The sequence below is a fragment of the Pinus tabuliformis genome, chromosome J (genome assembly GCF_031772625.1).
Source record: "Pinus tabuliformis cultivar Carrire ecotype Pingquan chromosome J, CPIR1, whole genome shotgun sequence".
Classification (NCBI taxonomy): domain Eukaryota; kingdom Viridiplantae; phylum Streptophyta; class Pinopsida; order Pinales; family Pinaceae; genus Pinus; species Pinus tabuliformis.
Window position 1 is genome coordinate 387,864,813 of NC_142295.1, and position 288,358 is coordinate 388,153,170.

A 288,358-nucleotide genomic window follows, 5' to 3' on the forward strand; every position below is an offset into this window, starting at 1 on the left:
TATTTATAATTACAATGGTCTAATGAAGCGGTTGAAACACAACCATATGATTTGTATTCATGGATTTGGTAGCAATGACATAGATTATGTGATATTTGATATCGTCATATAACCAAATTGTAATTTTTTACCTCTAAAATGACCATGATTTTGAATTTGATCATGGGCATTTGACACTAACTTACTCGTGGGATAAAAATAAACTTTTCTTTGAGACTCTCATCACTTGTGCTATCATATATGGTTGTGAAGTCTAGGGCTATAGTATCTCTAGAGAAATATGGAGAAAGATAAAGCAAATGCAAAAGCATTTTATAACTTATGATCTCAAGATTAAAGGAAATACACTCTATCCTGTAGTCTTTCCCTCGTTGAGAATGTGTTGAGAACATCACTATCACTACGTAATTAATGTACAAGGATAAGATAAGTAACATGCAAGACAATATTTATTTAAAGGAAAATTTCACCTACAGTAGCAGGTTACTTTAAACCCAACAAGCCTTGCTCAGGGCTTGCCTAGATGATGTGTGATAATGAAGAAGTGGACCTAAAGAAACAAGAAAATCCCAAGCACTTCAAATCACAAGAAGAAAGCAGAGAACATACCTCTTAATGTTAGATCCTTAATTCTATTTTGACAATGCCAACTTTAGGAAGGTCTCCTGGAGATCTTTGCTCCTGGATATCCTAGATAACTTGCACACAAAGAAATAAACCAATTTGATCTTCCTTTAAAACAATATTAGTGAAAAACATAATACATCAATCATATAACATATCAAAGAACATGCAAGATGAAAATGGGGAGAATCTTTATTACTATAGTCCTTGAATAATACGAGAGTACATTGTTGAGTTCTCCAAGCCTCTTCCCTTGATCTTCTTCCTAACCTCCATGCTCATTGGTGTATATGCACAAGTTTATCACAGTCACAACTCTGGAAACATTCCAACATTAGTTAATGTCTTCTCCCTATGACTAGTGAAGAGCCCTGTTTATATAGATATTCCTCATGATTGGCCTTCGTTGCACCTAGACACTTTATTGACAATATCATAGGTGATGATTAAGTTAGACCAAATCAATCATTATTTTAATCAACAATGACTATTTTAACCAAAGTTGTTAAATTGGGCTGAATCTAAGCTTATCCAGTCTAACTTTTGCATTGTTTTGGAACTCTAGTGCAAAGAGGGCATTGATGGCCTACTGTTTCAGTCCCCATAACTAGGTAGGAGAATTTCTAGGCCTTTTTTCCCTGTTCCCACAACTGGGCGAGAGCATTGATCCCTCAAAACATTTGTTATCTGATGTGTCACCAATAAAAAATTAATCCTTTTACTTGGCAAAGGATATGCTTTTCTTCTTGGCCCTAGGAGGTGGCCTTTTGAGATATAACATATGCCCCCTAATTTCTGAGGTCATAAGAGAATCTAATAGCCGGAATTGATTATAATACGGAAACTAATGAGAGAGGAGGGGTAAGACCATGGATAAAAGACTTGTATAAATTCAAAAGTATAGCTAGATACATAAAGAAGTACATCCCCGAGGTAGGCATACCCATACTTAGAGGATAGAGCATAGATGCCCACAAAACATATTGTGGACTAATATCATCAAGTAATAGTCATGAAAAATAGAGATCTCTGACACAGTACCTATCAGTAGGGTTGAACATTGATGTGAGTGCCCCTAACGATGACCCTAAAAGTACATATTATGTTCTGAAATCATAGCTTGGGGGAGGTAATGATCATGAGTGAAGTAACCTCAATGCCCCAAGGTATTTGACACACCTTAATGGTATGACTTGACTACATGTGAATGAATTAGCTAATGTCGAGAAAGCAATGAAACTGTCTGATTACCATGCATTGATGTATATTGTTAACAAATATGAGGGAAACAACCGATAATGAAAATAGTACACATGTAGGCAACACAATCTATAGAGTGCAAATGAATGAGTTGAAGTCGAGCACTTCGTAGAATTGATCAACATGTGCCAATAATGAAAACCCAATGCAAACCATGAAGAAACCTACCACTAATGACTGCAAGCTCCAAGGTACTAGACTGTTTCTAGATTCACATCTCGGAAAAGGTGTTGAAGTCGATGGAAGAGAATCATCAAAGGAGGTCCTTAATGTATCCCCCATCATCAACATGAAACTGACACCAAGGTAAGGTCTCTAATGATAGAAAATGAAGAAATGATATACAACTGACACAAGTATGGCTAAAACAAAAGGCATAATGATATGTGCAAATGGTCGACTCTTGGCTAAGACTTCCCTTGAACATATAACGACATGACACAATAGTGAACTTGGAAGCATAGACTGAAGAATACTGACATACTTGATGTGACACAGGAAGCATTACTAAAGCCCATCGACTAGAAGGGTAACCAATTAGGTGAGATACTGACTTAGTCAATAGAGTTACTCAACTCAAGCTAAAGGTGTGGTTCAGAAGTTTGACAAAAACTAACTGTAAGTGTATGACTTGAACAAGTGCCATGTTTCAAGGCAACACATAACTACAAAGACAAATGTGCAACAATGAAAAAGACCCCCCCCCCCCCCCACCATTTTGTATGATGTATCCCCTTCATAGTTTAATGAGCATGAAATAGAAGGAAAGTGAGCTCAATAGGTTCCTTTTTCATGAGTTTATACTGAGGCCAAAAAAGACATAAAAGTACACGTGTGACCTTATTATGGATTAACAATCTTGAGAATGGATAAGAGATCACTCATCGACTTTCAATTTAACTAATGAGTAGGAAAATACATAAAGAAATCAACATTTTCATATAGCTTTTATGAGCATGAAAAGATGGTAGCAAAAGATGCTTGGGATTTTCATGAGTTTAATGAGTGATGAAAAGAAGACTGAAATGGACTTGGTGTTTTCGTATAGATTTAGCGAGCATGAAAATATAACAAAAGGAGCTTGGGGTTTTCATTGTTTAATGAGCATGAAAAGAAGACCAATAGGAAGCTCATTCCATAGAGATGAGTGGTATAATGATATGCATCTAGTTCCAAGAGGTACTGATGGAACCGACCTAAGAAAAGAAAGAAGCAGAGGAAAAGTATTTGACAATGGAAATCCACTCATCGCAGTGGGATCTCTGAAAGGTGGCAGAAGGTTGCGAGATGGAGGAAAGGCTAATGAAAATTCAAGAGGTCGATCATGGCTACAAATCTAGTGAGAAAAATAAAGGAAAGAATTTGTATGGTAGCACCTATCAAGACATTGAGGACCACAAGCATAGGTAACCATAAAGCAACATGATAAAAAGTGAAGGGAACCCCTATAGGGTGATAACCAGAAATGATAGACAAAGAGAGGCATGAGGCTCAAATTCAATTTCATGGTGGGTACTAAAGAGGATCCTTGAACCTACAAAAAAGTTGCAGCATGGACACCAAGACGACAATCAGGTGCTATTCTAGGGTGCCCATGGAGGGTAGGACCTACCACACAAGTTATGACGTGAAAAAAGGAGTAGTTAATGTTGAAACTTGATGGGGTGGGCTCTAAGGAAAGTTGAAACAGTAACAAAAAAGACAATGATTCAATGAAAAGACATGTGAATCCTAGTCCTATATGTTAGTTTATGTGATATAACTCAAAGCAATAGTGAGAAAAGATGAAAATATTTATTTTTTATGTAGTATATACATATGTAGAAAGCATGACACTATATAATAGGTTATGTAATGTAGTGCCCATTGTTGGGCACAAGCCAAGGATTCCAATGTATGAACTCATGTGTAGTCGTCAACAACATATGGCACACCATCTTGGGGCCATGCCACATTAAATTGAATTTGCAAGTTCCTAAATATTGGTGATTCCAAGGATGGCCTAGAACCATAACATTATCAAGAATGACCCAAGAACATAAAGGGTGAATGATGTCATGAGCTAAGAGAGCCCCTTGTTAAGAATGATCAAGACATGAAGAGGGTATGTAACATTCATAGACAGTGGAGTTTAGAGTGGATAATTTGGTGGCAAGTTGAATGCCAGAAATCCTTGACTTGACTTGGTCCAAGAGTGTGGTACTTCATTAGACGATAGGGGAAGTTCCCCCTAGATTGATTCAAGATTTTGAGTGCTAATCTCTATTATTTCCAAGTTTGAGAGAGTTGAGGCATCATGAGGCATAATCTCCCTTAGCTTATCTTATGAAGCCATGACCTCCACAATGGCCTTATCTGAAGGTAATGTAGTATCAAGACAATCATGCGAAAGTGATGGAGAGACGACCTATGTGGGAAGAGTATCTTGATCATATTCCATATTAGGATGGAGTTTCTGACTAGTGCCATCAAGTGGCGGTGGGACCACTTAAGATGTGATTACTTCCACAAAAGGTGGAATTGTGCCCGCATGAAATTCATCTTCTATAAGCACCGCTCGAGGATTAGGAAGTCCAAGGAATCCACAAGTGACAAAAGAGATCATGTTAATTGTCGAAGCAAATGGACATGGGCCCGGTGGAGCAAGGGGAAATGTGCCCATTAATGGGGATTCTTTGAACATTTCCATCCCAATACTCTCAGCAAGAGTGGCAGAATTTCCTACAAAGGGGACCAAATGACTATCGTGAAAATATTAGGCTTGCAAAAGCCTAACTGGTCATTAGTGACTATCTTACCTTGACGGGGGAACATCACGACACGGAAGAATGATGACAAAATTGTAGTCATAGCATAGAACCAGCTTTGCCCAAGTAGGAGGTTATAATATAATGGTGCATTGATGACCATGGCCTCAACAAAGATCATTTTCCTCATAAATTGATAGGTAAAGCTGAAAACACCCCTTGAGGTTGCAAGGTGTGCCCATCAAAGACCTTCAACAAAAACCTAGAAGTATGAAAAGTCAGAGAACCAAGAGATTTCCAACACTTCGATGACATTATACAAGTCAATTCTCCCTCATCAAAGATTGTCCTATGAACGTATTATCCAAAAATGTGGACCATTATATGGAAGGTTAGATGATGTTGAAGATGAGGTTTCAAAAAAGATGAACCAAAGGTCATAAGGGTTTAGTTTAAGGGATCAACCCCACTGTTAGTAGAAAATATTGCCTTGTTTTGTGTTGGGAAACTTTGCAACACTTATAATGTAAACATAAAAATTAGAGCTTGGGCTAGATCCTTAACAATGTTATAGTTGTGAGCGGTATTCTCATTGGGATTATGCATATTTTTTCTAAGGGCACCCTTAATTAGGCGTCACATAGTGTTCAATGATGGATTATCAAAATGAATTTGACCATCTAGTGGGGGCTGGTTCATGAGCTCTGAGGTAGAAGTACCACTCTCATAATTCTCGTAATTATGAACTCTGGTTTGTAAATGGATACCTAACTTAACCATAAAGATATCTCATGTTGACGGTAAGGCATTAGAAGAGCTTCCCCCACCCCCCCCTTACCGAGGTGGTGGAGGATTTGTGACCATGTGTTTTTGTTGGACCTGAAAAGAATTCATCAAGACAACTAGTTGACAATCAGGTTGTTGCGAGAAATATTGATTAATATCATTCATCTGGGGGCACTCATGAGTGTGATGATCATCCCCATAAATATTGTAGGGAAAGTTACTTTTCTTCTTCTTCTCTTTGGTACCACACCCAATGTTGTCTTGAGTCTGTGATGCCCATTGTTCCTCAGTTTAATTCTTAGGCTTATCCTTTTTCTTCTTTCCTCCTAGTTGTTGAGGACTCTTATTTGAGGTAGATTAAACAAAATTTACCTCAGATGTGTGAATATGGACATGAGGAGTTTGAGTTACAGAATAATGAACCATTGAACTAGAAGATATGTTCAATTGGCTCATCCGAGAGGCTAGTTGTACTATGTTTCCAAATGATACAAAGCCTACAACTCCATCTGCATGGGTTACGCGTTTCTAAGTTGATGGACTAGTCGATGGCCAAGGAGCATTTGGAATGCATTGATACAAGGTGTCTAACTAAGAATAGATCAAGTTGAGTTAGTGGGAACACAATATTGCTTGCTCTTCAGTTTGGGCTCCACCCTTTATGAAATCTTCAATGATTTCAATCAATAAATATTTAATAAACCATTCAGAAAGCACTTCATTTGGAATTTTGGTTCAACACAAAGCTCATCATCACCTCCACTAATGAATATGATAAAAAAATTCGGGTGGATTTATCTTGATGGAAAGTAGTGAGGATATTCGTACTATTCTCATATCTCACATTCAATTTACAATTATTGAAAAAAAAAAATTGCGAAAGGAAAGTATTGTAAGCGACAGATTAGAGATCAATATACCACTTGGCAACAGTTCCAGTGAGATTCCTATGAAAAATATGCAACCTAATACTATCAACAATAAAAGAGTTGGATGAAAACCATAGACGATAGGTGGTGATATGAGTTGCAGGGTCTTCTTTAGGATTACCATAAAATTTTGGGATATCTGCTAGCATCTTATATGGAACATGTGGCCATGCAGGATTACATCATGTGGGGTCATTCATCAACTAAGAAATATTAGGAAAAGCGAAAGTTTCCAAGAAAGGAGATGTGAATGAAGCTTGGGGGGTTAGAGGCCCCTTGTGACCCAAGTGGAGGAGATGCTTCCCCCACAACATTGTTTCTAATATTAGTGCTAGTCATGGGAGAGGGTTGGGTAGTGTTGTTAGCTCCAACGCCCATCTAAACTTGAGATTGGTTAATTCCCCCAAGGCAAGTGGACCTAGTGGAAAAATGATTTACAATGTGTGTTTGAGCTCCTAGACCATAGGGGGATCCAAAAGGGTTATTAACATAATTAGGACCCCATGGATTATACATGTAAAAGGTGTTTGTACCCCTAAAGGAATTCCAAGGAATATATTTATGGCCTTGGAATGTAGATCCTCTAATCGGTTGACTCCCAAGAGGATTAGTGAACCCACTAGAAGTGAACGCACCACTAGTTTTGCTAGAGGATGACATGGATACACTGAAAGGATTCAAACCATATGGAAATCCATTATTGGGTATTTTTGTACTTCTCATTAAGATACATGAACCCATCATGGAGCCCGTGAAACTAGATGTGAAATAGAATTTAGACCCTCCAACAATGGACATATGGATACTAGATGCAATAGAAGTATAACCTCTACTCACTGTGAATGGAGATGTAAAGGTTGTTTATGTGGAGGCACCCGTAGTGGATGTGCCAAGTGGTGAATTCCACTAATATTTTGTGAGAACAAGGAGAAAGATTCATTAAAGTATGTGTTGTGGAAGAGATCCATTGTCAGAGGAATGGATGTGGACATGACCTGTGGAAGACCATCAATCACTATAAGTGTAGACGCAATGGTTTATGACACAAAAGTATTAATGTTATCTATTAATGACTCAGGTAAGGGAATATATAAATATTTAGATAAGTCGATATCCCTACCTAATGAAATGGGTACTGAGGTAGGATGATAAATTGGAAGATCATGGTTAACCACTCTATGAGTGAAAGGTTCAGGCCTCTAAGTATCACCCAAAGTAACATGAGACACAAATGTACCTATGTTGGAAATAATTCTATGTCTACGAGGAGGTGGACCCGCCAGTAGGGGAAAGGGTCACAAGTGTAAGGGAACGACGCAAACGAAAATCCGCCACAGTGGCCAAAGGAGACACAAGCGTGAACAAATAAAAGTCCTAATGCCACTAGATACAAAGAACAAACAACACATACTAAAAAGATCCTAAAGCAACAAACCAAGTAAATCAGAGTGGGAAAGGGATCCTCCTGCCTCTGGAGCCTGCTTAGTCAATGCATAGGTCAGCGGTGAGGAAATGGTTGAGACAATTAGAATAGGTACTCGCTTAACAATTTAATCCAAGACCAAGTGCTCTTATGAGTCATGGAGCACCCCGCAAGGAGAACCGAGTGAGTCTTCCTAAAATCTACCCTAGGTACAACAAGGACCAACCCCCTTATTGTCATATGTGATAGTATCATAAGAAAAGCCACTATGCTCAGCAGCAATAGTAACACTTATTGGGGGGGATAGTCATCAGCTAGAACTACATGCAATGGTAGGGTATCAAACACAAAGCCTCCCAAAGGAGGCCCCCACAAGTATGACACAGTTCTCGGATATAACCACCATCGGTTCCAAACAGAGTTGGGAGGTCACTCTAAAGGTCCTAATGTAGCCTAGTGCTTAACCCTTGTGTTAGAAGGGCTTCCTAGACCATGCCACTAAAAGTGGATTTACACACCCTATCTCAAGATGCTATGTTTGTTTTATGATCTTGGGGAAGTTAACCTCACTCCCCTATCCCAAGACCCTATCCTATCTAATATTGATGTTCTACCAACGAAATAGAAAATTGTCGAATTAATTTTATTAAGTGTGTTAATTTAAATGGTTATGTTAAGTTAAGGGTGATGGATGAAACTTTAATGATGTTATGACTCAGCTGATTTAAGGAAATCGTGCAAAGATATGAAAATGAAAAAGTTTAGTTTCAATGAATTCTACCTAGAGTAAGGAAGAGATCTTTTCTTTTCAGAATGAAACCATGCACATATCCCTCACTTCTCTCTCATTTGACATTATGATCCTATAAAAAATTTAGAAAACTAGCTGCAAAAATGTAGCAAAGAAACGAAAGGAAACCAAGAAAAATATACTCAAAACCCAAAACCCTAAATCTACCCACAAGAATGCACTAAGAAATGAAAAATGAGTTTTCAATCAAGCAATCAAGCTACATGTATATAATTAGTATAGGGATGCTAGTATAATTATGTTAGAGAGATATTTGTACACCAATGTTCCTGAAAATAATGAAAACCCAAGAAGAAGGACCAAACCCTAATCAGGTAACTAAGTTCACAAGATTGCATGCAAACCCAATAAAAAACTAATGTTCAAAGCCAAAAAATTTAGATTCGAAACACCACCCAGGAAGGCGTGCAGAGATGCAAAAATCCTCTGACAAATGTGAGTTTAACCCCTCAATTTCCAAGGAAAATAACCTTTAACAATATGTCAAAGAAGGCGTGACCAAACTAGAGGAGCTATCAATGCTCCCCTGAAATTATGCAAACCAAAATAGAGGGCTATCAACACCTTTCTCTACACTGCAGGCGCGAAATAGAGGGAAAACGCTTAGGTCCAGGAGGTTTTGGGATCCGGGTTTCGAAACCAAGCTTTGTAGATGACTATTGACCATTCTAAAAGATCAAGCAAACCAAAAATCCCCAAGAAAAATGAAGTAAAATAGGCTAAAAAAATTGAATTACTGGGATTGTCCCTAGTGGAGTTGTCATTTTTGTTTAAGGGAAAATTTCACCTATAGTAACAGGTTACTTTAAATCCTGTAAGTCTTGCCCATATGGTGTGTGAGAATGAAGAAGTGGACTTATGTAAATAAGAAAATCCTAAGAACTTCAGATCTCAAGAAGAATACAAAGAACATATCTATTAATGCTATATCCTTAACTCTATTTGAGGATTCCAACTCTAGGAACTTATCCCTGAGATCTTTTCTCCTAGATCTCCTAAATAACCTGCACACATAGAAAGAAACCAATCCGATCTTCTTGCAAAACAATATTAGTGAAAAAGATAATACATCAACCATATAAGATATCAAAGAATGTGAGAGATGAAAATGGAAAGAATCTTTATAACTTTATTCCTTGCATAGAACTAGAGTACGTTGTTGAGTTATCCAAGCCTCTACCCTTTATATGCTTCTTGAACTCTATGCTCACTAGTGTGTATGCACAAGTTCATCGCGGCCACAACTCTGGAAGCATTCCTACATTAGTTCATTTCTTTGTCCTGTGACTAGTGAAGAGCTCTGTTTATATAGATATTCCTCATGATTGGCCTTCATTGCACCTAGACACTTTCTTGACCATATCTTAGGCAATGATTAAGTTAGACCAAATTAATCATTATTTTAATCAATAATGCTTATTTTAACCAAAGTTGTTAAATTGGACAAAATCTAAGTTTATCGAGTTTAACTTTCACATTGTTTCAAAACTCTAGTGCACAGAGGATGTTGATGGCCTACTCTTTCGGTCCCCACAACTAAGTAGGAGTGTATCTAGGCATTTTGGTTCAATTCCCACAACTAGGAAGGAATGTTGATCCCTCAAAACACTTGTTTTATGATGTGTCACTAATCACAAATTGATCCTTTAACTTGGTAAAGGATATGTTGACCTTAGGGGGTGGATTTTTGAGCTATAAAAATATCCTCCCTAAGATTGCTTCAAACTCCAATCAAAACCATCTATCGCTCAAGAAGTGGTGACATAAAGATGACAAGGTCTTGGCTAAATCATTGGGGACAAAGAAATAGGTTATGATGCAGAATAATAATAATATTAAAACATTTATTACATCTATATTTAAGGAGAAATTTTGGTGCCATAAAGAATTAGAAGATAAAAGAAATTAAAATACCAAGAGGTGATCAACCTTAATATTGAGGATCAAAATTATCCACATTGCTAAAATAAAGACAAAATATAGTTCCATAATGAAAACAAATGTTGAACACTTCCTAAAATATCAATGGAAAGAAAAAAATATCATTTTTATGACACTTCCTAAACTTTTAACTCATCACAATTATAAAAATTTATGAATATTTTTTTTTAAACATAAATAAAATTCTTAATCAAGTCAAGTAAATCTTAACTTAAAATGTGATAACTAAATCATATTAAACATTAAACTATCACTACTATCATTTCTTTGTTTGTTTATATACAAATAAGTTTAATATTATTATTATTATTATCCAATTTTAAGGTCATGGTCAAGCTAGACACCAAATTCGTGTATGAGACCCCCTTGTTTGTGGGACAAGGGACCCACCTCCATGCAATGATTTGACTGCTAAGTATACGAAGGCATACATACTCTACCCCCCTTTGGTTTGAACTTGTGACCTCTTAAGAGGAAACACATGCTCTTAACTATTAGGCCCTCTCAAGCTGTATTTTCTGGCCTAAAACTAGATTATATTATAATTAAAAATAATATAAAACTAGATTATATTATAATTAAAAATATATAAATGAACTTTTCTAGCCTTCCTATTACCATACATTAAAATTCAATAAATTCAATAATTGACTTTCACATGTTTTCTTTCCTGAGTATGTACAATGTTCATACATATATTTTATCGGAAACCTAATTTCAAAAACAATTGCCATTACTATTTATAAATTCACACATATTACTAAAATGTATACATAATTTATATATAATTTTTAATATATATATATAAGTGTTTATTTAACTTATGTATATATTATGGAAATATTTATTTAATATTAATATTAAAATAGTTTATAATTAATTTAAAAATATTTTTTACTATTAAATATTTTAAAATATTAAGTTACTTTTATTTCTAAAATATATTTTTGGGAGTATTCATTTTTTTTATGGATAGGAGTGAAGTCAAACAATTGACCTCATTTTTATTTATCAAATTCTAGAATATTATTAAAATAATTAAGTTAAGTATTTTTTTGTATAATTATGTCAATAATGCATTTATACTACATTAATCATGTATATATTATTATTATTTATAAATTTGTATTTTTAATTGCAATTAATTATTAATATTTTAATGATTTTTATTTTAGGGTTTTTATTTTTGTACAATATTTAAATACTAATGATACATTATTAGAATGTATTTTAATTTAACAGTAGTTAATAATTTATATAAGAAGTAATTGTGGCTAAACTAGAGAATAATGTATACCAAAAGTTTTGACTTTTGTTGAAACCAAAACAAAAAAACTATATGACCTATATCCCAAAATTTCCTATCATTACCTATCTTATCCTATCCTATTGGCACATGTATTTTAGAATTATATACTCTTTATTGAATAATAATTAATTGATATGAATGATGACACTTACAATGAGCCTCGTAATGGTATACTTATATGTATTGACTAATCACAAGTTGAATGATTGTATATATTTTAACCTTTCATTAGCCTATTTAATGTTGTGTCTTTTTCTAAAGCTAATTTCTATTTAGTCATCATAAGGGTGCACTTAAACGAGATCTGGCTTTCCCTAGTCTGCCACTTGGGAAACTAGATTACTGGCAAAACCAATGTTTTTTTTCTGTCTAAACATTAATAGAAGAGAGGTCCAACATAAAAACATAAAGTATGCACCTTAGGACAAAATACCCTAATCGAATAACTTACAGACAAAAAACTAGGATAATGAGCAGAAGAAATGAGAGTAACTATGAATTGTCATTTAATCTAAGGAGAGTTAGATTCTTCCATAAAGTTGGCTCCTTATTGCTTCCTCATGAGCATGTAACATATAAAAGAAGGCCTAAATGGGCTTCAATTATTTGCAGGAACTTTTTTAAGCCCTTCACAGAGAGCTTAAGCTTGTCCAACATTGGGAGGATTCATTCCTTGGCTTCATGTTAGTCCAACAAGACACAACCAACAACATTTGCAGATGCCAGTAAATATCCACCATATACATGTATTGATTGTATTTACCTCTAGTGTGCCTTGTGTCTTATACCAAGTCAACTAGTCCCCGATGACCTTGGTGTCTATCAAGCAACCACGCTCACCTAGAATTTCATGTTCCACTTCATTTATTTCATCCTGGATGGGTAGAGGAGCATGAATGTGGTAAATATGTGCAAAGGCTTCCACTCTTTTCTAAGCTTAAACACCTCCTTGTTCCCTGTACTAGGTTACACCTATTTTATTTCACACACAATAATGAGGCAGTAGGGACATGAACCAGAAAAATACTAGATAATCCAAGGAAGGAGTGACCACCTAGGAGGAGGGAGTGAAGGACAAGGGGAGCTAGGTTGAGGAAAAAATTAGAAATTGGGAGCAGGTGAGAAGGGATGACTAAAATATGAGAAATTTCTAAGAGGAGGAAAAAGAGTAATGAAACATTTCCAAAACCATATAGCAAACTCAAATACAGCAAACCCAGAGAAAGGTCAAGAGTAGACATAGGAACCAAAAGACAAAGTAATAACCAAACTATCTCCCAGAGAATGTACACGGGAAGAGATATGGAGATAAAGTAAATAGCAATGCAAGGTGAGTTTCCTGAGGATCCAAATAGAAATAGAATCCATCAGAGCCCAAGATAGACATGGCATCAAAATGGGAGAGCTAGAGTCCAAGAATGATAATAATTCACAATGTTGCATAACTTTGTACCTTGAATAAATATCTGACTCATGATAATTCCCACTATTGTTTGGATCAAATGACCTATTATACAACTCAAGAATGATCTTCATGGGAGGGTGGAGGAGAATGATCCTAATGGTGGCTCTATAACTCCATTCTTCCCCATCATAATTGTTGCAGCCATTCATACAATCATCACCATTGAGCTAGTGATTATATGAGAGAGGTATATCATCAGGATGTATGCAAACACAATATCCTTTGTGCATGGAATAGATGGTTAGTCACTACAATCATGGGGAACATTTCCACATCTTCCATTGTGTATGCTTGGTGGGACAACCACCATGCACTCTCCAACCCAGCCCATCGCAATCACCCCATTGGAGGAATTACAATTTATATATATATATATATATTCTAATTCACCATGCACCCTCCTACCCGGCCCATTGCTATCACCCCATCATAGGAATATATATATATATATATATATATATATATATATATATATATATATATATATATATATATATATATATATATATATATATATATATATATATATATATATATATATATATATATATATATAGATATAGATATAGATATAGATATAGATATAGATATCTATATATATATATATATATATATATATATATCTATATATATATATATATATATATATATATATATATATATATATATATATATATATAGTGATTATATGAGAGAGATATAGCATCAGGATGTATGCAAACACAATATCCTCTGTGCATGGACTAGATGGTTAGTCACTATAATCATTTGGCACATTTCCACATCTACCGTTTTGTATGCTTGGTGGGACAACCACCATGCACCCTCCCACCCGGCCCATCGCTATCACCCCATATGAGGAATTAGAATATATATATATATATATATATATATATATATATATATATATATATATATATATATATATATATATATATATATATATATATATATATTATAATTCCTCCTATGGAGTGATAGCGATGGGCTGGGTGGGAGGGTGCATGGTCGTTATCCCACCAGAGAGAGAGAGAGAGAGAGAGAGAGAGAGAGAGAGAGATTTTTATTACATTTCCAAACCTTCAAGGAGTAATTTCTCTTTAAAGCATAGTGAATATGATTCTCTATAGTTGTACAAGTTTTTGTTGTGATATTATCTTTGTGTTTGTCTAGTTTTAGGGGTTTAAATTTGTTCCTACTTTGAGCATTCTTGAGGTTGTTCACATTTTTTGCATCATATCCTAAACTGTTTTAACCAAGGTAATTAAAGTAAGACCTTGATCTTCTTGGTAATATATTTTCCATTGTTGTATGTTTATATGTGTTTCTTAAAATTAATTATAAGTCACCTTTATTTGGATTGGAACCTTCAACACCAAATAATTTATAATGTCAACCTTTCTAGTTAAACTCTATGATTGTTCTTCAAATTTGGTGCTATAAGTCACCAACCACATCAACCATTCCACACCTAGCACCATATTCACCTCTTCAAGTGGTAGAGCATATAATCCTATTTGTAGCTTCATTTGTTGTATTTGAACTAAACTTTTATGTCATATTCCTACTCCCTTGAACTTTTGTTCATCAAAGACCATAACTATGAGGTCCTTAGTGGGGTATACTATTAGGGTCCTACCCTAACCCCCTTACTTAGATACATTACTAATGTATATGGCCCATTAAATAGTTAATTAATAGTCACTCATCGTAAAAAGCATTCTCTTTGTTAATACAACCCAAATTAGTTAGTAGGCTTTCATTAAAAGTGGGCCCATAGATTGTTAATATCTATTGAGTAGAAGGTTACACAATGTTTTGTCAAGATTGTGATTATGTTTAGAGCATTTCTCTTGGAGGTTTCCCCCTTAAAGAGGCAAGTGAACATATATCTCTATCTTTTATTATCAAAGAGAGATTTCTTGGGTTTATCTCTTTTTCTCTTCTTGTGTTTTTAGGTTTCACACTAAATTTCATGCAAATTACACTACAAGTGGTATCAAAGCTCTTTATTTGGCACAAAATGGTAGGATTTTTGGGCACAAAGTGGGAGAATTTTTTTCTTTTTGTTGATTTTTTTTAATTGGAAAGAAGGATGACATAATTTAGGTCAATTTTTAAAACTTTATATGCAAAATATGAAGAATCCAATTCAAGGAATGAATTCCTCTAAAAAAACCAAATTCCCCAAAAAAAGAAAAAAAATCCAAAACAGAGTTGGGAAGTGAAGTACATATTTCATATCGTTTGATTGAGAGCACATATTTTAGTGAAACCAGTTCCAAAAGATAAAGATAAAGAAGTTGGCAAAAATTCTCCTATGTGATTTCTACTCGAATTTTTTTCTTAAGATAAAGAAGTGTTGACATTTCATAATAGCCAATTTAAGAATTATAACATGATTTTTTATTATTTTACATTTTTGGAATCAAACTTGTTAATTTTTACATGGTATTTCACACTGGTAATTATCTTTGATCTTTTAGTTCTTATATAAATTCCATCATTTAATAATTACACAAAAATCCATCAACCATATAACACATTAGTACAATAAGAACATAAAGAGACAAATGCGTGCGGGAACACAATAAATTTTCCTTGGGAACACCCTCGTGGATAGAAACCTAGCAACCCTTTCAATAAAGAATTATTTAATTCAAGAGAGACACATCTAGGTCAAACCTATTCTAGGGTCCATCCTACTAGTCAAGTCAACCTGTCTCATGGACACATGTTTTGTTCTTGCCTCTTCACTTCCTTCTATTCTTGCCTCTTCACTGCCTTAGAAGTCATCCTTCAGAAGAATCTTTTTCTCAAATCAAATTTTTCATGTATTTCTCATTTTTCGTGTAGTAGGGTCCATCGAAAGTATGCAGCATGGGTACTCCTTGGATGAGGAATCAAATTTTGCATCCAACGAGTGCTTTTGCTCAACATTTGAGCAAACCCATAGGGAGATAAGTTGAAAATACGAGTTGAAAAAATAGTTTTTCTTTTTTCCCTATAAAATTTGATGATGCAATCTAATCTTGTTTTATTATTTCCACTATTATTTTTATTTCCTTAGGAGGCCCATTTTATACCTCAAAATTCCCCTAATGTGGGTTGGAAGAGAAGTTCAATGATAGGTTTGATAAATTTGAAATGAATTTGATGGACAAGTTGATGAGTATGTTAGCTTGTATAATATTGGGAGAAAACCACAAGATTGCACAACAAATTGAGCCATACAAAGAAGAAACTTCTAACTCAAACATGTTTATCCGCCCACAATAATTGGCATGTCTACACAAGAATAGATCAATAGATAATAATATATGTTGTAATTCTCCTAAGGTGGACTTGAACAAGTTTAATGGTTTTAAATATGAGGATGGGTCATTTAAATTGAACATTACTTCTCCCTCCAAGGTATTACTAATGTCATGGTGAAAATCAAGGTGGGGATTATATATTTAGATAAAGAATTATGATAATGGAATAAGAAAAACCTATTCATGCTACATTGCATGGAGTCAATTTATTAAAGTTGCATATGCATGTTTCAAGAGGGATGCTCATTAATTGGGGTGACTTATTAAGCTAAAAAAATTAGTATGGTCAATAAATTTAGAGAAACATTTGATATATTAGCAATCTATACATATAACTTAATGAAATCCTTATATAAATAATGTTTCATTAGTTTCCTCAAGGAGGATATTCTAGCACAAGTTTGAATGCAATGTCATACAACATGTTTAAAAGCAACTGAGAGGCCCCTAAAAGGAGAAATGGTGATCAATGCATAAATAAAAATTCTGATATTCATTCCTCGCACTCATCCACCCTAAGGTAATTCACTAATAAAAACTTATACTAATCACTTAAAGGAGCAAAGGTTGTCTCCAACAAAAATGGTAGACCACCAAAGACATGTACTTTGCTATAATTGAGATGAAAAAAATGCTCCATGTCATAGGTGTAAAGAAAATAAATTTTTCAAAATTGATATGACTACTTAGGCCTTGATATTAGACATAACCATTGAAGAGAATCTAGAACTAAAAATTGAAGACACAAAGACTCAAAATTAGGAAGATATTGAACAATCATTTTCTCCTCAAGAACCCCTAATCTCCCTACATGTATTATCAAGAATTTCAACTCCACAAACATTGAAACTTATAGGCTACATCAAGCATCATAAAGTTATAATCCTAGTTTAGTGGCAATACTCACTATGAAGAGAGTTGCAAAAGAAACCCATTGTTTTTTTACAATTAGTGCACAACTTTAAAATGATGATCTCCAATGAAGGTATGATGAAATGTGTAGGCATATGTGAAAATGTCATATTCCAAATGGGAGGTTATCACGTCAAAACCCATACTTTTTCCATTGACATGGGTGGTTGTGATATAGCATTAGGGGAAAAATAGCTACGCACATTGGACTAGTTAGAATGGATTTCAAAGGACTCTATATGAGTTTCACTAAATATGCACATGTACACACCCTTCAAGGGCTATAGGCAGGTTGCCCTAAAACAATCATCTCTCATTGTGTAGAGAGTTGTTAAAGAAAGGATACTCTAGCATTATTTTCCAATTTAATGCCAAAAATGTCATGGATAATATGACACAATAAATCTACCTAGATTTGCAACTGATCCTTGATAAACATCATCACATCTTTGAGACACCAAAGGGTTTACCCCCTTCTCAAGGATATAACAACCATGAAATTCCCTTGGTTCCAAGTAATCATCTATTTATATGATTTTAGTCTCACAAATACCCAATCCCCCACTTCAAATTTCTTTTCACTATGATTTTGATATGTGCAATGCCCCTAACCCCCTGCTAGGAAACACCACTCTAACAATACTACATATTTTCATTATCTTAACAACAAAAACATACATGGTCGATTCTACCATAGGTTTTAACTTGGTCTTGGGAATTTTAATAATTATGCAATACAATACAATATCCCATGAAACATTATAGCTTACGTATAAAAATAATTAAATAACCAAAATGGAAACATTCATATAATTATAAATAACCCCACAATATAATTAACAATAACATAATCCACACAATATAAGGCACAACACATGCACAAATGCATGGTACAAAAGCACCATAGTTACCCAATTTAGGGTTTGCCATCATAACATGTAAAAACATAAATACCCCTAAAACATATTAACATATCATGGTATTAATTGGCTCTGATACCAATTTGTGGTCTCCCGACCCCCAACCAAGCAATACCACTCTCAACAACATTGCATAAAAACAATTCAATTGTTGTTGAAACGTTCATATTCATTTCTTCCAATTTGAGACCTATACCTATCAATTTAATTATAATGCAATGAAATGCTACATGTTTATGCAATCAATATGCAACATGTGTAATTCTCAAATAAAATACATCAATAGAAGCATAATTATCAATTGTAAATAAATCACATAATAAAAAATCATGAACAACAACACAAGTACTTATATGTTAAAAAGAGTCGACTAGCTACAAGATCTCCATGTTGCACCCAACCATAGACCATGTGGTTCATAAGCTCAACCACAGGTCACCCCCGAGCTAGGAAAACCACTCCAAAGACAACAACTAAAAAACAACAACAAAAACCCAAACCACGACACCAACCCAGACAACCTTTCTCTCCAACCACAGGCTCATGTCCCCCTGACCAAAACCAAAGTAGCATAGCCTGAAACCATCAATGGTGACTATCTTCTAGGGTGTCTTACAATTCTTAGAATAGTCTTTGCTTGTAGCTCCAACATCCTTGTTGTTTCCCAGTGTCCAAATGTCAAATAACTAATTGAATAAACCCCTCAATCAATGATAGAGTCCAAACAGGACTTTCTGACTATATCTAACCGAGTTCCCCATGAGAGCTCCATGGAACCAAGCCATAATCAGGGCCAAAAAACCCCCAGAGCCACCAAGCTCCCATAGCTACTTTGGAGCTCACATAAAAATCAGGTGCATCCCTTTGGAACAATTAACTTAGTAATTGCACCCTTACCAGTTCTAGAGTCCAACCTCTAGACTCACTGGCCATTAGTTACCAGAGATAGTTTTCTAAATTTGTTACTGAGTAATGAATGAATAAAATCATAATTGAAACAAATCTGTCATCATTTTTAAATGCATGGCCCCAACTGGCCATGTGGCACTTACTGAAGCCATGTGGGCCCCAGAGCGCACTTTTCCACCAAACCAAACTATTGTCTTTTTTCCTTGGAGTTGTGTCCCCCGTACTCTTTCCTTGGAGTTGGCTCTAGATTCAGCCTTATTTTATTAATTTATAAAAATATGTACAAATTTACAATATTTACACCGTGGCTTCCCTGGCCACTTAGCCAAAACTTGCATATTAGTATCTAATGCAACTACATGGGAACACTGACCACATAATATATCATCCAACTAATCGGCATAATATTCAAAAGTAGCTCTGGCTCACCAACCTAATATACAAAGTACACATATTTACATGATTAAAACAAGTAGGGGTACTACAATATGCTTTTGTTTCATCCCATTTTGTGTTATTTAACCAAGTTGTCCTTCAAAAGTTTGAAAACCTATTGTTGGTGCCCTATGTGGTCCACCATTGCTTCATCCTTTATAATCCATTTCAAGGGAAATATACTAGATGGAGGATGATATTCATGAAGTGCCATAAATGGGGACATTTTTGATGAAGTATGGAAGGATGTGTTGTACCACTATTTTGCTAATGGAAACTACTTGACCAATTGTGTTTGTTTATCATATACAAATAAACAAATATTTCCTTATAAATATTGATTCACAATCCTAGTTTTCCCCTTGGATTGAGGATGGTAAGATGAGCTACAAGCCTATTGGCTACCCAAACAAGAAAAGAATTATGTCTAAAAATTTATAGTGAAAATTGGATATTTGTTACTTACAATAGTCGTTGATATTTCATGTAGCTTTTGGACTATTTCCATGAATGATTCGGACACTATAATTTCTTTAAAAGGATGAGAAAGGTATAAAAATAAACATGTTTTGTCACTTGATCTATCACTACCATATTGAAATTCTTACCTTTATATTTGACTATACTTGTAATAGAATCCATTAAAACATCTTCCCTACATTGGCTTGGTATGGCTAATTGTTATAGGAGCCATAAGGTCTTTATTATCTCTACTTTAATCTATTGGCATACCATACATTCAACCACAAATGTTTTGACATCTATTTTGAGATCTTCCCAAAACAAATTTTTCTTGACCCTGTGGTATGATTTCTAGAAAACTTGATTGTCCTTTTCCAAAATTTACTTCTATGAGAGTTGAGAATTCTTACATAGGTACAAGGAATCTGGATACCACAACAGATCATCCTTTCACATTTATACTACATCAGGGTCCTCCTATAATTTTTGAATGATCTTACATACCTTCTCATATTACTTCCATTCTATTCTTGCTTCTTCCACCTAGTTAGATTATGGAATGAAAATAACACATTAAAAAACCTTTGTGTCATCTTGTTTTATTGAGAGTGCATCTTCCACAATATTTTTCTTTTCCTTTTTGTATATAATTTAAAATTCATAACGTAACATATTTGTAATCCATTTTTTTATCTCTTCTAAAGTTAGTCTTCATGTAAGAAGTACTTCAAACTATAATGATTTTTTTCTTTTATTTTGAAGTGTCTTCCTATTGCATATGGATGCCATTTCTTAACTATATGTATTATGTGTAACACTTACTTTTCATAGATTGGTTTAAGTTCTTTACTTTAAGTTCACTACTATCAAAGGAAAGGGGTCATTCTTCTTGAATTAAAACTTCACAAATGCCATGGCTTGAGGCATCATACTCCATAATATTGAAGGTTTTTGTGAACTCAGGTGTGGTCTATATGGGAGTTGTAAATATAGGCTCTTTAATTTTTCAAAATATTTGGTTTCTTATTTAGTGCAAGAAAATGTTTCCTTCTTCAATACTTTTGTTAGAGGTGCTACTCTTTGACCATAATTACTAAAAATCTTGCGATGATATCTTGTCAATAGTAAGGTTCCTTTGAGTTTCTTCAAGATATTGGGGATCATCCATTCCCTCATAGCTTTGATTTTGTTAGGGTCCACTTAGAAACCTTCATGGAATATAATATGACCCAAACATTCCACTTCTTGAACCTGAAAGACAAACTTAGAAGGTTTTGCATATAGTTTTTTCTCTTCCAATGTTGTTAAGACCTTGTCACCATGTTTTACATGCTCTACCCAATATTGTTGTGCATTAGTATGTCATAAAAAAAAATTAAAAAAAATTTGAACCATAAGCTCAATCTCACTCCACTATGCATAGTGATAACTGTAAGGCTTAATGTTAGGTGGTACACTTACAGGTTGTTCAATAGAATGGTCATGATCTCGAACAAGTGGAAGACCCTTAGGCATATCTCCAAATACCTTGGAATGATTGCTAATAACTTTTTGGATATCCACTAGAGTAGAGGACACAAATGTTTGAACGTATAATGAACATAGCTGTGAAATTACATCATGGTATCTCGTTTTTGGAAATGTTGTCATGCTTTTAGAGCTTATCATTTTATATACTTTTTCTTTGATACCTCTAAGATTAATTTATTTTCCTTCTATGGAAAATATCATGAAAATATATTGAAAATTAAGGGTCAATTTTCTCAATGGTTATAACCATTTGACCCCTAATACAACATTGGTACCACCAATTTGGGTCACAATCATTAGACTATCCAATAAATACTCCCCATTTTCAACTTAATTCTATGGAACACCCTTGAACAATTTATGATACCTCCATCTGTAATCATTGCTTGAAATTCTAGTGCTAGAAAATAAAGAAATTAAGAAGTTTTTTCAATTTGTAATTGATGAAGTTATGGGTACTACTTGAATTAATCAATAGTGTTACTTTTTTATTTTTTGATATATTCTTTTATCTTGAGGGCTTGTGGGGAACTGTTGTTGAAAAATTCATGACAATATATTGTTGGAGTGGTCCCTTCTAACTCTATATCTTGCGATGGCTCCACTTCTTGGTCTTCTTCATCTTCATAGTCTATGTAGAATAATTTCTTATCACTGCATTTATTCCCATTACTGTACTTGTTGTCATAGTTAAAACATAGTCCCTTTGTTCATCTTTCGTCTATCTACTTAGGTTTCAACCTTCTTGGTTTAAGAGAGGGAGCATGATTTTCCTTACAATTATTAATGACCAGTTTTGTAGTAGCCATATTTTTACTTTCAACTTGCCTTACTAGATTGAAAGCATGCTATGGGGATTTGTGTTCAAAGAGACACACCTCATGTTAGATGTTTTCCTTTAAAGTTACTATAAATAGTTCTAACAATTATGCTCGAAAATTTTCCTTATCCCAAGACTCAACTTTTGGAATTGTTGAATGTGCTTTGTAATTGGACCTTTTTGTCTAAGATTTACCAACTAACTAAATAATATATTTCTCTTAATATCCCCATGGTGTACTATTAATTATTTTGTAAAAATGGACCAAGATACACTAGAATATGTTTTCCTTCCACAAAGTCATTGATACTATACATGTTGATCTTGTTCTAAAAACATGACTACCTTTTGTAAGGATACCACTTGGTGTAGATAAAAATATTGTTCCACCTAGAATATCCATGTTATAGGATTGTTCCCATCAAACTTCCTCATATTGATCTTCATAACGTAGTAGTTCCTTGGTGCTGACTTGAAGCCCTAATGATGTCGATCTTGGATTCAAAATTCACGATTATGGTTCTATGGTTCAATGTTTTTTTCTCTCCAATTGAGATAAAATACTCCCCATATGTGATTGAATCTCAACACCATGCTTCTCCTTATGTTCATGATTTCATTGGATCTCCATATCCCTTATAGGGAGATTTTGTAATAACATCATTTGTATTTTTTTTCCTTATTTTCAATTGTGGATTTTTGTGTTTTTACCTTGTTTTCACCGATGAATCCTTTCAATAGTGGTAATTCAACCCTCATATTATCATTTATTTGCATCACCTGACTTTCTAATGTCGATAATTGGTACTCAAAGTCTTTTGTTTCTTCATGAATTATGAATGATCCTTCAGGAGGTTTAATTGGTGCAATAGCTTTTGGATCTTTCTTTGGATCCATGTGAGTAAATGATAATAACATTCCTCTTTATCACAAATTTTGGTCACCCAAAAAAATGGATCTTCTAATCAAAAGTTATGTCACTTGTGATTTATGTACCTTTAAAACTTTAATTTGGAGACTATTTGGATGGATGACCTTTGTCTTGATATATATTCTTTGTTATTCCACGAATCTTACCAAAATTTGATGTGCTAAGTGAAATTTGTTGTAGTGTTTTCTTCTCAAAGATGTACGAAAAGAACCCACTTAAGATTGTGGATGACAAATAATCTCAACAATATAAATGGCTGCTAAACATTGTAGATCTGCAACAACTGACAGAAACAAAACCTGCCAAAGTCTAGATCCATGCCATAATCATAGTTAAACAACAAAAAGAAAGAGTAATAACTCCAATCATCCAATGGAAACCAGATATACAAAGAATATTTTTTATTATAACACCTGTGAAGGGAAAATAAATGTTACCAGTCTCCCTCTATGGGATGGGTTCTTGGCTATCCTCAAACGTCTTCATCTCATGTAGAGTCTCTCTCCTCTATAATGTGTGAACCCATTAAAATGTAGTGTGCGACAATGAAAATAATCAGAGTTACAACAGTGAGTGCAACAATGAAAATAATCAAAAGTGAATAATGAATGGAAAACCCTTATATTTATAACAAAATATTGAGTTATCCTAGAATAATGAGCAACAATAAAATATTATAGATCCCATTCTTGGAATAACCACTTGGAATATTTTATTATATTTGGTTAGGAAGGAAAAAGTATTTAAACTTTTATTTAGAAATAATAAATAAATAAATGATTTATTTATCATCTCAAGGAATTAGTTAGGGAATAATAAACAAATAAGGATTTATTTAATTATTCCTAAGCGATTTAGTCAAACTTGACAAAGAATAATAATTAATTAGTGATTAATTAATTATTCTTGTAGAAAAATAAGATAATTAATGATTTATTTGTTTATTTTTCATGATTGGGTCAAATATGACAAGGAATAATGATTGAACAATGGTTTAATTAATTATTCCTAGAATAAAACCAAATAAATAGTGATTTATTTAATTATTCTTCACGGGTTTAACTTTAAATTACTTAACAAAGGTGGTTTATTAAGTATTTTTTCAAAGTGAAAGCAATTTTACTATGGTAAAATTGGCTTTACATGGTGTACTTCGATCCATCTAGTAAATTATGTTAGACGATCAATTTTTTGGTGATAACAGATTGCCCCCTAACCTACGAGTGTTAGGAGAAAAACGTATGACCGAAGTACGTTTTAAAGACACAATCATTAGACAACACATGGGAGTCAGAGAGAGAGAGAGAGAAAGACTAATGAAGCTAAATTGAAAGAGGATAGGGACAGAGGGGACAAGAATAATGCAAGTCTCCTTTTATGTTGTGGTACAGAACCTCAATGAGGCGGGGGAAGCATACCCATACACACCTAGATAACTTAGTACAAAAATAATGGTTCACCCAGAAATATAAAACTGAGCAATGAAGTACATGATGAATGGTACATGACATGCCAACATAACAGAGCCAGGAAAAAATACAATGTGTCCCATATACATAATGCACCTGGAAAAACATGAGCTAGGACTAAATACAATAATATATGAGCACATGAGATACAAATGCCCTTCCCTAAAAAAAATGGGTGGGAGGGAGAGTTGAACAACCGGAGAAGCCCTGCTAAACAAGGAAGGGCTCTGCAAAACTGAATGGATCATCTAGAGGAGGTGTGCATGCTATGAACACTGTGATCGGTAGGAATCAAACCCATCAACTCTGCGGAACTACATCTGAGGCTGTAGCATAGTAGGTATGCATTTGGGCATGTGGGGGGCTACCTGAAGGGCCAACCCCTCATGAGGTCTGAAACATCTCACACACACCCGAGAATCACTGGTACAATCTGCAGCATGTATGAATCACGAACATGAAATGACCAAGTCAAAGGGCAATAATGAGTCCCTCTTCTCGATATAAGGTGCCGAACAAGAATGGAAGCTGGAACCAAGATACACCGCCCTCTAGGAAATTCTTCTGGAATAAATGAGTTGATGTCGATAGAAAAGGGCTCGCGATAGGTAAGGCAATGATGGTTCTCAAATAAAGCACAAGGGAAAATAGTAATGTGACTGATGGAATGACACCAGGGATAATGGGGAAAAAGTGGGACTGAGGGACAAATAGACGACTTCCCTTGTTAGAGCATAAAGTGCATGGTTGACCTAGCAACGACTAACTCAACTTCGGAGGGGATGGGGACAATATGTCTGGAGGCCAAAATGAGCAACATGGGATGAATGATATGAAAATATGGATGTAACATTGTGACATGATAGAATGGGACATGAAATAGACTCCATGAATGCAAGGGTGACTTATCACGAATGATCTAAACAAGGGTGACTCGATGACGCTGCCACACAGACTAGGCCTGGTGGGGACCATCGAAACATGAGTAAATTATGGTTACTCATGACGAAAGCTGACATATGGTACGAAAAGTATTAAGAGGATGTGGTCCTCAAAGTACAAGTGTCTCATTATGACAAAATTCGATTTTGAGAGGCGAGAAAGTGGCCTTTCTTGGAAAAATGGTTTCCTGGTGAAGTGTCAAATCATCGAAAACTAAGGAAGACCCATTATAGAGCTTGATGAGATATTTCCAATGGTGATGATGATTTATCAAATTGAGCTACGGTTTGGTCGTAATGTACAACATAAAAACTGTGGGTTTTCCTATAAAAGGGCGATTTCCCTCCAATTTGAGAGGAGGAGAAGGCCCTAAATCTTATGGAGATCATAGCGAACAAACCAACCATTGGAATCGGGATCTTTGACTTTCAGGCAAGTGGAATTACTTGTCTAAAGATGGCCTTAATGCTTCTTGGAACGATGGTTCTTGGTGAAAAATTAAGGGCAGAGGAAAATCAGAATGAACTACTAGAGCAGTTCTAGAATCATCCCCACCCACTAAGTCAAACATGGGGACTATGTGGTATAGAGTAGAATATTTGAAGATATGGTATCAAATGTATATGATATGTGATGTGCATATGGCTCGCTGGAGAGGCCGGTAGGACAAACTATCCAAAGAATGGGAGGATAATTAACCATACCTAGATCTGGTGGAATCTAGGCCGAGACTTGAGAAGATGGTCAGGGGAAAACCATCATGCCCCTAAGCATAGGATACTGCCCACAAGCATATGTGATGGAGGGGACTGATCTAGTATACAAAGGTGGGAATGATGCCCCCTAGTAGGAGGAGTTTGTGGAGCACCATTGTGTTTTGGGTGCTTGAAAAAGGGATTCAAGAATCTCTATCCAACTTGGCACGAGATCCTCAAAAAGATGATGTAGGGGCCTATGTGCCCCCCAGTATGTTATGGGTGTACTGGATGTATTTAGAGCTAAGGGCTCCAAAAACTTATATGATGGTTCACCATTTTTTGTTTATGGTTATCTTCTGTGGTATACATGTGATAGATGCCAATCTAGAATGTTGTTTACGATGGTATCTATATAGTGATTATGGACTCTAGGAACATGCCTGAATGTAATGGTTTCAAATTCACGTACCAACAACTTAACTTGTAGATATTTTCTAAATAGGACTTGGCTATGCACATCATACACACCATTCAACTGCATGACAAGTAGCAAGGAATCTAAATGAACATGAAGATGAAGGATGTGATGAGCAAGGGCATCGACTAACAAACCTATCACTGCATCATATTCGGTCTGATTATTGGTGGCAGATCCAATTCACACGCCATTCGAAAGGACTAACGTATGCAAGGGGGTAAAAATGGCCCAGGATGCCGAGGCTAGATTCTGAGAGAAGTGACTCGAACTGTCGGCATGACCGATATATGGTGTGGATGATGGATCCATCTGAAAGGTGCAAAAGACAACAAATGAGATGATGAAATCTACCAAACTTCATGGCCGAAATCAAGACACGCAAATCAAAGGGATGTGCTATGAACAAAATTTCTTGAGGTAGAGCACATTGGGAGAATTAGGAAGGAAATGGCCTTAAAAAATCCTCTGAAGAAATGCCCCCTTACTTAAGTGCAGCGGTAATCAAGGGTAGACATAGATTCCATGGTGTCCTCATCAGGTTGGGAGATGGGTAGATGGGAGGAAGACTGACTACATGATGCAGAGGCATTACCTGATGCATCAACATGAGAAAGAAGGTTCAAATATGCATCATTTGGAATGGTAGACGACGAGCTGGTAGATGGAGGATCTACGTATGTTGAGACCTAGGATTCTATAGAAGGAGGTTCGATAGAAGCACATGTAGAAACCTCAGAAAGGTTTGACTGTGAGGAACTTAAGGATGACGACAGGTAAAGGGTATGGCTTGTGGTGTCCATCATCTCGACATCAGAGGGAGGGATCACAATGGTGGGACCAAAGTCCCCCTATTCTGGTTGACTAGTGGTACCAGAATCCATGGGTAGAGGAGTAGATGATCCACTATGAGTGGCCTCCAATTCCCGAATCACCCTAAGGCAATCACGAAATTCATCAAGATGAGGGAAATAATGGGAACAGTGACCATGATGATCACACAAGGCACAAGGGTGATTTGTGCGCAACGTTTTGAGTGTCTTAGGTGGGTCCAGCAAGTTAACATGGACTTTCGACATATTTGACTCGGGGAACGCTTAATGAACCAAAGTTTTGAGACGAGGAATCTCATGGAAATTATTGGTGGCATGCCCAACAACCTTACACAAAGTGCACAAAGGTGACAGCTTTGGGGCCTTGGGGGTTGGAGGAGTTTGGGGAGCCTTGTCCTTCGATTCTTTGCTTTTATCTTTGCCCCCCTGACTAGATGCTTTCACAACAGGAGTGGGTTCCTATTGAGGTTGTGATGGAACTGAAGTAGCGACATGAGCCATAGGGACCAGTTGAACCCGGTCAAAGCATGATAAGGTCTTGGCTGACCAAGTAGAATGCTTGTAGGGGGATTGATGTACCATACTAGGATCCCCAAAGTCATGTTAGGAAGGACCAACGAAGTTATGATAGGGACAGAAAATACTCCTAGAGGGGGAAATAAGAAAGTTATCTGGCCTTCAGGGTAATGTCCTAGTGTAATAGCTCCTGGATGGTTGAGACTTAGAGGAACAATCCCTGGTGGGAACATAGGAGGGGTACCCTGTTGGGTCCCTATAATACTAGTGATTACCCCATTACTATTGTAGTTATACCCCTTATCTATATTGTTGTGCCCCTATTACCCCCATATTGTTATTTCTGTGCCCCATAGAATGCCTCTATTGTTATTTTTGTGGCTTTATATTATTATTGTTAGGTCGGCTGGATTATATTGTGACTCCTTAGACTCTTATATATAGAAAGGAGGTTTTGTCATTTGTATCATCCAAGAATTGTTCATTTATGTAATGTAAAGGAGGTTGCCCCCTCGAAGAGGCTGAATTATAAGGCGTTGATCTTTCGTTTCTATCTTTTCTTGAGCTGGTTTCATAACATTTGGTATCGGAGTTTCGGATTCTAGGGTTTCGCTGCTCCAAACAGGTCATCGTGGCATTTTCGCTATAACTTTTTTTCTGTGACGTTTCAGAAGTTACAAAAAAAAACCCATTTGAGAAGAAATCGCGCTGAACCTTGGGTCCGAATTTCAGATCTTTTCGCGCTATATTTGCGGAGATATGCTCTGAGGAAGTTAGTCTTTTTACAGACTCCTGAATTACATTCAAAACAGGTGACCTAGGGAAAATCGTCATAACTTTCTCTCTGGGGATCGGATTGAAATTTCATAAGAAGGTACAGAAAGAGGACAGACTGTAGTTTCTTGTATATCTTTTTCAGAACCAAAGGTCGAAAATTGCACACGTGGCACTTCATACAATTTCACTCTTCTGGAAAGGTCTATAATCAGGTCATCTTGGGAGATTGTGCATAACTCTTTCTTGGAGAATCCAATTTCGATCAGACTGGTGGCATTGGAAAGAGGACACGGAGAGCTACTATAGGTCACAATTTCAGAACTAGATGATTGGAAAGTACATAGATACATCAGAGGCAATATCAAGCTCCTACAAAGTGAAAAAAGGTGTGTAGATTTTTTTAAATTTTTGCTTAAGCTTGGTTTGAAAATTTATTTTGAAGGAATTCAAAGGGCATATGTTGTAGGGAAAAGTATCCGACTCGGATGACCCTATCCCACTCTAAGGGTGACAGTTCCTTAGCAACAACTGTAAAACAAACTACTTAAGGTTTACTTCTTTATGAAAGCAAAAGAGAATGGAGAAAGCACTAACCGTTGCCTTGCGCTTAATGTCGAATCCAAACTCTTCTCTTTGACCGCTTGCTCCTAGCCCTTTATTCTTCTGCTCGCCCAGCTACGATGAGATTCTGCAAAATAACAAAGAAGGAAACTACAAGAGGCATTCAATCATAACTGGTTCATGGATTAGTGTAAACCAAACATGCAATCATCACAATATATAATTGAAACAAGAGCACATAGAAGAACCTCAATAGCTTTTATTAATGAAGAAATAAAGGTTCTGAGAGTATTACAACCATTGAAGGCTCCAACCCAGCAACACCTCCCAGCAGAAAGAATTGCTCTTCTTCACCTCTCTCAAACAATCACCCAATAACTCAATAGTGAAACCAACAGCATATCATTACTTTGCACAAAATTCCAGCCTCCTGAGCTCATAGGAGAGAGCTCAATATATAGATGAATTGAGAAAGGATGAGTCAGCTTGCAACTGATGTGTAGCTGCCTTGTGTCCTTTCTCTCTTTAGTTAATCTTTAGTTGATCTTCAGTTCTTGAGTCCACTTGGTGAACCTTGCTTCCACTTGGAGAAACAAAGCCTCTGACTCATCACAAGGCGAAATACCTGATCCAAGTGTCATTTTTGGAAGATTCCAAAGCCATGACTCACTGTGCCACATGTCCAAACTCGCCCAACGCAGGTGGGCTTTGTTCTACCTGCTTTGCAACGCAGGTACACCATGGAGCAGTTGTGTTTCAGCGCAGAAGCCTAGTGGAGCACCTGCTTTGATTTCAGGATTGCTTGCTTTTGAGTGTTTTCAGGTGGAGAACTGATCTGAGAGCTGTTGGTTTGCTGACCTTGTTCCTCTAGGGGTAGGAACATCATGTTTAGGGAACTTTGGATCCCTTGGATTATTGACAATTCATGCTTATTGCTGTAAGGCACAAAATTGTCTATAACAGATGCCCCCTAAAGTATGAGGTCATTTATCGGGTGAAATGCTTTATTGAGAGGATCCGAAGTTCATTCAATCTGCTGAGAAGTGTCCTGTAATAAGATACAATACAATACATTATTTTTCATACATTTTTCATGATCTAGCTGAGGCGGGCATTCCCATGCTCAGCTTTATAAATACATTTTGGTACATAGAACAGACGATCGTCTGATTGTAGACTGATAATTCTCTGCCGAATTTATCATCCTTTGAAAAGGATGATCATCTGCTGTAATGATGTACATATCAAATGTCTTTATGTCCTGAATATATATCGCAGCCCGGATGGATGAAACTAGATCCGGGGTCTTCAATCTCTTCCGATCTTCACTCGATGTACAAGTCGATCCATGTGAGAATTTCTTGAAGTCGAACATGGAAAGACATCGCTTGATTACCGGTCAATGATGTAAACCGTTAACAAGCGCGAGAGGAATCACCGATAAGGATGATGACCCTCAAGGTACGGCAGTACAATCTACATGGTGGGAATAAAGGACTTGGCGTCGACCACCATGCAAAATCTTCTGGTCGAAGGTCATTGATGTACACCTGTCGCCGGAAGTGAGAAACTTGCCATTGAGGCATGCAAGCTTCAAAGTACTGAGGGGGGTGTTCCTAGATCGACTCCTTGGATAATGAGCTGATGTCGACAAGGAGCGATCCGTCAAAGGAGGGCCTTAATGAATCCCACATCAGTGACACGGAACGGAGCTAGTGATTGTGATGAGGTGAAAACAAACTGTGATGTATGATTCAGGGTGGCGGTCATGAAGTGGATGAAGGATAATGTATGGCAGTGGGTGGAACATGGTTGACTCTTTACAGAACCACATCTCTTGAACATATAACGACACTGATGTGATGGATTGGTAGCATTACCCCAATTGTGGATGGTGTGGCGAGGACCATGATTCTACGACCGGTGAATGAAACAACCCAACCCGAAGTGCTACGGAGGACAAAGTGTCATTTTCAAGAGCGACTTGCTACCATTAATGCTGTGAGGTTCTCCCAATTTTTCCCCAGTCATTGCTGACCAGTACCTCTTTATTTTTGTCAAGCTTGAGGAGGATAACATATGCTTGTTCTATAACCTGCCCTTCGGGCAAGCCCATCGCTATGTTTTAACGAGCCTAGCGATAGGGAAACTCGTTCTCGTTTAAAGACAAGTTTGTCGCTATTTAATCGTTTTAACGAGTCTAACGACAAGGAAAACTCGGTCCTTTTCATTTTTAGAGAGTCTGAAAAGGTACGAAAAGTTAACTCCAAAATTCCTTTTTCGTCATCTAATCCCTTAAGTCCAAAAAAGTATAAAACAATACAAAAGGGATGAATTTTCGGTTGCTTTAACGAGCCGAACAAAACAAGCGCTCGATCTTTTTGTGCAATAATCCCTCAGGTCCAAAAAGATTAAAATCTAGAGGAGGGATAGCTTTTCGGTTGCTTTAACGAGCTGGAAGGCCAAAACTCGGCAAACTTTTCATATTTTACGAGTCAGTGAAAAGAGCTCAAAGAAGACTCGTCTTTTGAGGAACGAGTGATGAACAGGGATAGCAGCAGATTCCAGGTACAGGTTGGAATTCTCCAATCACAGCAGTGTCACAAGGATGGCTAAGTGAAATCACTCTTCGCAGCTGTTCCTCAAAATGGGTAAACAAACATATGGAGGTGAACGATTGGCCAAACGAACGGATGGAGGTGATGGCATATAAACACGACCAAGGGCTTTTAATATGGCTTTCAAAGGTTACATTTCTCGAGGTTGTTTACCGGTTCCTTTTTTATGCATGAGCTTGAACTGCTAGGGAAAGATTGCTCACAAATTATGTTTATTTTTTAACGAGCATGAACTTTGCACAAAAACTGCTCGATTCTTGCGTTTATTTTTTAACGAGCATGAACACTGCTAAAACTGCTCGAATATACCAGTCTTAATACAAGGAATGCCTTAGGTGAGATAATCTTATTTAAGGAGCGATACCTCACTAATTACTCCAATTTGGCAGGTTTTAACTTTTGCCCTTCATCCTTTCTTTATGCAAGCTAGAAACGGCTAATCCTACGAGTTTAACAGGTTAGACCTACAGGTTTAGAGGGAGGACCTAAAAATTTTAAAAATAAATAGTCGTCCCGTGCTTGCACTCCAAAAGGTTTGCATGCCCCCAGGTATAAAGTATAATTTCGAGATTCTGCCATCTCTTACTTATTATCCGAAAAATGGTTTTGTTTGTTGCCACAAACTAAACTCTCTTTTCAGCGATGTCTATCATTAGGTTGCTAAGGATGGTGACTACTTGTTGCAGCAATTTCATCTCTTTCTTTGAAGACTGCCCCTACTTATCCTTCAAAACAGCTTGTTTTAATGGGTGAAGCTTGACATTCAAAGATGGTGGCTATTTGCTGCCACAAATAGATCCCCTCCTTAGGAGAGCCCACTTCTTTAGACAAAGGGAGCGATTGCTTCGCTTCGACATAACTTTGACAAAAGAATTTTACCCTAGAACAACCCTCTCTTCCACTGCCGGACGGGGTACGGACTAGTCCATCCTTCTGCGGAAATTAACTTTATACCTAAGGTTTTCTCTGCCCGAGGCAGGCCAGGGTGCATGCCCCCTGGGTCCCAGTTCTTTCTTTCCGAATTACTCGCATTCATCGGGAAGTAGAACTGGAGGCGGTGGCATTCCTCGAGCGAATAAACCGTTAAGGGATGGTATTTGACTATTTGCAATGCGTGATCCTGGAAATGAAAGTTGGTCTACTAGCTGGACCATTCTTCCTTCGTGCGGAAAACACATGACTCTAAAGAGCGAGGACACTATTGCCTCCATGCAATATATATAGTCTCGTCCAAGGAGTAAGTTATATGCCAAGGGTCCCTGGATGACCATGATGTTCATGCGAACTGTCTTCCCTTTCAATGTAACTGGAACATTGGGGAGAATCCCTAACGGATGATTGGTTCCTTTATCAAAACCTGATAGATTTCTCATCTCAGGTAAAAGCGCCGGGCAACCCAGTGCTTTCCAAGCAACAGAGGAAAGGATACTCACAGATGCCCCTTCATCAATGATAGTTCCAGCCATCACCATTCTGTAGATTTGGACTATGATTCTGAATGGGATGCTGGCTGGTAACCGGGGTCTGCCTAGTTGATTCCAATCAAAGGATACAACTAGGTTGCTTGGTGGTGGGACCGAATATACGGCCGGATACGACCCTGACGATGTTCCTTCCTGCGATAAAGGAATGGGCGCATTGCCCTGATGCTCATCAGAGTCTGTGTTGATGAAAAGAATATGGACGGTGTCATCCTTATCCTCTTCAGTGAGGGTGTCATTTGAAGATGGGTCTTCAATGACGGAGTCATTGGACGATGAAACCTCTGAAGGAAGAACCGGGTCAACTGCCGTTTCGACCTTTAGACTTTCGTCTGGTCTGGATTCAGCAGGTTCACTCTCAATGACCAACACTTCAGCTGACCATTTGGGCGGGTCAGCCGGATTTTCAACTATCGAGGGATTAGGCGCGAGTTTTTGATATCCAGGAGGAAGTTGTAACGGCGAAACCGGACGATCTTCCAAAACTCTCTTTGCCTCATCTAAGAATGGACATTTGTGGATGGCGTGCTCGCCTTCACACAATACACAGGGTGATCTTGGTCTCCCTCTTCGTCCTTCACTCTCGCTAGTTGACGGACTGCAATCAACATGACAACCAGAGGTTGATGCTACCGGATCATGCAACCTTGGGGACCAGTCCCTTAGTATCCGGGGAATACAAGGACAATCACGATGGAAGTGGGCCCCTTCGCAAATGACACACGGCGATTTAGGCCCGGTCTGTGCAGTGTGTGGGTTTTTGTCAGCTGTCTTTTGCTTGCCCCCAGTCGCCTTCGCCATAGGCTCCTTCTGCTTCTTTTCTCTCTTCTTCCTTTCCTTCTTCTCCTTGGGAGGCTGACTTTTGCCAGCTCTACCTTGCGAAGATGAAGGATCAGAGGAAGTATTGTAAGAAGTGGAAGGCTGGTGGGTAGTCCTAGACTGGTCTGACTGTTGATTCGACTGCTCAGGATTAGTGGCGATCTGGACTACATTAGTTGAAAAGAGCCATACAGGTAGGCCAATTGTCAATCCTGGAAGTGACAATGTTGCCATATGAGGCGCACCAACATCTCCCCAAGAGGAGAAGGGATTTGGACTTCCGCCAAGGTTGCCTCCTTGGTTGGTGGGCTCCATACTTTTCAACTGAAAGATCAACGTGGGAATAACAGGTGATTTTGTTCCGCTTAAAATAAATTTTATTAACGACGCTTTTAGACACAAACTTGCTTTTTCATGTTTTAAGAGTCGAGAAAAAGCTAAAGATGACTCTAGTCGCCTTCGATGTTTTAACGAGCCCGAAGTGACAAATGCTCGGATGGACTTTTTCAGTTATAGAGTTTGAAAAAGGCCAAAAGAACTGCTCTGGAGTTCTAGGCAGAGGGTGTGCCAAACTTTTCGCGAAACCACAGAATATGTTTTACGGTACGGGTGGTCGATCTTCGTGAATGCTGTGTTCACTGCATCGCGATCAGTAGGGCGGTCGACACGGCTTCCTATGGATAAAGGATAATTGCCTATAGGGGTCTCCCAATATATACGCGACGGTACATGGGAGCACAAGTCCGTATTAGTGCCACCGACTCTCAGGAGGAATCACCCACCTTCGTAGAGATCGACAGTCACTATGTTTAACGACGCCGGAACACGTCTCTACCTAGACCTCTATGTGTTTGCGTTATGTTACAAAGCGTTGTTATGTAAATTGGATTTATTTTAATGTTGATCTTGCTTATCAGTTTGCCTTTAAGGATCACCACGAGATGTATATAACAAATTCCTGAATGCAGTCTAAGATGAGAAGCAAACTTTTCAATCTTTCAACTTTGAAAACCTTAACTACTGAGGGAAAAGAAAGGCAAATCTTTTCACACAGATCATAGAGCACACACTAAAATGCAATTTTTTCTAAATCGTCAAGCACACAGTCAAATGCAAAATGCACAATGCATGTATTTTCTTTTCCCTTTCTTAATGTGGATGGATACAAAAAGAAAGTGGTTATATAACTTTGATTTCGATTTAAAGCGAAAGTAAACAAGTTTGTCCAAAATCAAAAGACACCTTAAGATTCACTTGCTTAATCACTGGAAATACATGAAATCAAACCATACGAACGAAAGTAAAATGACTAACCAGCTATGGACAGCAAACAAGCTAACTCTTTAGACCAGCAAAACGCCTAACACAGGTTCAGATCTAAGAGGCCAAAATCATGACTAGTTTACTTTTCGTTATGGGAAATTGTAAATGAGTAAGAAATACAAAGAACAAGTACAATTTCGTTATATAACAGAGGCAGAATGATGGCAAGTAATATTGGTTTCAAAACAGGCACAAGACTGACACCTAGCAGCAAAACTAAGTGAAAACAGGCAAGAGAAAGGAGGAAACCCCAAATGCACTAAGCAAATTTGGGTCAACGCAGGCTCTGCACAGTCAAACTGGCTCTCAGCGTAGGTAGCTAGTTCGGGACCTGCGTTGCAAAGCAGGTAGCCTGTGTACTACCTGCTTTGGAAAACGAGAGTTGCATTTTCACAGTTTCCGGGTCATAATTTTCTCAAAAATGCACGGTTTTTGCTCAAATCAGAAGCAATCAGTCAAGCACAATCAAAGGGATGATTTAGAAGGTGCAAAGCTATCACTAAGATCTTACAAGGATCTTTGTAGATCAGCTCTTCAAATCATGAATCTGCTCAGACAATGAGCAAGAGTAGCAGCCCCTCTACTTCGCTTTTGATATAGTCAAAAGCTTTTCGATTTGGTACTCTTTTCTTCAGGAAATGAATAGCAAAGATACTACAAACACAATCAAATGGATACGATCCCCAGCGGAGTCGCCAGTTTGTTGTAGGGAAAAGTATCCGACTCGGATGACCCTATCCCACTCTAAGGGTGACAGTTCCTTAGCAACAACTATAAAACAAACTACTTAAGGTTTACTTCTTTATGAAAGCAAAAGAGAATGGAGAAAGCACTAACCGTTGCCTTGCGCTTAATGTCGAATCCAAACTCTTCTCTTTGACCGCTTGCTCCTAGCCCTTTGTCCTTCTGCTCACCCAGCTACGATGAGATTCTGCAAAATAACAAAGAAGGAAACTACAAGAGGCATGCAATCATAACTGGTTCATGGATTAGTGTAAACCAAACATGCAATCATCACAATATATAATTGAAACAAGAGCACATAGAAGAACCTCAATAGCTTTTATTAATGAAGAAATAAAGGTTCTGAGAGTATTACAACCATTGAAGGCTCCAACCCAGCAACACCTCCCAGCAGAAAGAATTGCTCTTCTTCACCTCTCTCAAACAATCACCCAATAACTCAATAGTGAAACCAACAGCATATCATTACTTTGCACAAAATTCCAGCCTCCTGAGCTCATAGGAGAGAGCTCAATATATAGATGAATTGAGAAAGGATGAGTCAGCTTGCAACTGATGTGTAGCTGCCTTGTGTCCTTTCTCTCTTTAGTTAATCTTTAGTTGATCTTCAGTTCTTGAGTCCACTTGGTGAACCTTGCTTCCACTTGGAGAAACAAAGCCTCTGACTCATCACAAGGCGAAATACCTGATCCAAGTGTCATTTTTGGAAGATTCCAAAGCCATGACTCACTGTGAACATGTCCAAACTCGCCCAACACAGGTGGGCTTTGTTCTACCTGCTTTGCAACGCAGGTACACCATGGAGCAGTTGTGTTTCAGCGCAGAAGCCTAGTGGAGCACCTGCTTTGATTTCAGGATTGCTTGCTTTTGAGTGTTTTCAGGTGGAGAACTGATCTGAGAGTTGTTGGTTTGCTGACCTTGTTCCTCTAGGGGTAGGAACATCATGTTTAGGGAACTTTGGATCCCTTGGATTATTGACAATTCATGCTTATTACTGTAAGGCACAAAATTGTCTATAACAGCATAGTAGAGCATTATTATCGGTAACTGATGCCCCGAGGAAAAAAAATGCAAACACCTAGTAAGGAACCGGAAAGCTCTAGCATGACTCATGAAGAAGAGGAAGAAATGCAACATGATATATCAAAATTACAAGACCAAGTGCAACAACTGTCCCTTGCACAAAAAGGAACAGAATCTAAGATGGATGGTTTAAAGAAAGATGTAGAAGCTAAGATGGATGGTTTAAAGAAAGGTGTAGAAGCTAAGATGGATTGTTTAAAGAAAGGCGTAGAAGCTAAGATGGATGGCATGGAAGCTAAGGTGAATGGCATGGACGCTAAAATTGATGGCATGGATGATAAGATGGAAGAATTGAAGATAAATATGAATAAGTTGCTACAAGAAATGGTCACTAAGGGTGAAAGAGTAGTAAAGGAAACTCATGATGAGAACAAAAGAAATGTTAATCATGATTCCATAGACTCTAATGTTGGATCGAAGACTCACCATGTTCCAAAAATCGATATGAGGAAGTTTGATGGCAAGGATCCCGCCACATGGATATTACAGATGGAGCAATTCTTCGATCTCAATAATGTGCAAAACACACAAAAGGTACGTATGGCAACTTTATATTTGGAACCAAATCAGTTTGTATGGTATCAATGGCTTTGTTCTCGTAAACAATTTATCACTTGGGCAATTTTTACGGAAGAATTGATAGCACATTATGAGGATACAAAAAGCAACACTTTTTTTAGCCAATTGATAAGTCTCAAACAAAAGGGTTCAATAATGGAGCACATTGAGGAGTTCCAAAAATTGAACATAAGGGTAAAAGATATTCCAGAGGAGCATAGGATTGATGTGTTCATAGGGTCTTTAAAGGATAATATCCAACATGATGTGCGCCTTTGGGAACCTGATTCATTAGAGAAGGCATTCAGGTTAGCAAGAAAAATGGAAAGCAAAATTATGGCAACTAGGAAGCATACCATTCACAACTATAAAGACGGAAGTGTTGTTGCCCATAGTCTTCCACAACCTACAAGGTTGACACCACAACAATTGGAAGAAAAAAGAGCAAAAGGGCTTTGTTACAATTGTGATAGCAAATACACAAAAGGTCATAAGTGTGCTGAGAAGAAATTATTCTACATAGATTGTGAAGAGGAAGAAGAAAAGGAGCAAGAAAGGTCAAAAGAAGAGGATATATTCCAGGAACAAAGCCTAGATGAAGAACAAATAAATCCGACCATATCTTGTAATGCATTGGCGGGAATTACCACTCCTCAAACCATCAAGATAGAAGGACAAATCAAGAAGAAAAAGGTAATAGTGTTGATTGATTCAGGAAGCACCCACAATTTTATTCATTGTAGGGTAGCAAAAGAATTGAATTGCTTCCTATATCCAGCACCAGAGTGTCAAGTGATGATTGCAAATGGAGGAACAATAAATTGTTCTGGAAAGTGCCATAATATCAAGCTATCCATGGGAGAATATGTATTGACTAGCCCAATGCTTTCCATTCCAATGGGAGGTGCTGATGTTGTACTAGGAGTCCAATGGCTACAATCCTTGGGTACAATAGCTTTTAATTTTCAAGAACTTTTCATGAAATTTTCTGTGGAAGGAAAGGAAGTTGAATTAAGGGGTATTGCAGGGAAACCAGGAAAGATAATCAGCTCTAATGGCATGACAAAGCTTCTAAAAAAGGAGCAAAGAGGTGTAATTGCACAATTATGTTCGCTAGATGTTTCCACATTGGAATCATCTATTTCTCCAGATCTCCAAAAAGTCCTGGACAATCATTCCAAGGTATTTGAGACTCCCAAAGGTCTCCCACCTATGCGTGATCATGATCATGCTATTCATCTGATTCCAGGAAGTGTTCCTCCAAACATCAGGCCGTACAGATATCCCTATGTCCAAAAAAGTGAAATTGAACGTATGGTTGCAGAAATGCTAGAGGCTGGTATAATTCAACCGAGTCAAAGTTCTTTCTCAGCTCCAGTAGTATTGGTGCACAAGAAGGATGGATCATGGCGCATGTGTCCAGATTATAGGGAGCTCAACAAGCTCACTATTAAAGATAAGTTCCCCATTCCTGTCATTGATGAATTACTGGATGAATTGCATGGATCAATTTACTTCACCAAGTTGGATCTTCGTTCGGGATATCATCAAATCAGAATGAAGATTGAAGACATTCCGAAAACGGCATTTAGAACTCATGAGGGTCATTATGAATTTTTGGTCATGCCTTTTGGCCTTACCAATGCACCTTCAACATTTCAAGGTTTGATGAATTCAATTTTCAAACCATTCCTTAGAAAATTTGTGTTAGTATTTTTTGATGATATACTAATCTACAGCAAGTCTTGGAAGGATCATGTTGAACATGTTGACAAGGTGCTACAACTATTGGAGGAGAAACAATTATATGCAAAAAGATCCAAATGTTTCTTTGGAGTCCAGGAGGTGGAATATTTGGGTCATATTGTATCTCATGAAGGAGTTAAGGTAGACCCTAGCAAAATTAAAGCCATTAAGGAATGGAAAATCCCCACATCCATAAAGCATCTGCGAGGATTTCTTGGGTTGACAGGGTATTATCGCAAGTTTGTTAAGAATTATGGGAGAATAGCAGCACCTCTAACAACATTATTGAAGAAAGATTCATTTTCATGGACTCCGGAAGCAACAAAGGCCTTTGAACATCTTAAAGAGGCAATGTGCCAAGCACCGGTCTTAGCTACACCGGACTTCACAAAAACCTTTATTGTGGAATGTGATGCTTCAGGAAATGGAATTGGTGCTGTTCTAATGCAAGATGAAAGACCCATTGCTTTTGAAAGTCGTCCAATCAAGGGAAAGTTTTTAAGCAAAGCTATTTATGAGAAGGAAATGTTGGCAATACTCCATGCACTTAAGAAATGGCGACCCTACCTAATGGGAAGACACTTCAAGGTAAAAACGGATCATGATAGCCTTAAATACTTTTTAGAACAAAGATTATCCTCTGAAGAGCAACAAAAGTGGGTCACAAAGATGTTGGGTTATGACTTTGAAATCATCTACAAAAAAGGGAAGCAAAATGTGGTGGCAGATGCACTCTCAAGAAAGGATGAGGATGTGGAAGCATTGTTGTGTGCCATTTCTATTATCCAACCAGATTGGATAAACGAAGCAAGGGAGGAATGGAAGAATGACGAAGAAGTGTGGGCACTTATTCGAAAGCTACAACAAGATTCCAGTACTTCTGATACATTTAGCTGGCAAAATGATTCGTTATGGTACAAAGATCGCTTATACCTCTGTAAGAATTCCCAGCTAAAACAAAAGATTCTTATGGAATTGCACACTTCTCCCTTAGGAGGGCACTCAGGATTTTTAAAAACTTACCACAGGGTTAAGAAGGAATTTTTTTGGGATGGCCTTAAATCAGATATTCAAAAGTTTGTGGCGGAATGTTTGGTTTGCCAACAAAATAAAGTTGAAACAATTAAGACACCGGGTCTATTACAACCTTTATCCATTCCAAGCCAACGTTGGGAGGAGGTTTCAATGGATTTTATCACAGGTTTACCCAAGTCTGAGGGAAAGAGTGTCATCATGGTGGTAGTTGACAGACTTACCAAGTATGCACACTTTTGTGCATTATCACATCCATTTAAAGCCAGTACAGTTTCTACTGCATTTATGGAAACAGTTCAAAAGCTACATGGAAACCCAAAGATTATTGTAAGTGACAGAGATCCCATTTTCACTGGAAATTTTTGGACAGAATTATTTTCTTGTCTTGGTACTCAGTTAGCTCATAGCTCATCTTATCATCCTCAATCTGATGGGCAAACTGAGATAGTAAACAAATGTTTGGAAGGATATCTTCGTTGCTTTGTATCTGATAAACAGACACAATGGGTCAAATGGTTGCCTCTGGCTGAATGGTGGTATAACACTTCCTTCCATACAGCAACAAAAATGACCCCATTTATGGCACTTTATGGGTATCAACCACCATCCATCACATCATATTTAAGAGAAAATTCTAAGGTTCAGGCAGTGGAACATCACATCGAACATCAACAACAAGTCCTCCAACTCTTAAAGGATAACCTCGTGTTGGCACAAAATAGAATGAAACAACAGGCAGATCAACATCGCAGTGAAAGAAGTTTTGATGTAGGTGATTGGGTATTCCTACGGCTACAACCATATAAGCAAATGTCCCTAAAGCAAGCTAAGAAGGATAATAAATTATCACCAAAGTATTATGGTCCGTACAAGGTGTTGCAAAAGATTGGTACTATGGCATACAAATTGGAGCTTCCTGCAGCTTCTCGATTGCACCCAGTTTTCCATGTTTCATGTTTAAAGAAGGTTATAGGCGACAAGCTCCCAGTTCAAACAATATTGCCAGAACTTGACGAGGAAGGAAAAATTATATTGGAACCGGAAGCAGTCACAGAAACAAGAACTCGACAGCTACGAAATCGATCAATTTCAGAGTATCTTATCAAGTGGAAGAACTTATCCGCTGAAGATTCCACATGGGAGGATGAGAATTTTATGCAGAAGTATCCAGAACTACTCAAGCGTTGAGGACAACACTTTTTTGAAGGAGAGGGGCATGTTGGGTCCCTATAATACTAGTGATTACCCCATTACTATTGTAGTTATACCCCTTATTTATATTGTTGTGCCCCTATTACCCCCATATTGTTATTTCTGTGCCCCATAGAATCCCTCTATTGTTATTTTTGTGGCTTTATATTATTATTGTTAGGTCGGCTGGATTATATTGTGACTCCTTAGACTCCTATATATAGAAAGGAGGTTTTGTCATTTGTATCATCCAAGAATTGTTCATTTATGTAATGTAAAGGAGGTTGCCCCCTCGAAGAGGATGAATTCTAAGGCGTTGATCTTTCTTTTCTATCTTTTCTTGAGCTGGTTTCATAACATACCCACAAACGGAGGAGGTCCTGGGGGGGTGGATCCAGAGGGCTTAGTTGGAATGTCAACAGTAGGGTGCTAAGGGGTTAGCTATTTTTTGGGTGTAGCAAGCTACTTAAGGGTAGCCCATGACGCTTTTAACATGCAAACGCTCATAGAGTTAGGCTCTGAGATGGGAGAGGGAGGACTAGGGAAAGAACCCGACAATGAGGAATCTTTATAGACTTCGAGTGAAACACCGGTGGGAGGAGTTGAAGACTATTTGTCGGACATTGACAAGATAATGGACTCGGGGGAGGTCATGGATGTTGGCTCGTAGTAAGTCAACTGATCGATGGTGACGATCTTCCCTTCGTGGGGGAAACACATCTTACAGAACACCGCAAATGCGACGGCTGACATGGCATATGTGTAACTACGACCTAAGATAATGTTGTAATCTAAAGGGGCATCGATGAATTCAATGTCAACATGGACAGTCTTTCCCGCAAGGGTCACTGGACAGTTGTGGTACATGCCAAGGGGCTGGGAGGAGTGTCCATCCCAAGCACGCAAAGTGATGGTGGAGGGGGACAACTCAGGTGACTTAATTTGTTTCCAAATAGCAGCGAACATCACACAAGTGGATGCGCCTTCATTAATAATGCATCTGGAGATGATGGCATTACGAACTCTAACTGGTATCTGGAAAGCAATAGATGAAGGCAATGGGGGATGTTCTGATGTATCAACTGGGAAGACAATCAGATGATCATCAGAAGGATCTACTACACCCAAGGAAGTTAGTAGAGCTTTCTTTTGAGATGAGCACGACTGGAGGACTTCTAACATTGACATGGCAACAGCTGATTGTGCCAAGTTGTTTACTATACTGTATGTATGGGCAGCTCTGTTAGAAGCTGTATTATGGCGTAATGGTCCCTTTGGGATCTTAGGAATGGCCTCAAATTTAGGTCAAGGGATATGTAAAGGACCATTTGGTGTCATAAGAGGCTCAACAGATACTTTGGTTTTATATTCAGCGGCAATCTATGTCGAGGGCTTGTCATATTGACACAACTGAGTTTGCACATTGATATTGGAGGGGTTAACCTCATCAGAGTTCATCATAAGGATCTGGTAGTCACCAGGACCAAAAGGTTTGGGGGGATGGGCTACTTGACTTGGCTGAGGTTGAGCAACAACAAATCCTTGCTGAGGGAAAGGATTTGTGAGCACTGTCGGTTGAGATGGCATAGGATTCTAAGGCGATTGTTGACCTCTAGAAGCTGCTTGAGCTTCCCACATTTGGCGCATCTGGGGTAAGAGAGGACACTCATGTGTATAATGGCCATGTACACCACAACATGCACAAGGCTTGTTTGTACGAATAGCCTTGTTCTTCTTGGGCTGGCTGCCCTATTGCTGGTTGTTGGTGTTAGGTTAGTTCCCCTGGGGTTCACTAGGTTGATTACCTTGATTACCTTGGTTACCCTTATTACCCTTCCCCTTATTATTTTTCTTCAAATTTTGGGGATTGGTCGCACTCTATTGTGTAAACACTTGGCCCTGAGGGGTCAGTGGTTGCTAGGGCTAAGGATACATGGGAGGTTGTGGTGCTAATGCTTAAGGGGCTGGAGCACTAGGTTGTGCATAAGGAGGAGCAATAGTTTGGTAGACGGGTTGGGGTCTTAGAAACATGTTGCTAGCAAGAGGGGCATAAGTGTTGGAGGAATTGGTGCCCCCTTGTGGGTAGCCATAACTTTGCTGAGTATATGGTGAAGAGTGTGAAATGGATCCAACGATACCATCAACGGCATGAGATGGCCCCAGTGCATTGCACTTGCAGGACGAGGGAGGTCTGGAATGATGTATAGACATAATCAGATTGTGCATAAATCAGATAATATCTCAGAGCGGTTTGGAGAGCTTCTTCCTCGGTCTAAGGAAAGTGGGACGCGACATCTTTTCCAATGGGTGCTAAAAGGCTCCTAAGAAACCAATCTAGATAGACACGGTCTTCAAAAGGCATGGCACGACATGTGCTCCTCCTTCGATGCCACTATTGAACATGGTCAGAAAGGCGAGTGGCAGAGGACTAACAGAATGTGGTCAATAGCTCTGTATCAGTGTCATACTGGAGAGGTAACTGGAAATATGAGAGGAACGCTTTAGCAAGTTTCGTAAAAATGGAATGTGATGCGGAGGGCTGGTCTACATACCATTTTGCAGCATCTCCAATGAGCGTGCATTGGAATAGCTGAAGATGAATGGATTCATCAGTTATGGAGTTGGAAGAAAACCACATGTCGAAGAATTTGACATGGTTGGTAGGATCATCTCCAACATTACCCTCAAACTTCGGGATGTCTGAGGGAATCTTAGTCGGCATACTAAGTGTTACAGGGAAAAGTGTCTATGCAGAACTGCTAATCCCACTAAGGCGGGTAGCTACCTTAGAAACAAACAAAGTAAAACTACTTTCGTTTTCCTTTATGAAAGATAGATGAGAGAAGAATAAAGGAGACCAACCTCTGTCTTGCGCTTGGCTCCTGCTCAATTCCTCTCTCTTCTGATAGTCCTTTGCTACTTGCTTTCTCGTATACCCAGCTTCATAGAGTACCTGTAGAATCAAAGCATCATAACACTATACGAGAACATGGATCTACTATCATAAACAATCTAGGATCAGATGTAAATTGACAATACAAATGCATGAAACATAAATGACACAAGAGTATGGAGGAAAACTTGAATATCTTTATTGTTAATCAAGAAAGAGCCAAGAGAGTTACTACCAGCTGTTCTGACCCAGCATCATCCTCTCAGCAAGTAAGCCCTTCTTCACCTCATGCAAAGCTTAGATCACCCAACACTATGATGTTGCCTCAAGAAACCAACAGCAATTCCTTACAAGATGCAAAATTCCAGCCTCTGGATCTCTGGGATGAGGGATCCATATATAGATGTATGTAAGGGAGATGAGTCAACTTGTGATTTGATTAGTGTCTTCCCTCTGATAGTTCTTGCTTCCACTTGGAGATTGATGATCTCTTACTCATCCTTGGTCGAATTCTGAAAGGCAAGTGTCACAGGAGAAGTTTCTGGAATATTCCATGCTTCTCCACCTCGCGGATTGACATTTCCATTTGTTTCTTCTCGCCCATCGCACCCCATAGAAGGGATTTTTTAAATGCAACGCACCCACTGAGTGTACTTAGGTGAGATGCAATGCACTTTGCCTATGGAGCAGGTGAAATGATCCAGTTTTGACCAGTTCTGAGTAGTTTTTCATGGAGAACTTCTGGGAGAAGCTGTAATCAGTTGAACTTGTTCCTTTAGGGGTTGGAACAACACTTTTAGGGACTTAGAGCCCTTGGTTTATGGACATTTTATGCTTGGGGTTGCAGTGCCCAAAAATGTCTATAACAGTTGCCCCCTAAAGCATGAGGTTGTTAATCTTTTTTGATGTCGGGTGAAATGCTTTATCATGAGGATCCGAAGTTCTTTCGAGCTGGAAGGAGACCTGTAATAAGATACAATACAATACATTATCTTCATAATATTTTCATGATCTAGCTGAGGCGGGAATTCCCATGCTCAACTTTATAAATTCATTTTCACGTACATAGGACAGACAATCGTCTGAGTGTAGACTGATGATTCTGGTAGAGCCATCATCCCTTTGATTGGATGATTATCTGTGCAACAATGATGTACATTTGATGTCTTTATTTTCCTGAATATATATCGTAGCCTGGATGGATGAAACTAGATCCAAGGTCTTCAATCTCGTTTGATCTTCACTCAAAGTACAAGTCGATCCATGTGAGAGATGTTCTGAAGTCGAACATGGAAAGACATCGCCTGATTACCAGCCAATGATGTAAGCTATTAATAGGCGCGAGAGGAATCACCGATAATGATAATGATCCTCAAGGTACTGCAATACAATTCACGTGGTGTGAATAAAGGACTTGGCATCGAACACCACACAAAATCTTTCGGTCGAAGGTCATTGATGTAAACCTGTCGCCGGAAGTGAGAAACTTGCCATTGAGGCATGAAAGCTTCAAATTACTGAAATGGGTGTTCCTAGATCGACTTCTTGGATAATGAGCTGATGTCAACAAGAAGTGATCCGTCATAGGAGGGTCTTAATGAATCCCACATCAATGACACGGAACAGAGCAAATGATTTTAATGGAGGTGAAAACGATCTGGTGATATAAGGTTCAGGGTGGCGGTCATGAAAGAATGGAGTGTAAATGTATTGCAGCGGGTGAGACACAGGTGAATTCTCTGAGTGACTTCTCTTGAACATATCGGTGACACTGACATGATGGATTGGTAGCATTAACCCCAAATTTGGATGGTGTGATGTGACCATGGTGATGTGACCAGTGAATCAAACAACCCAACCCGACTTGGATGCAGAGTGAAAGTGTCATGTTCAAGAGCGACTTGCTACCAACAAAGTTTCTTCAAGTTTTCTTCCCAATTTTTCCCCAGTTATTGCTGACCAGTACCTCTTTATTTTTGTCAAGCTTGAGGAGGATAACATATGCTTGTTCTATAATTTTCCCTTCGGGTAAACCCATCGCTATGTTTTAACGAGCCTAGCGATAGTGAAACTCGTTCTTGTCTGCTATGGACAAGTTTGTCGCTATTAGGTTTTAACGAGTTTAACGACAAAGATAACTTGGTCCTTTTGAATTTTAGAGAGTCTGAAAAGGGACGTAAAGGAAACTCCAAAAATCCTTTTTCGTCATCTAATCCCTTTAGTCCGAAAAAGTATAAAACAATACAGAAGGGATGAATTTTCGATAATTTTAACGAGCTGAGAAAAACAAGCGCTCGATCTTTTTGTGTAATAATCCCTCAGGTCCAAAAAGATTAAAATCTAAAGGAGGGATAGCACTTCTAGTCCCTTTAACGAGCTGGAGAGGCCAATGGCTAGGCAATTTTTTCATATTTTACGAGTCAGTTGAAAAGAGCTTAAAGGAGACTCGTTTTTGAGGAACGAGTGATAAATTTGGGTAGCAGCTGATTCCAGGTAAGGTTTGGAATTTTCCAATCACGGTAGTGTTACAAGGATGGCTAACAGGATCACTCTTAGCAGTTGTTCCTCAAAAGGGGTAAACAATCAAATGGAGGTGAATGATCGGCCAAAATAGAGTGGAGGTGATGATGAGAACACGACCAAGGCTTCAAAAGCTGAAGTGATACATTCACGATGGTTATTTACTGGAAATTGGTTCATTTTTTAATGAGCTTAAACGCTGGGGGAAACACTTGCTCATTGCTTATGTTTATTTTTTAACGAGTTTGAATTCCGCATTAAAACTGCTCAAGGCAGGTTTATTTTTTAAAGAGCTTGAATCCTTTGGTAACATTGCTCGTGGCTAGGTTTATTTTTTAATGAGCTTGAACTTTGCGGAAACATTTCTCGTGGCGGGTTTCTTTTTTAATGAGCTTGAATCCTGCGGTAACACTGCTCGTGATAAGTTTTCATGCCCCCAGCATAATAACACAAATCGAGGTGCATGCCCCCTAAGCTTCATTACATTCATCTCAGTGGTTGGAATGAAGGTTTACCTTCGAGATCTTCGAAAGACTCGACTTTGATTTTACAAGATCATAATCAAAGACTCGATTTGGAAAGGGAGTCATTTCATTTTTTAATGAGGTTGACACAGTAAAAGAACTATCCTCATAATCCACCGTATTTACAGTATTTGATAGAAAATCAAAAACTGAAGGATGATTAAGGTTATTGGAATAATCTTCGTTGTAATCCAGGAGATGGGAACGATGGTGGTGATCTTCCCATGGTGCCTCTCCTAACATCATTGACTGAATGATTCCTTTGTCTGTAGAATGTACATGCGACCAAGGATCTGAAGAGGTACCATATTCCTTAGACCTATCTATCCAAACACTCGATGAGCATTGATTTGGGTTTGCCCCCCAGGCCAAGAAAATTGATTTCTACAATATTTCTAAAATGGCGATGATCCATGCTAACAAAATGTTTAGGAATCTTCTGAATCCATTAGATATAGAAGATTTCATATTGCAGGTTTCCACTGTGGCCACTTCCGCCAGATTACTCGGAGGCGGTAGGGAAAAAGTACCCATTAAGGTAGGGTCTTTTAGGAGACCTACTCCGATATTTTGAAGTGAATGATTGCTTCCATGGATCATTGGAATGCTTCCCGTAACTTGTGAACTGTTGGGGAGAAATGTTTGTTGGTCGACGATTGTAATTCTTCCTTGAAAGGGAAATGCAATCTTCCTGAAGTAGGTCGACACAACTGCAACCATGGCATATATCCAAGGCCTTCCCAGTAGGATGTTGTAATCGAGGTTTTCGTCGATTACTTCAACATCAATTTCTATTGTTTTGCCCCCTAGTTCAACTTGCAAGTTACTTAAAATCCCGTATGGAGTGTATGATCATCCATCAAATGATTTTAACATTTTTGATGATCGCGACAAGGGTGGTGAGCCTAAATTTTTCCAGCAACTCATCGACATAATACATGTAGATGCCCCCCATCAATAATTGTTCGATGAATAGTTTTGTAGAGGGATTTCACTTGAATAAGGAAAGTTGATTGAGCTGGTAACTGAGGGTCATATCCTTTGTGATTAAAGGATACAAGATTGGAATCCGTTGGGTCAATCCCACCTATTACTGATAATAGATCCTGCTTTTGGGAGAGGTAATTTTGTGGTACCTCAAGTTTCGACATAGCGGACGGCGATTGGGCCAGGTCCTCTACTATATTATAATTTTGTGCTACTTTTGCACGAGGATTAAATCTCGATTTGTGTACTACTCCCTTTGGCAACTTTATCATTGGTTCAGGAATGATGGGTGGCACAACTTCGGTCAAAGTTGTTGTCGAACTACTAGGTTTTTCATTAGCCTTGTTATTCGACAGTTGTGGATTCCCGTAATCTTTATTCCTTGTCAAAGCATCATTTTGTTGCTTTGAGATAGACAACATAAGCACTTGGGATCGGGAAGCATTTTGATTAGCAACCAGTTTGGTTCCCGGGTTTGGAAATGGATCATTCAATACTGCTGAGGTTTTTGAACTCTTAAAGAGTTTCTTAACTTCAGCTTTATGTGGACAATCTCTCGTCCGATGATCCTCATCGCATATCTGACACCCCGCAGGGGGTTTCCTTTGCCCAGAAGGGTTTGCAGAAGGTTTTTTAGGAGATGACTCATCATGTTTCTTGTTCTTCCCTTTTTTTTCTTCTTGCCTCCTGGTTGCTTGGTTTCTTTGCCTTTATCAGTTGAGACGGCATTTACTTCCGAGGTAAGAAGTTCTTCTTTTGCATTTTGACTGGAAATCTTACGGGCCTTTTTGGATGTAGCCTTTGTCGATTTCGTGTCTGTCGCGCCAATCACGCCATCGCCAGCATGAGAGTCATTGTTTGATTTAGGAGGAGGGGGAACCAAAAATTCTGGTCTGGGAGCATCAGGTATTTTATCGTAGAGCATGCCAGACTGAGTGTAAATCAAGTCTAAATATTGGGCATGAGTGATAACTTTCTCTTCGGTGACGACTCCTCCTTTTGCCACATCTTCTATAATGGAAGGTAACAAAGACTTAATAAACCATTCAGCTAAAAGCTAATCAGGAACATATGTTTTTACCATTCTACGACGACGTCGCCACTCATGAATATGATCAGATATGTGAGTGGCCGTTGTTTGCTTGAAATTGGTAAGAAGTTCTGTTCCTGTTTCGTACCTTATCGGCAACTGAAAATGGGTTAAAAAGGTTGTGGCTAGGGTACTGAAGTTGTCAAATGAAGCTCTAGGCAATTCGATATACCATTTTGTTACTGGACCAGTTAACGTCCTCTGAAAAAGGCGAAGCCTAATCGAATCATCGTTTAGGGTGTTTGATGAACACCACAGATGAAAGGTCATCACATGATTCAATGGATCTTCACCCGTATTTCCATTAAATTTAGGAATATCTGGTAGAAGTTTATGCGGAATCGCTGGCCACCAAGGAGCGTAAGCGATTGGAGCGTTTGTTAATCGATTTAGGTCTGGTAACTCTAAAGTTTCCACGAAGGGTAACTGTTGATTCAGGTTAGGCGAAGCATACCCAGGATAAGATGGAATTGCCTGAGCAGTTGCTCTTTGCATACCAGCATAATGCATTTGATGCTGGTAACTTTGGTAAGGTTGGTGGACATAACCATTGTAGAATGGTTGATTTTGACCGTTTTGAATATATGGTTGCCCACTATTTGCAAATATTTGTTGCTCAGATCCTTGGTATACTTGTTGGAATTGCGGTTGTTGGTATTGCACTAGCCATGGTTATGAAGCCATGTGTTGTTGCCTGATACTAACTGTTTGACCAAGATGAGGGGTAATTGTACCCATTTGGGCCTGTGTCATTCCACCAGTCGGCGATTGTGGTTGAGTCGCAGGGTCAAGAGGCTGTTGCATTACAACCTGAGAAACTTGAGGTTGGCATACAACAAGCAATGCTTGTATTTGCGACATTGTCACAATAGCTGGCGTAGTTGGTATATTTGACATAGGTAAACATTGTTGCATCGAATATACAACTCTTGGTTGTTGAGGTAGTATGAGTACCCAAACGCTAGATGTAATTCCAACATAACCTGAATTTTGTTGTGAACTCCCGTATGGCTGTCCTCCCGAAGGAGACAATGAAAGGGTATACTGCCCCCCATATGGTGGTAATCTGGTACTTAAAGGAATGGTTTGCCCTTGAGGACCAGACTGCCCAAATTGACATCCTGAAGGATCAATTTGTTGAGACTCAACATAAGAGTTTCCGGATACTATTCCGGATGAACAAACAGGAATGGACCATACTGTCGAAATAGCCCCTGAGTGGGCCCCTTCTAGCGATTGAGAGATAGTTGGGACAGACGGTATACCGGTGAACATTGTTGGAGTGACAGCAGGAAGTTCTGCCATTGCTGTGTCAGACAACACAGTCCTAGATGTCGACGGTTGTTCAGACATTTCTAGTCTATCCAAAATATTACCTAGCGATTCTACAGGAGCTTCCGCTGGCGGTAGACTAATTTATGAGGAAGAAGGATACAGAGTAATCCTGACTCCAAATTGCGATGGAGTACTAGATGGAGGATCCTCCACAATCTCTTCTATAGCAATCAAACCAGGTGGAAGAGGTAGACCGTCAGGTCCGTAAAATATTTCTGGTGCCAAAGAAGGTATGGAATCTGCAGCGACAGATGTTTGGGGAATAACACTCTCTGAACCGGTTGTAGATGAAACTGGTTCAGTCACACAAGTGTTTACCTTCAAACTAGGATCAGAGCTACTGTCCCTCGGTGGTTGCTGAACTTCTTCTATAAAGGCAGGGATACCAGAAATGTTTGGAGTAACCGGAGCCTCTGATGGTGTTGGAACACTTGTTCTAACTTTACCAGGAGATTTGGAACCGGTTAAACGAGTTCGCTTTGTCCATAATAGTTTCGATTTCGAAGAAAAAGACGGTTGACTCGTAAGCCTCCGCGAACAATGGGGTTTCAATTGACTTTCTTCCACGATTGCGGATTACTCGATCAACTAAAAATCAAAGGGGAAGTATGTTTCCGAATTAGATGAATTTTAGACGCTTTGACACAACTTGTTTTTTCAATTTTTAAGAGTCGAGAAAAACAAAAGATGACTCTAGTCGCCTTCGATTTTTAATGAGCCTGAAGTGACAAGTGCTCAGATGGACCTTTTCCATTAAGGAGTCTGGAAAGGAACGAAAGGGACTGCTCTGGAAATCTAGGCAGAAGGATTACCAAACCAATCGCAAAACTGCAGAATACTTTTTACAGTACGACAGTCAATCTTCCCGAATGCTGTGTTCAGTGTATTGCGATCGATAGGGCGGCAGACATGGCTTCCTATGGATAAAGGATTAAGCCTATTGTGGTCTCCCAAAATATACTCGACGGTACGTGGGAGCACAAGTCCGTACTGACACTTATCGTCTCAAAGTGGAGGAATCACCCAACCAATAGTGAGAACAATAGTTACCAGGCTTTACGACACCGGAATAGTCTCTAGCCTAGACTTCTAGATGTTGTGCGTTAGTTTCCAAAGCGTTGTTAGATTCATTAAATTTATTTTATAGTTGATCTTGCTTAAGAAATTTTCCTTTCAGGTTCACCACTGATGTAGATGTACAATTCCTAAAATGCAATCTAAGATGATAAATAGTCGTTTTATCTTCTTTGTGCAATGAAAATCCTAGCTACTAAGGAAAGAGAGATAGTATTCTTTCAACAAAGAGCAAAGAGCATACACTATATGCACTGTCCTAAATCAAACCAATCAAACAGTCTAAATGCAAATGCACATGCATGTATTTGTTTTCAGCCTTCTTAATATGTGAATGATAAAAAGAAAGCTAATGCGCAAATCTGAATTATTTTTCAAAGCAATAATTACTAACAAGTTTCTTTTCAAAATCAAAACGAAGACAATGACGACACTTTGCGATTTGGAAATGAAAACTTGCTTTCGACACTAGAAAAACTACTAATTCAAATCAAATACAATAGTAACAGGGTAATCGACCATCAAGAACAATCAAATTCTCCTCTATGACTGAAAACAACACTTGCAACACTTTCAAATCAAGAAACGACAGTACAATTACGTTACTTCTTTGCAAAGGAGAACTGAAAATGACTCAACAAATACACAAAAACATTTACAGTTCTTTGCATAATGAAGGCGGAATAACAGCAAGGAAAGGGGTTTCAAACAGAGGTGTACTGACTATAGGCAGCAAAATTATTGAATAGATCTGAAAAGAGTGAACAGAAACCAAAATTTAGGAACAATGCCTAGTCTGATCAACGCACCTGTAACACAGTGAATTTGAAATGCAGTGCACCTACTACACTCGAGAAGTGCGCTGAATTTGAGATTCACAGAACAAACAGTGCGCTGGGCCAGGGACGAGACTTTGCTTGGGTTCCGGGTCACAGTTTGCAGTTCAGTTCAGGGATTTTGGCCGAGCAAGTGGTAATCAGTAAATCAATCATAGGGGTGGATCCAAGGAGGTTACTAGAGCCACCACAAGGGCAATTAGAGAGTTTGTAAATCAGTTGTTTAATTCATAAACAAAACCCGAAGATCGACTGAAGCGGCATTTATCTACTTTACATTTGCAGAGAAAATGGAGTTCGAAAGCTACCTGGCTCAACTTCAGGCTCCGTCTATAAGTTTATAAAGTAAACAAATGTAGATAAACAAACAACCTAGTCGCTCCCCAGTGGAGTCACCATTTTGTTACAGGGAAAAGTGTCTATGCAGAACTGCTAATCCCACTAAGGCGGGTAGCTACCTTAGAAACAAACAAAGTAAAACTACTTTCGTTTTCCTTTATGAAAGATAGATGAGAGAAGAATAAAGGAGACCAACCTCTGTCTTGCACTTGGCTCCTTGCTCGATTCCTCTCTCTTCTGATAGTCCTTTGCTACTTGCTTTCTCGTATACCCGGCTTCACAGAGTACTTGTAGAATCAAAGCAACATAACACTATACGAGAACATGGATCTACTATCATAAACAATCTAGGATCAGATGTAAATTGACCATATAAATGCATGAAACATAAATGACACAAGAGTATGGAGGAAAACTTGAATAGCTTTATTGATAATCAAGAAAGAGCCAAGAGAGTTACAACCAGTTGTTCTGACCCAACATCATCCTCTCAGCAAGTAAGCCCTTCTTCACCTCATGCAAAGCTTAGATCACCCAACACTATGATGTTGCCTCAAGAAACCAACAGCAATTCCTTACAAGATGAAAAATTCCAGCCTCTGGATCTCTGGGATGAGGGATCCATATATAGATGTTTGTAAGGGAGATGAGTCAGCTTGTGATTTGATTAGTGTCTTCCCTCTGATAGTTCTTGCTTCCACTTGGAGATTGATGATCTCTTACTCATCCTTGGTCGAATTCTGAAAAGCAAGTGTCACAGGAGAAGTTTCTGGAAGATTCCATGCTTCTCCACCTCGCGGATTGACACTGCCATTTGTCTCTTCTCGCCCATCGCACCCCATAGAAGGGATTTTTGAAATGAAACGCACCCATTGAGTGTGCTTAGGTGAGATGCAACGCACTTTGCCTATGTAGCAGGTGAAATGATCCAGTTTTGACCAGTTCTGAGTAGTTTTTCATGGAGAACTTCTGGGAGAAGCTATAATCAGTTGACCTTGTTCCTTTAGGGGATGGAACAACACTTTTAGGGACTTAGGAGCCCTTAGTTTATGGACATTTTATGCTTGGGGTTGCAGTGCCCAAAAATTTCTATAACACTGGGCCAACCAACATCATGGTGTATGGGGTCATTTATCAACTAGTTGAAATCTGGTAGACTTAACCCAACCATAAAGGGGAGCATGGGGGTTACCGGAACGGTTCCTGAGATTGCTCCACTTGATGTGACCATGGGTATAGAACTGGAGTCAACACTAGGTTGGGTTCCTGCACTAGCTGTGGGTCCACACATGGCAGTGATATGCGGTGAAGGAGGCTTGGAATCATATGAGGAATCAGGTGAACTAGGAGAAGAGTCGGTGTGGGGACTCAAAGGGCTATGAACTCGAACCCGATGGGGAGGGGTAATATGCCCAAGCGGAAACTGGGGGTGAAGGCCTAATAGTCTTTGCGACAAATGCCTTGGTGGCGCAATTGTGGTAGGACACATGCGACACACAAATGGTGAAGGGAGATCAACAATATGACTTTGTATTAATGAGGGGAGATAAATTTATTATATTAAGTCTTGGATTGGCGGTGTAAACCAAGAGCCCTTCGCTCAAGGTGTGATTATGTGTGCAAGTGTATTAATTGATTAAGCCCAAACCATGTTTGTAAAAAAGAAAAAATCTTGCTGAAAATGAACTAAAATTAATAATAGAAAATAAACAACAAAACAATTAACTAAATCCCACCCAAACTGGGTTTGTAAACACTGTGCTAGTTGGCGGCTAAATCGATGGAAAATAAACTAAAATGGTCAAGAGATCTAAATGTCAGTGTGCCTGGGATCGAGTGACACTAAGCTGCTAGAAAGTGGTGCAGCAACAGCAAAAACCCAGAGAGGAAGATCACTGCAAAAAGATAGGGAGATGGGTGAAACACCTAGGGAGATCGATGGGACCCTAAGGCCAATGACAAACAATTTTAAATGTGAAACTATGGATAGTAACAACCTATCTTAACAGATCTGAAAGAGAAGGATACAAATCTGGAAAATGTGGCTGAAAGCGTTGCAGAAATTCAGACTACTTACTCAGCTAAACTCCTCCTAGAAAGGTGGAAGCGTGCTAGAAGCCCTAGGGGAAGCTAAATTAAATTTTGATGAGTAAATAATAGTGGATCAAGGCCTAAGCAAGATGAGACAGAGGTCAGACAACCCAGCAAACAACTCTCTCCAAAACCTAGAAACAAATCTGAGAAAAACCTTAAAACCCAAAAATCGTAGTTACTGACCCATTTTCCTATAGGGATCACACTTTTCGGGCTGATAAGTGCGCTCTAGCCTCCAAATCGCACTTTTTGGGCCAAAATGTGTGATTTTTGCTCAGTGGATCCCGATCGGCAAATCTTGGAAAAAGGTGTCACCTTTGTCGTAGTTGGTTCCTATGACCTGCGGAAATGACTAGAAAGCTTGCAAAAGTCAGAAATTTAACAAATCTAGGGTTAAAAAACTAGGAAACATTAAGAGAATTGAAAAAAGAAGAAACCCTAAGTTGAAAATCGAAGGTCACCCAAGTTTCTGGATCTGAAGTATAAAACCCAGTGGAGTTGCCAATTTTGTGATTCGCAACAATTAGAAAATCCCTAGTGGAGTCGCCAATTTTGTTGTGGTGTTTTCTTCTCAAATATGTATGAAAAGAACCCACTTAATTGTGGATGACAAACAATCTCAACAACATAAATGACTGCTAAACATTGTAGATCTGCAGCAATGGATAGAAACAAAACCTGCCAAAGTCCGGATCTATGCCACAATCATAGTTAAACAACAAAAAGAAAAAGTAATAACTCCAATCATCCAATGGAAACTAGATATAAAAAGAATAGTTTTTATTATAACACCTGTGAAGGGAACAAATAAATGTTACTAGTCCCCCTCTATGGGATGGGTTATTGGCTATCCTCAAATGTCTTTAGCTTGTGTAGAGTTTCTCTCCTCTATAATGTGTGAACCTAGCAAAATGTGGTGTACGACAATGAAAATAATCAAAGTTTAATAGTGAGTGCAACAATGAAAATAATCAAAAGTGAATAATGAATGGAAAACCCTTCTATTTATAACAAAATATTGAGTTATCCTTGAATAATGAGCAATAATAAAATATTATTGATCCCATTCTTGGAATAACCACTTGGAATATTTTATTATATTTGGTTAGGAAGGAAAAAGTATTTAAACTTTTATTTAGAAATAATAAATAAATAAATGATCTATTTATCATCTCAAGGAAATAGTTAAGGAATAATAAACAAATAAAGATTTATTCAATTATTCCTAAGGGATTTAGTCAAACGTGACAAAGAATAATAATTCATTAGTGATTAATTAATTATTCTTGTAGAAAAATAAGATAATTAATGATTTATCTATTTATTTTTCATGATTGGGTCAAATATGACAAGGAATAATAATTGAACAATGGTTTAATTAATTATTCCTAGAAGAAAATCAAATAGATAGTGATTTATTTAATTATTCTTCATGGGTTTAACTATAAATTACTTAACAAAGGTGTTTTATTAAGTAATTTCTCACAGTGAAAGCAATTTTACTATGGTAAAATTGGCTTTACATGGTGTACTTCGATCCATCTAGTAAATTAGGCTAGATGATCAATTTTTTGGTGATAACAAAAGTTGTAGTAAATTTCCTAAAACTTGCTAATTTTTTGCCTCTTCCTAAGAGAAAACTTGTATATCATGGCATCTCTTCAATTCTTTAAATCTATTTCTAAAAAAAAATCTTGAGCTAATTAGATATGTCTCCTTACATCTTTGAAAATATCATAGTTTGAGGTGTCCCAGAAAAACTTATAGTGAAATGTCATGATCACTCTTTCGAAATTGATTTGAGGACCATTTGCAAACCCTAAATTCCATAGGGTACATTTTTGAAATTATGGTGAATAAAAACATGATTTTTTTTTTCAAAGGTACCTTAAGATGTTTTCTCAATATGATCATAATTTCATAGTCAATGTCTTTACAGAAACAAAAATATAGCAAAAGTTCCAAGTGCATTCATTTAAAACTGATTTTAGGACCATTCACAAACCCTAACTTCCACTGGGTATATCTCTAAAAGTGTAGTGAACTAGAATCTAAAATTCTAACAAGACATACCTCGAGATGTCTTCTCAATTTTCTCAAAATTCCAAGGACTGAAACATCTTTCAAAGAAACTTATAACGAAAATTTGATATGCCTCATTTGAACAAAATTTAAAGACAAATAACAAACCCTAACTTCCACAACATATATCACAAAACATATTGTGAACCAAAATATGAAACTTTAACCAAATATTCATTGAGATCACCCCTCAATGCTCTCAAAGTTTCGTTGTTTGAAACATCCCCCAAAATCAATTATAGTGAAAATTTTATGATGACCAATTTGAAGCAACAAAACCCTAGGTTTGTATGCTCTAATACCAAATGTCATAAACCATGTTCCTTAAAAATGATAAGGAACCACTAATTATAGTTCACTTTGAGGGGGAAACCTCCTTTGCAATGAGTACAAGGTATAAATACAACATTAGATGGTCATAATACTAAGTCGCCTAGTATATAAATAGGAGACAATGGGTACAATTATAATGAAACGGTCGAATGAAAGGTTTTTACAGTCATAGAAATATAACAATAAAAATGTAATAACTCAATATCTAGGGCTTAATAAGGGGCTTTTGGGTTAACATGGGGTTTTGATAGAGCTTAGGATACAAGCTCATGTAACTTACTAGATGCAAAGTTTTCCTCAAATTTTACATCTCTTCTTACAATTTTCTTTCTTTTCTTTGGATATAGATCCTATAGGAATTTGAAGTCTCAACATAACCAACAAGAAAACCCTTCGTGTTAGAGGGATACAACTTGGTCCTCTTTTATGTAGGTAGATGGATATAGATTGGGAAACCAAAGATGTAGATATGGCTTACCTTTGGCTTCACACTAGTGAATGCCTCCTTTAGTATATTTTCCTCCAATATCTTGTGAGGACAATAGTTCTATACATACATTATTGTGTTGTATGCCTCTACCTAAATAAACACGAGAAATTTATTGTCACGGATCACAACCTTACTATCCCCCATGATGGATTGATTCTTTTTCTCTATAACCCCATTATAATGGGTTGTATGGAGCTATCAATCTCCTATTGATTCCCACCTCCTTGCAGAAACCTTTGGACTCCTTGGAGTTATACTCTCCCCCATTGTTTAATCTCAAGTCTTTAATCTTCTTCTCTGTTTGGTTTTCAACTAGAGCTTTGAACTCCTAAAACCTACTAATGCCCCATCCTTCATATTTAACATGTAGGTCCAAGTCTTGTAAGAGAAATCATTAATGAAGGAAACATAATGCATGCTTCATCTTGTTGACGCTACTAACCTTGGTCCACAACCATTGGAATGAACTAGGTCTAGAATCCCTTTAGACATATGCTTGCTACTTAGGAATGAAGCCACAACATGCTTTCCAAGTGTGCACCCTTTGCATGATACCTATGTTACTCAATGCTAAAGTATAGAAGACCTTGACTATTTCCCTTAGAATAGGAAATGCTCTATTATGGAGGTGCCCCTTCCAATTATACCACAACTTGCACAAGTTGTTACTATTATGAACTAGGGCTTGAATGGGTTCACATCATAACTTGTACAATTTTTCTTCCATAACCCCTATCATGCATGTTTCTTCCATGCTAGATTCCTTCAATATTATAAGGATGTGTTAATTCTTAAACTTTACTACATAACCCTTATCTTCCATAACTAAAATTGAAAGTAAATTTTTCTCGAGATTTACGATAAACAAAACATCATTAAAGTATAAAGATTTACCTGAGTCAAGATGAAATGAAATAGTACCGATTCTTGTTACTAAATACTTGGATTCATCACCAAACTTTACCTATACTCTTGGTCCTACTTTGTTGGACTAGAAAACAATTGTCAAGATGATGTTATATGATGAGATGCTCCATTGTCCACATACCACACATTCTTCAAAACCATGTCGATAGAAAGGAATGATACCATATAGAATTTTTTCTCACAATTGGTAGGAAACTCATTGATGTGAGATTTTGTAGAGGTTACACACTTTTGTTACTACTTCCTTTTTCAGATAACAATTAACACAAAACATGCCCATTGGGCCTTGGATTTACGGTGAATGGGTGCATTGTTAAGGCACTCCATGCAAAAATGTCACTAGTTCAAACACCACAAATATAAATAAATAATTCTCACAAGGTGACTTCCATCCTTGGTATGTTGCTTCTATGCTACATTCATTCAACCTGATAAGGACCTTTTAATTCTTAAAATGTATTACATAAGCCTTATCTTCCATAACTAGAATTGAAAGTAATTTTTTTCTTGAGACCTATGACAAACAAAAGAGCATTAAAGTATAAATATTTCTTGAATCGAGATAAAATGAAATAGTACTGATTCTTGTTACTAAATACTTGGATTCATCACCAAACTTTACCTATACTCCCATATAGAATTTTTTCTAACAATTGGTAACAAACTCATTGATGTGAGATTTTGTAGAGATAACACACTTCTATTACGACTTCTCTTTTTCGATAACAATTAACACAAAACATGCCCATTAGATTTTGGATTAATGAATAAGTGCACTCTTAAAATACTCTATATTAAAAAATCACTTGTTCAAACACCTCAAAATAAATAAATAAACAAATAATTAACCTAATAATAAAAATACCATTTAAAAAAATAAATGAAATAAATTTCAACCGAGGTTGTCATAAAATCACTTATTACTACTTTAATGTACTAATCACTTAATGGTACATGATTAATACTACACAAATTACTTTAATGTACTAATCACTTAATGGTACATGATTAATACTACACAAATTACTTTTTGTTCTTTAGTTAAAATTGATTGATATACATTTGGTTGCAATAACAATGTTTCAAGGTTTGATGTAAAAATAAATTTAATGCCAAAACAGGGTAGAACTCTCTCAACACAATAACTTAAAACTATAATTTTTTGAATTTCCAACCTAATTAAAGTAAAATCTTCCTGAAAGAGTCTAAAAAGTGGCAGCGCCTAACCAGCCATATATCGCGTATTTAATGCACCCGGAGATGCACGAAAGATAATCCGTTAACACACGAATTTGAAAACTCGTCACTAAATAAAAAAAGGCAATTTGCGTGTTAGCGGGCTATGTCCCGTGCATCTCCAAGTGCATTGAATACGCGATATGGCTGGTTAGGCGCTGGCCTAAAAAGTCGCTCCTCAGACTACTACAATGGTCGTGGCCGACCTCAGTCGTTCCTGCATTAAACACATCAATACGAGGAAGGTAAACATAAATAGCAAGGCCTGATTTTGCAGGCATTAAATGCCAATGTCCTTTATCGTAAAAGTAGTGTAGTACTTGAGCATATCTAAAGACATGACACCGGCCCAGTAAATATGTCCTTTTGAAAAGCAGTAAACTGTTCAATGACTCATGGCAAAAACTGTATAAATAAGTAATTGATAGGAGTTGCTACTGTATTTGCTAGTGATCTATTTGTTACTGTATTAGCTTGTAGGTTTGTAAGTTTATGAAAAAAAAAATTAAGTGGACACTTCAGCAGGTTTGTAAGCTTATGAAAAAAAAATTGAAGTGGACACTTCAGCAATTATAAAAAACTGTTCTCATAATTTTTGCATAACATTTTTGTTTTATTTGTGTTATTTTAAATAGCGGTATTTTAAACAAATTGTTTTTTGCCACAAAAATTATGATAATTTTGGTAATATTTTGATAGATTTTAGCAAAGTTTTTTATAAATCCAGATTAAAGTTGTTAATTTTAAGATTTTGAATGCCCCAAAAGTTTTGGATAGTGCTGAATCTATTATCACCTTCAAAAACGTGATTTAAACACTGTTTTTGCAAGATTTGTTAAAAAAAAATTACCCAAATTCCGATCCATCTTATATACTTGTCCTTTTAAATATATTATTCTCTTTTATAACATTACAAGGTATTAGGATACTCCGGAGTAAAGGTGTTGTTGCACATATCAAATTGAATGAAAAGTGTTTGATTGCAGAATATGATTTTAAATTATTTATAAAAAAAATCAAGTTGATTGACCATTAATATGTTATTTTAAGTAATCTAGTTTTGTTTATACATGTCTATACCATTTAAAATATTTTGATTAATATTATTTTTTCATGTCACCAATTTTTATAACAACATTTTAAAAGTAAATATGTAAACTTTATATATGAGTCTATAACATTTAAAATATTTTAGTTTACATTATTTTATTTTTTTGAGACAAAAATAATTGGTGATACAAAATTTTATAGTAACATTTTAAAAATAATTTAGTATGTAAACAATTTATCTATATATGAAGTGGTTGAATGTTTAAAATCAAGATTGAAGTCTCTATTTGATTAATTATATATATGTGGTTTAATGCTATATATATATATATATATATATATAATATGTTTTCATAATAATACAGTTTAAGTGGGCTTAATGGTTAAGAGCATGTGTTTTCTCCTATGAAATCACAAGTTCAAAATCAGAGAAGTGGAGAATGTATGCCTCTGTAGAATTTCCTTGTTTGACAAACAAGGGGTCTCATATACCAAAATAATAATAATATTAACAAAGAGTCTCATACACCAATTTGGCTTGACAGTGATCTTAAAATTAAGTATTAATAATATTAATAATGATCAATGCTAAGAATGCTATGAATTACAAGCCTTAAAATTAAATAATAATAATATTAATATTAAATTAAAAAAAAAATTAGAAAATAATATAAATGTGTTCTTGAAATCCATAATGCACATGAGTGCATGTCTCAGCAGTCCCGGTAGTTGGCTAACTCGCGCCAGGCCCGCCTTCAATCCTCCATTGTGTTGCTAGGCTGAAGCCTATGTTGTTCCATTGCGAATGTATTCCAGTTGATGTGACGGATTGGATGTGACAGTTGTCAATTTGACTGATATGTATATATGTCAAAAAAGAGAGGTTAATATCGCTTCTTCTGGGAATTAGCCCCTCCCTTTTTAAAATATATATATATATATATATATATATATATATATATATATATATATATATATTTTAAATTAGGTCAATATCCAATACTGTCCGGGAATTAGCCCCTCCCTTTTTAAAATATATATATATATATATATATATATTTTAAATTAGGTCAATATCCAATACTGTCCGCAGAACTTCTTTCTCTCAAATATTTATATAAGATGTTTGATAGAGTGTGATTAGCATATACCTCATTGTTGTGACAGTTGTCAGCTTGACTTATATGTATATATGTCAAAAAAAAGAAAGCCCAATATGGCTTTTTCTGGGAATTAGCCCCTCCCTTTTTAAAAATATATATATATATATATATACATATTTTAAATTCTGCCAATATCCAATACTGTCGGCAGAACTTCTTTCTCTCAAATATCCATATAAGATGTTTGATAGAGTGTGATTAGCATATACCTCATTGTTGTGACAGTTGTCAGCTTGACTGATATGTATATATGTCAAAAAAAAAAAACCGAATATGACTTCTTCTAAAAATTAACCCCTCCCTTTTTATATATATATATTCGGTCAATATCCAATACTGTCGGCAGAACTTCTTTCTCTCAAATGTCCATATAAGATGTTTGATAGGGTGTGATTAGCATATACCTCGTTGTTTGATCGGGTGTGATTAGAATATACTATTGTGTAAATTTTTAAAATAGACCCGTGTAAACAGAATAGCCCCCATCGCATCTCACACGATGTACGTAACCAGATCGTTTTATTGCATGCCAGTATCTGCTGGTCTATGTAATGGCCGGCAAGAAGGAGAAAGATTATGAATGTTGATGGGTCTGCAGTCGGAGACTCAGTGGAGTGCAGAATCTACTGTAAGACGCTCTTTCTTTCTCAGCTGTTTCCTTATCTGGTAATCTCATGATTGATCTTGTGGTTCCGTATAAGTGGTTATTTTTTTCATGGGAGGAAGTTTTGTTTATTAGTGGGATGATATCATTAGGATTGAGTTCTTTGTTTTTATTGGGCAATCCCATGATTGATTTTGAAGTTCTGGATAAGTTGTCATTTTTTTTGTTTTTGTTCATTAGTTGGATGATGATATTATTAGATTTGAGTTCTGTTGATGAGTGGGATGTTATTATCAAAATTGTCTGGGATGTTTTTTTGGGATACTAATTGTGTGGTTGAGTTTGGATGTTTTTAGGTATACTTTAATTATTGTGAGGTTGAGTTTGGATGTCTTTTGGGATACTTTAGATCTGAGATTTTTGTGATCCATATTGTAGATAAAAGTCTTTTTAATTAATCACATCATTAAGATTGGGTCGATATTTCAAACCAGTTAATGTGGTTCATCCTCAATGCTAGGTGACTCACATAGTTAATCCCTTTTCATGATATTTGAACTATGACTTGATAGAGACTAAACTCCACACAAATCAACTAATCTTTATTTCATAGATTTACATCAATTATCATGACTCTCTCTGACTTCAAAATTATAAAATTTAAGAATATTATCACAAACCCGCTATATTTTTTTTATTTTTTTCAGTAATTATATATATGCTAAATAAATTATATCAATATTAATAAATATTTTAATATTACAAACATATTTAATTTATAAATTAAAAACATATATTTCCTCTGAGAAAAATGATAAATTATGTATCCTTTTAATAATGTGTGATACGTTATAAATAAATAATTACGGTGAAACCTCTTAAAATGAGGTAGGAAAGTGCCTGTAAAATTTATTTATGTACATTGACACGCGAAAAGAGTAACTTATTAGTTTTTTTTTTTTGTTTTTTTCATAAATTCAAAAATGCGTCTTACTTAACACAGTTACTGAATTTCTGTTCTTCTGGAATTTATGTATAGTGATAGGGAGGCATTTCATGATAGGTTCGTCGTTCGGTGTTTCGAATGTCAGGTTTGTTTTAATTGCAATTGTTTTTTGGTTTCGGGTGTTTTTTTATTATTTTGCAAAGGTGAAAATTAAGGAGGAGAACTTATTTACAAATATAGAGAAAAATGAAGGAATTTAACATTTTGGCAAAAAAAAATCCAATTTAGAAAGTTTCTTTAACAGGGTGTGGTTTCAAGTATGGACACTAAATTTGACTTTATTTTTTTGTTTTTTCCTTGGGTTTCAGTTACTTATATATTTTCTATCATTTTTACTTAAATTTGAGTCCCTATTTTTGTTATTTTTGTTGCATTTAGCAGATAAGGGTTTATTTGTTGTTGTTGTGAAAAATGCATAATCTAGATTGTTAATTTTATATGTTTAAATTTCCTAGTTTTTTCTAATATTTTTGATTGGATTTTAATGTGCTTTTTTTTTATATTATTGTTGCATTGAATTGAGGGTTTTTTATTATCAAAAATTCAAAATGTTGTATGTAAATCTTACTATCATTTGTTTAACTTGCAATTCTTCTTGTGTTCTAGTTTCAAACTTCAATCTTACATTAAAATTCGAGTTCGACTTGGATTTTAATGTGTTTTTTTTAATATTATTGTTGTATTGAATTGAGGGTTTTTTTTATTATCAAAAATTCAAAATGTTGTATGTAAATCTTAATATCATTTGTTTAACTTGCAATTCTTCTTGTACCCTAGGTTCAAACTTCAATTTTACATTAAAACTAGAGTTCGAGAAAGTTACAAACATGCTAAGAGAATTGGACCCTATGTGGAAATTTGGTGAACTTATGAAGGGTTTGACAGATCAAATTTAACTTGCAAGTTATGTGGGTAACATATGACAAAGGGAGTATACAGATTGAAATTCCACCTTGCACAAATTCCTCGAGATGAAGTAGGGATTTTGCATAAACACAATTCCATAAATCATCCATAGAGTCCTCAAATCATTGGAAGATATAGAGACAACCAAGTCGACCAAGGTAGCTCTTAAGAGTTAAATGACAAAGGGTGGAGAGATGGGATTGGGAGGTGACTGTAAGAGTGGTACTAATTTTTCTTCAACATCAATTTATACGATCAACCTTGCACTTGCTTCATCATTTTTTGTTCCTAGAACCACATTTGGTGCAAAACTATCTATTAGGTCAAATCTTAAAAAAACTGTCATGTCCCTTCTGAAACACATTACTAACAGGGTGCTGCTACACAAGTTTGCATATTTTTTACTAAGGAAGAGGGCCCCACACTTTCAACTTAGGGACTTAGTGACCAAATCGACTTTATTTAGCTGCTAGTGGAATGTGGGGGCCACCCACATAGGAGTTTGAATTAGCCATTCGATATGCTTGGAGGGAAAATTGAATGGGTAGATGGAGGGGCCCACATGAGGCTAAGGGGGCCCAAGGAGTTATAAAGAGAGATCAACTCTCATTTTGTTTCATTCTTAATATTTAATAAACAAACGCACTCTTGTACACTTTGATGCTTAACGAGTCTACTGGCTGTTTAGCCATGAGTCTTTTGCAGGAAAGATTCAACCTCTACTTCGGGGGACCATCCATGCCCACCCTAGGGAGGTTCTTTCACAGAGATTGCAGGTGTTTCCAGCAGCACTTCACAACTCATCCACTCACGCAGAAGAAGAAACTACGTGTTTTCTAGGCATCTGGAAATACGCACGGGTTGATTTAGCCACCCAAGAGGCCGAAAATCCAAAGTCAAAATCAAAGAAATTTCCTTATGGTTTTTTCTAGGTTTTGTCCAAGGAGTCTAAGGCTAAAATGGTAGAATTTTTTGGATATTTTTTGGGTACTTTCCAACAGGTTGAAAGTCAATAGATGTAGCCGGAGAGTAGCTCCCAAGAGGCCGAAAATCCAAAATCATAATCAAAGAAATTCCCTTTTGGGTTTTCTGGGTTTTGTCCAAGGAGTCTAAGGCTAAAATGTCAGAATTTTCTGAACATTTTTTTGGTACTTTGCAGTAGGCCAAAAGTAAGTAGATGTAGTTGGAGAGCAGCTCCCAAGATGCTGCAAATCCAAAGTCAAAAATAGAAAAATTCCCTTCTGGGTTTTTCTAGGTTTTGTCCAAGGAGTCTAAGGCTAAAGGAGAAAAAATTTCTAAACATTTTTTGGGCACTTTCTAGCAGGCCGAAAGTCAGTAGATGTCCCTGGAGAGTAGCTCCCAAGAGGCCGCAAATCCAAAGTCAAAATCAAAAAAATTCCTTTCTGGGGTTTTTTGGGTTTTGTCCAAGGAGTCTAAGGCTAAAATGGAAAAACTTTCTGGGCAGTTTTTGGGCACTTTCTAGTAGAATGAAGTCAGCAGATTAGTAGTTTACTCGGACAACACAGAGCATAGTAGAGCAGCGGCTGAACAACCATATTTCCAGCTATTCTACCACCTAGGTTTGGTCCAGTTTGTCTGTGAGACAAGCCCAAGTGCACTACTCCATTTATATATTGTACTTATGCTCTCATATTTCATAATATATGGCTCAACAGTTCTAGTATTATAGTTTTTCATGGGTGTTTGCTAAATGTTTTTAATTTTCCACTGTTGCACTATTTGTTTAATTGGTTTATCACTTAAATTCCTATTTAGGAACAATACATTAGTATCAGAACCATAATCTTAGCTCATTATGTGGGAAATATCAAAATCAAACAACATGGCGGTCACCTGGAATGAGGTGGTGAGGATACAACAAATGATGATTGATGTCGGAAAGAAATTAATTCATTCCTTAGTTGGGAATCTGGACATTATTGCAATGGATGTAGAGTTATTGGTGGAAAACTGGAAGGTATACCAATCATTGGATCATGGCATTCAGGCGTCCCTCTCTTTTTGGGAATTCTGTGAACTAAGGGGTATACACAAACCAATGGAGATTCAATGGGATTTTGCAGGGATGATGAGAAATATTAAGAAAAAAGATGAAAGAGTAGTTGAAGGGGCCATGGTTGGAAAAGAGATAGTTGAGCATACATCCATTTATGAGGTGTCATCCATTGATGAGGTATTCAAGATTGTGACCAAGTTCTTAGGTGATAACAATGCACCACAGGTTGGTGAGGTGTCGAAAGACAACTCCACTATTGTTGAGGAGTCGATAGGTACAGAGGCCTCGAGATCTATGACAGAATTTCCATATGACAATCACCTACAACTGACTGGTGAGCATATCGTGCATATTGGGTTGTCTATGGAGAAGCATTTGAAGGCTCATGTCAAGCCCATGATGGAAGAGGATGTGAAACCATCCTTTGGGCTAGTTAGTGATGAGGGGCAACATAGAGACCACACGTTGGGATTTCAGTATAGTTCACTTCAAAGGCACATTGACAGGATCTACAACGTTATCAGTCCATCCTGCATTGGATTGAGAGAGGCAGAGTTATCTAGACGTACCAAAGGGTATGACCAGGTTAGCAGCAATGTTAGGTCACCTTTGCCCATTGGAGAGAGAGAGGTAGAGCTACCTAGTCAGATCTCATGTGTTGACCTGGATAGTGGGAGGAGGAAGTTAGAGTTGCACAAGATGCAACATCCGCATGTCAGGCTTGTTCTATGTGCTAGAGTTTGTGCATTCGATCCCTCTCTTGGGGTTGGATGGTGAGAGATTTTGAGTTGGTACCCGGTCGAGTGGGCTAAACTCATGGAGATGGTCGTAGTTCGAAGTAAAGCTTAGTGGGAGCTCTCAGACATTAAGCATGTTGGAGGTCCAAGTTTCCATTGGGATCCAAGCAGGGCTTCCTATCTGATATCAGACATGCGAGATGGATATGGCATTGATGAGGTAGTCAATCCATGCCTAAGCACATGCATTCCTTAGGGGAGATCCAATTGACGCTAGTAGCCAGGTGGTTTGTGAGCAGAATTCATTAGTTGTTTTGGCATGTTGGTTGTGCATGGGGGCACAGGATGATTAACATTCTCTGGCAGGAGCTGGTTTGAGGAGGTGGCATGGGTAAGCCACTAGACCGGATATTGTATGGAGACAATGTTCTCCCATTGAGGTTTAGGACTCAAGGATCACAGATGATTGACACAACAGAGATATTCCCCCTAGCAAGAGTGGAGTTAGGGTTCTTAGGTCTACCAGGATGGACGAGGGGACATGACGCGTGTCATGGTGGGGTCACTATTAGAGTGGCAGACACTTTGGCACATGCAGGATACCATATGTTACATGGTGGTATGACAGTAGGCAGTGGTACACAAGACTACACAAAGTGGAGTCGTAGCATTCAATGTTATATAGAGGGATGTGGCTTGGTGCATACAGACCCAATTCTAGGCCATAGCACCCAATGGTGTGCAGGGCTATGTAGCGAGGAGCAGTGGTCTGCAGAGGAGCATGGAGATACATGGTGGTATACCATAGCATGTCAGTTTACACTGTGGGGTAGGAGGAGTGACTCACATTGCATTGAGGACGTGCGAGGAGTGATAGGTGCAATAACACAAGCATGACACAAGAGGTTATAGGATGGTATAGTTGTAGTCGGGGGTATCCAGTGGTGTATAGGGATAGGTTGTGGCATACAGTGGCATTTCATGGAGTGCAGTGGTACTTGGTGGTATGCAGTGACACATGATGCGGTGCAATGGGCTCTTGGAGCTTTGCCTCCAGGGAGACTTATGGACAGGGATAGTAGGTGTACCATTGGATGCAACTCACCTAGGATTGATGAGGACATTGTCGAGCATTTGGGGACACCATGTTTAGTGGAGGCAGGGCCTCGAGGGAGTTATCAGCAAATCCAAGGCAGAGAGAGGGTTGTCCATAGGATTACTCTTGAGCATTCTAACAGACTCTTGATCATACTCTTTGGGACATACCCACCCATGATCTTATAATGTTGCTTACAATCACAAAGAGTGGTTATTTCACTTTGAAATTCTCCATTCAGGCAATAGGGCATAGGGGACTCACCCTAGGCACTTGGATGACACACCATGTGTCATGGGCCGAGAGGAGACTCTCTAGTTGAGACACTTGGTAAGTGCACAAGTTGACGGTTACAGACTTAGGGATGACATGGTTGATTGTCGAGGTAGCATATCTTCCACTCCTAGGTTCACACTTGGGAAGGTGATTGAGAGGGAGTTACATGGTGCTTTTTTAGTTGGACAGCTTGAGGCATTAGGGAAGCATGAAGTGCATAGGACAGCAGTCCTTTATGGTAGGATGATGCCTAGGCTTCTGGCAGTACCCGAGCACATCATCAAGAGCTGGGATAGCAGATCTCATTGTGTGATTTGGCACGCACAAAATAACTGGATTTTTGCGGCATGGGTTCTTGATGCTCAGTGCCTACCTATTAGATACCTACAGGAGGCAGAGACGGGGCACAAAGGGGTCCCAACGACTAGCATCATATCACAATGATAGACAAAGAGGATTGGGGTTTGTTAACCTCTAGTATGGTTATGGGATCCAGGGATCCAATGGATTGGTGGGATACTCCACACCTCAGTGAGCATAGTTGGGATAACAAGCAGACTGATTCGTTCACAAGCGGACACATAGGCAATCGCTGAAGCCCTCACTATAGGACAAGGCATATTTTTGCTCAGGATTTGGGCTAGCCATGGAGTGACAAGCGCTAGCACTATTGAGTCACTTTGGTAAGATTGGCCTAGCCTCGATCATCACATAGATTATGGCCAAGAGTTATGGGAGAGGAGGTTCTGGTACGAGCATGCTAGGCAGTGATTCATGAGCAAAGTGTCACGATGTTAGCAGGATAGGTTCCTTCTATGGTGGGCAGGGGATTTTGGTATATATGGGCTGAGTAGTTCAACTACCCGTAGAGGTGAGCTAGCTTCTACAGGGGAGGGTCATGCAGATCTTCCATTTGGTTTTAGTGATTCATTAATGGTGTGGGGAACTTCGCCAGTGTGGAAGGGTGATCAACAGGTGGAGATCATGAGAGAGACTCGGGTGGACGAGGGTTCAGTTTCACCAGGATTGGATTGCATCTTCAAGAGTTTAATCTTGTAGTGCATGAGATGGACTATTTTGTAAAGTATCTTCATGAGGATTTGGGCAGAGTTTTACATCGTCGAGATGCTCTACTTATTAGTGATAGACACAAGGGTTCTAATGCCCATATTTGGCAGGATAGTGAGTGGAGCAAGGGGGGTTTCACATTGATCAGGTTGGCTTGGGATCCTAGTATCAAGGGACTCCTTCACTATAGGATAGTACAATGATCAGGGACGATCCAATGGCACATTTGGGACCCTCGTGAAGTTTGCAGTGATAGTGGGGGTCCATAGTCAGAGAGGGATTTTGTTAAGACATTGCTTGAGGACAAGCGATGTTTGGTGCATTGGAAGAACTTGCTAGATGAGGATGCCCCCTGGGAGGGTGAGCATATTTTGGAGCACCCAAATTTGAGGTTACTTGAGGGCAAACAACATTTGGGAGTGGAGGATTGTCATGTCCCTTCTCAAACACATTAGTAACAGGGTACTGCTACACAATTTTGCATATTTTTTACTAAGGAAGAGGGCCCCACACTTTTGACTTAGGGACTTAGGGGCCAAATCGACTTTATTTAGCTGCTAGTGGAATGTGGGGGCCACCCACATAGGAGTTTGAATTAGCCATTCAATATGCTTGGAGGGAAAATCGAATGGGTGGATGGAGGGGCCCACATGAGGCTAAAGGGGCCCAAGGAGTTATAAAGAGAAATCAACTCTCATTTTGTTTTCATTCTGAATATTTGATAAACAAACTCACTCTTGTACGCTATGCTGCTTAACGAGTCTACCGACTATTTAGCGACGAGTCTTCCATAGAGAAGATTCAACCTTTACTTCGTGGGACCATCCGTGCCTGCCCTAGGGAGGTTGTTCAGAAGAGATTGCAAGAGTTTCTAGCAGTGATTCATAGCTCATCCACCCACGCAGAGGAAGGGACTGCGTGTTTTCTAGGCAATTGGAAATACATAGAAGTTGATTTAGCCATCCAAGAGGCCGAAAATCCAAAGTCAAAATCAAAGCAATTCCCTTCTGGGTTTTTCTGGGTTTTGTCCGAGGAGTCCCAGGAGTAGTTGGAGAGCAGCTCCAAAAAGGCCAAAAATCCAAAGTCAGAATCAGAGAAATTCCCTTATGGGTTTTTCTGGGTTTTGTCCAAGGAGTCTAAGGATAAAAGGGTAGAATTTTTTGGGCACTTCTCAGTAGGTCGAAAGTCAGTAGATGTAGCCGGAGAGCAGCTCCCAAGAGGTCAAGAATCCAAAGTCAAAATAAGAGAAATTCCCTTCTGGGTTTTTCTGGTTTTGTTCAAGGAGTCTAAGGTTAAAGGGGCAGAATTTTCTGGGTAGTTTTTGGGCACTTTCCAGTAGGCCGAAAGTCAACAGATGTTGTTGGAGAGCAGCTCCCAACAGGCCAAAAATCCAAATTCAAAATCAGAGAAATTCCCTTTTGGGTTTTTCTAGGTTTTTTCCAAAGAGCTTTCTAAGGGTATGTGGAACTACTCAAGTGGACCTCAATATCAGAAGATATGGCTTGTTAAAGATGGGGGTTTTGTCACCTTTGAAAGGAGGAAATAATCATAGATCGAAGGTTCGAGAACATATTGCAAATCGTAATCGGAGGATCTCAAAGCAGTAGAGGAGGGTAGAGAAAACCAATGATCAACGATCATCGATATTGAAGATCGACGATTCCATCGATCTCACATATCGATGATCGCAAATGACAAAGGACCAACAACAAAGATCACCGATATTGCAACTCTCATATCGAAAAGATCAATCAGCATTGCACATCAGTGATCGAGAGTCCATGACACATGGAATATCAGAGGTTCCAGCTTCATGGACAATTGTCGCTTCGTGCATTAAGGTTCCGATAGATCGAAGGTCTGGGTTGAAATCAGCGATCAACGGTTGCAACAGTTCAAGACATGTCGGCAATCGACGATCAGTGATCTTAAAGTGATCACTATGAAGAAATTGCAGGAAAAGAATGTCGATGGTGTTAAAATGCAGGGAAAGGCCAAAAAGCATTTAACAAAGAAATTCAACGCAAAACAAAGTTCAGGAAAGCCTTTTCTGTTAGTCCCTATAATACTAGTGATTCCCCCATTACTATTGTCATTGTAGCCCTTATCGTTATTATTGTGCCCCTATTGTCCCCATATTGTTATTAGTATGCCCCATAGAAGCCCACTATTGTTATTGTTGTGCCCTTATATTATTATTGTTATGTCAGCTTTGATTATATTGTGACCCCTTAGACTACTATATATAGAAAGGAGGTTTAGTAATTGTATCATCCAAGAATTGTTCATTTGTGTAATGTAAAGGAGTTTACCCCATTAAAAGGTTGATTTTGAACTCGTTGATCTATCTTTTCTATATTTTTTGTGAGCTGTCATAACATTTGGTATCAAAGCTTTGGATTCTAGGGTTTCGCTACTCCAAACAGGTCATCATGGCATTTTCGCTATAACGTTTTTTATGTGATGTTTCAAAAGCTAAAAAAAGCCATTTGAGCTGAAATCTCGATGATATTGTGTCGAATTTTAGATCTTGTCTCGCTATATTTTTGGAGATATGATCTAAGGAAGTTAGGGTTTTTGGAAGCTCCCGAATTACATCCCAAATAGGTGACTTTGGGAAAATTGTCATAACTTTCTCTCTGGGTATGAGATTGAAATTTTTTAAGAAGTTATAGAAAGAGGACGGACTATAGTTTTTTGTGCAACGTTTTTAGGTCCAAAGGTTGAAATAGTGACACGTGGCACTTCGTACAAGTTTTCTCTACTGAAAAAATGTATAATTAGGTCATCTTGGGAGATTGACAACATTGCTACAAGAAATGTTTACTAATGGTGAAAGGGTAGTAAAGGAAACTCATGATGAGAACAAAAGAAATGTTAATCATGATTTCATAGACTCTAATGTTGGATTGAAGACCGACCATGTTCTAAAGATAGATATGAGGAAGTTTGATGGCAAGGATCTTGTAACATGGATACTACAAATGGAGCAATATTTCGATCTCCATAATGTGAAAAACACACAAAATGTATGCATTACAACTTTATATTTGGAACCAAATCAGTTTGTATGGTATTGATGGATTTTCTCTTGTAAAAAAATTGTCACTTGGACAATTTTTACAGAAGAAATGATATCACATTATGAGGATACAAAAATCAACACTTTTTTTAGCCAATTGATAAATCTCAAACAAAAGGGTTCAATGATGGAGCACATTGAGGACTTCCAAAAATTTAATATAAGGGTAAAAGATATTCCAAAGGAGCATAGGATTGATATGTTCATAGGGACTTTAAATGATAACATCCAACATTAAGTTCGTCTTTGGGAACCTGATTCATTGGAGAAGGCATTCAGGTTGGCAAGAAAAATAGAAAGCAAAATTATGGCAACAAGGAAGCCTACCACTCACAACTACAAAGATGGAAGTGTTGTTTCCCCTAGCCTTCAACAACCTACAAGGTTGACACCACAACAATTGAAAAAAAAAAAGAGCAAAAGGGCTTTGTTACAGTTCTGATAGCAAATACACTAAAGGTCATAAGTGTGCTGAGAAGAAATTATTTTACATAGATTGTGAAGAGGAGGAAGAAAAGGAACAAGAGACATCAAAAGAAGAGTATATACACCAAGAACAAGCCCTAGAGAAAGAAGAAATGAATTCGACCATATCTTGTAAATCATTGGCTAGAATTACCACTCTTCGAACTATCAAGATAAAAGGATATATCAAGAATAAAAGGGTAATAGTGTTGATTGATTCGAGCAGTACACATGTAGCCAAGGAATTGAATTGCTTCCTATATCCAACACCAAAGTGTCAAGTGATGGTTGCAAGTGGAGGAACCATAAATTTCTATGGAAAGTGCCATAATATCAAGCTATCCATGGGAGAATATGTATTGAATAGCCCAATGCTTTCCATTCCAATGGGTGGTGTTGATGTTGTACTAGGAGTCCAATGGCTACAATCCTTGAGTACAATAGATTTTAATTTTCAATAATTTTTCATGAAATTTTGTTTAGAATGAAATAAAGTTGAATTAAGGAGCATCGCAGGGAAATCGGGAAAGATAATTAGTTGCAATGGAATGAGAAAGATTCTAAAGAAAGAACAACGAGGCATAATTGCACAATTATGTTCGCTAGAGTTTCCCACATCGAAATCATATATTTCTCCATATACCCAAAAAGTATTGGACAATCATTCCAAGGTATTTGAGACTCCCAAAGGCCTCCCATCTATTCGTGATCATGATCATGTTATTCATTTTATTCCAGGAAGTGTTCCTCCAAACATCAGGGCTTACAGATATCCCTATGCTCAAAAGAGTGAAATTGAATGTATGGTTGCAGAAATGCTAGAGGTTGGTATAATTCAACCTAGTCAAAGTTCTTTCTCTGCTCTAGTAGTATTGGTACATAAGAATGATGGATCATGGCAAATGTTTCCCGATTATAGGGAGTTCAATAAGCTCACTATTAAAGATAACTTTCCCATTCATGTCATTGATGAATTATTGGATGAATTGCATGGATAAATTTACTTCACCAAGTTGGACCTTCATTCAGGATATCATCAAATTAGAATGAAGACTGAAGACATTTCGAAAACAACATTTAGAACTCATGAGGGTCATTATGAATTTTTGGTCATGCCTTTTAGCCTTACCAATTCACCTTCTACATTTCAAGGTTTGATGAATTCCACTTTCAATCCCCTCCTTAGAAAATTTGTGTTAGTATTTTTCGATGATATACTAATATACAACAAGTCTTGGAAGGATCATGTTCAACATGTTTACAGGGTGTTCAAACTATTGGAGGAGAAACAAATATATGCAAAAATCTCCAAATGTTTCTTTGGAGTACAAGAGGTGGAATTTCTGGGTCATATTGTATCTGATGAAGGTGTTAAGGTAGACCCTAGAAAAATTAAATCCATTAAGGAATGGAAAATCCGCACATCCATAAAGCATCTAATAGCATTTCTTGGGTTGACAGGGTATTATTGCAAATTTGTTAAGAATTATAGGAGAATAGCTGCACCTCTAACAACATTATTGAAGAAAGATGCAATTTCATTGACTCCAGAAGCAACAAAGTCCTTTGAACATCTTAAAGAGGCAATGTGCCAAGCATCGGTCTTAGCTACGCCAGACTTCACGGAAACCTTTATTGTGGAATGTGATGCCTCAAGCAATGGGATTGGTGTTGTTTTAATGCAAGAAGAAATACCCATTGATTTCCAAAGTTTTCCAATCAAATGAAATTACTTACACAAAGCTATTTATGAGAAGGAAATGTTGGCAATACTACATGCATTTAAGAAATGGTGAACCTACCTAATAGGAAGACACTTCAAGGTAAAAATTGATCATGATAGTCTTAAATATTTTTTAAAACAAAGATTATCGTCAGAAGAGTAGCAAAAATGGGTCATAAAGATGTTGGGTTATGACTTTGAAATCATCTACAAAAAGGGGAAACAAAATGTTGTGGCAGATTCACTCTCAAGAAAGGATGAGGATGTGGAAGCATTGCTTTGCGCCATTTCTATTATCCAACCAGATTGGATAAATGAAGTAAGGGATGAATGGAAGAATGACGAAAATGTGTGGGCACTCATTCAAAGTTACAACAAGGTCCTAGTACATCTGATACATTTAACTGGAAAAATGATTCGTTATGGTACAAAGATCGCTTATCCCTATGTAAGAATTCCAAACTCAAACAAAAGATTCTTATGGAATTGCACACTTCTCCCTTAGGAGGGCACTCAATATTTTAAAAAACTTACCACAGGGTTAAGAAGGAATTTCTTTTTGGGATGGCCTTAAATCGAATATTCAAAAGTTTGTGGTGGAATGTTTGGTTTGCCAATAAAATAAAGTTGAAATAATTAAGACCCCAGGTCTATTACAACCTTTATCCATTCCAATCCAACATTGGGAGGAGGTTTCAATGGATTTCATCAAAGGTTTACCCAAGTCGAAAGGAAAGAGTGTCATCATGGTGGTAGTTGACAAACTTACCAAGTATGCACACTTTTGTGCATTATCTCATCCATTTAAAGCAGTACAGTTTCTACTGCATTTATGGAAACAATTCAAAAGCTACATGGAAATGAAAAGATTATTGTAAGCGATAGAGATCCCATTTTCACTGGAAATGTTTGGACATAATTGTTTTCCTCTCTCGGTACTCAGTTAGCTCATAGCCCATCTTATCATCCTCAATTTGATGGGCAAACTAAGATAGTAAGCAAATGTTTGGAAGGATATCTTTGTTGCTTTGTCTTTGATAAACAGACACAATGGGTCAAATGGTTGCCTCTGGCTGAATAGTTGTATAACGCTTCCTTCCATACTACAGCAAAAATGACCCCATTTATGGAACTTTATGGATATCATGCACCATCCATCACATCATATTTAAGATGAAATTCTAAGGTTCATGCAATGGCAGATCACATCGAGCATCAACAACAAGTTCTCAAACTCTTAAAGGATAACCTCACTTTGGCGCAGAATAGAATGAAACAATAGGCAAATCAACATTGTAGTGAAATAAGTTTTGATGTAGGTGACTACGTATTCCTATGGCTACAACCATATAAAAAATGCCCCTCAAGCAAGATAAGAAGGATAATAAATTATCACCAAAGTATTATGGTCCATACAAGGTGTTGCAAAAGATTGGTACTATGGCATACAAATTGGAGCTTCCTGGAGTTTTCCATGTTTCATATTTAAAGAAGGTTATAGGTGACAAGCTCCCAGTTCAAACAATATTGCCATAACTTGACGAGGAAGGAAAAATAATATTGGAACCTGAAGCAGTCACAGAAATAAGAACTCGACAACTACGAAATTGATCAATTTCGGAGTATCTCATCAAGTGGAAGAACTTACCCGCTGAAGATTCCACATGGGAGGATGAGAATTTTATACAGAAGCATCCAGAACTACTCAAGAGTTGAGGACAACACTTTTTTGAAGGAGAGGGGAATGTTAGGTCCCTATAATACTAGCGATTCCCCCATTACTATTTTCATTGTAGCCCTTATTGTTATTATTATGCCCCTATTGTCCCCATATTGCTATTATTGTGCCCCATAGAAGCCCACTATTCTTATTGTTGTGTCCTTATATTATTATTGTTATCTTGGCTTCAATTATATTGTGACCCCTTAGACTCCTATATATATAAAGGAGGTTTAGTCATTAGTATCATCCAAGAATTGTTCATTTGTGTAATGTAAAGGAGGTTTCCCCCTCGAAGATGCCAATTTTGAAGTTGTTGATCTATCTTTTTTATCCTTTTGTGTGCTGGTTCATAACATTTTATCTCTCCTCTAGAAGGCCACGTGGCAGAATACTATTAGTCTCGATAAATCCATGTGGCATTTGAAGTCATCATGACGTGGCAGTATGGAGGACACGTGACACGCAGATCTAGCATTTTCAAGGGTCCAAAGAGGGCATATCCAGGTGACAAGTGTCACCACTCAAGAAGTTCAACGTGGTAGTGATGACATCACATTTGCAATTGAAAAGTGGAGGTTAAGGCTTATCGACACTTTGTAACACAGTGCACACCTGGGAAAGTGCGATAAAGGGGCTCCGATGTGGGGGTTGGCCGACAATCACAAAGGTATAAAAACCAAAGGCGGTATTGGAGGCCAAGCACTAAAGGCTTATCACAATCAGAGATCACAAATATGTTGTGGATCCAATATAAAAAGCCTGACTCTAATCCGTCGATAAAGGGTCTCTCATACAGGGTCTGGCTCGCGATCACATAAAGAGCAGAGGAACCAATGGCTAAGCACAAAGGATGATCGATGATTACAAGTTTCAGGAGGATTCACCATGCACGTTGATAGGAAATCGTTGATTTTTTGACCTCTGATATTTGGTCAAGCGCCCCATCATTGGCTCCAATCATATGATGAAGAAATACTGAAAGAAATTAAAGAAAAAGGGGCTTACAGAGATCGACATTCGCAGTTTTGAAAAGCCCGTCCAGTTTAAAGTTCCCGAACTGCCTGAGCTTTGATACAATTGTATAACTATTTCACATGGCATGTATGGCTTTGATAGTGTTCCACAGGAAGTCTAGAGGGGAAGATGAGTTGGCAGCAGTGTTCAGGATATGTCATGGCCACTATGCGGAACCATTTTCAAGTTCCTGTAAGTGAAAAAGTGAAATTGTTAAGACTGAATGTGACAGGGAACTAGCCAAGAGAGTACCAGGCGTAATGTGGTAGGAACATGGCTAGACTAAATCTTTGAAGGTGTATGGATCGGAAAATGAGGAATTGAATGAAAGCATGGTGTAGTGTAAATTAGTATGGGGACTCAGGAAGACTTAATGCCTCAGCGTGGAGCTTCGCTCAGTCATAAATGTAAAGGACTGCCCGAACAAGCTTTTCTTCTGCTCTGTGACAAGGTAACACAGTTGATCGCTACCAACTCCAGAGAAGGGAGAAGCCAAACAATTAAGGCGAAAGTGACAGGAACTGGCCAAGCAACAAGAAAGGAACATTAGCGTAGAGACGTGGCCTAATCAACAACCTTCACAGGAACAACAGAAGGACATTTTCTTACATCATCATTCAGTTTCCCTTCTTTCTATTTTCTATAATTTCTGTTTACTCTATAGTTTTTATCTATTTTCAAGAAAGGAATCAAATCCTTAGGAATGATTTTGCGCAGCAGATCTATTGGAGGCCAAGGAAGCTAGTTAATCAGACAGCTAGCCCTTGATTGAGATATTTTGTAAATGTTGATTCAAAGCCCCCCCCCCCCTTGTCTGTATAAATAGGGGGGAGAAACACTTAATAGAAGTTCCAGAATTCTGCACCCGCAATGGTCTAAATTCTTTGGTTCCATTTTGGTTCTAATTGCTTGTTCATGAGGGACTTGAGCTGTAGATTGTTGAATGTAAATTGACTGGTGAATGGGACTCATTTTGAAGATTAATGAAACTCTTTGGTGATTCCAATCATGGAAACGCGCAATATGTTTTCCCCTATGTAAATATCATTTCATATATTTTTTTCTTTCTCTAAAATAGTGTGATGAAGCCATAGGTTTCACCCTTGTTCATGATTGTATATTTGTTACTAAGTAGTTACAGTACCTGTGTTAGCTACAAATTTACTTATGTACATGTAATGTGCACAAATTTACTTATGATTTTGGTGACAAATGTGCCCATGAGATATATGGCATGAAACCTTGACTAGTGCTCCACGCTTTCTGCTCTTTCATCTTCTCCCTCTTCCGTATTTCTACTGGAACATCGTGTATTAGGATTCTGCATTGTAATCAAGCCTATGCACTCAATTCCCTAATCCCTTTCCTCCTCTTCACTTTACTGCAACATCAATATTAAGTTGCCTCTTGTTGTATGTAGGCCACCAGAACTAGACATTTCTCTTTGAGGTTGGACCGATTTACCCCTTGAACATTTGGATCCATGTATTGGCTTAAGTCTACCTTGATGAAGGGCTATTGAACCAAGCCCCCTTTTATTCTCTTCTTCAAATTTCGTGACAATTGAAGTGCAGCTAATCCCTTAGATAATCTCAAATGCACTCCTTTATTTAAGATGTCCTAGGTACTGGTCTACAATCAACCCAGAGGTCGTCTCTAGGAAGCTTTCTATGTCTCCAGGTGCACTTGTGCTATTGGTGCTAGAAAAAGTGACAACATCTTTCTGGCACTGTTGCCAGGGAACATATTAGAATATTTTTCCCTTTGTACAACAAATTTTTACATTCCCTCTGTTAGGTGAGCGAGGGAAGTGTGGGTTGAAGATCTCTGACCTTGGGGACTCCACTGTTTCAATCTTATGGAAAACATCTTGGTGAATCCAACGTCTAAATTTCTACCTCCTCTGATTTATGATTCATATGATTCAAAGGAGGATGAGGTGGTTAGACATTGTCAATGGGATCTACTTACAAACAAGTGGGGAGAAGGCTCCCAGCAGCAAATTTTTCAAGAAGAGCCCAAAGTTGAAGGACTAAGGAGAGTCAGCGAATGTCGGTTGTAGAAATATTCCTGCCAGAAATTCTTAGTAGATTCTCCAATATATGATTCTTACCGTTCAGACAATGAAGAATCTATTGCAGATTTACAAGAGGGTTGGCTCGTTGACAAATGGGTAGCAAATGATCAGCAACAAGTTTTTCTAGAAAAATCTAAATCTGAGGAGTGGAACAGTGTTTGCAGCTGCCCTTCCCAAGAAGATATTGGTCAGCAGACTTGTCATGAAAATAAGGTAGCTACAATTTTTTCTTGTCAGCTCTATGACCATGAAGATGACTACATGATGATATTCTTAAGGCAGAAGCAGAGGTTGTTTCTAGAGAATGTATCAGATTTTTTGTTTGAAGATTTTTCATGGTGCATGATTGTTTTTATTTTCAAATTTCAATAGCATGGAGGCATTAGGTCCAGCACCCAAATGTTGGCCTAGCTCCATTGGAGGGTTTAAATCACTTAGGTGAATTGAACCTTGTACATAAGTAGGAGTTTTACATAAATAATCTCACTAGCTAAGCATTTACTTTCCAGTTCGTAGAATTTATTTTTCTACATTTTATTTTGATGAGGAAAGGACTCTCTGTGAATAAAGTTCCATGGAGATTTTATGGTTGTATAAGATCATTAAATTTTTAACTCCATGCTCAATGGTGAAGGCTACTGGTTTGTAGGTTCTCAACACCTTGCCAGCAAGGCACTGTCCCCAGTTGGAGCCAATGTTTCCACTCACTCCAAAATGCGTTTTCAGCTATCAAAAGGGTGCAAAAGAGCAGAAATGTTTGCAGCCATCTCCCAAAAAGAAAACCCACTCAAAGCTAAATAGAACCCCTCCATTTCATAGTGATCGGAATGATATCTCTAATGGTATGAGGGAACTCCTCAAGTGGACCCTGGAATTAGAAGATATGACCTATTTAAGATGGGGGGGTTTTGTCACCTTTGAAAGGAGGAAAGAATCGAAGATCAGAGGTCAGGGAGCATATTGCAAATCGTAATCGGAGGATCTGAAGTAGTAGGAGGGGAAGGCAGAGAAAACCAGTGATCAACGATCATCAATATCGGAGATCGACGGTTCTAGAAATCCTACATATCGGTGATCGCAAATGAAAATAGGACCAACAATGGAGCAATCGCTGATATCACAACTCTCATATCAGAAGGATCAAGCGGCATCACACATCGGTAATCGAGGGTCCATGGCACATGGGATATCAGAGGTTCTAGTGTCATGGCCTATCGGCGCTTTCTACAATAAGGTTTCGATAGGTCAGAGGTCTGGGTTGAAATCGGCGATTGGCGATTGCAGCAGTACAAGACATGTCGACAATCGACGATCAATGATCTTAAAGTGATCATTATGAAGAAATTACGGGAAAAGAACGTCGATGGTGTTAAAATGAAGGGAAAGGCTGAAAATCATTTAACAATGAAATTCAATGGAAAACCAAGTTTAGGCAAGCCTTTTCTGTCTCCTCTAGAGGGCCATGTGGCCGAATACTATTGGTCCCAATAAATCCACGTGGTGTTTGACATCATCATGATGTGGCAGTATGGAGGACACGTGTCATGTAGATCTGGAATTTTCAAAGGGTCCAAAGAGGGAATATCTGGGTGACACATGTCACCACACAGGAAGTGCCATGTCGTCCTGATGATGTCACATCAACAATAAAAAATCAGAGGTTAAGGCTTATCAACACTTTGTAACGTCGTGCACACATGGGAAAGTGTGATAAAGGGGCTCCGATGTGGGGGTTGGTCCACAGTCACAAAGGCATAAAAAACAAGGGTGGAGCTAGAGGCTGAGTGTTAAAGGACTATCACAGTTGGAGATTGTAAACAAGTTGCGACTCCAATATAAAAAGCCTAACTTGAATCTGCCGAAAAAGGGTCCTCGATACAGGAGCTAGCCCATGGTCACATAAAGATTCGAGGAATCAAGGGCTAAGCACAAAGGATGATCGACGATCGCAAGTTTTAGGAGGATGCACCAAGGATGTTAATAGGAAATCACTGATTTTTCAACCTCCGATATTTGGTCAAGTACCCGGTCATAGCCTTCGGTCATATGATGAAGAAATATTGAAAGGGATCAAAGCAAAATGGGCTTAAAGAGATTGACATTCGTAGTTTTACAAAGCATGTCCAGTTTAAAGTTCTCAAACAACTTGAGCTCTGATACAACTATATAACTATTTCAAAGGGCATGTAGGGCTCTGATAGTGTTCCACAAGAAGTCTAGAGGGACAGATGAGTTGGCAGTAGTGTTCAGGATATGTCATGGCCACTATTTGAAACCATTTTCGAGTTCCTATAAGTGCAGAAGTGAAACTGTTAAGATTGAAAACGACAGGGAACTGGCCAAGAGAGTGCGAGGGGTAATGTGGCAAGAGCACGGCTAGACCAAAGCTTTGAATGCTTATGGGTCGGTAGATGAGGCATTGAATGAAGGCATGGTGCAGTGGTAAATCATTATGGGGACTTAGGAAGACTTAATGCCTCAGTGTGGAGCTCCACTCGATCATAAATGTAAAGGACTTCCCAGACAACCTCTGCTTCTGCTCTACGGTAGACAAACACAGTTGATCGCTACCAACTCCAGAGAAGGGAGAATCAAGACAATTAAGGAAAAAGCGACAAGAACTGGTCGAGCAACAAGAAAGGCACATCAACGTAGAGGCGTGGCCTGATCAAGGGCCTTCATAGGAATAACATAAGGACATTTTCCTCCATCATCATTGAGTTTCCCTTGTTTATATTTTTTGTAATTTCTATTTACTCTATAGTTTTTATGTATTTTCAAGAAATGTATCAAATCCTTAGGAATGATTTTGGGCAGCAGAGCTATCAGAGGCCGAGGAAACTAGTCAATTGGCTAGCCCTTGGCTGAGATATTTTGTAAATGTTTACTCAAATCCCCCTCCCTTCTCTGTATAAATAAGGGGGGGAAACACTTAATAGAGGTTCTGGAATTCTGCACTCGAATGGTATAAATTCTTTGGTTCCATTTTGGTTCTAATTTCTTGTTCACGAGGGACTTGAGTTGTAGAGAGTTGAATGTAAATCGACTGTTTAATGGGACTCATTTTGAAGATTAATGAAACTATTTGGTGACTCCAATCATGGCAATGCGCAGTATGTTTTCCCCTCTATAAATCTCATTTCATATATGTTTTTCTTTCTCTAAAATAGTGTGATGAAGCCACAGGTTTCACCCTTGTTCATGATTGTATATTTGTTACAAAGTAGTAACAATACCTGTGTTAGCTACAGATTTACTTATGTACCTGTAATGTGCACAGATTTACTTATGCTTTTGGTGACAAATGTGCCCATGAGGTATATGGCATGAAACCTTGACTAGCGCTCCACTCTTTCCGCTCTTTCATCTCCTCCCTCTTCCATATTTCTGTTGGAACATCGTGTCTTAGGATTTTGCATTGCAATCATCCCTACGCACTAAATTCTCTACTCCCTTTCCTCCTCTTCACTTTACTGCAACACCAATATTAAGCTGCCTGTTTTTGTGTGTCGGCCACCAGAACCAGACATTTCTCTTTGAGGTTGGTCCGATTTATCCCATGAACATTTAGATCCATGTATTGGCTTGAGTCTACCTTGATGAAAGGCTATTAAACCAAGCCCCCTTTTATTCTGTTCTTCAAATTTTGTGACAACTGGAGTGCAACTAATCCCTCAGATAATCTCAAATTCACTCCTCTATTTAAGATTTCCTAGGCACTGGTCTACAATCAACCCATAGGCCGTCTCTAGGAAGATTTCTATGTCTCCCAAAGCACTTGTGCTATGGGTGCTAAAAAAAGTGACAACATCTTTCTGGTGCTGTTGCTGGGGAACATATTAGAATATTTTTCCCTGTATATGACAAATTTTTACATTCCCTCTGTTAGGTGAGCAAGGGAAGTGTGGGTTGAAGATCTCTCACCTTGGTGACTCCATTGTTTCAATCTTATGGCAAACATCCTGGTGACTCCACTGTCTGAATTTCTACCTCCTCTGATTTATGATTCATATGATTCAGAGGAGGATGAGGTGGTTACAAATTGTCAATGGGATCTACTTACAAACAAGTGGGGAGAAGGCTCCTAACAACAAATGCTACAAGAAGATCCCAAAGTTGAAGGACTAAGCATGTTCTGCGACTGCCGATTGCAGAATGATTCCTGCCAGGAATTCTTAGTAGATTCTCTAATCTATGACTCTTATAGTTCAGACAATGAAGAATCTATTGCATATTTACAAGAGGGTTGGCCCCTTGACAAATGGGTAGCAAATGATCAGCAACAAGATTTTCTAGAAAAATATAAAGCTGAGGAGTGGAACAATATTTGTGGCTGCCCTTACCAAGAAGATATTGGTCAGCAAACTTTTCATGAAATTATCAGCTGCAAATTTTTCTTGTCAGCTCTATGACCTTGAAGTTGACTACATGATGACATTCTTAAGTCAGCAACAGAGGTTGTTTCTAGAGCATGTATCATATTTTTTGTTTGAAGATTTTTCATGGTGCATGATTGTTTTTATTTTCAAATTTCAAAAACATGGAGGCATTAGGTCCAAAACGCAAATGTTGGCCTGGCTTCATTGGAGGGTTTAACTCACTTAGGTTAATTGAGCCCTGTAGATAAGTAGGATTTGTACATAAATAAGCTCACTAGCTGAGCATTTATTTCCAGTTGGTAGAATTTATTTTTCCGCATTTTAGTTTAATGAGGAAAGGACTCTCCGCGAATAAAGTTCCATGGATATTTTATGGTTGTATAATATCATTATATTTTTAACTCCATGCCCAATGGTGAAGGATACTGGCCTGTAGGTTCTTAGCACCTTGCCAGCAAGGCACTGTACCCAGTTGGAGCCAATGCTGCCACTCACTCCAAAATACGTTTTAAGCTATCAAAAGGGTGAAAAATAGCATAAACATTTGCAGCCATCTCCAAAACCTAAGAACCACTCAAAGCTAAATAGGACCCCCTGCATTGCATAGTTCTTGGAACGCTTTTTCTAACAATATGTGGAACTCCTCGAGTGGACCATGGAATCAGAAGATATGGCCTATTAAAGATGGGGGTTTTGTCACCTTTGAAAGGACGAAAGAATTGCAGATCAGAGGTCCAGGAGCATATCACAATTTGTAATCAAAGGATCTGAAAGAAGCATTAGGGGAGGGCAGAGAAAACTATTGATCAACAATCATCGATATCAAAGATCGACAGTTCCAACACTCCTGCATATCGGTGATAAAAAATGAAAGAGGACCAACAATGGAATGATCACTGATGTCACAACTCTCATATTAGACGGATCAAGTGGTATCGCACATCGATGATTGAGGTTTCGTGGCACATGGCATATCGAAGGTTCCAGCGTCATGGACTATCGGTGCTTCATGCATTAAGGTTCCAATAGATCAGAGGTATGGGTTGAAATCGGCAATCGATGATCATAGCAACGCAAGACATGTCGGAAATCAATGATCGACGATCTTAAAGTGATCATTATGAAAAAATTGCAGAAAGAGAATGTCGATGGTGTTAAAATGTAGGGAAAGGCTGAAAAGCATTTAACAAATAAATTCAAGGCAAAACCAAGTTTAGACAAGCCTTTTCTCTCTCCTCTAGAGGGCCATGTGATGGAATGCTATTGGTCCCGATAAATCCATGTGGTGTCTGACATCATCATGATGTGGATGTACGGAGGACACGTGTCATGCATATATGGCATTTTCAAGGGTCCAAAGAGGGCGTATCTAGGTCACATGTGTCACCACTCAGGAAGTGCCATGTGGTTATGAAGACATCACATCAGCAATCGCAAATCGGAGGTTAAGGCTTATCGACACTTTGTAACGTAGTGCACACATGGGAAAGTGCGATAAAGGGGCTCTGATGTGGGGGTTGGTCCATGGTCACAAAGGCATAAAAACCAAAGGCAGAGCTAGAGGCTGAGTGCTAAGGGACTATCGCAATTGGAGATCACAAACATCTTATAGCTACAATATAAAAACCCCGACTTGAATCTGTCGATAAAGGGTCTCCAATACAGGGGCTAGCCCGTGGTCACATAAAGAGTCGAGGAACCAAGGGCTAAGCACAAAGGATGATCGACAATCGCAAGTTTCAGGAGGATGCACCAAGGATGTTAATAAGAAATCATTGATTTTCTAACCTTCGATATTTGGTCAAGCACCCAATCAAAGCCTCTGGTCATATGATGAAGAAATACTAAAAGGGATCAAAGAGAAAGGGGCTTAAATAGATCGACATTCGTAGTTTTACAAAACATGTCCAGTTTAAAGTTCCCGAATAGCCTAAGCTCCGATACAACTGTATAACTCCATTATAATGGGTTGTATGGAGCTATCAATATCATATTGATTCCCACCTCCTTGCAGAAACCTTTGGACTCCTTGGAGTTATACTTTCTTCCATTATTTAATCTCAGGTCTTTAATCTTCTTCTCTGTTTGGTTTTCAACTAGAGCTTTGAACTCCTAAAACCTACTAATGCCCCATCCTTCATATTTAACATGTAGATCCAAGTCTTGTAAGAGAAATCATTAATTAAGGAAACATAATGCATGCTTCTTCTTGTTGATGCTACTAACCTTGGTCCACAACCGTCAGAATGAACTAGGTCTAGAATCCCTTTAGACATATGCTTGCTAGTTAGGAATGAAGCCACAACATGCTTTCCAAGTGTGCACCCTTTGCATGATACCTATATTACTCAATGCTAAACTATAGAAGACCTGCGACTATTTCCCTTAGAATAGGAAATGCTCTATTATGGAGGTGCCCCTTCCTCTTATACCACAACTTGCACAAGTTGTTACTATTATGAACTAGGGCTTGAATAGGTTCACATCATAACTTACGGTGAATGGGTGCATTGTTAAGGCACTCCATGCAAAAATGTCACTAGTTCAAACACCACAACTTGTTATCTATTTGATCTATTTGTTACTGTATTAGCTTGTAGGTTTGTAAGTCTATGAAAAAAAAATTAAGTGGACACTTCAGCAGGTTTGTAAGTTTATGAAAAAAAATTTAAGTGGACACTTCAGCAGGTTTGTAAGTTTGTGAAAAAAAGTTTAAGTGGACACTTCAGCAGGTTTGTAAGTTTATGAAAAAATATTTAAGTGGACACTTCAGCAATTATAAAAAACTGTTCTCATAATTTTTGCATAACATTTTTGTTTTATCTGTGTTATTTTAAATAGTGGTAGTCTAAACAAATTGTTTTTTGCCATGAAAATTATGATAATTTTGGTAATATTTTGATAAATTTTAGCAAAGATTTTTATAAATCTAGATTAAAGTTCTTAATTTTAAGATTTTGGATGCCCCGGAAGTTTTGGATAGTGCTGAATCTATTGTCACCTTCAAAAACGTGATTTAAACACTGTTTCTGCAAGATTTGTTAAAAAAAAATTACCCAAATTTAGATCCTTCTTGTAAACTTGTCCTTTTAAATATATTATTCTCTTTTATAACATTACAAGGTATTAGGAGACTCAGGAGTAAAGGTGTTGTTGCAAATATCAAATTGGAAGAAAAGTGTTTGATTCCAGAATATGATTTTAAATTATTTATAAAAAAAAATCAAGTTGATTGACCATTAATATGTTATTTTAAGTAATCTAGTTTTGTTTATACATGTCTATACCATTTAAAATATTTTGATTAATATTATTTTTTCATGTCACCAATTTTTATAACAACATTTTGAAAGTAACTTAATATGTAAACTTTATATATGGGTCTATAACATTTAAAATATTTTAGTTTATATTATTTTATTTTTTTAGACAAAAATAATTGGCAATACAAAATTCTATAGTAACATTTTTAAAATAATTTAGTATGTAAACAATTTATCTATATATGAAGTGGTTGAATGTTTAAAATCAAGATTGAAGTCTCTATTTCATTAATTATATATATGTGGTTTAATGCTATATATATATATATATATATATATATATATATATATATATAATATGTTTTCATAATAATACAGTTTAAGTGGGCTTAATGGTTAAGAGCATGTGTTTTCTCCTATGAAATCACAAGTTCAAAATCAGAGAAGTGGAGAATGTATGCCTCTGTAGAATTTCCTTGTTTGACAAACAAGGGATCTCATATACCAAAATAATAATAATATGAACAAAGAGTCTCATACACCAATTTGGCTTGACAGTGATCTTAAAATTAAGTATTAATAATATTAATAATTATCAATGCTATGAATTACAAGCCTTACAATTAAATAATAATAATAATAATATTAAATTAAAAAAATTAGAAAATAATATAAATGTGTTTTTGAAATCCATATATATATATATATATATATATATATATATATATATATATATATATACATGCACATGAGTGCACGGCTCCGGTCTGGGTAGTTGGCTAACTCGCACCCCGCCCGGGTTCGATCCTCCATTGTGTTGCTGCGCTGCAGCCTATGCTATTCCATTGCGAATGTATTCTAGTTGATGTGACCGATTGGATGTGACAGTTGTCAGCTTCACTGATATGTATGTATATATGTAAAAAAAGAGGGCCCAATATATATGTAAAAAAAGAGGGCCCAATATCGCTTCTTCTGGGAACTAGGCCTCCTTTTTCAAAAAATATATATATACATATTTTATCCAATACTGGCGACAAAACTTCTTTCTCTCAAATATCCATATAAGATGTCTATGTTATTCCATAGCGAATGTATTCCAATTGATGTGACGGATTAGATGTGACAGTTCCCAACTTCACTGATATACATGTATATATGTAAAAAAAAAGTGCCCAATATGACTTCTTCTGGAACTACCCTCCTTTTTCAAAAAAAAAAAAAATATATATATATATATATATATATTTTATCCAATACCTAAACTTCTTTCTCTCAAATATCCATATAAGATGTTTGATAGGGTGTGATTAGCATATTCCTCATTGTTTGATCGGGTGTGATTAGAATATACGATTGTGTAAATTTTTAAAATAGATCCGTGTAAACAGAATAGCCCCCATCGCATCTCACACGCTGTACGTAGCCAGATCGTTTTATTGCATGCCAGTATCTGCTAGTCTATGTAATGGCCAGCAAGAAGGAGAAAGATTATGAATGTTGATGGGTCTGCAGTCGGAGACTCAGTGGAGTGCAGAATCTACTGTAAGACGCTCTTTCTTTCTCAGCTGTTCCCTTATCTGGTAATCTCACGATTGGTCTTGTGGTTCCGTATAAGTGGTCATTTTTTTCATCGGAGGAAGTTTTGTTTATTAGTGGGATGATATCAAGAGAATTGAGTTCTCTGTTTTTATTGGGCAATCCCGGTTCTGGATAAGCTGGGCAATCCCTTTCTTTTTTGCTTATTAGTTGGATAATATTATTAGATTTGAGTTTTGTTGATGAGTGGGATGCTATTATCAAATTGTCTCCGATGTTTTTTTGGGATACTAATTGTGTGGCTGAGTTTGGATGTTTTTGGTATATTTTAATTATTGTGGGGTTGAGTTTCGATGTTTTTAGGGATACTTTAGATTTGAGATTTTTGTGATCTATATTGTAAATGAAAGTCTTTTTAATTAATCACATCATTAAGATTGGGTCGACATTTCAAACCAATTAATGTGGTTCATCCTCAATGCAAGGTGACTCACATAGTTAATCCCTTTTCAGGATATTTGAACTATGACTTTATAGAGACTAAACTCCACACAAATCAACTAATCTTTATTTCATAGATTTACATCAATTATCAAGACTCTCTGGGACTTCAAAATTATAAAATTTAAGAATATTATCACAGACCTGCTGTATTTTTTATTTTTATTTTTTTAGGTAATTATATATATGCTGAATAAATTATATCGATATTAATAAATATTTTAATATTACAAACATATTTAATTTATAAATTAAAAACATATATTTCCTCTGAGAAAAATGATAAATTATGTATCCTTTTAATAATGTGTGATACGTTATAAATAAATAATTACGGTGAAGCCTCTTAAAATTAGGTAGGAAAGTGCCTGTAAAATTTATTTATGTACATTGACACGCGAAAAGAGTAACTTATTAGTGTTTTTTTTTTTTCTCATAAATTCAAAAATGCGTCTTACTTCCACAGTTACTGAATTTCTGTTCTTCTGGAATTTATGTATAGTGATAGGGAGGCATTTCATGATAGGTTCATCGTTCGGTGTTTCGAATGTCGGGTTTGTTTTAATTGCATTTGTTTTGTGGTTTTGGGTGTTTTTTTATTATTTTGCAAAGGTGAAAATTAAGGAGGAGAACTTATTTACAAACCTAGAGAAAAATGAAGGAATTTAATATTTTGGGCAAAAAAAATCCAATTTGGAAAGTTTCTTTAACAGGGTGTGGTTTCAGGTATGGACACTAAATTTGACTTTATTTTTTTGTTTTTTCCTTGGGTTTCAGTTACTCATATATTTTCCATCATTTTTACTTAAATTTGAGTCCCTGTTTTTGTTATTTTTGTTGCATTTAGCAGATAGGGGTTTATTTGTTGTTGTTGTGAAAAATGCATAATCTTGATTGTTAATTTTATATGTTTAAATTCCCTAGTTTTTTCCAATATTTTTGCTTGGATTTTAATGTGTTTTTTTTTTGATATTATTGTTGCATTGAATTGAGGGTTTTTTTATTATCAAAAATTCAAAATGTTGTATGTAAATCTTAATATCATTTGTTTAACTTGCAATTCTTCTTGTGTCCTAGTTTCAAACTTCAATCTTACATTAAAATTCGAGTTCGACTTGGATTTTAATGTGTTTTTTTTAATATTATTGTTGTATTGAATTGAGGGTTTTTTTTATTATCAAAAATTCAAAATGTTGTATGTAAATCTTAATATCATTTGTTTAACTTGCAATTCTTCTTGTACCCTAGGTTCAAACTTCAATTTTACATTAAAACTCGAGTTCGACAAAGTTACAAACATGCTAAGAGAATTGGACCCTATGTGGAAATTTGGTGAACTTCTGAAGGGTTTGACAGATCAAATTTAACTTGCAAGTTATGTGGGTAACATATGACAAAGGGAGTATACAGATTGAAATTCCACCTTGCACAAATTCCTCGAGATGAAGTAGGGATTTTGCATAAACACAGTTCCATAAATCATCCATAGAGTCCTCAAATCATTGGAAGATATAGAGACAACCAAGTCAACCAAGGTAGCTCTTAAGAGTTAAATGACAAGGGGTGGAGTGATGGGATTGGGAGGTGACTGTAAGAGTGGTACTAATTTTTCTTCAACATCAATTTATACGATCAACCCTGCACTTGCTTCATCATTTTTTGTTCCTAAAACCACACTTGGTGCAAAACCATCTATTAGGTCAAATCTTAAAAAAACTATCACGTCCCTTCTCAAACACATTAGTAATAGGGTGTTGCTACACAAGTTTGCATATTTTTTACTAAGGAAGAGGGCCCCACACTTTCAACTTAGGGACTTAGTGACCAAATCGACTTTATTTAGCTGCTAGTGGAATGTGGGGGCCACCCACATAGGAGTTTGAATTAGCCATTTGATATGCTTGGAGGGAAAATTGAATGGGTAGATGGAGGGGCCCATATGAGGCTAAGGGGGCCCAAGGAGTTATAAAGAGAGATCAACTCTCATTTTGTTTCATTCTTAATATTTGATAAAAAACGCACTATTATACGCTTTGATGCTTAGCGAGTCTACTGACTGTTTAGCCATGAGTCTTTCGCAGGAAAGATTCAACCTCTACTTCGGGGGACCATCCATGCCCACCCTAGGGAGGTTGTTTCACAGAGATTGCAGGTGTTTCCAGCAACGATTCACAACTCATCCACTCACGCAGAAGAAGAGACTGCATGTTTTCTAGGCATCTGGAAATACGCAGAGGTTGATTTAGCCACCCAAGAGGCCGAAAATCCAAAGTCAAAATCAAAGAAATTTCTTTATGGTTTTTTCTAGGTTTTGTCCAAGGAGTCTAAGGCTAAAATGGTAGAATTTTCTGGACAGTTTTTGGGTACTTTCCAACAGGTTGAAAGTCAATAGATGTAGCCGGAGAGTAGCTCCCAAGAGGCCGAAAATCCAAAATCATAATCAAAGAAATTCCCTTTTGGGTTTTCTGGGTTTTGTCCAAGGAGTCTAAGGCTAAAATGTCAGAATTTTCTGGACATTTTTTTGGTACTTTGCAGTAGGTCGAAAGTAAGTAGATGTAGTTGGAGAGCAGCTCCCAAGAGGCTGCAAATCCAAAGTCAAAAATAGAAAAATTCCCTTCTGGGTTTTTTTAGGTTTTGTCCAAGGAGTCTAAGGCTAAAGGAGAAAAATTTTCTAAACATTTTTGGGCACTTTCCAGCAGGCTGAAAGTCAGTAGATGTAGCTGGAGAGTAGCTCCCAAGGGGCCACAAATCCAAAGTCAAAATCAAAAAAATTCCTTTCTGGGGTTTTCTGGGTTTTGTCCAAGGAGTCTAAGGCTAAAATGGAAAAACTTTCTGGGAAGTTTTTGGGCACTTTCCAGCAGAACGAAGTCATCAGATTAGTAGTTTACTCGGACAACACAGAGCATAGTAGATCAGTGGCTGAACAACCATATTTCCAGCTATTCTACCACCTAGGTTTGGTCTAGTTTGTCTGTGAGACAAGCCCAAGTGCACTACTCCATTTATATATTGTACTTATGCTCTTATATTTCACAATATATGGCTCAACAGTTCTAGTATTATAGTTTTTCATGGGTGTTTGCTAAATGTTTTTAATTTTCCACTGTTGCACTATTTGTTTAATTGGTTTATCACTTAAATTCCTATTTAGGAACAATACATTAGTATCAGAGCCATAACCTTAGCTCATTATGTGGGAAATATCAAAATCAAACAACATGGTGGTCACCTGGAATGAGGTGGTGAGGATACAACAAATGATGATTGATGTTGGAAAGAAATTGATTCATTCCTTAGTTGGGAATCTGAACATTATTGCAATGGATGTAGAGTTATTGGTGGAAAACTGGAGGGTATACCAATCATTGGATCATGGCATTCAGGCGTCCCTCTCTTTTTGGGAATTCTGTGAACTAAGGGGTATACACAAACCAATAGAGATTCAATGGGATTTTGCAGGGATGATGAGAAATATTAAGAAAAAAGATGAAAGAGTAGTTGAAGGGGCCACGATTGGAAAAGAGATAGTTGAGCATACATCCATTTATGAGGTGTCATCCATTGATGAGGTATTCATGATTGTGACCAAGTTCTTAGGTGATAACAATGCACCACAGGTTGGTGAGGTGTCGAAAGACAACTCCACTGTTGTTGAGGAGTCGATAGGTACAGAGGCCTCGAGATCTATGACAGAATTTCCAGATGACAGTCACCTACAACTGACTGGTGAGCATATCGTGCATATTGGGTTGTCTATGGAGAAGCATTTGAAGGCTCATGTCAAGCCCATGATGGAGGAGGATGTGCAACCATCCTTTGGGCTAGTTAGTGATGAGGGGCAACATAGAGACCACACGTTGGGATTTCAGTACAATTCACTTCAAAGGCACATTGACGGGATCTACAACGTTATCAGTCCATCCTTACGCATTCGATTGAGAGAGGCAGAGTTATCTAGACGTACCAAAGGGTATGACCAGGTTAGCAGCAATGTTGGGTCACCTTTGCCCATTGGAGAGAGAGAGGTAGAGCTACCTAGTCAGATCTCATGTGTTGACCTGGATAGTGGGAGGAGGCGGTTAGAGTTGCACAAGATGCAACATCCGCATGCCATGCTTGTTCTATGTGCTAGAGTTTGTGCATTCGATCCCTCTCTTGGCGTTGGATGGTGAGAGATTTTGAGTTGGTACCCGGTCGAGTGGGCTAGACTCATGGAGATGGTCGTAGTTCGAAGTAAAGCTTAGTGGGAGCTCTCAGACATTAAGCGTGTTGGAGGCCCAAGTTGCCATTGGGATATAAGCAGGGCTTCCTATCTGATATCAGACATGCGAGATGGATATGGCATTGATGAGGTAGTCAATCCATGCCTAAGCGCATGCATTCCTTAGGGGAGATCCAATTGACGCTAGTAGCCAGGTGGTTTGTGAGCAGAATTCATTAGTTGTTTTGGCATGTTGGTTGTGCATGGGGGCACAGGATGATTAACATTCTCTGGCAGGAGCTGGTTTGAGGAGGTGGCATGGGTAAGCCACTAGACCGGATATTGTATGGAGACAATGTTCTCCCATTGAGGTTTAGGACTCAAGGATCACAGATGATTGACACAACAGAGATATTCCCCCTAGCAAGAGTGGAGTTAGGGTTCTTAGGTCTACTAGGATGGACGAGGGGACATGACGCGTGTCATGGTGGGGTCACTATTAGAGTGGCAGACACTTTGGCACATGCAGGATACCATATGTTACATGGTGGTATGACAGTAGGCAGTGGTACACAAGACTACACAAAGTCGAGTCGTAGCATTCAGTGTTATATAAAGGGATGTGGCTTGGTGCATACAAACCCAATTCTAGGCCATAGCACCCAATGGTGTGCAGGTCTATGTAGCGAGGAGCAGTGGTCTGCAGAGGAGCATGGAGATACATGGTGGTATACCATAGCATGTCAGTTTACACTGTGGGGTAGGAGGAGTGACTCGCATTGCATTGAGGACGTGCGAAGAGTGATAGGTGCAATAACACAGGCATGACACAAGAGGGTATAGGATGGTATAGTTGTAGTCGGGGTATCCAGTGGTGTATAGGGATAGGTTGTGGCATACAGTGGCATTTCATGGAGTGTAGTGGTACTTGGTGGTATGCGGTGACACATGATGCGGTGCAATGGGCTCTTGAAGCTTTGCCTCCACGGAGACTTATGGACAGGGATAGTAGGTGTACCATTGGATGCAACTCACCTAGGATTGATGGGGACATTGTCGAGCATTTGGGGACCCCATGTTTAGTGGAGGCAGGGCCTCGAGGAAGTTATCAGCAAATCCAAGGCAGAGAGAGGGTTGTCCATAGGATTACTCTTGAGCATTCCGACAGAATCTTGATCATACTCTTTGGGACATACCCACCCATGATCCTATAATGTTGCTTACAATCACAAAGAGTGGTTATTTCACTTTGAAACTCTCCATTCAGGCAATAGGGCATAGGGGACTCACCCTAGGCACTTGGATGACACACCATGTGTCATGGGCCGAGAGGAGACTCTCTAGTTGAGACACTTGGTAAGTGCACGAGTTGACGGTTACAGACTTAGGGATGACATGGTTGATTGTCGAGGTAGCATATCTTCCACTCCTAGGTTCACACTTGGGAAGGTGATTGAGAGGGAGTTACATGGTGCTTTTTTAGTTGGATAGCTTGAGGCATTAGGGAAGCATGAAGTGCTGAGGACAGCAGTCCTTTATGGTAGGATGATGCCTAGGCTTCTGGCAGTACCCGAGCACATCATCAAGAGCTAGGATAGTAGATCTCATTGTGTGATTTGGCACGCAAAAAATAACTGGAATTTTGCGGCATGGGTTCTTGATGCTCAGTGCCTACCTATTAGATACCTACAGGAGGCAGAGACGGGGCACAAACGGGTCCCAACAACTAGCATCATATCACAATGACAGACAAAGAGGATTGGGGTTTGTGAACATCTAGTATGGTTATGGGATCCAGGGATCCAATGGATTGGTGGGATACTCCACACCTCAGTGAGCATAGTTGGGATAACAAGCGCACTGATTCGTTCACAAGCGGACACATAGGCAATCACTGAAGCCCTCACTATAGGACAAGGCATATGTTTGCTCAGGATTTGGGCTAGCCATGGAGTGACAGGCGCTAGCACTATTGAGTCACTTTGGCAAGATTGGCCTAGCCTCGATCATCACATAGATTATGGTCGAGAGTTATGGGAGAGGAGGTTCTGGTACGAGCATGCTAGGCAGTGATTCATGAACAGAGTGTCACGATGTTAGCAGGATAGGTTCCTTCTATGGTGGGCAGGGGATTTTGGTATATTAGGGCTGAGCAGTTCAACTACCCGTAGAGGTGAGCTAGTTTCTACAGGGGAGGGTCATGCAGATCTTCCATTTGGTTTTAGTGATTCATTAATGGTGTGGGGAACTTCACCAGTGTGGAAGGGTGATCAACAGGTGGAGATCAGGAGAGAGACTCGGGTGGACGAGGGTTCAATTTCACCAGGATTGGATTGCATCTTCAAGAGTTTAATCTTGTAGTGCATGAGATGGACTATTCTGTAAAGTAGCTTCATGAGGATTTGGGCAGAGTTTTACATCGTCTAGATGCTCTACTTATTAGTGATAGACACAAGGGTTCTAATGCCCATATTTGGCAGGATAGTGAGTGGAGCAAGGGGGGTTTCACATTGATCAGGTTGGCTTGGGATCCTAGTATCAAGGGACTCCTTCACTATAGGATAGTACAATGATCAGGGACGATCCAATGGCACATTTGGGACCCTCGTGAAGTTTGCAGTGATAGTGGGGGTCCATAGTCAGAGAGGGATTTTGTTAAGACATTGCTTGAGGACAAGCGATGTTTGGTGCATTGGAAGAACTTGCTAGATGAGGATGCCCCCTGGGAGGGTGAGCATATTTTGGAGCACCCAAATTTGAGGTTACTTGACGGCAAACAACATTTGGGAGTGGAGGATTGTCATGTCCCTTCTCAAACACATTAGTAACAGGGTGCTGCTACACAATTTTGCATATTTTTTACTAAGGAAGAAGGCCCCACACTTTTGACTTAGGGACTTAGGGGCCAAATCGACTTTATTTAGCTGCTAGTGGAATGTGGGGGCCACCCACATAGGAGTTTGAATTAGCCATTCAATATGCTTGGAGGGAAAATCGAATGGGTGGATGGAGGGGCCCACATGAGGCTAAAGGGGCCCAAGGAGTTATAAAGAGAAATCAACTCTCATTTTGTTTTCATTCTGAATATTTGATAAACAAACTCACTCTTGTACGCTATGCTACTTAACGAGTCTACCGAATATTTAGCGACGAGTCTTCTGTAGAGAAGATTCAACCTCTACTTCGGGGGACCATCCGTGCCTGCCCTAGGGAGGCTGTTCAGAAGAGATTGCAGGAGTTTCTAGCAGTGATTCATAGCTCATCCACCCACGCAGAGGAAGCGACTATGTGTTTTCTAGGCAATTGGAAATACATAGAAGTTGATTTAGCCATCCAAGAGGCCGAAAATCCAAAGTCAAAATCAAAGCAATTCGCTTCTGGGTTTTTCTGGGTTTTGTCCCAGGAGTCCAGGAGTAGTTGGAGAGCAGCTCCAAAGAGGCCAAAAATCCAAAGTCAGAATCAGAGAAATTCCCTTATGGGTTTTTCTGGGTTTTGTCCAAGGAGTCTAAGGATAAAAGGGTAGACTTTTTTGGGCACTTTCCAGTGGGTCGAAAGTCAGTAGATGTAGCCGGAGAGTAGCTCCCAAGAGGTCAAAAATCCAAAGTCAAAATCAGAGAAATTCCCTTCTGGGTTTTTCTGGTTTTGTCCAAGGAGTCTAAGGTTAAAGGGGCAGAATTTTCTAGGTAGTTTTTGGGCACTTTCCAGTAGGCCGAAAGTCAACAGATGATGTTGGAGAGAAGCTCTCAACAGGCCAAAAATCCAAATTGAAAATCAGAGAAATTCCCTTTTGGGTTTTTCTGGGTTTTTTCCAAAGAGCTTTCTAAGGGTATGCGGAACTACTCAAGTGGACCTCAATATCAGAAGATATGGCCTGTTAAAGATGGGGGTTTTGTCACCTTTGAAAGGAGGAAAGAATCATAGATCGAAGGTCCGGGAGCATATCGCAAATCGTAATCGGAGGATCTCAAAGCAGTAGGGGAGGGTAGAGAAAACGAATGATCAACGATCATCGATATTGAAGATCGACGGTTCCATCGATCTCACATATCGATGATCGCAAATGACAGAGGACCAACAACAAAGTGATCACCGATATTGCAACTCTCATATCGAAAAGATCAATCAGCATTGCACATCAGTGATCGGGAGTCCATGACACATGGAATATCAGAGGTTCCAGCTTCATGGCCAATTGTCACTTCGTGCATTAAGGTTCCGATAGATCGGAGGTCTGGGTTGAAATCAGCGATCAACGGTCACAACAGTTCAAGACATGTCGGCAATCGACGATCAGTGATCTTAAATGATCACTATGAAGAAATTGCAGGAAAAGAATGTCAATGGTGTTAAAATGCAGGGAAAGGCCAAAAAGCATTTAACAAAGAAATTCAACGCAAAACAAAGTTCAGGAAAGCCTTTTCTGTTAGTCCCTATAATACTAGTGATTCCCCCATTACTATTGTCATTGTAGCCCTTATCGTTATTATTGTGCCCCTATTGTCCCCATATTGTTACTAATATGCCCCATAGAAGCCCACTATTGTTATTGTTGTGCCCTTATATTATTATTGTTATGTCGGCTTTGATTATATTGTGACCCCTTAGACTACTATATATAGAAAGGAGGTTTAGTAATTTGTATCATCCAAGAATTGTTCATTTGTGTAATGTAAAGGAGTTTACCCCATTAAAAGGTTAATTTTGAACTCGTTGATCTATCTTTTCTATATTTTTTGTGAGTTGTCATAACATTTGGTATCAAAGCTTTGGATTATAAGGTTTCGCTACTCCAAACAGGTCATCGTGGCATTTTCGCTATAACGTTTTTTATGTGATGTTTCAGAAGCTAAAAAAAGCCATTTGAGCTGAAATCTCGATGATATTGTGTCGAATTTCAGATCTTGTCTCGCTATATTTTTGGAGATATTATCTAAGGAAGTTAGGGTTTTTGGAAGCTCCCGAATTACATCCAAAATAGGTGACCTTGGGAAAATTGTCATAACTTTCTCTCTGGGTATGAGATTGAAATTTTTTAAGAAGTTATAGAAAGAGGACAGACTATATTTTTTTGTGCAACGTTTTTAGGTCCAAAGGTTGAAATAGTGACACGTGGCACTTCGTACAAGTTTGCTCTACTGAAAAAATGTATAATTAGGTCATCTTGGGAGATTGACAACATTGCTACAAGAAATGTTTACTAATGGTGAAAGGGTAGTAAAGGAAACTCATGATGAGAACAAAAGAAATGTTAATCATGATTTCATAGACTCTAATGTTGGATTGAAGACCGACCATGTTCTAAAGATAGATATGAGGAAGTTTGATGGCAAGGATCTTGTAACATGGATACTACAAATGGAGCAATATTTCGATCTCCATAATGTGAAAAACACACAAAATGTATGTATTACAACTTTATATTTGGAACCAAATCAGTTTGTATGGTATTGATGGATTTTCTCTTGTAAAAAAATTGTCACTTGGGCAATTTTTACGGAAGAAATGATATCACATTATGAGGATACAAAAATCAACACTTTTTTTAGCCAATTGATAAATCTCAAACAAAAGGGTTCAATGATGGAGCACATTGAGGACTTCCAAAAATTTAATATAAGGGTAAAAGATATTCCAAAGGAGCATAGGATTGATATGTTCATAGGGACTTTAAAGGATAACATCCAACATGAGGTTCGCCTTTGGGAACCTGATTCATTTGAGAAGGCATTCAGGTTGGCAAGAAAAATAGAAAGCAAAATTATGGAAACAAGGAAGCCTACCACTCACAACTACAAAGATGGAAGTGTTGTTTCCCCTAGCCTTCAACAACCTACAAGGTTGACACCACAACAATTGAAAAAAAGAAGAGAAAAAGGGCTTTGTGTTGGAAATAATACTGAGAGGGGGGGGGGGGGGGGTGAATCAGTATTATTAAGCCAAATATTTCCTTTTTAAATTCCAGATGATATACGCTACTTCAGTTAATAAAAAACGCGTATATACGCAACTTCAGATAAAGAAACCCGCGTATATAAAGCAGACTTATAATTTGAATTATCTTTCAGATGTCAGTTATTAATCTGTGATTCAGATGCACATAAACAGTATCAGAAACAGTGAAACAGAGCAGTAGACAGTCACACACAAGAACACAAGATATAAGGAGGAAACCCAATGTGGGTGAAAACCCCCTGCTGCAATTTGTCTCTGTCTTCTTTTTAATTAGAAACTTCTCTTTACAATGTCTTGTACTGGAGCAGACTTTACCAGTACGCAGGCTGCAACCTGCAGAGAGATACAACTCTCTCTCGTTTTCCAGCTTTCCTGGAAGGGAGCTCCAACCCCCTTAGTTCTTGTACTAGCTTGAGATACTAGTACGCAGGCTCCTACCTGCAGAAGGCTGCAACCTTCTCTTTGCTTTTAGGGACCTCGTTTCATTAATTTTCAGACTGGATCCACAAGTAACATCAATCAAGCATCAAGAATTTCTGCATAACCCAAACTCAATCAAAAGCTGAAACAAATAGGCACTTCTCTGACCACTGTACCCAGAACACAGTAACTATAATCAAACACCAATTCTGATCCCAGAGCACTGCAACAATAAGACAGAAGCAGCTAGAACATAGATCAAGATATATACGCTACTTCACTGTTCATCAACCTGCGAGTATACGCTTCTGTAAGATAACCAACCTGCGTATACGCGTCTTTCATTCACAAAAAAAACGTGTATACGCACCTTCAATTCACTGAACCTGTGTACAGATCTATAAAGGATAATTTATTCTTTTAAGCATTCAAACATTAGTTAGCCCAGATTTATAGATCAAGAGTGCACCACATATAACAGATCAAAATCATACAGAGATACCATTGTTCAAGCCTTGAGATTTAGATCCATCAATAGTCCTTATCCTTCTTGCGCTCAGATTCCTCCTTCATTCAGATCTAGATCTGCACCATAACCCAATCACCAGTATTCCAGATCTATCACAATATCAGATATTCAATAATTCAGATGATCCTTGCCACATGATCTCCTTATTCTTATATAGTTTTAGGCCTTCCACAATACCACGGTTCAAAACCATAATAAACAATACCAAGGGCCAAAAACCTAGGGCCAACTCTTCTAACGAGATACCATGGTCCACAACCATAGGTTCAAGTTCCAAGGACTAACAACCATGGACCAAAAAACACGTTTTCCACCATGTACGCCATTTTATGTGCATAAAAGTGCGTGTATATGCATACGCGACTTCTGAACGTATAACCCGCGTATATACGCGTCTTCGGCAGGGTGTACCTGCGTATACAAGATTTCCTTCATTCTGAGCACCTGAACTGGGATTTGTCACCAAAGTGAGTTGCCATCAAGGACAACACCTATACCATAGTGCCACCCTTGTGCCAAAATGCCAACAATCTCCCCCTTTGGACTTGATGGCAACCCCAAGATCCTCAAAGTCATTCTCCCCCTTTGCCATCAAGGGCAAAGGGCTGTGCTCCCCCTGAGTACATGCTGATATCTCTGCTGTGCTGTGCTGAACATGCTCCCCTTGACTGTAGGCAAGATCTGCAAAAAGATGTTCTTCAAGAAGAACCATGACTTAAACATCATAAAAGAATTACCTATCATCAAAAGACTCAATACATACAACCATCACCCAACCAAGTGGGGATCATCCACCCAACCAAGTGGGGATACATTAGAAATTTGCATATGACAACCAATCACATCAATCATCCCAGGCATAGTGGGGAAACCAAAATAGGCCATTACATGACCTTGATAAAATAATATACATGACATAGAGACGAAATATCAACACTGATGCAAATGACCAATAACTACTATCAGCAACATCTGATAATCACTGTATATATCAGCAACCATGTTCTCCTTCTGTTCTCCTTTCTGCAGCTGATCCACCTGAACCAAAAATAGCTTGAGTACTAGAACCAAGAGCTTCTAAAGTAATGCCAACAATGCATTATTAGAAGATTATTTGCTCCCCCTGAACCTGTGCCTGATGGTCTCTGACAGACCCATATCAGACTCTCTTCAACCAGAGTCTGTTCTTGCTGATTTTCTTCAGAACTCCATATACGCGACTGCACCTGCATAAATCGGCGTATGTACGCGGATACCCCTCATCCAACTCGCGTACACCAACTTTTCTTGGAACAGACAAGCTTCAACAGCAGGATGAAGCATCAACGACTCCCAGCTTCTGTCTGAGATATTCAAAAGTTTCCCTGGGCAATGGTTTGGTGAGTATATCAGCAACTTGTTCCTTAGAAGGAACATACTCCAATTTGACCTTTTGTTCCAACACTTGTTCCCGGAGAAAGTGATACTTGATCGGTATGTGCTTGGTCTTTGAATGCATGACTGGGTTCTTTGAAATGCTTATTGCACTTGTATTATCACATAAGATAGAGACAGGTGGAGTACAAGTGATTTGAAAGTCCTGCAAGGTTTGCATCATCCAAAGGAGTTGTGTGCAACAAGATGCAGCAGCCACATATTCCGCTTCAGCTATAGATAAAGCAATCGAACTCTGTTTCTTGCTGAACCAAGATACTAATCTGGAACCCATAAAGAATGCACCACCACTTGTGCTCTTCCTGTCATCCACGCTTCCGGCCCAATCTGCATATGTGTAAGCATGAAGAGTGAGATCTGTATCTCTAGGATACCATAGGCCATAGTTTTGAGTTCCTTGAAGGTACTTGAAGATTCTTTTGACTGCCTGAAGATGAGTTTCCTTTGGGTTGGCTTGAAACCTTCCAACTATTCCCACTGCATGCATAATATCTGGTCGTGTACCTGTCAAATAAAGCAAACTCCCAATCATGGATCTATAGGTTGGTTGATGCACTGCTGCTGATTCATCATTTGCACTGAGGCTTCATCCTGTAATCATGGGGGTACAAACAGGTTTTGAATCTTCCATGCCATACTTCTTCAGAATCTGCTTGAGGTACTTGGTTTGAGACAAGAAGATACCGTCTTCATTTTGTTGGATTTGCAATCCAAGAAAGTATGTCAGTTCTCCAAGCAAGGACATTTCGAATTCTTTCTGCATTACCAAGGCAAAGCTTTGACTCATAGCTTCTTCATTGCTTCTAAAGATAATATCATCTACATACACAACAAGTATTAGCAATTTGTTATTTTCAATTTTTATATAGAGATTGCTATCTGCTGATCCTTTTGAAAAACCTTGTTGATGAAGGTATTTGTCCAACCGATAGTACCAAGCCCTTGGAGCTTGTTTAAGCCCATAGAGAGCCTTTTTAAGTCTGCATACAAGATTTGGATCATTTCCAAGGATAAAGCCATCTGGTTGCTCAATGTACACTTCTTCTTCTAAGTCTCCATTCAAAAAGGTTGACTTCACGTCCATTTGAAATACTTTGAATTTTTGAAAGCTAGAGAGGGCAAGGAACATTCTGATGGCCTCAAGTCTAGCAACGGGAGAAAAAGTTTCTTCAAAGTCTATTCCTTCCTGTTGAGCATACCCTTTGCAAACAAGTATGGCCTTGTTTCTAATAACTTCCCCATTTTCATTCAACTTGTTCTTGAAGATCCATTTTGATCCTATGACATTCTTGTCTTTTGGTCTAGGAACCAATTCCCAAGTGTTGTTTTTTTCGATCTGCTCAAGCTCTTCATCCATTGTTGTAACCCAACACTCATCTTTGCATGCTTCTTTTACATTTTGCGGTTCAGTGGAAGAGAGCAATGCCAAATAGCTTGAAGCTTCTGCTATTGTTCTTCTTGTTTGTATACCTGCCTCTTTCTGCCCCAAAATTTGAGATTCTGGATGATTCTTCTGAACATATCTGGATGGAGTCTTCTCTTCTATCCTTATCTGTTCCTCTGGTGCCTCTTGGGGTTCTTCTTCATCATCTGCCTGATTTGAAGAGTAGTCTTCATCCTCATCAATATTTTCATGATTTACTTGCCTGGGGATGTATCCTTTTTCATCAACCACTACATCAATACTGTCAACAATTCTTCCAAGTCTTTTATTGTAACACTTATATGCTTTGCTGTAGGGAGAATAACCAAGGAGAATGCCTTCATCTGCTCTAGGTTCAAGTTTGCCAAGCTGCTCATCAGTATTCTTAATATAGCATTTTCTCCCAAAAATTTTGAAATGCTTTACCGAAGGAGTCTCACCATACCATAGCTCATGAGGAGTTTGAGTGTTGTTCACTCGGACATTTGTTTTGTTGAGGATAACAACTGCAGCATATGCGGCTTCACCCCAGAAAGTTGTGGGAGTTTCGGATTCATCAAGCATAGCACGAGCCATTTGTTGGACTGTTCTATTCATCCTTTCTACCACTCCATTTTGTTGAGGAGTTCTAGCTGTGGAGAATTCCCTTCTTATCCCATGTTCTTCACAAAAATCAAAAAATTCATTTGAGGTAAACTCCCCACCTCTGTCGGACCTGAGGCACTTAATTTTGTAACCTGATTCATTTTCAACCAAGGCTTTGAAGGATTTGAATTTTTCGAATGCTTCATCTTTGTGCTTCATAAGTCCTAACCAAACAAACCTGGAGAAATCGTCAATGAATAATATCAAGTATTCTTCTCCTCATGGTGTCCTTTTCCTAAAAGGACCACATACATCTGTATGGACTAGCTCAAGAGGCATGCTAGCTGATCCTTCCTTCTCCGGAAAGTTAGTTCTGGTTTGTTTTCCAAACTGACATGATTTGCATATGGTGTTGTCTGGAATTTTGATATCTGGAAGACCACGAACTGCCTGATATTTGCATGCCATCCTTATTTGTGAAAAGCTTAGATGCCCCAGCCTTCGGTGCCATAACCAATGTTCATCATCCTTGCTCAAATAGCATTGTTGTTGTCCTTCTTCAAATATGTATAGATTATTTGGAGTTCTTCTGCCTTTGATCACTGTTTTCCCTGTATCAAGATCACGAACACAACACCCATTTGATCGAAATATTACTTCGGTTCCTTGGTCGCACATCTGACTGACACTTAGAAGATTATGCTTCAAGCCATCAACATACAAAACATTTCCAGCTTTGACCTTTTCTTTCAACTGAGCAGTGCCTTTTCCTTTTATAGCTGCAGGAGTATCATTTCCAAAAGAAACTTTCTTTCCCTTTTCTAAAGCAGAATATGATTCAAGTTTTTCTTTATCACCTGTCATATGCTTCAAACATCCACTGTCAATGTACCATAGATTTTCTTATCCCTCTGCATAAAAGGCTATCCCACATCTTTCTGTTTGTGGTTCCTTTATTCTCCATGTTCTTGTGCTCGAGGCTTGTTCCTTTGTCTGTTGAAACCTGCTCCTGCATTCAGAATCTTCATGACCGAAGTTATTGCAAATAGAACATTCAATTTCATTTTCAAGAGCCGAAAAGTTGTTATAGGTCCTTTTTGTAATCCCAGTCATACTTCTTTGTTTTTGAGCTTCTCTAGTCATGATTGTTTTATATGCAACACATTAAGCTGCTTTGTGACCAAAGTTATGGCAAGAGAAACATTTTCCATTGAAGAAACTTTTGCGGTTATCAAATCTACCAGCTGAATGATTGTAATTTCTATTGTCATCCATTCTGGAAGAAAATTGAGAAGATTTTACCTGTGGCTGGTTGTAGTTTTTGTTCACACTTAAGACAGATTGCCCCTGATTTACCTGATAGCCTTTGTTTGTTCTTGATTTAATTCGTCCTTGCTTCACCTGGTGATCTCCATTGTGCTTTTGCTCATTCCTTCTTGCTGCATCAAGATAACTCTTTGAGGTGGATGCTTGAGATGTTTCTCCATTATACCCCAGACCTGTCTTGTTTAGCGGAGAACGTTGTACATTGATGATCTCATCTAGAGTTTCAGATCCTTTGACAAACTTAAGATTAATAGCCTTTGTTTTCTCAATTTCTTTTCTAAGGCCAACAATTTCACATTCTAATTTTTCAAGAAATTTTTCTTTTTCATCAATTTGAAATTGTAGAGTATCAATGATCACATTCTTTTCTTCTATACATGTCTTGAGTCTAGAAATCTCTTCATAAAAGCTATCCACATCTATAGCATCCATGTAATCATCATCTTCAAAGGCCATTAAAAGTTTATAGTCATTACCTCGTTCATCTTCATCACTATTTGATAGACCATCACTGTCTTCATGAGTGTAGTAGCTTTTCTTATTTGCATTCTGTTTCTTGTTCCATCTAATAGGTTCCTTTCCCTTGTTGATCTTATCCTTATGAGGACATTTGGTAGCATAGTGACCTACTCTTCCACAAGCAAAGCATTTGAAGGGCAACTTACCTCTGAACCGTCCAGCACCCCGTTGAAGATTTCTGACAAAATTTGATTCTTCTTCTTCTTTTGACCCATGTCCTGATTCATAGTACTCTCCTTTGCCTGAAGCCTTGAAGGCAGCTTCTCTCCTGTCAGATGGACCTCCTTTCCTCATTTCATAAGCAGTTAGAATTCCGTGTAGCTGAGACATAGTAAGAGTTCGTAGATTTTCCTTTTCTTCTATTGCAGACACTTTAGATTCAAACTTGGGGGACAATGATCTTAGAACTTTTTCAACCACAATAGCTTCTTTTATTTCTTCACCCAAGTGTTTCATGAAATTAACAATCTCGTCTACCCGAAGGAAATAGTTAGCCACACTTTCATCAATATACATTCTAAGATTCTCATACTGAATCCTGAGAGTTTGAAGTTTAGCATGCCTTACCTGTTCATCTCCTTCGTAGCTCAATACAATCTTGTCCCATATTTCTTTTGCGGATTTATATTGCATAACCTTCACGAATTCTGTTTGAGATAAGCATCCCAGTAGAGTATTGACTGCTTTAGCATTTGTTTCATATTTCTTCTTCTCGGCCGGATCTATAGGAGTAGCTGAAGGAAAAGTGTAGCCTGTATCTATGATATCCCAAACTTTTGTACCAAGAGATTGAAGATAGGCAATAACTCTTACCTTCCAATAATTGAAGTTTGTCCCATCAAAAATTGGTGGCCTGATTGATGCTTCCCTCTCGTAGTTGCTCATAATGAATGATCTTCCTTCAAGCGATCAAGCTTCTCTGAAGGACCTGCTCTGATACCAATTGTTGGAAATAATACTGAGAGGGGGGGGGGGTGAATCAGTATTATCAAGCCAAATATTTCCTTTCTAAATTCTAGATGATATACGCTACTTTAGTTAATAAAAAATGCGTATATATGCAACTTCAGATAAAGAAACCCGCGTATATAAAGCAGACTTATAATTTGAATTATCTTTCAGATGTGAGTTATTAATCTGTGATTCAGATGCACATAAACAGTATCAGAAACAATGAAACAGAGCAGTAGACAGTCACACACAAGAACACAAGATATAAGGAGGAAACCCAATGTGGGTGAAAACCCCCTGCTGTAATTCGTCTCTGTCTTCTTTTTAATTAGAAACTTCTCTTTACAATGTCTTGTACTGGAGCAGACTTTACCAGTACGCAGGCTGCAACCTGCAGAGAGCTACAACTCTCTCTCGTTTTCCAGCTTTCCTGGAAGGGAGCTCCAACCCCCTTAGTTCTTGTACTAGCTTGAGATACTAGTACGCAGACTCCTACCTACAGAAGGCTGCAACCTTCTCTTTGCTTTCAGGGACCTCGTTTCATTAATTTTCAGACTGGATCCACAAGTAACATTAATCAAGCATCAAGAATTTCTGCATAACCCAAACTCAATCAAAATCTGAAACAAATAGGCACTCCTCTGACCACTGTACCCAGAACACAGTAACTATAATCAAACACCAATTCTGATCCCAGAGCACTGCAGCAATAAGACAAAAGCAGCTAGAACATAGATCAAGATATATACGCTACTTCACTGTTCATCAACCTGCGAGTATACGCTTCTGTAACACAACCAACCTGCGTATATGCGTCTTTCATTCACAGAAAAAGCGTGTATACGCACCTTCAATTCACTGAACCTGCGTACAGATCTATAAAGGATAATTTATTCTTTTAAGCATTCAGACATTAGTTAGCCCAGATTTATAGATCAAGAGTGCACCACATATAACAGATCAAAATCATACAGAGATACCAATGTTCAAGCCTTGAGATTTAGATCCATCAATAGTCCTTATCCTTCTTGCGCTCAGGTTCCTCCTTCATTCAGATCTAGATCTGCACCATAACCCAATCACCAGTATTCCAGATCTATCACAATATCAGATATTCAATAATTCAGATGATCCTTGCCACATGATCTCCTTCTTCTTATATAGTTTTAGGCCTTCCACAATACCACGATCCAAAACCATAATAAACAATACCAAGGGCCAAAAACCTGGGGCCAACTCTTCTGATGAGATACCATGGTCCACAACCATAGGTTCAAGTTCCAAGGACTAACAACCATGGACCAAAATATACGTTTTCCACCATGTACGCACTTTTATGTGCATAAAAGTGCGTGTATACACATACGCGACTTCTGAACGTATAACCCGTGTGTATACGCGTCTTCGGTAGGGTGTACCTGCGTATACAAGATTTCCTTCATTCTGAGCACCTGAACTGGGATCTGTCACCAAAGTGAGTTGCCATCAAGGACAACACCTGTACCATAGCGCCACCCTTGTGCCAAAATGCCAACACTTTGTTACAGTTTTGATAGCAAATACACTAAAGGTCATAAGTGTGCTGAGAAGAAATTATTTTACATAGATTGTGAAGAGGAGGAAGAAAAGGAACAAGAGACATCAAAAGAAGAGGATATACACCAAGAATAAGCCCTAGAGAAAGAAGAAATGAATCCGACCATATCTTGTAATTCATTGGCTAGAATTACCACTCTTTGAACTATCAAGATAGAAGGACATATCAAGAAGAAAATGGTAATAGTGTTGATTGATTCGAGCAGTACCCATAATTTGTTCATTGTAAGGTAGCCAAGGAATTGAATTGCTTCCTATATCCAACACCAAAGTGTCAAGTGATGGTTGCAAGTGGAGGAACCATAAATTTCTATGGAAAGTGCCATAATATCAAGCTATCCATGGGAGAATATGTATTGAATAGCCCAATGCTTTCCATTCCAATGGGTGGTGTTGATGTTGTACTAGGAGTCCAATGGCTGCAATCCTTGAGTACAATAGATTTTAATTTTCAATAATTTTTCATGAAATTTTGTTTAGAAGGAAATAAAGTTGAATTAAGGAGCATTGCAGGGAAATCGGGAAAGATAATTAGTTGTAATGGAATGACAAAGATTCTAAAGAAAGAACAATGAGGCATAATTGCACAATTATGTTCGCTAGAGTTTCCCACATCGAAATCATATATTTCTCCATATATCCAAAAAGTATTGGACAATCATTCCAAGGTATTTGAGACTCCCAAAGGCCTCCCATCTATTCGTGATCATGATCATGTTATTCATTTTATTCCAGGAAGTGTTCCTCCAAACATCAGGGCTTACAGATATCCCTATGCTCAAAAGAGTGAAATTGAATGTATGGTTGCAGAAATGCTAGAGGTTGGTATAATTCAACCTAGTCAAAGTTCTTTCTCTGCTCTAGTAGTATTGGTACATAAGAATGATGGATCATGGCACATGTTTCCCGATTATAGGGAGTTCAATAAGCTCACTATTAAAGATAAATTTCCCATTCATGTCATTGATGAATTATTGGATGAATTGCATGGATAAATTTACTTCACCAAGTTGGATCTTCATTCAGGATATCATCAAATCAGAATGAAGACTGAAGACATTTCGAAAACAACATTTAGAACTCATGAGGGTCATTATGAATTTTTGGTCATGCCTTTTAGCCTTACCAATGCACCTTCTACATTTCAAGGTTTGATGAATTCCATTTTCAATCCCCTCCTTAGAAAATTTGTGTTAGTATTTTTCGATGATATACTAATCTACAACAAGTCTTGGAAGGATCATGTTCAACATGTTTACAGGGTGTTCAAACTATTGGAGGAGAAACAATTATATGCAAAAATCTCCAAATGTTTCTTTGGAGTACAAGAGGTGGAATTTTTGGGTCATATTGTATCTGATGAAGGTGTTAAGGTAGACCCTAGCAAAATTAAAGCCATTAAGGAATGGAAAATCCCCACATCCATAAAGAATCTAATAGCATTTCTTGGGTTGACAGGGTATTATTGCAAATTTGTTAAGAATTACAGGAGAATAGCTGCACCTCTAACAACATTATTGAAGAAAGATGCAATTTCATTGAATCTAGAAGCAACAAATTCCTTTGAACATCTTAAAGAGGCAATGTGCCAAGCACCGGTCTTAGCTACGCCGGACTTCACAAAAACCTTTATTGTGGAATGCGATGCCTCAAGAAATGGGATTGGTGTTGTTTTAATGCAAGAAGAAATACCCATTGATTTCCAAAGTTGTCCAATCAAATGAAATTACTTACACAAAGATATTTATGAGAAGGAAATGTTGGCAAAACTACATGCATTTAAGAAATGGTGAACCTACCTAATAGGAAGACACTTCAAGGTAAAAACTGATCATGATAGTCTTAAATATTTTTTAAAACAAAGATTATCGTCAGAAGAGTAGCAAAAATGGGTCACAAAGATGTTGGGTTATGACTTTGAAATCATCTACCAAAAGGGGAAACAAAATGTTGTGGCAGATTCACTCTCAAGAAAGGATAAGGATGTGGAAGCATTGCTTTGCGCCATTTCTATTATCCAACCAGATTGGATAAATGAAGTAAGGGATGAATGGAAGAATGACGAAGAAGTGTGGGCACTCATTCAAAAGTTACAACAAGGTCCTAGTACATCTGATACATTTAACTGGAAAAATGATTCGTTATGGTACAAAGATCGCTTATACCTATGTAAGAATTCCAAACTCAAACAAAAGATTCTTATGGAATTGCACACTTCTCCCTTAGGAGGGCACTCAAGATTTTTAAAAAATTACCACAGGGTTAAGAAGGAATTTCCTTTTGGGATGGCCTTAAATCGGATATTCAAAAGTTTGTGGTGGAATGTTTGGTTTGCCAATAAAATAAAGTTGAAATAATTAAGACCCCAGGTCTATTACAACCTTTATCCATTCCAATCCAACGTTGGGAGGAGGTTTCAATGGATTTCATCAAAGGTTAACCCAAGTCGAAAGGAAAGAGTGTCATCATGGTGGTAGTTGACAAACTTACCAAGTATGCACACTTTTGTGCATTATCTCATCCATTTAAAGCAGTGCAGTTTCTACTGCATTTATGGAAACAATTCAAAAGCTACATGGAAATGAAAAGATTATTGTAAGCGATAGAGATCCCATTTTCACTGGAAATGTTTGGACATAATTGTTTTCCTCTCTCGGTACTCAGTTAGCTCATAGCTCATCTTATCATCCTCAATTTGATGGGCAAACTGAGATAGTAAGCAAATGTTTGGAAGGATATCTTTGTTGCTTTGTCTTTGATAAACAGACACAATGGATCAAATGGTTGCCTCTGGCTGAATAGTGGTATAACGCTTCCTTCCATACTACATCAAAAATGACCCCATTTATGGAACTTTATGGATAACATCCACCATCCATCACATCATATTTAAGATAAAATTCTAAGGTTCATGCAATGGCAGATCACATCGAGCATCAACAACAAGTTCTCAAACTCTTAAAGGATAACCTCACTTTGGTGCAGAATAGAATGAAACAATAGGCAAATCAACATTGTAGTGAAATAAGTTTTGATGTAGGTGACTACGTATTCCTATGGATACAACCATATAAACAAATGTCCCTCCAGTAAGATAAGAAGGATAATAAATTATCACCAAAGTATTATGGTCCATACAAGGTGTTGCAAAAGATTGGTACTATGGCATACAAATTGGAGCTTCCTGGAGTTTTCCATGTTTCATATTTAAAGAAGGTTATAGGTGACAAGCTCCCAGTTCAAACAATATTGCCATAACTTGACGAGGAAGGAAAAATAATATTGGAACCTAAAGCAGTCACAGAAATAAGAACTCGACAACTACAAAATTGATCAATTTCGGAGTATCTCATCGAGTGGAAGAACTTACCCGCTGAAGATTCCACATGGGAGGATGAGAATTTTATACAGAAGCATCCAGAACTACTCAAGAGTTGAGGACAACACTTTTTTGAGGGAGAGGGGAATGTTAGGTCCCTATAATACTAGCGATTCCCCCATTACTATTGTCATTGTAGCCCTTATTGTTATTATTATGCCCCTATTGTCCCCATATTGCTATTATTGTGCCCCATAGAAGCCCACTATTGTTATTGTTGTGTCCTTATATTATTATTGTTATCTTGGCTTCAATTATATTGTGACCCCTTAGACTCCTATATATATAAAGGAGGTTTAGTCATTAGTATCATCCAAGAATTGTTCATTTGTGTAATGTAAAGGAGGTTTCCCCCTCGAAGATGCCGATTTTGAAGTCGTTGATCTATCTTTTCTATCCTTTTGTGTGCTGGTTCATAACATTTTATCTCTCCTCTAGAAGGCCACGTGGCAGAATACTATTAGTCTCGATAAATCCATGTGGCATTTGAAGTCATCATGACGTGGCAGTATGGAGGACACGTGACACGCAGATCTAGCATTTTCAAGGGTCCAAAGAGGGCATATCCAGGTGACAAGTGTCACCACTCAAGAAGTTCAACGTGGTAGTGATGACATCACATTTGCAATTGAAAATCGGAGGTTAAGGCTTATCGACACTTTGTAACACAGTGCACACCTGGGAAAGTGTGATAAAGGGGCTCCGATGTGGGGGTTGGTCCACAATCACAAAGGTATAAAAAGCAAAGGCGGTGCTGGAGGCCAAGCACTAAAGGCTTATCACAATCAGAGATCACAAATATGTTGCGGATCCAATACAAAAAGCCTGACTCTAATCTGCCGATAAAGGGTCTCTCATACAGGGTATGGCTCGCGATCACATAGAGAGCAGAGGAACCAATGGCTAAGCACAAAGGATGATCGATGATTACAAGTTTCAAGAGGATTCACCATGCACGTTGATAGGAAATCGTTGATTTTTTGACCTCTGATATTTGGTCAAACACCCCATCATTGGCTCCAACCATATGATGAAGAAATACTGAAAGAGATCAAAGAAAAAGGGGCTTACAGAGATCGACATTCGCAGTTTTGAAAAGCTTGTCCAGTTTAAAGTTCCCGAACTGCCTGAGCTTTGATACAATTGTATAACTATTTCACATGGCATGTATGGCTTTGATAGTGTTCCACAGGAAGTCTAGAGGGGAAGATGAGTTGGCAGCAGTGTTCAGGATATGTCATGGCCACTATGCGGAACCATTTTCAGGTTCCTGTAAGTGAAAAAGTGAAATTGTTAAGACTGAATGTGACAGGGAACTAGCCAAGAGAGTACCATGCGTAATGTGGTAGGAACATGGCTAGACTAAATCTTTGAAGGTTTATGGATCGGAAAATGAGGAATTGAATGAAAGCATGGTGTAGTGTAAATTAGTATGGGGACTCAGGAAGACTTAATGCCTCAGCGTGGAGCTTCGCTCGGTCATAAATGTAAAGGACTGCCCGAACAAGCTTTGCTTCTGCTCTGTGACAAGTAAACACAGTTGATCGCTACCAACTCCGGAGAAGGGAGAAGCCAAACAATTAAGGCGAAAGTGACAGGAACTGGCCGAGCAACAGGAAAGGAACATCAGCGTAGAGACGTGGCCTAATCAACAACCTTCACAGGAACAACAAAAGGACATTTTCTTACATCATCATTCAGTTTCCCTTCTTTATATTTTCTATAATTTTTGTTTACTCTATAGTTTTTATCTATTTTCAAGAAAGGAATCAAATCCTTAGGAATGATTTTGGGCAGCAGATCTATTGGAGGCCAAGGAAGCTAGTCAATCAGACAGCTAGCCCTTGATTGAGATATTTTGTAAATGTTGATTCAAAGGGCCCCCCCCCCCCCCTTGTCTGTATAAATAGGGGGGAGAAACACTTAATAGAAGTTCCAGAATTATGCACCCGCAATGGTCCAAATTCTTTGGTTCCATTTTGGTTCTAATTGCTTGTTCATGAGGGACTTGAGCTGTAGATTGTTGAATGTAAATGGACTGGTGAATGGGACTCATTTTGAAGATTAATGAAACTCTTTGGTGATTCCAATCATGGAAACGTGCATTATGTTTTCCCCTCTATAAATATCATTTCATATATTTTTTCTTTCTCTAAAATAGTGTGATGAAGCCATAGGTTTCACCCTTGTTCATGATTGTATATTTGTTACTAAGTAGTGACAGTACCTGTGTTAGCTACAAATTTACTTATGTACCTGTAATGTGCACAAATTTACTTATGATTTTGGTGACAAATGTGCCCATGAGGTATATGGCATGAAACCTTGACTAGTGCTCCACTCTTTCTGCTCTTTCATCATCTCCCTCTTTCGTATTTCTACTGGAACATTGTGTATTAGGATTCTGCATTGTAATCAAGCCTATGCACTCAATTCCCTAATCCCTTTCCTCCTCTTCACTTTACTACAACATCAATATTAAGTTGCCTCTTGTTGTATGTAGGCCACCAGAACTAGACATTTCTCTTTGAGGTTGGACCGATTTACCCCTTGAACATTTGGATCCATGTATTGGCTTAAGTCTACCTTGATGAAGGGCTATTGAACCAAGCCCCCTTTTATTCTCTTCTTCAAATTTCGTGACAATTGAAGTGCAGCTAATCCCTCAGATAATCTCAAATGCACTCCTTTATTTAAGATGTCCTAGGTACTGGTCTACAATCAACCCAGAGGTCGTCTCTAGGAAGCTTTCTATGTCTCCAGGCGCACTTGTGCTATTGGTGCTAGAAAAAGTGACAACATCTTTCTGGCACTGTTGCAAGGGAACAGATTAGAATATTTTTCCCTATGTACAACAAATTTTTACATTCCCTCTGTTAGGTGAGCGAGGGAAGTGTGGGTTGAAGATCTCTGACCTTGGCGACTCCACTGTTTCAATCTTATGAAAAACATCTTGGTGAATCCAATGTCTAAATTTCTACCTCCTCTGATTTATGATTCATATGATTCAAAGGAGGATGAGGTGGTTAGACGTTTTCAATGGGATCTACTTACAAACAAGTGGGGAGAAGGCTCCCAGCAGCAAATTTTTCAAGAAGAGCCCAAAGTTGAAGGACCAAGCAGAGTCAGCGAATGTCGGTTGTAGAAAGATTCTTGCCAGGAATTCTTAGTAGATTCTCCAGTCTATGATTCTTACTGTTCAGACAATGAAGAATCTATTACAGATTTACAAGAGGGTTGGCCCGTTGACAAATGGGTAGCAAATGATCAGCAACAAGTTTTTCTAGAAAAATCTAAAGCTGAGGAGTGGAACAGTGTTTGCAGCTGCCCTTCCCAAGAAGATATTAGTCATCAGACTTGTCATGAAAATAAGGTAGCTACAATTTTTTCTTGTCAGCTCTATGACCCTGAAGATGACTACATGATGATATTCTTAAGGCAGAAGCAGAGGTTGTTTCTAGAGAATGTATCAGATTTTTTGTTTGAAGATTTTTCATGGTGCATGATTGTTTTTATTTTCAAATTTCAATAGCATGGAGGCATTAGGTCCAGCACCCAAATGCTGGCCTGGCTCTATTGGAGGGTTTAAATCACTTAGGTGAATTGAACCTTGTACATAAGTAGGAGTTTTACATAAATAAGCTCACTAGCTAAGCATTTACTTTCCAGTTCGTAGAATTTATTTTTCTGCATTTTATTTTGATGAGGAAAGGACTCTCCGTGAATAAAGTTCCATGGAGATTTTATGGTTGTATAAGATCATTAAATTTTTAACTCCATGCTCAATAGTGAAGGCTACTGGTTTGTAGGTTCTCAACACCTTGCCAGCAAGGCACTGTCCCCAGTTGGAGCCAATGTTTCCACTCACTCCAAAATGCGTTTTCAGCTATCAAAAGGGTGCAAAAGAGCAGAAATGTTTGCAGCCATCTCCCAAAAAGAAAACCCACTCAAAGCTAAATAGGACCCCCTCCATTTCATAGTGATCGGAATGATATCTCTAATGGTATGAGGGGACTCCTCAAGTGGACCCCGGAATTAGAAGATATGACCTATTTAAGATGGGGGTTTTGTCACCTTTGAAAGGAGGAAAGAATTGAAGATCAGAGGTCGGGGAGCATATCGCAAATCGTAATCGGAGGATCTGAAGTAGTAGGAGGGGAAGGCAGAGAAAACAAGTGATCAACGATCATCAATATCGGAGATTGACGGTTCTAGAAATCCTACATATCGGTGATCGCAAATGAAAAGAGGACCAACAATGAAGCGATCGCTGATATCACAACTCTCATATCAGAAGGATCAAGCGGCATCACACATCGGTAATCGAGGGTCCATGGCACATGGGATATCAGAGGTTCTAGTGTCATGGCCTATCGGCGCTTTCTGCAATAAGGTTTCGATAGGTCACAGGTCTGGGTTGAAATCGGCGATTGGCAATTGCAACAGTACAAGACATGTCGACAATTGACGATTAATGATCTTAAAGTGATCACTATGAAGAAATTACGGGAAAAGAACATCGATGGTGTTAAAATGAAGGGAAAGGCTGAAAATCATTTAACAATGAAATTCAATGGAAAACCAAGTTTAGGCAAGCCTTTTCTCTCTCCTCTAGAGGTCCATGTGGCCGAATACTATTGGTCCCAATAAATCCACGTGGTGTCTAACATCATCATGATGTGGCAATATGGAGGACACGTGTCATGTAGATCTGGAATTTTCAAAGGGTCCAAAGAGGGAATATCTGGGTGACACATGTCACCACATAGGAAGTGCCATGTGGTCATGATGATGTCACATCAACAATAAAAAATCAGAGGTTAAGGCTTATCAACACTTTGTAACGTAGTGCACACATGGGAAAGTGTGATAAAGGGGCTCCGATGTGGGGGTTGGTCCGCGGTCACAAAGGCATAAAAAACAAAGGCGGAGCTAGAGGCTGAGTGTTAAAGGGCTATCACAGTTGGAGATTGCAAACAAGTTGCGACTCCAATATAAAAAACCTGACTCGAATCTGCCGAAAAAGGGTCCTCGATACAGGGGCTAGCCCATGGTCACATAAAGATTCGAGGAACCAAGGGCTAAGCACAAAGGATGATCGATGATCGTAAGTTTTAGGAGGATGCACCAAGGATGTTAATAGGAAATCACTGATTTTTCAACCTCCGATATTTGGTCAAGTACCCGGTCATAGCCTTTGGTCATATGATGAAGAAATATTGAAAGGGATCAAAGCAAAATGGCCTTAAAGAGATTGGCATTCGTAGTTTTACAAAGCATGCCCAGTTTAAAGTTCTCAAACAACTTGAGCTCTGATACAACTATATAACTATTTCAAAGGGCATGTAGGGCTCTGATAGTGTTCCACAAGAAGTCTAGAGGGACAGATGAGTTGGTAGTAGTGTTTAGGATATGTCATGGCCACTATTTGAAACCATTTTCGAGTTCCTATAAGTTCAGAAGTGAAACTGTTAAGACTGAAAGTGACATGGAACTGGCCAAGAGAGTGCGAGGCGTAATATGGCAAGAGCACGGCTGGACCAAAGCTTTGAATGCTTATGGGTCCGTAGATGAGGCATTGAATGAAGGCATGCTGCAGTGGTAAATCATTATGGGGACTTAGGAAGACTTAATGCCTCAGTGTGGAGCTCCACTCGATCATAAATGTAAAGGACTGCCTAGACAACCTCTGCTTCTACTCTACGATAGACAAACACAGTTGATCGCTACCAACTCCAGAGAAGGGAGAATCTAGACAATTAAGGCAAAAGCAACAAGAACTGGTCGAGCAACAAGAAAGGCACATCAGTGTAGAGGCGTGGCCTAATCAAGGGCCTTCATAGGAATAACATAAGGACATTTTCCTCCATCATCATTGAGTTTCCCTTGTTTATATTTTTTGTAATTTCTGTTTACTCTATAGTTTTTATGTATTTTCAAGAAATGTATCAAATCCTTAGGAATGATTTTGGGCAGCAGAGCTATCAGAGGCCGAGGAAACTAGTCAATTGGCTAGCCCTTGGCTGAGATATTTTGTAAATGTTTACTCAAATCCCCCTCCCTTCTCTGTAAAAATAAAGGGGAGAAACACTTAATAGAGGTTCTGGAATTCTGCACTCGAATGGTCTAAATTCTTTGGTTCCATTTTGGTTCTAATTGCTTGTTCATGAGGGACTTGAGTTGTAGAGAGTTGAATGTAAATCGACTGTTTAATGGGACTCATTTTGAAGATTAATGAAACTATTTGGTGACTCCAATCATGGCAATGCGCAATATGTTTTCCCCTCTATAAATCTCATTTCATATATGTTTTTCTTTCTCTAAAATAGTGTGATGAAGCCACAGGTTTCACCCTTGTTCATGATTGTATATTTGTTACAAAGTAGTAACAATACCTGTGTTAGCTACAGATTTACTTATGTACCTGTAATGTGCACAGATTTACTTATGCTTTTGGTGACAAATGTGCCCATGAGGTATATGGCATGAAACCTTGACTAGCGCTCCACTCTTTCCGCTCTTTCATCTCCTCCCTCTTCCATATTTATGTTGGAACATCGTGGCTTAGGATTCTGCATTGCAATCATCCCTACGCACTGAATTCCCTCCTCCCTTTCCTCCTCTTCACTTTACTGCAACATCAATATTAAGCTGCCTGTTGTTGTGTGTCGGCCACCAAAACTAGACATTTCTCTTTGAGGTTGGTCTGATTTATCCCATGAACATTTAGATCCATGTATTGGCTTGAGTCTACCTTGATGAAAGGCTATTGAACCAAGCCCCCTTTTATTCTCTTCTTCAAATTTTGTGACAATTGGAGTGCAACTAATCCCTCAGATAATCTCAAATGCACTCCTCTATTTAAGATTTCCTAGGCACTGGTCTACAATCAACCCAAAGGCTGTCTCTAGGAAGATTTCTATGTCTCCCAAAGCACTTGTGCTATGGGTGCTAGAAAAAGTGACAACATCTTTCTGGCGCCGTTGCTGGGGAACATATTAGAATATTTTTCCCTGTATATGACAAATTTTTACATTCCCTCTGTTAGGTGAGCAAGGGAAGTGTGGGTTGAAGATCTCTCACCTTGGTGACTCCATTGTTTCAATCTTATGGCAAACATCCTGGTGACTCCACCATCTGAATTTCTACCTCCTCTGATTTATGAGTCATATGATTCAGAGGAGGATGAGGTGGTTACAAATTGTCAATGGGATCTACTTACAAACAAGTGGGGAGAAGGCTCCCAACAACAAATTTTTCAAGAAGATCCCAAAGTTGAAGGACTAAGCATGTTCTGCGACTGCCGATTGCAGAAAGATTCCTGCCAGGAATTCTTAGTAGATTCTCTAATCTATGACTCTTATAGTTCAAACAATGAAGAATATATTGAATATTTACAAGAGGGTTGGCCTGTTGACAAATGGGTAGCAAATGATCAGCAACAAGATTTTCTAGAAAAATATAAATTGAGGAGTGGAACAATATTTGTGGCTGCCCTTACCAAGACGATATTGGTCAGTAAACTTTTCATGAAATTATCAGCTGCAAATTTTTCTTGTCAGCTCTATGACCTTGAAGCTGACTACATGATGTCGTTCTTAAGTCAGCAACATAGGTTGTTTCTAGAGCATGTATCATATTTTTTTTTGAAGATTTTTCATGGTGCATGATTGTTTTTATTTTCAAATTTCAAAAACATGGAGGCATTAGGTCCAACACCCAAATGTTGGCCTGGCTTCATTGGAGGGTTTAACTCACTTAGGTTAATTGAGCCCTGTAGATAAGTAGGATTTGTACATAAATAAGCTCACTAGCTGAGCATTTATTTCCAGTTGGTAGGATTTATTTTTCCGCATTTTAGTTTAATGAGGAAAGGACTCTCCGCGAATAAAGTTCCATGGATATTTTATGGTTGTATAATATCATTATATTTTTAACTCCATGCCCAATGGTGAAGGATACTGGCCTGTAGGTTCTTAGCACCTTGCCAGCAAGGCACTGTACCCAGTTGGAGCCAATGCTGCACTCACTCGAAAATACGTTTTAAGCTATCAAAAGGGTGAAAAATAGCATAAACATTTGCAGCCATCTCCAAAAACTAAGAACCACTCAAAGCTAAATAGGACCCCCTGCATTGCATAGTGCTTGGAACGCTATTTCTAACAATATGTGGAACTCCTCGAGTGGACCATGGAATCAGAAGATATGGCCTATTAAAGATGGGGGTTTTGTCACCTTTGAAAGGACGAAAGAATTGCAGATCAGAGGTCCAGGAGCATATCACAATTCGTAATCAAAGGATCTGAAAGAAGCATTAGGGCAGGGCAGAGAAAACTATTGATCAACGATCATCGATATCAAAGATCAACAGTTCCAACGCTCCTGCATATCGGTGATCAAAAATGAAAGAGGACCAACAATGGAACGATCACTGATATCACAACTCTCATATTAGACGGATCAAGTGGTATCGCACATCGATGATTGAGGGTCCGTGGCACATGGCATATCAAAGGTTCCAGTGTCATGGACTATCAGTGCTTCATGCATTAAGGTTCCAATAGATCAGAGGTCTGGGTTGAAATCGGCAATCGACGATCATAGCAACGCAAGACATGTCAGCAATCAATGATTGACGATCTTAAAGTGATCATTATGAAAAAATTGCAGAAAAAGAATGTCGATGGTGTTAAAATGTAGGGAAAGGCCGAAAAGCATTTAACAAAGAAATTCAAGGCAAAACCAAGTTTAGACAAGCCTTTTCTCTCTCCTCTAGAGGGCCATGTGATGGAATGCTATTGGTCCCGATAAATCCATGTGGTGTCTGACGTCATCATGATGTGGCTGTACGGAGGACACGTGTCATGCATATATGGCATTTTCAAGGGTCCAAAGAGGGCGTATCTAGGTCACATGTGTCACCACTCAGGAAGTGCCATGTGGTTATGATGACATCACATCAGCAATCACAAATCGGAGGTTAAGGCTTATCGACACTTTGTAACATAGTGCACACATGGGAAAGTGCGATAAAGGGGCTTTGATGTGGGGGCTGGTCCATGGTCACAAAGGCATAAAAACCAAAGGCAGAGCTAGAGGATGAGCGCTAAGGGACTATCACAATTGGAGATCACAAACATCTTATAGCTACAATATAAAAACCCCGACTCAAATCCGCAGATAAAGGGTCTCCAATACAGGGGCTAGCCCGTGGTCACATAAAGAGTCAAGGAACCAAGGGCTAAGCACAAAGGATGATCGACAATCACAAGTTTCAGGAGGATGCACCAAGGATGTTAATAAGAAATCATTGGTTTTCTAACCTTCGATATTTGGTCAAGCACCCGGTCAAAGCCTCTGGTCATATGATGAAGAAATACTAAAAGGGATCAAAGAGAAAGGGGCTTAAATAGATCGACATTCGTAGTTTTACAAAACATGTCTAGTTTAAAGTTCTCGAATAGCCTAAGCTCTGATACAACTGTATAACTCCATTATAATGGGTTGTATTTAGCTATCAATCTCCTATTGATTCCCACCTCCTTGCAGAAACCTTTGGACTCCTTGGAGTTATACTCTCCCCCATTGTTTAATCTCAGGTCTTTAATCTTCTTCTCTGTTTGGTTTTCAACTAGAGCTTTGAACTCCTAAAACCTACTAATGCCCCATCCTTCATATTTAACATGTAGATCCAAGTCTTGTAGGAGAAATCATTAATTAAGGAAACATAATGCATGCTTCATCTTGTTTATGCTACTAACCTTGGTCCACAACCGTCAGAATCAACTAGGTCTAGAATCCCTTTAGACATATGCTTGCTACTTAGGAATGAAGCCACAACATGCTTTCCAAGTGTGCACCCTTTGCATGATACCTATATTACTCAATGCTAAACTATAGAAGACCTGCGACTATTTCCCTTAGAATAGGAAATGCTCTATTATGGAGGTGCCCCTTCCTCTTATACCACAACTTGCACAAGTTGTTACTATTATGAACTAGGGCTTGAATAGGTTCACATCATAACTTCTACAATTTTTCTTCCATAACCCCTATCATGCATGTTTCTTCCATGCTAGATTCCTTCAATATTATAAGGACCTATTAATTCTGAAACTTTACTACATAACCCTTATCTTCCATAATTGAAATTGAAAGTAAATTTTTCTCAAGATTTACGATAAACAAAACATCATTAAAGTATAAAGATTTACGTGAGTCAAGATGAAATGAAATAGTACCGATTCTTGTTACTAAATACTTGGATTCATCACCAAACTTTACCTATACTCTTGGTCCTACTTTGCTGGACTAGAAAACAATTGTCAAGATGATGTTATATGATGAGATGCTCCATTGTCCACATACCACACATTCTTCAAAACCATGTCGGTAGAAAGGAATGATACCATATAGAATTTTTTCTCACAATTGGTAGGAAACTCATTGATGTGAGATTTGGGTTACACACTTCTATTACTACTTCCTTTTTCAGATAACAACTGACACAAAACATGCCCATTGGGCCTTGGATTTACGGTGAATGGGTGCATTGTTAAGGCACTCCATGCAAAAATGTCACTAGTTCAAACACCACAAAATAAATAAATAAATAATTCTCACAATGTGACTTCCATCCTTGGTATGTTTGCTTCTATGCTACATTCATTTAATTCTTGAAATGTATTACATAAGCCTTATCTTCCATAACTAGAATTGAAAGTAATTTTTTCTTGAGACCTATGACAAACAAAAGAGCATTAAAGTATAAAGATTTCCTGAATCGAGATAAAATGAAATAGTACTGATTCTTGTTACTAAATACTTGGATTCATCACCAAACTTTACCTATACTCCCATATAGAATTTTTTCTCACAATTGGTAACAAACTCATTGATGTGAGATTTTGTAGAGATAACACACTTCTATTACTACTACTCTTTTTCGATAACAATTAACACAAAACATGCCCATTAGATTTTGGATTAATGAATAGGTGCACTCTTAAAATACTCCATGCTAAAAAAATCACTTGTTCAAACACTTTAAAATAAATAAATAAACAAATAATTAACCTGATAATAAAAAATCCATTTAAAAAAATAAATGAAGTAAATTTCAACCGAGGTTGTCATAACAATCCTTCCTACTTTAATGTAATAATCACTTATTACTACTTTAATGTACTAATCACTTAATGGTACATAATTAATACTACACAAATTACTTTTTGTTTTTTAGTTAAAATTGATTGATATACATTTAGTTGAAATAACAATGTTCCAAGGTTTAATGTAAAAATAAATTTAATGCCAAAACATGGTAGAACTCTCCCATTGTGCAGACACAATAACTTAAAACTATAATTTTTTGAATTTCCAACCTAATTAAAGTAAAATCTACCCTGAAAGAGTCTAAAAAAGTCCCTCCTCAGACTACTACAATGGTCGTGGCCGACCTCAGTAGTTCCTGTATTAAACACATTAATACGACGAAGGTAAACATAAATAGCAAGGCCTGATTTTGCAGGCATTAAATGCCAATGTCCTTTATCGTAAAAGTAGTGTAGTACTTGAGCATATCTAAAGACATGACACCGGCCCAGTAAATATGTCCTTTTGAAAAGCAGTAAACTGTTGAATTACTCATGGCAAAAACTGTATAAATAAATAAGTTATTGATAAGAGTTGCTATGTATTTGCTAGTGATCTATTTGTTACTGTATTAGCTTGTAGGTTTGTAAGTTTATGAAAATTTGTTTTAAGTGGACACTTCAGCAATTATAAAAAACTGTTCTCATAATTTTTGCATAACATTTTTGTTTTATCTGTGTTATTTTAAATAGCTGTAGTGTAAATAAATTGTTTTTTTGCCATGAAAATTATGATAATTTTTGTAATATTTTGATAAATTTTAGCAAAGATTTTTATAAATCCAGATTAAAGTTGTTAATTTTAAGATTTTGGATGCCCCAGAAGTTTTGGATAGTGCTGAATCGATCGTCACTTTCAAAAACGTAATTTAAACACTGTTTCTGCAAAATTTGTTAATTTTTTTTTACCCAAATTCAAATCCATCTTGTAAACTTATCCTTTTAAATATATTATTCTCTTTTATAACATTACAAGGTATTAGGATACTTAGGAGTAAAGGTGTTGTTGCAAATATCAAATTGGATGAAAAGTGTTTGATTCAAGAATATGATTTTAAATTATTTATAAAAAAAATCAAGTTGATTGACCATTAATATGTTATTTTAAGTAATCTAGTTTTGTTTATACATGTCTATACCATTTAAAATATTTTGATTAATATTATTTTTTCATGTCACCAATTTTATAACAACATTTTAAAAGTAACTTAATATGTAAACTTTATATATGGGTCTATAACATTTAAAATATTTTAGTTTACATTATTTTATTTTTTTGAGACAAAAATAATTGGCGATACAAAATTTTATAGTAACATTTTTAAAATAATTTAGTATGTAAACAATTTATCTATATATGAAGTGGTTGAATGTTTAAAATCAAGATTGAAGTCTCTATTTCATTAGTTATATATATATATATATATATATATATATATATATATATATATATCTGGTTTAATGCTATATATATATATAAAATATGTTTTCATAATAATACAGTTTAAGTGGGCTTAATGGTTAAGAGCATGTGTTTTCTACTATGAAAGCACAAGTTCAAAATCAGAGAAGTGGAGAATGTATGCCTCTGTAGAATTTCTTTGTTTGACAAACAAGGGGTCTCATATACCAAAATAATAATAATATTAACAAAGAGTCTCATACACCAATTTGGCTTGACAGTGATCTTAAAATTAAGTATTAATAATATTAATAATGATCAATGCTAAGAATGCTATGAATTACAAGCCTTAAAATTAAATAATAATAATAATAATATTAAATTAAAAAAAAAATAGAAAATAATATAAATGTGTTTTTGAAATCCATATATATATATACATGCACATGAGTGCAAGGAGCCGTAGGGGTAGTTGGCTAACTTGCACCCATTGTGTGGCTGCGCTACAGCCTATGCTGTTCCATTGCAAATGTATTCAAGTTGATGTGATGGATTGGATGTGACAATTGTCAGCGTGACTGATATGTATATATGTATAAAAAAGAAAGCCCAATATTGCTTTTTCTGAGAACTAGCCCTCCCTTTTTAAAAAATAAAATATATATATACAGGTCAATATCCAATATTTTAAATTAGGTCAATATCCAATACTGTCGGCAGAACTTCTTTCTCTCAAATATCCATATAAGATGTTTGATAGGGTGTGATTAGCATATACCTCATTGTTTGATCGGGTGTGATTAGAATATACGATTGTGTAAATTTTTAAAATAGATCGCATCCCACACGCTGTGCGTAACCAGATCATTTTATTGCATGCCAGTATCTGCTGGTCTATGTAATGGCCGGCAAGAAGGAGAAAGATTATGAATCTTGATGGGTCTGCAGTAGGAGACTCAGTGGAGTGCAGAATCTACTGTAAGACGCTCTTTCTTTCTCAGCTGTTTCCTTATCTGGTAATCTCATGATTGATCTTGTGGTTCCGTATAAGTGGTCATTTTTTTCATCTGAGGAAGTTTTGTTTATTAGTGGGATGATATCATTAGGATTGAGTTCTTTGTTTTTATTGGGCAATCCCATGATTGATTTTGAAGTTCTGAATAAGTTGTCATTTTTTTGTTTTGCTCATTAGTTGGATGATATTATTAGATTTGAGTTCTGTTGATGAGTGGGTATCAAAATTGTCTGGGATGTTTTTTTGGGATACTAATTGTGTGGTTGAGTTTGGATGTTTTTCGGTATACTTTAATTATTGTGGGGTTGAGTTTGGATGTCTTTTAAGATATGTTAGATCTGAGAGTTTTATATTCATATTGTAGATAAAGTTTTTTGGATTAATCACAATATTAAAATTGGGTCCCACTTTTCGAACTAACTAATGTAGTTCATCCTAAGATAAAGTGACTCACATAGTTAATCCCTCTTCATAATATTTGGACTATGATTTAATAGACACTAAACCCCACTCAAATCTACTAATCTTTATTTTATAAATTTACATCAATTATCAAACCTCCCTCCCACTTCAAAATTATAAAGTTTAAAATTATTATCACAAGCCCTCTATAGCTTTTTTTTTTCCTTTCAGTAATCATATATATGCCCAATAAATTATATTAATATTAATAAATATTTTATTATTACAAACATATTTAATGAATTTATAAATTAAAAACATATATTTCCTAAAAGAAAAATGATAAATTATGTATACTTTTAATAATGTGTGATACGTTATAAATAAATAATTATGGTGAAATCTCTTAAAATTAGGTTGGAAAGTATACTTTTAATAATGTGTGATACGTTATAAATAAATAATTACGGTGAAATCTCTTAAAATTAGGTTGGAAAGTGCCTGTAAAATTTATTTATGTACATTGACACGCGAAAAGAGTAACTTATTGATTTTTTTTTTCCTAAATTCAAAAATGCCTCTTACTGACAGAGTAACTTACTGAATTTTTGTTCTTCTGGAATTAAAAAAAATGTGTTACATCTATGTATAGTGATAGGGAGGCATTTCATGATAGGTTCCTCGTTCAATGTTTCCGATATCAGCGCTTTTTTTGTAATTGCAATTAATTTTATTTTTTTTGGTTTTGGGTGTTTTTTATTCATTTTGCAACCAGGAAAACTTATTTATAAAGATATTTAATATTTTAAGCAAAAACATTCTAGTTTAGACGTATGGACACCAAATTTGACATTATTTTTTGTTTTTTCTTTGGGTTTCAGTTACCCATATATTTTCCATTATTTTTACTTAGATTTGAGTGCATTTTTTGTTATTTTTGTTGCATTTAGCACATAGGTTTTTTTTTTGAATTGAGGGTTTTTTTTATTATCAAAAATTCAAAATGTGGTATGTAAATCTTAATATCATTTGTTTAACTTGCAATTCTTCTTATGCCCTAGGTTCAAACTTCAATCTTACATTAAAACTCGAGTTCGACTTGGATTTTAATGTGTTTTTTTATATATTATTGTTGCATTGAATTGAAGTTTTTTTTATTATAAAAAATTCAAAATGTTGTATGTAAATCTTAATATCATTTGTTTAGCTTGCAATTCTTCTTGTACCCTAGGTTCAAACTTCAATCTTACATTAAAACTCGAGTTTGACAAGGTTACAAACATGCTAAGGGAATTGGATCCTATGTGGGAATTTGGTGAACTTATAGAGGGTTTGACAGATCAAATTTGACTTGCAAGTTATGTGGGTAACATATGACAAAGGGAGTACACAGATTGAAATTCCACCTTGCACAAATTCTTGGACATGAAGTAGGAATTTGCATAAACACAATTCCATAGATCATCCATAGAGTTCTCAAATCATTGGAAGATATAGAGACAACCAAGTCGACCAAGGTAGCTCTTAAGAGTCAAATGAGAGGGGGTGGAGTGATGGGATTGGGAGCTGACCGTAAGAGTGGTACTGATTTTTCTTCAACATCAATTTATACAACCAAACACACACCCACTTCATCATTTTTTGTTCCTAGAACCACACTTGGTGCAAAACCATCTATTAGGTCAAATCTTAAAAAAACTGTCATGTCTCTTCTCAAACACATTAGTAACAGGGTGTTGCTACACAGTTTTGCATATTTTTTTACTAAGGAAGAGGGCCCCACACTTTCAACTTAGGGGCCAAATTGACTTTATTTAGTTGCTAGTGGAATGTGGGGGCCACCCACATAGGAGTTCGAATTAGCCATTCGATATGCTTGGAGGGAAAATCGAATGGGTAGATGAAGGGGCCCACATGAGGCTAAGGGGGTCCAAGGAGTTATAAAGAGAGATCAACTCTTATTTTGTTTCATTTTGAATATTTGATAAACAAACTCACTCTTGTATGCTTTGTTACTTAGCGAATCTACCGGTTGTTTAGCCATGAGTCTTCTGCAGGGAAGATTCAACCTCTACTTCGGTGGACCATCCATGTCTGCCCTAGGGAGGCTGTTTCAAAGAGATTGCAGGAGTTTCCAGCAGCGATTCACAACTCAGCCACCCACGCAGAGAAAGAGACTGTGTGTTTTCTGGGCAGCCGGAAATACGCGGAGGTTGATTTAGCCACCTAAGAGGTCGAAAATCCAAAGTCAAAATCAAAGAAATTCCCTTATGGTTTTTTTTCTGGATTTGTCTAAGGAGTCTAAGGCTAAAATAACAGAATTTTCTGGGCAGTTTTTGGGTACTTTCCAGCAGGCAGAAAATCAGTGCATATAGCCGAAGAGCAGCTCCCAAGAGGCCGAAAATCCAAAATCAAAACCAAAGAAATTCCCTTCTGGGTTTTTCTGGGTTTTGTGTGAGGAGTCTAAGGCTAAAATGTCAGAATTTTCCACACATTTTTTTGGCACTTTCCACTAGGCTGAAAGTTAATAGATGTAGCTAGAGAGCAGCTCCCAAAAGACCGCAAATCCGAAGTTAAAATCAGAAAAATTCCCTTCTGGATTTTTCTGGGTTTTGTCGAAGGAGTCTAAGGCTAAAATGGCAGAATTTTCTGCGCATTTTTTGGGCACTTTCCAACAGGACGAAGTCAACAGATTAGTAGTTTACTGGAACAACACAGAGCATAGTAGAGCAATGACTGAACAACCATATTTCCAACTATTTTACTACCTGGGTTTGGTCGATTTTGTTTGTGAGACAAGTCCAAGTGCACTACACCATTTATATATTGTACTTATGCTCTCATATTTCGTAATATATGGCTCAAAAGTTCCAGTATTACAGTTTTTCATGGGTGTTTGCTAAACGTTTTTAATTTTCCACTATTCCACTGTTTGTTTAATTGGTTTATCACATAAATTATTGTTTAGGAACAATACATTGGTATCAGAGCCATAATCTTGGCTCAAATTGTGGGAAATATTAGAATCAAACAACATGGCAGTAACCTGGAATGAGGTGGTGAGGATACAACAAATGATGATTGATGTCGGGAAGAAATTGATTCATTCCTTAGTTGGGAATTTGAACATGATTGCAACGGATGTGGAGTTATTGGGGGAAAACTGTAGGGCATACCAATCATTGGATCATGGCATTTAGGCGTCTCTCTCTTTTTGGGAATTTTGTGAACTAAGTAGTATACATAAACCAATGGAAATTCAATTGGATTTTGCAGGGATGATGAGAAGTATTAAGAAAAAAGATGAAAGAGTAGTTGAAGGGGCATGGTTGGCAAAGAGATAGTTGAGCATACATCCATTTATGAGGTGTCATCCATTGATGAGGTATTCGGGGTTGTGACTGAGTTCTTAGGTGATAACAATGTACCACAGGTTGGTGAGGTTTTGAAAGACAACTCTACTGTTGTTGAGGAGCCGATAGGTACACAGGCCTCCAGATCTATGATGGAGTTTCCAGATGACAGTCACCTACAATTGACTGGTGAGCATATCGTGCATATTGGGTTGTCTATGGAGGAGCATTCAAAGGCTCATGTGTAGAATTTTGTAGAATTTTTCTACAAATCAGCTAGCTTTGATAGCATGCAGAACTTTTTCTACAAATCAGCTAGCTCTGATACCATGTAGAAATTCCCACTGTAGTTCACCTGGTAATGCAATGTACTAAAGCAAAACACTTGATTTACTTCTACAACCAATTTAGCAGAAGCTTAATCGAACATGAGCAACATCAATAAGAACACATATAACTGATATGGAGAAATCAAACACACATAACACAGAAGATACAACTAGGGGAAAGCACAACCTAAAACCCCATTTCCGTATTATCATACAAGTGGAAATATGTCTGGATTACACAAAGCCTTAGCTCAGAAGCTATCCAACTCTCAGTACAATCCCTCTGCTGCTCATAGACATTCAAAGGCTTCTCACAAAGCTTCTCCTCTGCCCTCCAAGCCTCCTATTTCTATGCACAATTTTCCTAGGTCCTCCAGCTGCAACCTGTGTGATTCTCACCTCATATAGAACATTGACCTCTGAAATAACTGCACAAAACTGAAGGAGATAAATCTTCATCATGGATGAGCTGTTTTTATAGGAAAAATATTCATCCAACTGATAGTACATTGTCCCTTCTCTGTTCTCAACTGGGTCTTTGACAGAACTGACATGCATAAGTTATCCATGAGTGAATACACAGTTATCTAAAAATAACAGTTGTCACATGCATGCAAGCATCAACAAACTGTATCTCATTAATTTAACAACTTGTTAAATTAATTTAACTGAACTTGACTAAGTTAAACTAAGTCAACTGATCCTCTCAATATAGAACTCATCCTTAATTCCTCAATCAGTGGAGCAAACCAAGGACACATTCCCTAATCAGTGGAGGAATTATTGCATGTTCTCACAAAGACTTCAAGTTTGATTTTCCTTAACTAATTAACTCATGGAGAATTAATTAATTAATATTCAAACTGCTGGTAAGACCAAATTCGAATTTTACTTCCTATTTTGGACCCGATACTGTCTAAAAATAAGAATCCAACTTGAACTGCTAAAAATAGAACTTCTATTTTTAGCACTTCCATTTTTCATTTCCTGTTGCCCAATCCAGCACTGATGCCCAAACTGCTATTTTTAGTGATTTGTTGTTGCCATTTTTCAATGCTCCCTCTCAACAAGAAAGGCTTCCTCTCTAACCCGATCTTGTACCTCTGGAATGTTCTGCATGCAACACATCTACCAAGTGTGATTACTCCAACAACTCTCAGAACAAAAAAAAACTCCCAACCGACCTCTTTGTTGGGCTAGAAACATACTCTAATGCTAAAGCTCTACCTGCTGCTGACAAGTGCTCCCTCTCTGACCTCTGCGCTACTACAACATCTCCATGCATCTCGCACCGTTGCACCCTTCTCTGTGCTACCCTGCACTGTGCAACACACTTGTGCTTCTCGCATTGCTGCAGCCTGCATGCTCTACGCTTTCCTGGGATTCCCTACACTGTAGCTCTCTCTACCGCTCCATCCGCATCTGTCTCTACCCAATCAGTCAGTTCCTACTACTCCACATAGTGGCTCCCATAGCAAGGTCTTATCCAAGAGGTTGGGTACCTCAAGGATCTTGCCCCTCCTCCTTGGGAAAATCACTCCACATTGCCCCACCTCCTACCTAGAGATATGGCTACATGTGATCCCTCTACCCACCTGGCTCAAAGTTTCCCCCTACTGGAGGTCTCTGTATGAGAAGATGTCTCTACTTGATCTCCTCTCAGCTTCTCTAGTTGTCGCTGCTCCACAACCTCCTGAAGTTGTTGCACCAATCGTAGCTCCTCCACAATCGTCTAAGACTTCTTTTGGTGTTGCATGTTGAGTGGTAATTTACTCTCCCTCTCAACTACCAAGTATCTAACCTTTGCCTTGCTCCTCAAGGCTTTGCATGCATCTTGTACCTCAAGTGCATATAAGTTCTTGGCTAGCACACCAATCTGTTTCATATTTCCCATCGTCATGAATTTTTTTTGGAAAAAGAATTTATTTTAAATCAACGATATCTCCCTCCTTCGAACTTTAATTCAGCCGATTTTTTTTTTTTGGTATTTTTCTGTAAGGAATCCAAATCTACTATTTGTTTCTGAAAATTTTGTACATAAATTTTCAGATCTGCTCTGCAAACTCTCGGCCCAAAACTCAAAACTTTGAAATCTCTTCTTCTTGTATATTGTTCTTCCTTGATCACCTGTGCTCCGATACCATGTAGAATTTTGTAGAATTTTTTTACACATCAGCTAGCTATGATACCATGTAGAACTTTTTCTACAAATCAGCTAGCTCTGATACCATGTAGAAATCCCCACTGTAGATCACTGGTAATGCAATGTACTAAAGCAAAACACTTGATCTACTTCTACACCAATTTAGCGGAAGCTTAATTGAACATGAGCAACATCAATAAGAACACATATAACTGATATGGAGAAATCAAACACACATAACACAGAAGATATAACCAGGGGAAAGCACCAGCCTAAAACCCCATCTCTGTATTATCATACAAGTGGAAATATGTCTTGATTACACAAAGCCTTAGCTTGGAAGCTATCCAGCTCTTAGCACAATCCCTCTGCTACTCATAGACAGTCAAAGGCTTCTCACAAACCTTCTCCTCTGCCCTCCAAGCCTCCTATTTCTATGCACAGTTTTCCTAGGTCCTCCAGCTGTAACCTGTGTGATTCTCACCTCACACACAACACTGACCTCTGAAATAACTCCACAAACTTGAAGGAGATAAATCCTCATCATGGATGAGCTTCCTTTATAGGAAAAATATTCATCCAACTGATAGTACATTGTCCCTTCTCTGATCTCAATTGGATCTCTGACAGAACTGACATGCATCAGTTATCCATGTGTGAATACACAGTTATCTGAAAATAACAGTTGTCACATGCATGCAAGCATCAAAAAACGGTATCTCATTAATGTAACAACTTGTTAAATTAATCTAATTGAACTTGACTAAGTTAAACTAAGTCAACTGATCCTCTCAATATAGAACTCATCCTTAATTCCTCAATCAGTGGAGCAAATCAAAGACACATTCTCCAATCAGTGGAGAAATTATTGCATGTTCTTAGAAAGACTTCAAGTTTGATTTTCCTTAACTAATTAACTCATGGAGAATTAATTAATTAATATTCAAACTGCTGGTAAGACCAAATTTGAATTTTACTTCCTATTTTGGACCAGGTACTATCTAAAAATAGGAATCCAACTTGAACTGCTAAAAATAGAACTTCTATTTTTAGCACTTCCATTTTTCATTCCTTGTTGCCCAATCCAGCACTGATGCCCAATCTGCTATTTTTAGAATTTCTATTTTTAGCAATTTCTTGTTTCCATTTTTCAACATCATGTCGAGCCCATGATGGAGGAGGATGTGAAACCATCCTTTGGGCTAGTTAGTGACGAGGGGCAACATAGAGACCACAAGTTGGGATTTTAGCACAATTCACTTCAGAAGCACATTAACAGGATCTACAGCATTATTAGTTCATCCTTACGCATTGGATTGAGAGAGGCGGAGTTATCTAGACATTCCAAAGGGTATGACCAAGTTAGCAGCAATGTTGGGTCAACTTTGCCCATTGGAGAGAGAGAGGCAGAGCTACTTAGTCAGATTTCATGTGTTGACCTGGGTAGTGGGAGGAGACGGTCAGAGTTGCATAAGATGCAACATCCGCATGTCAGGCTTGTTCTATGTGCTATAGTTTGTGCATTCAATCCCTCTCTTGGGGTTGAATGGCAAGATATTTTGAGTTGGTACTCGGTGGAGTGGGCTAGACTCATGGAGATGGTCGTAGTTCGAAGTAAAGCTCAGTGGGAGCTCTTAGACATTGAGGGTGTTGGAGGCCCAAGTTGGCATTGGGATCCAGGCGGGGCTTCCTATCTGATATCAGACATGCAGGATGGATATGGCATTGATGAGGTAGTAAACCCCATTGTTTCCGGGAAAACTAGTGTCTTTTCGATCTGTTAGTCCCACTAGGATTGATAGCTATCTTAGAAACAAAAAATCAAAGTAATTTGTGATTTCTTTTATGTATGATGGATAAGAGAGAAGCAAAGGGACCAACCTGGATCTTCCACTTGACTCCTTGCTTGATTTCTCTCTCCCTTGATAGAGTTTGCACCTCTTCTCCTACTTATCTCACTCAATGAATACCTGTAGAGACAAAGTAACAAAACACCATCAAAGCATCTCGATCTATTATATCATAAACAATGTAGAATTATAAATACATTGATCATACAATGGCATTCATAAACAACAACATTCACAAATATATGATTGTATGGAGAAAAAATTAAAGAACTTTATTAATAATAGAAGGGAGAATTACAACCTAGCTCTCTGATCTAGCATCCTCCTCCTAACATCAAAGCCCTCTTCACATCACGAAAAGCAAGAGCATCCAACAATACAATGCTCTTTCTCAAAGACAAACTATCAACACTTCCTTACAAATTACAAAATTCCAGCCTTAAATCTCTCAGATGAGGGATCCATTTATAGATGTCTGCAAGGGTGTGAGTCATCTCTAGGTTTTTGATTAGTTTCATTCCACTTGTTGTTCTTGGTTCCACTTGGAGATTTCTTAGATCTCTTACTCATCCCTGGGTGAATTCAGAGAGGAAAGTGTCATAGGAGAAGTTTCTGGAAGATTCCATGAGCATCCACTTAGCAAACTGTCTTGGAAATTTGTCCATCCTCACTCATCACACCCTACAAAAGGCCTCTTCATTATTCATCTCACTTGGCTAGTGTAGAAGTCAGTATGCATCACACCTTGATAGTGGGGCGGTAAGTATGGTCCAGTTTTGGGAAGTTCAGAGTGGTTTTTCAGGTGGAACTTTTGGGGAATGATGTAATCAGTTGACTATGATCCTTTAGGGTATGAAACAACACTTTTAGGGGTTAAAGAGCCTTTGGTTTATCAACATATATATTGGGGTTGCAGTGCCCAAATATGTATATAACAGTTTCCCCCTAAAGCATGAAGTCATAAATCGTTTGATGTCGGGAGAAATGCTTTATCATGAGGATCCGAGATATTTGAACTGGAACATGACTTGTATGAGATACAATACAACACATCATCATCATATTATTTTCATGATCTAGTTGAGGCAGGGATTCCCATGCTTAGCTTTATAAATTCATTTTCATGTACATAGGACAGATAATCGTCTGCAGTTGCATACTGGTGATTCTTCATATGAAGAGTCATCTTCCCTCGCTTAGATGACTATCCGTGCAGATTTTGTGTACACTTGATCTCTTTATATTCTTGAATATATCGCAGCCTGGATGGATGAAACTAGATCCGGGGTCTTCAAAACTCGTTCAATCTTCACCTGATGTACAAGTCGATCCATGTGAAAAGATGTTCTGAAGTCGAACATGGAAAGACATTGCCTGATTACCAACCAATAATATAAGCTGTTAACAGGCATGAGAGGAATCACCGATAATGATAATGACCCTCAAGGTACTACAGTACAATTCACATGGTGTGAATATATGATCTGATGTCGAACACCACGCAAAATATTTCGGTCAAAGGCCATTGATGTAAACCTGTCGCCGGAAGTGAAAAACTTTCCATTGAGGCATGTAAGCTTCAAAGTATTGAAAGGGTTGTTTCTAAGTCAACTTCTTGGATAATGAGCCGATGTCGACAAGAAGTGACCCATCGTAGGAGGGCCTTAATGTATTCCACATCTACGACATGAAACGAATAAAATGATTTTTTGGAGGTGAAAATGATCGATGATACAAGGTTCAGGAATGGTAGTCATGAAAAATGGAGGTTGAAGGTATTGCAGTGGATGAGGCATTGACTGGGTGGTGAATTCTCTGAATGACTTGTCTTGAACATATCGGTGACACTGATATGGATTGGTAGCATTAACCCAAAAATATGGATGGTATGGAGGACCAATGGTGATATGATCGGTGAACAGAATAACCCAACCCGACTCAATCATGGTGATGGAGTGAAAGTGTCATGTTCAAGAGCAACCTGCTACCATAAAATTCTTCAAGTTTTCTTCCATTTTTCCCCAGTCATCGCTGACCAGTACCTCTTTATTTTTGTCAAGCTTTAGGAGGATAACATATGCTTGTTATATAATTTGCCCTTCGGGCAAACCTTTCGCTATGTTTTAGCGAGTCTAGTGACAGTGAAACTCGTTTTTGTCTGGGTGGACAAGTTTGTCGCTATTGTTTTAATGAGTTTAACGACAAAGAAAACTCGGTCCTTTTCATGTTTAGAGAGTTTGAAAAGGGACAAAAAGAGAACTCTAGTAGTTATTTTTCATAGCATAATCCCTTAAGTCCGAAAAAGATTAAAATAATACAAAAGGGATGACTTTTCAATCACTTTAGCGAGCCGAAAAAGACAAGTGCTCAAACTTTTTTATGAGATAATCCCTCAGGTCTGAAAAGTTTAAAATACACAGGAGGGATGGCACTTCGAATCACTTTAGCGAGCTGGAGAGGCCAATTGCTTGACAATATTTTCATATTTAGTGAGTCTGAAAAGGGTTTAAAGTGGACTCATTTTTAAGGAATGAGTGGTTTCCGGGGTAGCAAATGGTTCAAGGTAATCTTGGAACTTCTCAAAACATGGTGATGTGAAGAGGATGGCTAACAATACCACTCATCACAGTTGTTCCTCAAAATGGTAAACAATCAAGTGGAAGCGCATGATCGGCCAAACGGATGGAGGTGATGGAGGAAAAACAACCAAGGTTCAAAAGGTTGATATAATTTGCGATCATAGGGGTTATTTACCGAAGGTGGGTTCGTTTTTTAACGAGCTTGAACTCTAGGGGAACATATGCTCATTTCTAGGTTTATTTTTTAATGAGCTTGAACCATATGATAACATTGCTCATTGCCTTTTTACGTAGGCTAGAAACGACCAAACTACAAAGCTAAAAAAACACTAAAAAGCTAAGGAACTACTGAGGTTAGGTAGGATGGTTTCATCAGCTCGTTTAGACAAAACCCTTCCTTTGCTTCGTCCGTAGAATAGACGAAGGTGAATGGTGTGTCGGACCAATCACCTGACCTTAGGAGTTAAAAACTAAAAAGCTAAAAAATCTAAAAAGTTAAAAAATGAAATTGGTCGTTTTTCGCTTGCCTAAAAAGGTTTGCATGCCCCTAGGCATCGAAAGAGAGTCTCTAGGTAACCATATGGAAACTTAATGTGGTTAAGCAGGATGATTTTCTGTCAGTGTTTAGACAAAACACTTCCTGCACTTTGTTCGCAGAATAGACGAAGGTGAAAGGTGTCAGAGACCAATCACATAACTCACAGGGAAACTTATTTTTTCGGCTGGGTTCATCTGCCAAATAGACAAGGGTGCATTCCCCCTAAGCTTTGTTTCATTCACCAAACTAATCGTGGTAATTAGGTGGACAAAATGAAGGTTGAAGAGACACTCTTGATGCAAAAGGACCATTTAGAGATGATGTTTGACTTGAAGTTGTGTTTGAATCGGGGAACGAAAGTTGGTCAACAGTGACAATTTTGCCTTCATGCGGGAAACACATCACTCGAAAGAGTGTTGAAACAATAGCTTCCATGTTGTAAACATAGTCACGTCTGAGGAGTAGATCAAAATCTAATGGTCCTTGGACTACCATAATGTTCAAGTGAACGGTTTTCCTTCTCAAAGTTATTGGCAACTTGGGAAGGATCCCTAATGGTTGAGTGGTTCCTTTATTAAAGCTTGACAAATTCTGTGTAACAGGCATAAGTGATGGAGAACCAAGCGCTTTCCAAGCAGTTGAGGAAAGGATACTCACTAAAGCCCCTTCATCTATGATAGTGCCAGACACGATCATTTTGTAAACTTGTACTATGATTCAGAATGGTACATTATAAGGAAGGCATAAGTGATGGAGAACCAAGCGCTTTCCAAGAAGTTGAGGAAAGGATACTCACTAAAGCCCCTTCATCTATGATAGTGCCAGACATGATCATTTTGTAAACCTGTACTATGATTCAGAATGGTACAATCAAAGGAAGCGATTAGACTGCTTGGAGGGGGTACCAAATAAACAGGTGAAATAACCCCTTCAGTAGTAGGACCTGGAGGATTCTCTTCTTGTTGTGAAGGAACGTGTGGATTGCCCCCAAGTTCATCGGACTCTGAATTGACAAAAAGAATTTGAACAGTATCGTTCTCACTCTCTTTGGGAATGATATCATCTAAAGATGGATCTTCTGAAGGAAAGACTGGGTCAACTGCCATCTCGACCTATTGACATTGGTCCTATGTGGACTCAGATGATTTACTTTCAACGATAGGCATTTCAACCAATGGTTCAGTTAAGTCAGTTGGATTTTCAACTAGTAAAGGACTAGGGGAAAGTTTCTTGTATCCAAGTGGAAGTCGCTACGATGAAGTAGGATGGTTATGCAAGACTCTTTTGGCCTCATCCAAAAAAGGACAACAGGGAAGACGATGGTCCCCTTCACATAATCCACATGGAGTTATGACCTTTCCTTTCTGTCCAAGAATTTCATTTTCACTAGTTGATGGTGTGCTGTCAACATGATCACCAGAGGTTGATGACATTAGACGGTGCGAACGAGGAGACCATTCTCTCAAGATCCGTGGAATGCAAGTACAATCTCAATGAAAATGGTTTCCTTCGCAAATTAGACAAGGACATTTTGGAGATTTAGTGTGCGGATTTTCACCAGATGATTCATGGTTGCCCCTTGCTTAACTAACTTCTTCTTTTTCTTCTCCTTTCCTTTCTTCTTCTTCTCAGGCACTTGGTTACTAGCATCACTATTTTCACCAAGCGAAGATGAAGAAGGGGAGGGAGAAACAAACGAAGAGGAAGGTGAAGGGTCAACTTCAGTATCAACTGGATGCTGATTCGATTGCTGAGGAATCACGTTATTTTGAACCACAGAGGTTGAGAACAGCGACACTAGCAGGCCAATAGTCAGACCTGGCAGAGACAATGTGACCATATGAAGTGCACCAATATTTCCCGAAGATGTAAAAGGGCTAGGAATCCCCTCAAGAGGGATTACATGATTGGTAGACTACATTAACTCAACCTAAGATGAACGAAGGAACAGGGGTGTTATTCCGAATTTAATAAATTTTAATGACGCTATGACACAACTTTGTTTTTTCAATTTTTAAGAGTCGAGAAAAAGATAAAGATGACTCTAGTCCCCTTCAATTTTTAATGAGCATGAAGTGACAAGTGCTCAGATGGACCTTTTCTTTTAAGGAGTCAAAAAGGAAAAAAAGTGACTACTCTAGAAATCTAGACAGAGGGATTACCAAATCAATCGCAAAACTACAAAATACACCTTGGTGATAAATTAAAGAGAAATTACCAAGGACTTATGTACAGCAGTCAATCTTCCTGAATGCTGTGTTCAGTGCATTGCAATCGATAGGGCAGCAGACACGACTTCCTATGGATAAAGGATATAAGCTTATTGTGGTCTTCCAATATATACTCGACGGTACGGGGAACACAAGTCCGTACTAGCACTTGTTGTATCAAAGAGGAGGAATCACCCAACCTTTGATGAAAACGATAGTTACTAGATTTTACAACGCCGGAACATGTCTCTGGCCTAGACCTCTAGATGTGTTGCGTTAGGTTCCAAAGCATTGCTAAGTTCATTGAAATTTATTTTAGAGTTGATCTTGCTTAGAAGTTTGCCTTTCAATGGTTCACAGCGTGATGTATATGTAAAATTCCTAAATATGCAATCTAAAATGATAAACAATCATTGTTTATTTTTAGCAATGAAAATCCTAGCTACTAAGGAAAGAAGATTACAATTCTTTCAAATAGAGAGCAAACAACACACACTAAATGCACTTTCCCTAAATCATTTTTCGCACACAGTCTAAATGCAAATGCAAATTCATGTATTTGTTTTTCGTTCCCTTAATGAGAGAAATGCCAGAAAGGAAAACTAAGCATAGATCTGAAATATTTTCTTCAAAGCAACATTTCGACAATTCCTTTTTCAAAATGAAAGGAAGACTTAAACGACACTTTTCAATTTCGAATAGAAAATGCTTTTGACACTTCAAATATGAACAAATCAAATCAAAGACATGACAAAAATTTCAATCGACTATCTCGAGAAGGAATACTTTATGACACTCTTCTCTTTGACACAAAACGAAATTAGACACTTTTTGCACCAAAACGACAGTTTGATTTAAGCAACTTTTGTCAAAGGATTGCAAATGATGGAAAAATACATACAAACATTTACTAATCCTAATGAATGGAGGCTGAACTATGTAAAGCAAGGAGGCTTCAACAATGAGATATTGTTCATAAGCAACAAAACAACTAAAGAGAGCTGAAAACAAGGACAAAAACCCAAATTTCAAGGAAATAAATAGGATTACTTAGTCATCGCACCTGTGCTTCACAGAAATAGGGATGCATCTCACCTGCTACACTCGGGAAGTGCGATGCATAGTGATTTCTAGTGGTAAACAGTGCGATGGGCTAGGGAGTGCAACTGAGATGGGTTTTGGCTCAAATTTGTAGCTGATTTTAGTGAGTTAAGGTGAGCTATTATGGAAAGTAAGCAAAGTACAGGGGTATGATCTTGGGAGGTTATTGAGCTACCAACAGGGATTCTAGAATGTTTGTAAGTCATATGTTCAAATCATAAACTAAACCGGAGATAGACTAAAGTAGCATTCATCTACTTTACAATTGCAGAGCAAGAGCAGTTCGAAGGCTATCTGGCTAACTTTAGGCTCCGTCTATAGTTTATAAAACAAACAATCAACAGAAAACAAACAAGCTATTCGATCCCAAATGGAGTCGCCATTTTGTTTCTGGGAAAACTAGTGTCTTTTCGATCTGCTAGTCCCACTAGGATTGGCAGCTATCCTAGAAACAAACAATCAAAGTAATTTGTGATTTCCTTTATGTATGATAGATAAGAGTGAAGCAAAGGGTCCAACCTGGAGTTTCCGCTTGACTCCTTGCTTGATTTCTCTCTCCCTTGATAGAGTTTTCACCTCTTCTCCTACTTATCCCACTCAATGAATACCTGTAGAGACAAAGTAACAAAACACCATCAAAGCATCTCGATCTATTATATCATAAACAATGCAGAATTAGAAATACATTGATCATACAATGGCATTCATAAACAACAACATTCACAAATACACGATTGTATGGAGGAAAACTCAAAGAACTTTATTAATAATAGAAGGGAGAATTACAATTTAGCTATCTGATCCAGCATCATCCTCCCAGCATCAAAGCCCTCTTAACCTCATGAAAAGCAAGATCACCCAACAATATAATGCTCTTTCTCAAAGACAAACTATCAACACTTCCTTACAAATTACAAAATTACAGCCTTAGATCTCTCAGATGAGGGATCCATTTATAGATGTCTGCAAGGGTGTGAGTCATCTCTGGGTTTTTGATTAGTGTCATTCCACTTGTTGTTCTTGGTTCCACTTGGAGATTTCTTGGATCTCTTACTCATCCCTAGGCGAATTCAGAGAGGCAAGTGTCATAGGAGAAGTTTTTGGAAGATTCCATGAGCATCCACTTAGCAAACTGTCTCAGACATTTGTCCATCCTTGCTCATCACACCCTACAGAAGGCCTCTTCAGTATGCATCGCACCTGGCTAGTGTAGAAGTTAGTATGCATCGCACCTTGATAGTGGGGTAGTCAGTATGGTCCAGTTTTGGCTAGTTCAGAGTGGTTTTTCAGGTGGAACTTTTGGGGAATGATGTAATCAGTTGACTATGATCCTTTAGGGTATGAAACAACACTTTTAGGGGTTAAAGAGCCCTTGGTTTATCGACATATAAGATTGGGGTTGTAGTGCCCAAATATGTCTATAACACCCATGCCTGAGTCCATGCATTCCTTAGGGGAGATCCAGTTGATGCTAGTAGCCATGTGGTTTGTGAGCAAAATCCATTGGTTGTTTTGGCATGTTGGTTACGCATGGGGGCACAGGATGATTAACATTCTCTAGCAGGAGCTGGTTTGAGGAGTTGGAATGGATAAGTCACTAGACCGGATATTGCATAGAGACGATGTTCTCCCATTGAGGTTTAGTACTGAGGGGTCACATATGATCGACACAACATAGATATTCCCCCTATCAGGAGTGGAGTTAGGGTGCTCAGGTCTACCAGGATGGACGAGGGGACATGACGCGTGTCATGGGAGGGTCACTTTCTTATTAGAGTGGCAGACACTTTGGAACATGCAGGATACCATATGTTACAAGGTGGTATGATAGTAGGCAGTGGTATACAAGACTACACAGAGTTGAGTCGTAGCATTCAGTGTTATATAGAGGGATGTGACCTGATGCATACAACACCAATTCTAGGCCATAGCACCCAGTGGTGTGCAGGGCTATGCGGCGAGGAGCAATGGTTTGCAGAGGAGCATGGAGATACATGGTGGTATATCAGAGCATGTCGGTTTACATTGTGCGGTAGGAGGAGTGACTCACATCGCATTGAGGATGTGCGAGGAGTGATAGGTGCAGTAACATAGGCAAGAAACAGGAGGGTACAAGATGGTATAGTCATAGTCGAGGGTATCTAGTGGTGTACAGGGATAGGTTGTGGCATACAGTGGCATTTCATGGAGTGCGGTGGTACTTGGTGGTATGCAATGACACATGATGCGGTGCAATGCGCTCTTGGAGCTTTGCTTCCAAGGATACTTATGGACAGGGATAGTAGGTGTACCATTGGATGCAACTCACCTAGGATCGATGGGGACATTGTCAAGCATTTGTGGACACCATGTTTAGTGGAGGTAGGGCCTCGAGGGAGTTATCAGTAGATCCAAGGCAGAGAGAGGGTTGTATGTAGGATTACTCTTGAGCATTCTGGCAGACTCTTGATCATACTCTTTGGGACATACCCATCCATGATCCTCCAGTGTTGCTTACAATCGCAGAGAGTTTGGTTGTTTCACTTTGGCACTCTCCATTTAGGCAGCAGGGCATGGGGGACTCACCCTAGGCACTTGGATTACACACCATGTGTCATGGGTCGAGAGGAGACTCTCCAGTTGAGACACTTGGTAAGTGCACGAGTTGATGGTTACAAACTTAGGGATGGCATGGTTTATTGTCGAGGTAGTACATGTTCCACCCCTAGGTTCACACTTGGGAGGTGACCGAGAGGGAGTTACATGGTGCTTTTTTAGTTGGAAAGCTTGAGGCGTTAGGGGAGCATGAAGTGCATAGGACAATAGTCCTTTATGGCAGGATGATGCTTAGGCTTTTGGCAGTACCTAAGCACATCATCAGGAGCTGGGATAACAGATCTCATTGTGTGATTTGACAGGCACAAAATAACTAGATATTTGCGGCATGGGTTCTTGATGCTCAGTGCCTACCTATTATATACCTACAGGAGGCAGAGATGGGGCACAAAGTGGTCCCAACAACTAGCAACATATCACAGTGACAGACAGAGAGGATTGGGGTTTGTGAACCTCCAATATGGTTATGAGATCTAGGGATCCAATGGATTGGTGGGATAATCCACACCTCAGTGAGCATAGTCGGGATAACAAGCGGACTGATTCGTTCACAAGCAGACACATCGGTGATCGCTGAAGTCCTCACTATAGGACAAGGCATATTTTTACTCAGGATTTGGGCTAGCCATAGAGTGATAGGCGCTAGCATTGTTGAGTCACTTTGGAAAGATTGACCTAGCCTCGATCATCACATAGATTATGGCTGAGAGTTATGGGAGAGGAGGTTCTAGTACGAGCATGCTAGGCAGTGATTCATGAAAATAGTGTCACGATGTCTGCAAGATAGGTTCCTTTAGTGATGGGCTAGGGATTCTGGCATAACAGGGCTGAGTAGTTCAACTACCTGCAGAGGTGAGCTAGTTTCTACAGGGGAGGGTCATGCAGATCTTCCATTTGGTTTTAGTGATTCATTAAGGGTGTGGGGAACTTCACTAGTGTGGTAGGGTGATCGATAGGAGGAGATCAGGAGAGAGACTCGGGTAGACGAGGGTTCAATTTCACCAGGATTGGATTGCATCTTCAAGAGTTTACTCTTGTAGCGCATGATATGGACTATTCGGTAAAGCAACTTCATGAGGATGTGGGCAGAGTTTTACATCGTCAAGATGCTCTACTTATTAGTGATAGACACAAGGGTTCTAATGCCCATATCTGGCAGGATAGTGAGTGGAGCAAGGGGGGCTTCACATTGATCAGGTTGACTTGGGATCCTAGTATCGAGGGACTCCTTCACTATAGGATAATACAATAATCACAGATGATCCAATGGCACATTTGGGACCCTAATGAAGTTTGAAATGATAGTGGGGGTCCATAGTCAGAGAGAGATTTTGTTCAGGCATTTCTTGAGGACATGCGATGTTCGATGCATTGGAAGAACTTGCTAGATGAGGATGCCCTCAGGGAGGGTGAGCATATTTTGGAGCACCCAATTTTGAGGTTACTTGAGGGCAAGCAACATTTGGGAGGGGAGGACTTTCATGTCCTTTCTCAAACACATTACTAACAGGGTGTTGTTACACAATTTTGCACATTTTTTACTAAGGAAGAGGGCCCCACACTTTCGACTTAGCGACTTAGGGGAATCGACTTTATTTAGCTGCTAGTGGAATGTGCGGGCCACCCACATAAGAGTTCGAATTAGTCATTCGATATTCATGGAGGGAAAATCGAATGGGTGGATGGAGGGGCCCACATGAGGCTAAGGGGGCCCAAGGAGTTATAAAGAGAGATCAGCTCTCATTTTTTTTTCATTCTGAATATTTGATAAAAAAACTCACTCTTGTACGCTCTGCTGCTTAGCGAGTCTACTGATTATCTAGCCACGAGTCTGTGAATCGCTGCTGGAAACTCCTGCAATCTCTGTTGAATAGCCTCCCTAGGGCAGGCATGGATGGTCCCATGAAGTAGAGGTTGAATCTTCTCTGTAGAAGACTTGTGGCTAAATAGTCGGTAGATTGGCTAAGTAGCCTTGCTAAGGGAATTCATTTGATTTTGACATTGGATTTTCAGCCTCTTGGGTGGCTAAATCAACCTCTGCATATTTCCAGCTGCCCTAAAAAAACACAGTCCCTTCCTCTGCGTGGGTGGATGAGCTGTGAATCACTGCTAGAAACTCCTGCAATCTTTTTTGAACAGCCTCCCTAGGGCAGGCACGAATGGTCCCCCAAAGTAGAGGTTGAATCTTCTCTGCCGAAGACTCGTGGCTAAATAGTCAGTAGACTCACATAGATTATGGCTGCGAGTTATGGGAGAGGAGGTTCTGGTATGAGCATGCTAGGTAGTGATTCATGAAAAAAGTGTCACGATGTCAGCAGGATAGGTTCCTTTTGCGATGGGCAGGGGATTCTGGCATAACAGGGCTGAGCAGTTTAACTACCCGTAGAGGTGGGCTAGTTTCTACAGGGGAGGGTCATGCAGATCTTCCATTTGGTTTTAGTGATTCATTAATGGTGTGGGGAACTTCACCGGTGTGGTAGGGTGATCAACAGGAGGAGATCAGGAGAGAGACTCGAGTAGACGAGGGTTCAATTTCACCAGGATTGGATTGCATCTTCAGGAGTTTGCTGTTATAGTGCACGAGATGGACTATTCGGTAAAGCAACTTCATGAGGATGTGGGCAGAGTTTTACATTGTTAGGATGCTCTACTTATTAGTGATAGACACAGGGGTTCTAATGCCCACATCTGATAGGATAGTGAGTGGAGCAAGGGGGGCTTCATGTTGATTTGGTTGGCTTGGGATCCTGGTATCGAGGGACTCCTTCACTATAGGATAATACAATGATCAAGGATGATCCAATGACACATTTGGGACCCTGGTGAAGTTTGCAATGATAGTTGGGGTCCATAGTCAGAAAGGGATTTTGTTCAAGCATTGCTTAAGGACAAGCGATGTTTGGTGCATTGGAAGAACTTGCCAGATGAGGATGCCCCCTGGGAGGGTGAGCATATTTTGGAGCACCCAACTTTGAGGTTACTTGAGGGCAAACAACATTTGGGAGGGGAGGACTGTAATGTCCCTTCTCAAACACATTAGTAACAGGGTGCTGCTACACAATTTTGCGTGTTTTTTACTAAGGAAGAGGGCCCCAAACTTTTGACTTAGGGACTTAGGGGCCAAATCGACTTTATTTAGCTGCTAGTGGAATGTGGGGGCCACCCACATAGGAGTTCGAATTAGCCATTCGATATGCTTGGAGGGAAAATTGAATGGGTGGATGGAGGGGATCACATGAGGCTAAGGGGGCCCAAGGAGTTATAAAGAGAGATTAGTTCTCATTTTGTTTTCATTCTGAATATTTGATAAACAAACTCACTCTTGTACGCTTTGCAACTTAGCGAGTCTACCAACTATTTAGGCATGAGTCTTCCGCAGAGAAGATTCAACCTCTACTTCGGGGGACCATCCGTGCCTGCCCTAGGGAGGTTGTTCAATAGAGATTGCAGGAGTTTCCATCAGTGATTCATAGCTCATCCACCCATGCAAAGGAAGGGACTGTGTGTTTTCTGGGCAGCTGGAAATACGCAGAGGTTGATTTAACCACTGAAAAGGCCGAAAATCCAAAGTCAAAATCAAAGCAATGCCCTTCTGGGTTTTCTGGTTTTTGTCCAAGGAGTCTAAGGCTAAAAGGGTAGATTTTCCTAGGTATTTTTTGGGCACTTTTGAGGAGGCTGAAAATCACTAGATGTAGTTGAAGAGGAGCTTCCAAGAGGCTGAAAATCCAAAGTCAGAATCAGAGAATTTCCCTTATGGGTTTTCTGGGTTTTTTCCAAGGAGTCTAAGGCTAAAAGGGTAGAATTTTTTTGGCACTTTCCAGCAGGATGAAAGTAACTTAGTAGCTGTAGCCGAAGAGTAGCTCCCAAGAGGCCAAAAATCCGAAGTCAAAATCAGAGAAATTTCCTTCTAGGTTTTTCTGGGTTTTATCCAAGGAGTCTAAGGCTAAAGGGGCAGAATTTCCGGGGTAGTTTTTGGGCAATTTCCAGTAGGATGAAAGTCAAAAAATGTCGCTGGAGAGCAGATCCTAAGAGGCTAAAAATCCAAATTCAAAATCAGAGAAAGTCCCTTTTGGGTTTTTCTGGGTTTTGTCGAAGGAGCTTTCTAACGGTATGTGGAACTACTCAAGTGGACCCCAGAATCAGAAGATATGGCCTGTTAAAGATGGGGGTTTTGTCACCTTTGAAAGGAGGAAAGAATCACAGATCAAAGGTCCGGGAGCATATCACAAATTGTAATTAGAGGATCTCAAAGTAGCAGGGGAGGGTAGAGAAAACCAACGATCATCGATCATCGATATCGGAGATCGATGGTTCCATTGATCCCATATATCAATGATTGCAAATGACAGAGGACTAACAACGAAGTGATCGCCGATATCGCAAATCTCATATCGGAAAGATCAATTGGCATTGCACATCAGCGATCGAGAGTCCATGGCACATGGCATATCAGAGGTTCCAGCGTTGTGGCCAATCGGTGCTTTGTGCATTAAGGTTCCGATAGATTGGAGGTCTAGGTTGAAATCAGTGATCAATGGTTGGAGCAGTGCAAGACATGTTGGCAATCGACGATCAACGATCTTAAAGTGATCACTATGAAGAAATTGGCGGGAAAAGAACGTCCATATTGTTAAAATGTAGGGAAAGGCTGAAAAGCATTTAACAAAGAAATTCAACACAAAACCAAGTTCAGGAAAGCCTTTTCTGTTAGGTCCTTATAATACTAGTGATTCCCCCATTACTATTGTCATTGTAGCCCTTATCGTTATTATTGTACCCCTATTGTCCCCATATTGTTATTAGTATGCCCCATAGAAGTCGACTATTGTTATTGTTGTGCCCTTATATTATTATTGTTATGACGACTTTGATTATCTTGTGACCCCTTAGACTCCTATATATATAGAAAGTAGGTTTAGTCATTTGTATCATCCAGAATTGCTCATTTGTGTAATGTAAAGGAGTTTACCCCATTAAAAGGTTGATTTTGAACTTGTTGATCTATCTTTTCTATCTTTTTGTGAGCTGGTTCATAACATTTGGTATCATAGCTTTGGATTCTAGGGTTTCGCTACTCCAAATAGGTCATTGTGGCATTTTCGCTATAACGTTTTTTATGTGATGTTTCAGAAGCTAAAAAAAGAGCCATTTGAGCTGAAATATCAATGATCTTGTCTCGAATTTCAGATCTTGTCTCGCTATATTTTCAGAGATATGATCTAAGGACGTTAGGGTTTTTATAAGCTCCCGAATTACATCCCAAGCAGGTGACCTTGGGAAAATTGTCATAACATTCTCTCTGAGTATGAGTTTGAAATTTCATAAGAAGTTACAAAAAGAGGACAAACTGTAGTTTTTTGTGTAGCATTTTTAGGTCCAAAGGTTGAAATAGTGACACATGGCACTTCGTACAAGTTTTCTCTACTGAAAAATGTATAATCAGCTCATCTTGGGAGATTGGGCATAACTCTTTCTTGGAGAATCCAATTTCAATCAGACTGGTGGTGTTGGAAAGAGAACTCAGAGGGCTACCATAGCTCACACTTTCAGACCTTGGAGATCCAAAATTTCATAGATACATCAGATTCAATATCGAGCTCCTACAAAGTGAAAAAAAGGTGTGTAGGTTTTTTTTTTTTTTTTTTTAAATTTTGCATAAGTTTGGTTTGAAAAATAAGTTTGAAGGAATTCAAAGGGAATAGTGAAGCAAAATTATCATTAATTGATGCCCCAAAGAAAGAAAATGGAAACACCTAGTAAACAACCTGAAATATCTAGCATGACTAATGAAGAAGAGGAAGAAATGAAACATGATATATCAAAATTACGAGACCAAGTGCAACAAAATTCACTCTTACAAAAAGTAACAAAAGCTAAGATGGATGGTTTAAAGAAAGACATGGAATCTAAGATGGATGGCGTGGAAGATAAGATTCATGGTTTAAATAAAGACATGGTAGCTAAGATGAATGACGTGGAAGCTAAGATGGATGGTTTAAAGAAAGGCGTGGAAGTTAAGATGAATGACATGGAAGCTAAGATGGAAGGAAAAATGGAAGATTTGAAGATAGATTTGACAACGTTGCTGCAAGAAATGTTTACTAATAGTGAAAGGGTAGTAAAGGAAACTCATGATGAGAACAAAAGAAATGTTAATCATAATTTCATAAACTATAACATTGGATTGAAAACCCACCATGTTCTAAAGATCGATATGAGAAAGTTTGATGGCAAGGATCTTGTAACATGGATACTATAGATGGAGCAATATTTTGATCTCCATAATGTGAAAAAACACAAAATGTACGCATTGCAACTTTATATTTGGAACCAAATTAGTTTGTATGGTATTGATGGCTTTTCTCTTGTAAACAAAGTGTCACTTGGGCAATTTTTATAGAAGAAATGATATCACATTATGAGGATACAAAAATCAACACTTTTTTTAGCCAATTGATAAATCTCAAACAAAAGGGTTCAATGATGTAGCACGTTGAGGACTTCCAAAAATTGGATATAAGGTTAAAATATATTCCCGAGGAGCATAGGATTGATATGTTCGTAGGGACTTTAAAGGATAACATCCAACATGAGGTTCACCTTTGGGAACCTGATTCATTGGAGAAGGCATTCAGGTTGGCAAGAAAAATAGAAAGCAAAATTATGGCAACAAGGAAGCCTACCACTCACAATTATAAAGATGGAAGTGTTGTTTCCCCTAGCCTTCCACAACCTACAAGGTTGACACCACAAAAATTGGAAAAAAAAGAGCAAAAGGGCTTTGTTAGAGTTCTGATAGCAAATACACTAAAGGTCATAAGTATTCTGAGAATAAATTATTTTACATAGATTGTGAAGAGGAGGAAGAAAAGGAATAAGAGACATCAAAAGAAGAGGATATACACCAAGAACAAGCCCTAGAGAAAGAAGAAATGAATCTAACCATATCTTGTAATGCATTGGCTGGAATTACCACTCCTCGAACTATCAAGATAGAAAGATATATCAAGAAGAAAAGGGTAATAATGTTGATTGATTCGGGTAGTACCCATAATTTTATTCATTGTAAGATAGTCAAGGAATTGAATTTCTTCCTATATCTAGCACCAGATTGTCAAATGATGGTTGCAAAGTATAGGAACCATAAATTTCTTTGGAAAGTGCCATAATATAAAGCTATCCATGGGAGAATATGTATTAAATAGCCCAATGCTTTCCATTCCAATGGGTGGTGTTGATGTTGTATTAGGAGTCCAATGGCTACAATCCTTGGGTACAATAGATTTTAATTTTCAATAATTTTTCATGAAATTTTGTTTGGAAGGAAATAAAGTTGAATTAAGGGGCATCATAGGGAAACTGGGAAATATAATTAGCTGTAACAGAATGACAAAGCTTCTAAAGAAAAAACAACAAGGCGTAATTGCACAATTATGTTCGCTAGAGGTTCCCACATCGAAATCATATATTTCTCCATATATCCAAAAAGCCTTGGACAATCATTCCAAGGTATTTTAGATTCCCAAAGGCCTCCCATCTATTCATGATCACGATCATGTTATTCATTTGATTCCAAGAAATTTTCCTCCAAACATAAGGCCTTACAAATATCCCTATGCTCAAAAGAGTGAAATTGAATGTATGGTTGCAGAAATGCTAGAGGTTGGTATAATTCAACCTAGTCAAAGTTCTTTCTCTGCTCCAGTAGTATTGATACACGAGAATGATGGATCATGGCACATGTTTCCTAATTATAGGGAGTTCAACAAGCTCACTATTAAAGATAAATTTCCCATTCATGTCATTGATGAATTATTGGATGAATCACATGGATCAATTTACTTCACCAAGTTGGATCTTCGTTCAGGATATCATCAAATCAGAATGAACACTGAAGACATTTCGAAAACAACATTTAGAACTCATGAGGGTCATTATGAATTTTTGGTCATGCCTTTTGGCCTTACCAGTGCACCTACTACATTTCAAGGTTTGATGAATTCTATTTTCAATCCCTTCCTTAGAAAATTTGTGTTAGTATTTTTCGATGATATACTAATCTACAACAAGTCTTGGAAGGATCATGTTGAACATGTTTATAGGGTGTTCAAACTGTTGGAGGAGAAACAATTATATGCAAAAAGCTCCAAATGTTTCTTTGGAGTACAAGATGTGGAATATCTGGATCGTATTGTATCTGATGAAGGTGTTAAGGTAGATCCTAGTAAAATTAAAGCCATTAAGGAATGTCAAATCCCCACATCCATAAAGCATCTAATAGGATTTCTCGGGTTGACAGGGTATTATTGCAAGTTTGTTAAGAATTACGGGAGAATAGAGACACCTCTAACAACATTATTGAAGAAAGATGCAATTTCATGGACTCCAAAAGTAACAAAGTCCTTTGAACATCTTAAAGAGGGAATGTGCCAAGCACCGGTTTTAGCTACGCCAGACTTCACAAAAACCTTTATTGTGGAATGCGATGCCTCAGCAAATGGAATTGGTGTTGTTTTAATGCAAGAAGAAATGCTCATTGATTTCCAAAGCCATCCAATCAAATGAAATTATTTACACAGAGATATTTATGAAAAGTAAACGTTGGCTATACTACATGCATTTAAGAAATGGCGAACCTACCTAATAGGAAGACACTTCAAGGTAAAAACAGATCATGGTAGTCTTAAATATTTTTTAAAACAAAGGTTATCTTCAAAAGAGCAGCAAAAATGGGTCACAAAGATGTTGGGTTATGACTTTGGAATCATCTACAAAACGGGGAAACGAAATGTTGTGGCAGATGCACTCTCAAGAAAGGATGAGGATGTGGGAGCATTTCTTTGTGCCATTTCTATTATCCAACCAGATTGGATAAATGAAGTAAGGAATGAATGGAAGAATGATGAAGAAGTGTGGGCACTCATTCAAAAGTTACAACAAGGTCCTAGTAAATCTGATACATTTAACTGGAAAAATGATTCGTTATGGTACAAATATCACTTATACCTATGTAAGAATTCCCAAGTCAAACAAAAGATTCTTATGGAATTGCACACTTCTCCCTTAGGAGGGCACTCAAGATTTTTAATAAATTACCATAGGGTTAAGAAGGAATTTTTTTGGGATGGCCTTAAATCGGATATTCAAAATTTTGTGGTGGAATGTTTGGTTTGCCAACAAAATAAAGTTGAAATAATTAAGACACCAAGTCTATTACAACCTTTATCCATTCCAATCCAACATTGGGAGGAGGTTTCAAAGGATTTTATCACAGGTTTACCCAAGTCTAAAGGAAAGAGTGTCATCATGGTGGTAGTTGACAAACTTACCAAGTATGCACACTTTTGTGCATTATCTCATCCATTTAAAGTAGTACAGTTTGTAATGCATTTATGCAAACAATTCAAAAGTTACATGGAAACGAAAAGATTATTGTAAGTGACAAAGATCCCATTTTCACTGGAAATGTTTGGACATAATTATTTTCTTGCCTCGGTACTCAGTTAGCTCATAGCTCATCTTATCATCCTCAATTTGATGGGAAAACTGAGATAGGAAACAAATGTTTGGAAGGATATCTTTGTTGCTTTGTCTTTGATAAACAGACACAATGGGTCAAATGGTTGCCTCTAGCTAAATAGTGGTATAACACTTCCTTCCATACTGTAGCAAAAATGAACCCATTTATGGCACTTTATGGATATCATCCACCATCCATCACATCACATTTAAGATAAAATTCTAAGGTTCATGTAGTGGAAGATCACATCGAGCATCAACAACAAGTTATCAAACTCTTAAAGGATAACCTCACTTTGGCACAGAATAGAATGAAACAATAGGCAAATCAACATCGTAGTGAAAGAAGTTTTGATGTAGGTGACTAGGTATTCCTATGGCTACAACCATATAAAAAATGCCCCTCAAGCAAGATAAGAAGGATAATAAATTATCACCAAAGTATTATGGTCCATACAAGGTGTTGCAAAAGTTTGGTACTATGGCATACAAATTGGAGCTTCCTCGAGTTTTCCATGTTTCATGTTTAAAGAAGGTTATAGGCGACAAGCTCCCAATTCAAACAATATTGCCAGAACTTGACGAGGAAGGAAAAATTATATTGGAATCAGAAGCAGTCACAGAAACAAGAACTCGAAAGCTATGAAATCGATCAATTTCAGAGTATCTTATCAAGTGGAAGAATTTATCCGCTGAAGATTCCACATGGGAGGATGAGAATTTTATGCAGAAGTATCCAGAACTACTCAAGCGTTGAGGACAACACTTTTTTGAAGGAGAGGGGCATGTTGGGTCCCTATAATACTAGTGATTACCCCATTACTATTGTAGTTATACCCCTTATTAATATTGTTGTGCCCCTATTGCCCCCATATTGTTATTACTGTGCCCCATAGAATCCCTCTATTGTTGTTTTTGTGGCTTTATATTATTATTGTTAGGTCGGTTGGATTATATTGTGACTCCTTAGACTCCTATATATAGAAAGGAGGTTTTGTCATTTGAATCATCAAAGAATTGTTCATTTATGTAATGTAAAGGAGGTTTCCCCCTCGAAGAGGCTGAATTATAAGGCGTTGATCTATCTTTTCTATCTTTTCTTGAGCTGGTTTCATAACAAACAATCTAGAATATCTAAAGAAGTGGTGTAATTTCATAATTGGGATCATAATAGCCAACCTAAAAATACATGTTTCTACGTCTTTAAATAACACAAGTATTGCCTAATAGTTTTTTCTAGTAAGCTCAATGATGTGAGAGAGTACCTATAAAAACTCTCATACTTCCCCATAAAACATGAACACGTGGTCTACTATAACTAAGTTGGAATCAATGCAAGGTTGGCTTAAGCAATATCATGAAAACATAAATAGGATGGAGGACGTGGACAATGAGAGGTTTGACAAAGATTGATGGAAATAGTTGGAATGGAATAAAAAAAGGTTGTTTAGGTTACATTGAATGTAGTCATTTTGTTAAAGTATTCTATGACATTTTAAGTGGGTGTTGTGCTTATCAACAACCCCCCCATTTACTAATATTAGCAATAACATTAATAAATGGGGACCCCTCCAAAAAATCAAATCTTAGCATCTAGTCATGCCATTTTATTTTTAGAATAAAATAAGATGTCAAAACGGAACTTGCAAAACCATGGAAAATTTACCTTTTCATACTTTAAGCATATAAAACTTCACAAACGATAAGTTTCTTAAATAAGCGCCACATGATCAAAACAACCTAAAAGTAACTTTATACCTAGAAAGTCATGAATATTAAAATAAACCTTGAAAAGACCCGCTTTTAGAGGATTATTCTCGCATCGCAAAATGATTACGACAGACCTTCCTTATAAAAGTTACCCCATATCCACAAAATCCAAAATCTTAAAAAACTCCTATAATCTTATCGCATGGCAGTTTCAACCATGAAGTGCTACTCAATAAAGAATAAGCAAATATTGTGAAATGCGATAGCATCTCACATATCACATATTGCATCAACTCACACGACGGTAAGTCTTAAACTTAAACGATTTTTGTGATATAGTGATCTACGATATTGCATAGCAAATCGCAAAATCGCTTTTATCGCAACTCAAAGGGCTCACGGTTCTAGGAGAGTGCTTCCCGACTTTCGATGTGAAGTTATGAACATTAAGTTAAGCATAACGGTTCATTAGTGGACATTTATTAAAAGAACGATTACGATCAGGTGTGAAAGGCCATTTGACGCAAGTTGATATCTTCTAACGTGATTTAGAATTAAAGACCCTGCGTCACCCTTATTTCGTCCTTCTATTGATTTATTTTTGCATTCACTATCATTTTTATCCTATTCTGCTCTCTGCTTGTAACTTTCAGGAAGAACACACAGAGCAGGATATCCGAAGAAATGGTGAAGAAAGGAAAGGCACCTGCTTCTGAGAAGTCAGAGATGACCCCCCTGTTCACAGATACTACTTGTAATCGAGATGCAGGGATGTCCACATGGGAAACTATGTATCAACTATTAGAGGAAGAACAACCAAGACTTTTGGAAACAACAGTTATAGTGGATGGACGTGTTTCTTCTGATGCTACTCTGACTGAACTTGCATGCTCATTCTTGCACCGCATTGCTGCAAGACCAAAGATACTTCCTTATACTGACATGGTTAAGTGGATCATAGATGATGTGGACATATCGGACAAAGAATTCAAGACGGCAAGCCAAGAAGTCATAGGGTCGTTTACTCCAGACAACCTGAGACTCATGTACCATCTACCAGAGCCGCAGGCCATCTACAATAGGTAGTTTGTCGAGAAGTTCACCAAGGAAAATGAAGACTTGGTAGAATGCATGAAGAATTGGTCGAACAACGAAGAAAGACTCAAGAAAGATAAAAACGGTATGTACACCACCGGTTCTCTTAGTTCCCCTTTCTGTTTTGCTGCCGCTATGTTATGTAGATTGTTTGGTAAACCAGATAGCACCAAATTCTCATCAGAATGGTTACCCCTAATAGATGCAGCCATCAACGCTACAGTAATGAATTGGGCTCAAATCTTGTCTGATAACTTAGCTACAACAATTTTAGAGTACAGAAGAAAAAGGAGTATTGCTTCGAGGGTTTACCCTCCATTTTTCATGAGCACCTATGTTATGGATGCTATTTGTTTTGGTTCCAAGTTTCCTCTTATGGGATGGAAGTGGACTGCTCAAAATCCACTTCCCATTCAAATATATCACAAAGTCATGTGGGAGTCTAATTTTGTACCACACTTCTTCAAGATTTTTCACGGAGTTATGCTTCTAATTCACAAAAATATTTACAACTGAGATGCCCCTAGGTTCTCCCAAGAGGCTGAAGTAGATATTCTCCCTGTAGCCAGATGGTTCGGGGAAGAATTATTCACATATATCAGAGTGTTCGACAGTATTGCCTCGCCCCATGTTCTACCTTTTTATGTCCCAGACAAACTGATGGCTAGGGAGATAGCCTATTAGACATGTGGCGAGGGAGGAATGAGTAAGATACTGAAAGATTCCAAGAAGGCCATTTGGCCTCAATTTCCTGTAACATGTGGAGTATTTGCATTACATGACTTAGGACATGATTTCAAATAGGTTGACAATGTATTATCTTTGCAATTACCCAAGTTCCCGGGAAGGAAATATGATCCCTTTGGTATTGTAAAATATCTTAACATAATGGTCAAAGTAAGAATATTTACCCATGAAAAAGACCCCTTTGATGATGTTCTCCTGCAGAAAAACACCTTCAAAGAAGTGCGGCATACGACACAAATACTTTTTGATCAAGAAGGTCTCCAAACATTTTATAATCACAGGAAAAAGAGGTTATCTAAGGTCCCATTGGACCAATTACTCATTGAGCCAGTGAGAGATCCTACTCCTAGTGCAAGCATAGGTGGAGACTCAAAAAGAAAATCCAAGACAAGTTCTAAAAATGAATCCGTAGAAAAATTTGTCGATCAATTTGAGAAAACATCAGAGAATGAACATAGCAAGAGTGAGGAGTCAATTAAAGACAACCGAGTCCATAGCAAAGTCTGATCAAAAGACTTCGCTCATAAAACAAGTCGAAGCCTCAACTCCTCTTACAAAGCAAGCAAAGCTGCTGGTAATTGATTTAGAAGAAGAATGGGAAAATTTCAATAAGATACTCAACACGGAGGAACAAATCGCAGAGCCACCAACAAACCAACAAGAAATGACTACAGAAATGGTAACAGAAGGAGCTGTTAGCACTCAGGAAACAGAGCATATTCCCATTGCTCCCACATCTGAGATTGTATTGAGAATAGAGGAAATTCCTCCTCTAGATGTATTCTACAGCCCTCAACACAAAGCCATCGTTAGAAGACAAAGAAAGAAAAGAAAGTTGGATTCCATGCTCACTCTTGAGGATGAACCTCTAGATGTTCTCTGGAAAGACCCATCCACAGATCCATTGGCTAACCTCACTAGACTCTCGCAGGTCACAGGTGCATATGCTTTAGCAACCATTGACAAGGTAGTAGAGGTACAACTGCTGCTCAAAGAAAAAGAAGATAAGATTTTGTTATTAGAACAATAGTTACAACAGGTCAGTATCAACCAACAAGTAGAAATGTAGTTGGCTAAACTTCAGCAAGATTTTCAACAAATACAGTTGGCACATCAGAGCAGTTTAGCTGGTAAAGAAGCACAGTTACAAAGCATAATAGAACTACATAAAGATGATCCCAAAATTGAATAGTTTGTCACAGAAGCACTTGGCCTCAATTCCCAGCTTTTACACTAGAAAGAATTATTATGCCAGAAGATTTCACAGTGGAATTCTCACTGCAAAATGAGTGATAACATAACGAACCAAGTTGTGGAATTACGACTTGAATATGATTCAATTCTTAAGAAAGTTTCAGACTTCTTAAATTGGCAGAAATCCAAAGATGGGAAAAGAGCAGATATGCCCAAAATAGATGAATCGCACAAAGAAATCTTATTTGCGAAATGGGATTCTCGGCTCAGAGAGGCAGAACAAGCAATGGAGGATGTGGTAGCAACAACAAACAACGTCATCGAATGTGTGAATGAAAATCTACACAATGCTAATTTGGTAGCAGAAACCACCCCTGGCTTTCTTCCAAAAGCAGAACAGCTTCAAGCAGTATGGAAATAGGCAGCGGAGGAAAGGGCAGAGGCAATTAGACGAGTAAACAGGTTGAACTGGGAGGCATACTAGCAATACCTAGTGAAACCACATAGCCAATGGATGACCCTAAAGTGCCTGATTACTTCCACCAAGAAAATGGTGCCAACACTCACCAATGTCGTATTCGCAGGACAACTGAAAGTTGAAGTCATCCAACCGACACTCCTTAAACCTATGCTAGATATTTGTGATCTCAAGGACCAGATGCAGAATTAGTCATAGACATATTTTATTTTATTTTCGCTTAAAATGAGGCAGGTAGTTTAAACCTCCTCATCTGTTTTTGTAATTTCTATTTTTAAGTTTCATATATTAGTAGTTAAACCCCTCTTATGCAATTAGAGAAGGGTCCAGAAATTTTATCAAAAACATTCTTCAGAATGTGCACTTTTGCACCCCACTGAGGAGGTTCTGGTAAAATTAATGGAACGAGATTTATTTTCTATTTGAGTTTAGCATCTTCTACTGAAATTTCACTTCTGTACTCTTAGTTGATGTTAAGTGATTTGAAGGTAGATCAATATTGCTGGAGCACATGAGTAGGACGAATTACAAATGGTACTTCTATCTCTTAATGCTTTTTACTTGTGTATCAAGCAATAAATCATTTTCAGTTATTTATGTATGAAAGTTTAAATTCTTAGTTATCATTATTGCACTTTTGTATAATGATGATTTATTCTTTATGCAGAATATATGAATGACTCTTTATGCGATATATCTCTCTTATAGTTTCGGCTAACTTTTTATATGAAACGATCATTATTAAACATATTCTCTTCTTATCATGATTGAATGATCTTTATTATCAATTACTTTCAGAAATCATTTTAGGTCGCATATATAAACATCACTCCTGAGATAGTTTTAAAGTTAAATGTTTTCTTTGATTATGATAGATTGCATATGATAGTTAGAGGATAGATTAATTTTAGAATAAGTATTCACCCCATCAAACTCAGAAAAGAAAAACATCATCCTGTTAGAATGAATATCATAAATAGATTAGGAAATTGGTCTCATCATCCCTAGTTGAAGCCACTATTCCAATCGGAAAAGGAGTTGTCCTAAGGTCTAGACCGGGTGGTTATCCCCCTTGTTGGAGTCCCGATTTTTCGAGTCTTCAATAGTGGGATACTCACTATTTATTGAGATACCATGTTACACCAAAGTGGCTCAGACAATGACTTTAGAGAAGGTTTTCAGAAATTAGTCATTCATACAAAGAACTTAACATATTCCTTCTATAAATAATGTTTTATTAGTGTCCCCATGGAGGATATTTGAGCACAAGTCAAAATTTAATTTCCTATTTCATAGTTAGAAGCAACTAAGAGGGCCTTATAAGGCAAAATGGTGATCAATCCACAAATAAAAAATCCAAAATTCTTTCATCGCACTCATCCACCCCAATTTAATTCACCAAGCACAATTCCTATTAATCACTTAAAGGTAAAAAGGTTGTGTGCAATAGGAATGGAAGACCACAAAAGATGCAGACTTTGCTACAATTGCGATGAAACATATGCTATAAGTCATAGGTGTAAAGAATAAAATGATTCCAAATTGATATTACTACTCAAGTGCTAATGGAAGACATAAAAAACTAAGGGAATATGACATTACAAGTTGAAGACACCAACACTGAGGATTAAGAATATATTGAACCACGTTTCCTCCTAAATAACCCCTAATATCCCTATATGCATTATCAAGCATTTCATCTCCACAAACATTGAAACTCATAGGCTACATCAAGAAATAGAAATTTATAGTCCTAATTGATAGTAGTAGTACTGACAAATTCATTCATAAGAAAGTTACAGAAGAAATCCATTGTTTTGTATAGTTAGTGCAAAACTTTAAAATTATGATTGCAAGTGGAGGTATGATGAAATGTGGTGGCAGATGTGAAAATTTCAAACTCCAAATGGGAGACTATCAACTTAAAACCATATGTTTTTCATCAACATGGGTGGTTGTGATATTGTATTGGGGGAAGAATGGATACATACATTGGGACTAGTTACATTGGATTTTAAGGGAATTTAAATGAGTTTGACTAAAGAATGACATGTACAGACCCTTCAAGGGCTATAGGTAGGTTTCCTTGAAATATTTAGCCTTCATAATATGGAGAATTTGTTAAAGAAAGGCTACTTCCACATTATTGCACAATTTAGTGCCATATATGATCCAAGTGGACATCAATGTATCACCATTGGTGGTTTACAAGCCCATGGTTTTGGTAAACCAAGCCCATGGTTTTAGTAAACCATGTTATCAACCCATCGTATTTGAAATGGGGGAAAAACAAAATAAAATATAATTTTAGAATTAGCTTTTACCATATACAACCATTCGTTATTTTTTACCATAGTGATTTATGGTATTCAGCCATGGTTTTTTTTGTAACCCATGGTATTTGAATTATAACAAACCTGTGTGATTCTCGGTGAGAAGGACTTCATAAATAATATAAATACAGGTATTCACAATTGTAAAAGCCGTGAATTTGATCATAATTTAGTCTTATGATATTTTCACTATTTAATAAAAATAATTAAACTCTTTTTATATTATTTTTTCTCTACATTATTTATTTTATGTATTTGTGATGTATTCTACTGTCAATATTTTCTCTACACTATCTTCATACACTTGTGACATATTCTATTGTAAATATATAGTTTCATTCCCCAGACATCTTAGATCAATGGTATGAGAGAAATTTGCTCCTTTCATTTCCCAACGCATGTCATTGATGAGGTCAGGCTAAATAAAGACTTTAGAAAGTGATGCGAGTTCAAAAAAATCCCCTAGCACAACATTGGTGAATGTTTCTCGAAACAATCATTGTTGGCTAGTATTAAAGAGGAAAAAAAAATATGGCTCAAATTCCAATTCATAATATGATAAAGGAAAGTATATCATCGATGTTTAACCAAATGCTACTATTGTAAACAAAAAGATCCAACTAGAAAGGTTAGAGGACCCTGAGGAGGGGAGCACCTTTTCCATTCATAAATGTGGGTGAAGGGGGCCCCACTACATTTCATTTTTGACAGTGGGAATGAGAGGAACCTGATATCATCAAAGTTCATCAAGAGATTGAATTTTTTGACAGTGTCACACCCACAAACATACACCATTGGTTAGTTGACCCATGGAAGAGACTTTTATGTTAGCTAGTAATATCATCTATCCCATAGCATCAAGCCCTTCTAAGATGAGGTATTGTGTGATGTTGCTCCACTTGAATTTTGTGATGTTCTTCTAGGAAAACCTTATATGTGAAATATTATGTTATTTATGAATGTCGACCTCTTAGCTTCATTGTTACTCCGAGAGATAAATTCTATAGGATAACAGAGGTAGTTTTAACTAAGGGAAACTCATTAATCTTGGAAAAACAATGCCAAAACCTAATCTCCCATACATCCAAACTTTTCCTCTTCATGGTTCAGCTAGAAGGAGAACAAAAGGTCACTACAACCACCACAACTTCATCAAAAGTTCTCTCTACATAAAATAAACAAGTCGAAAAGCTTGTAGAAGGGTCTAGAGGGATATTCACCTCACTTAAAATGGTGCCTCTACACTTTTAGGTCAAAGTCCACATACATGGGATGAAAAATTCCATATGCTAAACATGGATATAACAAATCTCTCCATAATTCTATTTTCCACAACTCATTTCAGACATGTTTGTGGTTCTAGCCAACAACCTCCACGAATGTCAATCCTTTGATTGCATCTTCACTAATAGAATCTGCCCATGCTCAAGATGAAATAGATCAACAAAAATTGTTCAATGTATACAACATCTCCAATAACAACTTCATGAAGTCCCCCAAAATGCCAATGCCAAGTACAAACAGTGGCATGACTAGCATCAAGTGCCACACAAGTTTCAGGCTAGAGTGGATCAAATCATGGACAACAAGACAAAGGATATACACCAATGAATTATACAACTCTAATAGGTTTTTAGAGTAGGGCAACTTCTTCACCAAGCGAAGTGTCTCATTAGGAGCTAAATTCAACATAAGTTTCCCCATCTAATGAAGGAATTTCACACAATGGAGTCTATTTATTCCTAAAGGAGGATGATTGATGTACGTGGATATTAATGAATCACCATGGTCAATAAATGTTTTCTATTTTTGGTGGTTTGAAAGCCTGCTTTTGATAACCATGGTATCCACCCATGAGATTTGAAAGGTGGAAGAAAATAAAATAAAAATCTAATTATACAATAAGATTTTACCAGATGCAATATACACCAACAAAATATACAACTCTAATAGGTTTTTTCAAAGGAGGGAAACTTATTCACCAAGGCAAGTGGCAAGTGGCTCATCTGGAGCTAATTGTACAATAAGCTTTTACCAGATGCAATATACACCAACAAAATATACAGCTCTACTAGGTTTTCAAAGCATGGAAACTTCTTCACCAAGGCAAGTGGCTCATTAGGAGCTAAATTCAACATAAGTTTCCCCATCTAATGAAGGAATTTCACACAATGGAGACTATTTCTTCCTAAAGGAGGATGATTGATATAGGTGGATATTGATGAATCACCATGGTCAATAATTGTTTTCTATTTTTGGTGATTTGCGAGCCCATGGTTTTAATAACCATGGTATCCACCCATGGTATTTGAAAGTTGGAAGACAACAAAATAAAAATCTAATTATACAATAAGCTTTTACTAGATGCAACCATTTGTTAACTTTTACCATAGTGATTTATGGTATTCACCCATGGTTTTTTGTAACCCAAGGTATTTACCCATGGTATTTGAAACATAATGAAAATGTATGACTCTAGATGAAAAAACACCCTTAAATAATATAAGTATGCTCCTTCACTATTATAAAAGCCATAAAGTTTCTCGTAATGTAGCCTTATGGAAATTTACCATTTAATAAAAATAATTAATCTTTTTCATATTAATTTTTTTCTATACATTATTTCTTTTATGCATTTTTGATGTATTCTATTGTTGATATTTCCTCTACATTACCTTCATAGACTTGTGAGATACACTATTGTTAATATTTAGTCTCAGTCCTCATATATCTCAAATCAATACAAGTCATAGTTAATATGATCCAAGAAATCCACCTAAATTTGTAGTTGATCCTTGAAAAACATCATTAGGTCTTAGAGAGACAAAATTGTTTACTCCTTTCTTAGGGGAGCATGACCATGGAATCTGTGTGAGTCGAGGTTGTCAAAAACCAAATGCATGTCCTTATTGAAACTCTTTTACAAGAAACAATGAAATAGAAAGGATCATTCAAGAAATATCACAAGCTATGGCAATATGTCCTAGTGCAAGCCCTTATTCATCACCAATAGTCATGATGTTAAATAAGGAAATCACTTGGCACACGTGTCTTGATTTTAGGGCTCTCAATAAGTTAACAATTAAGGATAAGTTATTGAGAAACCAAGTGTACTGAATTCTAACACCTAATTTCTCTACTTGATAATTACTTGTGAATGTTAGATGTCATCTTATTACTTCTTATGTCTTCTTCATCTAGCAATTATATAAATGTTCAATCTTCTAGTAAAATATAAAGATCACAAAGAGACAAGAGACACCAAAATTAGGATGCTAGCCAGGGAAAAACCCAGAAGGGTAAAACCCAACAATCCTTCTTTTATAGAATCATATCAAAATGAGATATCTAATACCAAGACCAAGAAAAAACTGCCACCAAGATGCCAAGTATAATCCTCCTCCAAGTCACCTCCAAGTTGAAAGTCAACATTGGTTAAACATGCTCAAATATAGTTAAAGTTCTAAAATTTTTAGACCTACAATTAGGGTTGAATTTCGACCTGCAACCACTTCAGAAAACTTGGCCTCTTTCACACAAAATTCAAGCTAGAGCTACTGCAAGGTCAAATATTTGGTAAAAGAGGAAAAATATTCTTCTTTTTATTGACTTTATCTCTCTCTCATTTGACTCGGCTTCTTCTTCTCCTTCGCTGGGTTCAAAAATGTTTCTCGTGATGTTTGTGTATATGCTCTAAATGAGATCAAACTTATCTATTATATATAATTGTACAAGAGGGTCGAATAGGTGCCACTTGGACACCCATGCCAACTTGTCCAAGGTGGGCTGACGTGGTCAACTTGTGCACTAATGACTAAATATAAAAATTCAAATTCTTTATCTTTTCAATGTCCAAATGGGACATGAATCAAATAACTCTTCTTTTGACTCATATTAAATTCTTTTTTACTCTTGTTGATTCTTTAAGTGTGAAGAACATGCTTTGACAAAAATATAATAAATATAAATATAATAAATGTATCAATGATAAATTTACATTATGAATACCGAATCTAGTTACAACTTCAACACTGCCTCTTAACTAGAGAGGTATTCATAATGACTCACAAGATAGTCTCAGGTTGAAATATTCATATAACAAAGCTTCCAGATTGATAATCATTAACGACAATAACATCATCATAACAAACATTGTCAAACTACCATGTCCTTGACGAGTAAGATCTATCCCTCCATTAGATCAAAGCACAATGTTATGAGGCATTTAATAGGACACCACCACCTCTCAAGGCACATACCATACCTAGGTCCACCAAGGTATGTCCTCACATGAACATTTCCTAATCCTAAGGAAATGTTAGTCCACTAGACCATTCTTTACCAAGTCCATGTACTCAAATTATGGTGTTAATCCTAATCAACCACAATACATGACTCAAGAATGTTTGTCCAATGCTTATCCAATCCACCATTATCCCTATCCATGTTCATGCACTAGACTTATGGCTATTAGTCCTGGCCATAGTACATGACACATGGAGAATAAGGTGTCCATCCTCGCTCCCTCTAAAATATGGAGGATATATCCACAAGCCCAAGCTTGCTAAAAAATACTCATCCTTTCCCTTGGAAAGGAACTTCATCAATGCGTCGACTACCTGTTCATTTGTGTAGATATAATTGTAGCTTTACAACTCCATTTTGCATCATGTCACGAATCATAATGTGATTTGACCTTCCTGGTTCTCTGATAATATTTGATTAATAAAATATATCATAATTGAATCCAGCATGTCATCAGATAGGTCATCAAACATTTTATAGAGCCAAACTACTTCTCAAATGATTGTACAAACTTCCATATCTTCTTTCTTTATAGTGTAAAAGAATCCCGCTTCATGATTTTCCAAGAAACCAAATCCTTAGTAGAACCAACCATTAGTAGTATTTTTATTCATCATCAACATTGTCAACATGATCAATGTGTTCTTGAATTGAATATATCAGGGAACCTATAAAATTCCGGAAGATTTTGATCACAATATCCTCTTAGTTTTCCACCAAACCTCAAGTAATAGTGTATCCATCCAAGATATGTTAGATTTTTCTTTCAACCCCTTTTGATGATAATATATCTAACTCAAGAGTTCTTCTTGAATCATTCAATTTGATTCTAAATTACGATTTCTTCCTTAATAATGAAACTCCTTTTTCACATCTTTTAAGAATCAGGAGTAACCATATTACCGATTTATTCTTTGATGCATAAGTTTGAATTTTCTTTATTGGGATTTGAGATGAATGTTAACTATTTTTGGCTAGATGAATATTTAACATGTTGCAAGCTAGATGTTGACTACCATTGATATACTTCTTAACTATTCTACCCTTTTCTCTATTTCCATCCTACTAGCTTCCTTACTTCTTAGAAATAAATGTTAGCTTCCTCTAAATCTTCATGATGAATTTTTGGAGACAAGAATATTTCTTTAATATCTTCAAATCTAAATGAAAGTTTCTTCTAGAGTTTTGTGATGGATCCTATGTAGACACTGGTCATGGAGGATCTTCTTCTTATTTTAGTGAGTTGATTCTAACTACTTCATTGTAGATGACCATGAGCTCCCTCTTAAATTCGATCTTCATTAAAATAATTAATTTACTAATCCAAATAATATAATATGATATTTCCCCATAAATAATAGCTTTGTCTTAACAACAAATACTATTTTACCGGCCATATTCTAAACAATAAATAGAAAACTTGACTACAAACCTGCTACAAAAGTAGATTGTAGAGCTATGTACATCTGCCACATTTTTTATTAACGTTAATAGTAGAGATCCTTGTTGTCTTCGACCTTAGGTTTATGTGGAGCTTATTCATCTTCAGTTGTTAATGCATCATTTCTATCCTTCCTCTTATTACTATTATTATTCTTTGAGTTATTGGGGCAATCCCTCTTGATATGTCTGTATTCGTGCAAACCATAACATTGAACTTTAGACATATCTTTTTTTATGATACTTGTTGCCATTGTTTTTGTGTTGAGATCCAAAATTTTCAAACTTCTTTTTGGATATGGCTACAAAAGCTTGAGAGTTTTCATTACTATGTTCAATATCAACTTTAGCCTTCAATCTTGTTTCTTCTAGAACACATAAAGTGCATAATTCTTCAAAGGTCGGAGTTTCCTTTCTAGCATATATGCCTCCTGCAAAATTGCCCCAAGTTGGAGGTAGAACATTGATTACAGAATTGATTAGTTCAGAGTCATATATGGTTTCTCCAATCCCTTGAAGTTGATCTTTGATTTTTTTATATTCTCATAAAGTATGAAGCCACGTCCTCTTCTTTTTACATTCTTGTTCCATAGTGTTGATTCCTTAGAGATATCTTTTGAACGATTATGTTGATGGAGCATAATTTCATCAATGTGTCATACACTTGATTAGATGTAGATAAATATGAAACAAAATAATTAAGATGGTCTTTGAAGGACTAAAAAAGAATCCTTTGAGCTCTGATATATTTCTTATTGTACTTGGCCACTTCTTGAGCATTGTTTTTATCTGGTAATGATACATTTCCTTCAATGAATTGCATGACTTCATTTTCTTTAATGACTAAATCAATTCTCTTCTTCCAAGCTTTGAAATTGGATGCTCCATCAAGATTATTTCCTTCCTTGCAGATAGATTCCATTTGAATGGGAGTATTAGACATAGAGAATAGAAGAGTACTTACTTTAAATAAGAGAGAGAGTTGCTGCAAGAATATCTTCAAGGATGTCTTTAGGTGAATGAGGGATGTTGCAATAATGTATTCAAGAGATATTTATCTTCAAGCTTTCTTCCTTAGCTTTGATAGTGAGATAGGTGTCTTAAAATATGCCAATCGATAGTGATCTTCCTTCCTTTAGCTTAGCTCTGATAACATGTTGAGAAAACAAGTGTAGTGAATTCTAACACCTAATTTCTCTACTTGATAATTACTTGTGAATGTTAGATGTCTTCTTATTATTTCTTATGTCTTCTTCATCAAGCAATTATACAAATGTTCAATCTTCCAAGAAAATATAGAGATCACAAAGAGACAAGAGACACCAAAATTAGGTTGCTAGACAGGGGAAAACCCAAAATTCCTTCTCTTATAGAATTAGATCAAAATGAGATATCCAAGACCAAGACCATGAAAAAAATTCCGCCAAGATTTTAAGCCCAACCCTCCTTCAAGTCACCTCCAAATTCAAGGTCAACGTTGGTCAAACCTGCTCCAATTTAGTTAAGGTTTTGAAATTTTTGGACCTACAACTAGGGCTAAATTTTGGCCTGCAACCACTTCAGTAAATTTGGCCTCTTTCACAGAAATTTCATCTGACACGCGCAAGTTGTTGCAAGGTCAAATATTCGCTTAATGAGGGGAATATTCTTCTTAATCTTTACTTACTTTACCTCTCCTTTGACTCATCTTCTTCTTCTCCTTTGTTGGATTCATAAATGTTTTGTGTCATGTGTGTGTATATTCTCCAAGTGAGGTTGAACTTATCTCTTATATATAACTTTCCAGGAGGATCGAATAGATGTCACTTGCATGCCCAGTCTGACTTGTCCAAGGAGGGTTGACTTGGTCAACTTGTGGACTAATGACTCAATATAAAAATTCAAATTCTTTTTCTTTTCAATGTCCAAATGTGACATGACTTAAATACATTTTCTTTTGACTCATAATTAACTCTTTTTGACACTTTAAGCATGAATAACATCATTTGAAAAAAATATAATAAGTATAATTATAAATATACAAAATGTATCATTGATAAATTTACATTATGAAGTTTGATTCTGGTTATAACTTCAACACATATTTCCCATCCCAATTATTAATGATCTCTTGGATGAACTTAATGGATACATGTTTTTCAGTAAACTTGACCTATGTTCAAGATACCACGAAATCATAATGAGAGATGAAAATACCCTAGAGACATCTTTCATAACACACTAAGGTCATTATGTGTTTCTAGTGATGTATTTCAGTCTTTGTCATGCTCCATCCACTTTACAGAACCTCATGAAAAAAAATTCAAACTTATCCTATGCAAGTTTGCGCTAGTCTTTTTTGATGATATATTGATCTATAATAAAGCATGGGAACCACGCATAATACATGTTGATAAATTCTTGAAACTTTTGAGATACAAAGAATTATTCATGAAGAACCAAATATTATTTCGATGCCTCTAAGGTTTAATATTTAAGTCACACTGTAAGCCAAGAGGAGTACAAGCTGATCCCAAGAAAAGGGAGGCTATGGAAGACTAAAAAAACCCAAAGCCACACAAGCATTCATTTTTTTAAAGGAATCCATGTGCACTACTCCAATATTAGCAGTACCTAAATTTAATAATATATTTTTTCTTGGAATTTGGTGCCTTAGGAAAAGGTCTAGGGGAAATATTGATATAAGGAGGATGACCCCTAGTATTCACCAGTAAGCAATTGCATCACAAAAATTTGGGAAAATCCACATTTGAGAAGGAAATGATGGCCATCCTTCATGTAATGGATACTTGGAAACCATATCTCATAGGAGGGGATTTTTCAATCAAGAGTGACTCTCATAGTCTAAAATACTTCCTCAAACAACAATTTTCTTCACCAAAGAAACATACATTAGTAACCAAGATGTTGGTATATGCTTATGAGATCATATATAAGAAGGGTAAAGAATGTTGTGGTTGATTCTTTATCCAAACAATTTGAAGAGGATGTGTCACTCCTTGCCTTATCATTACCAAGTCTAAGATGGTTTGAGGAAGCTCACAAGGAATGTATAACAAATAGTACTTTAAGGTAGTTCACCCAAAAGATTTTGATAGATATGAAACCTCCTAAAAATTATACGTGGAAAAAAGATACATTATAGTGTAAAGGGAATATTGTTTTGGAAAAAGATTCAACCCTTAAATAGTGAGTTTTATAGGAGTTACATTCATCACCAATAAAATGTCATTCTAGATTTCATTAAACTTATGAAATAACTAAGAATCCATTCTTCTAGGAAGGAATGAAAACAAATATATAGGTTTTTGTACCATCATGTGATGCTTTCCAAAGAAACAAGGGAGACATAATAAAGTTACTAAGGGAATTACAACCTTTAACAATCCTGACATAGATTTGGACAAACATTTCAATGGATTTTATTGTAGGACTTCCAAAAGTGGGCCACAAAGCCATGATTATGGTGGTGTTAAATTTTTTTGTAAAAGTTTCTAATTTATGTGCCTCTGGTTCATCCTTTCACTCATTCCTCATTTTCCTAGGCCTTCATGGATCAAATCTTCAAGCTATATGGTATTCCTAGTTCCATTGTTTTGGATCGAGACCACACCTTGACCAAAAAAGTTTAGTAGCCTGAGGTGTTTAAACTTCAAGGCACATAGATAAATATGAGTTACACATGTCATCCTTGATTGGATGTTTAAATGGAATTGGTCAATAAGTTCTTAGAAACATATTTGAGATGACTTGCTTTTGAAAAGCCACACTAGTGAGCATAATGGCTTCCCTTGTCTAAATGGTGGTATAATACCACTTATCATGGAGCTACCAAAATGACACCATATGAAGTAATTTATGGCCCCAAACCATCATTTGTGGCATACTATGTAACATGCACATCCAAGGTTCACACAATAGATAAAATACTTCACAATAGAGAAGCTATTATATGAATCCTGAAGGACAACTTGGATATGGTGCAAAATTGAATCAAACAACAAGCTTATTAACATAGATTTGGATGTTTTTTTGTTGAAGGGGATCAAGTGTTCCTTCACCTACAACCTTATAAATAGACACCTTTGAAGGATAAAGTTCACCAAAAGATAACTCCTAAGTTATATGTTCCGTATTAGATCATACAATGCATTGGTTAGATTACTTACAAAATGGCTCTTCTATCCCACTCTAATTTTAATATAGTAATTTACGTGTCTTGTTTAAATAAGGTTGTGGGATAATATTGTAAAGTGTAGACCATACTATCAGAACTTAATGAAGGTTCCATTTGGCTCCAACAAAAAACAATACGTATCCGCAAGCACAAAGTTGGATATGGCACAAAATCAAATGAAACAAAAAGCTAAATAGCATAGATTTGAATGTTCTTTTGTTGAAAATGATCAAGTGTTCCTTCACCTACAACATTATAAATAGACATATCTCAAGTAAAAAGTTCCCCAAAAGATAGCTCCTAAGTTCTATGAGCCCTATCTTATCATACAATGCATTAGTCAAGTTGCTCACAAATTGGCTCTTCTAGCCCACTCTAAAATTCATCTAGTATTTCATGTGTCTTGTTTAAAGAAAGTCGTCAGATAAATTGGTAAAGTGTAAACCAAGCTACTAGAACTTGATGAAGGTTCCATTGGATCCAACCAAAATTAGTCTCTGGATATTATAGAGTGCAAGTTATGAAAAGGCATTATCAAGGAAGTATTGATCCATTGAAATATACGCAACTAGAATATGCCACATGGGAACCAAAAATGGTTCTCCAAAAATTTCCTCATCCTCATCCTTGAGGAAAACACCACTTTAAAAGGGGGAGGGTATGTTAGGGTCCTACCCTAACACCCCTATATATATTGTTAATGTATGTGGCCCATTAAATAGTTAGGTAATAGTCACTTATTGTAAAAATGATCCTCTTTGTTAATAAAACCCAAATAGTTGGTAGGATCTCATTATAAGTGGGTGCATAGGTAGTTAATATTCTCCATGGATAGATACATATTGAGTAGTAGGTTATGTGACATTTTTTCAAGAGTTGTGATTGTATTTAGAGCATTGTTCTTGGAGATTTCTCGCTTGAAGAGGAAAATGAACATAGCTCTCTATTTTCTATTATCAATTAGATCTTTCTTGTGTTTATCTCCTTTGATTTCTTGTGATCTTGGGTTTTTCATTTTATTTCACGTGAACTACAGTATATGACATGTGGTGTGTGTCAAATGTATTGAAGAAAAGGAGGGAGTAAAGATGTGATTCTTTGGTTTCCATTAATTTTATATTTGTTTATTTGTAGGAAGATGGAAATTTACAATTACATATTTGAGAGAATTCACTAGGCTAAGAAAGTGGTAGGCATGGAAGAAAAACATTTGCAAATGTAGATAAGATAGGATATACTTGGCTAAGAAGGGGATATGAATATCAATCAAAGAAAACACAATAGAAAAATGATGTGCAATAATTCAATGTTTTTGAAGCAAAGAAAGGTAAATTGTAGAGCTTAAAGTAATTGTAGATAAACAGGTTGTAAAAATAGAAATCAAAGACTCAGACGAAGATGCCATGAAGATGTTTGACCTACGAGGAAACATGAGTGAATTTGTTGAGATGAAGATGAATGAATTTACATTCCTAAAAAGAAGAAGTGGTTGAAGATGTCACCGACAAAGAAAGAGAGAAGATTGCAACTCTATTGGAGGAAGGGCACATGTTATGGAATACTGTTATAAGGATTAAAGGCTACTCAAAGGGAGTGTATAACATGGGTGTACAAGTGATACATGAAGAGGAAGACTATTAAAGGTATGTCTCCAAGAATTCCATTTTATGAAGATGCGAATATATTAACAAAATCATGTAGTGAAGCAATCTAAATGTGGTTGCTGATTGACTCAAGAGAAGTCTAATATGTGAGTAGGGGAATCCATGTTGTTGGTTTCAAGAATAAATAGTTGATTGTATGAAAGACGCTTTAAACACTACATGGAAAGGGTAGTTGAATGTCTTAGTTGGAATATGACTCAAATTGAGCTATTTAAGTGATGCACAACCGAGGAGAACATGAATAGTGCTTCTGGTGATGAATATAGATAGAGAAAGATGGTAACAATACCAAGAAGTTATGATTTATAGTAGAAATAAGATTGAAATTATAAGTTTCCATGATAAGAGAACTATTTTCTTGTTGCATATAAATATGTAAGAATGAACATGAAGATCATGTACTAGATGAAAGAATATGTAGCAAGAACCCAATGCTTTGTATTTCTTTTAGAGTTTCCATATATAGCATGAAGAATATGGTCATGTTAGTGAAGGCATTAGTGATGAAAGTAGTAATTAGTAGCTAGAGACTTGGAAAGTTTACCTCATAAGGATGAGGGTATTCTTTCTTAATAACCCAAGGAACAAGTTATTATAGAACAAGATAGTGGCTAAAAAACAATTATCTCCCTAGAAATTTGTACCACAGATATCACTATTGGCTACAAAACTCCCCATGTCAATGCTTTAAAACCAATATTGGTAATAAATGGAAATAGTCAATAGAATATTATCCACACATGTAGAGGGGAATCCAAAGTGTGTGTTGAAGAGGAGTTGTATTATTAAGAAAAATATGAAAGATCATATTGCAGAAGAAGAATCATTAACAAGAGATGATTTCAATTTAGAAAAAGGAAGACAAAAACTAGGAACAAGAGGAACAAAAGGGAATGGGCATTCATAGTTGAACTAGTCATATGAACAAACCATTTGGAAAGTAAAGGTGAATTGTTTGATGAGGAAAATAAACATAATGTGAACAATGATATGATTGTGGCTCAAGAATGGAGAGGAGATATTGAGAGGAATGATATAGATGTAATGGATGATGTTTCCGTGACCTTTCAAATTAAGGGAATTTTGAGGTCTAAAATTGACATCATAAGGAAAAGAATAAAAGAATAAAATAAAATTTATGAATTTTTTTAAAGAAAATAAGTTATTTTTTATTGTATTTTTAGCTTATCTTTATGGGTTTGCTCAAATGTCAAGTTTAGATAACTGTTGGATGCGAAATTTAAATTCCACATCCAATGAGTACCCACTCTACATATGTCTTAATAGACCCACATCAGAAAAAATTTGAAAATACAGAGAAAAAGTAGACCCACATCGAAAAAATTGAAAATACATGCAAAAAGCATGTTGAACATACTTGCTTTCATGTAATTTCAACTTTTTCGATATGGGTCTACTTAGAAGTATGTTGAGTGGGTACTCATTAGATGTGGAATTTTGGCATTTGAACAAAGTTATAAGGATATAAGCCAAATATACAATTTAAAAAAGAAGAAGGTAGTTTTCTTCTTTCCCCTTCAAAATATTTACCCTTGGGGATGATATCATCATCTTGAATCCTCTGGATTAATTTAAAGTTAATTTTGTTATTACATTTTTTTATATTGGGGCCCATTTTTAACCTCAGAATTCACATAATGAGATTGAAAACATCTAAACTAATATACAACTATTGAACCATTAGAAATATTATACATAAATGAATTAAAAAGAAAGAGGAAACCCAAATGTTAAGATGGTAGTTTTTACCTTCAAGTCTTCACATAGTAATATGATCCCACATAATCAATCACACATATGCAATAAACGTTGATTATGGGAAATGTCTATTCCTATGGAGAAATATTCTTGGGCCTTCTTGGGCCTTGTTATGATATATTTCTATATGTATATGTTTATTAGACTTGAATTTGTTTATGAGTTTGAAAGTTTTGTAAAGAAGTCCCTCCGTAAAGACCAAGCATTGAATTGTGACTCCTCTCCATGTTGTTAAAATTTACAAACCTGTGTACGATCATTAGCGGAAAAACTAACCCAACGTTGCTCATTGGAGTCTATCACCTAGAAAATGCCTATTAGTGGGTTTGAGTCACCACTGAGTTATGTTTTCATGAGAAGGTTCATTTTTGTTAAAAAAAGAAATGGTTGAACAAGAAAGACAATTTAGTAAACTCTTGTATTTTGTAACATCTAATTATTTATGTTGCAGGAAGAATAAATTGTGATAGATAACCAACTTTAATAGTTGTAATAGTATAAAATTGTGAGTTCTATATAAATTTGTTATGCCACAAAAAATTTGGGAATTTTTATCTCTATTTTTACACAAAAAAAAAAAATTAAATACCATTATAAATTTACTTTAAAAAAATAATAAATTATATTATTAAAATTTCCTTTAATTCAATTATTATTTATTTATTTATTTATATTTAACCTTGATATTCCATTTTAAAAAATATTTCATATAACTTTATATATTTATTAATAAACCATAAAACTAATATGGAATATGGTGAGGGTTATGTCTCTTTTATTTCAAGCTTATTCATTATGGCAGATATACACTATTTCAAATGGATTTAAATACAGTCAACTTTAATAAAGATGCTCTTGAACCATTTTCAAAAAACACTTACCACGAGTTAAGAAGGGGAGGATGAACCTTTAGGTCAGAAGCATGTAGAACAAAGCATGTTTCAAGGGTCTGGTCAGCTCATCTTTTATGTGTTTTTGTAAAGAAAAATCTTTAAGGCAATACTTGTAATTCTTTGTAATAAGATAAACTGAACTCTGAGAACTTCTAGTCTCTCTAAGATTATAAGATAACTGTACTTACTTTGGGATTGTAAAATAATTGTAATTAAATGTTTTTATAGATAATATAATTTTTAATGGTTTATATTGTATTTTTATTTTCAAAATTAATTCATAATAAAATTTAGTTGAAATTAAAAATATTTATTTTGATATTTATTTATTTATATAAATTATTATTTTTTATTTCATGATAGGTTAATTTAAGAGATTTAAATTAATGACAAAGAGTTGAGTATTTTAACATTATACTCATTCACTATTAATTTAAAGTCTTATAAATTTATATAAATCATTATATTAATAAAATCTATGATAATTTAGTGGTTAAATCTACATTTGAGACAATCATTATTGGCTGCTATTTATAAATGTAAAGTTAACTCATCATTATTATTCAAGAAAAATCACTCCACATAAATGAGTTATTGACTCCTACTAGAGGTTTATGAGACTTGGACTATTAACTTGTTTTCTTAAGTCCATTCTTAACAGAACAAAAATAATTTTAAATCATACTCCAAAGCTAATTGAAATTTCTACTTATTTTATTTTTATTTATTTTTAAATAAGAAACCCAAACACTGACTACTAATAAACCTTTGGGGGTCTATGGCTTGACATGTCACTACTAATAAACCTTTAACCTTTGGGGGTCTATGGCCTCACATGTCCCTACTAATAATCCTTAAACCTTTGGGGGTCTATGGCCTCACACGTAGCTACTAATAATCCTTAGGGGGTCTATGATCAGACATATAGCTACTAATAAATTTTTGGGAGTTTATGGCCTGACACATAGCTACTAATAAACCTTTGGAGTCTACAATCTATCCTACAAAAAAAAGATTTGAACTTTGAATCTCTTAATTTTCACAGATTTCACCTCACTTAAATCATTAATTGAGCAGCCCCAAAGACAAATTTCTTCTTAAAACTTAATTTTTATAAAAAAATTACTAACTTACTGATTTTTTGAATTAATATGATTAATACATTTTAAATTTATATAATTTTAAGTTTTTAATATATAGATTACCTAATAAAATTTTAGCCAATAAAATTGTCTACATTGTACTAAGGAACCAATCATATAAAATGAAATGCTGTCAAAATGTTTCACTGTAAAAATATAAAATAAAAAGGATCTAAAATTTTAAAATTTAACGGTTTCAAAAGTTTGATGTTACGGGTAATGTAAAGTGAGATTTCAGATTCCAACAGTATGAGTCAGCTGGTAGAGGTATCATGTTGATCTCAAAATTGAAAACTTAATCCATCAGTCCAAGCCTGCTTTCTGTCCACGCCAATGTCATTGTCAGCCATGGATGGATGTAGTAATATTTATTCAGGCCAGCTGGCTGTCCACGCAACGTCGCCATCAGCCACGAATGGATGTGGTAATATGTAAATACGAATCTTTTTTTTTCAGAAGAAATATGCAAATACGAATCTACATGAACGTAAGCTCCAAGCAATAAAAGTTGAGGGTATGACACCAAACTTGAGCACCACGCTTTTATGAGCTGATCTGATAATGGTGACTGAGAGTCTCTGTCAATTGAGGAATCCAGAGACCTCGCCACTGTGGTAATGGCCGACAACGCTAATGGAGTTGCCACTATTGCACAAGCAAAGACTGATATCGCTCTCACCACCTACAAGCACGTCAAATATGGCCATCCACAGCATTAACGCTGCCAAAACTATATCTGGATATTCTTTCAGGGCAGAAAATACCAGAGACAATATCCCATCCCCATAATGGATGTACTGTTTCGGGTATCAACGATCATGGAGTCAGAATGACCTCACAGTGAACATGATCTTCTCAAGGATGTGGGCTTTACGTAGAGTGTTGGCAGTGCTCTCTGTCGATTCGATTTTTCTAAACAGAGAAAATGGATTTTAGTTGTCAAATTAGAGGTGATACCATTATTATTTTTAAATTTTATCAAAAAATTTAAACCTTTTGTAATTATCCACCCACTTTTTCTAATTCATAAAACAAATTTTCACTCCAGTACCCAAATACCTTTCTCTATCACTAACTTCATATAAATTAATTATAGGGAACATGAAATTGATAATTTTATGTCTTATTCAAAACAACTATTTTATTTAAATTATAATTTTAACATAGCATATTATAATCTCATGAATTATAAAACTAAATATAAAATATTATTTTGATAGAATTTAAAAGTGTTATTAAGTATATTATCAATATTAAGAAAATTTATGTATTTGTTCTGTAATATAATGAAGTTTTTTTCTTTTCTTTTCTCTTTTTATATGAGATACTTTAAGAGTGTAAATTTTTTTTTAAGGTTTTTAATTTGATTTGTCTTTATTATTAATGGGAATCTAATTTTGGTGTTGAGTATGAGGAAGTTTGGGGTATTTTTGTTTTTTAAATTGTTTGGTTGATTTTTTCAAAGGAAAAATTTGAATTGATAGGTTGGGTAGACATTGAGATTATCCAACTATGTTTTACTTGAAACAAAAATAAGGCTAGAGCAAATGGAGTCCCAAAAGATTAGATTTGTTTTACTTGGAACAACAATAAGGCTGGAGCAAATGGGGTCCCTAAAAGATTAGATTGGTTTCTTACACATTATGGGATTCTTCAAAGGAGGGTTAAAAATGTGAGATGTTCTAACCCCTTTCCTATCTTTCTCAAAATGGGGAAGGGAAACAAAAAAGTTGGGTACATCATTTAAATATAATCCTTATTGGCATGGAGAGGAGGATATCTAGTGTTTCGTTTAAGAGAATTGAAACAATTTCCACCCAAACATAGAAGTCCCAAACTATGCATAGTTTGCACTAGTGTTGCTTTTGGTAAAAGATAAAATCATTGCATGGGAAGCTAAGAGACAAAAACTTAGAGGAGTTCGTTCAGTTAAAGAGATAGAAAGGGAATTACAAGATCTATATGATGTGATAGAACACGATCCCTATCAAAAGAGGTCTTGAAACGTACCTACTCTTTGGAACAACGTTGAACCAAGTTTTACTTGATAAGGAGTAAAGTCTCAAAATCCATGCACTATGGATTGAAGTGGGGGACCAAAATACCAAATATTTTTCGAAGATTGCAAATTACAAGAAAAATATAAATATTGGGCATTGAATGATAAGCATGACAACAATTTATGAGGTTTTGCATAGTTGGAAAATTTAGGAGTTGGGCATTTCACAGAAATTTTTAGGGAGCCTAAATAGTCTAAGATTAGGGAAATGCTTAAGGCGGTGCCTCTCTTTTCTAGAATTATCGAGGAAAAAGAAAATGAAGCACTACATAATTGGACTAAAGAAGAATTACAAGTGGTTATTAGTTCTTTCAAGAAAGCTAAGAGCCCTAGTCTAGACAGTTTGAGTGTTGATTTCTTTGTAGATTTCTTCTAGATGTTGGGTAAATATTTTCTTTATGTCATTGAGGAAGTTCATTTGTCAAGAAGAACACTTGAGAACTATAAGACTACTTTTATATCCCTAATCCCCAATGTTGATGTCGTTGTGTGATAGTGTGCACAAAATTAAGCACTATATAGCCCAATGACTAAAGAAGAATTGCAAGTGGTTATTAGCTCTTTTAAGAAAGCTAAGACCCCTAGTCTAGGCTGTTTGAATATTGATTTCTTTGTAGATTTCTTTGAGATTTTTGGTAAAGATTTATTTTGTTTCATTGAGAAAATTATCTTGTTAGGAAAAACACTTGAGAACTATAAGCCTAATTTTATAGCCCTAATCCTCATTGTTGAGGTTCCAACTTTCTTTGATGAATTTTGATCAATTTCATTCTGTGATAATGTGTAGAAAACCATTTGCAAAGTGAATGTAATCATACTTAAGCTAGTCTTGTTTAAGGTCATCTCTTTGGAGCAATTTAGTTTCCTTAAGGGTGGACTTATTCACTAATCTTTTGGTATGGCATAGGAGGGCTTACATAATATCAAGCAACTTGGACTCATATAGTAGTACTCAAGTAAGATCCCTCTAAGGCTTATGATAATGTTGTGGTTGTATCTTACATTATTATTTTTGCACGTGGGTTTTGGGTTTCCTCTTATAAAGTAGATAGTGAGTTGTATCTCTTCATCATCTTTTCTTTTCTTAGTGAATAGTTGAGGCTTTGACTTTTTCAAATTATATTGAAATTTGTAGCAGTCTTTCCCTTTGTTTCCATGAGTATTTTTGCTAGTAGTTGAAGGGATCAATTGGGTCATTTTTGAAGAAAGAGGCCAAAAAAGCTAACATTGGGAGGTTAGAGTAGTTATCTCATCTCTTGTTTATAGACGATTTGCTCCTTTTCTGTTTCTGTTTAGAAGTTAAAGGTAAGAAGTAAAGGAGATTTTGGATTTTTTTGTGATGCAATGGGTGTGCCTATCAATGTTAATATGCCAACAATATTCTTTTTGTTGGTGGATGAAACAAGAAAAAAATGGATTGATCTCTTATTATATCCATTGTATTATTTGGATGATGGTAATAAATACCTTGGGTATGTGCTCAATCCAATCAATTACAAGATAGTAGAATGGAAATGGTTGTTAAGAAAGATTGAAAACAGGATTATCTTCTAGTGTGATAGATGGATGTCTGAAGGTGGTTAGCTTGTTTTGTATTATTATGTTATTGAAGTGATACGTATCTACAGACATCTCCCAACTTTGATACCCTAAGGTGTGCTCAATGGAATTATAAATCTTGTTTTTTATTATCTATAAATGGAAGTGATGAATATTTGGGCTTTCGCCTAATAAACTAGAAATTACTAGCCTCCCCAAAGAGCCAATATGGATGAGGCTTGAAAAATGTTCTTTTGTTTGGTAAAGCATTGATGACTAAGTAATTTTGGGTGTTCTTGACTAGTGAGAATTTGTGGGGAAATATTTTAGTTGATAAGTATATTGCCCCTTGTTCTATCTTGGACTAGATCCAAAGAAGATAAAAGAATTTTCATAACATCTCTAATCAATGGAAGGCTTTAACCCTTTCTTTTCCACCAGTTGGGTAATGTTTGGTTTGGAAGGTTAGGTTGGGATGTTAGTTTTGAATTGGCTTGGATGTGATAGTTAGGTGTGGGGATAATATCTTTCTCCATGAAGCTCTATTTCTTCACCTTTAGAAAGAAGGTTGTTGTATTACTTAATAGGATTAGAGATTCTCATAGAACAACTACCTATAAACAAGGGTGGCTATAACCACAAGAGTTAGGTCTTTCTAGCAAGTGGCATCAATAATGGGAACTTTTACTGCAAAAATATTAAAGCTCATTGCAGATTAAGGAATGTGGAAGATGAATTAGCGTGGTGTTTTAACTCTTAGAGGGGGAACTATTAAGTGAATTTGGGGTACAAGGATTTGCAAAGTCCAAATGTACCAACATAAATTTGGTGGTATACATAGTTGTGGAAGGTAAATGCATGGCCAAAGGGATTTCTATTTTTTTGCTTGTTATGAAGGGAAGATAATACTTGAGATAGGCTACAACCAGGAAGAAATCAGACCAGGTATTTGTCTTCTTTGTAGAGAGAATGAAGAAACCAATGTACACTTGTTTCTAAAGTGTGCCTTTTAGAAATAGGTTTGGCATGAGATGGAAATTTAGTTAGAGTTGGAGCATCCTTGGAAAAAAGGGTCTTCGGAAGAATTATTTTCAGAAATTTTTACTTATAGAAGGCTAAAGGAATTGGGAGCTCTTCCTATCATAATTGCATAGGACAAATATAGGCCTCGTTTTAAGGTGTGGCATTAAACCTTACACTAGAATCAGGGCAGCCCCTATTGTGAGAGAGGTAATCATCAACAAGGAGATTGCTTGGGATTTCTTTGATGATGACTGCATATAATTGTATTAGAGTTGTAGTTTGTGGTTTATTCTTCCTTGTTTATAGGTTATTTTTTATTCAAAGTTGACAATTAATTAGATAAAGAACAAAGTCCAAGTGGATAAACCATAGTCAAGAGAAAAACCTAAATAGTTTGTAGTTTTCTCAACAATTAAAGGACATTTCCTAATAGTTTCATTCAATCAACTTTAAACTTGTCTTCCAAAAATTGAATAATTTTTTTTATAAAAGAATCTCTACATCTCATTGTAAACATCTTTAGCATGGAGAAATTCTCAAATAGTTTCTTTTAGAAATAAATATAATATTTTTGGATATGTAATGATCTGTTTTTAAATATCTATCACTATGTATATCTTGTTGGAGGATATATATAGTTGTCTCCACTTTTGACTGTTAATTTTGGTTATCTTTTTTGAATGGCGCTTAGTGCCTCAAGATTGCACTTCAATGTAGGTTGAAATGATATATATATATATATATATATATATATATATATATATATATATATATATATATATATATATATATATATATAGAGAGAGAGAGAGAGAGAGAGAGAGAGAGAGAGATATCTCTCTCTCTCTCTCTCTCTCTCTCTATATATATATATATATATATATATATATATATACATAGATATATACATAGATATATATATATATATATATCTATATATATCTATATATATATATATGTATATATATATATATATATATATATATATATATATATATAGATATCTATATATATATATATATATATATATATATATATATATACATCTCTCTCTCTCTCTCTCTATATATATATATATATATATATATATATATATATATATAAGATTGTTGCCATTATGATACAGGTGTTGTCCTTGATGGCAACTCACTCAGATGAAAGATCACAGTGCAGCATGTCAACAACAAAGAATTACAGATCAGACTACAAAGAATGAAGAAAGAGAGGTACACGCAGGTTCACCTTGACTAAGCAGCGTGTACACGGAGGTTCCATAAACACAAGTTGCGTATACGTACATGCACACTTTCATAGAAGGAAAAGAACATATATCTTGGAAAACTGAGTTTTTGGTCCGAGGTTTTTGGTCTAAGGTATTTTGATCCATGGTATTGGTTCTAAGTGGTTTTGATCGATGGTATTGAGAAAGGCCTAAAACTATATAAGGAGGAGAAGATCATTAGGCCAAGGTGTGTAAGTATCGAATATCTCATGAAGAGTGAGACCTAGTATGCAAGTTATTAGCTTATGGTGCTTTGCTTGATCTGAACCAAGGATGAACCTTAGCGGTTGATGAGCAATAAGATCTAATGATGGATCGGGATCTTAAGGCTTGAAATGAATTATCATTATGTGGTTTGATCATGTATAGTCTAGATCTGAATACTGACACATGTATTATTTTGTAAATATTATGATTTGGGTATAACTGAAGTCTGGAATAGCTGCACAATTATGAATTAATATTTAGAGATGTGTACACTGGTTGGCATTGATAAAAGCGCATATACACACAATTTCGACACATGGAAGTAGTTTATACCTTATGAAGTATGTTTCAGTTGTTTCTGTTTACTGTTGCAGAGTTCCAGGTTCTTCTTTGGGTTTTGGTGACTGTATTCTAGTGACAGTATTCTGAATGATCAGATTGATTGATTGTGATTTGCTATAGTGATGATGGGTTGTCAAAGTGATTGATTGATTCAGTTGTGATGTTTGAGCTTCAGTGATTGGTTGATACAGATGTATTTGATGGTTGTATTGTAGTTGTGATTGATTTTGAGCTTTAATGTTGTTGATGGGTCCAATATGAAAATTGGATGAAACGTGGCCTTCAGATTGTGGTGTTGTGTTCCAAGAGTATCCAGTATGAAAATTTATGGAACGTGGTCCCTGGAGGAAGAAAGAAGGTTGTAGCCTTTTGTAGGTTGGCACCTACGTACTAGTAAACATATCAGCTAGTACAAGAGCTAGGGGGTTGTATCTCCCTTCCAGTAGAAGTTGGAGAACGAGAGAAGGTTGTAGCCTTCTGTAGGTGGGAGCCTGTGTACTGGTATGAGTCTGCACTAGTACAAGATTGTAAACAGGTTTTTCTTATATTAGAAGAAGACAAGAGTAGGTGGTTTTTGTCCCGCATTGGGTTTCCACCTTAAATCTTGGTGTTCATGTGTGTTTCTTATGTGTGATGGTTTGTTCTGTTATTACTGCACCTGGTTGCTGTTTATATGATTAATGAAGTATTAATGCATTGATTAAAGATCAACATGTGATGATTTAACTGAATCATAAGTTCGCTGGATATACGTTGGTTGTCTTAAATACAATTGTGTGTACACGCAAGTTTCCTTCATTGAAGTAGCATATATAAATCTGAGTATGAAAAGAAAAACATTATTGATTTGACTAACATTGATTCACACCCCCCCCCCCCCAAACCAGTATTATTTCCAACAATTGGTATCAGAGCAGGTCCTTCAGAAGAAGCTTGATTGCTTGAAGGGAGATCCATCAACATGAATAATCAAGAAAGCATGGGATCCATCAGACTGCCAATCTTCGATGGGAGAAGTTTTGTTTATTGGAAAACAAGAACCATAGTCTATCTACAATCGCTTGGAACAGATGTGTGGGAAATTGTGGAAGGAGGATATACATTTCCAATAGCAATTCCTACAGATATGGCAAGTAAAAAGGATTATGAAACCAATGTCACAGCTGTCACTATTTTATTGGGAAGTTTGTCAAAATCAAAGTTTGTCAAAGTCATGCAGCAAATCAGCCAAAGAAATATCGGACAAAATCATTCTAAGCTATGAAGGAGACTCTAAGGTAAAATGTGCTAAGCTTCAAACTCTCAGAATTCAATATGAAACTCTTAAGATGCATAGTGATGAAAGAATAGCTAGTTACTTCCTACGTATAGATGAGGTTGTCAATTGTATGAAGAATCTGGGTGAAGAAATTAAGGAAGTTACCTTAGTTGAGAAAGTTTTGAGATCCTTGTCTGCTAAATTTGAACCCAATGTGTCTACCATAGAAGAAAAACAGGATCTGCAAATATCATTATGACACACCTTCATGGAATCTTAACTGCATTTCAGATGAGAAAAGGGGGACCATCAGATATTAGAGAAGCTGCATTTAAAGCATCAGCAAAGGGAAAAGAAAAAGAAAAACACAATGAATCAGGACACATTTAAGAAGAAGAAGATGAGGTAAATTTTGTCAAGAAGCTTCAACGGGGTTCTGGAAGGTTCAAAGATAAGCTACCTTTCAAATGCTTTTCTTGTGGTAGAGTTGTTCATTACGCTGCTAGATGCCCTCATGTCAAAGGAAAGATGTCTGAAGGTAATAGAAGTTATTATACTCATGATGATAGTGATGGTTTGTCCAATAGTGATGAAGATGATCAAGAAATTAAACTACTCATGGAATATGAAATAATGCCTTAGAAATGGAAGATTTCCTTAAAGAAATTACTCAACTTAAAATTAGCTTGGCAAAAAAGGATACAGTCATAAACATAGTGACACATCAACTCACTGAAAATAACAAACACAATGAAGTATTAGAATGTGAAGTAGTAAGTCTAAGAAAAGAACTTGAAAAGACAAAGACTCTGAATCTTAGATTTGCTAAAGGATCAAAAACGTTAGGTGAAATCATCAAAGTTTAGTGTTCGCCCATTATAAAGACTGGTCTTGGTTTTCATGAAGGTGAATCTAGCTCACAAGTTGAGGTAAGGAACTCCAATGAAAAATTTGAGATGCTCAACAAGGAGATAAAAAGTCAACCCCATCAACAACCAAGGAAAGAAATTATTCAAAGAAAATCTTTTACTCCTAACTATGGAAGTGATAGTTGGTTATTTCCTTCGATGAATGATGTTGAATGTTTTATATGTCATAATTTTGGACATGTTGTAGCCAGATGCATAAGTAGAATGGTTCAAGACCGTCACATAGAAAAATCATCACGTTCCAGGTACTTTAAGGGATATTGTTTTCCTTGCAATATGTTTGGTCACAAAGCTATTGATTGCAATAAAAGCAATATGAAACACATAAGATGTTATGCGTGTAACAAGTTTGGACATAAAGTAAAGGAATGCAGGAGAAAATTTCGGACACCAAACCAAAAGGAGCATACATCATCACAATCCAAGGTATTGAAGAAGACAAAATTATTGTCAGAAAGATGTGGCATAGCTCAGTTTGTAGACATAACAGACCCAGGGGAAGCTGAAAGTGTAAAACTTCAGTATTCCAATTTTCATACACAGCTATTATGAAGAGAAGTCGCATATATATGTGAGTTAGAAGCTGCACAGTCGCGTATATGGTGTTTTGAGGAAAAAGCAGCGGGACAGACTTAGGAAAAGGAGTCTGATATGGTTCAGTCACTTATCTGCTTTGTTTGATGATGGTTACAATTTGCTGATGATATGTAGAAATGTGTTGGTGCTCATAAGTTGGCACAGGTTCAGGGGGAGCATATGCATTTAATAATACATTGTTGGCATTATCTTAGAAGATCTATTTGTTTTGATTCAGGAGACTGTTTTGATGATGGAAATATACAGGCTATTGATCCTAATGCTGCTGATGGTGCAGATCATATGATAGTTGCTGATAACTATCATGGTCTCGTTTAGATTGGTTGTCCTTGTTATAAATGTCATTTGATGTAAAGGTCATGAAAAGACCTAATTTGTAATCACACTATGCATGACAAGGATGATGTAATATTTTCTATGTCAGTCATGTATAAACATTTGGTGTATCCCCACTTGGTTGGGAGAATGATGTATGTATGAGTCATTGGTGATAGGAAGGTCATACTCACTTAGTTGAGTTATAAAGTCATGTTATTCTTTTGGAAAATATTTTTGCAGACTCTGCATGTGCTCAGGGGGAGCATGGACAATTTCAGTGCATCTCAGCAGGAGCTCAATCAGAGAATTTAACATGTACTCAGGGGGAGCATGGATAGCATAATGTATATCAAAGGGGGAGAATATCTTGGTCCACCCTTTGCCTTTGATGTCAAAGCGGGAGAGTGACTTGGTGTAGTTGTTGCCATGAAGTCCAAAGGAGGAGATTGTTGGCATTATGATACAGGTGTTGTCCTTGATGGCAACTCACTCAGATGAAAGATCACGATGTAGCATGTCAACAACAAAGAATTACAGATCAAACTACAAAGAATGAAGAAAGAGAGGTATATGCAGGTTCACCTTGACCAAGCTATGTATACATGCAGGTTCCTTGAACACAAGTCGCGTATATGTACACATGCACTTTCACAGAAGGAAAAGCGCGTATGTGTTGGAAAAATAAGTTTTTGGTCCGAGGTATTTGGTCCAAGGTATTTTGATCCATGGTATTGGTCCAAGGTATTTGGTCCAAGGTATTGACCCTAAGTATTTGGTCCAAGGTATTGGTTCTAAGTTGTTTCGATCCATGGTATTGAGAAAGGCCTAAAACTATATAAGGAGGAGAAGATCATTAGGCCAAGGTGTGCAAGTATCGAATACCTGATGAAGTGTGAGATCTAGTATGCAGGTTATTGGCTTATGGTGCTTTTCTTGATCTGAACCAAGGATGAACCTTAGCGGTTGATGAGGGATAAGATCTAATGATGGATCGAGATCTTAAGGCTTGAAATGAATTATCATTAAGTGGTTTGATCATGTATAGTCTAGATCTGACTACTGACGCATGTATTATTCTGTAAATATTATGATCTGGGTATAACTGAAGTCTGGAATAGCTGCAAAATTATGAATTAATATTTATAGATGTGTATGTTGGCTAGCATTGATAAAAGCGCGTATACCCGTAGGTTCAACACATGGAAGTAGCGTATACGTTATGAAGTATGTTTCGATTGTTTCTGTTTGCTGTTGTAGAGTTCTGGGTTTTGCTTTGAGCTCTAGTGACAGTATTCTAAATGATCAAATTGATTGATTGTAATTTGCTACAGTGATGATGGGTTGTCAAAGTGATTGATTGATTTAGTTGTGATGTTTGAGCTTCAGTGATTGGTTGATGCAGATGTATTTGATGGTTGTATTGCAATTGTCATTGATTTTGAGCTTCAATGTTGTTAATGGGTCTAGTATGAAAATTGGATGAAACGTGGCCTTCAGATTGTGGTGTTTTGTTCCAGGAGTATCCAGTATGAAAATTTATGAAACATGGTCCCTGGAGAAAGAAAGAAGGTCGTAGCCTTCTGTAGGTTGGCGCCTACATACTAGTAAACATATCGGCTAGTACAAGAGTTGGGGGTTGTAGCTCCCTTCCAGTAGAAGCTGGAGAACAAGAGAAGGTTGTAGCCTTCTGTATGTGGGTGCCTGCATATTGGTATGAGTCTGCACCAGTACAAGATTGTAAATAGGTTTTTCTTATATTAGAAGAAGACAGCAGCAGGTGGTTTTTTCCCGCATTGGGTTTCCACCTTAAATCTTGCTGTTCATGTGTGTTTCTTATGTGTGATGGTTTTTTAGTTTATTACTGCACTTTGTTACTGTTTATATAATTAATGAAGCACTAATGCACTGATTAAAGATCAACATATGATGAATTAACTGAATCATAAGTTCACTGGATATACGCTGGTTGCCTTAAATACAATTGCGTGTATACACGAGTTTCCTTCATTGAAGTAGCGTATATAAATTTGAGTTTGAAAAGAAAAGGATTATTGATTTGACTAATATTGATTCACGCACCCCCCCCCCCTTCAGTATTATTTCCAACAGAGATATGATGAAATTATATATATATATTTGAAAACAATAAATCCCACCGAAGGATACCTCAACAAACGGGGAATTTGTCTTACAATTAAAATATATCTGTAGACAGTTGTTCAATGAAAGTTAAAAGCATATGATCACTAAAATAATAGAGGCAACTTGTAGAGAGTTGATGTTTTTATTTTTTGTTTTTGGAGTTTTTTAGGCCTGAATTTGTTCAAAATTTGGGAAAGATGGGTTGGAATGAATCAGTTTGGTTTATGAATTCTCCACTATTGATGCAACCTGGGTCAACCCTGAATGCCAATAAGCCTAGGACAGTCCACTCACATATTCATATTAATGTCAAATTCAATAATATTTAAGAAAAAATTAACATATGTAGTCATCTCAAGAATATGGATTTACTTCGATAAATTCCATGAGAGATTTTTCTCTCACATTCCACTCATTTTCTCACCTCATTTGATGAATCCAAATACATATGATTGAATTTAACAAATAGTGTAATGGGAAAGCCAAACAGGCATTTAAAAATCGAACTCACAGTCTTGAAAATTTTATTGTAGTCGCTACAAAATGATTTCGTAGTGCCCATTAGAATCCTATAGGTGCTACAAAATGATTTTGTAGCACTCGTTAAAATTCTGCATTGTAGTTTTTAGGGAAGTTGAAATGACTCGACTCTTTTTCTAATCAATTCTCCATGGCCTTGACTTTATCCTCAATATAATACATGGTTTTCTTTGCCTCTCTTCCCCAAGGATGCAATGTTGGTTTGAATTTGATAGTCAGAAAAACCAAACACAAAGGGGTTTGGATTGTATTCAAAAAATCAAAGTGCTATGTTTTTGCTGATGGTATTCACATCACAGAAACCCACTCGCTCACTACCTCATAATGAAAAGACACCTTCCTTCACAGGATTTAAAGATGATACAACACGAATAAAAATGAAAATGGTAAAAACACAACAATTGAAGTCACTAGGGTTTGAATGTTTTTTGATATAAATCAATTCAACAAGCTACATACTTTCAAAATGACCAATTTACTGTAAATACCTCACATTCCTACTCATGAACACCATGGTACATTCCTTTGTGGGTTTTGAGACCATTTCAATAAGAACACATAAGATACATGAACAAATCACAATGATTAGAGCTCCAATATTCATATTCTTGATATAAATCGACTCAACAAGTCATAGGTTTTCATAAAATGACCAATATCAATGCATAGGGATAAAGTTATGAATTACTAACAATTCAAAATAGAAATGATTCAAATTAACTACATAAATTTGACTCATTTAATAGTCACACAACTTACAACCCAACGTTTTTATTTATTACACCATTCACACAGAAATACCTTCCGTTCACATATATTGAAGGTACAGGCATCTACAAAGCCTCTAAATATAGTTACACAAAATCATAATGAGTTCCTGTCTTCTTCCCCTCTCTCTTCTCCTTACTCAGGAGCTTCTCCTCTTCTTTTCTACTCCCCAAACACTCTTTCTTATTATTTCCCAAAAGAAACCGATCATGACAACCAAGAGTCACAAAGGGTGAATCATTTCCCTTCTCCACAAAATAAAGGAAATTGAAAACTATATTTACATTATAAAATAAATTCTCCATCTTATTTCTAAAAACCACAACTCACTTCCTAATGTAAATATTTACAATTTCTTACAAAACATTTAAAAATTCCTCCCAACATTACCATGTGGCCATCCCATCACATTAGTAAGCTCTTGTCCAAACTCTCACATCTTATGCTCAGTCTATGCACCTGCATCAGACTCCTAAGGTGAAAAAGGTTCATGGTCTCTTGACCATGTGTTGATGAAGTGAATCTTCCTCGATCCCAAGCTTTATGTTGTAGCTGGTCCTTCTCCTTATCATTTGATTGCTCCATTGTTTTCTCCTGTTGTAGTATTCCTCCTTCTTTGCTATTAAAAACTTGCTCTAACATCTGCAATATGTTGTCCCTTATTCTCCTTTTCCCTGCATATCTCTTATGCTAAGGCTTCTTAAACATCATCTTCCTTATTTCTTTAATCTCGATGTCCATCTTATCTTTTGGCTGGCTCAAATCATTGTTTGTTTGTTGAACTTTATCGTTGCTATCCCTCACTAACATCCTGGTGGTTGAAGTTAAGTCATCCATTCCTAGATCTTCCTTGAATATGTTGTATCTTTTTTGGGGTTTATATTTACTACCCTCTACTAGTTGTTGTGTTTCCTTCATGGAAAATTTATCTTTCATTCCTCCATAGTTGTTTAAGACACTTGTATGCCTTTCCTCCTGTTGTCCTTAAGCAAATATATCATTGTCTCCTTGCTAAAACATACTGTTTCAATCCTATAACTACTGCATCTCATCCGAATATACAAAATTTCTATGGCGGCCATCTTCTATATTTCCTGCTAGCCACTTTTCTAAAAATTTCAATTTCAAAATTTGTATTGAAACAACGAAATTGTTCATCACTTTCTAGCTCAATATCTTCAGGTGCAGTATACATATTTATGTTATTAAACGTGTATAAATTGTCTTCTCCATTTGTATCCTCTTCCAACAACTTCTCCAACAATTTTATTTCAACTTCACACCTTACAAGCACTTCGTCTTTCTCTAGAACAAAAATCAAGTTCTACTTGTCCTTCCTCATCTCCAATTTCTAATCATGTTCAACTTCAATAATTTGCACAGGCATTTATTCAACTTCTCCATTTATAATAGAATTCAAATTTTGTCCATTCTTCTTCATCTTTGTAACAATCTCCAAATATTTTCCACCATTCTTTGCTAAACCTGCATTCACACACAAATTGTTAGTTTCAAAATCACAAGGCCTTGTAGCCTCATTTGATGTTTCTGGCACCATTTCTTCATGTTGATCTCCATTCTTCAAATAATCTGTGAGACTCCCAATGAGACCCTTATCAACATATTCTTCATCATTTTCATCCTCTCCAAGGATGGACCCTTGTTCCATTGTACAAATGTACACTGTCTCTTTCTCACTTTCCCCAACATCCTTTCCTCGTGCAACACTAAAGCTTCCAAGTTTCCCATCAAATCTTCATCTGATTCATCCACTATAAAAAAAATACTCATTAACATACACACACATGTGTTCATCACCCTTAGTATGTTCTTCCATGGCTGCATTTTCCCATGGCACATAGTCTTCATCTTGACTATCCTTTGTCTTCCTTCCAACATGTATAACAACACTTAGTGACTATTCCTCCTCTCTGCACAAAACAAAATCAATGCTCTATCCTTCATCTAGAACAACTCCTGCATTCATACACCAATTTTTAAAATCAAAATCATCATGGCTTGTATCCTCCATTAACACCTCGACCATCATATGTTGATTTTCCACATTGCTTGTGAGACTCTCAACTAGTCTCTCATCAACATTTTCTTCATGCTAGTCTTCTATTTCAAAATGACCCATGAGACTTCTAGTTAGTCTCCTTTCAACATTTTCATTCTCTCTCTCTTCCAATTTTACTCCTTGTTTAAGTTCTCCAAGAACTTCTTCTTCAACAATTGTCCTTTGCTGCAGCTCAACTCCTTTGAGTTTTCACTCTAACTGAGCATTTATATTCTATCCAAACTCCTTGATTTTCTCCATCAACTGAGAATTTGATCTCTATATCAACTTCCCCTACAAAAAAATCAATTTTACTTTCTTCCAGAGAGTCCATTTGTAACCCTATTCTTCCTCATCTTTTTGTAGCATTTCTCTCAAAATCTCTAGTTGTAATTTGATTTTAGCTACTTCTCTATCAAGTTTTTCCTGGCTTGATCTACTATGGATTCTATCTAAACCTTTACTATGACTCTTAGTAGTCACAAATCTCCTTCTTCTGTGAGCTTCTCCCTGCTCACTGTGAACTGCACATAAGCCACTGCAACAAGTAGACTCCATCAACCTGTTTGTAAATACTATACTACACTCTTCCATGCCTAGTCTTGGTATTTCTATTCAATCCTTCCTCTAGAATCTTCATCTGAGCACTCTCTATTCTTCTCGCTTCTACATGCAATTTATTCACCTTTTTCCTCCGAGGACTTTGTCTTTCTTCCTCACTTTCTACTACAAGGTTCCTTTCAATCACCCTCAACTGTAAACATTCATCACTGCCACTTGTAATCATCAATTCATCCACAATGAACTGAAAACAAAGGACCATTATCTCCTTGTTTAATATTCACTTGAACACACAATTGTTGTTGCCGAATTATTCTTACTGTGTCATCCCTTTATTGTTGTAGACCTTCTTTTTCTTTAAATGATCACCATTCTTCCTCTTGATTTCTTCCTAAGTTAATATGTTCTACTTCAAGGTATACATCCTCCACTATGTCTATAAAACACCTCACAATCAACAAGCCTCAATTCAATTTAATTTGAAAATAAAGGTTTACCTCAATCTGTTGTAAACTCTGCTTCCTTCAAGAGCTTCTTGTATCTTTCTCTAAAATATATAAAGCTAAAATCTTTCCATGGATTTGATATCACTTGATGCAACCTGGGTCAGCCCCAACTTCCAATGACCCTAGGCTACTCCACTCATATCTCTGTATTAATGTCAAATTGCACAGTATTTCATGAAACATTAACATATGTAGTCAACTCAAGAATATGGATTTACTTTGATAAATTCCATGAGATATTTTTCTTGCACCTTCTACTCTTTTTCTCACCTCATTTAATGGATCTAGTTACATACGATCCAATTTAACAAATAGTGCAATGGGTAGAACGAATGGACATTTAAAAATAGAATAGGCAGTCCCAAAAAAAATTGTTTAGTTGCTATGAAATGATTTCATAGCACTTGTTAAAATCCTGTAGGTGGTATGAAATGATTTTGTAGCACCCATTAAAATGTAACACCCTCCTCTCACATTTACCCAAGCTAATCAATCCACTGGGGTAAACATGTGATGAGAGCCTACTAGATGTGATTCAACTACCCATGTACAATTAAGGAAGTGGAACCGACAAAACAAACCAAATCTAACCTTACTAAGGAACTACAGACCCTTTAGGAGACAACCAACCCTTTCAGGTGCCTAACCCTTGAGACAACTTGTGTTTTGGCTGAGCTAGACTTCCAACCGCTCCCATGACAAGCCATGCATGCAAATAAGGCCCTCCATTTTCTCCCACGATAAGGCATGCTAGCGACTGTGGCCTTTTCAGGCAGTTTTGTGCTAGTGACCCTGGATTCTGTGCCACTTTTTCAGGGCCAGGACTCAAGCCACAACCCGGAACTTCATGAAACTTATAGAAATGTTAATTAACCATTAAATAAAGCTACTAATTCAAATGTTGGTACAAGGAATTGAACAAACCCCTACTAGCCATGATAGGAATTTCGTCAAACATATCACAAATATGAAATCTATAGGTCATAACAACATATCTAAGCATAGGGGTCTCATACTTATTTGAGAATCGTCAAGAAGGATGTCTTCTCACAATAGTTGCATTATCATCTATTAGGTCATATATTCATTCACATTTCATGTACTAAGGAAATCATGATGAGAGCCATAACCAAAGTTTGTCACGAACCATACTTATAACCGACAAATAACCAATAGAATGACAAGAATAGAACAACCATAAAAACCATATATTAACTAATACATTTACACATGAAATATCGAAGGAGAAGAAGGTATTATTAATGAATGCATAAGACAACGAACTCTGGGACTTCCACAAACCACCTGACCATAGATTAGGTTGAACTAAATTTTTCTTTTATCCAATCATCCCTGTGCCATATTCCAAGCATGAATGTGGGACTCACAACAAAACCAACTAGGGCTTCCTCAGGCTTTACCATATATCCCACCAAGGGATTCCTAGGCCTGAAACCCTCATCAATACAAGCAGGATTTACCGTAATCCCACCAAATCACTAGGCCTATACAAGCATGGATGCCTTTGGATCTCTCCACCTAAACCATGAGGAATTTGTTTGTTTCAACCTCTTGGCTTTACCATGTATCCCGCCATTACCAGTCAAGGGATTCTTAGACCTACAAGATCACCACCCCCTGGGCTTTACATTGTATCCTGCAATTAATGGTCAACGGATTACTAGGCCCAATATTCACAATTAGGTTTTACCATATATCCTACCCAAGTATTCCCAGGCCTTGTGATCAATCCTGAGACCACCCCACTCAACTTCAAATCCATCCGTAAATATAGCTCAACCAAAACAAGACAACCCCATCACACCATGGCTACCCAAAAATGGAAAGGAAAGGCTAAGAGACACTATCACGCCAAGAAAAACCCATGATAAAGACAAAAAGAGAACCAAAAAAACATATACATGTGTCATGCACGCCAAACCTATCAAGGAAATCATACATGCAACTCGATAGTTGCAAGTAATCCCGTTGTAGCCACTTGATCATGCTCTTCCTTGCTTGATCTCCGCTTCCCTTTGCTTTCTTATCCTTCCTTTGCCTTCTTTCCTCCAATCCTAGAGTGCTCCAAGAATGCTCTAAGTGTCCAAGAGTCTGAGAGAGAGAGCTCCAAAACTGAACTGACAAAAGGTTGTGAACTGATCCTCATAAGCCTTTTTATTAATGAGGCCTCTATTTTCTTCAATTTCCATTATTTTCCTTCATTTTCCTCCTCACATGCAACCTGTGACCTTTCACCTTCCTTTTCTCCTATTTTCCATTATTTTCATAAATAAAATGCCAATTAATGCCTCTTTTCCTTTCCAAAGCCTTTGCCATTTCCTTTGCCAATTTACTTAGCCATAATAAACCAAATGAACACCCACACTAGGATGTTTTTTCCCAACATTCAACTTGGAATATGTGTCCCATGACCTTGGTTATTATTTTTCCTTTATTAACTTTATTACATTTATTTTTTACCAAGGATGTTACAAACCCCCCCTCCTTGGGGGAACACCATCCTCGTTGTTTAGTGACACCTACACCTAGTAAGACCACTGAGAAAAAAACATACCACCATGGAGCTTTATAACTTAGCTCGATGTAATATTTACAATGATCATCTTGCTGAGAATCAAACCAACACGAGAAACATAACAACATGACAATCATAATGACATGATACCCATACCACTTATTGGAGCTTTATAACACAACTCATGGCAATATTTACATCCATACACATATAGACATGTACCAAAACATCACACCAAAACATATGCCAAAAATTTTCACTCAACCAGCAGATAAAGGAGGATACATAGCCCACATCTGATCAGTCATATCCCAAGTAGCTTCATCAGGACAAAAGTGCTTCCATTTCACTTGAAATTAATTGATTGCTCAGTTCCAGAGCATGGGCATATTTCTCTCCAAAATGCACTGAAGTTCTAGTTGGAATTCTCCTTTTGACTCCACCTACACTATAGACAAGACAATCACATGATCAACATATTTAACATACTTCTTAAGAAATGACCCTTGGAAAACTTCATGGGCTTTCACTATCAAAGGCAGTGCAAGCCAATAGCCTATTGGTCTAATCCTTTCAAGAATATTGAAAGGCCCACAAAAATGAGGTGCCAACTTGGCACATGATCCAATCCTCAAGGATATCTTCTTGGGCTTGATGCATAAGTACATATGTTCCCCAAACTAAAACTCCTTAAAAGACCTGTTCCGATTTGCATAAATTTTCTGTCTATCCTGTGTTTCCTTCAAATTCTTCTTGATAACCTACATTTCCTATTCCATCTTTGCCAACATGTCTGGTCATATCAACACCCTATTCACTAGATCACTCCAACTGATGGGAATATTACAACACTTCCCATAAAGTGCCTCAAACAGACTCATCCTCAGTGACTCCTAATACCCATTATTGTAAGAAAACTCTACAAATGGAAGGCACTCCTCCCATTTCATCTATTGATGCATAAGATACATCCTCAACATGCCCTCCATATCCTATTGACCCTCTATATTTTTTTATCTGTCTATGGATGATAAGTTGTGTTGAAGGCCAACTCTGTCCCCAAACCTACAAACGACTCCTTACAAAACTTAGAAGTGACTTAGCATCTCTATCTGACACAATATTCCTTTGAACACCATGCAACCTCACTGCATCTCTGACGAAGACCTATGCTCCATCACCAGCTTAATAAGTAGACTTGATTAGAATTAAGTGCGCTACCTTCGTCAACCTATCAACCACAACCATAATATAATCATGTTGTCTAGATGTCCTCAGAAAACCTGTGATGAAATCCATGGAAATGACTACCCATTTCCACTCTCGAATCAGAATTGACTGTAGTAATCCACCTGGGTGCTTACATTTTTCTTTCACCTGCCGACAATCTAAGCATCTAGCCACAAACCCTGCCACTTCCTTCTTCAGATTCGGCCAATGATAAAACTTTTTCATCGCTGTCAATGTCTTCTAGTATCTTGGGTGACTTGAATACGGTTTTGCATGAATTCTCACAAGATATTCTTCTTAAGCTCACTGTCATTTGGCACATATATCCTATCCTTAAATTTCACCAAACCATCTTCTATAAGATGATAGTCCACATCCTGACCACCTGTTCACTGCTATAACCTATGCATAAGCTCCATGTACATGTCATCCTATTTTCCTACCTATAAAATATGATCCTATAAATATGTCCCATAGGAACTCATAGCTTCTATATGTTTTACCTGTATCATCATGCTATGATCTGCAACCTTGTTCTCTTTCCCCTTGATGTACATGATCTAAAAGTCGAACTCACTAATCATGGCCAACCATCTATCTTGTTTGTAGCACATATTCGGTTGGTCAAATAGATACCTCAATCCACTGTTATCACTCATCAGTACAAACCTACTGCCAAGAATATAGTGTCTCCACATATTCAATGCATGGATGATCGCTGCCAACTCAAGATCATGTGTCAGATAATTCTGCTCATGCTCATTCAATATCCGTGACTCACATCATACTACTTGTCCTTCCTGCATCAGGACTCCACCAATTCCTCTCTTGCAGGAATATGTACACACCACAAACTCTTTCTCTATATCTCCAATATTTAACACCGGAGCATTTTTCAACAACTACTTCAACTGCTCAAAACTTGCTGCACGTTCCTCTGTCCATTCAAATTTCTTACCTTGCCTTTGTAGTGACGTAATAGTATATGCAATCTAAGAGAAGTTCTTGATGAACCTATTGTAATTACTTGCTAACCCCATAAATGAACTTACCTCATCCACATTTCTAGGAGCTTCCCACTTCATGATAGCCCTTATCTTTTATGGATCCACTACTATACCTTACTTGGAAACCACATTGTTGTAGGGAAAAGTATCCGATTCGGATGACCCTATCCCACTCTAAGGGTGATAGTACCTCAGCAACAACTGTAAAGAAAACTACTTAAGGTTTACTTCTTTATGAAAGCAAGAGAGAATGAAGAAATGCACTAACCGTTGTCTTGCGCTTAATGTCGAATCCAAACTCTTCTCTTTGCTTGCTTGCTCCCAGCTCCTTGCTCTTTTGCTGGCCCAGCTACAATGAGATCCTGCAAAATAACAAAGAAGGAAACTACAAGAAGCATGCAATCATAACTGATTCAAGGATTAGCATAAATCAAATATACAATTATCACAATACATCATTGAAACAAGTGCATATAGAAGAACCTCAATAGCTTTTATTAATGGAAGAAGTAAAGTTCTGAGAGTGTTACAACCATTGAAGGCCCCAATCCAGCAACACCTCCCAGAAGAAAGAATTTCTCCTCTTCACCTCCTTCAAGCAATCACCCAATAGCTCTATAGTGAAACCAACAGCATATCATTACTTTGCACAAAATTCCAGCCTCCTGAGCTCATAGGAGAGAGCTCAATATATAGATGAATTGAGAAAGGATGAGTCAGCTTGCAACTGATGTGTAGCTGCCTTGTGTCCTCTCTCTCTTCAGTTGATCTTCAGTTCTTGAGTCCACTTGGAGAACCTTGCTTCCACTTGGAGAAACAGAGCCTCTGACTCATCACAAGGCGAAATCCCTGATCCAAGTGTCATTTTTGGAAGATTCCAGAGCAATGACTCAGTGTGCCACTTGTCCCATCTCGCTCAGCGCAGGTGGCCTTTGTTCTACCTGCTTTGCAACGCAGGTACACCATGGAGGAGTTGAGTTTCAGCGCAGAAGCCTAGTGGAGCACCTGCTTTGATTTCAGGATTGCTTGTTTTTGAGTGTTTTCAGGTGGAGAACTGATCTGAGAGCTGTTGGTTTGCTGACCTTGTTCCTCTAGGGGTAGGAACATCATGTTTAGGGACTTTGGATCCCTTGGATTATTGGCAAGTCATGCCTGATGCTGCAAGGCACAAAATTGTTTATAACAGATGCCCCCTAAAGTATGAGGTCGTTTATCGGGTGAAATGCTTTATTAGGAGGATCCGAAGTTCATTCAATCTGCTGAGAAGTGTCCTGTAATAAGATACAATACAATACATTATTTTTTTCATACTTTTTCATGATCTAGCTGAGGCGGGCATTCCCATGCTTAGCTTTATAAATTCATTTCGGTACATAGAACATACGATCGTCTGATGGTAGACTGATAATTCTCTGCTGAAATTATCATCCTTTGAGAAGGATGATCATCTACTGCAATGATGTACACATCAAATGTCTTTATATCCTGAATATATATCGCAGCCCAGATGGATGAAACTAGATCTGGGGTCTTCAATCTCTTCCGATCTTCACTCGATGTACAAGTCGATCCATGTGAGAATTTCTTGAAGTCGAACATGGAAAGACATCGCTTGATTACCGGTCAATGATGTAAACCGTTAACAAGCGCGAGAGGAATCACCGATAAGGATGATGACCCTCAAGGTACAACAGTACAATTCACATGGTGGGAATAAAGGACTTGGCGTCGACCACCATGCAAAATCCTCTGGTCGAAGGTCATTGATGTATACCTGTCGCCGGAAGTGAGAAACTTGCCATTGAGGCATGCAAGCTTCAAAGTACTGAAGGGGTTGTTCCTAGATCAACTCCTTGGATAATGAGCTGATGTCGACAAGGAGCGATCCGTCAAAGGAGGGCCTTAATGAATCCCACATCATTGACACGGAACGGAGCTAGTGATTGTGATGAGGTGAAAACAAACTGTGATGTATGATTCAGGGTGGCGGTCATGAAATGGATGAAGGACAATGTATGGCAGTGGATGGGACACGGTTGACTCTTTGCAGAACAACATCTCTTGAACATATAACGACACTGATGTGATGGATTGGTAGCATTACCCCAAATGTGGATGGTGTGGCAAGGACCATGGTGATGAGACCGGTGAATGAAACAACCCAACCCGATGTGATACGGAGGACAAAGTGTCATGTTCAAGAGCGACTTGCTACCATTAAAGCTGTGAGGTTCTCCCAATTTTTCCCCAGTCATTGCTGACCAGTACCTCTTTATTTTTATCAAGCTTGAGGAGGATAACATATGCTTGTTCTATAACCTGCCCTTCGGGCAAGCCCATCGCTATGTTTTAACGAGCCTAGCGATAGGGAAACTCGTTCTCGTCTAAAGACAAGTTTGTCGCTATTTAATGAATTTAACGAGTCTAACGACAAGGATAACTCGGTCCTTTTCATTTTTAGAGAGTCTGAAAAGGTACATAAAGTCAACTCCTGAATTCCTTTTTCGTCATCTAATCCCTTAAGTCCGAAAAAGTATAAAACAATACAGAAGGGATGAATTTTCGATTGCTTTAACGAGCCGAACAAAACAAGCGCTCGATCTTTTTGTGCAATAATCCCTCAGGTCCAAAAAGATTAAAATCTAGAGGAGGGATAGCTCTTCCGGTCGTTTAACGAGCTGGAAGGCCAAAAGTCGGCAAACTTTTCATATTTTACGAGTCAGGAGAAAAGAGCTCAAAGAAGACTCGTCTTTTGAGGAACGAGTGATAAACAGGGATAGCAGCAGATTCCAGGTACAGGTTGGAATATTCCAATCACGGCAGTGTCACAAGGATGGCTAAGTGAAATCACTCTTCGCAGCTGTTCCTCAAAATGGGTAAACAAACATATGGAGATGAACGATTGGCCAAATGAACGGATGGAGGTGAGACTGCAAGAACACAACCAAGGGCTTTTAATATGGCTGTCAAAGGTTACATTTACCAAGGTTATTTACCGGGCTGGGTTCGTTTTTTAACGAGCTTGAACACTGCTCAACCTTATGTTTATTTTTTAACGAGCATGAACTATGTGCTAAAACTGCTCGGATCTTGCGTTTATTTTTTAATGAGCATGAACTGTGTGCTAAAACTGCTCGAATATACCAGTCATAATACAAGAAACGCCTCAGGTGAGATAGCTATTTTTTAAGGAGCTTTATCTCACAAAGCTATGCTCCTATTTGGCAAGTTTTGACTTTTTCCCCACATCCTTTCTTTATGCAAGCTAGAAACGGCTAATCCTACGAGTTTAACGGGTTAGACCTACAGGTTTAAAGGGAGGACCTAAAAATTTAAAAAATAAATAGTCGTCCCGTGCTTGCATTCCAAAAGGTTTGCATGCCCCCAGGTATAAAGTATAATTTCGAGGCGCTGCCTCTTTCTTATTATCCGAAAAATGGTTTTATTTGCTGCCGCAAACTGAACTCTCTTTTCGGCGATGTCTATCATTAGGTTGCTAAGGATGGTGACTACTTGTTGCAGCAATTTCATCTCTTTCTTTGGAGGCTGCCCCTACTTATCCTTCAAAACATATGTTTTAATGGGTGAGGCTTGCCTTCAAAGATGGTGGCTACTTGCTACCACAAATGGATCTCCTTCCTCAGGAGAGCCTACTTACCTAGACAAGGGGAGCGAGAAGCTGATTATCTCACTCACATAACTTTGACAAAAGAATCTTATTCTAGAACAACCCTCTCTTCCTTCCTTCGGACGGGGTACGGACTAGTCATATTCTTCTGCGGAAATCAACTTTATACCCAAGGTTTCCTCTGCCCAAGGCAGGCCAGGGTGCATGCCCCCTGGGTCCCAGTTACATCTTTCCGAATCACTCACATTCATCGGGAAGTAGAACCGGGGGTGGAGGCATTCCTTGAGTGAATAAACCGTTAAGGGATGGTATTTGACTATTTGCGATGCGTGATCCTGGAAATGAAAGTTGGTCTACGAGCTTGACCATTCTTCCTTCGTGCGGAAAGCACATAAATCTGAAGAGTGAGGACACTATTGCCTCCATGCAATATATATAGTCTCGTCCAAGGAGTAAGTTATACACCAAGGGTCCTTGGACGACCATGACGTTCATATGAACTGTCTTCCCCTTCAATGTAACGGGAACATTGGGGAGAATCCCTAACGGGCGACTGGTTCCTTTATCAAAACCTGATAGATTTCTCATCTCAGGTAAAAGCGCCGGGGAACCCAGTGCTTTCCAAGCAATAGAGGAAAGGATACTCACAGAAGCCCCTTCATCAATGATAGTTCCAGCCATCACCATTCTGTAGATTTGGACGATGATTCTGAATGGGATACTGGCTGGTAACCGGGGTCTGCCTAGTTGATTCCAATCAAAGGACACAACCAGGTTGCTTGGTGGTGGGACCGAATACACGGCCGGATACGACCCTGACGATGTTCCTTCCTGCGATAAAGGAATGGGCGCGTTGCCCTGATGCTCATCAGAGTCTGTGTTGATGAAAAGAATCTGGATAGTGTCATCCTTATTCTCTTCAGTGAGGGTGTCATTCGAAGATGAATCTTCAACGACGGTGTCATTTGAGGATGAAACCTCTGAAGGAAGAACCGGGTCAACTGCCGTTTTGACCTTTAGACTTTCGTCTGGTCTGGATTCAGTAGGTTCATTCTCAATGACGGACACTTCAGCTGACCACTTGAGCGGGCCAGCTGGATTTTCAACTATCGAGGGATTAGGCACGAGTTTTTGGTATCCAGGAGGAAGTCGTAACGGTGATACCGGACGATCTTCCAAAACTCTCTTCGCCTCATCTAAGAATGGACATCGGTGGATGGCGTGATCGCCTTCACACAACATACAGGGTGATCTTGGTCTCCCTTTTCGTCCTTCACTCTCGCTAGTTGATGGACTGCAATCAACATGACTACCAGAGGTTGATGCTACCGGATTGTGCAACCTGGGGGACCAGTCCCTTAGTATCCAGGGAATACAAGGACAATCACAATGGAAGTGGGTCCCTTTGCAAATGACACATGGCGATTTAGGCCCGGTCGGTGCAGTGTGTGGATTTTTGCCAGATGTCTTTTGCTTGCCCCCAGTCGCCTTCGCCATAGGCCCCTTCTGCTTCTTTTCTCTCTTCTTCTTTTCCTTCTTCTCCATGGGAGGCTGACTTTTGCCGGCTCTACCCTGCGAAGATGAAGGATCAGAGGAAGAATTGTAAGAGGTGGAAGGCTGGTGGGTAGCTCGAGACTGGTCTGACTGTTGATTCGACTGCTCAGGATTAGTGGCGATTTGAACTACATTAGTTGAAAAGAGCCATACAGGTAGGCCAATTGTCAATCCTGGAAGTGACAATGTGGCCATATGAGGCGCACCAACATCTCCCCAAGAGGAGAAGGGATTGGGACTTCCACCAAGGTGACTTCCTTGGTTGGTGGGCTCCATACTTTTCAACTGAAAGATCAACGTGGGAATAACAGGTGATTATGTTCCGATTAAAATAAATTTTATTAACGACGCTTTAGACACAACTTTGCTTTTTCATGTTTTAAGAGTCGAGAAAAAGCTAAAGATGACTCTAGTCTCCTTCGATGTTTTAACGAGCCCGAAGTGACAAATGCTCGGATGGACTTTTTCAGTTATAGAGTTTGAAAAAGGCCAAAAGAAACTACTCTGGAGTTCTAGGCAGAGGGTGTGCCAAACTTTTCGCGAAACCACAGAATACGTTTTACGGTACGGGTGGTCGATCTTCGTGAATGCTGTGTTCACTGCATCGCGATCAGTAGGGCGGCCGACACGGCTTCCTATGGATAAAGGCTTTGTTCCTATAGGGGTCTCCCAATATATACGCGACGGTACGTGGGAGCACAAGTCCGTATTAGTGCCACCGACTCTCAGGAGGAATCACCCACCTTCGTAGAGATCGACAGTCACTACGTTTAACGACGCCGGAACACGTCTCTACCTAGACCTCTATGTGTTTGCGTTATGTTTCAAAGCGTTGTTAAGTAAATTGGATTTATTTTAATGTTGATCTTGCTTAGCAGTTTGCCTTTAAGGATTACCACAAGATGTATGTAACAAATTCCTGAATGCAGTCTAAGATGAGAAGCAAACTTTTCAATCTTTCAACTTTGAAAATCTTAACTACTGAGGAGAAGAAAGGCAAATCTTTTCACACAGATCATAGAGCACACACTAATGCAAAAGTTCCTAAATCAGCATGCAAACAGTCAAATGCAAAATGCACAATGCATGTATTTTCTTTTCCCTTTCTTAATGTTGATGTATTACAAAAAGAAAGTTGTTATATCACTTTGATTTCGATTTAAAGTGAAAACAAACAAGCTTGTCCAAAATCAAAAGACACCTTAAGATTTACTTGTTTAATCACTGGAAATACATGAAATCAAACCATAATGACGAAAGTAAAAAGACTAATCAGCTATGGACAGCAAACAAGCTAACTCTTTAGACCAGCAAAATGCCTAACACAGGTTCAGATCTAAGAGGCCAAAGCAAGACTAGTTCACTTTCGTTATGGGAAATTGTAAATGATGTAAGAAATACAAAAGAACAAGTACAATTTCGTTATATAACAGAGGCGGAATGATGGCAAGTAAGGTTGGTTTCAGGACAGGTACAAGACTGGTAACTGGCTGCAAAATCTATAGTGAAAACAGGCAAGAAAAAGGGAGGAAACCCCAAATGCACAAGGCAAATTTGGGCCAACGCAGGTGCTGCACAGCCAGTCTGGCTCTCAGCGCAGGTAGCCCCTTCGGGACCTGCATTGCAAAGCAGGTAGCCTATGTACTACCTGCTTTGGAAAACGAAAGTTGCGTTTTCTCAGTTTCCGGGTCACAATTTTCTCAAAAATTCACAGTTTTTGCTCAAATCAGAAGCTATCAGTCAAGAACACACTAAGGGATGACAAGGAAGATGAAAAGCTATCACTAAGAGCTTACAAGGATCCTTGTAGATCAGCTCTTCAAATCATGAACATGCTCAGAAATGAGCTAGAGTAGCTGCCCTCTACTTCGCTTTTGATATAGTCAAAAGCTTTTCGATTTGGTACTCTTTTGTTCAGGAAATGAATAGCAAAATACTACAAACAATCAAACAGATACGATCCCCAGCGGAGTCGCCAGTTTGTTGTAGGGAAAAGTATCCGATTCGGATGACCCTATCCCACTCTAAGGGTGATAGTACCTCAGCAACAACTGTAAAGAAAACTACTTAAGGTTTACTTCTTTATGAAAGCAAGAGAGAATGAAGAAATGCACTAACTGTTGTCTTGCGCTTAATGTCGAATCCAAACTCTTCTCTTTGCTTGCTTGCTCCCAGCTCCTTGCTCTTTTGCTGGCCCAGCTACAATGAAATCCTGCAAAATAACAAAGAAGGAAACTACAAGAAGCATGCAATCATAACTGATTCAAGGATTAGCATAAATCAAATATACAATTATCACAATACATCATTGAAACAAGTGCATATAGAAGAACCTCAATAGCTTTTATTAATGGAAGAAGTAAAGTTCTGAGAGTGTTACAACCATTGAAGGCCCCAATCCAGCAACACCTCCCAGCAGAAAGAATTTCTCCTCTTCACCTCCTTCAAGAAATCACCCAATAGCTCTATAGTGAAACCAACAGCATATCATTACTTTGCACAAAATTCCAGCCTCCTGAGCTCATAGGAGAGAGCTCAATATATAGATGAATTGAGAAAGGATGAGTCAGCTTGCAACTGATGTGTAGCTGCCTTGTGTCCTCTCTCTCTTTAGTTGATCTTCAGTTCTTGAGTCCACTTGGAGAACCTTGCTTCCACTTGGAGAAACAGAGCCTCTGACTCATCACAAGGCGAAATCCCTGATCCAAGTGTCATTTTTGGAAGATTCCAGAGCAATGACTCAGTGTGCCACTTGTCCCATCTCGCTCAGCGCAGGTGGCCTTTGTTCTACCTGCTTTGCAACGCAGGTACACCATGGAGGAGTTGAGTTTCAGCGTAGAAGCCTAGTGGAGCACCTGCTTTGATTTCAGGATTGCTTGTTTTTGAGTGTTTTCAGGTGGAGAACTGATCTGAGAGCTGTTGGTTTGCTGACCTTGTTCCTCTAGGGGTAGGAACATCATGTTTAGGGACTTTGGATCCCTTGGATTATTGACAAGTCATGCCTGATGCTGCAAGGCACAAAATTTTCTATAACACACATGCCCCAAGTAGTGTACCTCTATTTGAAAGAAACCGCAGTTGCTAAGTTTGGCATACAACTGATTTTCCCTTAGCAACCTCGGTAGTGCTACTAAATGTTTGACATGATGTTCCTTATTTTTAGAATATATAAAGATGTCATCAATGAACATAATAACAAACTTGTCCAAATAAGGATGCAACACACAATTAATCAAGCACATAAAGATAGTTGGAGAATTAGTCAAACCAAATGGAACTACAACAAACTCATAATGCCAATACCTAGTTCAGAAAGCGGTCTTGTAGATGTCCACTTATTTAATTTGTACATGATGGTATTAAGATCTCAATTCAATCTTTGAGAATTCTCCCTTCAGTTAGTCGAACAAGTCATCAATCCTTGGAAACCAATACCTATTCTTGATGGTCACCTTGTTCAACTACCTATAATCAATGCATAACCTGATAGTACCATCCTTATTCTTCACAAACAACACTGGTGGACCCCAAGGCGATACACATAGCCTAATGTATCCCTTTCCAATCATTTCCTTCAACTGCAACTTTAACTCTACTAACTATGGTGTGCTCATCATGTATGGTTCCTTTGATGCTAGTGCTGCCTGTGGTACCAACTAAATGGAGAATTCTGCTTCCCTGTGAGGTGGAAAATCTGAAATTTTTGCATGAAATACATCCTAAAACTACTTCAAGATCAGGTACCTCTTCATAACTTCTACATCCTCAACATCCTTACCTTTATCACTAGAAATATGTATTGTAAATAACACACACCCTTTTCTACGACTATGCTTTTCCTGCACAGATATCACCATTCTTACTAATGTTTCCTTCTTCTTACCCTGAAATATTTTCTATTATCCATTGCCATCCAAGCATTCAATATCTTTGTCAAAAAATTCCACCTCGGTCTTGTGAAGATACAACTAGTCCATACCCAAAATCATACTATATGATCCCAACATTAGTACATTCAAATGTGTATATGTAGGCATACCTTTCAACTCGAATGCACAAGATCTTACCCCATGATGAACTCTCTTATTTGTACCTATATCCAACTGCACTAACCAAGATTTTTCATGCACTTCTTTATTCAAACCACACTTATCCACCAAGTCAAGACTTACATAATTATAATTGGATCCAGGGTTAGTCAAAATATAAACAACTTGATCAAAAAGCTTAACGTCCATCTCGATAATAGATTCTTGCTGATTTGCCTGCCTGTTATCTAATGTTGCATAGATCTGTGGAATTCTCTTCCCAACATCCCCAACTATTTTCACTTCATATGCACTGTAATTCTAAGGCCTACCATCCTAATTCTATAGACACTCTCTCTTGATATGTTTGATGAGTCTTAGTATTGCAACAAGAATGTTGCAACTCCTAAGGTGATCAACTTTAATTATCAACCCCAGGTTCGTACAAACTTAAGAGGTATCAACACTATATGTGCAACATACAATGTGTCATTATTTTGTTGATCTGATGTAATGGTTTGAATTTCATGAAATCAAAGCCTAAACTAATTGCAAAAATGGAATTGTTACTCTATTTGCAAGAAATGGAAATGATACTTGCTTGACTTGTAAATGCTAGCTAATCAATTTATGAAAGGATAAAGGTTAATATAATTTCAGAAATAAAGCTAGTTTATCTTGCATAATTGATCAAACTACCAAACAAAATTGCATGTACCATCTACCTAGTTCACACTTGGTTGTAAATCAGTAACCTACTTGCATCATACTTATGGTAAAGAAACTAAGTCTACTCTGTTTTTGCAGTCAATAAAAGAAAGGGTTGGAGTGGCTTAGAATCTTCCCGTGATCATAAAATAATAGATGGGATCCATTATTCATCTATAATAAGTCATAGTTGCAATGCATATCAAAACTGATGAAGGAATGTGGTGTTACAGGTTTGCTACAGGAAGGGACATATTTGCTACATGAGAAGACAAAATTGCCAGAGGAGGAGAGAACTCACCGAATGACCAAGTAAATCGAATGAAAATGGGATGGGCCAGATTTTTTTATTGAGTAGGATGTCTTAAGTTTCCATTCCAAGTGGAATCACTCCAAAACACCCTTGTTCACACGTGCTAAAAAATAGCAAAAAATTACTAGTCTAAAATCTGGAAATTTGAGAACTAGTGAGCTAGTTCACCTATCAAATGCCTAACCTAATCAAGTGAAAATAAAATCGGGTAATTTTTTATATTAAATTTAATGTTTTATGATCTAACGAAAGTGGAATAAACTCAAATGAATCTCATTAACATGTTCTTAAAAATAGCATAAAATTACTACTATTTGTTACAAGGGACTTCTAGAAATTTAGATTTGTGAATAAGTAAACTAATCCAAGTAGCTCAATGATTATTGTGACCTTTCAAATCTGTTACAAGGATGAATCATGCTTGTGACTCTATAAATAACCTGAAAAAGAACTCACTTCAACCATTTATCCCAATCCTGCAACAAAAAACCGTCAATACTAAATGCAGAAATAGGAAAAACAAGAACAAGAGATGCATGTGGATAAGAAGTGAAAAGAAGAAAAGTAAATTATCAAAAACGGCTTTGAGGCTCTTGGGATGGCCAAGACTAAGCATATTCAGAGTCCTATGAAGGATACCAAGCTTTAGGAGCTAAAAATGGCACCAAACTTCATTATTTGAATCAATCCAAGTACATCCCTGCTAGAAATGAAAGTGGAGAAGCAAAAATACAAGTTTTCTCCACAAGAAGACTAAAAGATACATCCCCTAGAGGAAAATTCGAATTGGTACTTATACAAAATGATGAGGAAGCATTTTCCTTGAAAGGAGGAAACTTTCCCCTCCAAAATCCCTCAAATAGTGGATCTGGGTCCCAACACTAGGAATCTACATTAAATGATAGGGAACACATTCATAGATTTTATCAATCATTGGAGCTCTAGAATTTGTGCAATAATTTCATAATATCGTGTTGATTTATTAACCAATATTTATCCTCCTGTAGTAAGGAACAAATCGCTAGCTTATCTACTCCTCTAAATCTTCATAATCTGCCCAATATTCTCACAATATTCTACAAAAATAAATAATATTAGGCACAAATATTCAATTATCCATAAAACTTCCTAACAAACATATTAAAGTTAAAAATATGTCACCTAATTCAAAAGACAGGTTTAATATGCTAAAGAATGGTCAGATGGGTCTTAATTTATGTCTAATTTGGAGGCCCATCATATCCCCTGCTGAAAGTGTTTCTCACCCTCTGAGCAACTTAGTGACTGAATTGTGCCTCATTCATGGCCTTGGTGGCCTCCCTAATCTCTCCTGTAGCTGTCCAACACTTTCCTGTAGCAACTTTCTATTTTTTATAACAACTTTTCGCCTTCCTATAGCAGCTTGCTGCCATCCTGTAGCAGGGCATATTCTTCTTTTAGTTGTTTTTTCATGGCTCCCTGGTGTTTGACCTCTTCTAAGAGGCTTGAGGCTACTTTATTTTGGGTTGGAGGGAAGTTATCTCTTAGTTTGCTTCTTATTCTCCTTTTATCCTTTGTTCTGATTTTCCAGACACTTTTTCTTATGTTTCAACCTTTTATTTTTCTTTGCCACCCTCTTCTTCTTCTGTAGAGCCATTCTTGACTATCTCTTCAAGTCTATAACAATTTTTTTTTATCCATATCTCCCAAATGGTATACTGGATTGATTTGAAATCGTTTGGTCAAGTTTCAATCATCTTTATTCACCTCCCCATAAAAACTCTTGGCCAATGGATGAACGAATCTCAAGAAAAATAAAAATGGTTGTAGTGATGGAGGTCGATTTCTCGAAAAGTGTGCATTGGAATTTGTTGAAATTTATTGAGCATGTTACCATCATCCATATGCATCTCCCCATGAAACAGCTCAGCCAAATGGATGCACGGTTTTTAAGATATGATAAAAACAATTTTTTCTTTGTGTATTTTGGCCTAATGTAGCAAAATAAAGCCCTCCTACAACATTTTAGGACAACGAGGAAAATGAATGGGAAAATCTTGGGAATGATGGGTGGATGGTGTAAATATATGAGGGTGATGGATTGGCATGGCCTTGGTCCTGTTGGAGCATTTGGGCAAAGGAGGAGAAAGCCCAAGTTTGACTTCCTTTGACTATATTTTTGATCAATTTTTTTCCTTTTGGTGCTAAAGTGTTATTGTTGCTTGCAAAGGTTGGAGAGCATCTGCATTCATTAGAGATAGATACATGGAGCAAATAATTTTTTCTTTTCATGTTTTTTCATTTTTTCCTTTTAGGCCTACTAGTTGCCTCAATGAGGTTTTCAGCTAGTAGGTCTGCCCAAGCCCCTCAAAGGAGGTTTTCACCTAGGATCTTTTCCTTTTATCTTTTTTTCTCTTTTTTCCAATCCATTGACTAAATCATGGAGGTTTTCAATCAATGAGCCAATATAAAGCACCTCAAAGTAGGTTTTCATCTGAGATTTTATTTTTTCTCTTTCTCCATTTTTTATTTCTTTTTTCTATCCTACTCTACTTGAAAAAACAAAATCATTTTTCAAGTGTAGGAATACTTCCAATGGAGTCACTTTCATAACAGGATGAAAAATAAATTCATGTGTCGGCTCGAAACATATGCTTTGACATGTACGTGAATGTGAGATAACAATTGCTTTGGTTGAGATGAGATCAAGAGTTGTTGAACAAGAGTGTGTCGCTGCAACTTAATGATTGTCTAGAACCATATTTCAATATAGTTGTGATGCCCCTAGTTCATTTACACATTTGGATCTCTTTCTATGTCCTATTCTACCATGACATTCAAATATTCCTCTTTTTGTTGATTGTTCTCTTGAACACATGGAGGATCTTATGATAAACATGAGGGAACTTTATCAATCTCCGATTCTGATGTCTACTCTTCATCAAGTGCAGCCCATGATTCTTTGGTCTTCTCATTTGAATCTTCTTTTTCTGGATGTTGTCCTTCAATGAAATCAAGATTATCTCCTTTTTGCAATACTCTTCTTGAGTTGAGATGAATACCATTGAGATCAAGAGGAAATGTTAGGAAGTGTTGTACCTCAACATTGTAAGTGAGCTGAGCTACTTCCTTGTGCCAGTTTGGAAATGGTGATACAGGTAGTGCAGTGGCAGTGGATCTTTGAGATGGATGTGGTTGTAGGAATTTACAGGGTAAGTTCCTCAGAAAGAACACCAAAAGGACACCGCTCACAACCAGATCACAGATCAATACACCAGTATTTTTGACGTGGTTAAAACCCTCAAAGAGGGAAACAGTCCACGGCCTGCGCCAACGTGGCTACTACAGGAAATTTATTAATCAAAGAATGAAAATTTACATAAGCTTCTCTCATGCACGGATTACCCAAACAATGACCCTCCATGCACTTTAAATAGAACTCATGGACCAATCGGGTGTCAAGCCACGGATCAAGTGTCGGTAATACCGAGGAGAGAGTGAACCGTCAGATCACTACATATCGTGACCGTCGGATTGTAAGTTACAAAATGTACAACGGTAAAGAAACACACTTTACCTAACTCTATACCTAACTCTATACTAGACCAAGTTGAACTTAACTATTTCCTATGTGTCGGAATATCCTAACATCCCCCCTTAAGAACAACTTGGGATAGGATTGAAGGATTTACAAATATGACACAATAGGAGAAGGAAGGAGGCACTAGAGCCTATCCCCCCTTAGTGACAACTTCTTGAACTCCAAGCATATATCGAAGTTTAGTGAACTTCGCCTCTGTGAGAGCCTTTGTGAAGATGTCTGCAACCTGATCATCTGTTGAACAATATTGCACTTCAAGAACATGGTCATGAATGAGCTTTCTGATGAAGTGCATGTGTAGTTCAATGTGTTTGCTGCGCTGATGCTGGACTGGATCTTTGCATAGCTGAATGGCACTTTGATTATCACACCAAAGTGTGGTTGGATGCTGCTGCTCAAAGCCAAACTCTGATAGGATCTGACGAAGCCACAAGGCTTCCTTACTAGCTTCCACGGCACCACGATACTCTGCTTTTGCTGACGAAAGAGAAATGGCAGCCTGTTTCTTACAAGCCCATGTAATAGGTCCTGAACCAAGAGTGAAGACATAACCGACAGTAGACTTCCGATCATCAGGGTCACCAGCCCAATCAGAATCAGTGAAACCAACTAATAGAGGAGCTGCTTTGGCACTGTAATGAATCCCAAACTGTACTGTACCTCGAACATAACGAAGTATTCTTTTGGCTGCTTTCCAATGACTTTCACGGGGTTTTTGCATAAAACGAGCAACAAGGCCAACAACAAAGGAAAGGTCAGGACGAGTATGGGTTAAATACAAGAGTTTTCCTACAAGTTGACGGTATAAGGTAGCATCAACTTCAGGAGAAGTACAAGAGACTGAAAGTTTGACTCCAGACTGAAAGGGAGAAGGGGCTGGCTTACAGTCTTCCATGTGAAAATGACGAAGAATATCACAAGCATACTTGGACTGGGAAAGGGAAATACCCTCCTTGGATTGCAAGACTTGAAGACCGAGAAAATAGTGTAAGTGTCCTAAGTCTGTCATTTCAAATTTCTTTTTAAGGCTGGACTTCACATGGTTTATAAGGTTGGGATCACTACCAGTAAGAATAAGATCATCAACATAAAGAACAAGGATGATAAGAGAGTTGCCCACTTTCTTGGTGTAGACAGTATTGTCAGAATAACACCTAGAAAAGCCAGATTCTAAAAGAAAGCTATCCATTTTGGCATACCAAGCCCGAGGAGCTTGCTTGAGACCATAAAGGGATTTCTTAAGTCGACATACAAGGCTGGAGTCTGTTTGGATGAAGCCAATGGGTTGTTCCATATAGATTTCTTCATGCAAGTCCCCATGCAAGAAGGCAGATTTAACATCCATCTGATGGACTTCCCATTTTAAAGAGGCAGCAAGGGAAAGAACAAGGCGGATAGAGTTCATTTTGGCAACAGGGGAGAAGGTTTCAGTGTAGTCAATGCCTTCAACCTGTGAAAAGCCCTTAGCAACAAGACGAGCTTTATGTTTATCAACTTTCCCATCTGGTCCATACTTGGTTCTGTAAACCCATTTACATCTAACAAGTTTGCGTCCCTTTGGTAGAGGAACAAGATCCCATGTATCATTTGCCAACAATGAATGATATTCTTCATTCATAGCTGCTTCCCAATGTGGATGGCCTGAAGCTTCTGCAAAAGTGTCAGGATCATGATTTACTGGAGCTTGAGCCAGTAAAGAAGAGGCTCTTTCAAACTGAGAACGTGTACGTCGCTGATCTGTAGGATCACCGGCAAGATCACCTGCTGCATCCCGAGTAGCACGAACCCATCTTGGAAGTTGAGGATCCTGAGAAGGTGGGGGAGGATTGTCATCCTCACTTTCATCATCTGAAGAAGAAATGTTTTCAAAAGTAGAAGAGATAGGAAGAGGTGGCACATCCGCCGAACTAGGCTCGCAGGCCGATTTATTTTCATCAAATTTTACATCTCTTCTAATGATAACATTTTTGGACTTAAATGGAATAAGTCTATAACCTTTTACATCTTCAGAATATCCAACAAAAGTACATTTCTCACTCTTAGGTTCTAAAGCTTTATGCTTTTCATCTGGAATATGGGCCCATGCTTCACTTCCAAAAACACGAAAGTGACTTACATCTGGTTTAATGGAACTCCAAGCTTCTTCTGGAGTGATATTCTTTAGAACCTTAGTAGGAGTGCGATTGATTATATAATTTGCACAATTAATTGCTTCGGCCCAAAAACTAAGACTGAGTCCTTTAGATTGCAGCATACAATTAGCCATTTCCTTTAAGGTGCGATTTTTCCTTTCAGCTACACCATTTTGTTGTGGAGTGTATGGAACAGTATGTTGCATTTGAATTCCATTTTCGGTGCAAAAGTTGATGAATGTGTTTTTAACATATTCTCCACCATTATCAGTTCTTAGCTTAAGAATTTGATGTCCAGATTGTTTTTCAACAAAGGCTTTGAAGGCCAAAAATGTGTTAAATACTTCGCTCTTGAGTTTTAAGAAGTATACCCAAGTGCGTCTGGAGAAATCATCAATGAAAGTTAAGAAATACTTGCAGCCAGAGAATGAAGCAACAGGAAGTGGACCACATAAATCACTGTGCACAAGCTGTAAAGGGGCTGAGGCGTGCCAAGAGGCACGTTTTTCAAAACTGTCCCGATGATGTTTTCCGAGTACACATCCGGAAAAAACACCATCTCTGCAAGATACCATAGGAAGACCTGTCACCATATTTTCTTTACATAGATGCTGAAGGGAGCGATAGTTTAAGTGACCAAATCGCTCATGCCAAAGTTTGCTCACTTCATCATTATGAGCAACAAATACTGAGGGAAGATTTGATGACCCAAAGTTGTGAAACTTATACAACCTTGTGGAATCATCAGCAATACCAGTAGCTAGAATCTGTTTAGGATCTCTTAGATCCTTGATTACAACATCATGAGGTGAAAATTCAACAATTTTACCTTCACCTGAATGAGTTATCTGATATACAGATAGAAGGTTGCAGGATAAGGTTGGAACACATAATACATCATTAAACTGACCATTGTCTAGATGAACAGTTCCAGTCCCTACAACATTAAGAGATCTATCATCACCAACATATATATTTTTGGTGTTACAATCATTTAAAGAAGAAAACATGGCTTGGTTTTTGGCCATGTGATAAGAGGCTCCAGAATCAATGAGCCACTCATGAGAATGAGAAGAAGAAGATACATTTAATGCATAACCAGACTGAGATGATTGACAACAACATGCAGAAAGTGCCATTCCCGAAGATGAAGTTGAAGTTGAAGTTGAAGAATGCTCCACATGGATTTTATGTTTCTTCATTGCGGCTTCCAAGGCTTCCATCTTCTTAAAGCATTTAGATTCTAAGTGGCCATCTCGATTACAAAAGTTACAATGTCTATCAGTCTTCTTCCATTTGTTTTTATTGGTCTTATCATTTTGCTGAAATGATCTTTCATTTTGAGGCTGAGTTTGCTTAGGACCCTTGTTTGGTTGAGGACCATTCTTTTTAGGATATGACTTCTTAGGATTCTTTGAATTTGGTTGCTGCTGGGTGGCTAACGCTTTCTTGGAAGAGTTTCCAAGATTAAGAAGACCAAGGTGTAAGAGTTTTTCTTGTTCTCTTATTAAAGAATCACAAAAAGAGTCAAAGGAAGGGGCCTTGTAGTCTTTTCCTTGACAAATGAAAGCTTCCCTTGTAGAATGGAAGGTGGAAACAAATACAGAGTAGGCTGGTCCCAACTTAGTAAGGATGGAATAAATAAAGTTACTATCTTCTTTCTTAACCTTAACACCTTCCAAGAGATATCTAAGGGTCTTGAATTTGGACAAGAAATCTTCAATGCAAGAAAAATTATTAGGATCCAATGTAAGCAACTCATTTTCAAGTTGATGGGCTCTAATTTCATTTTTAATCCCAAAAACATTAGTGATTTGTTCCAATGCTTCATGAGGAGTTTCATGTTCTGCAATATGGAATCTAAGATTAGGAGAAATAGACATCCCTATCAAACCACGTGCTTGATCTTGTCTATTTTCCCATTTTGCAGCCTTGTCTTCATCTTTTGGTTTCTTCTCTTGGCCTGTGGCTATTCTGTAGAGACCTTTACTTCTAAGTAAATCTTCCATGTAGGATATCCATTGGAAGTAGTTAGTGCTGTCAAGAATGACTTGGCATGGACTTTCCATTTTAAAAAAAACTGAAGCTGAAGATACTGAAAGTAAGTGTTCCAATGGATAGATCTCGAAAAATTAGGCTGTTTTAAAAAAAACGGCTCTGAAAAAGGCTTCCGGATGAAGAAGTTATGGCTTTTTGAAAAAAAATTGTTGAAGTTGCCGGCAAAGTGCGCGAATGTGTAGGAATGAAATAATCTGCCCCCACAAAATGAAGACTTGAACCCAAGACCTCTACTCTCTTAAAATAGCTTTGAACCAATTGATCTATACAAAAAATTTGAGAGAGAGAGAGAGAGAGAGAGAGAGAGAGCTTGATCTTGTCTATTTTCCCATTTTGCAGCCTTGTCTTCATCTTTTGGTTTCTTCTCTTGGCCTGTGGCTATTCTGTAGAGACCTTTACTTCTAAGTAAATCTTCCATGTAGGATATCCATTGGAAGTAGTTAGTGCTGTCAAGAATGACTTGGCATGGACTTTCCATTTTAAAAAAAACTGAAGTTGAAGATGCTGAAAGTAAGTGTTCCAATGGATAGATCTCGAAAAATTAGGCTGTTTTAAAAAAAACGGCTCTGAAAAAGGCTTTCGGATGAAGAAGTTATGGCTTTTTGAAAAAAATTTGTTGAAGTTGCCGGCAAAGTGCGCGAATGTGCAGGAATGAAATAATCCGCCCCCACAAAATGAAAGAGAGAGAGAGAGAGAGAGAGAGAGAGAGGGGGGGCCTTGGTTTGCGTGCTTGCCTTGAGAAAGCTCTTTTTCCCTACAAAACACAAAACACAAAACCCAACACGGACATGCAAAGAAAACGAACCTTATGGCTCGAAGTTAGCTTTAGCCAAAAAACTAGATATTTTCAAAAATGAACCTTGCGGCTCAAAGTTAGCTTTAGCCGAAAAACTAAATATTTTTCTCAATGTTTCTGATTTTCCGAGATCACACTAAGGTGCAGGGAAAAGAGCATACGCATGACAAAAATCCTTCCTTTCTGTTTCTGATTTGCCCAGATCGCTCAGAGTCGCAGGGCAAAGAGCATACGCAGAAATGAAAGGTATAGATGCGGTTAAAAAAAAGCTAAATAAACCGAAACCGAAATAAGCAGAGAGAAAATAACAGTAAACTGCAAATAAAGGTTGTATACCTCCAGATCTTAAAATTGACGCAGCTAGGGCTACTGGAAACCTTTTCGCGTGAAACGAAAGGGGTTCCTCACTGGAACAGATGCTCCGAACACAACAGAGCAGTCCTCTCGGCCCGAAAGCAGTCAGAAACAACAGATCTAGGAAACGGCAGTCGGATGCAGTTCTACCGGCTTCAGATTTGGATCACCAACGGACGCGACCCTCAAATAGCTCCGATACCATGTAGGAATTTACAGGGTAAGTTCCTCAGAAAGAACACCAAAAGGACACCACTCACAACCAGATCACAGATCAATACACAATATTTTTGACGTGGTTAAAACCCTCAAAGAGGGAAACAGTCCACGGCCTACGCCAACGTGGCTACTACAGGCAATTTATTAATCAAAGAATGAAAATTTACATAAGCTTCTCTCATGCACGGATTACCCGAGCAATGACCCTCCATGCACTTTAAATAGAACTCATGGACCAATCGGGTGTCAAGCCACGGATCAAGTGTCGGTAATACCGAGGAGAGAGTGAACCGTCGGATCACTACATATCGTGACCGTCGGATTGTAAGTTACAAAATGTACAACGGTAAAGAAACACACTTTACCTAACTCTATACTAGACCAAGTTGAACTTAACTATTTCCTATGTGTCGGAATATCCTAACAGTGGTCGAGGTTGTGGTTGTGGTGGATGTGGATGGTAGCGATAACATGGAGTTGGATATCGAGGATATCGGGGAAAATATTGAGGATATTGTGGATTTATCCCATAAGGTTCTTACAAACCTTGTTTCCAAAATTGGTTTTGGGGTTGAGATGAGCAAGGTTGCCAAGGAAAGCGTGTGTTCCAATTACTTTGAAATGGATGTGCATAACCTTGAAATTCAAAATTAGATTCTTGCATCATACTAGGTTGACTAGGCTACCATGATCCTTTTGGAGCTAGATAATATAGCAGCTTTGGAGATTGACTTGCTCCATTGTCCTCTTGGTAAACTTCCTTCAACATTAGTAATGATGGGAAATATTTAACATCATGTGATTCTGCATGGACAAAATGAATATCGACATCTTCTTTTCCCTCATCTTACATTCCTAACATTTGAACTTGTTTTCCAATATTCCTAAGAATTTTTGTTTTAAAGTCATCAAATAAATTTCCAAGTTTAGCTTGAATTGCCAATCTTGATGTTTATTTACTTATTCTTGCCCTTCCTCTTGATATTTGTTTGCATGTTTCACAAATTTCTTCAAATGATAATTGGTATACATCACCTCTACTCATGAGATCAAGAATATCTATCCACTCATCCCTTATTTTTCTAAGTAAGTGGGTTTTTAGAGTATCAGATCCGAAATGATGTAATTTTCCCCTCTAAAAATTATACATGAACCTCTCTATTAGATCCTCAAGGCTCTCATCTTCTTTTTTATTCATTCTAAATATTTATTCTTTAAGATCATGATCTTTATATTTTTATAGAAATATTTTTTTCATATCATTCCATGACCTTATTGAATTAGTCCCTAAACTCATGAACGATATAAGAGCTCTATTATTCAATGTTTCCAAAAACAATCTAAAGTTTTGTGTGTTTAATAAGTAACTATAAGATCTAAAAACCATTTCTATTTCAAAGAGAAAGGTTTTTGAATCCTTTGACCTCATAACATGGAAGTTGGGAAGGAAATATGGAGGGATGTTCTTCATATGCACACTAATATCAATATCTTGAATGGGAAATCCAATAGGATCATCTTCATTGTCATCATCTCCATCCATTTCTTCTACCTTCTCTGTCACCTCCTTTTCTTCTACCTGCAAAAGTGGATGGTGATGTGGCTCTTACTACACCATGTGATCAAATGGCGCCGGGGGGGGGGGGTTTGGGGTTGGTGTTGGAGAAGTATTTTTAATTTTTTTCTGAATAAGAATGCTAATGCAATGCAATTTTTTTGTTTTTGAAATGAAATATGCCTAATGCAAATCCTTTTTTTTTTTGCAGAAAGCAAAAGAAATGAATCAAATAGGGAAGAAAACAATGCATACATTGACACCTCTCTGGAAACGACACCAAAAAGTGATGAGCCTTAGTATTGCAACAAGAATGTTGCAACTCCCAAGGCTACCAACTTTAATTACCAGCCCATGGTTCATAAAAACTTAAGAGGTATCGGCACTATATGTGCAACATAGAATGTGTCCTTATTTTGTTGATATGATGTAATGAAGTGAATGTCATGAAATCAAAGCCTAAACTATTTGCAAAAATGGAATTGTTACTCTATTTGCAAGAAATGGAAATGCTACTTAACTTGTAAATGCTAGCTAACGATGCAAGAGCATTTGGCTCGAAAAATCATTGTATGATTGAGTGACTTAGAGGTGTTATATTTTTAATTTCTTAATAGGAAATTTTGCATATTTTTAATAATTTGAATGATGAATATGTATGTGAGACTTTAATTGTAAATATTCTCAATTATGAGAAAGTACGAGAGATATTAGCTTAGGGATTAAAGAGTCCTAGAATAAAGAATTTAGTTGAGTCGTTGATATCCTCAAGGGATCATGGAGAGATTTTAGGATTAGTTGAGTGATTTATGGAGAAGATCATGGATTTAGAATGATCCATAACTATGTAATTATTTCTATATATTTGTAAGCCTTGAAGGCATTAAGGAGGCCAATTTAAAATAGAGAAAACTAGGTCAGAGAAAGGAAGATTAATGAATGTAATCAAGGTCATGAAGGTACATAATATCTTATGTAAATTTATGTAATTTTTGTGTGCAGTTGATTAATACATCAAAAGGAATATTATGTTTCGAATGTCATATGAATAAACTATGTAAATTGCTATTCATTATGAAATAGCATATATCTCTACATATTGGGTGAATTTTATGAGTACAAGAACATGATGAAGTTATTATGGTGAGATCAATGTTAAGAAAAGTATTTTTCATTGGACTGAGAATTTGTTTGAGAGATGACTGCCATGTATTGAAGAACTTTGATGAAATCGTTGTTTGGAGGTTTACTTAGAAGTTGAAGAAAATCGTTGTGTTTAAATATCTGAAGGTGGTCTATTACATTTAACGGATTATTGACAGCCCGATTTCAATTCATTGTTGAGCCAAACAAGTAAGGACGGAAATTGAGTTAAAATTAATTGAAGTGTGGTTGAAGGTGGATCGAACTCTGTTTAAGTTTGTATGGTATAGAACTGTGGAATTGTCAATGTAGAAGAATTGAAACATTGATTGTAGAGGACGCAAAATCAGATTAAAATTTAGAAGATGCGTGGAGTGAACAGAATGTGGTGCATAGGTAAGTCAAAGGCTTTTATTTAATTGCCATCAATTTCAAATTCTTTGAAGAAGTCTGTGTGTTAATACGCTGTGCGTATTCACTTCTGAAATGTGCATGCTACGAAAACACCCACGCTATGCATTCATTGTGAATGCTACGTTTACACCTGTATGCTAAGTCTCACCTCAACAATCAGTGAATTGATGGATTCAAGCTAAAGTGGGTCTGAGAAAGGTAAGGAGTAAGGTGTTGAAGGGTTGCTGGGTGATTTGAATCCGATTCATTTTTTGGTTAATTGTCTATGCAAGAAAACACAGGTATTTAGAAACATAGTAATTTTCGATTTGAGTTGTTTTCCAGATTTCTGTTGTGGTTTTCAGAAAAGACAGGTGGACTGTGAACAATAGGAGGTTCACTGTATATAGATATTATTTTTTTATCAGAGGAGAAGACAACAGTGATCCGAGACTGATTTACCCTGCATCGATCAGAGGGAGCATAAGGAAGGGTTGGTTTTTGAAAATTCTGCATCTTTAATTATTTAATTTGTGAAGTGGAGCCAGGTTTTAGTGGGTAGCACAAAGAGAGGGTGATTTTGGCATTTGTAGCCATTGTGGTTGCATCATTTGGTATCAGAGCCCATTGTTCAAGTCCTTATTTATTGAAGAATGTGTCGCATTTTCGTTGTCTTATTGTTGAAGAATCAAGTCTTAGTGAATTGGATGTTGTTGAAGAATCGAGTCTCGATGAAGGACATTGATGTTCTGTGATATGTGATTGGAAAACGTGGGAGGAATGAGCCTGGCGAATTGACTCTGTTGTGTTTGACGGGAGGCACACTTTCTCCCACTTCAAATGTTGTGCAACCAACCATCATTGTAAGGTTGCAGTGATTTGTTTAATTGTTGAGTTGTATGGAGGTCGAATTGGGCATGATTCCAAGGAGAATCGAAGTTAGTTTGCGCTGAAGCCGAGACAAGCCTGTAGTGATTTTATATTTTCTTCATGGAATGGCCATCCATATTAATGGCATCTTTTTCAAGTTCTGTAATTTGCATTGAGATCGCTCAAAATTCTCATCGTGCCTACAAATTGTAATTTTCATCAAGACTCAGTTATATGATAATTTGAGGCACAAATTATGAATATTGTGTGAACTTCTTGAAGCTCTATATGTGTGATTCTGACAACTCTGTGGAAGTAATGCAAGTTCTATATTTTTTCTGAAGATCGAGTTTATGAACCTGAGGACAACGACACCAACACAGGGAGAGTAGTGCATGAGGAAGAGATCAGATTTTAAATCTGACAAGTAGCAGGCACGTAGTGTGTGGGAACACAAGGTATATAGCATGTAAAAAAAAGAAAAGAAGAAAAGGAGGCGTAGGCAGTATCAATGGATCGAGCAACTGCAGTGGGTGATTGATAATGGTGCGTTTCCTGGCATCTGTTTATGAATTTGAGCAACGTGGAATGTTGTTGTAAGAGGTTGTGGCAGTGTTATTATGCGTGTTTAGTGGGGTGATACGGGTCCCATAATGCATAGCTGTTCCTGTTTGCATTTGGCCACAGTGTGGTAAGTGACCTGCGAGTTGGATACTGCCACTGGAAGACGTTTCGCACAAGGAGCAGCTAAGAACTCTCAGGAGATCATCGTTGAGACCAACTATATAATAAACCACCACGGTAGTACCTTGTCTTATATTTTTTTATGATGCCATTTCGTCTTTAGCTACTTTTTTACTTGCAAAGTGGAGGTATATTTATCATGGCTGCAACTTATTTCTTGAATTTCAGTTTCGCCAGGTTTCCCTTTTTAATGCTTTTGGAAGATATTGTCATATGGGAGATTTATGAACATGGCTAGAATTATTTAAGACTTTAGTAGTTTTATGGTCACATGGAGAAGGTTTTTGTATTCGAAGACTTTGTGTCTTTCAATTGTTTAATCGATTGGTCATGGATTCTTAAGAAGTACAGTCAATGATATTGTTCTATTTTGGTATAAGTGTGTGTAAAATGTTTAGTATGAAGAATTAGTGAAATTTCTCCATATTGGATAACAAATACAACAATGGATGAATGAGGTTGATATTATTCCCTTTTTGCGAAACAATCCCACGATTGAATGAGGAGGAAATTCAGATCCGTCGAACCTGAATTAAGGAGAACAGAGGATATGAAATCTGAATAAAAAATAAGGTGACCATTCAAATGCTGAAGAAGGGAGAGACAACATCATCAAAAGAACTTGCAGGTATATTTTTGTGATAACCTTGGTTTTAGAGATGTGTTTGTAGATTATAGGTTGCATATAAAGAAGGAATATCTCAGCAAAAGAGCAACAAGAAGAGCAGTAAGAAGAAGGACTAGTTGCGTTCTTAAAGGCAGAGTAATTGGATACTCTGAAGGAGAGTGGCGAAGAACCTAAACATTCCAGCTGAAGGTTGGATAGAGAGGACAAGAGTGTTCTCAAAGGAAGTGGAAGCTGTAGAAGCAAAGAGGAGCAAGAGAGTTGCTCAAAGAATGGTTCCAGAGGTAGAGAACCATAGATCAAGCTTAAGGAGAAAAGCTTGATGAGATATCGAAAGCAGGTATAAAGGCTTGCTAAAAAGGGAGGCTTAAGTGCAGTCCACAAGTGAACAGATGAAGTTCACAAAGGAGGAAAAGATGATTGTTGATAGTCATTGTAGAGGTTCAGAGAGAAGCCACAACAGAGGACAGGAGAAGAAAGATGCCAAGGCAAATGGCATGAGAATGAGTCAAGAGGAGATTGATAGAGAGAAAGCTAAGATAAAACTCCATCTTGAGTTATTGATGGATATGTTGCAGAGGAGTAAGAAATACCAGAGGTATGGTTGGCCTATGAGAAGGAAAGTCAAATGGAATAGATTGCAAGTGAAGTGGAAGCATAGATTGAATGCTCAGCTAAAGGAAGAGTTACTCAGAGTACATGAGTATGCAGAGGAAGTTTTGGTATGTGAACTAAAACATGGCCCATTATTTTCTGAAAGTAATGAAGAAACAGAAAAAGGATCTACAAAGGATCTTCTGAGTCATATGAAGGATTTAGAGTAGCAAGAAGACCTGATGACTAGAGCATCAAATGAGACCGCAAGGTCTTATGTTTCTAAAACTAATAATTTGTGTATGATTGTAGGTATTGCAGGAGATAGGCAACCTTTTGAAGATGTCTTCAGGATGGATGAAGATCTTGAAGTGAAATATTACGAAGAAAACCTTTCAGATGAGGAAAGATTTGAATGGTTGCAGCAGAAGGAGTTCATTGATGAGTTACTTAATGGGAGAAGACAGTGATCTGAAGCTGTCATGAAGATAGAAGATCAAAATCTTATTCTGATGAAGGATGAGGGAATATTGTCACAGAAAGGTAAGCCAATGAATTTAACTAATGTTGTTGATGAAGAACAATTACAGGAAAATGTTAATGCAGAAGATGGGGTAAGGATAGCTCTTGAAGAGAGCTTACAAAAAGACAATAAGGCAAAGTGTATTAAAGAAAGAGTTGAGGCAGATTTGTATCAGGACAAAGAGAAGACAATCACAGAACTGAAGGAAGAAGAAGGACATCTACTGAAAGATGTTAAGAAAGAAGAATCTATTGAAAACTATAAACAATATCATGATGAAGTACTGGTGAGGTGTCAAAGAGAAATTGAGTTGCTGGAGTATTTGTTGAAAGAACCAGAGTATGAGAGTGTGATTGTAGTCAGGAATGAAGGAGTGTCTCAAGATTTGATTGGGACAGAGGTATGTGTTAGTTGCCAAGCTTCTGATGTATTGGCTAACAAAGAAGAAAAGGTGGATGAATATGCAGTCAGAAAGATGACAGACAATTTACTTCTTGAAAGTAAATTTGAAGATCAGAAGCAACAAATACAAATTGCAGAAGAAGATGTTAATGAAAGAAAATAGGGAACAACAGAAATAGATTCTATGATTGAAGGACCATGGAACTTAATGATAAACTGGTTCAAATGGAGAAAGATGACAACAGAAGGAATGATCAATCAGAATTTGGAGTTGATTGAAGGAAAGAAGATGAACCAAAAGATAGCAGACATACAACAATAGCGAAGGTGCAGAGCATTTGGACAATTGCAAACTAAAATTTGGAACCCTATAGGTTTTCATCAGCATATGGACACATGATCAGGAGATCATGAATGTTTTCAACTTTGGGAGTCTGATGCATGAGCATTTGGCTCAAAAAATCATTGTATGATTGAGTGACTTAGGGGTGTGATATTTTTAATTTCTTAATAGGAAATTTTGAATATTTTTAATAATTTGAATGAGGAATATGTATGTGAGACTTTAATTGTAAATATTCTCAATTATGAGAAAATACAAGAGATATTAGCTTAGGGATTAAAGAGTCCCAGAATAAAGAATTTAGTTGAGTTGTTGAGATCCTCAATGGATCATGGAGATATTTTAGGATTAGTTGAGTGATCTATGGATAAGATCATGCATTTAGAATGATCCATACCAATGTAATTGTTTTTATATATTTGTAAGCCTTGAAGGCATTGAGGAGGCCAATTTAAAATATAGAAAACCAAATCAGAGAAAGGAAGTTTACTAAATGTAATCAATTTCGTGAAGGTACATAATATCTTATGTGAATTTATGTAATTTTTTTGTGCATTTGATTAATACATGAAAAGGAACATTTTGTTTTGAATGTCATATGAATAGACTGTGTAAATTTCTGTTCATTATGAAATAGCATATATCTTTGCATATTGGGTGAATTTTATGAGTACAGGAACATGATGAAGTTAGAATGGTGAAATCAATGTTAAGAAAAGTATTTTTCATCGGACTGAGAATTTGTTTGAGAGATGACTGCCATGTATTGAAGAATTTTGATGAAATCGTTGTTTGGAGGTTTACTTAGAAGGTGAAGAAAATCGTTGTGTTTAAATATCTGAAGGTAGCCTGTTACATTTAATGGATTATTGACAGTCCGATTTCAATTTATTGTTGAGCCAAACAAGTAAGGACGTAAATCAAGCTAATAGTTAATTGAAGTGTGGTTGAAGGTGGATTGAACTCTGTTTAAGTTTGTATGGTATAGAACTGTGGAATTGTCACTGCAGAAGAATTGAAACATTGATTGCAGAGGATGCAGAATTAGATTAAAATTCAGAAGATGCATGGAGTGAATAGAATGTGGTGCAGAGGTAAGTCAAACGCTTTTATTTAATTGCCATTAATTTCAAATTCTTTGAAGAAGTCTATGTGTTAATATGTTGTGCATATTCACTTCTAAAATGTGCACGCTATGAAAACACCCACGCTATGCATTCATTGTGAATGCCACATAAACGCTACACTTACACCTGTATGCTAAGTCTCACCTCAGCAATTAGTGAATTGATCGACTCAAGCTAAAGTGGGTCCGAGAAAGGTAAGGAGTAAGGTGTTGAAGGGTTGCTGGGTGATTTGAATCCGATTCATTTTTTGGTTAATTGTTTGTGCAAGAAAACGTAGGTATTCAGAAACAGAGTAATTTTCAATTTGTGTTGTTTTCCATATTTCTTTTGTGGTTTTCGAAAAGGACAGGTGGACTGTGAACAATAGCAGTTTCATTGTATATAAATATTTTGTTTTTATCATAGGAGAAGACAACAATGGTCCGAGACTGATTTACCCTGCATCGATCGGAGGGCGCAGAAGGAAGGGTTGGTTGTTGAAAATTCTGCATCTTTAATTTTTTTTTTTTGAAGGGGAGCCAGGAATTAGTGGGTAGCACAAAGAGAGGGTGATATGAGTGTTGGTAGCCATTGTGGTTGCATCAACTAATCAATTTATGAAAGGAAAAAGGTTAATATAATTGCAGAAAGAAAGTTATTTTATCTTGCATAATTCATAAAACTACCAATCAAAATTGCATGTTCCATCTACCTAGTTCACACTTGCTTGTAAATCAGTAACCTACTTGCATCATACTTATGATAAATAAACTAAGTCTACTCTGTTTTTGCAGTGAATAAAAGGAAGGGTTGGAGTGGCTTAAGAGTTTCCCTTGATCATAAAATTATATATGGGGGTGATTATTCATCTAGACTAATTCATAGTTGTAGTGGGGATCAAAAATAATGAAGGGAAGTGGTGTTATAGGTTTTCTATAGGAAGGGACATATTTTCTACAGGAAGGGACATATTTTCTACATGAGAAGACAAAATCACTACAGGAGGAGAGAAATCACCGAATGACCAAGTAAATCGAATGAAAATGGGATGGGACATTTTTTTATTACTTATTAGGATGTCTTAGGTCTCCATTCTAGGTAGAATCACTCCAAAATACCCTTTTTCACACTTGGTAAAAGATAACAGAAAATTACTAGTCTAAAATCTGGAAATTCGAGAACTAGTGAGCTAGTTAACCTATCAAATGCCTAACCTAATCAAGTGAAAACTGAATGGGGTAAATTTTGTTATTAACGTGAATGATTTTATGATCTAATGCAAGGGGAATAAACTCAAATGAATCTCATTAACATGTTCTAAAAAATAGTAGAAAATTACTACTATTTGTTATAAGGGACTTCTCGAAATTTAGATTTTTGACTAAGTAAACTAATCCAAGTGGCTCAATGATTACTATCACCTTCCAAAGTTGTTCCAAGGATGAATTAATGCTTTTGAACCTATAAATAAGTCACTTCAACCATTTATCCCAATCCTACAACAAAAAATCATCAATACTAAATACAAAAATATGAAAAACAAGAATAAGAGATGCGTGTGAATAAGAAGTGAAAAGAAGAAAAATAAATTATAGAAAAGGGTTCTAAGGTTTCTAGGATGGCCAAGCCCAAGGATACTTAGATTCTTGTGAAGGAGACCAGGCTTTAGAAGCTAAAAATGGCACCAAACTTCATTATTTGAATTAATCCAAGTACATCCCTGCTAGAGATGAAAGTGGAGATGTAAAAATACAAGTTTTCTCCACAAGAAGACTAAAAAATACATCCCCTAGAGGAAAATTCGAATTGTTACTTATAAAATTTTTTGAGGAAGCATTCTTCTTGAAAGGAGGAAGCTTTTCCTTCCAAAATCCCTCAAATAATGGATCTGGTTTCCAACACTAGGAATCTGTGTTAAATGATAGGGAACACATTCCTAGATTTTCTAAAACATTGGAGCTCTAGAATTTTTGCAATAATTTCATAATATCCTGTTGATTTATTATCCAATATTTATCCTCCTGTAGTAGGGAGCAAGTCCCTATATTATCTCCTCCAAATCTTTATAATTTGCTCAATATTCTACAAAAATAAATAATATTAGGCACAAATATGAAATTATCCATAAACCTTCCTAATGAACATATTAAAGTTAAAAATATGTCATCTAATGCAAAAATAGAGGTTTAATGTGTTGAAGGATGGTCATATGGGCCTTAATTTATGTCTAATTTTGAGGCCCATTAATGTCCCTTGCCAAATATCGAACACTGCAACTATCCTTTACCATCATCTTTATTTTGCTACCCTCCCTGTTGTGACACATTTAAATTCTTGAAAGGTGAAACATTTTCTTTCTCTCCTACAATATGAGGTCATGTTTTTTTTAATTCCATTTACCTTTAGCTTTGTCTTTCCCTTTCCAACATTTTTGAGATTTTGTCTTACACTTTGCTTGCTCATAATAGTGCTTCAATTTCCCAATGAGCTCCTCAAGTGACCAAGGCTCATCCTAATCAATATGATTTCTAAATGTTAATGGTACTCCACTCACAAATCTCTAACATTTGGAATTTTCATCCTTAAGATACAATACATACCTCAACAACTCCATTACTTGGTCATATACTCATCATCTGTCATTGACCCCATCTTTATAAGCTCATAGAATTCCTTGGCTTTACTATTGTGTTACCTCTCTGACAAGTATTTCTTCGTGCAAAGTACCTTCAATTACTGCCAACTCAACTTCTCCTTCCTGATGTCTCTAACCCGCTTCACATATTCCCACCAGATGTTTGATTTCCCTTTGAGGATGAAGATGGCTATTCTAGCCTTCGTGTTCTCTGTATAATCATGCAGCTCAAAGAACTTCTTCATCGTGAGTATCCATGACTCCACATCCTCCATATTCTTCAAATCCCCATCAATGTTAGGTGGCTTGTCTTTCTTGAACTCATCCAGAAAATTTACCCTATCACTCCTTCTGTAACATGATAACAATGATGACCATGGTACCTATCAGAACCAGAACTAGAATAGAACCTGTTTCCATCACCTCTCTTATCTGATGTATCCAAAAAACTTCCATCTATGATTTGTTCATCCATATTTGACGTGTTCCCACCATGAGACCTACTGCCATATGCCCCATTAGTCCTATCCTTGTGCCCATGGTTGATCCTAAGTAGTGTCTGTCTCTACAATTTTGACAAGCTTTGAAGGAATACTGCATTGACTTCTACTTGTTTCTCCTATGCATGAATTATTTTGTCATTATTGGTTTTGCAACTTCTTTTTTCCGCCTTCAAACTTCTCAATGTGTCTGCTATGTCAGAAGAGTTCCCAATACCACACTACTCATATGATCCATAGGGAGAGTCTCATGAACTATAGTATATCATATTGCTAGTCATCTTTGATATTATTCTTATAAGTATACCATGTTATCTAAACCAAAAGATAACATAATCAACATACCTCAATATAGTTCAAGGGGGGATATCTTGTTTGCAAGATCAACCAGATTACCGCAATACATGTATAAACATAATCATATCAGCATTGAATATCATTTCAACCATTATCCAGTTATCAAATCATGACCATACCAACCACATACTGTGATCTCATACACAAGAACTATAGCCATGTCAATGTATGCATAATTACGTATAGCCACTGACATGCATAACAAGTGCATACCTAGCATACATTCATGATGACCACATCCAACAAGAACACCCTCAATTTTCACATGGTGACACAAATGTAACCATGACCACCACCATGCATACACCTGTTGACGGTGTTGGACCCACCAACACATCAAGGGGATTTCCCCGGTAATAAGTCCCAATTAGACCTCAAATTGTTTGGTGTAGGAGTCCCAACAGTGGGTCATATGGTAACGCCTTGACTGTAATGTCACACAGAGGCAAGTAAGATAACTCTGTCAGTAGCAAGGGTGTGACTGATGCAGTGAGTCATAGAATGAGTATGAGAGGTTCCAACACTTTGAAGGGAGAGGAAGGTGAAGGTGAGTTCTAGGCTGAAATGGATCAGTCCCAACATGGCTAGGAACACACAACACAAAGGAAATGCATAGCTTCTGGTAGAGCAGTCGACACGGATGCGACAGTCACAACATACTAGGCAAGATAACATGAACAACAATCATGGATTAGTCCAAGACGAGTGTGACGGTTGATATAACAAGGTTCATAGAAAGGTCTGTCTGATGTCCAACAAAGTAGTCGACATGAATGGTGACAACATTAACAACATATGAAACACATTAACAACAAGATTCATATAATTGCATACAAATTAGTTCATATACAAGTATGTAAGTTAAATAACATATATCATTAAGGAAATTGGAGTAGTCCAACTACAATAATAACATATGCATGACAATGTGTTGGGTTTTATTATATAAAGAAGTGTAAGTCACAATCATACAATACACCATGTAAACCTGCTAGCCCCATTAGTGGAACATTACAGCCACATCCGCCTACTCCTCCAAAGAAATGTATTAGCTCAGTGCAGTGGAGAAGCCAAGGTGCATTACAATACTATCCAAGCCTTCTTCAAAATAGTCTTAGTAGAAGCTTGGCTGACCAGAAGCCTATAAAATGAGTTATGAGGGACTATTTATGGCAAAGGGTGGGGTGACCCTTGACATTCCCCTTTGTGACAGTTCAACTACCCTCATGACTCTTCACCTACTTTATGACTGTTACATCCAATTGTTGACACTCGACTTACACTTGACATGAATCAACATTACAATGCACATGTACTCATGTGAGACAACATGAGTTGAGCAAGCCTTGCAAGACATCACTAGCACTCAGTCCATTGTGGTGAGACCAACTCTTTGACATGCTTTTGATGGTGAAGCTGGTGAGCTGATGCCAAGCTTGGTCGTCCGTGATGGTGTGCATGCACCTCATGCTGACATATTGCTGAAGCGAACTCCTACCTCCGTTGCAACCGGTGCATTGGTTTGGCCCCTTCATCCAACTCGTCTGCTAACATGCGCATTTTCTTCTTGGGTACAGTTGAACCAAAAACACAGTGATGCATAGTGTCCGTGATGATCTTCAAGTTTGTTTTGGTGGTCATGCGCATCAAATTTTTGAAGTACATGTTTGGCCCCAGTTGGACTTGCTTCTTTTCTTTGCCTTGGTGAGTGTGTTGAATTGGTTGGATTGCATGTGTGTGCCTAACAACATGCATGTTGTTGGATCCTTTGCATGCGATTAACAACACTACTCACCATGTTTGCTCTATGTCAGCTGCTGGGATGGATCCTTAACTTGTACTAGTTTAGTTTCATCTGTGAGTGCATGTTGCACGCACTTCTATTCCTGTTCATGCTGCAATCATTGGGCTATCTGTGCAAATTCATGTTCTTCTTGAGTTGCTGCTTCAGCACATGCAACTCCTTCTTTGTTCCATCTTCTGCCTTCGCGTGATCTTCATGTCACGTCATCACTTCATAGCCTGAGTCTCCAAAGTTTCTTTCATTATCAGTGGATCTACTTGATCTTGCAACTTTGCTTCACCTCTATGTTATTAACAACCTTCCTCTTGCATTCGTTGCACTCACTTCATTTGTTGTGTTCGCTACATTCGGTATGCTGCCTTCAACTGTTGTTCATGATGCTACTTGCTGTGATGCTATTGCTTGATGTCCTTGTCCACGAACAACTTGATGTCTTCATGAGTAGGTAAGCGCATGGACACTTGATCGATTGGATCCTTAAGCGTGCTCTGAACGATGTCTTTGTGTCTCTCTTGGAAACCATTGTACCTATACTGCTGAGAGGAAAATGAACACTTGTGATACCTCAAGACATGGAAACACACACAGCAAGCATTTTGTTAGTCGAAAACCAAAATGAACATGAGAACTGACTTGCAACATACCTGGGTGAATGCTCATGAAGGTTGCGTAATTTCGGTTGGGAGGTCGGGAGACTGATTGCCAAGACTGCATAAGGCATAGTTCGGGTTGATGGGAGATTGATTGACTATTGGAACTATAAAATGCACAATCCAGTTGGGCAATTATCTTCTGCGATTGCACAATGCGCGATTCTAGCTGGGAAAGACTGCTAGCCCAGGGACAGATTTGCGGATTTTTTTGGGACAAGCGGCCACTGACCTTCAGTAATGTGCAATTCAATCTAGGAGGCTAGTGCTGGGTCAAAATGCACAAATTTGGAGAGGAAGATAACCCTTCCTTCTCTAGATTGTTCAATGCAGCCTTGGTGAAGGCAAAGACCGGGCTAAGGTTGGCCTGACTCGCCGACAGGCAACTGAAAGAAAGTAAGTTGATGAAATGCATGTCGACACTAAGTGATAGCAGAAGTGATAAAAAGTGTATGCAAAAGATGAATGAAATATTCAACAAACATATCAACATGCATGTAGGTGAGGTAGTTCGTTGGTTGGGCGAACGTCTGTGCAAAACATTTTCGTGCATGCGACAATAGTGAGATAGCAACGAAAACTAAAACAGACCTAGAATAGGTTAGTATACATGTAAATGACAACAAGAATTCAAAGATATCAAGAAAACATTACTCATACAAGCGAAAACCAAAAAAGCGACAGAAATGCAACACAAAGCATGGGAAGTGGGTTTACCCCAAAACAGCTGAGCTGAATGTGCCGACTGCTCCTAGATGTGATGTGGGATGTCAAAGCTACAAGGCTGATGTGAGGAATGATCTCTGCAATGTCCAGTTGATGAGTTTTGATAACATCGAGGTTGTGACACCCATGCCCCAAATCTAGGGGAAGTGACACTTGGTGGGAGGTTTCGGAATTACTCCTTGCATGTAACCTCCAATTGCTAAACATAGATCCATGAAACAAGGGATGCCTTTGCATGCTGCCTTGGGAGAAGAAACCTATGCATGCGAGTCTATTTTTCTCTATCTCAGAGGGAATCGGTCAACTTAGTTGCACATGCAAGCGATTGCTCGAGTGCTGGAGAAAAATGTGCATTTCTGACTGTAAGTTGGCCTGACTGCCCAAGGGGATTACATAATTTCTAGGAAGAGTAGATGATTTCTACCCAAATTTGCACAAATTCTGGGCTGAACAGCCTGTTGATGGAAAAAATTCTGCAAATCCTACTGGGAGGGTTGGCTAGCAGGATTGCGCAATCCTAGAGCCCTGGAGGCTATCAGAGGGAATTGCACAATTCCTGGAGGGAAAGCTCGTTTCCCTGCAGAAATGTGCAAATTTCACTGGGAAGCTGCTCAGCCTACAACTGGACCAAGTCCAGGTGAGAAACCTATGAATGGAAAAGATAAAACTGTGATCGACAAGCTGCCTTTGAGAAAGAAAGAAACTGACGCTTGAGGACTTGGCAAAGAAAGGCAAGCTTCTGTGAAGGTTGGTAGGGAGGCTCCAATCCAGGCTAAGGAAAAATTTTGGAGGGTGGTTGTAGCCGCTACAACACTTGGCGACACACTGGTAGAACTCCAGGTCTCTGAATGGACCTTGTTTGTGAAAAGCAAGTGTAACACCTCCGAAAATATTGTTCATCTCTCATCTTGTCTTGTCTTCACACTAGCTTGATTGTAAGATGTAGAATCTGCCAGACTCTTGGTCGATTAACACACATTCCAATCCAAGGAAACATAGTTGTTTCGATTGGGGTTGAGGGGTCTATAAGTGCACAAGCAGTATAGTCGTCAAAGTCTATGTTTCATCTATGGTGTTGCTTCACTACTAGCAGGCCTGGACAGTACCCTGGTGGAGTCACATAGGAACACAAGCATGGCTCTGCTACCAGTGAGCCTAGTCAGTACCCCGAAGAAGTTACTTGCATCACCTCCTTGCACAGGAAGCCTTTCTCTTCTTTTTCCTTATTCATTTTTCATTTGAATTTTTTGAATTTTCATTTTTTTCATTTTCATTGTGCATAACACGTATTCATTTCAGAGGCAGAAGAGGGATCTTGACTTATTAAGAGCAGAGGAGGTTGTTCCAGTAGAGAAGTATTTTATTGTATCTCTGACGTGCTTTTTCATGTTTCCCCCCTCACCTTACTCTACTTGACTAAGTTGACAAGGGTTAACCCAAAAACAACTGACTAGAGCAGGTGAAATTAGTTAACACACAAGCATTATGTTTTAACCAAGGTTCACTTTGAACAGTATGTATTTTCCTTCGACGTATCATGGACTAAGAGTAACAAGCTCATCATACAGAGGTAAGATGATAGATAACCAAGTAGTCATAGTTTTACAATCCCTCTTGTACTTTACCCATCTCGTTTCATGAGTCACACATGGTTTCATGCAAACTAGCCTACGAACGAAACAAGCGAATGAACTAGCAATCAATAAAGAAAAGAAAGAGAAGAATAAAAATGAAAGTGAAGCAAGTAAACAAACAAGCAAGTAAACAAACAAGTAAGCAAAAAATCAAGCAAACGAAGCATGTAAGCAAACAAGCATGCAAGAAAACAACTGAAAGCAAACACTACTCCTACTCTCACAGTGACGGTGCATGGGCCTGATCATGTGAAGTGATATTTCCAATGTAGCCACCGTCCAATTGGTAGACCCATGTTGGTGAAGGCTTGGTCCACCAATAACATAGTTGTGCGAACTAGCATACAAGAAAGATATAATAGTGAAGACAGCCACACTTCGTGTTTCAAAGTGCCCACGAGACATACGTGAGTGCATGTGCATGACAGATAGTCCATGGACTTATCATGGTGCTGTGTGACACTACGTGCAACTTTGAAGCACAAGCACACTCTTGACTGTGACATGAAAGCAAATGAAAGAAACAAAGATAACTTGCATCACACACGAATGCTTTCAATATAAGACTCCTCCAATGCATTAGTAATGGGATCATGTAGTTCGAGTGGAGGAAGTGTGATCTGAGTGTTATATTGATCTTGAGTGCATACAAATGAGTGATGAGGAGCCTTGAGTGTTTGAACAATTTCCTGATTGGAAGCGAAACCAACCTCAGGACAGTGAGGGCCTGACATAACCATCAGCTCGGGCTGAAGTGCCTCAACGGTCTATGGGGTTTTGACTTTGTTGACAGATGGATCTTCATAGACCAGTGGCTTAGACGGATTAACAATGAGTGAATCAACATCGTGATCGTATGATGAGGTGAAGAGATCACGACAACCAAGATCAGAAAATTTAGGATGTTGGTCGACATCCTCATGATTTGACGAATCACATAGAGGGGTAGATGAGAAGGAAGGATGTTCACCCTCTGTGTTTTCGGAAAGATCAGATGAAATATCAAGTGGATTTTCAATGAATGATTGGTCCTCTCCATTGTTGGATGATGGGATAACATATGGTGTGTCTTGCAAAAGATCAACCGTGGGTGCATCCGTAGATGAAGACAAACATGAAAAATCATGGATGGCAAGTTCACCAATGTATTAGGAAAGAACAAAGGGGGCTCGGACAGAAGGGAGTCATCCTTTGTCGAGTGTTGATGCTCAAGCTCCCACTCATACTCTTCATGAATGAAAGCACATGTTGGTTGTGCAACACCAACTCCGTAAGTGGGCTTTTCCTCATCCACAACAAGTGGAGAGTCTAGAATGGATGAACACAAGACAATATCATCCAGAGGAACACTTGGGTGCAAAGACGGAGGTCGAAAAAAGGAAGGCATATGAGAAATCGAAGGACTCACAACCAAATCCGCGCGAAATTTGTGTGGAGTGATGTTGGGAGGGTGTGAAGGTTGAATAGGTGTGTGAACATGATCCTCAACATCACAGAGCGATGGTGGAACTGTTGAATGAGAGGGAGGCAGATAGTCCATTGAGACAGTGCCTGCTCCCACATGAGATTGTGTAGTTCCATCAACGAAGAAGGTTTACCCAGGCTTGATCTCAAGCTTTCTCTTGGGATGGGCTGGTTTCTTAAGGAAAATACTTGAACTGGTCCTAGAGATAAGAAAACTTCATTTGGCTCCTCGGAGCTTGAAACTGTAAGTCCCGAAAGCACTGCTGAAAATCAATAATGGATTCATGCAGAGCCCTCTGTTGCTGTAACAGTTTCTGGTCAAGATGGTCTAGATAAAAATAATATAACATGTCTTCAATAAGATCACAAAAATGCTCACATGAATGCATAGTGTCAGCTGGTAGGCTAAGCACCCAACGAAATGGAGATTCACAAAGTGTGAATGCAAGTAGCAGATTGTCCTGTTCATCAGTAAACTAATCTTCCTCATAAATCATGGAAAGAAAGTTATGTAAGTGCTCAGGCCAGGCCACTTCACCTTCACAATCATACGTGTGAGTGGACAAGAGATTGAAAATCTTCCCCGAGATGGAGACATCTTCATGATTCGAAAAACACCTCAGGGGAAGAAGAATGCAAGAATCCATGAAATATTTGCAAAGGTTCAAAACTAGATGAGAGGACACTGCTTGTCATCAGGCCCTCCTTCTAGCACCAGAAATGTTGACAGTGATGGACCCACCAACATGTCAAGGGGATCTCCCCAATAAGATGTCCCAATTAGACCTTAGACCGTTTGGGGTAGTAGTCCTAGTAGTGGGTCGTAAGGTAATGCCTTGACCGCGATGTCACACAGAGGCAAGTAAGATAACTCTATTAGTATCAAGGGTGTGAATGATGCAGTGAGTCAAGGAATGAGTATGAGAGGTTCCAACAGTTAGAAGGGAGAGGAAGCTCAAGGTGAGTTCCAGGTTGAAAGGATGTGCCAGTCACAACATACAAGGTAAGATAACTCAAACAACAATCACGAATCAGTACAAGATGAGTGTGACGGTTGATATAACAAGGTTCAAAGAAAGGTCTGTATGATGTTCGACAGAGCAGTCGACACAGACAATGACAACATTAACAAGATATGCAACACATTAACAACATGATTCATATAATTGCATACAAATTAGTTCATATACAAGTACGTAAGTTAAAAAACATATATCATTAAGGCAATTGGAGTAGTCCAACTACAATAACGAAATATGCATGAAAATGTGCTAGCTTTTATTATATAAAGAAGTGTAAGTCACAATCATACAATACACCATGTAAACTTGCTAGCCCCATCAGTGGAACGTTATAGCCACATCTGCCTTCTGCTCCAAAGAGATGTACTAGACTCCGTGAAGTGGAGTAGCCAAGGCGGATTACAATACTATCTGAGCCTTCTTCAAGATAGTCTTAGTAGAATATTAGCTGACCAAAATCCTATACAATGAGTTATGAGGGACTATTTATAGCAAAGGGTGGGTTAACCCTTGACATTCCCCTTTGTGATAGTTCAACTACCCTCATAACTCTTCACCTACTCTATGACTGTTACATCCAACTGTTGACACTCGATTTACACTTGACATGCCTCAACATTACAATGCACATGTACTCATGTGAGACAACATGGCTTGAGCAAGCCTTGCAAGACATCACTGACACTTGGTCTGCTGTGGTGAGACAAACTCTTTGACATGCTTGTGATGGTGAAGCTGGTGAGCTGATGCCAAGCTTGGTTGTCCATGATAGTGTGCATGCACCTCATGGTGACATATTGTTGAAGCGACCTCCTGCTCCATTGCAACTGGTGCATTAGTTCAGCCCCTTCATCCAACTCGTCTGCTAACATGCACATGGTCTTCTTGGGTACAGTTCAACCGAAAAAATGTTGATGCATAGTCTCCGTGCTGATCTTCAAGTGTGTGTTTGTGGTCATGCACATCAACTTGATGAAGTGCATGTTCAACCCTAGTTGCACTTGCTTCTTGTCTTTGCCTTCTGAGTGTGTTGAATGGGTTGGATTTCATGTGTGCACTCAAAGACATGCATGCTGCTGGATCCCTTTCATGCAACCAAAAACACTGCTCACCATATTTTCTCTATGTCAGCTATTGGGATGGATCCTTAACTTGTACTGGTTCAGTTTCATCTGTGACTGCATGTTACGCCCACTATTGTTCTTGTTCATGTTGCAACTCATTGGACTATCTATGTAGCTTCATGTTCTTCCTGAGTTGTTGCTTCAGCACATGCAACTCCTTCTTTGTTCCATCTTCTATCTTCATGCAATCTTCATGTCGCACTATCACTTCATAGCATGAGTCTCCAAAGTTTCTTTCATTATCAGTGGATCTGCTTGATCTTGCAACTTTTCTCTGCCTCTATGTTGTTAACAACGTTCCTCTTGCATTCACTGCGTTCACTTCATTTTTTGCATTCGTTGCATTTGGTATGCTGCCTTCAACTATTATTCACGATGCTGCTCACTGTGATGCTGTTGCTTGATGTCCTTGTCCACGAACAACTTGATGTCTTCATGAGTAGGTAAGCCCATGGACACTTGATTGACTACATCCCTAAGCATGCTCTAAACAGTGTCTTCATCTCTGATCTCTTGGAAACCATTGTACCTATACTTTTGAGAGGCATATGAACACCTGTGATACCTGGTGACATGGCAACACTCATAGAAAGAAATATGTCAGTTAAAAACCAAAATGAACATGACAACTGACTTACAACATACCTGGGTGAATGATCATGAAGGTTGCGCAATTTCGGCCGAGAGGTTGGGAGACCAACTACTAAGATTGCATAAGGCACATTCTGGGCTGCTGGGAGTCTGACTGACTACTGGAACTACATAATGCACAATCCAGTTGAGAAGTTGGCTGATGGGATTGCACAATGTGCGATTCCAGGTGGGAAATACTTTTGGCCCAGGGACAGATTTGAGCAAATTTTTGGGCCAAGCAGCCAATGACCTCCAGAAATTCTCAAGTCAGTCTAGGAGGCCAGTGTTGGACCATAATTTTCAAATCTAGAGAGGAAGGTGAGCCTTCCATCTCTAGATTGCATAATGTAGCCTTGGTGAAGGAAAAGACTAGGCCAAGATTAGCCTGACTCGCCGATGGGCAACTGAAAGCAAATAAGTTGATGAAATGCACTACGACAGTAAGTGATAGCAGAAGTGATAAACAGTGCATGAAAAACATGAATGAAAGATTCGACAAACAGATTAACATGCATGTGGGTGAGGTAGTTCACCGGTTGGGTGAAAATCCGTGCAAAATAGTTTCATGCATGCGACAACAGTGAGATAACAACGAAAACTAAAACAGAGCTAGAACAAGCTAGTATACATGTAAATGACGGTAAGCATTCAAAGAAATCAAGCAAATAGTACTCACACAAGTGAAAACCAAAAAAGCGACAGAAATGCAACAAAAGGCATGGGAAGCAAGCTTACCCAAAAATAGCTAAGTTGAATGTGTTGACTACTCCTAGAAGTGATGTGGGATGTCAGAGCTACAAGGTTGATGTGAGTAATGAGCTCTGCAACATCCGGTTGATGAGTTTTGATAACATCGAGGTTGTGACGCACATGCCACAAATCTAGGGGAAGCGACACTTGGTCGGAGGTTTCGTAATTACTCCTTGTATGTGACCTCCAACTACTAAACATAGATCCCTGAAACAAGGGATGCCTTTGCATTTTACCTTGGGAGAAGCAACCTATGCATGAAAGTTTGTTTTGCTTGGTCTGGGAGGGAACCAGTCAACTCAGCTGCACATGCAAGCGACTGCTCGACTGCTGGAGAAAAATTTGCATTTTTTACTGTAAGCTGGGCTGACTACCCAAGAGGATTGGGAAATTTCTGGTTAGAGCAGTTGACTGTTGCCCAGATTTGCACAAATCCTAGGTTGAACAGCCTGTTGATGGATAAAATTGCGCAAATATTGTTGGGAGGGTTCGATGGGAGGATTGCGCAATCCTGGATCCTAGCAGGATGTCAGAGGGAATTGCACAATTCTTAGAGGGAAGACTAGTTTCCCTCCAGAAATTCACAAATTTCACTGGGAAGCTGCTCAACCTGCAGGTGGACCAAGTTTGGGTGAGCAGTCTATGAAGGGAAAAGATAAAACTGTGATTGACAGTCTGCCTTTGAGCAAGAAATACATTGAAGCTTGAGGACTTGACGAAGCAAGGCAAGCTGCTGTGAAGGTTGGTAGGGAGGCTCCAAAGCAGACTAAGGAAAAATTTTGGAGGGTGGTTGTAGATGCTACAACAACACCACAAGCACACAGACCACAAGCATGAAGAAGACATATGTAATTGACATGTATGAATGAACAACACATTCCGCCAATCTATTTCAAGGGTTGAACCATGCTATGAACCACTCTATGGTATCAGATATCACCCAAAGAGAACAGACACTGGAAATCACCCAATGAGAATGAAACCTGCTTTATTACCACTTTGTAACACCCTTCTCCCACGTTTACCCAAGCTAACTGGTCCATTGGGGAAAACATGTGATTAGAGGCTACTATGATGTGATTCAACTCCCCATGTATAGTTAAGTAAGTGGAACTGACAAAACAAACCCAATCTGACCTTACTTAGGAACTACAGACCCTTCAGGAGAAAACCAACACTTCCAGGTGCGTAACCCCTGATACAACTTGTCTTTTTGATAATCTAGAAACCCATTTGCTTCCATGAAAAGCGATGCATGCAACTGGTACCCTCTAGTGGCTCCCACAACAAGGCATGCTAGTGATTTTGGCCTTTTTCAAACAGTTCTCTGTTAGCGAACATGAATTTCGTGCCACTTTTCCAAGGTTAGGTTTCAAGCCACTGCCAAAAACTTCATGACACTTCTAGAAATGTTAAATAACCATTAATTAAGGCTACTAATGCAAACATTGGTACAAGGACTTGACCGAACCTCTACTAGCCATGACATACATTTCATCAAGGGATACCTAGGCCTAATCAATGATATTCACAATGAGACTTCACCATGTATCCCACCCAAGGATTCCTAGGCCTAGTCATCAATCGTGAGACCACCATACTCAGCTTCGAATCCATCTGGAAATCCATCTCAACCAAATCAAGAGAACCCCATCACACCATGTCTATCCATAAATGGCAAGGCAAGGTTGAAGAACACTGTAACACTTGGCAAAACAAATGCCAATTACAACAAAAGAATAAAAAACACACATGCATGTGCAATGCATGTCAAAACTAGCAAGAAAATCATACATGGAACTTGATACTTGCAAGTAATCCTATTGTAGCCTCTTGATCATGCTCTTCTTTGCTTGGTCTTTGCTTCCCTTTTCTTTTTTTTCCTTCCTTTTCCTTCTTTCCTCCAATGCTAGAGTGCTCCAAGAATGCTCTAATTGTCTAGTGGTATGAGAGAGAGAGAGTAGGGAGAGCTCCAAAACTGAACTGACAAAAGGTTACTACGACAAAAGGTTGTGAACTGATCTTCATAAACCTTTTTATTAATGAGGCTTCTATTTTCTTCAATTTCCATTATATTCCTTTTTTTTCTTCCTCACATGCAACCTGTGACCTTTCACCTTCCTTTTCTCCTATTTTCCATTATTTTCATAAATAAAATGCCAATTAATGCCTCTTTTCCTTTCCAAAGCCTTTGCCATTGCCTTTACCAATTTCCTTAGTCATAATAAACCAAATTAACACCCACACTAGGATGGTTTTTCCCAACTTTCAACTTGGAATAAGTGTCCCATGACCTTGGTTATTATTTTTTCTTTATTAACTTTATTACATTGATTTTTGACTAGGGTTGTTACATAAAATTCTGCATTGCAGATTTCAGGAAAGTTGAAACAACGGGACCCTTCTCTCCATGACCTTTACTTGCTCCTCAATACAATATACAATTTTCTTTGCCTCTCTTCCCCAAGGATGCAATTTTGGTTAAAATTTGATAGTCAAAAAAACCAAACACAAAGGGGTTTGGACTGTATTAAAAAAATAGAGTGTTATGTTTTTGTTTATGGTATTCATATCACAGAAACCCCCATGCTCACTACCCTAGAACGCAAAGACACCTTCCTTCGCAGAATTTAAAAAGATACAACACGAATAAAAATAAAAATGGGCAAAACACAACAACAGAAGCCACCAAGGTTTGAAAGTTTTTTAATATAAATTGGTTTGGAAATCCATAAACTTTAAAAATGAGCAGTTTACTATAAATATCTCACATTCCTACTCTTGGACACCATGTTACATTCCTCTATGAGTTTTGAGACCATTTCAACAAGAACACACAAGATACATGAACAAATCACAATGATTGGAGCTCCAATATTCAGATTCTTAATATAAATTGACTCAACAATTCACAGGTTTTCATAAAATGACTAATATGAATGAACATGGATAAAAATTATGAATTAATAACAGTTCACAGTAGAAATTATTAAGGGCAACTACAAAACTTTGATTCATTTAATAATCTCACAACTTACAACCTAACATTGTTGTTTATTACGCCATTCACATAGAAATACTTTCTGTTCACATATATTAAAGGTACATGTGTTTGTGAAACCTCAGAACCGTAGTTACACAGAAGAACAATGAGTTCCTCTCTTCTCTCCCTCTCTCTTCTCCTCACTCGGGAGCTTATCTCTTCTTTTATCCTCCCCAAATACTCTTTCTTATTATTTCCCAAAAGAAACCGATCATGACAACCAAGAGTCACAAAGGGTGAATCGTTTCCCCTTCTCCACAAAATAAGTAAAATGAAAACTATACTTACATTAGAAAATAACCTCTCCATATTATTTCTAAAAATAAAAACTTACATCCTAATGTAAATATTTACAATTTCTTACCATTTAAAAATTCCTCCCAACATTGCCATGTGGTCATACCATCACATTGGTAAGCTCTTGTCCAAACTCTCACATCTTGTGCTCAGCCTATGCACCTGCATCAACTGTTCTAGAGTTTCAAAAGCTTTTCAAAAAATTGAATTTATTTATGTTTCAAAGATACACATTAAATAACAAAAAATCAAGATATGTCTAATTTCTTTTGGCCAAATATTAATAAAAAAACTCCAAAACATAAAATAATTAGACTACATATTTTTAACATTCAATACATTGGAAAATCATCAATCATTTGTATAATAAAGGTAGTGTCAACCTTCAACCAAGGGGAATATTTATGTCGATTGTAGATTCTGAGAATATGCAAGAATCTAATGACGAGAAGAGAGGTCAAACAATTTACCTTTCTCTTGATTGTCAAATTTTGATATATTCCTAGAATCTGCAATCAACATAATTTCAAGATTAACGAAATAACAACGAATATGACATTCACTAGTTAAACAAAACTCACATAGTAACCCCTAAAGTCTCATCGAGGAAGCAATGAATTCATATTGATGTAATTGAGGAACTATTACCTATATCGAGAGAGATATACTGTTACATAATTCTAAATTCACTTTTTAATAAGGAATTGGTGAATTCATCAATGGGAGTGGCAGCCAAATAGAACCAGTTGATGTTATCACCTCTCCATCATCGCAAGTGGGCCTATTTGTTTTATCGTTTCTCATTATTTCCTCTTGGAAGAGGTATCAATCCCATAAGTGAGAAATGAACGCTCAAAAGAGGAGAGTAATAGATTTTTTAATTTAGTAGGAAAAGTTAAAATCTACTTAATTTTTTATGACATAATAACAATAAAGAAAGTTTTACTTTTGGATGTTGGCATTTGTATTTGTTTAAAATTTAGTAATAATGTTTTATTGTTAGTGTTTAATCTTTTTTATTTTTATTTTCCAGTGATAAGTTAGTCTTTCATTTTTATGTATGACTAAATCATATTATAAATATTAGAATAAAATGTGTGTTAAGGAATCAATTAAATTACTATATAGTTAAAAAAATGTATTTTTATTTTTATTTTTCAAATTATCAATTTTTTTTTCTTTAAAAAAAGAACGTTTTAGAGTTGACAAATTTGATTAATATATATAAATTGATATCCTTCAAGAATTCATTGATTATTTGATAATATACATAATAATTTTATTATTTTATTAAGTAAATGTTAAAAAAATAATTAATATTCAAATTCTTAATATAAATGAGAAAAAAATTAAATTAATAACATTTAATATACATATATTTATTAAAATTTAAATTTCCATTTGTTTATTAAAAAATTGAGATAAAATAAATAATAATATGTAAAAGTAAATAGACGCTTATAGAAAGGTAACCCTTATAATTCAAAACAAAACAAATATAACAATCAATATGCCAATTGTTTGTTTCTACCCATCAATGACTCAAATGTCTTAAAATCGGCAGGTATATAAGAAATATTGAATAGGAAAATGATAAATGGAGAGAATCAACAACGTCAGATTGTAACTTGTTTATAATTTCCCTCACGTACATTTATATTAGAAAGCGTGCATAACCATGTTCTTCCATTTTACAGTATTGATTTTTTTTTTAATTTTTTTTTAATAGCAATGAGTACATTCCATTACGTATAATCCTTAATTTTCGCTGTTACTATTTTCTCTGGTAGAACTAATATTTCATAAATGCCATAGGGGTCAATATGTCTCCAAAGACTTGAACCCACACTATTTGGGACACAAATCATGAACCATACCACTTGAGTTAAGTTCCTTTCACTGGAGTATTGAATTCTTTAGACAAGTGGGTTTTTTTTTTAAATAGAAACCATTGGCCATTTACACATAAAACTACTCGAGAATTGAACAAAAATAGTTAGCATCACTGAGCCATTTCACTAGGGTATGTGAGTGCATAGAAAAAAATAGCATAATTACTTAATATTTGGTTAATATAATAGTTAAGTTAAATATTATTTCGCATCAATTTCAATTCAGTTTTAGGATATTTGGACACTTGAAAGTTAAACTTAACTTGGTTTAAGGGTGTACTTCTTTATATGTATTAGTTGCATTGTAATCCAATAGTGATGATATGGTCTAGACATAAAATGATTCAACATGTCATATTCTCCTCATTACTAATGACAATTGATTTGTGGCTTAACACTGGATTGATCCATGATCTCTATTTAAAGGGAAAGGAGGGTCATGGCCAATGATTGATTGTAAGAAGTATCTTATATAAAATATTTTCATTTTTATTAACAAAATTTCCTGACATGACTATGTTGGATGGGGCCATGGATTGTTTCCCTCTTAAAGGGTTTTAACAACATAAAGATATTGGTGTTGTGATCTTTTCTCTGGTTGCGTTAGTAGTTATTGAAGGTATTTTTCCTATATGTAATTCTCTATTTACCTGAACATCGTATCAAAGCCCATTTGAAGAATTGTTCCCACTGGTGATCAATATCTTAAGCTCGTGTTGCCACATTTCCAAGATCTCCTATTTTTGTACTATTTTAGTGTGAACGGACGGTTCCATTACATCTAGAATGTTCTTTTAAGCTAATAACACCATTCAATTCATCCAAAAGTTTGTTTATTTTCCTAAGGTAGAATATTTTTGTTATATGTGGAGGTGTACGTTATGAATACATCCTTTCTGAATTTTTTGTTTTTACAAAATTCATATTTCAATTTTCTATTTATATTCCTTGTTTCCTACTCTTTTTGGTCTCTGTATACTCTTTGCCCTGCACTTTATATGATATTGGAAAATCAGAAATAAAGTGAAAGACATTTTCTTTATTATGTATGCTCTTTGTCTTGCACTTTCTGTGACCTCGAAAAATCAGAAACAAGAAGAACACTTGCATTTATTGGGTAAGTTAACCGAGATCTAACCCCATTGTCGTTGAATTTTGTGAATATTATTTTAAAATTATTGTTTATTTATGGATGAACACATTTTTTTTATTTAAACACACATTTCAAGGATGAGCTCCAACAACACCACCCTCACCCTCCACTAATATTGTTATGTTTTTGCATTAGTTCACTTGGTTAAAATTTGCTTTATAAAATTGAATAACCATAAAAAAAACTTTAATATTTTCTAATTTTTTCAAGAAGTCCTCAATTATAAAGTAACTTCATTGTAAAAGTGATTCTCACTTGTTTTATAAAGTGGGTCACTTCTTTATAGAATTAATTTACAAGCAAATCCAGTGAGAGAAAATAATTTTTATTTTTTTTGAATATCCATCACCATGTGGGCCAACCTTTATTTGTGAGGTCGTTATTTGCTATTGTTAATGCGCTTTTTTAAAAAGGCATAACTTTCACATCCAAAGATTTTTCTTTCGGTGCCATTTGTTTTGAAACAACCTAAATTTTCAAGAGCTTTCCATCCAAATAGTTAGTTTCAACTTTTGAAACCATATTATCTATATATTTTAATATGAAACTCCAAGTAAACTTTTGTTTACTAGTACCAACTATTTCTCATGAAAATCTCACATGGAGGATGTATAAAGAAGTAAAGGATCGTACAAGATAACCTTGGGACAAGAAATGTTCCCAACTTAACTTGATAAGAAAGTCAAATGGGATAATAGGAATGAAAAAACATGGAGATTTATTGGAATGTCCATTTCTCCTTATTTGTGATTTCATATTCAAAGAATTGACGATCCAAATGAAGACTGAGAAAAGTTGAAAAACATATTTTGTGAACTTAATATTATTAGATCTCATCAATGTAACGTACCCAATCCCTCAATTCATGTTAGAGGAATGGGGTAAACATTTTGTTTGTTTGTTAGGTAGCCAACACTTTGTTTTTCCTTCTCGACTCATCATAAGAGCCTCACAACTTAGAGCTTGTAATCTGCGTGCTTTATATATATATATATATATATATATATATATATATATATATATTTGTATTTATTGGCCAAACTGAATGCAACATCCTTTACCCTCTGTTGTGGCCCAACACCTTGAAACACAATGCCTTTATGCCTTCCTGGTGGGTCCCAATGGACACTCCACCCCGCTTACCTTCTCCTGTCGATTTTCCCAAGCACACACTTTAGCTACGGTTGGGACCTTTGTTCCATGCTTGCGAGGATGGTGGGACTGTTCCGCTGCCTCCTCATTGGTCTTCCCTTCTGCTCTGACTTGCCACCATGACCTGCCCCACGTCATCCCATTACCTTCATGATGGCTCCTCCTCTTGATGCGCTCCTCTATATTTCCAAGGTCATAGTGTCGGGTTGACCTGGCTGGTGGGACCCTTCTCCATGAATCAAGTATGCTCTCCACCAGCTTGATATGACTTAAATCATCCTGCTAGTCTCTTCTCGATGCTTTACTATGGTCTCCTTGCTTTATGCCTCCAGGGTGATCTCATCAGATTGACTTGACAAGTGGGCCAAATCACAACCTATAATGCCACGACAATGGTGTTGGCCTTGCCACACACCCACCTTACATCATCCCACAATACCTTGGCTCATGCCCTTGATTCTTCTGCTTCAACATTTTGCTAGGGTAAGAATTCTTGGCCACTTGGCTAGTGGACCACCCTTCTGGCCAATGGATTTACTATCAAGCACACGTCAGCCTGCCTAAGTCATTCGGGTGCATTAACCCAACCTTCTCCACCACCCATGCCTTAACAAATATTCCAGAGTGAACCTGAATGGTTCGAACTGCCATGAGGGTCCACCTTTGAGAAATCACAAAACTTCCAAGCTGGCGTGTCTGCCAACTTATCTTGACTAGATTCATCATGGTTGGTCCCCATTGCTTCCCATAACAATCTCCTGAGGTAACACTTCTAGGTTCCACCTCTAAGACATGTCAATACTCTCACGACCAATCATGTTAGGAAAAATCTGGCCACACAATTTGGGGGCCTCCATGCCTAGGGTTACCTTCCAAATGTAGGATGAGGTTTAGCCAAAATGCACTATAAGTTTATGGTGTTTCTTTCCGTGCCGCTTTGAACTAGCACTCTATCTTTGCCATGGCTCGACGAAGGGATCTTGACCCTGCCTTAAGAAATGCATTGGAGGACGATATTTACTACTATCATAAGAGAAAGTCTCGACCTTGCCATGGATTACTGAAGCTAGTCATTTCGACCATATCTCTATCTCAGAGATCCTATAGGCCTTTGCGTCAACGTTAGTGATTGACGCCAATGTCAATGGTTTATTAAGGTTCGCTGCGATGCTACCCTTACTAAGCTTGAGCCAATCCAACTCTAAGGGGTTCTTAGCCATTCTTGGGTAGGGAATTCAAGGCATGATGGCGTGGGAAATCCAATAACACTTACCTACCACATGCTTGGTGTTGGTTCTCGAAAGGCCTCCACCTCTCCTACCACACGCTGGGAGTACCAGAATCTTTGTCAAGCTTGTAAGAAATTGCATGGTGCTATGTAGAACCTTCTAGGGTCGAACTAGCTACACTTGCGGTTAGTGGAAGACACCTAGGCTACTGATAATGCATGGATAACAGGCCATTTAGGTAAATAATATAGTATCTGACTGAACCCTAAGAGAAAATCAAACCCCTCAACATTCATACAATGATTGTCGTGTAACATAGTAGCTTGTGACTTAGGAAATAAGTTAATGTAATAAACTGCAAACCCTGTTAAGTAGGAAATCTTTCTAAGTAATTTAGTTCATATTAATAAAAAGGGTATTTGTACCTAATGTTCCAAGTTTTTATTCCAGCTATTATGGCTTCTGCTATGGCCTATAGCATTACATGATGTTTCTTTTTTGTTTATTTAAATGCTATTGTCATGAATCACAATAATGAATAAATTTAACACAAAACCTCATTCCAATGTAAATAAGCATATACATTTGTGCAGTCTAATTAGAAACATTTCTCATTTTAGTAATGCCATATGTACACAGGTTCATGTGTAATTTCCATAACTATGAATTCCATCTCTACATAGATGTTCATCCACATGCTCATCATATTAATAGTAGAGATGCTGCCCAAGAGAGTTCAAACCATTTCAACCAGAAATGCATTATAAATTTGTCAACAAGTAAACATGCACATAAGATCACTTATATTTTAAACTTGCAAGGAAAGTGAATCTGGGACAATGACTCTCCACCCAATCGTAGACAACTGAAACCACACTTACTTGCATTTGTCACCCTCGAGCCAAATTCTAGAGTCTGAGGGGGGTGCTTGCTTAAGATAATTGATCACCATCTACCAACTGAAATGGGGAATTCTAGAGGACCATTCCCTCAATCCCACCAATTGACTGATACCATCTTCTTTAGTACAAGGAGTCCAGAGGTTCTCTACTTCACCCCAAGTGCACGCACAGTGACTCACTCACTTCGAGGAAGTCCAAAGTCGTCCGTAACAACAATGCAATAGCCAAATGTCTTCAATCAAGTATTCCTTTGATGCTACTTTAGGATTAGCCTCTTTTCAAGTTGTCTAGGGCTCCAGAGCTTACTATCTCAACCCACAACCTCCAGGGAACTGAAGTTGTTACATGACTCTATAGATTACATCCCAACCCACAACCTCTAGGGACCTAAGCTGTTACAGGCCTCTAGAGTCCTTGTCTCAACCCACACCCTCTAGAGACCCAAGTTTTTGCAGGGCACCAGAGATCCTATCTCAACCCACAACCTCCAAGGAACCCAAGATGTTATAAGGCTCTAGAAACTAGCAACTAAACCCAAAGCCTCCAGGGAACCTAAGATCCAATCCCCTTCTCTTATGTTCTCTTCGGCTGTACGTTGACTCCTAGAGTTCTCTCACTATCCCTAGAATGAGATCTAATTCCTCTTCATGTCTTCCTTCTGCCCTCAACATGTGCTCGAATGATCTTGTTGCTCCATTTTTCCTTTTTTTTTCCTGGATTCTTCCTCCTATCCCTGTTTCCTTTCCTAGTCTTGTCCTTATTAATTTCCTGTCCTCTTTTCCTTGTTTTTGTTTTCAAGTAACATGGGATTTGTACCTTCTCTTGCAGCCCATTTAAATTGGGAACCATTCCATTAATTCATGCACCATCCAATGTTTAATGCTTGTCCTACAATTCGTATTTTCTGCACAAGAAAACCTCTACATCCTAGGAAAGGAATCATCCTCCCCAACTCTAGAATCCATGTCCCTTTGACTCAGTTCTTCTTTTTAAAAAATTCATATATTTATAAAAACATTTTACAATTCATTTTATGAGATAACCATGGGTGGGGTTGTCACAATCCCCTCCCCCTTGATGGAACAACGCACTTAGTGTTCTTTCAAAAATATGAAATACCAAAAGTAAAACAAAAAACATATTGTTTCTTGAAGCTTTATATACATATCTCTATACAATATTTACAATCATATACATACTTACTTTAACTAACAAAAAAGGGGGTAATTTTATTTCATGGTATTAGCCATTTCCCAAGCGGCCTCCTCTATGGCTCAATTATGGAGCATAAGACTCCTCTAGTCTAGAATGCACGTTAGCTTTGGCTAGAACCCTCCCCCTGGTTCCACCTTCAACAAAGACCAATCAATCACATGATTAAAATCCCGTAGATATATTTTAAGCAAAGAGACATGGAAAACATCATGGATTCAAACTGATGGAGGAAAAGCAAACCTATAAGTCACTGGTCCAATCCTCTCAAGAATTTCAAAAGGCCCACAATACTGTGGTACCAACTTGGTACATGTCACAATCATTAGGGAACTCTTCTTAGGTTTAATTCTCATATAGATGTGCTCCCCAACTTGGAACTCTTTGTGTACACTATGCTAATATGCATAGCTTTTGTGCCTATCCCGTGCCACCTTCAAATTATGTTTTATGATCTAAACTTATTGCTCCATATCCTTGAGAATATTAGATTTTGCATGGACCCTGTTAACTAGATCATTCTAGATAATAGGAGTGTTTCAACTCCTTCCATACAACACCTCAAATGGTATCATCTTAAGGGCTTCGTGGTATCCATTGTTTGTGAAAATTCCACAACTAGAAGGTATTCTTCCCACTTCTTGGGTTGATGCATCACATAAAACCTTAACAAGTATTCAAGGATTATGTTAATCCTCTTTGTTTTCCCATCTATTTGTGGATGCTATGCTATATTAAATGCCAATTTTGTTCCCAATCCTACAAACCATTCCTTCGAAAACCTAGAAGTGAACCTAGCATCTATGTCTAACACAATCTTCTCGGGGATGTCATGTATTCTCGCAATATTCTTTATGAAGATTTACGCTATGTTAGTGGTGGAGTTAGTGGACTTGACTACTACAAAATGAGCTACCTTTCTCAACTTATCCACCACCACCATGATTGCATCATGTTGCTTGGTGGTTCTGGGTAATCTAGTAATAAAATCCATAGAAATTACCTCCCACTTCCATTCTAGAATGGGGATAGGTTGCAACAATCTTGTTAGATGCTTGCACTCAACCTTTACTTGTTAGAATTCTATACATTTTCCACAAAATTAGCCACTTCCTTCTTCAAATTCGGCCAATAGTAGTACTTTTTAATCGTCGTAAGGGTCTTTTGATAACCTAGGTGGCTTGAATAAGGTTTTACATGGAACTCATTCATTAGTAGTCTTTTTACCTCATCACTATTTGGCACATAAATTCTATTTTTAAACCTGATTAAGTCATCTTCAGTGAGGTGATATTCTTCACCCTTTCCACTTTGCAACAATTTTTCTTTCACTTGTCGATATTTTTCATCTTGATACCCAATATTCGTGACTCTTTCTATCAGGTATGTTGTATAATAACTCACAACTTCCAAGTGATTCACTTGAATTCTTTTGATCAAAGCATTAGAAGCCTTGTTTTTTTTACCTTTTATGTACTTTATTTCAAAGTCAAATTCATTGAGAGTGGCCAACCTTCTTTCTTTCCTAACATTCAACTTGGGTTTTCCAAATAAATACTTGATCCCATTATGGTGTGTCATGAGTGTAAATTTCTTGCGAAGGAGGTAATGTATACAAATTTTTAAGGCATAAATGATCGTAGTCAATTTTAAGTCATGGGTTACATAATTCACCTCATGCTTGTTTAACTTTCTAGACTCATAGCATACTACTTTCCCTTCTTGCGTTAAGACTCCATTGAATCCCTCTTTGCAGGCATCTATACACACCACAAAATCCTTGTCATGATTTGCAATTCTAAGCACTGGTGCAGTAGTGAGCAACTACTTTAAAAACTCAAATATTTTTGTCCATTGTGCATTCCACTCAAATATTTTTCTTTTTCTCTGCAAGGTTGTAATGGGATGGCCTATCTTGGAGAAATTATAGATAAATCTACTATAATATCCTTCCAATCCCATGAATGATCTAACCCCATCCACATTATTTGGAGTTGGCCACTCCATTATGGCTTTGATCTTTTTAGGGTCAACTGTGATTCCTTCCTTGGACACGATATGACCTAAGTAATTTATCTGCAACTCGAAGAAGTCACAATTGCTAAGATTTGCATAGAGCTTGTGATCCCTCAGTAATTGTAACACTGCAGCCTGGTTATTTTCATGCTCTTCTTCTGTCTTGAATACACTAATATGTCATCAAAAAACATGATGATGAACTTGTTCAAATAAGGATGTAGAAAAATGTTCATCAAGCACATGAACATGGTAGGGGAATTTGTAAGTCCAAAAGGTCACTACGAACTCATAATGCCGATATCTTATCTTGAAAGCAATTTTATGAATGTCTTCCTCCTTGATTCTTACTTAATGGTAGTCTAACCTTAAGTCAATTTTGGAGAAAACAACTACTCCCCTTAACTGATCAAATAAATTATCAATCCTTGGTAATGAGTACCTATTCTTTATGGTCACCTTATTTCGCTGCATGTAATCAATCTACAGTCTATGAGTTCCATATCTCTTCTTTACAAACAATATCATTGCTCCCCATGGGTACACACTTGGCCTTATGTATCCCTTGCAAACATTTCCTTTAGCTACAATTTAAACTCAACCAACTCTAGGGTGCTCATCCTATATGGCACCTTGGATGTTGGTGCTGCTCCAGATACCAGCTCAATAGATAAATCTATCTCTATGTGAGGAGGAAATCTAGGAGCCTCCACTGGAAATACGTCTACATATAGCTACAAAATAGGGTACCTCTTTCGCAATTCAGCTTCCTCATCTTCTATTTCTCTGTCATCTTTCTCATCTTGAGAATCACGCACTGCAAATAGCATGCACCCCTTTCTGCTGCTGCGTTTGGATTGCATAATAGTGATCAACCTTACTGAAATTGGATTTTTCCTACCTTGCAACACTCTTTTCACTCCTTGCTCATCCAAGCATTCAATTTATTTTTCAAATCAATCCACCTTGGTCCTATGTAAATACAACCATCCCATGCCCAAAAATATGCCCTACACACCCAATGGTAATACATTCAGATGAGATATTATGGGCATGTCACTAAGCTCGAATACATATGACCTCACCCAATGGTTGATCCCTCTCTTTTTCCCAGTTTCTAACCAAACCAACCAAGGTTCTTCGTGAAACTCCTTTCTCAAACCACATTTCTCAACAAGCTCTGGGATGACATAGCTATAGTTAGAACCAGGATCAATTAAAATAGAAATAGTTTGATCTTACATCTTACCTTCCATCTCAATGATGGATGCCTGGTGATTTGCTTGGTGGTTGTGCACTGCAACATAAATTCTTGGAATACTTTGAGCTACCTTTCCCACCATGCAAGCCTCCTGGACACTATAAATCTTTGGTCCAACATTCTACTGGTGTGGATAGTATCCTCTTCTATGGTTCTCACCACAAGTCCATCATTTGAGCAGCTCTTGGCCTTCAAACTTGGGTTGTGTTGATGCCATTTTTTGCACATTTTTCTTAATATAAACATTTAATTTATGTGAGATTGTCTTGCATGAGATGGGTACTTACCTTCTTTTCCTTTTGAGCCTTGCTTGGGATAATTCTCCTTATGTCCAACATTTATTTTGGTCTTCCAATTACTTTTGATATCAAGTCTACATTTTTCCTATTGATAGTAGTGCTTTAGATTCTTAATAGGATATTTCAAGGTTTTGGGTTCTAGTAACTCACTTTTTTTCTTTGAATGCCATAGGAAACCCACCGATGAATATCAGAATTTTTTCTTTTTCATCTTTGATATATGGTGTGTACCTCAATAGTTATAAAAACTTGGTGGCATACTCATCACTGGTTAACTGACCCATTCTTAGTTCATAGAACTCTTTTTCCTTACTATCATAATAGCATTTAGAAAAGTATTGTTCTCTGGAGATATTTTCAAACTCATCCCAGGTCAATTCCTTCTCCATAATGGCTCTAATGTTCTTCAAGTACTCCTTATGCATGTAATCCTTTCCTATGCTTCCTCAATCATGATGATGGTAATGATGAGGGTGGTGGTGCCTCTGGGGAGCAGAACCAAATAACTTGTTAGAGTAATGCACCTACATGTTAGTTCCTCCCCTTCAAGTGCTCAAAGGTACATCTCCTAGCACAATATCCTCACTTCCTCACCTGTGACTTTCTTGGACCTACCATCATTTTCTCCATTGGTGTTTTCCTCTAACTCATGAAGAATTTCCCTGTCTCTATGACTATCCCTCACTCATATTTCCTTTTCCTTTGACAATCCGAGATACTTTTCAGGATGACTGTTTTGATGTCTGGTTTCCTTTCTTGGGCTCTTACTAGCTTCTCATTATCATCCTTAAAGCTTCTCACCTCAACCCTTTGGATTCTCAAGGTGTCCATCCATTCTAAGTTGTGATTCCCCCACCCCGGTCAACTGATATCTCTCCTTCATTAGCTCTGACCCAGTCACTTCCATGTTGTGATTGATCATAACTGTATTCAACCATTCTGGTCCTCATTGTTGTATTTCCTCTATTTTATGATGCTTGTGATGTGCTTTCAACCACACACATTGTTAGACATTTCATGATAAATAAATAAACACATATTCACAACCATGAACCTTAGATTCATGGGTCCACCATGGAGATTTCTACTATGGAAAAGAAACCATCTTAGAGTGCCAACATATTCACCAATCATATGCATCAATCATTCAATCCTGCAATCCTATCTTTCTAATTAATAATAAACAACATATTAATTTTCTTTTGGCCATGATCCTTCTCTCATTAAGATGTTGTCTGTCTACAACCAAACAACTCACATTAGCACATGGTCATTATCAAAACAATACTCACTATATCAATTAGACATGGGGTTAATAGTTTAGACCATATTTTAACACCTAAGTAGTTACTTAGCAATTTTTCATAAATCATCCCTCACTTGTGATGAAGCCCATCCAGTCCAAGAGTTGAACCTGGATGCTCTGATATCACTTTGTAATGTACCCAACACCTCAAGTCCTATTACAGGAATGGGGTAAACATTTTATTTTTTGTTAGGTAGCCTAGACTTTGCTTTGGCTTCCGGACTCATAATAAGAGCCTCACAACTTAGGCTTGTAATATGTGTTCTTGTGTGTGTGTAATTAAATTTTTATTTATTAGCCCTGTCGAATGAAATAACCTCTGCTCTTTGTTGCAGCCAAATGCCTCGAAACAAAACACATTTATGCATTTTGAGTGGGTCCCACTGGACACTCCACCCCACTTACCTTCTCCCGATGATTTCCCCAAGCACACACTTTAGCTACCATCTAGGAATTTGTTTTAGGCTAGCGAGGATGGTGGGGTCATGCCTCTATCTCCTCATTGGTCTATCCTTCCACTCTAACCTACCACCGTGACCTACCCCATGTCATCCTGTTACCTTCATACCATATCCTCCTCTTGTTGTGCTCCTCTATCCTTCCAGGGTTACAACGTTGGGCTAACCTAGCTAGCATGACCCTTCTCCACTATTCACGTATGCACTCTGCCAACGTGGTATGACTTACTATTTCCCACTACTCTCCTCCTGACACTTAACTATGGATTCCTTGCTTTATTATTCTAGAGTGAACTCGTCGAGATGACTCAGAATGTGGGCCAAATCACAACTAATAACACCATAACAATGGTGTTGGCATTTCCATGCACCCACCTTACATTATCCTACAAGAAGTTGGTTAGCTCCCTCGATTATTATGCTCCAACGTTCCACTGGCCTATGACTTCTAGGCCACTTGGCCAATGGGCCACCCCTTTGGCCAAGGGATTTTTTATTGGGTGCACATCAGCTTGCCTAAGTCATTCTGATGCATTAAGCCAAACTTCTCTCCCACTTGTTCCTTAGCAAATATTCTAGAGTGAACCTGAATGGGCTGGCTTGTCATGAGGGTCCACCTCTGACCAATCACAGAACTCCTGAGTTGGCATGTTCGCCAGTTCATCTCAGATGGCTTCATTTCAGTTGGTCCCCATTATTTCCCATAACAATCTCCCTGGGTAACCTATACAGGTTCAACCTCTGAGTCACGTCAATACTCTCACAACCAATCACGTTAAGGGAAATCTGACCATGCCAATGCGGGGCCTCCATGTCTAGGGTTACCTTCCAAAGGTAGGATGTGGTTTATCCAGACTGCACTTTAATTTTATGGCATTCATCTCTGCACCGCATTAAACTAATAATCAATCTTAGCCATGGCTTAATGAAGGGATTTCACCCTGCCTTATGCAATGCATTGGACGACAATATTTACCATTGTTGTAAGAGCAAGTCTCAACCTTGCCATGGATTTCCTAAGCTTTGTATTTTGAACATGGCTCTGTCTTAGAGATATTGTAGGCCTTGGGTCAATGTCAGTACTCAATGCCAATGTCAATACTTTATTAAGATGCCACACAGTGCTACCCATCCTGATCTTGAGCGAATCCAACTCCAAGGGGTTCTTAGCCCATCTACACCCTTATTCTTAGACAGGGAATTCCAGGCATGATGGAGTAGGCACTCCAGTGGCCCATACCTACCATGGGCATAGTTTCAGTTCCAGAAAGGTCTCCACCTTGCCTACCACATGCCGGTAGTACTAGAATACATGTCAAGCTTGTTAGAAGCTCCATGGTGCTATGCAAAACCTTCCAAGACTGAACTAACTACACCCTAGTGCTAGCCGAAGACACCCAAGATGCTAATAATGCATGGCTAATGGGCCATTTAGGTAAAGCGTATGGGACTCGACCTTCCCCCAAGGGTGGTTGAGGGGAAAGTACCCCTAGGGTCCTTTGGGTTGAGACTCTACCAGACTGAAAATTGCTTATTCAAAGAAACACACACACAGCCATTATCTTTACTGTAAGTAAATTCTAATGTTGAGGGTACGTACCTAAGGTCCTACGTTCGAGAAGGCCTTTAGCGTCCAAACCCTTCTTGGAGTTCCCTTCTTCTCCTTTGACCTGTAAAACAAACGAATCAAAGAACACAACAGTAAATGGACAAATACTTATACATAAACCATCTTCATGCTATAAATTTAGTTATAAAAATCTTTAAGTAACTACTTGCATAAGAATTCAAGACAAGAATCTCATAAGCACAAAGAAAGATTGTTTCGGGAACCAAGACGTGTTTCTTTATATAAAGGCAAGTAAAGTACATATAACGGAAAGATTTCACCTGAAACACCTTCAGCAGGCTCCAAGCAAAGCTTCCTCCCGGATTCGTTCCAGCCTCAAGCCTCCAACAAGAGCTCCTTCCAAGTCTTACTCAATGGTGATATAAAGAATGAATGATCACCAATACACATGGAAACAAGGGTTTCCTATGCAAAATGAGGGAAGTGCAGAAGGCACCAAGGACTTCAGACCTGGTCTAAGGGGAAAATCTCAGCATAATAATCTTGCTCTCTCTTTTCTCTCTCCCTTATGCCTTCCCTTTGATATCTTCTTATACCATCTCCAAAGTAGTTTTTTAGTTAGGAGTTGGTTGGGAACAGTTGGGCCACGGGCACAAACAGGTGATCAGCAGGTAAAACCCGCGATCTCCACCCGAAAATAAGGAATTATTTATTTTTTTAAGTGTTTTAATACATACACGTGGGTTGGGTATACACAGACCCGCGTGTACACGCGTTTAACTCAGGGCAATGTCGCGTATAGGGGATAAAACACTGTTTTTTAAATTTTAGGACCAGGTCTGGAAGGAGGGGTTGCCCTAGGCCATGAGTGCAGCATCACAAACCATAAGAGTGAGATTTGGAGCTATAACAGATGCCCCCTAATATATGAGGTCAGAAGGGGAACATGATGGCAAAAATATATTATGTAAGTACATGGAAAGGAAGTCTGTCGAGAGACCGAGGAGGACTTCACCAGAATTCAGCCTGCCAAGCCACCAAAAGGAGATCAGAAAGAAACACTGTCTGAGGCGGGCATACCCATGCTCAGAATAAGTAAAGCATGTCCGCATATCAAGTACAAGCGGATCCACTAAGTATACAAGTATAAATGACTGGAAGATACATAATGGATCATCTGATCATAAGGAGCAAGTACATGTCTGAATATCACATATAAGACTGTCAATGATGCTGAAAGATGCAACGGATCACTGATATCAAAGACTGATCCCAAAAGGTACCAACTGAACATGATGGAATAGGATGGTACTACACTGCAAACTCAGGTGCCAGCATATAGAATGTCGCCATGACTGACTGCAACATATAAGGTGGAGTGGTATCAACTAGTAGTAATAGAAGCAACTGTCAAGTGAACCAATGAATGCTGATACAACCTGAGGTCTTCACTGACTACCGTGGTACATTTCTACACCATGGGAATAAATGATCTGAAGTTGACCATGTGAGAAATTGTTTGATTACCGGTCATTGATGTATACCATTAACAAACGCGAGACTACTCACCGATAATGATAATGAGCGTCAAGGTACCCAGTACAATCTAACAAGTGTGAATAGATGAGCTGAAGTCGAACACCTGTAAGAATCTATCGATTAGGAGACAATGATGGTTTCCCACTGTCGATAGCGAAGGATCTGCCACTAATGACTGCAAACCCCAAGGTACTGCCAAATGGACCCTAGATCTTTGCCCCAGAGCAATGAGTCGGAGTCGATAGGGAAAGATCCGCTAGAAGGAAGGCATTAAGGCATCCTCCATCAATCTAGTGCGAGTGTAACCCGTAGGCCAATAATGTGGAAGGAATCAGACGAAAAAGATGTAGTAACCCAACCAAAGTACGTTTCCGGCGTACACAAGATGTGGCTAGCGCACGACAGAAACCCTATGAACCAACCAATAATGAAAGCTAACACAGAGGCGAGGTATCCACCAATAGGGTCAAATGGAAACCAAGGTACTGCACGAATCCCAATGTGTGATAATGTATGTTGATGTCGAACACAAGGGAAACCACTCAGTCAAAGACCCATGATACTGATCGATGCTAAGCACAAGGTGACCTATCAATAATGAAAATAGGGCCAGGGTGCGGCTCTAGGCCTTTCCTCAGAGCAAAGTGTCGTCGTCGATAAGGACAAGACCCGCCAGCAAGAATTCAATGGGGACCTTCTCAAACCGGAACGAGTAAAGGACCAATATAGCTGGTGTGATGATAGACATGATACCAACAACCAGGGATGGCCGACTGAAAAATGAGTCAAGAGATACCGCAGAGAGGCCGACTCAGGCTAACTTCCCTTGAACAAAAGCACGACTCAATGTGACTATGTGGCAGCATATGATGACTCTGTATAAGTTCGCCATGCAGGAGGCATGAACGAACCCTCCATATGATTGGAAGAGATAACCAATCGGGGGAGAACTGATTCAATAACAAGGTTATGGCATACCTAAGTCAAACTAAATCCCACCCATGCGGAGGAGACTTTGTTTTGAGTGCTTTGTTCAAGGGCGACACGACTGACTCTAGCTGCCAACAATAAATGTAAATAATGTCCCTGTTTCCGCTCTTTTTTGGAATATTTAATTTTTTTGTCTTTTTCTGTTAAGCCGGAAAAAGAATAAAAGAATGCTATGGTACAGTGGAAAGAACGAGTGTCGGTGAAACAAATGATCTAGTTCCCGGGAAAGGAACGTTCCTATGCTCAATGCAGGGAGGTGAAAACTGGTCGGTGACACTCAAAGGTATGTTCCTTCCACGGGTCAAGGTGTGTCAAGCTGCAGAAGTCAAAGGTATGCAAGGTTGATTTTGCAGATGTCATGGTTAAAAGTTGGCTTAAACACGAGTCCAAGTGAAGCTGGCTCTAGGCCAAAAGGTGCAAATGGTCAACATGCAATGCAGAAGTACAACTCGACACACATAGGAGCCTCTAGGGTATAAGGCCAGAACAAAGCGGAGAAGCTAAGAGGAATGAGTCTTCAACGCATAAGTCATGGCGGGACTAAAGAGGACTCCCGAGCCTAGGGATGAAAAATCAGCATGAGTGCCAAGCGACAAAAAGGTACTAACTAGGGCACCCATGATAAGGTAGGCTCTACCACACAAGTCATGATACTTCTAAGCAATGAGAAGGTTCCGCACCATAACTTGGTGGGGTTGATCCTAAGGCAAAATGGGAAAGGAAACTGATAAATGCACAATGCAGGTGGAAAAACCTAACCTATATGCCAGTTTCGAGAACCAATACCTGTCAGAACGGACCAACCATAAACTTCCAAAGGAGAAATCTTCCAAGTTCTGTAAACATAAATAGGAACACTAGACACGAAGTTAATACATCCCACATATAATCTTCATATAAGATCTTGTGTTATAGAATACAAAACTTGAAAATGCATACCTCATATATACAATATGGTACAGGGAACCACGCAGCCTTGCAGCTTATGCATAATAGTTCTTCTGGACAAACCCCTTGCAGAGATCAGACTAAGGACTCCTTTGGTAGTCATAACTCATGGCTTCGAAGAGTTCCTCCTGTGAAGGCAAAACAAGTTCTAAGAAATCATGAGAACTACAAGGATCAAAAGAGGGAATTAAAGGGTCCCATGTCCCTATAGGATGAATCTCTCGGTCAACTGCTGGGACCAAGTCCCAAGAAGGAGAATAATAAGTCAAAGGATCCTTCTCAGAAGCAATTGAACATTGAGGACTCAATGCCACATAATTCACCCGTGGCGGGGTAGAGTCTACTTGAACACTTGGAACAAACCAAGGGGCATTCTGCAGTAAAGTCGAATTAGGGTGGTGATTATCAGATGCAAGCTGATCAATAGTGACAATATTCCCGTTATGAGGAAAGCACATTACTCGAAAGAGTGAAGAAACCACAGCATTCATAGCATAGACATAATCACGCCCAAGTAGCATATTAAAGTCTAAAGGGCTATCAACCACCATCATATCGATTAAGACAGTCTTCCCACCTAAAGTGATAGGCACTTGAGGAAGAACATCCATAGATTCACCAGGCCTTCTATCATAGGCTAACAACTGACTCTGAGCTGTCAACAACTTTGGGGAACCAAAAGCTTTCCAAGTCAAAGAGGATATAATACTTGCAGAGGATCCTTCATCCACCATACATCGATAGACATTTGTGGAATTAACCCTGACCTTTATTTGAAAAGGTGCAGCGGAAGGAAGACGAGGCTCAACAAGACTATCCCAATCAAAGGAAACACTCTTAGCACTTGGAGGGGGAACATTCGAAGTAACCAGAATGCCCCCTATACTAGAAAACTCTGTACTAGAGATCAAACAAACTCTTTTGTTAGGCACTTCACCCCCCAAAAGAGGAGTGTAATCGGCCAGTGATTGCACTGGCTTTACCACATTATCAACCAATGGTTGATGGGATTGATGAGAAACCATATCAAGTGTAGGAGTAGAAGTAATTTCAGACTCGGACCATATCCTTTGAACCTCTGGAATACCAGGGCATAAATGAGTAAGATGGTCTCCCTTGCATATCTTACAAGGGAACTTAGGTTTAAAACTTCTATGTCCGGGTTTCTTATCAACCTCCATTCCACCAACATGACTAGCAGTGGTTTGCGGAGAGTCCTGAACATGACTTGCAGAGGTCGGTGACTCTTTGCTAGTATGACTTGCAGTGACTAGACTCATGCCCCCAACATGACTTGCAGCGGCTGAAGACTCATCTTCAACATGACTCGCAGAGGTTGATGATGAAGTGTTAGTGTGACTCGCAGTGACTAGACTTGTGCCCCTAGCATGACTTGCAGCGGCTGAAGACTCATCTCCAACATGACTAGCAGAGGTTGAAGATGAAATGCTAGTGTGACTCGCAGTGACTAGACTTGTGCCCCCAGCATGACTTGCAGCGGCTGAAGACTCATCTCCAACATGACTGGCAGAGGTTGAGGATGAAGGGATAGAATTATTCTTCTTCTTTGACTTCCTTTTTCTCCTCTTTTTAGATTTCTTGTGACAAGAAGGAGGAGAAGAAGGAACCCTACATTTCTCTTTGAGAGAAGATGAACAATTAGCACCCATGTGATGCCCTTGAAATAAAGCATTCAACTGAGAGGCTTCAAGAGCATTTGGAATATTCGGAGTGGACCACAGCCAAATGGGTAGTCCAACATTCAACCCAGGAATATTCAAAGTGGCCATCAAGGGAGTACCAACGTTTCCAAAGAAAGGAAAAGCACAAGGATCCCCTTTTGGGAGGGCACCTTGGTTGGTTTCCACAGGAATATTGGCCATATCTAACTGATCCAAAGACCCTTTCCCTTACGGGAATATAGAAATAACTCTTCAAAGAATATGGGTAAGCAACCAAAACCTTTGCCCTTGAGGAGGCAACTCCCCAACTTCTGAAAGAACGACCAAAAGACTTTCAAGATCGGTAGAGTGGTAAGCCAGTCACTCAGACCACAAAGTCCAAAGGTGACTAGACAAAAATACCTAAAGCCAACTATATACAAGGAGCAAAGAGCACTCACTATAAATTCCCTAAAGATACAGCTAGTCAAACAACTTCAAAGCATTTCCGCTCCGGGTGGTGAGGACCGAACACCAAAATACAAGAAAGTGGAGTCAGGGGCCTTTCGAAGATAGTCTGGGATAATGACGGCCCAGTCCTATCAGCGAAGGTAACAGAGGAAGTTACGCTGACCTCCTAACAACAGCCTGTGCCGGTGCAAGCCCCCAAGCTTCGCAAGGGTGCCCTCCAGTAGTACTGTCGAGAGTGATGCAACGTCAACCTCAGGTGCCACGGGATTCCCCTTCGCAGCCACCTGTGTAGATCCCTAGGAGAGGCAACTATGGACACCAACTCGTCGCAGAAGCCAGGCGGAACAGTCGTGAGGTAAGTTCGGACAAGTAGGAGAGGGGGTATCTCTCTTCCCTATCTTCACAGACCCTCGTGCTTAACTCCTAGATCCGGAGCTTTCCTGGTCTTCCTAACGCTATCGGATTTTCTCTCGTTATTCAGACTCCTACGTTTGACGTTTATATGTGGCCTTGGAGAGTTAACTCTCCACTCGCCTAATCCAAGGCCCTAAAATCCTAAACTTGTTGGTGTAACTGACTAAAACAAAAAGTTCTAGTGGATTTTAATTAGCGCTTGATTTTATTAGGCTGTTCTTTAAGTCACAAGGTAATGGCGATGAAACTTGTGGTGTTTTTTGGACGCAAAAAGAAATTAATAAAAACTTAACTACATGCATATGCAATTTTTGTTTTCGATGAAGAGTAATTTCTATGAGGTTCAGAGGTACTTCTAATAAAACAAAGCTTTTTGCTTTCTTTTCAAACTCCACACTCACAAAAGCTAACAAAGCTATGTATGCATAAAAAAGGATGCAAATCTATCCTAATGCAACAACTATACGTGAATGCAAGATTTTAAGACTACTCTGCAAACAAAGAAGGAAAGTTGCTCACTTATCAAATTTGTCTTGCCACTAAAATGCTTAGATAGAATATGATGTGCTACCAATCATTTCATCCAAACAATAAAAACAAGTTCTAAGATAAACATAAAGCACTTTCACTTCGCAAAAAAGGAAATCAAATGAAAAGCAAGTTTAAGAAAGCGAAACTCAAAACTTTCAAAAGATTTTCTTTCAATCAACAAAGAAGTCTTTTTCAAGGAATGCTCTCAAAAATACTGACACTAATGATTGAAGAATAGGCAACCAAACACTTTTGCGAATTGACACCTTTCAAATGATGAAAACCCAACAAAAATAAATGTGTTTGAAATCGCTCTTGACAATCAAAAGCAGCAATGAAAGTCCAAGAGATCAAAAGACAAGTTTCAAGAAAATGGTAACAAACAACTTTCTCGAAACGAAGGAGCAAATGGTCACAAAAATGGTTTCGTTAAGCAAACAAAAGGGTCACCAAAACAAAATGAACACAAAGATTGAATCCAATCTTCCTACTCTGCCAAAACAGAGCAGTCAAGATTCTTAACTAGAAATCTTGTGTGTCAAAGAACAATGACGCTTGCAATCAACGAAAACAAGACTAATACTCCTTATAATTAGAGAGAGTTCAGAACAAGATGCCCCCTGTTAAACAGAGGACTGTTACTGGAAAATGACTGCTTCAAACTGACCCAAACCACTAGACAAACATTCAGCAAAAATAAAATTTATAAATCTTGAAAATTATATAATATACGCGCCTGCAGTAATGTGCAGAATGTGTGTACACGCGACTGTAACTGAGGAAACCTGCGTATACGCGGGTTCACTTAGTTCAACTTGCGTATATATGCTTCTGTGATCCAGAAAAACAGCGTATCTGAATATTTTCAAGAAAAATAAAAAACACAGACTGAAAAAACTGGAAAAGCTTAGAGTTCAAGAACAGATCAGACAGTCAGAGCCAGCAAACAGAGGGGCTGAGCTTTGATTGGCTTGAAGACTACCCAAACTAGGAACAACAAGAGTGTTGTTCCCCAGTGGAGTCGCCAATTCTGGTTGTGGGGAAAGTTCCCCTAGGGTCCTTTGGGTTGAGACTCTACCAGACTGAAAATTGCTTGGTCAAAGAAACACACACACAGCCATTATCTTTACTGTAAGCAAATTCTAATGTTTAGGGTACGTACCTAAGGTCCTACGTTCGAGAAGGCCTTTAGCGTCCAAACCCTTCTTGGAGTTCCCTTCTTCTCCTTTGACCTGTAAAACAAACCAATCAAAGAACACAACAGTACATGGACAAATACTTATACATAAACCATCTTCATGCTATAAAGTTAGTTATAAAAATATTTAAGTAACTACTTGCATAAGAATTCAAGACAAGAATCTCATAAGCACAAAGAAAGATTGTTTCGGGAACCAAGACGTGTTTCTTTATATAAAGGAAAGTAAAGTACATATAACGGAAAGATTTCACCTGAAACACCTTCAGCAGGCTCCAAGCAAAGCTTCTTCCCAAATTCGTTCCAGCCTCAAGCCTCCAACAAGAGCTCCTTCCAAGTCTTACTCAATGGTGATATAAAGAATGAATGATCACCAATACACATGGAAACAAGGGTTTCCTATGCAAAATGAGGGAAGTGCAGAAGGCACCAAGGACTTCAGACCTGGTCTAAGGGGAAAATCTCAGCATAATAATCTTGCTCTCTCTTTTCTCTCTCCCTTAGGCCTTCCCTTTGATATCTTCTTATACCATCTCCAAAGTAGTTTTTTAGTTAGGAGTTGGTTAGGAACAGTTGGGCCACGGGCACTAACAGGTGATCAGCAGGTAAAACCCACGATCTCCACCCGAAAATAAGGAATTATTTATTTTTTTAAGTGTTTTAATACATACACGTGGGTTGGGTATACACAGACCCACATGTACACGCGTTTAACTCAGGGCAATGTCGCGTATAGGGGATAAAACACTGTTTTTTAAATTTTAGGACCAGGTCTGGAAGGAGGGGTTTCCCTAGGCCATGAGTGCAGCATCACAAACCATAAGAGTGAGATTTGGAGCTATAACAAAGGGAAAAAAATCTCCTCAGTGTTTATACAATGCTTGTGAATTAGGAAATAAGTTAATGTAGGCAATTGCAGACCCTATTAGGCAGTTGACCTTCTATGTAATTTGGTCCATATTAATAAAAATGGTCTTTGCACTGAATGTTCCAAGTTTTTAGTCCAATTCTTATGGCTTGTAATACATCTTGTAGAATGGCATGATGTTTATGTGTTGTTTATTTAAATGCTATTCTCATGAATCAAAATAAAGAATTCGTTTAAGACAACACCCCATTCTAAAGTAAATGAGAATATACATTTGTGCATTCTGATTAGCAACATTTCTCATTTCAATGATGCCATATGTACACAAGTTCATGCGTAATTTCCATAACTATGAGTGCCATCTCTTCACAGAGGTACATCCACATTTTCATCATATTAACATCATAAATACAAACCCAAGAGAGTCCAAACCATTTCAATCATAAATGCATCATAAAATCATCAACATGTAAGCAAGCATAGAAGCTCACTTATCTCTTAAACTTGTAGGGAAACAGAGTATGGGACAAGGACTCTCCACCCAAACATAGATAACTGTGACCACACTTACTTGCAGCTGCCACCCTCGAGCCAGATTCCAGAGTTTGAGGGGGGTGCTTGCTTAAGGGAATCAATCACCAGATTCCAACTGAAATAGGGAATTCCAGAGGACCTGTTGGTGAATCCCACTAGTTGAATGATACCATATTCTTCAGCACAAGGAGTCAAGAGGTTCTCTACCTCACCCCAAGTGTGCACATAATGATTCACTCCCTTTAAGGAAGTCCAAAATCAATTGTAACAAAAATGCAATAGCCATATGTCTTCAATCAATTCTTCCTTTAATGTTGCTTCGGGATTAGCCTATTTTCAAATTTTCCGGGGCTTCAAAGATTACTATCTCAACCCATAACCTCTAGGGTACCCAAGCTATTACAAGGCTCTAGAGATTAGATCCCAACCCACAGCCTCCAAAGACATAAGTTGTTACAGGGCTCCAAAGACCTTGTCTCAACTCACACTCTCTAGGGACCCAAGATGTTGCAGGGCTGGAGGCATCCTATCTCAACCCACAACCTCTAGGGAACCCAAGCTGTTATATGGCTCTAGAGACTAACATCTCAACCCACAACCTCTAGGGAACCTGAGAGAAAATCCCCTTCTCTTCACTTCTCTTATGCTCTGTGTTTCCTGCCAGAGTTCTCTCTTTATCCCCAACATGATCTTGAACTCCCCTTTGTGTCTTTATTCTTCCTTCATCATGTGCTCGAATGATCTTACTACTCCACTTTTCCTTGTTTTTGTAGTGATTCTTCCTCATCCTCTCTACCTTTCCTGGTCTTGCCCTCATTAATTTCCTGTCCTCTTTTCCTTGTTTTCGTTTTCAAGAAACATGGGCTTTGTAACTTCTCTTGCATCCCATTTAAATTAGGAACCAATCCATTAATTCATGCACTAGCCAACTTTTAATTCATATCCAACAATTCATATCTTCTGTACAAGAAAACCTCTACATACCAAGGAAGCAATCCTCCTCCCCAAATCTGGAATTTGCATCCCTTTGACTCAACCCCTCTTTTTTTTTTTTAAATTTCATATATTTGTAAAAATATTTTACAATGCATTTTATGAGAGAACCATGGGCGGGGATGTCACAATCAACTTGAAAATTAGATAATGAATTTCATTCCCAATGATTCCTCTTGCATTCAAGACTAGTTATTAATGTTCAAAACACTTCGACATCTGCATAAATACTGTCAAGTTGATCTAGAGGATGAACGTAACATATATATTATTTTTTCAAAGATTAGTTCTACATATTATATTTATGTATCTACATTTTATGCCGCTAGAGAAGCTTTGGGGACTTCCTATAAAAAACATTCTCTTAATATTTTTTTGACTTTGATTAGAGAGAAAAACAAGCTCTTGCATATTGAAGTAATCAAAATTACATGTGCATCTAATAAGTTCTTAGAGGCCCAACAAAAATATTAAACAAAGCATCAAAAGAAATAACATACTTGCAACAACAAGAAGAATAAGGACCATAAACCACCTTAGCTAGTCTCTACTCCCCAATGACAAAGGGCAGAAAATCAAAGAGTAAGAAGATTGATTGACATTGCAACTATTGTGGGAGAGAAAATCATCTAGAGTCTAAATGTTTCAAAGAGATGGAAGCCTTAGAAACAACGATGAAGAATCACAACATCAATGTTGATTCTTCTTCTAATACTTCTCATGGGCATGCACTTTTTGCTTCTAGTTTGTCCTTCAATGAAACCTCTATTTCTTCTTTTGATGAGTGGCTTATTGATTTTGGAGCATCTTACCATATTGTTAAGGATAAAGCCATTTTTTTTCTCTTAATGATGTAATACCAAACAAATATTTTTTCGTGATGATATATATCTTAGTGTTGTAGGATATAGAACAATTCAAGTAGATAATTTCCATTTCAATGTTGTATTATGTGTTCAAATTATTTCTTGCAACCTTCTATTAGTATATCAGATCACTCATTCAAGTGAAGGTAAAACAATAGAGTTTTCACCTATAATGTCCCTAGCCCATTGACATATCTACCTGTAACATTACCAACTCACTCTTGGGTCATTTTAGCCATATTCTAGGTATATCCATGCCCAGTAACCCTATGTAAACTGAAGTAACATGGTTTTTCCATTTATTTATTAACTCTGGTGATGGATCTAGCCACTAGCTAAGGAATACTTTTATGCATATTATTATTGTGCTCTATCACTTGGGTATTTTCCCTTTTTATTTTGTTTCTAACATGGTGATATGCATGTCTAAATGCACTCTAATTCAAATTCTTAGCTATTTAATTTTTACAAACAACAAATTATAATTCATGTGTAACAATTAAAATTGATACATAGCACAGAAATATTACATAAGTAATTGTAGCATAAATTAAGTAAATGTTACAAAAACAATTATCTAATAAATGTCTAACATGCTACAGACCTTCAACATTCCTCCTAGCCATAGACCACACTATTCATTTTCTATCAATATTAGGTCACGCCTGAGTTGAGGCTTTGATTCCATGGGAAACAACTCACCCAAATCTAGGTACATGTGTAGTACCAACAACTAACCAAGGTACCAAACTCCAACAACCTCCAACCTATAGGGTCATTCCTCCATTAGCTTGCACCCAAAAAATTCACATCCTTCTCTCCACTTGTAGTCCTTCAGCTGTGTCACCACCTTGAAGGCATCTTACTTAGCCAAATAGGGATGTTCTTAGAGTCCTATGGCTCTAGGAGTTATTATTGCCCTTAAGGGTCTCCATGTACCCTCTAGGCCATCATGTCAAACTTGAACAACCTCCAACCTCTAGGCTCACAACCCTCTTCAATCTACACCTAAGAATTGCACACTCTTCTCTACACCTACAATCCCTCACACTATGCCACCACCTCTAGGGCACCCAACCCAGATGGAAAGGGATGTTCTCATCACTTGTGCTCCATGAGTACCTATTGTCATCTTGGGTATCCAATATTACACTTAGCACTCCATAAGGTCACTTAATGGAATTTATTTATATGCATGTTCTCTTTTTAGTGATTAATGTAACATATCATCCCACTTGTTATATTCCCATGGAGTATTGGGCCCCCATACTCTTTTTTTTGATGTAGAAAAGTATCCATTATATGTATATTAACATGCACAAGTTAAACATATTTACAATATCGGGTTTTATCGACTCATAGAATATAAAAACATATACCCAGAGGAACACTAGCCCCAAAACATATACACATACACATACACACAGGTGCACCACCCCAAAAAATAATTCTTGGCTGAATAGCCTAATTAATATGTTTAGGTTCACCAGCCTCAGTTTCACATGTGCATGGTATTTATAATACAAGGTCAAGTAGGGGTGTCACATTCGCCTCTCTCTTATTTATGCATTATCCTCAATGCATCATATATATACACATATATTCAATTATACTATTAAAAAATATGAGGTTAATCTTCCCTTATTACATCTTCATGCTCCAATGTAGTTGTTAGGTCCTTATAATACTAGTGTATTCCCCCATTATTATTGTCATTGTAGCCCTTATTTTTATTGTTGAGCCCATATTGCCCCTATATTGTTATTGTTGTGCCCCATAGAAGCCCACTATTGTTATTATTGTGCGCTTACATTATTATTGTTATGTCGACTTTGATTATATTGTGACCCCTTAGACTCTTATATATAGAAAGGAGGTTTTTTCATTTGAATCATCTAAGTATTTTTCATTTGTGTAATGTAAAGGAGGTTTCCCCCTCGAAGAGACTGATTTTGAAGTCGTTGATGTATCTTTTCTATCTTTTTGTGAGTTGGTTACATAACATTTGGTATCAGAGCTTTGGACTCTAAGGTTTTGCTGCTTCAAACAGGTCCTCATGGAATTTCGCTATAACATTTTTTTTATGAATCTTCAAAACCTGAAATAAAAACCCATTTGAGAAGAAATCTTGATGAACATTGTGTCCAAATTTCCGATCTTTTCTTGCTATACTGTCGATGATATGATCCATGGATGTTACGGTTTTTGCAAGCTCTCAAATTCCATCTCAAATAGATGACCTTAGGAAAATCATCATAACTTTCTCTTTGAGCATCAGATTCAAATTTCATAAAATGTGACAGAAATCAGACAGATTTTAGTTTGTTGGATATTGATTTTAGGTCCGAAGGTTGAAACAGTAATACGTGGAACTTCGTACAAGTTCGCTCTAGTGAACCAATCTATAACCAGGTCATTGTGAGAGATTGGGCATAATGATTTCTTGGAAAATCAAATATCGATCAGACTTATGGGGTTGGAAAGTGGACTTAGAGGGCTACCATAAGATGGAATTTCAGATCTTGGATATCCGCCATTATAGAGATACAACAGATTCAATATCGAGCACGTACAAAGAAAAGCACTATGTGTGTTTTTTTTAAATTTGCATAGGTTGTGTTTGAAAGAAGTAATTTGAAGTGATTCAAAGGGAATAGTGAAGCATAATACTCATTAATTGATGCCCCAAAGAAAGAAAATGGAAACACCTAGTAAGAAACCCAAAATTTCTACTATGACACATGAAGAAGAAGAAGAAGAAGAAGAAATGCAACATGATATATCAAAATTACGAGACCAAGTGCAATAATTTTCACTCTCACAAAGAGTAACAAAAAATGAAATGGAAGCTAAGATGGATGGTTTGAAGAATAGCTTAAAATCAGACATGGAAGGATTGAAGAATGGCATGAAAGATAATATGGATGACTTGAAAGCTAATATGGTTGACATTAAATATAATATGGAAGATTTTAAGAATGGATTAAAAGTAGACATGGAAGGATTCAAGGAAGGTTTGACAAGGCTGCTATAAGAAATGCTTCCTAATGGTGAAAAGGTATTAGATGAAACTCATGATGAGAACAAAAGAAATGTTAATCATGATTTCATAGACTCCAACATTGGATCGAAGACCCACCATGTTCCAAAATCGCTATGAGGAAGTTTGATGGAAAGGATCCTGTAACATGGATACTACATATGGATAAATATTTTGATATCTATAATGTGAAAAACAAACAAAAGGTACGCATTGCAAATTTATATGTGGAACCCAATTAGTTTGTATGGTATCGATGGCTTTGCTCTCATAAAAATATTGTCACTTGGTCAATATTTACGGAGGAAATGATGGCACATTATGAAGATAGAAAGAGCAATGCCTTCTTTAGTCAATTGATAAATCTCAAACAAAAGGGTTCAATGGTGGAGCACATTGAGGACATCCAAAAATTTAATATAAGGGTAAATGATATTCTAGAGGAGCATAGGATTGATGTGTTCATAGATACCTTAAAGGATAACATCCAACATGAGGTTTTCCTTTTGGAACCTCATTCATTGGAAAAGGCATTCAAGTTGGCAAGAAAAATTGAAAGAAAAATTATGGCAGCAAGGAAGCTTACCACGCACAACTATAAAGATGGAAGTGTTGTTGCCCCTAGATTTCCACAACCTATAAGGTTGACACCACAACAATTGGAAGAAAAATGAGAAAAAGGGGTTTGTTATAGTTGTGATAGAAAATACACTAAATGTCATAAGTGTGCTAAGAAGAAATTATTTTACATAGATTATGAAGAGGAGGAAGAAAAGGAACAAGAAATTTCAAAAGAAGAGGATATCAACCAGGAACCACCCCTAGACAAAGAAGAAATCCAACCATATCTTGTAATGCATTGGAAGGTGTTAGGGTCCTATAATAATAGGATTTAGAATTTTGAATTGACTATGATTATTCCTATAATATTGTGCATACTTTTGCTTTCTACAAAATGTTTTCCCATATTAAAAATAAAAAATGTAAAGAGGGTCAAGTCCTAAAAGGAAAATCAAAGGATGAACATTCAAATGCCACTACCTTTTACTTTGCTTTGCAAAATAAGATTGTATGCATCTTGTAAAAAATGCCACAATCCATGATGGTCAAATAGTTTAATCTTGATTCATTCATGCCTTAAATTTCATGCTGATAGATAGAGAATAAAGATCTAGCAAAAATGTTTAATCTTGGAAGATCAGCAGTTAGGTAGAGAATAATAATGAGCTCAACAGTTTAATCTCAGTCATTGGAAAGTCATAAGGCTAGAATTACATAGTTTTCTCACAAAAGAAAAAGAAATAAAGGGTCAACAAGCTCAAATGCACCCAATAAATGAAGAAAAAATGTTAGGGTAAACAATGGGTAGGCAGAAGCAGTTTTCACAAGGCATGGAGAGCATCAATTGGCTCATTTTATATTACTAACTTCCTTCCAAACTCATTTTCCCTTGTAATATTACCCATTCCCTATTCATTTTCCCTTTTTCTAACACATTCCCCTTCCTGATTTTCCCCTTATTCTAGCCCTTTCCCTTTCCTAAAACTCTTTCCCTAGCTTAAAAACCCTTTCCCTAGCTTAAAAACCCATTCCCATCATTAAAACCCTTCCCTTAAGGTAATCGGGCCCCATGCGAAAGTCCCCCCTGATATTATTTAGCTCATCCTTAATATGTTTCTATCACTCGCTCTCATATTTCCCCAAGACCCCTTTATATTATTTTAACCTATATTTTTGATATATTTATTCCTCGCCATATAATCCTAACCCCCACTATATTAAACCTTCGCAATATGTATTATACTCCTCCACATACAATATCCCTGGGTCCCACTTCATTTAAACTCCTGCTATCATTTAAACCTCCTACTATCTATATCCTGACCCCACACCCTGACTCATCCCTCGCAACTCCGACATGTGATAACCCTCCGATCACTAACCTCCAGATTCAATGGCTCGCATCCCATATCACGTGCTCCGACATCCGATCTTTAACATCCAAAAAGCACACGAGATTAGCGGTTTTTCCCACTCACCTATTTGATATGTGGCTGGCCCACATTATATTGCATCCTCCAAAATAATACCACCCTACCACTCAAAAGCGGTGCAATAAACCACATTACCACCTCCTTGCATTATATGAAACCACGCTGCTATTTAAGTTTAACCCCGCACCCAAAGTTTAACCACTATTGGTTAGAAACAAAAAAGTTTCCCTTTCTAATCTTTTCACTATTATTCTGTTAACGGTTGTAGAAAGAACCTCTACCAACCAATTCTAAAGCCCAGAAAATTTGTTGAACTATTTTAAGTCGTTTACAAGTAGAAGACGCTGTAGACTCCGATTTGAAGTAGCATAAAGACCATTGAAGCCTCAGAAAGCCTCCACTGTCCATAGAGAACCCTTCTGCATATCAAAGCTTCATTTTCTAGGTATTCTTGAAGTGTCGAAGGCCTGTACTTAAACTTCGTACATCATTTCTAATAAGTTAATCAATTGAACCAATTTAAAATCCTTGTCGACCTAAAGAAAACCATTGTTGCATCCAAAACCCTTTTTGCAGACTGTATTCACCTTTTCACACTATCCTAGAGGTCCTAAGCATACTTCTTAAGCCAGATAGTAATTAATTGAATAAAATAAACAAATCTATGGCTTCCCAAACCATTTTGGATGCAAAATCCCTATAAACTCCTCACCTTGATGTTTACCATCTCCCATTGGCTAATAGAGATTTCCAAATTCAAGATACAACCTCCCCTAGCAATCTGTCAAAACTCCACTGCTAGAGCAAAGATAAATTCCTCAACCAGAATGATGATATTCAGGTATGGGAGTCAAATTTACCCAAATACTTGTTCCCATAGGTATACCAGTTCCTTGAAATCATCCACCTATGCCAACTCTGCTATATCCCAAGTCGAAGAGCCATAGTCTCTCCTAACTAACAAATTTTGTTCTCAATCACTACAGGGTCAATAAATGAAATGTTGCAAATCCAGCCAAAGCCTAATGAAGCCCCATTTTCTATCGAAAAAATAATTGATCTGTACTTAAAGCTAGACCTTCCCAAGAGATCCCAAAATTTTCAGACTTTCTTCCTAGAAAGGGTCCAAGTTCCTACAGACAACCCTTCATATTCTTCCACCATTTTCTTTGAGAAAGCCAAACAGATTGTAACCATGTTGTCCTATATTCTAGGATATACCACTAATGAACATGTAGATGAGCCTATACTTGGTTTCCTTTCTATATTATTCCCAGGCAAGCCTCCAGCTACAGTTTTCAATTTTTCCCAATTCTTAGCAGACATAATCCATGATCAATTGATAAGATTTCCAAATGAAAGAGTATTCAAATACTCTTTAGTATTGTTCCATATGTTTCTATACTTCCAGTCACAAAGGTTTATAGTTAACATCTAAAAATTGGACACTAAGGGAAATCCTAGATATTTTATCTTTTGGACACCCTTAATCCAAAAATATTCCATTGTTTTTAGCTACAAGTATTTCATTGATTCATTTGTTCACCCAGTGGTTAACATGCTAAGTAGTGGAAATCAACCCAGGTTTAGTGATGAAATAAAGAAATTTTTACAGTTGTCCAAACATGGTAGGACAGGAGGTTGGTATTTATACTAGAACCACACTGAATTTAGGGTGTATGGATGTCAACTCACTCCATATAAGCTGCCCAAATATCTCCCCATGAGGATATTTGCATTTGAATATATCAGGCAGATCATAAATTCATATGATGTGAATTTTCTATCAGCCAGGAAGAAAACACAGTTTCAAATAAAAACCAGCTTGGTCCTTTTATCTGCAATAATAGGCAGGCTGGAGAGGAAGTAGAAAGATGTTTACAAGAAATGAAATTCAGTGATAGTTTCAAATGATAGTATGATCCTTTGGGTGTCATAAAAAAACTGAGACTCAAGTTTAAATTGAACCCTTTTATTCATGAGTCCAGGCGAGAGATTGAAAATATGCTAATCAATCTAAGTGGTTGGAAAACACCTTACTGGATATGGAGGAGTAGATAGATACTAGTTCCATTCTACATACTGCAGCCCTACAGGACAGAAATGTAAAAAGGACTAGAGAAGAAGGTTCTTTCTCAAACAAAGAGACAACAGATAACAAATTTGAAATTATGTATAGAAAAAGAACAAAGTTGAATCCAGTAGATGAGCAAGAAGAAATTGATAAAATTGAGATCATTAATACAGACACTATGATTAGCGAAAATGCACCCACATCGGTTTCAAAGGAAACTCATCAGCCTTCAACTTCTAGTACTTAGATCATCAAGAAGCAACATAGTGTTGAAATCCCTTCTTCAAGTGAACCAATGGAGAAGGAAATGGACATCAAAGGGAGATACAAGGATAGTAAGGCCAAAAATGAAGAAATAAAAGCTGAAATATATTCAAAGTACTTGAAGCAGACTCCTGGCAGCCACGACATATTACTTTCTGTATTTGATTATAAGACAGGAAAAATGCAGATGACCTTTCTGTAGCCCACAATACAAAATCCTAAGTCATCAGCAGATTACAAAAAGACAGATTATGAGATTTCTGGCAAAGATTTTCGTCCTATAGACCAAATAGAATTCCATAAACAAGCAGGAGAAATATTATACTCAACTATGATCGACAAAGGTATGAGTGCCCAAATGCTTCACAATTCTTTGGAAAATGTAAAAGTACATTTGAAACTAGAAAATGCATCCTCACAGGCTAAAGATAACATAATTAAATCCCTTGAAGATTTGGTTATTGAAATTGGATATGATCCAAAGAATGTCAAGGGTGCAAAGGAACTCATTAAGAAAAAGAACGCAGACATTGTTGCATTGAAGAAACAACTAAAATTACCTCCTACTGAACATCCATAGACCAAGGAAGTTCTAGAGAATCAAAAGCAAAAAGATGAGATGATGAACCTCATTCTTCAGTTAACTGCTCAATTAACAGAAATGGAAAATGAGATGGATAAGTTAGTACAGGAGAGAAAGGCTAGCATGGAAGCAGTGATTGTCACTACTATTCCTAGAGTTACTACAATAGTTCCTTCTACTTTAGCAGCTTCAATGGACACAACAGTTCCAGTAGCTACAACACTTTCTTCTACATCAACCACTACATCAACAACAAAATCATCTACATCAACAGCTCATCCTAGTGATGAAGCAGGAAAAGTAATCAAAGCTATGCAGGATATGTCCATCCAAACAAATGAAATAAATAGACTTAAAGATCAAATAAAAAGTCTAGAAGATGAAAAGAAGTTGGCACAAATCATGCATACAAATGAAGCACAAAAGTCAAACAGATTGACTAGGAGAATACAAAAGTTTGAGAAAGAATTGACATTGAATGCACCACTTTCCCAAGCAAAGCAGCAGCTGTGGGCCAATATCATTAACTCTGTTAATGATATTTGACCATCCATCCAAGTCATCTTTGATCAGAAGGATTTAATCAAGGAAGAAATTGGTAACAAGCTAGAGGAGGCCAATGAAATCATTAAGTTTCTTAATTCCAAGAACAAAGAGGAATTGGAAGAGATTTGCATAAGTGACAAGACTGCAACAATTCTAGAGGTAAAGAAAGTAATCACGAAGAGGAACTTGATGGTGCAACTTGAAGACAAGTGTCAAAACATGGAGCTTGAAATAACCATATTTATGGTCAAATTTGATGTTTTGAGGCAAAAAGGACTACCTAATCCATTGGTGATTAATGATAGGTTAATGAGGCATGAAGACTATGATAAGAAAATCATAGAAGTGGCAAAAGAACAAGCAAACAATTCAGCCATGAAAGGGATTCCAACAGGGAAAGTGTTATATCAGACTTTTGAGAATCTCTTTTACCTCCAGCATGAGGTAAAATATCTCTTTATCAACAAACCTACATTTTCCAAATACACAAAGGCTGATGAAATCTTCAGAAGAATGGTAAAGATCAAATTACCATATGTAGAGACTTGGGAAAAGTTGAATGACTTATTGTGAAAATGAAAGGTAAGACAATGAAAGCAGAGCAGTCAATGTTGAGGGACAAAGTCCCCTAGGGTTTTGGGTCAACACCCTAGCAGAGCAGGGGTTATCTATAGTAAAAAAAAGCATTCCACATAGCCATGATACTTAAATAAGCAAACTATGTGAGGATAGGTGCACCTGGGGTCCTTCGTTTGGGTAGATCTAGCCAGGGTCCAAACCCTCTTGGAGTTCCTCTCGATCCTTGAACCTACAAAACAGGCAATTCAAAGAAGCATAGTAGTATATGGACAAAGTATCATATGGAAATAAACTTCATAACTTATTAAAAAATGGTTAATTATACATTGAAACAATTATTCGTATGTAAACCATAACAATAACATCATATGCATGAAGAAGATTGATTTCAGGAACAAGACAAATGTTTCTTTACTGTAGATAACTAAACAAGGCAAGGAATGATATCACCTGAATCTTCCCCTTGCTGGCTCTAAGCGGATCTGTCCTCCCAGTCCGTCCAATCCCAAGTCTTCAAAAGGCTCGTTCCATGACTCACACAAGGATATATCAACTATTGAAATGACATCATAACTCAAGGAAACAAGGGTTTCCTGTAGTGGGGGAAGTGCTGGAAGCACTTGGATCTTCAGAATTGATCAGGGATAATCTCCGCAGAGTAATTCTCTCTCTTCTCTCCTCTTTAAGGCCTTCCCATTGAAGCCTTTTTATACTTCTCCCAAAGTAGTTTTTTAGTTGGGAATTCATTGGGAACAATTGGGGCCACGGGCACTAATAGGTAATCAACAGGTAAAACCTGTGATCTCCACCCGAAATTAAGGAGATTTAATTTTTTTAAGTGTTTTAAGAAATATACGTGGGTTGGGTATACACAGACCCGCGTACACACGCGTTTACCTCAGGGCAATGTCGCGTACAGGGAATAAAACACTGTTTTTTAAGTATTTGGACCATGTCTAGAAGAAAGGGTTGTCCTAGGCCATAAATGTAGCATCACAAATATCAAGAGTCAGATTTGGAGCTATAACAGTCAAGAGGAGTAAAGATCAAAACAACAGACAATAGATAACAGATAACAACCTTCAACTTCTAGTACTCATATCATCGAGAAGTAGCATAGTGTTGAAATCCCTTCTTCAAGTGAACGAATGGACAGGGAAATGGACATCAAAGGGAGATACAAGGATATTAAGGCCAAAAATGAAGAAATAAAAGCTGAAATATATTCAAAGTACTTGAATTAGACTCCTAGCAGCCACAACATATTACTTTCTGCATTTGATTACAAGACAGGAAAAATGCAGATGACCTTTTTGCAGCCCATAGTAAATCATCCAAGTCATCTGCATATTACAAAAAGACAGATTTTGAGATTTCTGCCAAAGAAGTTCATCCTATAGAACAAATAGAATTCCATAAACAAGTAGGAGAAATTCTATACTCAACTATGGTTGACAAAGCTATGAGTGCCCAAAAGCTTCATAATTCTTTGGAAAATGTAAAAGTACATTTGAAACTAGAAAAAGAATCCTCACAAGCTAAAGATAACAGAATTAAATCCCTTGAATATTTGGTTATTGAAATGGGATATGATTCAAAGAATGTCAAAGGTGCAGAGGAACTCATTAAGAAAAAGAATGCAGAAATTTCTGCATTGAAGAAACAGCTTAAATTGCCTCCTACTAAACATCCATAGACCAAGGAAGTTCTAGAGAATCAAAACCAAAAAGATGAGATGATGAACATCATTCTTCACTTAACTTCTCAATTAACATAAATGGAAAATAAGATGGATAAGTTAGTATCGGAGAGAAAGGCCAGCATGGAAGCAGTGACTGTCACTACTATTCCTAGAGTTACTACAACAGTTCCTTCTACTTTAGCAGCTTCAGCGGCCACAACAGTTCTAGTAGCTACAACTCTTCCATATACAACAACCACTACATCAACAATAGAATCATCTACAACAGAAGCTCATCCTAGCGATGAAGTAGGAAAATTAATCAAATCTATGCAGGATATGTCCATCCAAACAAATGAAATAAATAGACTTAAAGATCAAATAAAAAGTCTAGAAGATGAAAAGAAGTTGGCACAAATCATGCATAAAAATGAAGCATAAAAGTCAAACAAATTGATTGAGAGAATACAAAAGTTAGAGAAAGAATTGACATTGAATGAACCACTTTCCCAAGCAAAGCAGTAGCTGTGGGTCAATATCATTAACTCTGTTAATGATATTTGGCGATCCATCCAAGTCATCTTTGAGCAAAAGGATTTAATCAAGGAAGCAACTGAAGCTATTCAAATGTTAAGGAAGAACTTGGTAACAAGCTAGAGGAGGCTAATGAAATCATTAAGTTTCTTAATTGCAAGAAGAAACAAGAATTGGAAGAGATTGGCATAAGTGACAAGGCTGAAACAATTCTAGAGGTAAATAAAGTAATCACCAAGAGGAACTTGATGGTGCAACTTGAAGACAAGTGTCAAAACATGGAGCTTGCAATAACCAGATTTATGGTCATATTTGATGTTTTGAGGCAGAAAGGACTACCTAATTCATTGGTGATTAATGACAGGTTGATGAGGCATGAAGACTATGATAAGAAAATCAGAGAAGTGGCAAAGGAACAAGCAAACAGTTCAGCCATGAAAGGGATTCCAACAGGGAAGGTGCTATATCAGACTTTTGAGAATATCTTTTACCTCCAGCATGAGGTAAAATATCTCTTTATCAACAAACCTACCTTTTCCAAATACACAAAGGCTGATGAAATCTTCAAAAGAATGGTAAAGATCAAATTACCAGATGCAAAGACTTGGGAAAAGTTGAATGACTTACTCTGAAAATGAAAGGTAAGACAATGAAAACAGAGCAGTCAAAAGCAGTGAAGATCAAAACAACAAACAGAAAAATTAGTAAAAGCAACAATAACTAGGCTTTAGTCTCTTAGGTGTCTCTATCTTCTTGCCTAAAGATATTTCTTTTTCCTTGAATAATTCCTAAATCAGTTTAGGATATTTTGTAATAGTTTTTGCACAAATACTTCACAATTCAAAGTATTGAGGGTGGATTTCTTAACATTTCTATAGTGGAACTCATCTACAACCCGAGGGTTTATTGTACCATTTTCAAGTCAACAAACTAGACAGGTAATAAAGGCATTGCATTACAGGATTCATGTGTTGGGCAACTTCAGTGAAGTATCTTTCAATTGTTCAAATTGTTACTTTCTTAAGTATTCCATAAACTTGTATGTTTTCCAAATTTAAATGTTATAACAGGAATATTATTGTAGAATATGCTTAATTTGTTGAAACTTGGAACAAGAAATGCTAAAAATAGAAGATTCTAAAAATAGCACTGCTATAAATAGTCAGGATATAAATAGCAGTTCAGTCATTGGAGATCTTAGCTACAATGGGTGAAAAGTGAAAGTGTTAAAAAAATCTTTTCTAAAAATAGCATTTCAGGATCCCTTCTTATTTTAGTCAATCCATGGACTAATCATAGGAAGTAAAATTCGAATTTGATATCAACAACGATTTGTAAATTAATTAATTAATTCATCTTGAGTTAATTAGTTAAGGAAAATCAAACTTGAAGTCTATGTGAGGACATGCAACAGTTTCTCCATTAATTGAGGAATTTAACCTTCAGTTAAAGAGATAAGAGTGAGTTGTAATATTGAGTTGTAATCAGTTGACTTAGTTTAACTTAGTCAAGTCCAATTATATTAATTTAACAGTTTGTTAAATTAATGAGAGGTGAGTTAGTTAATGCTTGCATGCATGTAACTACTGTATTTCAGATAACTGAGTATTCACTCATGGATAACTAATGCATGTTAGTTCAGTCAGAGACCCAGTTGAGATCAGATGGAGGGACAATGTACTGTGAGTTGCTAGGATATTCCTTGGTGAATATTCCTTGCATGTAGAAGGAATATTATTCTTTATGGATTGCAAAGTTGGACCTGAGGTTACAGTGAGTGTGATGAGGCCAATTCACACATGTGATATCATTGGATCCCAATCAAAACTACGCAAGGAAAAAGGAGGATTAGAGGGCTTGAGGAAGATATATTCTATGTCTATTGGGTCTGTGAGCTGCATTCTTTGATTACAGAGAGAGCGGGAGAGCTTGAGAGCTGATTCTTTTTGTAACTTGAACAAGATTTCCACTTGTATGATAATACAGAGTTGGGGTTTTAGCCTGGTGCTTTCCCCAGTGATATATCTTCTATCTTATGGTTGATTACTTCTCATTCTCAGTTATATCTGTTCATGCTTGATGTTTCTCATGTTCGATTAAGCTTCCGCTAAATTGTTTGTAGAAGTAGATCAAGTGTTTTGCTTTAGTACATTTCATTACCAGGTGATCTATAGTGGGAATTTCTACATGGTATCAGAGCAAAGGTGATCAAGGAAGAACAATATACAAGCAAGAGAAGTTCAAAGTTTGGTTTCTGAATATTGAATTGAGTTCTTATCACATCTATTTTGCCTATGGCATTCAGTGGTTTAAGACTCGAATATGCCCTTGATGGCAATTCAAATTATATAGCCTGGAAGGACCGCATGGAGGAAGTATTGGAAGATAACGGTCTCAAGGACTTCATTGATCAAGAAGTCCAAAATCCAACTGATGCTACTCAATTGGCGGAATGGAAAAAATGTGTGGCTAGAGCAAGGAGAATCCTCCTGAAGGGAGTTCAAGATCACATTGTCTCGAGCCTCCATGGGAAGGAGACTCCATTTTCGATGTGGAAAACATTGAAATATATTTATCAGAATAACAGCATTCAGAGGAAGCCGGCATTGAAGGGAAAACTTTGCAAGATCAAGTGCGAAAAGGGCGACACAATCTCTACGTTCCTGAACAAGCTCACCACCTGTAGGGATGAGCTTGCAAGTGTAGGGGTTGTGATTGCGGATGATGACATGGTCAGTGTAGCACTCCTCGGTCTTCCAAAGAGCTGGCATAACTACCAAGACTCGGTTAATGGAAGAGAGAAACTACCAGATTGGGAATGACTTTGGTAGGACCTAATGCAGGAGGAGATAAGGTGGAGCACCAAGGATGGATCTTCATCAAAACAAGATGATGAAGAAAATCTAGCTTTAGCGAGTAAGGCTAAGAAAGGGAAAGGGAAGGTGTCCCAATCCAAATCTTCTCATGGTGGGAAGAAGGTTGATAAGTCGAAGGTGCGATGCTTTCACTGTCATGAAGTGGGGCATTATGCTATGAATTGTCCACAGAAGAAATCCAAGAAAGGTTTCTCAAAGGGATCTGATGGTCATGCACTAGCTTCATAGTTTGAGCTGGATTTCTCACTTATCACATGCATGGTTTCATCCATGGCGGGATGTGTTTGGTACTTGGACAATGGAGCTTCTTTCCACATGTTGGGTGACAAGAATCGTTTTAGTACATTGGAGGAAAAGGATCTCTAGATGCGGATTGAGATGGGCAATGATGGAAAGTACTGTGTCTCAGGTGAAGGTACAGTTGTGTTTCAGAGGGAGCATGGTCCTCCTCTCACCCTATCTACTGTTAAGTATGTACCAGGATTAAAAATAATCTTATGTCTATTGTTATGCTAGAAGATAAAGGCTATGATGTAGTCTTTAGTAAAGGAAAAGTTTTCCTGAGGCATATCGGCACCGGACAGACCAAGCGAATAGGGATTCGAGTAAATAATCTCTACAAGCTGGAGGTAGATGACTGTGCTGCATTGAGTTCCAAAGCAGAGGTGGTGCAAAGCCAAGATGTTGGCGAGCTATGGCATAGAAGACTGGGCCACTTGCATCACGGGGCCTTGAAGATCATGCAACAAATTTCTACCAGCTTACCCAAGGGAAAACTGGAGCAAACAGATACATGCAAAGGATTCACCCTGGGTAAGTATGCGAAAGCTTCCTTTCAGGATCAGGATAGTAGAGCTGGAGCAATCCTGGAGCGAGTTCACTCAGATGTATGTGGACCATTCTCTATAGCCTCCACTGCTAAGAAAAGGTACTATGTTACTTTTATTGATGATTTTTCTCGTAGATGTTGGATCTACTTTGTGCAAAAGAAGGATCAAACCTTCTTGAGGTTTTGTGAGTTTAAAGCCTTGGAAGAGAAATAATCTGGAAAGAAAGTAAAAGCCTTGCATAGCAACAATGGTGGAGAGTATGTTTCCCAACATTTTAGAGAATTTTGTGCTACAAAAGGAATTAAACGGGAATTGATGGCACCTCATAACCCACAAAGGAATGGGATGGCCAAAAGGAAGAATAGATCTATTGTGGGAGCAGCTCGAGCGATGTTGCATGACCAAGGCCTACCACTTCATCTTTGGGCTAAGGCACGCAATACAATAGTGTACCTTCAGAATAGAAGTCCTCATCGCATCTTGGGGATGAAGACACCTGTTATCACCTAAGAAACAATTTCTAAATTGTTCAAATCATTTTGATTGTAAAGGTTTGGTGTTAGTCCAAATTTAGTTTCCTTTCAAATTTGCTTAGTATCTAAGTCCTAGGAGTCTTAGTGGACATTGGCAAAGGAGATGGGAAAGCTCTTTCTCCTCTAGAGCTGTCAATTAGTAGTAAGTTGCTTTTAATAGTTAGTTTAATATGTCAATCCTATTTCAAAGACGAAGTCAGAGATTTGTGCTGATCCACAGAAAATCTTATCCAGCTGTCAAATTTATCAAAATATGTTATCTTTCTACATCACCATTTATCAGCTCATACCCTTTGCCTGACAATTCGATCGCTTATCCTCATCATTAGGTCATTAGGTGTTGTGGTATGCTCAGATTGCAAGTTTCAAAAGAAGCCAAGTAATCACAGTCTTAATTATGTTTGTGTTTATGCATGGGGATGAATTTGAGCGAACTACAGGAGGATATTATCGAGCACATGGTCGTGCAGATGACACAGTGAACCTTGGGGCATAAAGGTAAGCTAAATTGAGATTGTGCGTGTCTGTAACGGTGTAGATGGAAGGGTATTGGAAACTGCTGCAATCGGAATTCCAACAGAAGAATGTGGTGCCTGAACATAATGTGTTCCTTCAGGTTTATTATAAATTTAGTACCATTTCAATGCTAGCAGAGCCACTGATGTTGGTCACCGGTTTCTTCTGCTCCTTTTTGGCTTGCATATCGTATTCACATTCCGATTTTTCAATTTCAAAGTCATCAGTTTCATACCTTGCTAAACTAAAGCGAGAAGAGGTCCAAGATGCCATTCAACACCTATAAAATGTCATGAATCTGCGCTTAACTATTAGTGAAAAACTTCAGACCTCATTGCGTGATCTTGCACAGACTGAAGACGTACAAGCTTGCAAGGTTGTTCAGAAGGCAGCTGATGCTACATTGGTTCCATGATCTGATAGAGCTCTTTCACATCGGTGGCAAGGTTCTTGATACCAAATATCTCTTCATGGACGACTATGTTGATCGTGGATACTACTCTGTTGAGACCGTGTTGTTGCCGGTTGCTTTGAAAGTGCGCTACATGGATAGAATTACCAGAATGAAGTAGCAAGTTGCTGCCAGGGTAGCAGTGCTACTAATTGCTGTCAGAACTCAACACTGGAGGAAAATTTTCAATGCGATGAGTTGGATATGAAGCTAACTAATAAAAACATTGAAGGTAGCGTGGAAAGTCATCCCACTTGCTCAAGCAAACATGCTTTACAATATGCGAGGGACGAGATGGAACAGAGACTTCAAACGGAGATGTTTTGATATTTCCAGATATGATCAGATACAAGGGGTTGACACACTTTGATGTTGATACCTTTGTGGAAGAGGTGATTGTCAAAGTGTTGTTGGGAAAAGTATCCATTCGGAATGCCCCTATCCCACTCTAAGGTGTGATAGTGCCTTAGCAACAAACAAGGAAAACTATTTTCGTATTCTTCTTTATGAAATGTAAATGGAGAAGAAGGATGTAACTAACCTGTGTCTTTCGCTAGTTTGTTGATCCAATCACTCTCTCCTTTGTTCGCTTCCCACTGCCTGCTCTCTTACTGGTCCAGCTTTACCAAGTTCTTGCAAGATCATAGAAGAGAGAAGCTACACAAAAGACATAGATTTACATTCATAACTAGTTTAGGATCAGATTTAAACTAAACATGCAAATATAGCAAAGCATCATTGATATACAAACATATAGGAGAAACTCAAATAGTTTTATTGATATGATAAGAAAGTCCAAGAGGAGATACAACCAAGTGAGTCCCGATCCAGCATCTACCTCCCAGCAAAGGAATCCCTTCCTCTCCTCCAACAAAGCATAAATCACCCAATGCACTAATCTCAATCTCAAACCAACATCAATTCTCTGCAAAGTACAAAATTCCAGCCTCTGGATCTCTGGGATGAGGGATCCATATATAGATGTGAGCAGAGAGGATGAGTCAGCTTATGTTTTGACTTGTGGTTTCTCTCTGTCAGTTCTTGCTTCCACTTGGAGGTTGAGAGCCTCTTACTCACCACTGGTCGAATTCATTGAGGCAAGTGTCATTGAGGAAGATTCTGGAAGCTTCCAGTGTCTGTACACCTCGCGGAATGACACTGCCATTTGGCATTTCTCGCTCAGTGCACCCTGGTAGTGCATTTAGGTGCGTTGCAACACACCTAGCTAGTGTACTGGGGTGCATTACAATGCAGGCAGCTAGTAGTGCATCTGAATTGATCCTGAATTGCCTGATTCTGAGTGGTTTTTGGTGGAGAACTTCTGGGAGAAGCTGTCATTGGTTGACCTTGTTCCTTTAGGGGCAAGAACAACACTTTTAGGGACTTTGGATCCCTTGGATTATGGAAATTTCATGCTCAATGTTGTAAGGCACAAAAATGTCTATAACAGTTGCCCCCTAAAGTATGAGGCCGTTTATCGGGTGAAATGCTTTATTAGGAGGATCCGAAGTTATTTCAATGCTGGGAGGAGACCTGTAATAAGATACAATACAATACATTATTTTTCATACTGTTTTCACGATCTAGCTGAGGCGGGCATTCCCATGCTCAGCTTTATAAATTCATTTTTCTGTACATAGAACAGACAATCGTCTGATGGTAGACTGATGATTTTGATGAAATCATCATCCTTTTGGTAGGATGATTATCTGTGCTGTAATGCTGTACATGTCAATTTCTTTATTTTTCCTAAATATATATCGCAGCTCGGATGGATGAAACTAGATCCGGGGTCTTCAATCTCATCCGATCTTCACTCTAAGTACAAGTCAATCCATGTGAGAAATGTTCTGAAGTCGAACATGGAAAGACATCGCTTGATTACCAGTCAATGATGTAAACTGTTAACAAGCGCGAGAGGAATCACCGATAATATAATGACCCTCAAGGTACTGCAGTACAATTCACGTGGTGTGAATAAAGGACTTGGTGTCGAACACCACGAAAAATCTTTCGGTCGAAGGTCATTGATGTATACCTGTCGCCGGAAGTGAGAAACTTGCCATTGAGGCATGCAAGCTTCAAAGTACTGAAGGGGGTGTTCCTAGATCAACTTCTTGGATAATGAGCTGATGTCGACAAGAAGCGATCCATCAAAGGAGGGCCTTAATGTATCCCACATCAGTGACACGGAACGGAGCAAATGATTTTGATGGAGGTGAAAACGATCTGATGATATATGGTTCAGGGTGGCGGTCATGAAAGAATGAAGTATAATGTATGGTAGTGGATGGGACACGGGTGACTTCTCTGGATGACTTCTCTTGAACATATCGGCGACACTTATATGATGGATTGGTAGCATTTACCCCAAAGATGGATGGTATGGCGAGACCATGGTGATGTGACCGGTGAATGAAACAACCCAACCCGACTCAGGCACGGAGTGGAAGTGTCATGTTCAAGAGCGACTTGCTACCAATAAAAGTTCTTTGAGTTTCTTCCCAATTTTTCCCCAGTCATTTCTAACCAGTACCTCTTTATTTTTGTCAATCTTGAGGAGGATAACATATGCTTGTTCTATAATTTGCCCTTCGGGCAAACCCATCGCTATGTTTTAACGAGCCTAGCAATAGTGAAACTCGTTCTCGTCTAAAGACAAGTTTGTCGCTATTAATCTTTTTAACGAGTCTAACGACAAAGATAACTCGGTCCTTTTCATTTTTAGAGAGTCTGAAAAGGTACGTAAAGATAACTCCAAATTTCCTTTTTCATCATCTAATCCCTTAAGTCCGAAAAAGGATAAAACAATACAGAAGGGATGAGTTTTCGATAGTTTTAACGAGCCGAACAAAACAAGCGCTCGATATTTTTGTGCAATAATCCCTCAGGTCCAAAAAGATTAAAATCTAGAGGAGGGATAGCACTTCCGGTCACTTTAACGAGCTGGAAGGCCAAAACTCGGCAATCTTTTCATATTTTACGAGTCAGATGAAAAGAGCTTAGAGAAGACTTGTCTTTTGAGGAATGAGTGATAAAACGGGTAGCAGCTGATTCCAGGTAAGGGTTGGAATTTTCCAATCACGGTAGTGTCACAAGGATGGCTAGTGAAATCACTCTTCGCAGCTGTTCCTCAAAATGGGTAAACAATCAAATGGAGGTGAATGATCGGCCAATGGAAAAGTGGAGGTGACGGTGCAAACATGACCAAGGCTTTAATGGCTGATAATTTTACATTCACGGTGGTTATTTACCAGAGGATAGTTCATTTTTTAATGATCTTAAACGCGGATTGAAACACTTGCTCGATCTTATGTTTATTTTTTAACGAGCATGAACTATGTGCTAAAACTGCTCGATTAATCCAGTCATATGATAAGAATGTCTCATTTAAGATTCCATTTTTTATGGAGCTTGCGCCTTACAAAGCTTTGCTCCGGAATCCTTTCATTATGCAAGTTCAGAAACGACTAATCCTACGAGTTTAAAGGGTTAGATGTCCTAAAAATTTAAAAAATAAATAGCCGCCCCTTGCTTGCACTTCCAAAAGGTTTGCATGCCCCCAGGTATAAAGTACGATTTCAAGGTTACCCCTCAATTTGCAGATAAAACATTTGTTCTACCAGGAAAGGCCTACCTCTTTCAGGTTACCAAAGATTGTCTTATTTGCGCAACAAACAAAACACTTCTTCGGCGATGTCTACCGAGATAGACAAAGGTGAGTGACAACGAGCGCCAAACACATAACTTTGACAAAAGAATCTTATTCTAGAACAACCCCTCTTCCAATCATGGACGGGGTACGGACTAGTCATATTCTCCCGCGGAAACCTACCCTATACCCAAAGTTTTCCTGCCGAAGCAGACCAGGACGCATGCCCCCTGGGTTCCAGTCATATCCCTCCGAATTACTCGCGCTCATCGGGAGGACGGACCGTGGGTTGAGACATTTCTTGCGTGAAGAGACCATTTAGGGATGGTATATGACTATTTGCGATGCGTGATCCGGGAAATGAAAGCTGGTCCACGAGCTTGGCCACTCTTCCTTCGTGCGGAAGACACATTACTCTAAAGAGTGAGGAGACGATGGCTCCCATGCAATATATATAGTCTCGTCCAAGGAGTAGGTTATAATCCAAGGGTCCTTGAACGACCATCATGTTCATTTGAACGGTCTTCCCTTTCAATGTGGTAGGCACATTGGGGAGGATCCCTAAAGGTCGACTGGTTCCTTTATTGAAGCCTGTCAGATTTCTCATCTCAGGCAAAAGCGATGGCGAACCAAGCGCTTTCCAAGCAATAGAGGAAAGGATACTCACAGATGCCCCCTCATCAATGATGGTGCCAGCCATTACCATTCTGTATATTTGAACGATAATTCGGAATGGTATGCTTGCTGGCAAACGGGGTCTGCCTAGTTGGTTCCAGTCGAAGGATACAACTAGGTTGCTTGGTGGTGGGACCAAGTAGATGGCCGGATATCGCTCTGACGAACTTCCTTCCTGCGATAAAGGAATGGGTGGATTGCCCCCGTGTTCGTCGGAGTCTGTGTTGATGAAGAGAATTTGGATGGTGTCATCTTTATCCTCTTCAGTGACTATATCATTCGAAGACAAAACCTCTAAAGGCAAGACCGGGTCAACTGCCGCCTCGACCTTTTGACTTTCGTCTGGTATGGATTCAGTTGGTTTATCTTCAATGATAGACGCTTCAGCTGACCACTCGAGCGGGCCAACTGGATTCTCAACTAACGAAGGACTTGGCAAGAGTTTTTTATATCCAGGAGGAAGTCGTAACAGTGAAACTGGATGATCTTCCAAGACTCTTTTAGCCTCGTCTAAGAAGGGACAACGGTGGAGGGCATGGTTGCCTTC